Source organism: Cetorhinus maximus, chromosome 18, assembly GCF_964194155.1.
Source record: "Cetorhinus maximus chromosome 18, sCetMax3.hap1.1, whole genome shotgun sequence".
Classification (NCBI taxonomy): domain Eukaryota; kingdom Metazoa; phylum Chordata; class Chondrichthyes; order Lamniformes; family Cetorhinidae; genus Cetorhinus; species Cetorhinus maximus.
In genome coordinates, this window is record NC_135896.1 from 52,993,526 (window position 1) to 53,281,883 (window position 288,358).

Genomic DNA, 288,358 nt, shown 5'->3' on the forward strand with positions numbered 1-288,358 from the left:
GAATTCACTAGGAGAAAGGCTATACCTAAATATCTCATTTTGTATCTCACAGCTTCCAGTTCTGCTCACTATCCTGCTCAACTCCTCACCCTGTCCTGATTACCCTTCAGCATCATTTCAGTGCCAGAAATCTTCCAGAGGACAATGTCAAGGAACCAAGAAGGGCTGGATGGAGTTGTGTGTCACATGGATGATTTCCTGATCCATGGATCCCCTCAGACAGAACATGACACTAGAGTGTGAGCTGTGCTGCAGTCCCAACAGGAAGCAGGATTTACACTCAACAACTAATGTGAATTCTCGCAGCCGACTGACAGGTTCCCTGGGCATGTTGTGGATGTATCTGGTATCAGAGCTGATCCACAGAAGACAAAAGCATTCAAGAAGTTTCCAGCTCCTCTGAATGTGATTAGCTGCAGAGATTCATGGGTATGGTAAACCAAGTTGGAAACTTCTTGCCCAGTCTAACTGTTGTCAATACGCCACGATGTCAGCAGTTGAGACAGGACAATACATGGTGCTGGGAGGAAGCACAACAGAGGTCTTTTGAGAAAATCAAAGAGATGCTGATTTCACCTGATATTTTAACTCACTATGACCCAGAGCTATCTACTATCATTGTTGCAGATGCACCTTCTACAGGACTGGGAGCTGTATTCTTTCAGATGCAGATGGATGGAAAGTGTAGACCAGTTTACAATGCATCCTGTTCACTGACAGAGACTGAACAGAGATATGCAGTTGTAGAGAAGGAGGCATTAGCTGCTATATGGGCTTGTGAAAAAGTAGAGACAGACCACAAACCCTTAGTGACACTCTTAAATTTTAAGGAGTTAGCGAAAATGCCTCTATGAGTACAACAGTTGACACTGAGGATGATAAGGTTTGATGCAAAGTCAGAGTATGTTCCAGGAAAACAGCAGGCTATAGCAGATGCTTTGTCCCGTATCCTGGTAGCAAGGCCTGAACAAGGTGATGTAGCCCTTGTCAAAGAGGTAGAAACCTTTGCATGGACAACAACCACAACTCTACCAGCAGCAATTCAACAACTAAATGAAATTAGAGATGCACAGAAATCTGGTGAAGAATGTGTTCAGGTCAGAGAGTACCATGTCTAAGGATGGCCAGCATACATGCTACACAATCCCATTCGCAGACAGGACTATGAACAGAAGGGTTACCTCAGTGCAGTTAATGATTTACTCATCTACGACAAGAGATTGGTCATTCCAAGATATACTTGATGTACTGTAATGATTGCACCAAGGGTATTTGGAAATCACAAAATGTCGAGCCAGAGCAAGATATTGTTTGGTGGCCTGGTCTTTCAAAATCACTGGAAGAGATAATATCAAACTATATTACTTGTGCTATTCATCATCAGGAGAGAAGAGAACCATTGGTGTCATCTTCCTTTCCATCAAGACCATGGGAACATTTTGGGATGGACCTCTTTGAACGCAGAGGTAAGAAGTTCTTGATCATAGTAGGTTACTACTCCAGATAGATAGAAGTAAAACAGCTGTGGGGCCATACTTCTGAAGCAGTGATTACATCATTGAAGGAGATATTTGCAATACATGGAATACAGTGAAAGCATTGCTGAAGAAGAATTATGACACCTAACTGGCACTTCTGAGCTATCATTCAACTCCCCTCCAAAATAATTTAGCACCATGTGAACTCCTAATGGGATGAAGACCGAGAACTCAACTCCCTACCCTCCCCCACACACTCATGCTCTGAGTACAAGCTTCAAAAGGTGAAGGGGAAAGAGGATGAGTATCATTCAAACCAGATGTGGAATGATGACAAATGTCACAAAGCGTACAACCTGACAGACCTCCAACAAGGAGAGCCAGTTGGGATCTGAGGCCAAGCTCACTATGGACAAGTGGTTGAACAGGCACACCCATGGTCCTACCTCATTCAAACAGATAATGGTACAGTGAGACAGAACAGACATGGACAAGTTGCCACACGGAAGCAACCTTCTACACAGTTAAAGCAGTCATCTACCCAATCAAACAGATCAGAGAAGCTGTATTTATCTACCAACCCAGATGAGTGCTGAATTGGTGAAACTGATTCATCTATTAATTCTCTTTTTGTCAGGCATAATCTGAGAGATCACCTACATTATCCGATACCCAATCTCCTCCAAAGGAGCTGCGTACCCATTCAGGTAGATTGTGAAACCGCCATAGCAGTTGTCCCTGTAAAAAAGAAATTGAAGTCAGAGGCTTGGGGGAGAGATGTAGTATAATGGGGAGAATTAGAGACTTGGGGGAGAGATGTAGTATAATGGGGGGAATCAGAGACTTGGGGGAGAGATGTAGTATAATGGGGAGAATCAGAGACTTGGGGAGAGATGTTGTACGAGGGATTAATTCAAACTGTGATATGTTAATGAGACACGGTATACATCACCACAGGAAGCGATGCAACATCTCATAATCTTGGTCTCTCTTGTTGAAAGTTATGGCAAGATGAAGTGACAGTAAATTGTTTCTTAATAAAGTTAACATTTTCCTTACCTCAGCAGATGTGTTAACACAAGGCCAATATATTATAATTTAAGCCTCCATTTCAATTTATCATGCTTTCTCTCTTCTGAATTCATTACCCTGTTGCTCTCCCTTATTTTTCCCTCCTAATTCACTCTCCAATCCAAACCCATGGTCACCCCCTTGACTTTGCCATTCCATGTGACCTCGCTACTCCCAGAGCATCAATCACAGATAAGGCCATTTTGGATTACTTCTTTGTATTGCTCTCCAGCTACACCCAGCTTCCCCCTCCAAATCCCTCTGTGCCCAACCCTGTAGGAAGCTATCCCCCAATTCACTTTCAAAATTCCAGATGAGACTTTGGTCCTCACTCCATTCACCAGAACATTTCTGCTGCTACATACTAAATACAAGTTGTTGTTGTTGATTTTGTAAGATATTTTTGAGGATATAATTGAAGAATAATTAGGGTTGTAACATGTTCCTTTTCTGTAAATGAGAATTTTTGAGAGTTTGTGAAATGCGTTGTATATTATTTTCAGTATTTAACTTTTTTATTGTCAGCTGCCTATCAGTGAATATAAATCAATCAACATGACATTTAGATACTTTAGTAATGTCAGACCTATGACAGATGCAAAGCCTTTACTCAAATAGATAGAATAAGACAATAACTTTAAAATAAAAACTGTGAATACTGGAAATCTGGAATAAGTACAGGAAATACAGGCAAGGACAATAATCACCTGTAATAACAGGTTATGATTAATGTCATAATCTGTCCTTTTATAGGGAAAATTCTGGAATTTCTTTTCTCCCCACTCATATTTCTCCTCTCCTCACTTATGAAGGCACTAATGCATCGTGGAGTTTGGTTTTGTGTTTCTTTTTGCAGTCTTTTTGCACCTAACCCACAAAGCCAACTTCATGTGTCAATCTGGAAAGTGTTGGGGCGGGATGGGACAGGGGGATTCGTTTTCACTTCGGGCGATGACTTAGAATGGGCAAAATCAATTTGACCAACCACTAATCACCTCACCTGAGTTCAATTGAAAGGAAAATCTGAAAAGGCATATAATGGGCAGCTAAGTCGATACTGTTCATTTTACTTCATTGCCTAAAGTTAACACTACCTTGGTGGTCTGCCACAAGGCATTATCATAATTGTGCCCAATCCTGTCCTCATTTGCCATCCACAAATCATTCTTGCAGACTGGACTCCGCTAGATACCATTCGGGAGAGGGAATGCTGTTTTATTTACCTTACCTACATCAAGAGTCCTGAGGCCAAATGAGTTCTGGTACTCTGATTGAGGTCAGTAAGAACTAACCAGAAATTGATTTACCACTCTCAATGTCTATACACCTCAGTACATACCAAATGATATACTTGCCTAATGAGCTATCAGAAGAGCTAGTCTAAGATATATCAAATCCTACTGGTCTCTGCTGCATCTTGAATGGCTCTAGTGACTGACGTTATATTGAGATTATTGTGTCATTCACTATATCTTGTGCTCAAGAAATAGACTTTTCTACAGGTCAATAGAAACATGAGCTGGTCATTTGCTCAGTCTACATTTTAAATTGCATTCCTCGAGCATTTGGTACATCGTATTAAATATAAAGCAGCAACTAAACAGTGTTTGATGACTGATTTGTTGACAGCCCCAGATTGTAAAAGATTAGAGAGTGCTTGATGATGTACATCTAAAGTTGCCAACTTCAGAGTCAGGCCAGGATTTTCCGTGCCCATTCATGTCAGGTGTGTTCGGTGGCGTGTGCGGACAATATGGCAAGAAGGTCAAAAATCGGTTTCACGACGGCGTGACACCAGTTTGCGATCGTCCGCTCAGCCTGTCAATGGCGGGCTATGTTCCCCGCCATCAGACATCGGGAACCTCATTGTAATACATCAGCATATCATTATATGGCCAGCCCGCCAGACTCATCACCCCACGCTGGATCATCCACACACGTCGGCGGGAAAATGCGCTGGTGCAGAACATGTCTTGACAACTGGGATGTGCAGAAGTCGGGACTTACTGCCAGGGCCTTGCTCACATGGTGGACGTCGATGAGCGGAAGCTGCTGGAGCCCGACAACAGCGGGACCCTGGAGGAATGTCCATGGCATGCTGGGTGGATTCTCATGGACATGGCTCTGCAGCGAAGGAGCTCATGGAAGGTGGAAAGTCACTGTTGATGCTCACAACAGATGATGGTCGAGGGGGTGGGAGAGGAAGGTTTAGGATTGACTGGGAGAAGAATAGGTATCGGGGTGGGGTGAAGTTGGGAGCGGAGAAATGAAGGTGTTTGGGGGTGAGTTTGGGAGGGGGGAATTAAGGTGTCAGAGGGGGTGAGGTTGGGAAGGTGGAATGAAGGTGTTGGGAGGGTGAGGTTAGGGGGGAATGAAGGTGTCAGAGGGGTGAAGTTGCAAGGGGGAGGGAGTACAGGGAGGAGGGGGTAACGGGGGAGAAGTTGGCAATTGGGAAGGTAGATGTAAGCGGGGTGGAAGGCGTAATGGAAAGGAGTGCGGAGGGGAAAGGAGTGCAGAGAGGGGAAGGAGTCCAGGGGGAGGAAGGAGTGCAGAGAGGGGAGGGAGTCCGGGGGGAAGAAGGAGTGCGGAGAGGGAAGAGAGTAAGAAGAAGTATGGGTGGAGGAAGGAGTTGGGAAGGGGGAAGGAGTAAAACTGAAGGAAGAAGTGAGGGTGCCTGAGGGGGTCAGGAAGGGGGAAAGAGTAAGTGGGGGGTGAGGGGGGGGGGGGGGGGGAGTCCAGGGGGGTGGGGGAACTAATTTGGGGGAGGGATTCCGGGGAGGTGGGGAAGGGGTCCAGAAGGGTGAAGGGGTTTTATAGGGGGAAGGGGTTCTGGAGGTGGGATTGAAGGGGTCCAGAATGGGAAGGAGTACCAGGGTTGAAGTGGTCTGGAGGGGGGACCTGGATTCCAGGGAGGGAAGGGGTCCAGAGGTGGGAAGGGGTCTGGAGGGGGCGATGTCCAGGTAAACGTGCAAGAGCGGGGTCTGATGGGTCCATGACTGTGTCCTGGGGAGCAAGCTGAGGATGGACATGGTATGAGGGAATGGTGAGAATGACCGAGGGCAGGGTACGACGATAAGGTGGGAGGGTGAGGGTTCCACAGTAGGGGTAGAAGGGGTGGTGAGGGTAATTAGTGGGGACTTGGAGGCAGACACAGACCTTGGGGGTGGGAAGGAAGAGGTCGGGGAGGTAATATGGATGAGGGTTAGATGTTCAGGAAGGAAGGGAACATGCACGTTCACGTGGACATCCCCAAAGGAGAAAGGTTGTGGCTGGTAGGTCACGGAGGGGAGGTGGAAGGTGATGCCAGGGGGGTCAACTGTGATGGGAGAAAGGAAATGGGTGATTGGGGGTGGGTAAAAGACAGGGGTGCACACAAAAAACTGAATCCAGACTATGCTGTCTCAATTGAAAGTGAAACGACAGTTGTGGTGGGCGAGATCAGGTGCTGCATGGGAGTGCAATAATGGGTAGGCAGAGCTGCAGGTCAGCTCAGATGGACAACGGAAAGTGAACCCTAGCAGGCAGCATTCAAAATGCTCAGGACATTGAGATGAGTGTGATAGGAGAAGGATCCGCATGCATGGGAAAGTGTTTGCATGAGGCTCTGAAAGACCGAGCCACACTTACACTTCTCCCTCCAGAATCACTCGTTGGCCAGCTGCTCCCTCTGTGGTGACAGAGGATGAGGTTGAGGGGCTCACAGGCAAAGGGGACTCGGAGGGAGTGGACAGCCTCTGAGATTCCTGAGTGGATGACCCAGGGGTATCCAGCTGCTGCTTCTCCCCCCTTTGGGTGCCGGGGGTCCCGGGCTGACTCCTTGAGGGGAAGGAACACCTGGAGGGATGCCAAGGTGCCCTATTTCCCTGTTTGCATTGCCACTGGAGGAACTCACCCATGGTTCCTGCAATGGAGTGCAGGTTTGCATACATCTCCGCGCTCTGCTGGACCATGACATCTGCCATCCTCCCCATGGAGACCTCCATACGCGCACATGTGGGCACCACTTCATCAGATAGCAGGCGGACGCACTCCTCCGACTCGCATGCCACTCTGCTGAGGGTTTCCAACAGCTCTGCATGATGTTCCCCTGCCTTCTGCTGACTCTCCACGATGAGTTGGAAGGCCAAATCCAGAGGCTCGTCATCTGACTCAGACCTTACAGATGCGTGATCCCCAGCAATCCTCCGAGTGTCATGGAGCTCGCACGAACCTGCCTCCTGCTGCTGCAGACATGTGTCCGTGCGGTGACCACCAGCATGTGGATCCAAGACTGCTCTGGATCTAGGTCCCACTGAGGTGTGTGTCTCTGCGCTGGTGGAGGGTGTGGGTAAGTGCTATGATGGGTCGTCCGGGCTGCTTATTTCCAGCTCTTCAATGGAGGAGGTTTCCTCTTGGCTGGAGGTGAGGACATGGATGGAGCTGAGGGACTGGCTGGCTGAGGGTGTTGGTCCCTTGGCAGAACTCCCTGTGAACCAAAGTAGAAATAAGTGTTGCATGTCAGCAGAATCAAAATCAGGAGAGAGAGCACTCACATTTGCATTGAGAGAGGGATGATGTGGTGCAGGATCCTGACGTGGGTGTTCATCGCTGACCTCACCGTCACCACAGGCATGGACCACAGCCTCACCAGTCAGTATGTTGGCACGCTCCTCAAAGTGAGCGAGGGGCCTAATGTGGTCCACTCCACCTCCAGTCTGGAACCTCTCCCTGCTGATATGAGCAGTCTTCTCCTGTATGAAAACAGATGGCGAGGATGTGAGCAGGACACATGGCACTGCGTGGGATGTTTGTGTGGTGAGCGAAGCCATGGACAGGATGAGGACACTCGAGAAGGTATGAGCCTGATGGAGATGTGAGGGTGTGTGTGAGAGTTAGTGGTGTTGTCCCTTGAGGTGTGAGATTCCAATGGGTGTGTAATGGGTTTGTGAGCATGTGAGCTGAGAGTGATGAGCAGAGTGAATTACCTTGGCAGAATGGATGAGACTATTCACCCTGTAACGGCACTGGGTGGCTGTCCTCTTTTGGGGAGCATTAGCGCTGACCACTGCTGCCACCGCCTCCCAAGCCAGATTGGTGAAGAGCAAGCCTATCCTATGGCCAGATTGGGGTAGAGGACATCATGGAGAGCGTCCATTGCATCCAAAAGTTGCTTGAGGGACTCGACATTGAACCTGGGGCCTGCAGTCTTTTTGCCTTTCAGGGCCATATCTTCTCCGCAGCAGTCGTGGACTGGAAGCACTGAGTGTGTGCGTGCGGCTGGACTTCAAATATGGTGCCCAGCGTGATGAAGTGGCGAGGTGATGATGTGGTGGGCAAATGAGAGCCCACCCACCATGGAAGCGGCGTGTTTCCTGGGAATGCATAATTAGTGAGGCAGGTTTGGGATGATATGGCATGAAAAGCCACCATTGCAGTCGCCAGGTAAAATGTCATTTTACCCGCTCGCTGCCGCACTTAGTGAAAACCTGGGACGATTCCACCCTCAGAGTTATTGACCTGAATTGGAGAATAGATAATAATACATTTTACCAATGCAATGTAGCATTTTAAATTCCTCTCTGTAACTGAAAAAGTAGAACAAAAATGGTTACCTAAAATAGATGTAAATATAGTTCATCCTGTACACCAACTATTATCTACAGTGTATGAAGGAGTAGGCTGAGCTCTTGAATAGGGAGCTTTGATCTGATTAAAGCATTCAGCTGTTACCTTATTTTTCAATCAGTTCTCTGTCCCTATATCTAGTTTTCAGTGTGCTCAATCATGCAATATATCCTCATTGAAAAATGCATTCGCCTCATTAGCAAATGTATTCATCATCTCACCTCAGAGGGTTGTGGGTACATGTCCCACTCCCGGAAACTAAGAACTGTGATTGTACTCGAAAGAGTTGCAATCTGTGACTGTTGATAACTCGAAAGAATTTTTTTCAAACAATTATTCACCTGATCTTCATTCTGATTGTATTTTAATTGACTAATCAAATCATGGATTATTCTTTCCCGACATTAGGCAAATCTAGTTCTCTATCAATGCCTCTCCCCCTTTTTAAAATCTCCACTGAAACGCTTATTGTATCTGTTGTGATGATTTTCTACTTTTTGATGACAATATAGCCCAAAGAAATTGACTTGAGGAACTTTGAATTGATTAGTTTTTGAACATTCATTAGATTGAAAAAGTCATTGTATTAACTATTTTTTATATAGTTATTCACTTCCCTAAACAAGGATGAATATGGAAAGTTAAGGGCTGTCCTGGCCGGAATTTTCCAGCCCCTCATGCCGATGGGGTCTCTGGTCCCACCGATGTGAATGGAGATTTCAATGGCTCTCTGGCCCCACCAAGGTGGGTGGGGTGGCGTGGGGCTGGAAAATTCCAGCCTATGTTTTTGAGACTTCTGCTATTTAAATATTTCATAAATCCTGCTCTCCTCGTCCTCCATATTTCCAGAGTACAAAGGAGGTACAATAGGGCACCATGAAAAACTAGGACTGACTGATGGAAACAAATCATACAGTGTCAGAGCTGAATGTGCTGAATTAGAAGGTGTGTTGCTGCAGGTTATGGTGGCGTTTATGTGCATCTCTACCTGCTCGGGGCTCCTAATCCCTGCTGTATTTTTTGGCTAATTCCATTGCTACAGGGGTGTACCCTGGAGAGACCAAATAAATTAAGGCAGCAACAATAATTATTGCTGCAGATGGAAGTTTGATTTCGCTATAGACTCGAAACTCAAGTTTAAAGTCTGAACTTTCGGCAAAGTTGTTGCACTGGCCTCAACACTTCAATTTTACATCATTTTCCGCTGCTACCTGGCTCAATTGTGGATGGGTTAATGGAGGAGAAATTATTCTTTGATGTTACCTCCTTTCATACATTTAATTGGAAGACTGTGGTTGATGTATATCCTTCCAACCATAAAATGTTGTCGCTGGCCCTTCATCCAAAAGTATAAAGTATAAATGAAGTACAAACAGTAAATCACTATCTTAGCTGCCATGCTTGTGTGCACATCAGCCATAATTTTCTTGGGCCAGAATTTTCTGGCTGGCGTGCGGGTGGCGGAGCCCGCACGTCAGCGCTTAAAATGTCGCACGCTGATGTCGCACGAGCGTGCTGACGTCAGCGCGCGGCATCTCGATATTTCGGTCGGCGGGCACGCTCAGCTCACCCGCCATTAATTGAAGGCTTCATTAATGCCCTTAACTTGCCAATTGTCCAGGATTTTGAGAGGCCCGTGCAAACTTTGGTTCAGCGCACGGGCCCAACGGGCAGGCGGGTAGGAGATGTTTTAATAAAACTCATGCACTGGCGGGGTATGTGGACTCAGAGGGGTTGTTCATGTTTTCCACAAAGTTTTAATTGCATAAAGTGTTTTAAAGTTGCCTGTTTGATTGTTAGCAGTTCTCATCGATTTCCAAGTGCTTTTTGTGTACTTTGAAACCAGACTGCAGACAATAATCTTTCTCGGGCCTGCAGCTTTCCGGAGGCCTCCATTTAGCCTGGGGATATGCGTTCTGACATCTCCACTGGAGGCAGCTCCTCTGAGGAGGAAGGGAGGGATAGAATAAGCTGGAGGCCAGGACTGGACAATCAGCACAAGGGTCGCAGGGCCAAGTGGTTGTCCAAGGTGCAAGGGTCCGCAGAAGACACCACTACCCTGCTGCCAGGGTATACAGGCGGCGAAGGAGGTGCAGTGCCGAAGGATGTTCCGACACTCAAGGGAGACAGTCAACTATATCTGTCAGATGATTGGCTCTGAGATCTCCCCTAACTGTTTGGGTGGACACCCCATGCCGGCGGCTCTGAAGGTCACAGTTGCCCTCCACTTCTTTGCCTCTGGCTCCTTCCAGGGCTCGGTGAGTGATCTTTGTGGTGTATCCCAATCAGCTGTCCACACTTGTGTCAAGCAGGTTACAGACACTCTGTTCCGACGGGTATTGACCTTCATTCACTTCCGCTGCGACTAGGCAAGTCAGGCACAGCGAGCCAGAGGCTTCACAGCCATTGCTGGCTTCTCCCGTGTCCAGGGTGCAATAGACTGTACACATGTGACCATCAAGGCGCCAGCAGTTGAGCCCGGTGCCTTCGTCAACAGGAAGGGCTTCCACTCCATGAACGTGCAGATAGTGTGTGATCACAAGATGCTGATTCTACAAGTCTGTGCAAGGTACCCAGGCAGCTCCCAAGACGCCTACATCCTCAGACACTCCCAAGTGCCAGGGCTCTTCATTGCTCCGGCTCGGCTGGATGGTTGGCTGCTGGGTGACAAGGTCTATCCCCTCAGCAGGTGGCTCATGACGCCTCTCCGCCATCCAAGTATAGAAGCTGAGCAGCGCTACAATAGGAGCCACACCTCCACAAGGGCTGTGGTGGAGAGAGCCATCGGTCTTCTCAAGATGCGCTTCCGATGCCTGGACTGTTCAGGGGGCGCACTCCAGTACCCCCCAGATCCTGTCTCTCTGATAGTGGTAGCATGCTGGACTCTCCACAATCTTGCACTGGAAAGGGGGGATGCAGTTGACGATGAAGATCTTGACCCCCTGGATGAGACTGCACATGATGAATCCAGCAGTGGCTCAGAGGATGAGGAAGCACAGGGCAATGATGAGGGGCAGCACGCCGACCCGCTATAACACCAAGGAGGCAGGGACACCCAGGACAATTTAATCCAAAGAACCTTCAGCTAGCTCCACACACATGGATCAGCAGGACCAGCATTGCCTGGCGCTTCCACACGTGGCACTTAGGTGCTACATCTTCCACCTTACCAGCTGCAACTAAGGGTTTAGTACAGAAACATCAATGTCCACTAAAACACTCATGAGATGTCTGTGAAAAAGAAAAATGCACCACAAAGGAAACACCCTCAGCCATGGTCAGAAAAGTGGACTTTATTATGTCCAAAAAAAGTACACATACTTCTCCATTCCAATAAGAAGAATTTTGTTCCCTATTCTAAGGCCAACACAAAATCACCAGTGACAGACCCGTTGAATGCCTAACGTGCCTTATGCTTACATTTGCGGGTGCTACGTCTAGGTGCCGCCCCATCGGTCGGAGTGGCTTCTGAGACAGCCTGCTGACTCTTCTGTCCTGTTGGCCTCGATGACCTTGGCTCGTGGAGCCTGTGATGGACCTACCTGGGAGGGAGTGGCCAGTTCCAGAACTGTCATCTCCCCAGTTGTCGCAGTCTCAACAGAAGCAACATTGACTGGCAGAGGAGCGGAGGAGCTGCTGCCCTCATCTGGCGCGCCCTAAGAGGAGCTCGCAGCAACTACAGGCAGCTGCTGCACCGATGTGAGGTCCCTTTCGACCTCCCTGCTCACCGCAGATGCATGGGCACCGAGGGCCGATGCTTGGTGCCCACAACATCTCCCACATTGGGAATGACCACCCATGGCCAGTACCGCTATGAGGGCTTGCAGGTCAGAGCGTAACCCAATCAGAAGAATTTCCATCTGATTGAACCCCCTCTCCATGAGAGTTGCCAATTTCTCAGTGGAGGAAGCCTGAAGTTCTGCCCTGAGGTCCATGCCTTCACGTGCACTCTGCCTGGACTCCTCCATCGCAGAGACCAAAGAAATCATACCCTCATGCAAACCTGCCAGATGCAAACGCACTTCCTGCCGCTTGTCCTGCAGCTGCTGCACTGGTGACAACTCCAGAGGCACATCAGTGCCAGACGCAGCATGTGCCTCGTCCCCTGCAGCCCTCCAGCTGCTGGCACCATCAGCACTCTGTATCCCTACCATCTCCTCCAGCGATTGTGAAGTGCCGTCTCCACTGTGACCCGGGACACTAGTCGACGGTAAATTCCCCACCGAGGTGTTTGTGTCTGTGCTGGTGCCTGGCTGGCTGAAATGATGTGCCACAAGTTGCATGTGTTGGGCCTCAGGTGTGGAGGGGGGGCTGCGGTGTCTATGGGTGCAGCAATCTGGTGGTGATGCTGAAATTAACAACAGGGACAGTGCATCAGTTAGCATTCAGTCAGTTCAACCGTTCATCCCTTCCTCCCCAGCCTCATAAGTCGCTCACCCTTCAAGACCCTAAGGAGACGAACATTGGTGGGGTGGAAAAGAGTCAAAAGGAGCCCCAAACATTAAACACACATGCAGACAGGCTGGTCAGATGGCCTTAGGAATGCCACATGGCATGTTATGTACCATAGGAGTGAGGAGAGTGCAGAAGTACCCGACCTGGATGCATTCTGGCCGGGATAGTTGCGGGGCTGAGGAAACATTGCAAACACTTGCAACATTTGCCATGGATCACAGGAGATTGAGAGGTCACATTATTGACCTTCATTCCATTAGGAGGGGCACAGACCGGGTGGGCAGAAGGCAACATTTCCCCTTGGCGCAGGGATGAGTTACATGGTGACATTTATCTAAGTTGAGTGCCATGAGGTTCACAGCTGAGGTGCTGAGGACCTTTTGGACAGAGTAATGTGGGACGCACTGGCTGAAAGGGTGGTGGAGGTCCCAAACCCCCTAAGATGCAAAAAGTCTTTGGCTGTGCACCAGCGATGCCATGGTGAATCCTCAAGTGGACGAGGGACCTTTGTGTATGACCCACACATCAGAATGCCTCAGTCTGTGAATGAGCAGTGTTGCAGCATTAACGATTGCAGCAACCATCAGTGGTTTGGATGGTGGGCAGATAGAGTGGATGGCACTGTGGACCTCAAATACCTGGCCGCAGGACCCCAGCCTCCTGCCCCCGGCCTCCCTGGCCTCCTGCCTCCTCCCCAGCTCCATGGCCTGCTCTTCAAAATTGTCAATCGCTGGAGGAGGGCGTGCCCACCACCAGTCCTCTGGCACTCCCGTGAACTGTGCTGACTTTTTGCCTGGCCACTCTTTATACAGGCTGCTGGTTCCCTATTGGAACCGGCAGTCTGAGGCCACCCGCCCCCGTGACTATTTTCCCGTTCTCCACGGGAGTCGCTAACCCGCTGGGTGGCGTTTAATTGGCCCGCCCACAGAAAATGGCGGCGCAGCCCGTTTCAGCGGCGGCAATCGGCTGCCCGCTCGCCGCCGAGTCGGTCGGGCCTGCCCGACCGGCAAACAGAAAATTCTGCCCTTGTTCTTTTGCCATCCACAACTGTTTCAGCAGCCACATACTTTATTTTATGATCAAAATGATTGGCACTATTAAGCCATTTAATGGATATCTAACAGTTCGTATGCTGCTTGGTGTTTTTTTTTGCCACTAACCTGGCGTTATGGGAGGTAAAGTAACACCTCATAGTTGACTGAAATTGCATCTATGCTGCACTGATGTTTGCTAATTATTTCCTTCATTAACAGTATTTCCATGGGTTGAGGAATTAGCTGCTGATTGATAATAATGACCCTAGACTCAGCTAAACAAGCACACACAGGGAGGCCTGGAAAGATTACATTCATGGGTAAAAACTGAATCCTCTGGCTGACACTGGGTCAGCAAATCAAGGAGCAAAGACAGGGCACAGATATCCAATTAAATCAATCATACTGCATAAGATTTGCATTATGGAGCTGGTCCTTTTCTTTTGGGGTAGGTTTTCGAAAGAGACAGGGGCATCAGAGTTGAGTGGCAGGTGGCGGGGGGGGGCAATGAAGAGGGATTCTAAATGATTTTGGTGCTGAAGGCTCCATGATTTCTTAATTCTGCTCTGACATTGTCTCTTTCCAGTTATTTATGGTACTTGCTGCTTTTATTTCCTGCCTATGGACCAAAATGCATGGTTTACTTTTATATTAGGCTTGTGGATAATCTCCAAGATTATTAAACAGCATAGGAACTGTTAGATATCTATTAAATGGTTTAATAGTGCCAATAATTTTGATCATAAAATAAAGCATGTGGCTGCTGAAACAGTTGTGGATGGCAAAAGAACAAGAAAATTATGGCTGATGTGCACACAAGCATGGCAGCTAAGATAGTGATTTACTGTTTGTACTTCATTTATACTTTATACTTTTGGATGAAGGGCCAGCGACAACATTTTTTGGTTGGAAGGATATACATCAACCACAGCCTTCCAATTAAATGTATGAAAGGAGGTAACATAAAGGAATAATTTCTCCTCCATTAACCCATCCACAATTGAGCCAGGTAGCAGCGGAAAATGATGTAAAATTGAAGTGTTGAGGCCAGTGCGACAACTTTGCCGAAAGCTCAGACCTTAAACTCGAGTTTCGAGTCTATAGCGAAATCAAACTTCCATCTGCAGCAATAATTATTGTTGCTGCCTTAATTTATTTTATTTATTTATGTATCTATAATTTACATAAGGATGCTGAGTAAGCAAAGTGTTAATGTTCTAAGGATCTTACAACAGTTGGAATGGGAAATCTGCCCATTGTCATAAAGGCAAAATAAACTATGAGATTTGCTTTGCGTGTATGCTTTTGAAATTAAAATACTATCTGTTTTTAAAGTTTGCATCCTTCGGGTTTTTATCCTTCAAAACAGTGACCTGACAATTTGGAAATCCAACATTTTCTAGAAGTAATGTACTATCATCATGAACCATTAATTCATTGAGTCACTCCAGTGACATGCAGCTGTCTCCATTACTTGTGCCATTCAAGCAAACCATCCTGCTTACTATTCTAGCTTCAAAATTATACGGTAGTAATTATTTAACAATTAAAAATTATAGAAAATTATGGAAATATTACTTTTCAGTTATGAAAAATCAAGGCAGACATCTGCATGACAAGCACAACACCCAGTTGCAGATTGTTGATCCTCGGTACCTACCAGAGGAATCAATTAGAATTGTACCAGAACAACCTATCAGTGAAGGCCAATTACTGACAAATGATTTGGCTGTACAAAGATGCAATGATATGTCCAAGTAAAATGAGTACTGCTTTGTTTTCTAAAATAATATCTCATTATACCCCTATTGAAGATGTTTACAAATAGCAACAACTCTTCACTGTTCTCTTGTAAATAAGTTAGTTCACAAACAATGATCCATTAAAGATTTATTATCAGAAAATAACATTGTAGCAAGATAACTTGATGTATGCTCTTCACTAGGTAAAATTAAAATTTAAAAATCATAAGTATCTGCATAGTCCAGCAAATGACAGCCAACCTTTTAAATCTTCAGGATGCTAGGGGCTGCAGGGGGAATAAAAGTGGCCTTGCAAATGATATAATTAATATAAAATGTGGTCCTGTTGTGCATGTTCTAATTATTTTGTTAAATAATTTGCTTTTAACTGTTCTCTTTCAGATGATGACAATGAAAGTATACTTCTTGCATTAAGAAATAAACTTTTAGTATTCAGCAAACTAATAACACTTGGGGCTGCATCTTCTGGTCGGTGAGCGGGGGGCAGGGCACGCTTGCTGATGCGTCATTTACATTTTCAGGTCGGCTGCACGCCTGCCGACCTGTCAACGGCCACTTAAGGCCATTAATAAAGTAATTAAGGTAATCAATGGACCTGTCCATCTAACCTTAAGGTTGGTGGGCAGGCTGGGAGGCCAGGCAGGCTTCTGAAAGAACATGAAACCTCATCCACGGGCGGGATGAGGTTTCATGAGGGATTTTAAATGTTTACAAAATGTTGAAATAAAAGAAATTGACATGCCCCAGCTCATGTGACAGTGTCACATGAGGGGACATGTCAGGAATTTTTTTTCACACTTCTAAAAATTTTTGAAACTTCTAGCGACCTCCCTGAGGCAGCACTTAGCCTCAGGGAGATCTGTGCACTCTGTTGTGCACATGCACAAAAGAGCGTACTCCCGGCTCAGGGAATCCCCCCACCTCACTCGCACAGGGATAGCGCTTCCGAGCGGACGTCACGCTGGGCGGGCCTTAATTGGCCCGCCCACGTAAAATGGCAGCGCACCCCCGACTGGGGACGCCGATCGGGAACCCGCCCGCTCCCGCACATCTCGCCCGATGGAGGGAAAATGTCGCCCTTGGAACTTCTATGACCAGAATTGGGATGGGTTAGGATGTTTAAACCATTCTTCATTTTACAAGTAGTATGGCTTGTGATCTGGTTGGTATGAATTCACAATTCAGAATTTAGCCTTAGGTCAGTGAATCAGAAGTTTTTTGACACAGTGAAGTGATTCTGAGAAAGGTCATGGTTTCAACCATGATGATCACGAGCAAAGAACAGAATTTTGGAATGATTGATTTCATGATGTAGAAGAAGCTTCTAAATGATTTTATAATTTATTCCACTAAATCCTATATCTATTATATGTTCTTGCTGGGCAATTCAATTTGCACAGTGAAGTGCTATGTTCAGATGAATACTTAATTTTACATCCTGTGCACTGAACTATTAATGTGCAATTGTGATGACATATAGAGAACAAATTTTATACAGTAAAATGCAGTAGTTAGGTTGCAGGAAATGACTCTCTAACTTACTTATAAATAGGTTAATTATGTAATGATGTGCAGCATATCTGACCACAATGATAAGTACCAGGGAGGATGAATGAACTTGCCTATTTATAAAAGGGAACAGAGAAGAGGACACATTTTACATCGTTTTTTTAAACACTTTTCTATTTAAAAAACTGATATTGAATAATTGCTTAGATGGCCTTAATTCAACGCCAAATTACATTTATATAGCACTTTTGGTGTGTAAATCATCTCAAAGTGGTTTGTAGAGGCATGAGGAAGGCTGATGTTGAGTAAAAGGACTGATTAGGAGTTGTAATTAGAGTTTATTAAAGATGTAGATATTAAGGAGAATCTTGAAGAAGAAGGGTAGAGAAGCAAAGTGGTGTTGGAAGGGAATTCCAGAGAATGGGGCCAAATAACCACCAATGATGGGACAAATAAAATGGGGTAATGCACTAAATGCTGGAAACAGAGGAACAGAGTTATTTGGAGGTACAGTGGTATTTGTAGGGCTAGTTGAAATTGCAAAGATAGGGAGGGTTGAAGCCATGAAAGCGGGGTGACCGTTTTAAACTTAAGGGAACAACAGCCAATTTAGTGAAAACATGGGCAATTGGGACTTAGTGCAGGATATGGTATAGGTTGCAGAGTTTCAAATAAGCTAAAGTTTACGAAGAATGAAGAATGGGAGAGGGCAGGCAATCATTGCTTCAAGGTGATCACTGGAATAGTCATATCTGGAGGTAAGAAAAGAATGAATGAGAGCTTCATCAAGCTATGGGCTGCGGAAAGGGCAGTTGAGAACAATTTATGGTGTTGAGATCAGGAAATGTTTGTGATGTAGAGTATATGAGATTGGAAACTCGGCTCAGGGTCCAGTAGGATGTTCAGTTTATGAACAATACCATTCAGCCTGAAACAATGGCCATGGAAGTGGATGAAGTTGGCAAGGATATGAAGGTTGCATTGACGGTTGAAGACAATAACTTTGGTCTAGCTGGAGGAAATTGTGGTCCACCCAAGACTGGATATCAAGCGAGCAATCTAACAGTGGGGAGGCAGTTATAAGAATCGAGCAAGAAGGTGAAGAAGTAAAGCTTGGTGTTAACACCATACATGTGGAAGCTGACCCCATGCCTGTGGAAGATGTCAGGAAGAAGAACCATGTAGTTGGAGAGGGGACGAGGTTAGGCCTTTTGGATAATTGATTGCTAGAATAACCTAGCTATAATGAAATGGTTAAGAGTAGCACCAAGTGACGGCAGTTCCACCAAATTTGATAGCAGAGCGTTTAAAAGCAGGATTGTATAGTCATTCATGTTAATGGCTGAAAAGAGGTTGAGCAGGATGGAAAAGGGATAATGTACCATGGTCACAATTACAGAAATTGTCCATCATATCTTTGGTTAGGGCCATTTTGGTGCTGAGGGAGACATGCTACTTGATGGCAGAAATTCAAACAAGTAGAGATGGTCATAGATTAGAGGGGTAATAACATTTTCAAGGATTTTGTATAGGAAAGAGAGATCAGTGTGGCTATTTGCAGATTTTTCTGCAAACTGTTTGTGCACTATTTTAAAATATTGAGACCTCAGGGTTTAAATGAACTTGCACTTCTTATTTTAGCAAAATGTCAGAAAACTAGGCCATTTTAAAAACAGCTGTGTGATATCTTCCATGTGGTAGTTTCTTGCAGCTATAATAAATGGCATTTTTTCTTGTCATCTGATGCTTAATTTTTCCACTTTCAATTTTTCTTAGTTGCTTTTTCTTCCTCAATCTCCCACGTCAAGCCTCATTCTCTAACCAAAAGGAGAAGCAGGTAACCTTCCCTGAAGTCTCTTTCAGTGACACTCTATGAAATAAAATGTCTGAGTGCTGTTACAATAAATTGATCATGGTTAACTGATTTTAGAGGTAGCATCCACCACTTGGATGTAATTAACCTTTATATGATTTTTTTCTTTAATTTAGATCCCAAATACAATTTTATCAATTGTGCTAGTCGGTAGTTATTGGGACCAATTGAAAAAGGCTGTTTGAATTTCCTTCTAACACCATAGGTCATACCGGGTCACCTTCCCATGATGACGCAGTGTTGATCAGGAACACCCATATGGAGGATCAGAGGGATGGACCTGTGCACTACAACATTGGCACGTTGTGTGAATGTGGTACATGTCTCTCTCCCACCACCAACAATGACATTTAAAAAGAATTGCTGAACATTTGTGCTCATCTGTTTCAGGATATCTGTACTGTCACATTCAACATAGTTAAGAACAGAGTAAATCTCCCTGTGTTGTATAGCAACAATATGATTCGACTTCAACCTTTCAAACAGTGTGCATTACTTAACTCCAACTTCAGAAAAACAGCCAACTGCACTACTCTGTAAGCTTTTTACAAACTTATACTTTTCTAATTATTACTGGTTTAGTGCCATTTTTCACTGGGGTTTGAAATAGTTACCTGAAGATAATTATGCTAAACTTTTATCGAACCAAGGTTGGACCACACCTGGAATACTGTGTACGGTTCTGTCACCATATTATAAAAAAGATATAGCGGCGCTGGAGTGGATGCAAAAGAGATTTTACAGGAATCATGCTGGAAATGCTGCAGTATACCTATCAGGAGAGGATTGACAAGCTGCATCTTTTGTCTCTTGAAAGGCAAAGGCTGAGGAGGTGACCTATTAGAGCTCTTCAAAATTACAAAATGTTTTGATAGAATAGACACAGCTTGAATGTTCCCATTTGTAAGTAAAAGCAAAACTAGAGGCCATCAATGTAAGATAGTTACCAAAAAATAAAATAGGTAATTCAGAAGAAACTGCTTTACCCAGAGAGAAGTGAGAATGTGGAACTTGCCACCACAGAGAGTACTTGAAGCAAATATTATAGATGAATTTAAAGGGAGGATAGAGAAGTATATGAGGGAGAAGGAAATAATGGGTTATGCTAATAGAGTTTGATGAGGAAAGGTGGGAGGAGGCTAAAGTGGAGCATAAATGCCAGCATGGACTGGTTGGGCCAAATGACAAGTTTCTGTGTTGTATACCCTATGTAATGTAATCCTATGCAATATAATCCTATTTATCTTTTCTGTAATGTTTTCATTTGCTGAGAGATCTTCTATCTAGTACACATCTGTGGCACATGGGGAAATTGTAGGTTATATTAAAGCATCAAACTCCCAGGGTGTTTGTTGCACTTACAAAATCTAAATGAACAATAACATCGGCAATTGATTTATTGAAAAGCAACAACTACAACAAAACACAGTTAATGTTACAATGTTGAGTGCCTAAACAGATATGAAAGTGGCTAAGGCAGAAGGAAAATGAACTAAGCAAGCAGAAGTAGGTGAAATATCACTCAAAATATTTTGTGTAAGTGCTTTTAGCTACCATTTTGTGATCACAGTAATCCAAGGATATTCAATTGCCAACCACTGTTTCACCAAAATTCTCATTTGGGATCATATTAAAGCGGTCCTCGAAGAATTTTATTCTTTTGCATATTTATTATGTTTGAGCTGTTAAGACCGGGATGGGAGGAGTGCACGAATTATTAAGCCCCACTACTCCACAAGCCGTGCCATTAATTTAAATGTTTAATTTTCTCACCAAAATGGTCAATTGTATACCTATACCTCTAGTGCCCAGAGGAAAAGAGAGTCTGACCAGGTTTTTTTCAAAAACTCAGGATGATTATTTTATTTTAAAACAAAATTTCTTTTACCAAGCTGCAAGCACTACTCAATACATAATTGTAATCGGGAAATATAACTATCTATCTATTCCTAAAGAATTCCCCCAACATATACACACACATACAAACACACACATGCACACACGCGCACACACAGATGCACACGCGCACACACAGATGCACGCACGCACACACAGACGCACATATGTGCACAAACACACACGCACACATGCACACACACACACACACACACACACACAAACACACACACACAAAGGACAAACAGATAAAGGGCAGAGGTTTCCCAGAATTGCACTAAGTGCGGTAGCGGGCGGGTAAAATGGAGTCTTACCCGCTGATGAAAATGATGGGTTTTCACGCCGTATCTTCCCGAGCCCACCTCATTATATATTCACTCACGCAAAACACATCCTTTCCGTGGCAGGCAGGCTCCCATTCGCCCACTTGCCATCACCCCACTGTTGCATCACGCCGGCTGCCAACTTTAAAAGGCAGCAGCCAGCAAAGCTCTCATTGCCACCAGCTCACCACCACTGCTCAGGAGACATGGTCAGCAAAGGAAAAAAGACTGCAGCCCCCACTTTAATGACGGGTCCCTCGAACAACTGCTGGATGCTGTGGAGGCCCGCCAGGATGTGCTCTACCCCTGCTCTGGTCACAGGATGAGCAGCAAAGTCAAAAACCCAGATGGGAGGCAGTGGTCAGTGCCAACGCCCTGCAGACGAGGACTACCACCCAGTGCCGCAAAAGGATGAATGATCTCCTCCATTCTGCCAGGGTAAGTCACTCTTTTCATCACTCCAAACTCGCACACTCACAAACCCATCACACATCCACAGGACCCTCACTCACTGCCAGTGCAAGGGACATCACCATTCACTCTTTCACACATACCATCATTGTCCTCATCCTGTCCATGGGGCCACTCACCACCTGCACAGGCCAGGTATACTTATCATCTGGCCCGGCAGGCATCCTGATACAGTCTCCCCACCTCCATCCATGCAGGACAAAATGGTTCACAACAAGAAGGAAAGGTCGCAGACAGGTGGAGGAATCCCAGAATTCAAAGTTATGACAGAATTTTTAAAAAAAAGCCATCCAGCTGGCCGGCGATGACCGGGACCCGTCCTGTGCAGACGATGAGGTCACGCTGGTCTACCAAATGAGGATCCAGCAGTGCAACATCAATCAGACAACCATGCTGTGAGTGATGTGTCCTCTTTCACAGGCCACTGCCATCCACTAATTATCTCCCCTTGCTTTCGCAGGCACATCTGCCAAACAGCCGACAGAGTCCATGACCCAGGGCTTCCAATCAAGCTCCGAAGAAACCTCTGAAGAGGAATCTGAAGGCACCCTCCCTGAAGTCCCGTCACAGTGCTTACCCACACCCCCCACCAACACAGAGACACACACCTCGGTGGGACCTAGCGTTAGAGTAGCCCCGGGAACACAATCTGGTGGGCACACCGCAGTTTCTAATCCACAGCAGGCAGAGGCAGAGACTTCCCAGGTCCACGGCACTCAGAGGATTGCTGGAGGCCAGAATGTTGCTGACACCAAGTCAGATGATGAGCCTCTGGACTGGGTCATGTTGCAATTGCTGGAGCTGCAAAGGCAAGCTCAGGAACATCAGGAAGGGATGTCTGCTGCACTCCTCAGATTGCAAGGCACAATGGAGGAGTCCATCCATCTTCAGGCTGAGGTGATAGCACCAGCATTTCAATGCACTGAGGCAAACACTGGCAGAATTGCAGCCGCCATGGACACCTTGGTCCAGGACATCACTCCTGCACTGCTGCGCAGGCTTAACTCCATTGCTGATGCCACATTTGACCTCCAACAGTGTGTACGTAAGAGGGGTGCTGGGCAGCTCGATCTCACTCCAGCTATCCCTTCCACTCAAGGATCCAGCCAGGGGCCTTCAAGCACCCATAGGGAGGAGGATCAGCAGGTGCATGCTCCGGGGCCATCCAGCCAGGTGACACTGGGAGGGACCGGCCCATCTGACCCCCCTCTTCCTGTGACTTCCGCAGATCCAGCTTCACAGGCCGAGGAGGATGCCACTGCCACACAGCAGGACCCCGAAAGCAGGCCGGGACCCTCTAGGTCTCGGCCCTACAGAGGACGCCCACCAAAGTCATCACAAACAGGGTGTCACAGTCAGCAGGCTGCCTCCACCTCCACTGTAAATGTCCAGGGAGCACCAAGACGTAGCGGCAGGATTAGGAAAGTTAGGTAAAAGTAGTTGCACAGTCTGGGCATGGGTGTTGATCATTTGTACATAATGTTCACTATTGTCAATAAACTCCTAAAAATGTCACCCTGCCTGTGACTCCTTGTTCTGATAAGCAGTGTTCTTGTCACTCAGATGTGAAACCTTTCTGCACAAGATAAAAGACAGGTGTCTCAGTCCAGGGTCTCTTCCCTGTGCTCTGTGCAGCCTTCAGACCAAAGTGATGGTCCAGCCTCACACTCCCTGGAAACATTACTGATGCCTGCACCTCGGCAGTGCTGGTCATTGCTGCCAGAATGTAGTGGGCAGGCGCCACAGAGTTCTCTCATTCTCTCTGTGTGCTCTCAGCACCTTTAAGGTGGGGCTGGCCCCCATCACACCAGCATCTGTGACCTGTGATTCTGTGCACCAGCTCCTGAAGGGCTGAGGTGCTGAAGGTGGACACAGCATCAGATGCGTCTAAAGTTTCATGGCTGCGTCTCTGAGATGACCCTGATCATGGAGCACAAGCAAGCTGCCTTCGGCCAGGCAGGAGTCAGACATTCTCAGAGGCCATGTGAAGATCGATGAAGTGTCCTCACTGCATGTTGTCATCATCCTCCTGCGATCGAGGGTCTATTAGGGCCTCCACTGCATCTCCATGATTGGGGCATTCTCACAGAGGGTATTGGCGCTGCGATAAGCCAGACTGCAGTCGAACATTCACAGCTCCAATGTGAGGATCTACAGGGACACCTCACTGCATGTCGTCATCATCCTTCACAAATCTGGCAGCTATGGGGGCCTCCCGAGTCCGCCTGCCTCGTCTAGCCAGTGTGAGAGTCTCATCCCCGTCGTCTTCACCACTGAGGACCCCCTCACCCTCATCCCCACTGCGTCCTCCTCATTGGAGGAGATGTGCAGGTCCTCCATCTTCTTCTCGGCCAGCTCCTCACCTCGTTGTAGCGCCAGGTTGTAAAGGGCGCAGCAGATGACGATGATGTGTGACACCCTCTGCGGACTGTATTGCAGGGCTCCACCAGACCAGCCCAGGCACTAGAACTGCATCCTCAGCATCCCAATGGTCTGCTCCACCAAGCTGCGAGCTGCTGCATGAGCCTCATTATAGTGTCGCTCTGCTGCAGTCTGAGGCCGCTGCATGGGTGTCATCGGCCACGGCTTCTGTGGGTAGCCCTTGTCCCCAAGGAACCAACCCTGCAGCTTCTGTGGACCCTAGAGTACTGCAGGGATCTGCGAGAAACTCAGGGTGTAGGCATCGTGCACACTCCCTGAAAACCGTGCACATACCTGCAGGATGCATACCGGCTGCATGTTCAGTGAGTGGAAGCCCTTACAGTTGATGAAGTCCAGCGAGTGTAGCAATGGGGACCTGAACGCCACATGAGTGCAGTCAATTGCACCCTGCACCTGTGGGAATCCCGAGATCAGGGCGAATCCAATGGCCTTTGCATCTTGGCTGTCCCAGTCCCAGGCGAAATACACAAGGTCATGTGCCTTGGAGAAGATGGCATCCGTGACCTCACGGATGCATGTGTGGATGGCGGATTGTGAAATCCCACAGAGGTCACCTGTGGAGCCCTGAAAGGTGCCACTGGTATAGAAATTGAGCGCCGTGGTCACTTTCACAGCCACTGGCAGTGGATGCCCTCCATGTCCCCGTGGCACCAAGTCCTGCAGTAAGTGGTAGATGTGAGCTACCAGGTCCCTGGACATGTGCAGTCGTCGGCGACACTGGGTTCTCAGTCATTTGCTAGAATGGCAGGCGGCGTCTATAGACCCAGGGTGTCGCTAGGCGCCGACCAGCCACGGCTCGCTATCGCTCCTGGGCAGCGTGTGCGGGAGTCCCAGCTGCCCCTTCTTCATGAGGTTGCTGCTCTTGCCTTTATGCGGCCAGGTGCCTCAGTCGCTCTCCCCTCTGTCTTCTACGGTCTCTGTAGGCCACCAGGCAAACAGCTAGGCCACCAGGATCCATGATCCTCACGTGGTCCTCCTGCAGCATGAAAGAGAGAGGGACATGGTTATCAAGGCTGTACTTAGCACCTTTCCTGGCCTTGTGTGACCACCCCTTAATGCTTCTCGGAGAGTGCTGGTCACCCCTCAGATGGCCAGAGATGAGTGCGCTGCATGGCTGCCCCGTCAACCTGTGACATGGGGGACACTGGTCCAAACCAGGATGTTGAGATTGCAAGGGGCTGTGAGCACCTCCAGCAGAGACTGTTACATGGCCAGCATTGGCGAGGAGGTTGTACAACATGTGCAGTCCAACTGCTCCGCATAAATTGGTGACGGACTCAAAGTCTGTGTCAGGGCAGTGGGGTGGCAGGGGTTGGGTAAGGTATGGAGCGCTTTGTGGCCCTTTGGTGCCTCCATGATGCTTGCATGGGTGGGCAGTCTAGGAGCCTGACCCCAATCATATCACTGTGGCTGCACCTGATCTGTCTCAGTTGCAGAGGCATGGTCAGTTTATACAGACATCCCTAATGCGTGGCCACTTCCCACACTTACCCTGCCCCCCACCTTGATTGCCTGTGCGTGGGATGCAATGCCAGGGCAGCACTTGACCCCCCCCCCCCACTCAGCAGTCACCTCCGAGGCTGGCCAGCACTTGTCCCCAGACATCCCCCACCCCTCAGCAGTTGCCTCCGAGGCCAGGCATCAGTTTCCACTGTCTCCTGGCACCCCTGAGGCCTGTAAACAACAGGCGAGCTGTGGAGGACGCTGCTGCTCACTCACCTCAGTTCCCCCAAAGTGAAGTCCGCCAAGTGCATGTCACCTGCGTGCTGTTGTGAAACACGTCGGCGTGCTGTCCCACTGACAGGACGGACGATACAGCAGGGTTCCAAGACCCTGGCGGGATAGCCTTTTAATTATATGCTAATGTATTATAATTAGCTCCCTGCTGACTGATGGAGGGAAATGCGGCCCACCGTTGGCGGGCTGAACGGAAGATCACGACCTGCCTTCACGCCGTCGTGAGGTGGATCCCGCCATATTTTCTGCGCACGCCACATATCACGCCCGCCACTAGCGGGCTCGGAAAATTCCGCCCAGAGTCTCTCTGCAGAGATGGGTTTTGGAGGATGGGCATTATAAAAAAGAAGATAAAGTCCATAGGGTCTCAATGCTGTCGACCTGGAGTTCTCTCATGTGAAGACAGGCTGCTGGTCCTGGTGGATGCCTGGACGTCCTCACCACTGGTCTCAGCTTTGCTGGCCCAAATGGAGACTGGTTACACTCAGATGAGGGCTCTCTGGCTACACATTGATAACCACACACAACATTAGGCAAGGTAGAAAGAGAGGGAGCCAGGCAAAGTAGCCTTCTTTTCTTAGCTTATTCTCCAACAAAACTGCCTTCAAAACAAGCAGGTTCACGACTTAAGTTTCTTCCCTCTCTTCCATGTGACTGCTTTTTTTTCTCCCAGCTTTTCATTAAGTAAAGTGCTTTGCAATTCAAACAAACAACTCCGTCTCAAGTACCATATAGGTCAGGTGATTTCTCGGAAGAGGCCTGCTCATTTACAGTTCCAAGGTGAAATTACAACCTTCTTTTAAAAAAAAAACCCATGTTAGCATCCACATGTCCAGATCATGCCAAATCCTTCTATTTTGTAAAAGAAAGTTTTGAGAGATATGGTTCTAACAGAGTACATGTGCAGAAGAAACGAAGAGGCAATGCATTATGGGCATTTTTCTCTCTCTCACTGATGGAAGCAAGAATTGGAAACATTATAAGATCTGCTTATCTCTACGTAATATTGATCCTTACCTGAAATAACCGTTTGTAATAGGAGGCACTTAAGAGGAGAGTGCAGGATGCCTGGCAAGCTGCAATTTAGCTGGCACTGCAGATTATTAGACTGCACTAATCTTCATTCCTGTTTGCAGAATCTACTCTATATCTATATGTATTAAGTTATGCTCATATCATTTAATTTACAAGACCAATTTTGAACTTGACACTCCATTTGTATGCTAGAATACAGTGTTGCAACACATACAAATGCAACAGCTTAATTCAGGCCATCTTTCCTATCCTTTCTATTGTGATATCAATTGTTGTGGCTCAGTTGGTGGCACACTTGCATCTGAGTTAGCAGGTTCTGGGTTTAAGCCCTATGTCAGGGCTTGAGTACAAAAATCAAGGTTGATACTTCAACACGGTACTGAGGGAGTACTGCACTGTCAGAGATGGTGGCTTTTGGATGAGACCTTAAACCAAGGCTGCGTCTACCCTCTCAGGTGGACATAATAGATCCCCTGGCACTGTTTCGAAGAACAGCAGGGGAGTTATCCCTGGTGCCAATATTTATCCCTAAATCAACAACACAAAAACAGATTATCTGGTCAAAATCACATTGCTGTTTGTGGGAGCTTGCTTTGTGTAAACTGACTGCTGTGCTTCTTTCTTTACAACAGTGGCTACACTTCAAAAGTAATTAATTGGCTATAAAGCACTTTAAAATGTAAGGTGTTCATGAACGGTACTATATAAATGCAAATCTTTCTTTTGCAATATCTGTAAATTCTGTTTTTAATCACGATGTTTCCCCTGCTGAAGACTGCGGGATTGCCAAAAGTAAGGACAGAGCAGTTAAAGATTTTACATATTTTTCATATGGTTTAATAGATAAATGATAGATCAGGAACCATGGGCGAAATTTTACGGCAGTGGGATTTTATGTTCCCGCTGAAGCCAATGAGGTTTAGAATGTCTCGCCGCATTTTACAGCCCCGTCCCCGCCGAAGTAAAATTCTGCCCCATGGCTTTAATGTCTCCTGATTGTACCTGGAGGATTATAGTAATTTATACTAGATTGCCGTCTTTAAACTTCAGAAGATCATCAACATGTTCAAAACAAAATTCTTATAAAAGGAAGGTAAGCCCAAGTTAGATTTTAGATTTAATGATGTTGATTTACCTTTGATTACTAAAACGTGTAAATAATGGTGATATATGTTCCTTTGAAAATCAGGTGAATTAGAAGGATGACACTAACACTGAAATGCATTCAATCTTATTGGAGAAAATCGTCATAGAAAATAAAAGTGAGAGTTTTATTTTAAAGAAGGAAGTTTAATGAATGTGACCCTCAGAAACAGTAAAGTGTTAATAACAGAGTGTCTACCTGATTACTAGATTACAAAATTAAAACCAAAGATTGAATGAATGGTTACGCAATATTATTTGCCCAATGACATTTTTAACAAAAAGCTGCAAGTTTTATTTTGAGCGTTTATTTGATTCATATCAGACACACCCATTTTGAATTGCATTGAGCTTTATAATTTTACTAAATTTGTCTTGTGATATTGCTCATGGATGGAAAGAATGGGACAATGCAACCACTCAAACATGGAATGTGATAAAGGTATGTGATTAGGTTGAGTTTCAATAGAAAGGCAAAACAGAATAAGTGTATATGGATAGGAGAAACCATAACGACAGAGCAGAAAAAGTAGGTAGAGAAATAAAATCACAATACACTTTAAAATGCTGAAAATATTCCTTCCTGCCACTACCCCCCACTGGCCCCCACCCCACCCCCAAGCTGGGTGGTCTATCTAGGCAATAAAAATAAATTTTGCACCATCAGACCTCAATTCCCCCTTCATAATTTTCTAAACTCACCAGTGCAAAAATTAAACTTTGGTGTTCTTCTGATTTTTGATGGAATATTGAGCATAGCTGCAGCTTAAGCGATAACAAGTTTCAATCCCACTGCATTCCTGGTCCAGGAATTTCCTTGGTGCTGCTCCCACAACTTGTCAGAAGTGTGGTGGAATCCTTGTTTGCAAGTATAGAGTGTTTCCACCGAACTTTCGGCAAAGTAACGGTTGCATAGCAAGAGCAGCTCTGAGGAAATTCCCTGGCCTGCTGTAACTAATTTTTTTCATGTGTGTTATGCCCTGTGGTTCCCGAATGTTTGAAATAATCACACTTTTAACCTCAAATGCTGAAGCTTCATCAAATATATTTCCCAGCATGTGCTGCAGACAAATACGTTGTTAGTTTGATAGACAGACTGTAGTGCAGCAGTGAGTGATGTGGCACACTGGATACTTATGTATACATATGCATGAACATATAGTTCCTAAATCATATTGGTATAATATAAAAATATAGCATACCTTGTTCTTTAAAAAAGCCTCCAAAATATCAATATAACTGTTCTAATCATTAACTTCTTTATATTATGCCGAAACTAAAGAAGGCTAACAATTGACTTTAATAATTAAGCTGCACACCTTAAGAGTCTTTTATAGCTTGATTTCTTTTCTTAAAAAACATTATTCATGGTATTGCTTAGGTGGTAGGATGTAGTGCCTCTATTTCATGGATTTGGTAATTATCGCTTTCAGTGATGTGTTGGCATGCTGCACAGGCAATGATGCATGCATTGTTCCAATGTTGTAGGAATGTGCTTGATGTTATTGATGCTGATGTTGATGTTGCATTGCTTCTCAGTGATGTTGTTGGTGTTGATGACCTTTTCTGCTTTTTCAGCTCATGTGTAGGTCAAATATGGACTCTCTTCTTTCTCATTTGCTTACTCATTTTGGTCTCAATGATACATGACCTTGGAGTCTCAGCTTCACCAACAACTTTTGTTAGGTTACAGATTTTCATGACTGGATATTGTGCATGCACAGTTTGCATTCTCAACAATGCAGACAAGGATTTGGCCTGCTTGCTGAAGTTTTGACCCCTTTCTACCTGTGCATCAGTGAGTTGTCTTCCTCCTGGTCAATTGAGAGTGCATCCTTCTTGGCAAAGTTTTCTTGTGCTTTCTGGCATTGAGTAGCTCTGCAGGCAAAGTTATGTCAGCCTTGTGAGGTGTAGCTTGGAGTGATAATAAGGCAAGGTTTGGGTCTTTCTTTGTGACTTAGCATTTCATGAGGGCTCTTTTGACTGCTGGATGAGTCTTTCTATAAAAATGTGTTCCCCTGGGTAATATGGTCATGGTGTTGAACCTTCTGTTCAGCAAATGCCTTAAACTCTCTGGAGGTGAATTGGGTTCCATTATCATTTCAAAAATCCCTTACTCAGCAAAGAGCTCGCACTGCTGAGATGATTGTTGTAGCTCTCAAATGTTTCATCTTTCTGATTAATGGGAACTTAGAGTAATAATCTGTTACTATGTGATGCCATTCGTAATTGTCTTGTGAATAAATTGGCTCACACAGTAATCCATGGTTTGGGTGGTACTTCAGTAGCTACCATCTCTTTCTGCTGTGTATTTCTATACTTCTGGCATACACTGCATGTAGACACCATTCTTTCAATGTCTTTGTAGATGCCTATCCAATACACAGCTGACCTGGCTCTGAGCTTACACTTCTCCATTCCTATGTGGCCTTCATGTATCTTCTGAAAAAGTTCTTTCTGCATCATTTTGGGTAGAATGATTCTGGATCCAGCCAGCAGAACACCATCTTCTAGTGAGATGTCATCTCTGATAGACCAATACTACTCCATTGCTGTCTGTGTTTGCTCTATCTCATCAAGCCTTCCATGAATCTTTTGCTGAGAGAACATCTGCAACACTTCTTCACTGGTATTGTCTCTAATTTGACGCAGTTTCTGTGGTGTGATGTTCAATGGGTGGTGAATTTTTACACCTAGATCTTTTATTTTGTTTTTCTCATATGGTGAAAGCAAATGGTCTGTTAGCACCATTTCTCTTCCTGGCCTGAGTTTCAGAGTGAAATCAACTCTGAAGCTTCAAGAGTAACCTCTGTAGTCTTGCTGGTGCTTTACATAGATTCTCCTTGTAGATCTGCTCCAATGGACGATGATCACTCTCCATTATGAGCTTTCTCCCATAGAGATATGTATGGAATTTCACACATCCATACACAATTGCCAAAAGCTTTCTTTTAATGTTGGCCTATCTGGTCTGGGCTGATGTTAGAGCTTTGGATGCATATGCTAGGGGTTTTCCTTCTTGTACCAGAGCCATCCTCAATCCTTTTATAGAAGCAACCACCTGCAGAATGACAGGTTTCTTTTTGATGTAGTATGACAGACTTGTCTCCTTGCATACTGCTTATTTGAGTTTGTTCTCATGTGGCTCTGATCACTGGTACTCAACATCCTCTCTCATCAGCTCTTAGGTTTGCTGCGTGTTTTGACATGTTGGGTATAAAAGAACCCATGTGCTGAATCAAGCCTAGGGACAGAATATTTAGCTCAGCATGCGGGTGCACGCCCAACCCACTTGAGTGTAAAATAGTGCGTAATGACGTTGAGCGAGTGTCCTGACATCATCCCGTGGTTGTGCGATATTTCGGTTGGCGGGCACATGCGAAAGTCGGAAGCGCGCCCGCCGATAATTAACAGGGCAATTAAGCTGATTAAAATTCCAATTGTCCCCGATTTTTCGTGATCCGTCCAACCTTACGGTTAGCGGACAGGCGAATCTGCCAAGCAGACTTTGCATTTTTGATGAAACCTTATCCATGAAGTTTCCATTATTGAAAATGAAATACAAATGTTTGGACAGAATTTTCATCATATATATGTCAGGTGACTGATTCTGGTGCATGAACATTTTTTCTGGATTTGCTTTATTGATTGCTTTTAAATTCTTCAGCTCCCTGAGGCAGTTCTCTGCCTTCAAGGAGCTTTAATTCTATGTTCCTCCACGCCTGTGCTTACATCAGCGCCTGCCTTCCTCCCGCCCCCACCCTGGCAGCTCTAGCATTTTAGCGCATGTTTCATGCTGGCTGACCGTTAATTGGCCAGCCAGCATGAAATCGCTGTTGGGGGCTAATCGCAGTTGGTAGTCCGTTCCCCGGCCGCTCCCGGGCCCACTGATTGCACACGCCTGCCGAATTAAAAATCCTGCCCGAGAAAACTTCTTAGGAATTTGTACTGTCCAAAGGGTGTAGTGAATGTTGTCAACAGCAAAGATTCCTTGTCAAACTTCACATTCCAGTATCTATTTCTGGCATTGTTGACTGAAAGTTTTTTCCCTTACCAGTGTTGAAATAGGGCTGTGATTCCTCTTTATTATTTGAAAAGGATCTTTGGGATTCAGGCAAATTTGTAGCCGTCCATTTGGCTTCTCTCTCATAAAAATGAAATTTACTCAATCTGTAGGCCCTGTGACTCTGCCAATCTTGCTCTTGGGACTCTATTTCAAGCTTTCCTTTCAACTCGAATTGGTACTTTACACGGTGGATGAATCACTGATTTCTTCTCTGGGTCTATGGTGATGTGATACTCAAAATCTCATAGTTATGTATACATACACATGAACATTTGGTTCCTAAATCATATAACAAAATGTCATACCTAAGGCTATTGGGTTTGAATTTTCACAGGGAAGCAACCTGAATGTGATCCCAAAACACCAATGAAATCCTCAAATCCAATGCAATAAAAAATAATTTAACTTATTCAACCACCTTGAAGCGGTGAATTTGCTCATAGGCTTTTATTCAGTACCAGTTTTGAGTTGGAATTGTTAGCTTTTTTTGAGTTTGTGTCAGCTATTTTAGTGTTGTAGGTTGCTACACTTCTGCTCCATGCCCAAAACTGATATATCTCTCGCTTCCTTTGCCAGCTCAGGACCTTACTTCAAATTTTAGTTTAAGTTGCATTCATGGACAAGTGCTTTTCAGCATTGGGTTTTCTGGTGCCCGTTTACTACTGCCAGCCCAATCCAATTTTTTTTTTGCTGTTTGTTGCTTCCACAATGTGCTAGTGACCTGCTCAGACCAGAGTCTTCATTTTATACTGGAACTGAGATGACGGTGATGGTAAAAGCAACATTTTCAACTGAATTTAGTGAATCAGTACTTTCCCTGCTGTGTACCAGCATTTTCAGTTGCCAGTTCTGCCTGCCAAGGGTGGAAGCTACACCTGAAAGCTGACTGTATGAACAGTGTCTTGTAATTTCAATGTCAACAGTCTGGTATCGGGAAGGATCTGTCATCGACAGGTACTGGTCCAGCAATGGCTGTGGAACAACATCCTGCACTTCTGATTGATTTCCATGAAAAAACAAAATGTCATCACATCATGTTGCTTCCTATAATGCAAAATCAATAAAAGCCCAGTATATATACCTAGATCTTATGCTCTCTTAGTGGAAACTGTATTCAGCCGGCAAGCTCGTAGGTGCATTGGCTGAAATTGTGTTTTCAGATATAGCTGTGAAAGAAAATTTCTCTATGTACTTATTTAATTTGTTCCGATCCCTCTGCTCCACCTTCCCTTGCCAGCCATTTAAAGACCTGTAGTGAAATTAATTCCATAATTTTTATATTTTATTCTGAAGTCTATTGTGATAAACCTTCTGATTACAGGATAATATGTTACATTTCAGTGTGCGTCTGATTGATACATGATCTGCATTTTACACATGGGCCTAGAAATACAATCGCACTGCTAAAAAGTCACATAAGCTTCCAGTATGGCAGGCAAGCCACTCGTGCTCATTATGAGCTGGAAACATGCTGCCCACATTTTTGATTGAGTTTCTCCATAGACATCCAGGGTGCAAACAGGAACTATGTAAAGCTGTGATTAATCTGTTAAAGTTAGGGTCCTGCTCTTGTGAGAGATCTCCTTTCCAATTTTGGTATGCCCTGTTTGTTGACTTGCCATGCACTAAACTCTCTCAGCAACACTTGGAGCTACTAGGAAGGACCCTTCATCAGCACTTTTTTAAAGAGATCATTCATCATTTAAGGCTGCTGACTTCTGGGTGTTTTTCCATTTGTTTTTGATTCTGGATAGTTCTGTTTGTCTGCCAAGAAGAAGATTTTGTTGGTGTTGCACTTTTCCTTGCTGTCTTATAAGCAGCTTGATGGCAGTTATGGATGCTGTGCTGGGTTACCTCATTATTGAAGGCTAGGAAATTGCAAAGAAGACAGCAGAGAGCATAAGCAGCAGCCATAAGAGGAAAGTGGAGGAGGGTACTGTGGAGGATGTCATTTGCATAGGGAATATTGAGGAATCACTTCTCCTACATTAACCTAACTAAGGAGCAATGTAAAAAATACCTTTGCTTCACAAAAAGAAGGCTGTCACTAAGCTGTCCTTGGACCCAACTGCAACTTAAACCTCATATCAGGATATGGACAGCACTGCCTCTGGCTGTCAAGGCCACTGTGGCTCTTAACTTTTACGCTCCACTGCAGTATCAGGCAGTCAATAAGGCTATCTACACAAGGAGGAACAACTGCATCTTGTTCTCCATTGACAGGGCAAAGCAGAATGATATTGTAAAAGGCTTTGTCTGCATGACAGGCTTCCTGAGATTGCAAAGTGTTATAGACTGTACCCACATTGCCTTATATGCTCTCCATTAGCAGGCTGGCATTTTTATCAAATGAAAGTGAATCTACTTTCTTAAATTACATCTCATTTGCAATGACAGTTAGGGCATCTTGCAGGTCTGTGCCATCCTTTTTGATAGCGATTGTAACTCTTTAATCCTGCACTATTTCTCTGTGTCACCTTTATTCCAGCCACATTGTTAAGTTAAAGGCTGGCTACTGGGCAATAAGAGCTATCTTCTTCCAATGCAGCTCATGCCTTCTGTCAGTAATAACTGCAGTGCTGGCTGACATCAAGAGCCATAATGCCACAACAAACATGATTGAACAAGCAACCTACATGGTCAAGCAACACTGCCACATCCTGATTTGTTCCAGAGAAGCTTTGCAGTATACTCCTCAGCAGGTATTCAGATTTGTGATATCTGCTGCATGCTGCATAACTTTGCGATAATGAGGGGCCAAACTTTACCATTGTCTGGGTAACAAGATGTGCAACAGGAGGGGGGAAGAGGAGCATCAGCATTTTTGGCATAAACAGGTGGGAGTCCACTGCATATACGTAAATGAAATTTGTAATGGGCATTTAGGTCCCAGATGCCATTTTAGCCTCCACTCATGGTGCTATCACCAGTTCCTCAACTCATTGCCCCATAAAACATAGGGGCTACTAGTTTGGACGACAATTTCCAGTAAAATTGAAAGAGATGCTCAGCTGACCTCAGATTGAATGCTGGAAAGATTCAGGAGATATTTGTCTTTTATTACATTTTCTTTTGCTGAGACAATTCCAATGTGTTTTGTTGTTGCTATAGAATGGTTTCAACTTGCAAAGGGCTTCAGGCAATTCTATTTTTCAATCAAGGGGGTCCTTCTGGTAATTCAACTCTGATTAGAGGAAGAGAAGGTCACTCAGGAGGAAGGAGAATTGAGAGCTAGAGCTGAAGCTACAAATAGAAGGGCATACACTCGCAGAAATCCTTGCCTCCCAGCAGGGAGTATAGACCTCGGATGACATATCTGCACTTCTCTGAGGACCAATGCATAAAAACTGTGCTTCTCTAAGGAGGCTGTCAGAGTGTTGCGTCCCCTCCTGCATCCAACCATCACAGATAGTAAAACAAAAGCATCCCAGCCAAGGTAACTGCAATCCTCAACTTCTTTGCATGCATCTGCTTAGAAGTTGTTGCAGGCAATAAGTCAGCCTGTAGTTCTTGCTTATGTCAACTAGAGTAGACATTTTCATCATTTTCCACATGGACATTTGTGACCGTAGGATAGGGCTCTTTGGCCCTTGGAAAATCAGCCATACATTTAAAGTTGATGTTCCTTTCATTCACCTGTGTATGGGCCATGCCAAATTGCATGAACTGTGTGGCCCTGCAATTAAGGTGTTTGCTCAGGTACTGAATACATATGTGCATGGACAACTGGCTGGTGCTACAATGAATATCTGTTGCTTCCTGAAGGAATCGATTGCATAAACATTTAAGGCAATGAAATCTTTTCCATCATGGTTAGAATCTCTTTGCAATGTAAAAATTTTTAAAAAATCATTCTCAGGGTGTAGGCGCCTCTGGCAAAGCTGGCATTTATTGCTGATCCCTATCGATACAGCTGAATAGTTTGCTAGACCACTTAAGAGGGCAATTAAGAGTGAATGATGTTGGTGTAGGTCTGGAGTCAAGTATAGGCTAGAACAGGTAAGGTCAGCAGGTTTCCTTCCCTAAAGCACATTAGTGGATCAATTAGGCATTTATGATGATCTGACAGTTTGTTGGTCACTTTTTTTAGCTATGTGCAACTTCATAAATGATATGCGATTCATTTTTAAAAATGTATTCATTCATAGGATGTGGGTGTATGCCCAGAATTTATTGCCCATCATGAACTGCCCTTGAGAAGGTGGTGATGAGCTACCTTCTTGAACTGCTGCAGTCCATGTGGTGCAAGTATTCCCATTGTATTGTTAAGTAGCGAGTTTTGGGAATTTCAGTTCCAGGAATGATGAAGGAACAGTGATATAGTTTCAAGTCAGGATGGTGTGTGGCTTGGAGAGGAACTTGCAGGTGGTGGTGTTCCCATGCATCCGCTGCCTATGTACGTCTAGTTGGTATAGGTCCGGGGTTTGGCGATGCTATTGAAGAAGCTTTGGCAAGTTGCTGCAGTGAATCTTGCACCATGTTGCAACAGTGGTGGAGAGGTGAAAGTTTAATGTGGTGGATGGGGTGCCAAGCAAGCTAACTTCTTTTTGTTACAATTATGAGGTTTATAAGATTATGTTTTGGGACTGTAGGCTTAATCTTATCTATGTCGGGTGGGCTGGGCGGGAGCGGGCAGGGGCGGGCGCGGAGCCGATCCCCGCAGGCTATCGGCCGCTTTTTTACGCTGCAGGCCAATTAAGGCCCGCCCAGAGTAATACATGTTCCATGGCGCTCAGTGCTACCTGTACGGGCAGGGGGAGGAGGGAGAGTCGGGGCCTGCACTCTTTCGCGCATTTGCGTGAAAGATCGCAGCAATCGCCCTGAGGCACGGAGCGGCCTCAGGGAGATTAAGTACATAATTAAATTTTTCTATAAATTAAGGGAAAAATTATTTAGACGTGTCCCCTTATGTGATAGTGTGACATGAACAGGGACATATTTGTCAATTTAGCAAAATTTATTCAATTATTTTATGAAACCTTCAGGAAACCTCATCCTGCCCGTGAATGAGGTTTCCTGAAAAATGTGAAGGCTGCTTGGGCTCTTCGCTTGTCTGCCAACCTTAAGGTTGGATGGGCAGCATCGTCAACAACTTTAATTGCTTTTTTAATGGCCTTAATGGGCCGTTGACAGTTCAGCAGCTGCGCAGCCACCTCCAGCACGCACGCCCAATGTAATCACATGTCATTTTATGCGTTTGTGTGTTGGGCCCGCCCCCGCATGCCAACGGTAATATTCTGCCCTGTGTCTTTAAATTTAGTGCAAAATGAAGGTGGTCATGTAACTTGCGCTGAAATCTGCCTGACAACAGGTCTGGATGATGTGGCTGCTAAAGATGAATGGAAAACCTAGATTGTTTTACTGAGAAAAAGTCCAAGGTATTCATATGCACAGGCAGTGGGGAAAGGCAGCTGTAATGCCAATGGACAGGCTGTGAGTCTCCAAGTCCCAGGGAAGTGTTAGGAATATTAAGTTGTAAAAGGGTATGCTTTGAACTGTCCGTTTGATTCCAGGATAGGATAGAGTTGGGGTCTAAAAAATAGCTAATCAGCATTTCAACCTGGAAACAAGGCTCCTGTGATTCACGTTGCCATAGGGAAGGGTGCAGAAGCAGCCATTGTAAAGATCGAGTTACAAGCCTTCCTAAAATATCACTGAATATCATAGACAAGTAGGTTAGCCTGATGGCATCTGGGAGCGAGAGGATAGCTAGCAGTTGAAAGTCTTTATGGTTCACTGCACTGAAATGCATGTGGGAAGCTTGTGCTCAGATTGAAAAGGTCAAATTTGTGAGGAGTTTAAACAAAGCTAGAACATTTGTCTAGGTTGTGCAATAGGAAAGATCTCCAGTAACAGTCTCAGCATGAAGTACAGTTCGGTGGTTAGAAGTTACCAGGCTGAGAAAGGAAAAGAACAGAGTAAACCCTTGGGAGATAAAATCATCTTGGGACTGTTTTCTGGAGAATTGAATGACCACTTAAAGGATATTGTGACGTATACCTGTGAAGTGTGCTTTCTCAGTTGTGCTAAAAATAAGAGGGTATTCCATTCTATGATTTACAATATTAGTTATCTACAACTAATTGTTTCCTGAAAAACGCAAAGGCTGCTTGGGCTCTTCGCTTGCCTTGTTTAGTCAATCTTTTGTTTTAGTCTTTTGTTACAGTAAATGTCTTAAAACGTGAGATCTTGTTGTGTCATCATTTCAGCTATTTTTGAATTTCTTTTTAAAAGTATCTAGGGAGATCCTAACGCTTTATCTTGGATGACGTTGAGCATCTTGAGTGTTGTTGGAACTGCACTCATCCAGGAAAGTATCCCATCACACTCCTGGCTTGTGCCTTGTAGGTTGTGGAAAGGCTTTGAGGAGTCATTAGGTGCAGAATTCCCAGCCACTGTCATGCTCTTGTGGCAACTGTATTTATGTGTCTTGCTCATTTAAGTTTCTGGTCAATGGAGGGCCCCAGAATATTGATGGTGGGGGTTTTAACATTGGCAATGCCATTGAATGTCAAGGAGAGATGGTTAGATTCCCTCTGGCTGGAGATGGTCATTGTCTGCCACTAGCATTGCACAAATGTTAGTAGCCACTTCTCAGCCCAAACCAGGATGTTCTTCAGGTCTTGCTGCTTGCAGGCATGGACTGCTTCATTATCTGAGGAACTGGGAACTGTGCAATCATCATGAACATCATGACTTCTGGCCATATGCTGGAGGGAAGGTCATTGATAAGGCAGCTGAAAATGATTGGGCCTAGGACGTTACCATGAGGAAATGCTGCAACAATGACTTTGGGCTCAGGTGACTGGCCTCCAACAACCATCTTCTTGTGGTAGTTATGATTCCAGCCAGTGGAGAGTTCCCCTCAGATTCCTACTGACTTCAATTTTACTTCGGCTCCTGATGTCACCGTCGATCAAATGTTGCTTTGATGTCAAGGGCAGTCACCATCACCATACCTCAGGAATTCAGCTCTTTTGTCCATGTTTGGACCAAGGCTGTAATGAAGTTTGGAACTGAGTGGTCCTGGTTGAACCCAAACTGAGCATAGGTGAGCAGGTTGCTTGTAAGTGCTCATTGGTTTAGGATCATTTGTACTGAAGTAATTTGGCTAAGAGTTCATTAAGTGTATAGATATTGCATTTGATGCCTTTGATGTGCCACAGCATTGCTATCTCAAATTATACACAATTATCTAGAAACTAATCTGCCTGGGGCTTAGAATTCCATTAGGGTCCAGTTTCCATTTCTTTGTAGAAATTGAGTTATGTGGTCATCTCAAGACAACGATGCCATTTTGTTGCATTTCAATTTACTGGGGTAATGTTGTAAAACGAGTCTATGAAACAGAAGCTATCGCTCAATGTAATTACAGAAAATTACTTCGGCAAACATCCTTTGAATATTGAGGGCATGTTACTATATTTATTGATTTTACTTTAATTTGTTTTAGAAATTATGTAGCAAATTGACCAGCTTTGAGTAAATACTCTTTTGTTCGACTGGCTTCTATTGTTTGAAAAGTAACGGGAAATGTAGAAGCTTTTTCAGTTTAACTTGAAACATATGAACCATGTAGTTTGTAAACTACTGTAATAAACAGATAAACAAACTATTTAAACCTGAAATATACACAAAACATTGTGCCAAGAAGTGTTCAACGGATGAATGTATTTTTCCAATGTTTGTGAAAACGTTTTAAATTACTATTACAAATGTTCATAATTATTACACGTACATAACCTATTATCTATCACAATCGAGTGTTTGAATAAAAGACTCGCATTTATATGCATACGATACGATGTCAGTCAATCGACAGATCTTTCAAACCAGTTGTGGTCATTGGTTTCGACCTCCTCAATTTAGCTTTTAAAACAAACCTTAAATCACAAAAGTGTCAGCAAATAATTTATTTGGATCGAACCAATGCCCAGTTTGCAAAAAAAGTTAGAACACATTTTAACCGCTAATTTAAACATGCTGTTGGTATAAACAACCGTGGATTCCTGAGATACGTATTATATTACACTCTTGTGGAAGATCTGTATATTCGATCTTTGACACACGTGTAATAAAAGCCATATGGCTCCTTGTGTCCTCAGTTTTGCCCCAGCCTAGAGTTGTTCAGAGGAAACATTTCTACCTGACTGTATCCAAATAGACCTTTGTCCTATGGTCATGAACACAAATTTAACATAGGCGGTCTTCAGAACACCGTTTAGAAAGATAAAAGCAAAGTACTGCGGATGCTGGAAATCTGAAATAAAAACAGAAAATGCTGTAAAAATTCAGGTCTGGCAGCATCTCTGAAGAGACTCTCTGTTTCCCTCTCCACAGATGCTGCCAGACCTGCTGAATTTTTACAGCATTTTCTATTTTTATAACGTTTAGAAAGATCTGGCCATTTTGATGAATTTGAAATGCACATCCTTGGTAAACTAAAAGGCAACATTAGCTTGACCTTGGCAATAATTAACTTTAAGGCGTTCACATGCCAGTAGAAACTATGAGCGATGATCCATTTATTGACATACAACGACAAATGTTCAGGGTTTAGATAAGGCGTGACGCCAGTACGCGATTATGGAACCAGAATTTTAAAACATAAGAATATGTTTTGCTTTTAGCAGAGAGCCTGCTGCAGTTTCAAGTGAATTTTCACGGTGCAGCTCCAGGGGTACAGAGTGCAGCACCCTCAGCAAAAACCTGTCGCCTGCGCCAGGTGTGAGGCTCGTGGACCTCGCATAGTCCGGGCCACGAGCCAAGCAGCGCACGTGAGCCGCATTGCAACCAGTGCCTGAGCAGAGCTTCCAGCACCCAGCCAATGCGAGCAGCGCTACCATCAGCAGCCCGCACCTTATCTACAGCCAATAGCTACGGGTTTTGCAGATGATGAAGTCGTTGCTTGCCCCTGGGAATTGTAGTTCTGTCCGATTGGCTGTTCCCCTGCGTCAAACCCGCGCCCACAGATGAACTACAATTCCCAAGGTGCAGCGCGCCCTCCGCGGCACATGCGCACGAAGCCCACTGCTGCCTTCGGTGGGGTGAAACAGGATGATGTCACCTGCAGTGAGAGGAAATTGTTAAACTGAATCCTTTTGTAAAGAAGAAAGAGGGGAAAAAATATGGACGTTGCTGTACGGATGGATGGAATTTGTTGGTGAGCAATTTCTGTTGCTGTTTTCTCCCCCCCCCCACCCACCCAAGGGAAGGTGACATTTGCGGCTGGGGTTCTTTATTCTGTTGGCCGCTTTCATCAGGGGAAAGTGTGTGGAAAATGTTCAGGTTAGTGCAGGGCTGTGGGTGGGACCGGGACCCCTGTGTCTGCGAGGTATTGTCAGGCCAGTCTGTTACTCTCTGCAACAAAAGGAAACGCCGGGAGTTTGCAGGCTTGTCTCCGGTCAGCCTTCTACACTCATTCTGCCTTTCACCGATGGGGAGGCTTTTTAACCCGAGTGCCCAAATCCCACCCATTTGCAGCTGTTACTTTCATGTCTGGAGAGGAGTTTTGGGGCGGGCGGGATTTGGTGCCGGAGAAGCAGCGAAGAATGTCTCAGTTGTTCGGCTGATTTTCTTCTTCTGGCTCACGGAATTAAAATGCCAAGCCCACATGTCAGAAATCATTAATCTTTCCCAGCTCCATCCTGCGCTTCATCTTTTGTTTGTCAGCCTTTGTGGCTGCTGCTTTTTTTTGTGTTAAGGTGAGGTTGAAGACGGTGGGGTAGGAGGTGGCTTTACTTTTTTAATGGTCTGTGAAATGGCTTAGATAAAATGGCAATAATATAAAGCAAGTTGTAATTAATTACTACTGAATGTTTGAAGGTTGCGGCGTGCTGCTGTTTAAATATTCCCGATTCGGGAGACCTAGGGATTGGGGACTGGGAACTGGAATTTGATGAAGGCAAATCACCTGTAAAGGGATTCCATGTTTCTGTTCGTAGTAGTCTGCCTCCACCCTTCTATGTGTGGTGCCTAATGGAAATGGTACATTTAAAACGGCTGGAAGCTGGGAGCGTTTGCTTTGTGGTTTCAGTGTGGGCTCTGACCTGGAATCATACGAGTGGACTCATCATTTGAACTTTGTCAGACTGGCACGTTGAGGAACATTGAGGAACCGAGAGTCGGGAAAACACTTGCATCCAATCTACCTCCACTAGAAATGTATGTATAAGTCCGCCAGTTTTACCCTGCGATTTGGGAGGAGGGCAATATTAGGGACAGAATTGCTGCAGTTAAATATGACTGGGAGGCTAAACTGAGTGAGGGAGCCTGGCGAGGATTGGTGTCTGTACTGCGATCAGATATGTGTTTGGATTATGTGATAGAATGGTAATTTTGGGTGTGTCCGATTTGTGCGTGAGGTCACTGGAGGAAAAGGTTTAACAGGATCAATAGGCATAGTTTCGTAAAAGGAAGAAGAATATGCTACAGAAAATAGGTGGGCGTACTGACTTTCATTCCTTCATAACTGTATCAGAGTCTATTCGGATGAGCAGGATTGAATTGGAGGCTATGAACACAGGCTGCAATTTTACAATTCGGGCGTGGGCGAACTCTTCCGTCTACATCGACAGATGTTTTGGGCGAAGGTTGTTTACCTTGGTACGAAGAACAATGTTAGATCAGTCAACACTAAATAACACACTTCTGTGAATATACAAAGCTTTTAAAGCAATCTAGACATTTTTAAGCAAGCGATCACGGCATAAATTAATGCATTGTTGAGGTTACTTAAGGGCATTTGAAGATTTTAACCTCTACAGTAATTGATCAGAACTTTGGGATCGAAACTGCTTGTTTGCAAAGCTTGTTGTTATTTCTTGTTAAAGGGATAAGTAAAATCTCCATCAGTTGAATCCCAGGGGATCCACCTCCAAATTCGTGTTAAGCGGAGCTTCCTGATAGCCCAGGAGGCCCCATCCCCAAATGAATGCATCTCTATGCAACCAGATATGCCTACAAACGTGGTCTATGGATAAACAACAGATGCAAATGCCAAATGAAAACGCAGTAAATGTGTGGAAATTCAAGTTGATCACACCTTGCCACGACTTGACCTTGCAAAAGGTCGGGATTTAGCTCTGGGAAAAACTCCATAATCATCTTCTGTTTAGTATGTTGTTTTCAGACCAGCGAGATACAGTTGTCATGTCTACAGTGAAGCCAAACATGTTTTTGTGCTGCAGCACGAAATCCCAGAGCATCTCTACAATCTTTGTGGCATCGGCGAGGGTAACAGGTGGGTGAGCGGGTGGGCATTCATCTCGAACTCTTCAGGGTCATTTGGTCTCCTTGGTTGAAGAATGTACTGCATCTAAGATGGCATCATCTGTCAGTTCTGTCATGCATCGTTCATCATTGGGTCGGTTGTCCTCGCCCTGCTCCTCCTTGTTCTCGACATCTAACGCAGTCGTAACCTGTTTGAACCCTGTGTGGTGGAAGCAGTTGGCAATTGTGGCTTCCATTACCATCTTCCACACCTCCATCATGAACATGGCCTCTAGAACAGTTGGATTGTACTCCTCATTGATGCCCTCTGACCTGATAGATCAGGTGTTGTTGGTAATAGGCTTTCAGGTTCCTAATCACCCCTTGATCCATTGGTTGGAATTTGGCTGTGGTGTTAGGAGGCAAGGATATCAGCTTGACGCTCTTGATGTTGGAGTGTGCGGGATGGTTGTCTATAATGATGACAACCTCCTTTTCTTTCGTTGATATGTTTTGTTCACTTTTCTATTCTGTGCATCAAAAATGCTGGAGGCCATCCAGGTGGTTTTGTTGGCCTTGTACTGCATGGGTAGTATCTTGATGCTCGCAAAGTAATGTGGCTTCTTGGACTTCCCTATCACAAAAAGTGGCAGCTTCATGCTGATGCAGACCATAACAGTAACGCATTCCTTGCTCTGCTTTCTTTCTCTCCAGTCAACACTTTTTTAACTTTCTCCACAGGTTTAGCCATACTCCCAGGCTTTGCACATTCTTTCACAGGGAGATCTCTGTCAAATGTTGGCTTGCCCAGCACTCCATGATTTTGTGCTCGTGTAGTCTAACTCTGCTCTGGTCGGCACAATCATACGACAAGCTTAGAGAAATTCGGTTAATCTGGAGCTACCAGTGCAGGATTTGGCTTATAACAGGCATCGTTCTAAGAGATTTGCTTTTCTGCTGGCAGGGATGGTTGGCGACTTCTGACATAACTGGAATTTTGTGTCATCCGAGTTTGACTCATCATGATTCCACTGTGATGTAATATTACAAATTGTCCTGTCATTCTAAATGTTGACAATGTGTAGGTTCTTACACCTTTTTGACAAATCACCTTAAATGTTACAAATCAGTTTTGACTCACTATATCTTTTAGAAATGTACAGATTCTGCCCTAAATTGGTTGAACTTCGTTCTCAGATTGTAAATGCCATTTCAGCATATTTAATAACATCCTGCATTTGTCCCAATACTTCAATTCTGTGATTTTTATGGCTGAAACAGTATTTTTAATTTTGAAATATATGTTGTGAACATAATTATTGTGATGCAGGACAGGAGGATATCATGTTGATTGACATGCTTCACATCCACATATAACTGCATGATATACCGAATGTAATATTACGTTAGTCAGATTACAACCGTGGTTTACAACATACACTATTTAATGTTTGATGACTTATTTTAGAAGTAATAGTAAAGATATCTGTTCAGAATACTGCTTGTAGAATTCCTTGGTGGGGCATGTGGATGTGCATTCAAAGCTGCAATTGCATCAAATGTTTGGTATGAAACCCAATCTTGGGCTAGTTTATAATTATATATTGTCAGTGTAATGTTTTGCAAATCAATTAAATATCCTTCAGAAACGGGATTGCTGAAGAAAGGGTTTTAAATGCTGAGGGGCAAGATACTAGTGGTATAAAAAGAGTAATTTTAATTAATCTGATTATAGGTCATTCTGTTCTAGTGTAAATTTATTTTTCATCTTCCCCAGGGAAGTAAAGTCACATGCAAAAAGATTTCCAGCAGCACATTGCATAATGCAGATTTCAAGTTTATGGGATTGTAGATCTGACTGAGTAGTTGTGCCCTCATTGCAATTAGACCAGTGTATGAGCAAGCAGATGCCAAATTCCAACATTTTAAGGTCTGTAAACGAAAAGTGGGAGCATAAGGACTTGAAACAGAAGTATAAGTTCCTTTTTGTTTTTAAACAGTAAAGATGTGTGAAATTGATTCACTTGCTAATATTGCAGCATTTTTCTTCAATGTAGGAATTGATGTTTTGCAGCTGGAGCAAGTAATAACTGCACATTAGCTATGACTGGACAGAATGGTATCACTGAATTGTATGTGATATTTCACAGAAATAGTTTATCTGCGTTTGGTGCAAGGCATAAGTGTTACTATAAATTGCAGTTATTTCGAACAATGTGGATAACTTCTCAAGTTGTATTAAGGGAATATTTTTCTCTTGGAGGTACTGGTTATTATCAGTAATCTTTCAGTTGATGGCCTTCCTTTTGTTGGAGGTTATATGTTATTTGCTTTTTTTTTTGTTTTGAACTTTGGTTGCTGGTTTGATTTTGTTTCATATATAACAGATTTTGCAATGTATGATTGAAGCTGTTTTTGTTCATGCCTTGGTTTAATGCAGTTTGTAGACGATAGCGGAATTTGTTATACACATATATATTTGACCTTGAGGCATACAGATCCTGTCATCTCATTAAATTGCACCTTTCAAGCCTAGAACATGTTTTTGTTCTACAGCAGTATATTCAATGTGTCAGTTTAAAGAGAACTTTCTTCTTGGATTTGTAATACTGCTGCTTTAAAAATACTTTTTAAAAACAGGCATTTCTTGTTTGCTTCCAAAAAGACAAGGACCGAAGATCTACAATTTATTCTTGGAGTTGAGTTGTTCTTTTTTGAGTACACCTTGGTATCTAATAAATAAATTGTCCTTTCAAACTTGTTTTGGTGTGGGAGAGAAAAGGATGGTAATTTGGCCAGCTGGTGTGAATCACAGGTGTGCTGCTGCAACCAACATGTGGTGATGAAACACTTGGGTAGCACTCCATTATGTAGTAGTGTTGCAGCCCATGAACACTGGTTGAGTTCCTGATCTCAGTCATTTATTTTTCACATGCTTTTGTGATGCCCACAGGAAAGTAATGCAACCTGCAAACAACAGCTACTATGACTGATTGCTAAGGAAATGTTGCAAGGAGGGAAGGAAGTAAAATTAGAATGGAGCTTATATTTTCTCATTCTATGGTGATGATGCATTGCTGGTTAAGGATGTAGCTAATGTATCACTGACACTTCAGTACAAAACTATTCTTTTTGCATCAATGCAAATGAAGCAGTGTAACTCAGATTATCAGTACACCGTGCAATGAGAGGTAAGACTCCTCCAGGAGGACATTTTGGTACTTTTAGTGGAGTTCTGGAGTTGTTGGTTTCCAATTAATATCAGGGGCAGGAAGACTCTCCTTAAATATAATGCAGTTTTCCTAAGAATTTTTTTTAACTGAAGAAAATCACCAACAAATTGGCCCTTTGCACGGATGGAGGTACATAAATGAGTGGCAGGGCATTTTGGGTGTACTTTGAAAGCAGTGCAAAAGATTGAGGAAATTTGCCTAAACCAGCTGCAAGTGAATATCCTTACGAAAAAAAAGTGCAGTTGTTAAACCATAGTTACAATGAAGAGTTTCCCAAAATTGTAGAGTTCTTCAAAATTGACTCTGCACTTGGGTTTTTCTCCCCAGAGATACTCAGCAGGTTTGGCAGAATTTTCAGCATTTTTTTCTTTTTTGTTTTTTACCTTCAAAACTGAGACCTGAAACATTTTAGACTCAAACATAACTTTCTCTCACCGATTTTAAAATAAGCAGATTTTTGATTTATAGTGAAGCAGAACATTATAACTGATGTAAACAATATCTCGGTGAGTGAGTGAAAAGACATTTTAAAAAAGAAAATCCAAAACACAGGAAATAGAGGATTTTTGAAAAATGATTTTGTCCCCGTTAAGTTGTTTACTACTTTAATTTGCACTCCTTTTGAATTCATAATACTTCCTCTAACCCTAACGTAACCTGGCTTTTTCCAAACATATGCAAGCTTTCAACTGGTCTGGCCTGTGCGTGATTCCAGCTCTAGACCAATATGTTTGAGCTTATATTTCTATATAGCTCATATTTCACCTCTCTCCTAACTATACTTCAGTTCTGCCGAAGGGTCATGAGGACTCGAAACGTCAACTATTTTCTTCTCCACCGATGCTGCCAGACCTGCTGAGTTTTTCCAGGTAATTCTATTTATGTTTGAACTTTAGCTGCCCTCACTCAGCTATTCTCAGAGAAATTATGGATGGCCAATAAATGCCAGCCTTGTCAACATTGTGCATGTTCCAAGAATAGATTAAAGGAAAAACTTGATGATTTGTATTGGCGCTGTTTCTTGCCCTTGCTCTGATCATGAGAATTAAATTTGTTACCTTTTTCAAATGTAAACTATACTCATCTTTATCATGTGGCCCTACTCTTGACTCCCATACTATCAAGGGCATGCCTCTTCTCATCCACTTACTATTCACTCATTATGTTAGTTTCTCTTTTTGGATATTTGGCTTTGATAACTACGGTCATTAGCTATATATTCCTTTGTCCTATTCCTTTACAGTAGGAAGTGAAGAGAGGTTGAGGTGGTTGCTGTTGAGTGTAAGGAGAGGCAGGTTGATGATCCAGTATTGACCTAGTGTCAGAACACAGGTTTTGGGTGGACAGGGGTATTACATTCTTGTGGCCTATTCTATTTTATGGGACTGATGTACATGCTGTGTGTTTCCAATATTTGCATTTTTTAATAAAAGGTCTATATAAATAGACTTGCTTTTGTTTTTCTTTTTTCTTTCTATTTTTTAGCTTGGGTGGACTTCTGACCATTTTGGCTGTTGATATGTCTTTTGGTCCTTTTGTAAATGTCTTTTTACTGCCTCACTCACCTATAACATTCAATGATCTTCTGTTTGGCTGCATGTTATGCAGCCCATTAACTCATTCTGAGATTGTAATATTTGTTTCCTGATCCTTTATCCCCTTGACCCATTTCTGTAAATGTTTATTTATTTTTTTAGTTCTGGGGATTTCAAGATGAAATGCTAACTTGCCTTCTCAACTGATGCTGACTGACCTGCATACATCCAACATATTTTGTTTTTGTAAGCTGAAGTTTCCACATGTGATATCACTGGAGCAAAACGTCCATTTGTGATTGAATTATTTAGTCAATATTGGATACAACAAAAGCTGTTACTTTTAGAAATAGAATGCTGATTATGCTTTGTAGAAATTTCAGTTGTTCAGTGAGCTCATTGTTAATGATATTATCACTACTTGAATTATAAACTACCTCATGGAGAGGAACAATGAGTAATATTTCATGTCCAGAATGTACTAATTAGATTTTTAATGTGATGTATCAAAGGCTTTTAGAAAGATGTAATTGTATTATAACTAAAACTATTCTAGATTAACTTCTTGGATGACGTTTGGATAGTAGGACCAACTCATAACTTTCAAAATTTAAAGACTGGTGGAAAAAATTGCTTTTCAATTTAGATCCAATGTTATTAAATTGGAGATTACAAAGCTGCTTCACAATATTTGATGCAATAACTTTTATTGAGACCGCACACATTTGGGTTCTGTTGGCATGTGGAAAAAGTGGACGGAATTGAATAATTTTATTGCAGTGCTAATCATTTTTTTCAGGAACCTCTTAGTATCTCTATATTTTGGTGCAGGAATGACAGCTGTTCAGTGGGGGACCATGGTGTGATTTGTCAGCTGAACAGTTGCATATAATGGTAATAAAATAGGATAACCTTAATTTAAAAATGAAATTGACTTTGCTCTGTACAATGATTTGCAGTATGCTCTGAATTGTGGAATGAGACATTTCCTACTAGTGCTTTCCTATTCTAAGAATTTTTATAGTAAAGAGGATGCATGTAGACTTGCTAATGGGAAGCAGTGGGATGTGGAAAATCATCAGTGACAGGAAGGATATAATCCATGAGTTTGAAGAGTAAACAAGTTGCATGCTTCCTGATGGCTCCAAATGTGTAATGTGCCACCATTTATCTATTTCTGTACAGCAATTCTAGTGACACCAGAGTAACAGTGTAACTCCATGCCTGTACCTTTTCTGACTAGGAGATGTTTCTCCTTAACTGTGCTCCACAGTGCTGAGCACAAATCTGATTTATAAAGGACTTGGATGTTCTTTTGGAATTCCTGGTACTTTCCAAACAAAAGCAGATTTTTTTTGTTGTTGAATGTTTTGACAAAGCAGGATTTTTTCCTGCATTCTCAAAACGTGTTTGCTGGGAGCAGAGCTGTGCACATGCAGAGCCCTCTACTGACAGCAAAAGTGTGATTCCCAGTCACTCAAATTAGCAAAGGGCTCATGTCTTTGAAACACACAGTCTCAGATCAGTCGTGTAAAATTATTATAATCAGTGCATTACTCTGTTGGTGAGTGGGTGACTGACTGGCTCTTTCCTAATTATGGACATTTTTAGGCTTTATTGCAGCAGTACTTTATTGGTAATTTGCAGCCTTGGAATCTAACAGAAACATACAAAGTATGACAATGATCTGTGCCTCTTTCCAGTTAAAGTGTTCAGATGATTGGTGCAGTTTTACATTATTTAGAAATGATAAATATTGATAGTCTTTTTGCAGTCCTTGAAGTAATATTTTAAGTTTGTGGTAATTGATGAGCAGGACTCTTTGCAGGGAGAGTTTTGGATTAGCTGGATTTGTGGAGGGTGAAGGACTGTGAAATCAGCAAAGAGGGCAAAGAAATAATTGAGAAAGGTATGTATAAAAGTTTTTCAGCAGTATATTGAGGAGAGTGTGAGCTTTAGAAGCAGAAGTACCTGGCCTTTTGATGGGGAGGATATGGGGTCATAAACTCATCTTGGTGTTGAGCAGGATGTAGAGGTCATGCACAGTCTGGTTCAGTCTGAGACCAGTAACCTGGGAAGGGGATGGAGTTGGCGGCAAAAGAGTGGAGTTTGTGATGGGGCTAAAAACAGTGGATTCAAGCTTTTCAATGTTTAACTGGTGGAATTTGAGATTCATCGAAGACTTTGTTGAAGGAGCACAAAGGCAGAGGAGGGATTGAGAGAATTGGTGGAGAGGTAGAGCCAGGTATTGTCACTATGCAATGATGCTGATCCCATATCTGTGGCTGATGTTGACCAAAGGCAATGTGCAGATAAAGATGAGGAGCCAATGATCAATTTCAGAGGTTATTTTGTGAGGGTAGATTGAGTACTATGGCTATGATTGGATCAATAAGATGGAACCAACTGAGTAGTCCCATTGAGCAGGATAGAGGAAAGACAATGGAGTAAGATAATGCGGACAGTGTCAAAGGCTGCAGAACAGACAAGGAGGGATTTTTGTATCGTTGCCGCAGAGAATTTGTTCATGACATGGTTAGAGCATTAGTGTACTTCTGTCATATGACAGTCTTTTTTTTTTTACATCTATTTCATCGCATTATACACTGAGGCAATACTACACAATTATCCTATGGGCTATCAGAGATATTCCATGAATGTCTGGGATTGTAACCTAAGAGCAAAGTCTCAGGTCACAAGTCAAGTTGAGTTTTAAGCGGATGTTGAAGTATTTCTGTTAGTAATGCAAAACAGGCACCTCTTTATGACTGACTGTTAATTTCTATTTTGTGTCAAAACATTGAAGGGCATTTTCTTTTTCTTGAAGGTGGAGGAGATTGTAATCATGTCAACACACATTACTGCAGTGGGTATTTGCTAGACCTGAAATGGGCCTGTGCAACTGCTTTTCTTGTAGCACTTTTTAACATTGTTTTTTGTTTTGTTCGTTGGCCAGGCTGCATTTATTACTCATCCATAATTGCCATTAAGAAGGTGATGTAAACTGCCTTCGTAAACTGCTGTGGTTCAGATATACTTGAGGCAGTTCCAGGATTTTGATCCAGTGACGGTGAAGAATGGTGTATGGCTTGGAGGGGAATTTGCAGGTGTTAGCATTCCTGTGCATGTGCTGCCCTTGTCCTTCTAAGTGGTAGAGGTCACAGGTTTGGAAGGTGCTGTCATAGGTGAATTGTTGCAGTTCATTTTTGTAGATGGTACACACTGCCACTGTGTGTCGGTGATGTGGAGAGGGTATTGTATTTAGAAACTTAATTTAAACTCTATAAAGAAAATATGCAATTAACAGGATTGTCAATTAAGTGGGTTGCTTTTGCCCTGGATGATGTCAAGCTTCTTGAGTGCTGTTAGAGCTGCGCTCAACCAGGCAAATGGAGCGCATTTCGCATTCTTGACTTCTGTGTTGTAGATGGTAAAACGGCTGTGGGGAGGCAGGAGTGAGAAACTCAGTTCAGAATTTCCAGCCTCTGACCCACCTTTGTAGCCACGGTATATATATGGCTGGTTCAGCTAAACTTCTGGTCAACGGTAATCTCTAGGCTGATATTTAGGAATTCAACTATGGTAATCCTGTTGAATGTAAAGGGGTGATTAGATTCTCCTTTTGTCTTTTTTTCTTTGAGGATGCTTGTTGCTTGGCACTTGTGTGGTGTGAATGTTACCTGCCACTTATCACTACAATCTTGAATGTCGTCCAGGTCTTGCTGCATATGGGCACAAACTGCTTCATTACCTGAAGTTGTGAATGGAACTGAACATTGCACGATCATCAGCAAACATCCCCACTTCTGACCTTGTGTTGGAGGGAGAGTGATTGAAGCAGCTGAGGAACTTGGATGTCCTGGGACTGAGAGAACTGGACTTGAAGGACCACAACCATCTTTCTTTGTGCTAAGTATGACTTCAGTCGGTGGAGAGCTCTGCCCCATCCAATTCCCATTGACTTCAATGTTACTACGGCTCCTTGATGTCACACTTGATTAAATGCTGTTTTGATGTCAAGGGTAGCCACTCTCAACCCGCCTCTTGAATTCAGCTCTTTTGTCCATGTCTGGACCAAGGCTGCAATGAGATCTATAGCCAAGTGGTCCTGGTGGAACCCAAACTGAGCATTGGTGAACACATTAGTGAGTAAGAACCGCTTGATAGCATTGTCAATGAAATCTTCCATCAGTTTACTGATTGAGAGTAGACTGGGACAGTAATTGGATTTTTCCTGTATTTTGTAAACAGAGCATCGTCAGGTAGTTATCAATGTATTAGCTGTACTGGAACCACTTGGCTAGGCCGTGGCTAGTTCTGGAGCACAAGTCATCAGTACTATTGCCGGAATGTTATCAGGGCCCACAGCCTTTGCTGTATCAAAAGTGCTCAGCCATTTTCCTATCATGTGAAGTGAATTAAATTGGCTGAAGACTGACATCTGTGAGAATCTGCTGAGAACCTCTGAGGTGGATCATCCACTCATCACATCTGGCTAAAGTGCGCCAGTGCAAAAACTTCAGCCTTGTCTTTTGCGCACACGTGCTGGGCTTTGCCATCATTGAGGAATGGGATGTTTGTGGAGCCAGTTCCTCTGTCTAATTGTCCTCCACTATTCATGACCAGATGTGGCAGGATTTGCTGGGCCTTGATCTAATCTGGTTGTGGGCTCACTTTGCTCTGTCTGTAGCATGCTATTTCTCTTTGGCACGCATGCTGTCCACCTTTGTAGCTTCAGGTTGGCACCTCCTTTAAGGCATGCATGGTGCTGCCTTTGGCTTGCTGTCACTTTTAATCAGTTTTGGTCCCCTGGCTTCTTGGTAATTGTAGAGTAAGGGTTATGCTGGGCCATGAGGTTACAGATTGTGGTAGAATACCTTCCATTGAGGCGTGTGGGGCATCATGGTGGTCTAGATTTGAGCTTCTAGATTTTGAGTTGCTTAATCTGTTTGAATCTAATGCATTATCATGGTGGTAGTGCCACACAACATGTGAAGACCAGACTTGATCTCTATAAGGATTGTGCAACACTCACTGCTCCAGTGCTGTCATGGACAAATACATTTTTAACCAGAAAGATTATGGAAGATGAGGTCAAGTAGGTTTTCAGCCCAGGATCAGCCATGATCGTATTGAGTGGCAGAGCAGGCTCAATGGGCTATATGGTCTACTCCTATTTCTTGTGTTTTCCTGTGTGTTGGGCCTCTCAATACCTACCACAGACCCTTCAGGAGCTAATGCTGGGCGGTCCATCCAGGTTTATTCTTCAACTTTTTTTTGTAGCAGTTTTACACAAGAGTGGCCTGCTTGGACATTTTCGGAGGATAGTTAAGAGACGACTGCATTACTGTGGATATGGGGTCACATGTAGTTCGGGCCAGGTAAAGCCAACAGATTTCCTCCTTAAAGGACATTAGTGAACTGGATGGGTTTTTACAATGTGGCAGTTTCACTGAACTCGAGACCAGTGATTGCCATGTCTCTTATCAGCATACCGATGGTTTTACAGTACACAAGAAGTGTCAGTGTTCTTCGGACATTGGCAGCAACTGGCATATTTTAGCTGTTTTAACATGCGAGTCCCAGTGTCAGTTTTATTGTAAGCTGAATGTAAAACTGCCAGGATTTGTGAAGATCAACAGCCAGGAAGATTTCTGCAGGTGCATTCTAGTGGATGTCACTCTGTAAAACTATCTTTTGGCTTGCAGCTAGCTGCGTGCGATACGTGCTTTGGTGAATGATGCAAGTGCAGTTTTTGGGGTCTGTTGGAAGAAGCAGCTCCAGATTTTCCACACCTTCAGAGAAGTCAGGGCAATAGTATTCCTGAATTCCTGTTCTGTGGCACAGGCACTTATGATGCAAATGTTGTTCATTTATGTTTTCCAATTTACAGGGGTACTTTCATGATTGAAGCAGATTTATAAGATAAAGTACTGCTATTTTTATCGTGCAAGTAGCTTGACGATAATATGCTTCTAAGATGGACTATGAATCATTTTCTGAAATTGAGGAGAGGTAAGGCTAGGGAGCAGCCCCAAGGTGTTGGGGAATTTTCCCCTCTTTCCTCCCCTGTGCTTATGTTTCCTCTTACTTTTTCAAGCTGCTGGGATATTCCCTGGCAGAGGAATTCCCTCCCCCATGTCAGCACTGCTGGGTGACAATCAAATCCATTTATTTAAGAAATGTCTCTAAAAATGAATTGGACTAAAACAAATACGGGCTAGTTGGAGCTCAACCCTTTGCGGTTGAACCAGTTGGAATTTATGCAGTAACTCAGAGCATTTGAAGTGAAAGATTAATGTTTTGGGTGGAGACCCTTTCAGAACATCCATTTCTCTTTCCCGATGCCAATTTGACTCCAGATTAAGTCAGTAGTATTTAGTGTTCTTTGTCCCGTAAAATGTACAGTGTCACTTCAGGGCAAAACAATGTCCCTGACCAAAGCAATAATCCTTGATATAAAATCTGTATTTGTTTTGATTTTATTGTTCTAATATAGGACAGGTGCTGCAATTGTTTATATTCTGTTTACGGATATGCAATAACTAGCATTTGAACTGGGGTTTAATCTTTTTATGATTAGAAGGAATGGATTTCACTTCTAAATTATGCTAATTTCAAGAAAATTTGCTCTTTATTCACAATTTATTATTTTTGTATATTGTTGATACTATGAACCTGACAAGCACAAGTAGGGCATACTTCAGTGGATATGATTGTGCATTATACTTAGCATGAATAAATACTAATCACAGTGAGATTTAGAATAATGTTGAGTTGCATTTTTTAATACTAGGGAAAAAGTGTAGATTTTCACTTTCTAAAATCTTTTTCTATTTATTTTCATCATTAGATATCTTGGTGCCTTGGCTAGTTTTGCCTTTTTTGTATAGAAAATGTGACCAATATTGGTTTATTTCATTACTGTAAACCATTACAGCAAATTAATTAATTGGAGAGTCACCATCATGAAATTTTAATTTTATTTTGCCTGGACTTGTAATATCATTGGTAAATAGATGTCAATTGCCGTATTACTGTTCCTAAATTTAACAGCACTGTCATAGAATATTAAAGCATAATGAAGGTCATTCAGCTCTCCTGGCCTATTCCGGCTCTTTGAAACAAATTAATGTTGCAAATTCCTCCTTTTCAAGTATATATGCAACTCTCTTTTGAAAGTTGTGATTGAATCTCCTTCCACGATCATTCAGTTAGGGTATTCCAAATCCTTCGAGAGAGCTGTGTAAAGACATTCTCATCATTTACCCCTGGGTTTTTGCTAAGACCTTAAATCTAGTGGATGTCAGTGGAAACAGTTTCACTCCACTACTCTGTCAAAACCTCCTAATAGTATCAGAAATATACCTTTAAGTTTAGCTATCTGGTGCACTGACCTCGTTGTTGACATGCTCTGCATTTATAATGAGAATATATTGCAGTGAGTATAGTGGCGAATTAGAGACAACATGACTCCAACTGCAGGGAGGTGGAGGCCCACCTTTGCCACTGCACCCACTTTGGTGTTAGGAGTTAGTATCTATTTTGGAGAAACCGTGGCAGGGTTTTGGAGTTATGGTCAATTTAAATCCAGAAGTGTCAGTTCCCCATAACACCTGGAGCTTCAACTGCAAGGAAGTTGCAACTGCAAATTTTTTTTGAATGCTGTTCAAACCCCAGCAACGCTCAGAGTGGGCTGGAGATCAGGGAGGAAAGATTGGAGCAGTGGCAGGTTGGAGATCACAAGTTTTGGAGAGGTCAGGAGGGGAATTGGAGTCCAAGGGAGAGTTTGGGTTAGAAATAGAAACACTAAACAAATATAAAACTCTAGCAGAGGACTCACTTGCTGAGAGCAGATTGGTTGTCTATTTCCACCCTGCCTCTGTTATAACTAGAAGTGGATGGGTTTGAGACTGTTTGTTTGGATTTTGGTTTCAGAAGTTTTACCCTTCCAACTGGACCCAATCTCACCTGTTTTGAGGATTAAAATCACCTCCACACCTCTGGGAGCCAAAAATACAACTGTCTGATTTAAGTTTGGGTTTGACATCCTAATCTGAAAGGGTTATTAAAACCTATTGGACTCAATGTTTGTGAAGCTACAATGATTTGCTCAAATAAGGCTATTATGAAAAGAATTCTGCCTGATTATTTCTGAAAAGTGTTAATTAAGATGGAAGTATTTGCCATGACAGTCTGGATGGTGAGGTAGATAGCAGCCAAAAATAATTATTAAACGAGAGTGAACGTATCAGGATTGTGTTTCAACTTAATGTGATACAGACAAGCCCACCAAGAGCTTTCAACTGTTCCCTAACCTGTAAGTGCATTAAAAAGTGACAAAATAAGGCTTACCCAAAATGATTTAAATTTAGTAGGTGCTCAGTTTGAGATTTTTTTCTCCTTTTTTAAGTGAAGCTTTTTGTGCAAAAGTTGTCAACACGTTTAATTCACCAACCTGAATTTTTTTCCCAAACCCCATTATTTAACAGTCCAACTGGCAGTGGTTATCAAAGCAGCATACATTCAGCAAAATCACTATCACCATTGATTTTAATTGGGGGTTGGTGCAGAGCTAGCTGTTAAGGTGAGGAAAATGGCAAAATGGCAGAGTGGTGTAAATACTTGTATGCCAGGAAAATTTAGTATGGTGTGAATGATGATGTAAGTTGACCTGTGCTTTACAAGCCCCAGGAAATTATAGTACAAGTCAGATATGCTATTCCAATGGAGCAAGTCTCCAGGAAATCCCTAGGTCATTGTCTCCCAATTTTGGTCAAGGTATTCACAGGAATGAATGACTTTAACATTTTGTTGTAATTATTGCCTAATGAGTTTATTTCACATGGCAATTGTTTACTATTTCATATAATCTAGACAAATGGAAGCTGCTTGATCAACACTGCATGTTCATCCCTGTGGTCAATGCCAGTATAGTTGTCTATATTTAATATAACATTCTGTACTGGAATTTTTTTGTTGGCGTTTGATTGCTAGCTTCATTCCCTTAGAAACGAGTAAAATAAGTAAATAGTTTAGTTAATTTACATTTGTTCAGTTACTAAACTGCCAGTCGGGGCTCAAATAGCATTGTGCAGTTACTGGTAACGTTTATAACTCTAACACTGTTGTTAAATTTCTTTTTTGCTTTGAATCCAAATTCTCTTCTGTTGCAGGAAATTGTTTAATACAATGCTCAGTACCATCATTCTGATGAAGTAGTCGTCTTTAATTAGCATGTAATAGTTTAAAAGGTCTCTGAAGACCGAGGAGGTGACAATATTAGCTTGATATTTATTTTGGAGTAATTTTACAAAGAAGCTATGGATTTCTACTTGTTTCCAATTGTTTTGAATATGTATGTGACTCGAAGGATATAAGGCGATCCAGGGCGAGGAAGAAAATTTATCTTGAGTGCAAGCTACTGCACAATATGCAAATATTAGTTTTATTAATTTATTTATGCAAATTATTTGTAAGGTTCTGTTTTCACTGTAGAGTTCAATATTGCTTTTGGTTCTATTGCAGATTTTAAGAAAAATACATTTCCAGCCACTTCAAAAAGCCTCCCCTCCTATGCAGCAAAAGTTTTGTAACCAACCTTTCCAGGAAAAGAGTCACAAAATAAAACAAATTGCTATATTATTATAGTGCCCCAGATATTGTCATGGAGTGTTACACTGTGGGTTCATGCTTAAGATACTGATCTGCACCATGCTGTTGAACAGAGATCGTTAGGGATCATCTTGCTCTTCAACCCACCTTTCCTCTTTTATGTGTTGCATATGAACAACAACGAACGAGAGAGAGAATCTTGTATCCTCTTTTGTCATATTTGTTTTTTTAAATTAGTCTGCTTAGCTGCAATCGGAGCAGTGACCTTCCCTGCTGCCCTAAGTGCACTGAAGTGGTTCATTGCATTGACGGGATAGGCTAAGCATCAACTCCTTATTCTGCCTGGTGCAGTGTACTATGATGCAGCGTTTCAACCCTGCACAGCAGCCTATGGTGTAACTCTATTGAGCCTTGCTCTTCTCTGCCTAAACTGCTTACTACTCCAGGATTGTTCTGGAAGGCAAAGTTACACCTGTTTTTTTCCTCCCAAAGTCTCTTGCCGCATCCCCCCCCCCCCCCCCCCCCGCCAACCCATCCTCCCTTATTTTAGAAAAATGTTCAAGATTTATGGACTAATCTTTGATTTGGTGACCATTTTTGTCTGATTACATCCTGTGAAGTGCCCTGGGATTTCTTGTGCATAAGTGCTATATAAATGCAAGTTATTGTTAGCCTACATGGAGACAAGAACAAGTGAGCAAAATAAATATAGGTTGGTACAAATTAGTTGTTCTGGTGTTTTGCGTTGTGCTGAGTGTGTTTGATTCTTAAATGTATAAGTACTAAGAGGGATATTGTGTGTTAAATTCCATTAGAGCAACCTTTGTGTGGAAAGGTTTCTTATTGGCAGAGATGGAAAACAGCTGTGACATTCCTAACTCAAACTGGATGTTATGAAGTAGAAGTGGACATACAAAGTAGAAGGATAGTCCCGAGGAGCTCTGCTGCTTGTTAGCCAGAAGTATTTTTGACTATGGATGTTTGACAATTTAGTTAATTATGTTATGCACCCTTAAGCTCCCTGTTGCATGACTTGGATATGGTTTTAATTAGACAGATTAACCTCTCTTTATATGATTGTTGGAATAGTTTTCTGCCTGAACTTGGATAAGGAACAATTAAACCATTCTTTATCTCTAAGCAGAATTTCCGTCAGAATGTGTTAATTTACTACAGTATTTTTAATAAAGCCCAGTTTAATAGGCTGCTGTTTCAAAAAAGTCTGTCTATCCATTCCAGAGTCTTGTTTTCTTGTTCAAAACTGTACAGACACTTTGGCACTATCTTCCTTGCCCTGTAAGGTATGTTAATCTTTTTCTCATTCAAGTACTTGATGAGGCAATAGGTAGCCTGATATCTCAATTTCTGACACTGTTATAACATCCCCGGTTGTTAATGTACATAGAATTCAAAATATTATACTGATTTTAAATAAAACTAGAAAGGTTTTTTGTGCTTGATCTAATTAGTAGTGGAAAATTGTTTTTAACTTTTTTGAACCTGCGTAAGATGCAGTAGGTGGCTGTGAGCAGAAAATTCTCCTAAAGTAATGCTAGCAAAAAGTATAAATATCTGTTATTAAACTGCAATAAATGGGCATAACAGCAAATGACTCTGGTGATCCACTTGTTGGATCTAGTGAGTGTAGTGTGCTTATGGTTAATATTTGCATTTAACTTTTTAGCCCTTCAATGGGAAAAAGTGCTCTGTCAAATCTTAATAGGTAATTCATAATATTGTATAATTTGAGATTTAATAAAAAATTAAGCAACAATAATTTTAAAACATTCTTTGGCTAAATCAAAAGAAACATATATTCTTGACGTACGTTGCACTCTCTTTAGAGAGACCCGTTTTGCAGGCCAGTGAAGATGTTGGGGCAAGTTCAACTTGGAATTACCAAGAGAAAACTGGGTAACAATAAATAAAGTTATCAGTGCTGCTTATATTTCTGCAGGGCAATCTAGTTGCACCAAAGAGGGCTCCATGTCTCATAATTTTCATTATGAAAATAGACTTATGTGCATGGTAGGTGGGCAGAAGTGCCAATGGTAACACACTAATACTCGGTTTGAAGTAAGGAGGTAGGTGAAGGCTCTTGGTTTTTTTTTATCCTGCTGTCACTCTTACATTGTGGCTTGAAAGCAATTGTCTGGTTTTGAAGTGGAAAAACATAGCTCTACACTGAAGATAATGCTACCATGATCATCTTTTAAATTGTTTTATTTAAATACATCTTGTCCTTCAAAAGAATATAAAACCAGTTCTGTTTTTATTAAACCATTATTACTGTGACTAAGGTGTGGTTTTTGAAGGATGTTCAAATTGGTTTTGGGTTGAGGGATTGTTAAGGAATGATTCCTTAGGAAATATTCTGCAGGCATGAACTTTTTGGGATGGCTATTAATCGTTCCTTGTCAGTTCCTATTTCTTGTATGTTTGACTAATTTTGAGCTGGTTTTAATTTTTGATTGCAGATATAAAATTTTAATCTTTCATTGGATGTGGGCATTGCTGGCTAGGCCAGTATTTATTTCCCTGTCCTTGATTGGCCTTGAAGGTGGTGGTGAGCCACTTTCTTGAACCACTGTAGTCCATGTGGTGTAGGTACACCCACAGTGCTGTTAGGAAAGGAATTCCCAGGTTTGGAAGGTGCTGTTGAAGAAGCCTTGGTAAGTTGCTGTAGTGCATCTTGTATATGGTACATACTGCTGCCATTGCACGTCAGTGCTGGAGGGAGTGAATGTTTAAGGTTGTGGATGGGATGGCAATCAAGTAGGCTGCTTTGTCCTGGATGGTGCCGAGCTTCTTGAGTGTTGTTGGTGCTGCACTCATCCAGGCAAGTGGAGAGTATTCCATCACGTTCCTAGTTTGTGCCTTGTAGATGGTGAACAAGCTTTAGGGAGTCAGGAGGTGTTTCTCTCTATAGAATTCCCAACCTCTAACCTGCTCTTGCAGTTATAGTATTTATATAGCTGGTCTAGTTCAGTTTCTGGTCAATGGTAATTCCCAGGATGATGTTAGAGGGGGATTCAGCAATGGTAATGCCATTGAATGTCAAGAGATAGTTGGATTCTCTCTTGTAGGATATTGTCATTTCCTGACATTAGTGTGGCACAAATGTTACTTGCCAATTATCAGCCCAATTCTGAATGTTGTCAGGTCTTGCTGCACATAGACATGGGCTGCTTCAGCATTTGAAGAGTTGCGAATGATGCTGAGCATTGTGAAGTCATCAATGAATATCCCCACTTCTGACGTTATGATGGAGGGAAGGTCAATGATGAAGCAGCTAAAGATGCCTGGGCCCAGGACACTACCCTCAGGAACTCCTGTAGTGATGCCCTGGGAAGAGACGATTGACCTCCAACAACCACAGCCATCTTCCTTTGTACCAGGTTTGACTCCAACCAGTGAAGCGTTTTCCCCTTGATTCCCATTGATTCCTGTTTTGCTAGGGCTCCTTGATGTCACACTCAGTCAAGTGCTGCCTTGATATAAGGGGCAGTCACGCTCACTTCCCCCTGGAGTTCAGCTGTTTTGTCCATGTTTGGGCCAAGGCTGTAATGTGGTCAGGAGCTGAATGGCCCTGGAGGAACCCAAACTGAGCATCAGTGAGCAGGATATTGCTGAGTACATGCCACTTGATAGCACTGTCGCTGACCCCATCCATCACTTTGATAATAGAGAGTAGACTGATGGGCGGTAATTGGCTGGGTTGAATTTGTCTTGCTTTTTGTGAACAGGACAGACCTGGACAATTTTCTGTGTTGCTTGGTAGATGCCAGTGTAATAGCTGTACTGGAACAGCTTGGCTCAGGGCCCAGCTAGTTCTGGAGCACAAGGTACTATTGCTGGAATGTTGTTGAGGCCCAAGGACTTTGAATTATCCGGTGTCTCCAGCCATTTCTTAATATCATTTGGAATGAACCGGATTGGCTGAAGACTGGCATCTGAGATGCTGGGGACCTCAGGAGGAGGCTGAAATGGTTCATCCACTCAGCACTTCTGGTTGAAAATGGTTGTAAACGCTTCAGTCTTGTCTTTCATGCTGATGTGCTAGGTCCTCCTATCATTGAGGATGAGGATATTTGTGGAGCCGCCTCCTCATGTTAGTTGTCTAATTGCCCAACATCATTCATGACTGGATGTGGCAGAGATGCAGATCTGATCCATTGGTTGTGGGATCACTTAGCTCTGTCTATTGCACGCTGCTTCTGCTGTTTGGCAAGCAAGTTGTCCTGTGTTTTAGCTTCACTAGGTTGACACCACAGTTTTAGATATGCCTGCTGCTGCTTCTAGCATGTCCTCCTGCACTCAATAAACCAGGGTTGGTTCCACTGTGTAATGGTAGAGTGGGGGTTATGCCAGGCCATGAGGTTACAGATTGTGATTGAATACAATGTTACTGCTGCTGATGGCACACAGCATCTTATGGATGTCCACCTTGAGTTGCTAGATCTGTTCAAAATGTAACCCATTTAGCATAGTAGTGCCACACAATACGATGGAGAGTGTTCTCAATATGAAGATGGGACTTCTTCACCTCCAAGGACTGTGCAGCAGTCACTTCTACTGATACTGTCATGGACAGATGCATCAGCAACAGGTAGATTGGTGAGGACAAAGTCAAGCAGGCTCTTCCCTCATGTTGGTTCCCTCACCAGCTGCTGCAGACCCAGTCTAGCAGCCATGTCTTTCAAGACTTAGCCAGCTTGCTACGTAGTTACCTAGTTATTCTTGGTGATGGACATGCACAAGTCTCTCACCCTGAGTACATTCTGTGCCCTTGCCACCCCTAGTGCTTCCTCTAAGTGATCTTCAACATGGAGGAATACCGATTCCTCAGCTGAGGGGGTGCAGTAGGTGGTAAGCAGCTAGAGGTTTCCTTGCCCACATTTGACCTGATGCCATGAGATTTCCTGGGGTCCAGAGTCAATGTTGAGAACTCACAGGGCAACTCCTTCCTGACTGTATACCACAATGCTGTCACCTCTGGTGGGTCTGTTCTGTCAGTGGCCTTCTGGATTATTAATCCAGTGACATTACCACTATGCCACTGCCTCTCCCCAATTACTTTTATTGATTTTTTTTTTAATATCTGTAAAATTGTAGAAGTATAGTCTGCCTGTTAATTAGTGTTTTAAGGCTTTTGAGTACCTGAATATTCTGAAAGCAATATTCTTTTCCCCATAGAAGTGTTCTCACTTCAGTTTTTCAAAAATGCACTTTCTTTTCTCTGAAAGCAAACTTGAGTTTGCTACATTGCACTTTAATTATTACTTACTAACACATCAGTCATTCTCCCCTTCCTATCTCTGTAACCTCCACCAGCCCAACAAGCCTCTGAAATCTCAGCATTCTTTCTGGCCTCTTGTGTATCCTGATTTTCATCGGCAACCATACCTCCAATTGTCTAGGCCATGGGCTCTGGAATTTCTTCTGTAAACTGCTTTGCCGATCCCTCTTTTCCTACCTCTTTGATCAAGGCTTTTGTCACCTGTCCTAACATCTTATGTGGTTTGGTGTCAAATTTTGTTTGACCTCACCCCAGGGCTTGAGCACAAAAGTCAAGTCTGATACTCCAATGCGGTACTGATGGGGGTGCTGTCCTTCAGATGAGATGTTAAATGGAGGCCCCATCAGCCTGCTCAGGTGAATGTAAAAATTTCCATGGAACTTTTAACAGCATCAATTCTGCTTGGAAACTAATTTTGTAGTCAACCTTGGTTAAACAGCCCTTTAATTTATTGAGTTCATATATTAACTGAGCCAGCTTGAGAAAGTTGCTCAGTTTCAATTATGGACAATTTTGAACCAATAGACAAGATGGTTCTCGTGGTCAGCTCTCCTGATTCACTTTGTCTCCCATATCCAGCTTACAACTTCTGTGTTTTTCTGATTTTGTCCCCCTTCCCCTCCATGTCTTGAAGGGGATTAACTGGAACAAGGGTGATTTGGGATTTTTTTTTTTAAAAAAAGATGACCGCTGGTTCAAATACTATGTATGATTTGAATATTTCCTGGCTGAATTTCAATAATTTTTGCATGATTGCCAAAGTATGTGGGGGTGGGGAGAAAAGAGAAGAAAGAGAAATTACCGTAGAATGATGGGAATTGGCAGTTGAACCTTTTGATGTGCAATATTTGTAAACCGAAGCTGTTGCTGTTTTGTGACAAGAATTTCAAGGCCCAGACTATGCTCTGAAGTAGCCAATGTGGAGTTTGAAGTTTTAGTATCTCGTCTTACCATGCTTTTTCCCCATTGAATTCGTATGATTGCATTCTGAAAATACATTCTACTGGAAAGCTGCTGGTGGGGGAGAAGACTCCGTAGACTTAATCTTTAATGGGTGAGACATGTTACACCAACAGATCACCTCATAGTGCAGCTCCAGCAGCACTCGAAGCTCAGCACCACCCAAGACAAAGCAGCCTACTTGATCAGCACCCCATCCGCCACCTTAAACGTTCACCTCATTCACCATTGACATACAGTGGCAGCAGTGTAGAACAACTAAAAAAAATACATTACAGCCACTTGTCAAGGTTCTTTTGATAGCAACTTCCAAACCCACAACCTCTACCATCTAGAAAGACAAGGGCATCAGATGCATGGGAACGCAATCACCTGCAAGCTCCCTTTCCAAGTTACTGACCATCCTGACTTGGACGTATACCTCATTCCATCATTGTTGGGTGAAAATACAGTCCACTTGATTGGCACCACATCCACAAACATTCACTACCTCCACCACTGACGCACAATAGCAGCAGTGTGTACCATCTACAAGATGCACTGCAGGAATTCACCAAGGCTCCTTAGACAGCACCTTCCAAACCCACGACCACTACCACCTAGAAGGACAAGGGCAGCAGATAGGTGGGAACACCACCACTTGGAAGTTCCCTTCCACGTCACTCACCATCCTGACTTGGAAATATATCACCGTTCCTTCACTGCCACTGGGCCAAAATCCTGGAGCACCCTTCCTAACAGCACTGTGGGTGTACCTACACCACATAGACTGCAGCAGTTCAAGAAAGCAGCTCACCACCACATTCTCAAGGGCAACTAGGGATGGGCACGAAGCCCACATCCCGTGAATGAATTTTTAAAAAAAAAACTTGGTCTAGAAGTTTAGGCTCCTTTTACATTGCCACATTCTGGCTTCTCGGATTTTCCAATATTTGCTGCATCCATTATTCGCTGTAGTCCCAGGAGAAGTTCCAAGTATAAATGCATAGTTAGTTTCCTTGCCAGGAACTGCATACTGTTGGCTGTCAGCTTTTATGCTCAAATTCTTCATTATAAAATTAAAGATCATCATTTTTGTATTATTGAATATAATTTAAAACTAGGAATTGTAGTTGATCCTGTAAGTTTAAAATATTGAATTTTGGCCATTTTATCAAAACCCCTCTGCTACATGTTGTTCCTGAATTCTGTGACTATAAATATAAATGCTTTGCTGCTGAGCGCAGCCCACATGCTTTGCTTCAGCCCATTTGAACAGCTCCAGTGGGGGGAAGCTGAGGTGATATAGTTTCGACAATGAAAAGAATTGCACCTTGAAGAGTATTATATATGTTTGTACCTACATGCACACTGTCTCTGCACAGCAACCACTGGAGTGGAGGGGAAAAGCAATTGTGTGGGATTGTACAGTGACTTTGGAATGTGGAATAGGAGCCATGTTCCCTTTTTACCCCACTGGGTTCAAAGCCACAGTGGATTTGTGCTAATGGATTCTTCATATTCAAGCAATACCTAAGTGTTAGTATGGTTGTCTTGTCAATAATTCATATGGCTATTTTTTGCAAAAGGTTTGAAGGCAAGTGAAACTGTGGGGCATGGTTTGAACCAGGAGAAAGGCCAGCGTAGATGATACTTATAAGGGAGAGGGAGCTTAACTTTCACTTGATCAGAACAGAATTGTTCCCCAAGTATTGCTTGGGAAATGGGGATTGAGATGCTGGCAACAAAATCGGTGTAACTTGGAGATTCGAGTAGGAACTGAAGAATAGGGATATGAAAGAGCATAATGGTAAATGAAGACAAGATATGCAGATGTGACCATAACTACCAGGTATGTTACCTTATAGATGAGAGAGTGACTGAGCTCAAATTGCAGGTAGATGATAAATGCAAGGATAAGTTTTTTTCTTTGTGATCTATTTTGGAGAAAATGAATAAAGGTATGGAAAGGGTTCAAGGAGCCATAGGAGATAAATTTCTCACGACGTAAACCAATACCTGTTGTCAGATACCTAGTAGGATATTTGCTTGGATCAAAGAGAGAAATGGAGCATAGATCAAAGGGAATTAACTCTACAATTATAAATAGCAGTGGCCAGGCTCCAACTAGAATATTGTGTGCAGCATTGCAACCCAATAAGTATATAACTGACCTAGAAAAAGTGCAGCCAAGGTGATGGGAACATGAGCTTTGGATGGGATGCAAGAAGAATTTGGGATAATAGATCTTTAAGTTAAATTCGACAAGCATCAATGAGAAATGCACCCGATACAGCTGTTAAGAAGGCAGTTTGTGTCTGTGGAACAAGCCGTGAGACTTTGTAATGTTCTGTAACTTCATTACTAGAATACTGCACTTTTGTAATTATGTTATACAAATGGAAATGTCCATTTTTTTCGTGGAGATTTCCTTACAAACTCTGACAAATGTGCTGTTGGTGTTTCCATGTTTGCAGCTGTCTGGAGGAGGTCAGGTGGGGAGTCACTTTTGTTCCTTACAGCAAATTGTAGTTCTGTAAAAACAGAAAATGCTGGAAATACTCGAAGATCTGGCAGCATTTGTTTCAGCAGCTCTGAAAGTTAATATTTCAGGTCTGTAATGTTTGCTTCTCTCTTGACGGATGCTGCCAGACCTGCTGAGTGTTAAATTGTGATGGTATTCAAAGAGTTAGAAACTATATTGTTATGCTTACATACACAAGTATCCAAGATGCTACATCACTCACAACTGCACTACAGTCTGTGTTTTGAACTAACAATGTATTGTTCTGCAGCACATGATGAGATCTGGAGAAATGCACTCAAGTCAGCGCCAACACCTGTGTCTAAAAGTATGGTTATTTCAGACTTCTGGGAACCACAAGACATGATGATGGCAGATGTTTGAGAGTAAAACCCAAGCATTATAAACAAAATATATGCTGAATTAGATTGAGAAAAATTAACCTGAATTTAGTGCCAGAGAGGGAGGGAAAACTGAATGAATTGTGCAAAAGCGAAATAGCCGTCACTGCAGCAATAAACGTGAAACTCTAGCGCTGAATAAATTTGTTGGCTGATGAATGGCAGAGAGGCATTTGAGGAGCTTAAACAAAAGTGACATTCTGTAGTTTTCTCAAAGGCATCAGTGAAGACACCGCATTCTTTTATGGGCATGACACTTTTGAGAAATTTAGCACACCTCTCCAGCCAAAGTCAAACCATCGATCCATCTTTAAAGTTTCAAAGTCCGATGCAGGAGTCAGGTTGACCCTGTTGACAATTGCCTAACGAAATTGAGAAATATAGCCAGTAAATTTCAAAGAAATGGATGAAAGGCTGTAGATTAGCTCAGTTGGGGCTCTGCACACCCTGATGTACAAAAAGAGCTGAATGGAAAGGACAAGCTTACAATATTGCAGGCTGAAGACACTGCTAGAGTTCACGAAGTTGAGTAGTTGAAATGAAAATGTTGACTACCCGATCAACTAGCCTTCAGTTGAGTCATGGGAAAAGCAGGGTTGATGAGTGAAACAGCAACAAAGGAATGCCCAGCAGACAGAGGATGTGCGAGAGCTGTGGACATACACGAGTTCCCAAACAGAAGGAAATGCCTCCCGTACGGATCAAACTGCAGAGCTTCTGGGAAGCCCAATCATTAGGAAAATGTGTGCAGCGTTAGAATCCCTGTAGAGACTGATCTCTTTTTAAAAAAAAAAATCAAACTTCCATTTAATAGCTGAAAGAATAATACAACAATACTTCACCTTTTTAAAACTTCTACTGTAACAAGTGGCTAAGAAAACACTGTCGACTAAACACTCTTTTTGTAGGCAAGTTATACTTTAAACAATAGAGAGGAACATTCCCCTTTTTATACTTATCACCCATTGCACTCTCCATATAATTACAGTCCTTAAAGCAAACAGTCCACAGCTGCTTCCAGTGGGTTCCCGTATTCCCATTTTGCTATGTAGTAACTCCATGTGACCATCACCAGGTGCTTTCCTCTGTTTTCAGGCAGTTTTTTAAATTCACCACTATTAGTAAATATTGTTGGAGGATTCTCTCCACCCTCACCTCCTCCCCCGCCACCCCCCAAACCCCGGACAAGACGGAACACCCCTCCTGAATCCATAGATGGCTGAAGAATGCATCTCCCTCCCACATCCGGCGATGGTATCTCAAAGTCGAGCTGACCACAAAGAACTTCTGTCTGTGATATTCATTGATTTGTAGGGAAGCCTGTAACCTGATCTCAAAATCGCTTCCCCTGGCAACAAGAAACACAACTTTGTATCTAGGTAGAAATGCTAATTAATTATATTTGATCCTATCTCCCTTTGATCTTGGAGGTAATCGGGCACTTTACAGCACAACTGCTTACAATCTGGTACCTGCAACACGTTTTCTGGGATTTTGGGTGACTTGAGTCTACTCATTGCAACCGCAGATTGCTGCTACTTAGTAAAATAATCCAAACCTTCCTTTGATCTCTAACAATCAAACCACTCAGGCTTACTGTCAAGCAGACTGCAGGTCGCATGGTCCCCTTCATATAGCATAAATTTAAAGCTACAGTCTCAAAATATTGTCTTTTAAAACTCAATTGTAACTGCAAAACAGAATGAGGATGGTAAATGAGTTGCCAGAGGCGGAGCAAAAGGGCGAATGAGGCAGAAAAGAAACCAAAATATTCATACCTTGGAAGGTAACGATGAGTTTGAGGACAAAATAGACATAGCAACCCCGCACCTACAGGAAATGGCTGGATGCAATAGTTCCCAAAGAAAAATTCACACTGCCATTCATATCAGGAAGGAAGTGAGAAATAAGCTTGCAACAATAAATCTGAAGTTGAACTTTGATACCAGGTCACAGAGGAACATCATCTGTACCAGAAGATCAGTGCTGAAAATTTGCAATACCCAAACAAAGGTGCTTTAAAACCCAGCAATGTCATGCTGACAGCATATGTTGGAACTGAGAATTTGACATCTAGGAGTGGCCTAAATCAGAGGACCCACAAAAGAAAGACATTGACTGCATGTTCTGGATCACTGAAATAGATGGTCTTGGGTTGAGCAGTTGTGAAGAACTGCAGCTTCTCCCAGTAAACCATGAGATGAGGTTTGAAGGTAGTGCACCCATAGAAAAGTGCACTCAAATCAGAAGCAAGAAAGATATGGTCCAAATGTATCCAGTGTTTTGATGAGATGATTGGATATTTTGAAGATTTTTTAGTATCACATCACTAATGATTCGGAGAAGAAAACAGTGACTCGAGCACACCCCCACGCCCAAGTAAAGTACCAATGGAACTAAAAGGAAAGCTTGAAAGGGAGCTAAGAATTTATTTGCCCAAGTTACCGATTGGGTAAATTCCATCATTTTGAGAGAGAAGCCAAGTAGACAGGTATGAATTTGTCCAGTTCCCAAAGATCTTGGTCAAACAATAAAGAGGTATCACTAATTACTCCAACACTGGAAGAGATTACCCCAGCACTGGCAAAAGTTTTCAGCGAATGCCTGAAATGGCTACAGGGATGTGAAGCTTGACGAGGAATCTTTGCTGTTGACAAAATTCAACACCTCCTTTTGGATGGTGTAAATCCCTGTGTCTACCTTTTGGCCTTCGAATGAGCCAGGATGTATTCCAGTGGAAAGTATACAAGACCTACAGGGGATGCAAAGGAACACTTGGCATAGCTACTGACATCCAGATCTATGGTGTTGATGAAAAAGAACCTGACTACCGTCTACATGAAGCTGTGAAGAGAACCAGGAGAGCTAGGATCAAGCTAAACACAGACAAATGCATAGTGAAGGTGACAGAATGCCAGATCCTTTGGAATGGTGTATACACTTGATTGACTGACTCAAGCTGAGTGCTGAAAAAGGCACAGCTATCTTTTGAAATGGAAGCTTCAAGATACAAAGAGCTGAAGTTTCTACAGCTTGATCCAGTACATGAGTTCTTTCATACCTCCACATATCAGAATGTACAGCAAACCCACTATAGCTGGTGAGGAAGATGTTGAATACCAATGGTCAGTCATATGAGGGGAGTTTCAATAAACTCGTAGTATGCAAGGAGACAAGTCTGTCGTACCACTACAGAAAGAAAGCTGTCACTCTGCAGGTAGATGCTTCTACAAAGGACTGGGAGAAGCGTTGGTCCAAGAAGGAAAACCCTCTTGCATTTTGCATGCAAAGATCTAACCTTGGCTGAGACCAGGTATGCCAACATTAAAAAGCTTTTGGCAGTTGGGTATGGATGTGAGAAATCCTAAAATATCTCTATGGGAGAAAACTCATAGTGGAGAGTGATTTTATCCACTGGAGCAGCTCTACAAGAAAGATCTGAGTAAAGCACCAGCAAGACTGCAGAGATTACTCTTGAGGCTTCACTCTGAAATACAAACCTGGGAGAGAAATGCTTCTAGCAGATGCCCTATCTCATTTGTCATCACATGAAACACACAAAAGCAAAGATCTGTAGAAAATACATGAAGGCCACATGGGAATGGAGAAGTGTAAGTTCAAAGCCAGATCACCTGTGGATAGGCATCTACAAAGACGTCAGAAGAATGGTACCTCTGTGCAGTTTATGCCCTAAGTATAGAAATACACAGAAAACAATGACAGCTGTTGAAGTAGGGCAATGCTGAGACCACACCTCGAGTAGAGTGTACATAGTTTTGGCTACTTGAGGAAGGATATACTTGCATTGGAAGCAGTTTAGAGTTGCTTCACTAGGATTATTTCTGGGATGAAAAATGTGAAGGGTTTCAGATTCCTGGGGCTTTGGGACCAGTTCTGGGGGAGGTGGGGCCAGTACAAACTGGATGGGTTACACCTGGGCAGGACTGGGACTGATGTCCTAGGCTGAACATTTGCTAGAGTGGTTGGGGAGGGTTTAAACTAAAATGGCAGGGGAGTGGGAACCTATGCAAGGAGTTGGAGGAAGGGGAATCAAAGACCAGAACAAAACACAGAAAGCGGAATAAGAAAAGTGATAGAGAAATCAAGGGCAAGAATCAAGCAAGGCCTCAGTGAAAAATAATGGGAACGGGACAAGTAATGTTAAAAAGACAAGCCTTAAGGAGCATTCACAATAAAGTGGACGAATTAACCGTGCAAATAGATGTAAACAAGTATGATATAGTCGGGATTATGGAGACATGGCTGCAGGGTGACCAGGGATGGGAACTGAACATCCAGGGGTATTCGGTATTTAGGAAGGACAGACAAAAAGGAAAAGGCGGTGGAGTTGCATTGCTGGTTAAAGAGGAAATTAACGCAATAGTGAGGAAAGATATTAGCTCTGATGTGGAATCTGTATGGGTAGAGCTGAGAAACACTAAGGGGCAAAAAAAGTTAGTGGGGGTTGTATATAGACCCCCAAACTATGGTGGTGATGTTGGGAATGGTATTAAACAGGAAATTGGAGACGCATGTAATAAAGGAACATCTGTAATTATGGGTGACTTTAATATGCATATAGATTGGGCAAATCAAATTAGTAACAATACCATAGAGGAGGAATTCCTGGAATGTGTACGGGATGTTTTTCTGGACCAATACATTGAGGAACCAACGAGAGAACAGGCCATCCTCGACTGGGTATTGTGTAATGAGAAAGGAATAATTGGCAATCTAGTTGTGCGAAGCCCCTTGGGGATGAGCGACCATAATATGATAGAATTCTTCATCAAGATGGAGAGTGACGTAGCTGATTCTGAGACTTGGGTCCTGAATCTTAATAAAGGAAACTACGATGGTATGAGGCGAGAGTTGGCTAAGATGGATTGGGAAACATTACTTAAAGGGATGACGGTGGATAGGCAATGGCAAACATTCAAAGAGTGCACGGGTGAACTGCAACAATTGTTTATTCCTGTCTGGCACAAAAGTAAAACAGAAAAGGTGGCCAAACCATGGCTTACAAGGGAAATTAGAGAGAGTATTAGATGCAAGGAAGAGGCATACAAATTGGCCAGAAAAAACAACAGACCTGAGGATTGGGACCACTTTAGAATTCAGCATGGGAGGACCAAGGGATTGATTAAGAAGGGGAAAATAGAGTACGAGAGTAAGCTTGCAGGGAACCTAAAAACTGACTCTAAAAGTTTCTATAGTATGTGAAGAGAAAAGATTAGTGAAAACAAATGTAGGTCACTTACAGTCAGAAACGGGAATTTATAATGGGGAACAAAGAAATGGCTGACCAACTAAATACATACTTTGGTTCTGTCTTCACAAAGGAGGACACCAATAACATACCAGAAATGTTGGGGAACACAGGGTTTAGTGAGAGGGAGGAACTGAAAGAAATCCGTATTAGTAGGGAAATGGTGTTGGGGAAATTGATGGGATTGAAGGCCAATAAATCCTCGGGGCCCGATAATCTACATCCCAGAGTACTTAAGGAAGTGGCCCTAGAAATAGTGGATGCATTGGTGGTCATCTTCCGAGATTGTATAGACCCTGGAACAGTTCCTACAGATTGGAGGGTGGCTAATGTAACCCCACTATTTAAAAAGGGAGGCAGAGAGAAAACAGGACCAGTTAGCCTGACGTCGGTAGTGGGGAAAATTCTAGAGTCCATTATAAAAGATTTAATAGCTGAGCACTTAGAAAACAGTGGCAGAATTGGACAGAGTCAGCATGGATTTATGAAAGGGAAAACATGCTTGACAAATCTACTGGAATTTTTTGAGAATGTAATGAGTAGAGTTGATGAAGGGAAGCCAGTGGATGTGGTTTATTTGGACTTTCAGAAGGCTTTCGACAAAGTCCCACATAAGAGATTGGCGTGTAAAATTAAAGTGCATGGGATTGGGGGTAGTGCATTGAGATGGATAGAAAACTGGTTGGCAGACAGGAAACAAAGAGTAGGAATAAACGGGTCTTTTTCCGAATGGCAGGCAGTGACTAGTGGGGTCCGCAGGCATCGGTGCTGGGACCCCAGTTATTCACAATATATATTAATGATTTAAATGAGGGAATTAAATGTAATATCTCGAAATTTGCAGATGACACAAAGCTGGGTGGGAGGGTGAGCTGTGAGGAGGATGCAGAGATGCTTCAGTGCGATTTAGACAAGCTGAGTGAGTGGGCAAATGCATGGTAGATGCAGTATAATGTGGATAAATGTGAGGTTATCCATTTTGGTAGCAAAAACAGGAAGGCAGATTATTATCTGGCTATAAATTGAGAGAGCGGAATGTGCAACGAGACCTGGGTGTCCTTCTACACCAGTCGCTGAAGGTAAGCATGCAGGTGCAGCAGGCGGTAAAGAAGGCAAATGGTATGTTGGCCTTCATAGCCAGAAGATTCGAGAACAGGGATGTCTTGCTGCAATTGTACAGGGCCTTGGTGAGACCTCACCTGGAATATTGTGTGCAGTTTTGGTCTCCTTATCTGAGGAAGAATGTACTTGCTATAGAGGGAGTGCAGCGAAGGTTTACCCAACTGATTCCTGCGATGGCGGGACTGACATATGAGGAGAGATTGAGTCGATTAGGATTATATTCGCTGGAGTGCAGAAGAATGAGGGGGGGATCTCGTAAAAACCTATAAAATCCTAACAGGACTAGACAGGGTAGATGCAGGAAGGATGCCCCCGATGGTGGGGGAGTCCAGAACCAGGGGTTACAGTCTGAGGATACAGGGTCGACCATTTAGGACGGAGATGAGGAGAAATTTCTTCACCCAGGGAGTGGTGAGCCTGTGGAATTCGTTACCACAAAGTAGTTGAGACCAAAACATTGTATGCTTTCAAGAAGGAGTTAGATATAGCTCTTGGGGCGAAAGGGATCAAAAGGTATGGAGAGAAAGCGGGAGCAGCCTATTGAGTTGGATGATCAGCCATGATCATAATGAATGGCGGAGCAGGCTCGAAGGGCCGAATGGCCTACTCCTGCTCCTAGTTTCTATGTTTCTATGTGAAGTTATACACTTTGGTAGGGAAAACAGAAATGCAGAGTATTTCTTAAATGATAAGAGATTGGCAAGTGTTGATGTCCAAAGGGACCTGGGTGTCCTTGTTCACAAGTCATTGAAAACTAACCATGCAGGTGCAACAAGCAGTTATAAAGTCAGATGATATGTTGGCCTTTAATACAAGAGGATTTGACTACAGGAATAAAGAAATATTGCTGCAGCTGTATAGAGCCCTTGGTGAGACCGCACCTCGGTATTGTGGACAGTTTTGGCCTCCTTACCTTAGGAAGGGTATATTTGCCATTGAGGGAGTGCAGTGGAAGTTCACCAGACTGATTTGATTCTTGGGATTGTGGATTGAGGAGACAGGGTCTGTATTGTCTAGAATGAAAGGAGACCTCATTGAGACATACAATATTCTTACATGGGAGGCAGGGTAGATGCAGGAAGGATGTTTCCCCTAGCTGGGAGGTCTAAAACCAGGGGACACAGTCTCAGAATAAGAGGTAGGCCATTTAGGACTGAAATGAGGAGGAATTTCTTCACTCAGAGGATGGTAAATCTTAGAAATTCCCTAACCTGGTGGGCTGTGGTGGCTCAATCATTGAGTATGTTCAAGACAGATGGATAGATTTCTAGTTATTAAAGGTATCAGGGAGTATGGGGATAGTGGGGAAATGTTGAGGCAACTGATCAACCATGATCTAGTTGATTGGCGGAGCAGGCTGAGGGGCTGAAATGGCCTACTCTTATGTTCCTTTTAATGGGTTTTGTCTTAGGAAAGGTTGGGCCTACATTCATTTGGAGTTTAGAAGAATGAGAGGTGATTTTATTGAAACTTAAGGTTCTGAGGGAGCTTGACAGGATGAATTCTGGGAGAATGTTTTCCCTTGTGGGGGAATCTAGAACTAGGAGGAACAGTTTAAAAATAAAGGGTCTCCCATTTAAGATGGAGATGTGGAATTTCTTCTGAGGTTCATTTGTCTTTGGAATTCTCCACAGAGAAAAGTGAAGGCTGAGTCATTGAATATATTCAAGGTTGTGTTAAGCAGATTTTTGATAAGGGAGTCTAGGGTTATGGGGGCAGGCAGGAAAGTGGGATTGAGATCAGCCATGATCTTTATTGAATGGTGGAGAAGGCTCAATGGGCTGAATGCTGCTTTTTCTTATGATCACCCAGACCATGGCATATTGTATGAACTGATTTATTCACATGCTATCAAGAATGGTATATCATAGTTGCAGAATATTACTCGCAAGCTCCCATTCATCAGAAAGGTGAAAGATTTGAGAGCTGCAACAATCATCTCCAGTGGCACATGTTCTGCTTGCTCAGCATGGGATTCCTGAAAGAGTAATATGTGACAATGGAACTCCAGAGAGCTTAAGGAATTTGCTGAACAATAATAGCTTCAACATCACTTCATCACCACATTACCCAAGAGGACACTGGTTTGTAGAAAGGAACATGCAGGTAGTCAAGAGAACCCTCAGGAGATGCTGAGAGGCAAAGGAAGACCCAAATCTTGCCGCCTTGTCACTCCAAGCTACACCTCTCAAAGCTGACGTGACATCGCCTGCAGAACTCCTCGATGGCAGAAAATGCAAGACAACTTTACCAAGCATGATCCACCCTCCAAATTACCAAGCAGAAGCAAGACAACTCGTAATGCACAGGTAGAAGGAAGTCAACACTTCAAGCATTGCAAATCCTTGCCTGAGTTGTTGACAGGACAAACTGTACATGTGCAGGATCATGAAAACCTGAAACCCAGCAAAAGTTGAAGCTGAGACTCCCAGGTCATAATCATTGAGACTGAAACCAGTAAGCAAATAAGAAGGAGCAGAATCTGTTTTCGATCTGTACCTGAATTGGGAAAGCAGAAAAAGTCATCAACAACACCAGGACCATCGCTAACAAGCGAGGCAACATCAACAGCACCAACAAGCAGTGCATCATCAACATCACCAAGAAGTGATACAAGATCAGCAACATCAAGCACACTCCGACAACGCCAAGAGCAACAAGAACATCACCAGCATAGTGTGTCAACTCATTGCTAAGAGAAATGAACACCAAATCCATGAAATTGAAGCTCAGCAATCCTACCACCTAAGCAATATCATAAATGATTGTTTTTTGAGAAAAGAAAACAAGCTATAAAAGACTCAAGGTGTTCAGTTTAATTAGGAAAGTTGATTTGCTAATTTTTTGGTTTAAACATAAATAATTGGAACAGTTAAATGACCACATTTTTACTGTCTCAATCTAGTTTCTAACTCAATATGATATATAGTTATGAGCATGTATGCGCAAGTATCGAGGATGCAGCATCACTTAATGACTGCACTACAGTATTTGTACTGAACAAGCTGTATTGCCTGCAGAACACTGAGATCTGGAGAAATGCACTCAGTGTCAGCTCTCAATATCTGAAAGCGTGATTATTTCAGACTTCCAGGATCCACGGCATTAAAAACCAAAAATGCTGGAAATAGTGTTGAGATTTTCAGCTTTCTTAGTGTTTTGCTTTTTGTAGACTTTATATGGTGGTTCCTGATGTATATTTGACATGTTTGAAGAGGTAAGTTAGGCATGGAGTGATATCGTGCTGAACTGGGTTATCCATAACTACAGAATGATTTAAAAAAAAATGATACTCTGCACTACAAGGTGCTTGTTATTGGTGTGGTTACCCAATAAAGTACGTTAGCAGTCACTTTATCCTTCCCATTATTTTTTAGCTGTGCGCTGCACAATTCAATGCTTTCATGTATTAAACATTTTTAATTTTTGTTAAGAAAGCTAGATGATTTACAAGCTAATCCTATTTCAAAGAAGTTTGCAGATAGCGTGTCTAAAATTAAACGAGCCATGTTTCAGGAAGCTAAAATTACAATATGTGAAACCTGTCTCAAACTGATTTGTTAATTTCCTAATGCAGGATCAAAATCGATATGTGCTTTGCATTAAAGTTGGCTAATAATTTGACAGTGGTCATCAGAGCATGTTTTAGATTCTAAAGGTCCTGAGGATATGACTACCTGAAAGACACTATCTTAATTGACTTCAATGCAATCATTAAGGTAAATTCGACCATTTAATGTTGCGCTGCTACCATTTTTATTTTTCTGAATCACCTACCAAGAAAATTGTAAAGGGAAGAGGGTGAGCTAAACAAAGATGCACCATAAATTACTGAGTCTGTAAATTGTAGTTACAGTGCCTGCCAAAATAGTGTCAAAATTTGGACTTGCGTTCAAGATGTTAGGCCACCAATTAATAATTACACTTCAGTGTTGATTATTCACATTGCAATATAGTAATCTCAACAAGCTGGTTATTGGCTTGTGCGTGGAACTTGCTAAAAGATTCATAAAGAAGCTCAGCTAGTTTCTGTGGTTTCATCATTTAATTTTACCAGGGTTAAAATTAACGATGTAGCCTCCAGGCACTCTTTCATGAACTTTAGTGATTTGAAGGGGCTTGTTGTAACTTGTATTAAGTCAATTTTTTCATAGAACTTAATTTGTCAGCTGCTTTATACTAGAACTATAAAAGGGGTTGGGTTTGTGTTGTGGGGGTGGGGGACAGGTATAGTTAGAAATAACTACCTTGAAGAAACTGCCTTTACGCAATTAAGCAAAGTCTTAGATGTAGTGATGGTGTTTTGTTTTGTATCTTGTTGACACTAATAATGCTGGCACCTGAAATTATTTGTGATTTTTTTTTGTAATATTATGGGTCACACAATTATATCACTGAGATCAACCAACCATTCCTCAGGAGTTCAAGGATGCCGCGATTGTTCACTTGTACAAAGGGAAAGGGCAAAAAAAATCTCTGAAACAACCACAGAGGAATCTTGCTACTTGTAATAGCTGGTAAGGTTCTAGCAATGTCCTACTCAACAGACTGGTAAGCCACATAGCATGTGTACTGTCAGAAAGTCAAAGTGGGTTCAGGAAAGGCAGAGGCACTTGCGACATGACCTTCAGCCTTTGGCAAATAGAAGAGAAATATTGTGAAAATGGATGGGACATGACTGTGCCTTTGACCTGATGAAGGACTTTGACACAGTAAATAGAGTGGCCTTGTTGAATGTCTTAGACAAACTTGGATTTTCTGACAGAGCTGTAAATCTGATGCATCAGTTTCATGATGGAATGATGGTCAGAATCACTGATTGTGGGGAATATACTGACTCCTTTGACGTACCTAGTAGTGTGAAAGCAGGGATGTGTGTGGCCCCTGTGCTCTTAAGTATATTCTTTGCTGCCCTGGTTTCTAGAGCATTTGACGGAAATGCTGATGAAATATACATCTAATTCAGGACAGATGGCAATCTCTTGAACTTGAGATGACTAAAATCCTCAACTAATGTATCAGAGATGATACAGGAATTACTGTTTGCTGATGACTCTGCCTCTGTCTATGGCCTTCAAAGGATCATGGACTGTTTTCAATAGTGGCTAATTACTATGGGCTAGCTATCAGCTTAAGGAAGGCAGATACTCTGCTAACCACCACCACAATCCTGACTCTACCCCACCTACTATAACTATCAATGACACAGCCCTTAAGGCTATAGATAACTTCCCCCATCTCATAAGCACAAACCCCAGAAATGTCTGCATTGACAGCAAGTTGGCAAATAGAATTGTCCAAGCAAGCTCAGTATTTTCCCGTTTATGCTAGAGACTGTGGAGGAATGAAGGTATTGAGCCTGCAACAAAACTTGCATTGTACAAAGCTGTGAGAATACCTACTCTCCTATATGCCTGTGAGACATGGACTACCTACTCCAGACATATATTAAGCAGTTGGAAAGGTTCTACATGAGATGCATTCAGAAAATCATGGGTATCAAATGGGAGGACAAAACGCCTAACACTGAGTCACTTCAAAGGTTTGGATTGAAGTGCTCATCAGGGAGTGGATATGAAGTATGTATGACTGACTATAAAATCCCTAAGGCAGTCATGTAGTCACAAATTAAACATTTGTCCAATAAATTGGACACCACCTGCAAGGTAGGCCAAGATTAAGCCTCAAGGACTCCTTGAAGGCGAACCTTGGGAAATGTGGCATGTCTACCACAGACTGACTGAAAACGCACAAGACAAAACTACCAAGGGAGCAATCTTAGCTAGTGGTTTAGTTCCTTCTTTGAACAGCAAAAATACAGGCAGCAAAGGATAAAAGGCAGGCTAGAAATCTGGGTAGTCCCAACAAAATAAGATAATTCATCTTGCCTGCACTGTGGAAAGCCATGCAAGTCTGCAGTCAGGCTCCACAACCACATTGGAACACAATAGATGACGTGCACAAGAAAAGGCCATCTTTGATAGTGAAGGGAAACTGGCCATCTAATAGGTCAGCAGAAAAGATATAAATCCCACTTCGAGTAGTGTTTACTTCCTTCTGCATTTTTTTTTCAAAGCACCAGAATTTTGACTCCATAGCCAAAGTAAGTTAATGTTAATATTTTTGGAGATTGTTACTTTCAGATTATTGGTAACAGGGTTATAGCAGTATTGAGAAAAAATGCATACATTCATGCATTTCTATTTATGCTGCCTTTCTCTGGAATAGTTGCAGTTTTGGCTGGGATATCAGTTTTGCAGACAGTGACCAGAGCCACTGTTTTATGATTGGGTTAAATTCTGTTTTTATTACATGAGATTAAATTCTGTTTTTATTACATGAGATTATAAGATTTTAACATCTAGGGATTCAGTCTGGGTCCCAGTCTTGACTTAATTTGGCCCATATGATTTATGAACAAGTTGAATCCAGTCTTTATTACATGGAATTACAGTATTTTCTGGGATTTTTGAGTGTGTTTTGGAGATACGTTTCCATAATTCCATCAGATTATTGAAATGAGCCCTTTTTTGGTTTATGGTAATTGAATGCCGGATTACATTTTTATTACAAAATGATTGGAGGGTATTTACCGTTTAGGGAATTGCATTCTGCTGTACAGCCTTTTTCCTTAGGAAAGGCAGTTGAGCACACTGGCAGTTCCTATTGATTTAGGAAAGTAGTGGCCTTATTCAGAGGACAGTCAAAAGCTTTTTCCTTCTCCTCTCGCTCACCCCTCCCCCCCTCCATCTTCTTCGATCCAGTTGCCTTGTTTGCACTGTTTTTAATCCAGTTTAACAGGAATTTAGCCCATCAGTGTTTTTGTCTTGGAATTTCTAATAAAAGCAATTTTCAACTGTAATTTTAAAAAAATCAAATTTTGGGCACAGTTATAATGTGCCAGCATAACTTCAAAAAGGAACTTTGCTGTGGGTGAGAAGAAGAATAATTGATAAATTTTTGGAGTAAGTGATAATTTATAGAAGTTAGAGCTTCTATCAATTTTCTGTAGGAAAACCAGTATGATGATTTATCCTTCGAATAAGACAGGTATCACTTGTGGTTTTCACTGTGCTGTTATTCGGATTTCAGGTGAGATTTATGAATGCACTAAACTGAGTAATACAAAGCAATATATGTTCTGTTGTGCAAAAATCAACTTTTATCTGGGGAAAGCACTTTGAATTGTATATTAGGTGTGAAGTACTGGTGGTTGCAGCTCTTATTATTGTCAGTGGTTATAAAGAGTAGTTTGTTGTGGTGAATTACCCAGGAAGGTATCACAAAACGCTATAACATAGTAACGACTCTCATTCATTCTTCTTGCATGTTTTCTGTTGTGAATTATAGTCAGAACAAAATCTGTAATTGCAAATCCTGCGTATTGTCCAGTAGAATTGTCAATGTTCACAGGACTAAGATCTAGGTTGTTTTTATGCCACTGCATTCCTTATAAGGTCAATGGAAGAGGTACATTAAAGATTTGAAGGGCCACTGGGTTTCTGGAAATGCATTTGATCATTTTTGTTTAGGGAGCAAGAGGAACCGGATGAGTTGTGCATCATTTCCTTCACAAGGCTACACACAAGGGACATGATGCTGGGTGTTATGTGATTTGCATCAGTACATAATTTATTTGTGACTGAATATGTGAAGCACTTTTTTTCATTTGATGAAACTTGTAATGAAAAACAGTCGAGCCAAAGCAATTACAGTGAGAGCCAAACTATGTTCTTCAAATGTTTAAATTAGGATAAGGGACACTGTACTCTTCTGTGAAAAAGGTAAAATAGTTAGACAGGAGTTACCTTGCACAGAAATATTTATTTTCCTTTTTCCCCTACAGGAACGCAGTCAAGTTGAATCTTGCAAAGTCTTCAACTTGCCTGGTCTCCTGCACATTTTAATGAATTACTAAACTTGATTTAGAGCACAGACACCTCCAGGCTGTTCATTTGATTTTTTTTTTCTTTTCAGACCAAATGTACTAGACTAGGCAATAGATCTTTTGAATTGTATTCCTTGCTGTGAAGAAATTCTAGTGATTACAGAAAAGAGCTGTAGTTTATCTGTGGGGTGAATGTAGAACCCCATCTGTGCAGTTCCTATTGACTGCATGCTATTCACAGGCTGCCAACAGATGTGGATATTTTGGCCCTTCTTTCTTTTTCTGTGCAAAAGAAAATGGCTGCCAGGAGCTCAGTGAAGTATTGCATTTGATCAGAACATCTAATGTCAGTTTGATGTTTACGGTACAGATTTAAAGGAAGTAAATGCTGAGTGGATTCATATGTCAGACTGAGGTATGAGAATTTTTATACTCCTATCTGGTAATCATGATGAAAATCAAGGCTGGCTGGGGACGCATGAACTTTGACTGTTGATGGTGATGCGGGCAGTTAATCAGCCATAGTTACTTCATCTTCGTGTAATAAGTTAGTCAGAGAATTTATTTCCTGCACCTTTTTTAATATGAATTATTTAGATATGAAGAGTGAGAAAACAAGGAAGTATGAATGTTCAGATCCTTGATTTTTGTAGGTTGCAAACATCTAAATATCTCAATCTATATGAACATTTCATGAAAATGCTGCAGTTTCAGAGCTATACTATATAAAGCCTTTTTGAGTTTGTAAATAGCTAGGCAAACTAACTTGAATAGAGTATTAAATATTCCAAGTTTGATGCAACATGAAACAGTTTTATGTTGTAATTTAATAATCACTTTTACTGAAGATATGTTTGAACACATTATAATACCTGTGAAGGTAAAGGGGGGAGTTGTACCAATTGTTTCTATGTATTTTAAATAGGAGGGAGAGAATTTAAGTTAATTTTTTCATGAAAAAAATAAAATATTGACACATGATCATTATTCACTACTTGATACATTTAAAGTTGTTGTGGTGGTGCTATGTCAACTGTTGTGGAAAATAGCTTTGCAAAAACAATGCAATTTTTAAAAAAACTTACAGAAAAAACCTTGCTTACAGGGCATTTAGTAATTCTGCTAAACTATTGTTAGTAGGTACTGTACAGAAAATAACATAGCTGTAGATTTGTGGAGCCAAATTTAGATCTTCAGTTTCCACAAAGTGTACAAGATTTAATTCATAAGAGTGCAGCACCAGTTTGGTTTCCCTTTATTAACTTTAGCTTATGATGCAACATGATTGCCAAACTTTTTATAATTTGCTGTAACACAAATCGAAATATTTGCCCATTCTCATTGATTTTTGGCTTGCACCTTCTTTGGATCAGCATGCAGAGGAAATTAAAACCTTGGACAAAGTCTTCATTTCATACATATTACAGACTGCTATCTGCTTTATCACATCTCAAACTATTTTCAAAGTTGATACTAGGATAATTGCACTAACATTGCACATGAAAACATTCACTGTTCTTTAGAAGTAAGTTTAGTTACACTCTAGCTGATAAATTTGCCAGTGTTTCTAATATTGATGTGCCTAAATTATTGTCCGCTGGCCAAATGCTGCTCGTTAGCCATGGCAATCTGGCCTTTGAACATGAGGCAACTTGCTTTCTATTAATGCTTAAATTTCTTACTGGCTTGTCTTGTTTGAATCTCAAGGAGGTGGAGATTTAGAAAGGGCTTTCTGCAGGTTCTTAACTCACCTCATCAGTGAATAAATCCAAAATCTGAACACAGGTTCGTTAGATGGCAGCTTGACATATAAAAGTTAATTTAAACTTTCTTATGGCCCACAGTATTCCAAAGAATGCACTTTATTTGTCCATAAAGATAAAAAGTTTGGACTTTCTTTTTAATGTAGGTGTGTGTCTAGCTTTTCCATTGTTGGATCATTGTTAGAGGGAAAGCATATGAGCAAATGCCCAGGGGTCACAGGTTACAATCGACAAATATTGAACTCAGTGTTAAGTCCAGAATGTTGTAAAGTTCCCAGTTGAAAGATGAGGTGCTGTTCCTCGAGCTTCATTGGAATACTGTAGCAGGCCAAAAACAGAGTCCAGAGTCCGAGCAGGGTGGAGAATTAAGGTGACGACGGGTGAACGGAAGCAGAGGGTCACTCTTGCACCCTGAACAGAGGTATTCTGCATAGTGGTCACCCAGTCTTCGTTTGCTCTCCCCAAGGTAGAGGAGATACATTGTGAGCAGTGAATATAATATACTACATATAATATGATATACTACATACGGAGACTGGATGATGACTTTGTGAAACACTTGTATTCAGTGTGCCATTTTGGGCATGTAATTAGAGATAAGATAATAAAGACATTAGAATGTAGGATGGAAATTCGCCAGAAGAGTACTGAAATGTAAGATTTGAAATACTGGTACTATATCTGCTGGAGCAGAGAAGATAGTGCAGCAGAAAAATATATGAAGCTATGAGGAAAGAGAAGATTAGATTTGGATTGTTCCAGTCAAGAGCCGGCATAAAGCTGATAAGTCCTGTGTTCTCTGGTTCTATTCTGATCACTTGAATTTAATAACTGTTGAATCAGCCATAATGTGGCAGATGTTCCTTGATGTGCACCAATGACGTATTATGCATTTGGGTTAGGAAACTCCAGGCATACTTTTAGCATCTTAGGGAAATAACTCATCAATTATTTTAGATTCAAACAGTGAAGTGGATGTAGTTAAAATTAATGACATCGGGTTCTGTATGTACGACAATTGAGTGCAAAATGAAGAATACTGTATTTGGGATTTATAAAGCTCTAGCAGATCCATGTTTGGAGTGTTATGCAGTTTTTAGGCCTCAAACCTCAAAGGATAAACAGGCATCAGACAAATTGGGATGTTGATGGAGTTAAATATAAGTTGTAATGATTCTCTTTGAATCTCTGTTTTAAGGACATGCGCCAAGAGTCGAGCCTAATTAATTTGGAGGAAAATTTGCTTAAGTGTAATTAAGCCTTTTAAAATGGTTGAAAGGATTAGACTTGTTTAGATTATAGAATGATTGCAGCACAGAGGAGGCCATTTGGCTAGCCATGTTCGTACTGGTTCTCTAGCAACTAAGCAAGTCCCACTCCTGTCTTTTCACTGCAGTCCAACAACTTATTTCTGTTAAAGGAAATAGTCAATTCCTTCCTGAAAACCACAATTGAACCTGCCTTGCCACACTGTCAGGCAGTGCATTCCAGATCCTAAACACTTGCTGTGCTTTTTTAAAAAAAAATTCCAATTGTGGCTGTTGCTTTTCTTGCCAGTCACCTTAAATCAGTGCCCTCTGGTTCATGATTCACCCATCAAGAAACAGTTTCTCCCTGTCTACTCTGTCCAGACTCCGCTTCATTTTGAGCATCTCTATCAATCTTCTCTCAAGCTTCTCTTCTCTAAGGAGAAGAATCCTGGCTTCACCAATCCTTCCAAATAACTGAAGTCCCCCCTGAACCATTTTTGTAAATCTTTTCTGCACCTTTTCTAAAACCTTCACATACTTCCAGAAGTGTGGTGTCCAGTATTGGAAGCAGTGCCCTAGTTGACACCATAACACTTTTGGACACTCTGCCTCTATTTATAAAGCCCAGGATCCTGTAAGCCTTACTTACTACTTTTTCATACTACCCTACCACCACAAGTGATTAGAACACAAATAACCCCATGTCCCTCTGCTCCTGCACCCATTTTAGAATTGTATAATTTATTTTAGATTGCCTCTCCTCATTCTTACAACCAAAATGTCACTTCATAATTCTGCTTTAAATTTCATCTGCCACATGTCCACCCATTCCACCAGCCTGTCTATGTCCTCTTGAAGTCTAGCACTAGTCACCTCACAGTTCACAATATTTCCAATTTTTCATTGAAATGGAAAGGATGGGAGGACCAGAGGGAATACCTAAAATCCATGGGTTGGATAGTGGGAACTTTTTTGTTCCAAAATGCCATTGTCTTCTGAAATAGGTTGCATGTTATAACAAAGAACCAATACAGTTCTTTTAAAGGAGAATTTGATAACCAAATTTGCCCCCTCAGAAAAGTTTTATGTGCTACTGCGGTCCCCTGGAGCCATGCTTAACTGATTTAAGGAGGCAATCAAGTTATTGATTCACAGTTCTTTCACTGCTGCTGGTTCAAAACCTGGAAGCCCCTTCCTAACAGCACCGTGGACTGCTGTGGTTCAAGATGGCAGCACACCACCACCACCTCAATTGCAATTAAGGATGGGAAATAAATGCTGGCCTAGCCAGTGACGCCCGCATCCCATGAATGAATTATTTAAAAAAAGGTTCTAGCCTTTATGAAGGTCATTTTGCTCTTCTTGCTTGCACTGGTTCCTTGAAAGAATTGTGTTTTCACTTATTCACCTTCACTTTTAAAAGCTAATGGATTCTGCTTCCAAAACTTTGCGACGAGTTCCAACATTCTGCACCTTATATAATTTCTTCTTGCCTCTCCTTTCGAGGGGAATTTTGAAAATGTTCTTTAATGGGCTGCAGATTCTTTTGTTTTTTTTTTGCATAATTAGGAGTTAGTTAATGGGTTAGTTGGGGGTTGTGATGATAATGGAGACCTAGCTGAAAGAAGGGCAGGGCTGGGTACTGAATATTCCTGAATTCAAGGTGTTCAGGAAAGATAAGAATGGAAGGAAAGGAGGGGGGGAGGTAATATTGATCAAAGATAACATTACAATGCTGGAAAGAGTATTTCCCAGTGGGACAGAATCTATTTGGCTAGAGCTAAGAAACAATTAAGGTACCATTACATTCACTCAGTGTATATCCCTACCAACTAGTGGGAAAGATGTAGAGGAGCAAATTTGCAAGGAAATCACAGAACTGCCAGAATTATAGACGAGCCATTAAGAGGGATTTTTTTTATCCTAATATCAGCTGTAATAGTAATAACATAAAAAGAGGGGCAAGAATTCCTAGAATGTGTTTAGGAGAATTTTCTATAGCAGTAAATTTTGAGTCCAATGAGAAAGGAGGCATTGCTGGATTTGGTTCCTGGGAATGAGGTCAGCCAAGTGAATCAAATATCAGTAGGAGAACGCTTGGGGACAGTGATCATTGTACTGTATCATAAGGTTTAGGTTGGTTCTTGAATGGGGCAAGGAGCAATGCAGAGTAAGAATAATTAACTGAGGAAGGGCAAACTTCAGTGGGGTAAGAATGGATCTGGCCCAGGTAAATTGGAATCAAAGATTGACAGGCAAAACTGTAAGTGAACAATGGGTTGCCTTTTAAAGAGGAGATAGATCAGGTACATTCTCATGGGGAAGGGTAGGGCAAATAAATCCAGAGCTGCTTGGATGGTGAAAGACATGGAGAGTAAGATGAAGATGAAAAAGGGTGCATATGGCAGATGTCAGGTGGATAATACAAGTGAGAATCTAGCTCCGTATAGAAAGTTCAGAGAGACATTGAAAAAACAAGCAGAAAGAGAGTATGAGAAGAGACTGCTAACAAAAGGGAATCCAAAAGCCTTCTACAGACAGACAAATAGTAAAAGGATGAGGTAGGGCCAATTTTGGACCCAAAAGGGAATTTATGCATGGATATGGGGGTATGCTAAGGTATTAAATGAACACTTTGCACCTGTCTTTACCAAGGAAGAAGATGCTGCCCAAGTCATGGTGAAAGAGGAGGTAATTGAGATACTTGATGGATTTAAAATTGATAAGGAGGATATTAGGCAGGCTGTCTGTACTTAAAATTGAAGTCACCAGGACTGGATGAAATGTATATGAAATGAAATGATACTGAGAGAAATGAGGATGCAAATTATGAAGGCATAGGCCATAATCTTCCAATCCTCCTTGGGTACAGGGGTGGTACCAGAGGACTGGAGAATTACAGATGTTACACCCTTTTTCAAAAAAAGGTGCAAGGGTAAGCCCAGCACTAAGACCAATCAGTTTTAACTCTGTGTTGGGGAAGCTTTTAGAAATGATAATTCGGGACAAAATTAAAAGCCATTTGGGCAAATGGGGGTTAATTATGGAAAGCCAGCACAGATTTGTTCAGGGCAAGTTGTGTTTAACTGACTTGCTTGAGTCTTTTGAGGTAAGAGGGTAGATGATAATGCTACTGGTGTGATGTACATGGACTTCCAAGTGAGATTTGATACAGTGCCACACAACAGACTCATGAGCAAAGCTATAGCTCATGGAATAAAGGTGACAGTAGCAACATGGATACAAAATTTGTTAAGTGGCAGGAAGTAATATTGATAAATGTTTTTTTCGGCCTGGAGGAAGGTTCCCATTGGGGTTCCCCAGGGTTATGACCACTGTACGTCTTGATATATATATGAATGACCTAGCCTTTGTATAGGACACAATATCAAAATTTGCAGATGATAGGCAACTTGGAAGTATTGGGAACTGAGGAGGACAGCGTTAAACTTCAAAAGGGTGTAGCCAGGTTGGTGGAATGGGTTGACATGATAGATGGAATTTAATGCTGAGAAGTGTGAAGAGATTAATTTTGGTAGGAAGAACTGGGAGAGGCAAAATAAAACCGTATACAGTTCCAAAAAGAATGCAGGAGCAGAGGAACTTGTGGGTATATGTGCACAAATCATTGAAGGTGGTAGGGTGGGTTGAGAGTGCAATTTAAAAAAGCACATAGCATCCTGGGCTTTATAAATAGGGGAATAGAGTACAAAAGTAAGAAAGTCCTAATAAACCTGTGTAAACACTAGTTCAGCCTCAACTTGAGTCCTGCCCTAGATAACACACTTCAGGAAGGATATGAAGGGCATGAGAGAGTGTGCAGAAAAGATCCATAAAAATATTTCCAGGGTTGTGGAGCTTCAGTTACCTAGAAATATTGGAGAAGTTGGAACTGTCTTTCTGTAGAAAAGAGAAGTTTGAGAGATTTGTTAGAGATATTCAAAATCATGAAGTGTCTGGTCCGAGTAGATAGGGAGAAACTGTTCCCATTGGTGGATGGATCAGGGACCAGGGGACACTGATTTAGAGTTATTGGCAAAAGAAGCAGTGGCATCATGAGAACTTTTTCACGCAGTGAGTGGTTAGGATCTGGAATGCACTGCCTGAGAATGTGCTGGAGAAGATTCAGTTGTGGTTTTCAAAAAGAATTATTATCTGACGAGAGAAAATTTGCAGGACTATGAGGAAAAGGTGACAGTGGCGCTAGGTGAATTACTCTTGCAGAGGGCCAGCACAGACATCTGGCTGAATGGCAGCCTCCTGTGCTGTAACCATTCTCTGATTCTAGCTAGTGATTTGAGGTTTCAGCACTCTTTGGATAGTATAGGCTTGATCTTTTTCTGGTTCTCTATTCGTATGTTTGTATTTGTCACATCTCTGGCTGAAAGAACAACACTCAAATCACAGATTTAGCTGCATGTATCACATCATTTAATCCACCAAGTTGGCTAACTTGCGACCATGTACTAAATGACTTTGGTTGACCTTCATCAGTACAACCCAAGTATCGCATTTGGTCATCAGTATGACATCCCTCCTTTACCACATTGAAAGCATGTCACCTTTCTTTCTTTTGTCTGTGCTTTTCTTCATCTGAACTTGTCATTATCCTACATGTCAACTTTCTAAACAATGACATGAATTCTCAAAACCTAACAACATTTAAATCAAACTTCCTTCATTCCAACATTACAAATTTGATCATGTCAGATTTTCCTTCTTCATTTTCTGCTTGGTGTATGTAGCTTAGACTCCATTCCTACTAAACATACTGCAATAAATTTTGTGAACAAGCTTATCAAATAATTTTCCTAACTCAGTAAGTGAATTTCTTCAATTACGAATGTCAGGTAAGTCCAGTGCATCATAGTCCAATATAGTTTCTTTTGTTCAGTGTTTCACTTCCTGGAATTGTAATTTCTGGTTCTTCAACTAGCGTAAACTGAACTTCTGACTTCCCTTTCACTATTTAACTGTGGCTGCCATTGTGATAATCATCGGTATGTAATTCAATGATCCACTCCAATTGCTTTCCCGTGTTCTTGCAAACATCACAAATAGGAACTTCAAAATCACAAGAGCAGCATTTGGTGTGCACCATTTTTGTTTTGAACATAATCACAACACATTACTTCACACCTAGTCACATGCTTTGAATCAAGATTTGCTGTTTTTCAACTTAAAATGAGATTGCCTAAAGCAACAATTTGTGACTTAAACTGATTTCCAATTTCATGTTCTATTGCTAAATGGCACAAAATCTTATCGCTTTGGTGGTCTCCCCTCACGTTGTGGTCTGCCTGCTGTCTCGAACTCTGGTCATCACGCCAGGGTTAGGAAGTGTCGTTGTCCCTCTAGGACTAATGTTTTTCCCTCTGGGTAACAAGCTGTCCGCTTTACTTCAGCCCCTACGTCTGGTTCATCTGTGTCTTTGTCACCATGATAATTTTTGATACGTGAAGAATTTCTGTCATATGGTACTCCTTCTGGCGACTGCACAGTCACATTGTTTCCCTTCTTGACGAAGCCAGAGTACAGCTTGGGTAGCAGTACTTCATCACCTGGCATCACATTGGACTGTCTAGTTTGTCTAGCTCCCCTTCTGTGGTCTGCATAAAACTTTGCAGTACCCTTTTTCTGAGCAGCATGATCTCGAATCTCCTGATCAACACTGATGCTCTGGTATCTTGATGTGTATTTTGCATTCAAATAGCTCTTTCCCACCGTAGTGTTTGGAGTTGCTCTGTATGTGACCACATATGACAGCAACACCACCTTCCAATCTTTTCCCTCCCTTTGAACATTCCTTCGAGAAACAGATGAGGATTGGCTTTGTCATTTCACTTCCTCGTTTGCCTGTGGCCATTTAGGGGTTACTCTGTGATGGTGAATGCCTGTGACTTGCATGTAATCTGCAAATGTCTGTGAAATTAATTGTGGCCCATTGTCTGAATACAGCCTGACTGGTAGGCCGTGCCTTGCAGATATTTCAGTCGCTGCAGACACCTGTTTTTTTTCTGCTGTGTAGACCTCATCACAAGATACTCATAGTAATAGCTGTAGTAGCCAGTCACCACTTGTAGGGACCCTCCTGCTGGGAGTCGGCCAAAGAAGTCAGCTATTAGATTCCCTCCATGGTCCAGCTGGTAACAGTGTGCTGCGTACTGGCTCTAGTGGATCAGGCCTCCTGACCAGTTGATATCCACGACTTGTTTTCAAAAACTGCTCCACATCTTTTTCCATCCCTGGCCACCGCACTTTGGTACGAAGCAAAACTTACAAGCCAATCACGTGCCCATCATGAGCTAGTGTCACAAGTCTAGGCCTAAGTTTTTGTGGCACTACAAGTCTGCTGCCTCTGAGCACACTTCATTCCCAATTGTGCGCAGTTCATCATGTATAGCGATGTACATCTTGAATGAGCAATTCTCCCAATTTCCAGCTTGGATTCTCTGTCTAATGTCATCCAATTCTGGATCTTTGTCTGACCCTCTTTCAGTCTCCTAATTGTCATTGCTCTGGGTATAGCATGAACTGCCACAAACCATATGAATGCTTCAGCTTCCTTCTTCGTGAGTGTGTGTTTGATCCTCAATCAGTCGTTGCGACAGCGAGGTTCATCATTCCAGCAATGTGAACCATCTTGTACAGCTGAAATTTCAAACCCTATTTTTCGATTCTGGCATGTGGTTTGGATCTGGGAGAATAAATAATCTCTAAAGGCTTATGATCCATCACTAATTCAAACTCGATGCCGAGCAAGTATGCAAGAATCTTTCATATGCCCATGCCAATCCTAGGGCTTCTTTCTCCATCTGAGAACATCTCCCCTTCACATCTGTCAGATCAGCTCAAATAGGCAATGATTCTTGGGCTTTCAGCATTGCTCCTAATGCAACTGGAGAAGCATTTGCTGTGACTTTCATTGGTACATTTGGATCATAGTATCCCAGGGTTTGAGAACTTGCCAAGCTGTATTTTGAAGCTTTGAAGGCAGCTTTAGGTTCCGATTTACTTTCTAGTCAGTTTCCTCAATAGATCAGCCAGTGTAGTGATGTTTGGGATATAGCTCCCAATAGTCCACAAGTTCCAGAAAACTTCTCACTTTTACTGGAATTTTGTGGTTCACATGCCTCTGCTATTGCTCCTATCTTGCTTTTGGCTGGATTGATTCTGCTGCTCGTGAGTTTATGCCCCATGAACCTTATCTCTGTCGCACCCAGCAAGCACTTGCCTGCATTTACCATAAATCCTATTGACTGTAATCTAGCCAATACTAATCTCAGCCTCTCCATTATGTTCCTCTTTATTGGCTCCATGAACGTCATCTGTATTATTGTCTGTTCCTGGGATCCTTGTACCACTTTATGGATTTCGTGTTGGTAAATCACTGGTGCCACGTTGCCAAATAGCAATCCCTTGTATCAGTAAAGTCCACAATGAGAGACAAAAATTGAAACCTTGTTTGAATCTGGATGAAGCTCAGGCTAGTGGTATCCCTCCTCCAAGTCTAATTTGGAAAATACTTTGCTTGTTAACAACTCTTGAAAAACTTCGTCCATAGTGGAAATTGGGTGACGTTCTCTCACTACTGCTTCATTCATGTCGCATGTCAACAGGGTCTGATATCACTATTTGGTTTGGGCGTGATGACAACAAGGCTCAGTCAGTTGGCTCTTCACCTGGCTCTATGATGTCTTGGTCAATCAGTCCCTTGATCTTTGTTTGAGAGGGAAAGTTGAGGCAAAAGATGCACTCCATAAAGGCTGAGCTACAGGCTTCATGTTCTCGTGAATGGTTCATCTTTCTTGGTGATTATGTAACTTCCCAATTCCTTGAATCATTGGTCCAAACTCCTCTAAGCTTTGCATATGATTTCACAGAATTCATTTTCAATACAATGCATAACATTTCCAAGAGTTGGGCAGTTTCTCTGCTCAGAAGAGGCTCACCATCCTCAATCACTCAACATTCTGCCTCTAGATTCCGATTTCCTGCTCTTGCGTCTGAATTGAAGCACCCAACAGTTTGAAGTGGGGTTTTAGATGTGTAAGGATAGAGCTTTGTGATACATTTTCAAGATAGGCACTTAGACCGTAAGACATAGGAGCAGAAATTGGGCCATTCGGCCCATCGAGTCTGCTCCGCCATTCAATCATGGCTGATAAGTTTCTCAACCCCATTCTCCCGCCTTCTCCCCGTAACCTTTGATCCCTTTACCAATCAAGAACCTATCTATCTCCATCTTAAATATACTCAATGACCTGGCCTCCACAGCCTTCTGTGGCAGTGAATTCCATAGATTCACCACTCTCTGGCTAAAGAAGTTTCTCCTCATCTCTGTTCTAAACGTCTTCCCCACGTCCACTCTATCCAGGCCTTTCAGTATTCTGTAAGTTTCAATCAGATCCCCCCTCATTCTTCTAAACTCCATCGAGTATAGACCCAGAGTCCTCAAATGTTCCTCATATGTTAAGCCTTTCATTCCTGGCATCATTCTCGTGAACCTCCTCTGGACCCTCTCCAGGGCCAGCACATCCTTCCTGAGATACGAGGCCCAAAATTGCTCACAATATTCTAAATGTGTTCTGACCAGAGCCTTATAAAGCCTCAGCAGCACATCCCTGCTTTTATATTCTAGTCCTCTCGAAATAAATGCCAACATTGCATTTGCCTTCCTATCTACCGACTCAACCTGCAAGTTAACCTTAAGAGAATCCTGGACTAGGACTCCCAAGTCCCTTGCACTCCAGATTTCTGAATTCTCTCCCCATTTAGAAAATAGTCTATGCCTCTATTCTTCCTACCAAAGTGCATGACCTCACACTTCCCACGTTGTATTCCATCTGCCACTTCTTTGCCCATTCTCCTAACCTGTCCAAATCCTTCTGCAGCCTCCCCGCCTCCTCAATACTACCTGTCCCTCCACCTATCTTTGTATCATCTGCAAACTTAGCCAGGATGCCCTCAGTTCCTTCATCTAGATCATTAATGTATAAAGTGAAAAGTTGTGGTCCCAACACTGACCCCTGCAGAACTCCACTAGTCACTGGCCGCCATCCTGAGATGGACTCCCTTATCCCCACTCTGGCTGTCTGGCAGGAGGCAATCTTCTAACCATGCTAGTACCTTGTCTCTAACACCATGGGCTCTTATCTTACTGAGCAGCCTCCTGTGTGGCACCTTGTCAAAGGCCTTCTGGAAGTCCAAGTAGATAACATCCATTGGCTCTCCTTTGTCTAACCTACTCGTTACCTCCTCAAAGAAGTCTAACAGATTTGTCAGGCATGAACTCCCCTTGATGAAACCATGCTGTCTTTGCCCTATTTTACCATGCACTTCCAAGAATTCTGAAATCTCATCCTTAATAATGATTGATTCTCTGTCTTCAGTTCCTCCCACAGTGCTTTGTTGTTAGCACTGTCAGTATCTGAATCTATAATAATACTCACTTCAACACCACGAACAATCATTGGAACTTTCTCATGGTTACTTCTGTTACAAAAACTTGTACCCATGATTGCTGTTAGTGTCATCACTCTCTGGATCACCTTCAACTCGTCTCAGTTATGCTATTTTCATCTTTCTTTCCTTTGCGGTTTGCCAGGCTTCCTCCTTTGTTCAGCTTTGTTTCTGGCACTTCTGGGCAAAATGGTCTTTGCTTCCACGTATTCTGCATATCTTTCCCATGTCAAGGCAGAAGGCGTCTATTCTATAGAGCCCAAAGTTGCCACACCTGAAACACTGTCTCGGACTTTTATTCAGACATTTACACACACCTCGATTCCATTGTGTCATAGAGTCAGAGATCTACAGCACAGAAAAAGGCCCTTCGACCCACCGAGTCTGCACCGGTCAAACAAGTACCTAACTATTCTAATCCCATTTTTCAGCAATAGGTCCAAAGCCTTGTATGCCATGGCATCGCAAGCGCACATCCAAATACTTCTTAAATGTGATGAGGATTTCTGCCTCTACCACCCTTTCAGACAGAGTTTCAGATTCCCACCACTCTTTGGGTGAAAAAATTCTTCCTCACATCCCCTCTAAACCTCCTGCCCCTTAGCTTAAATTTATGCCCCCTGGTTATTGACCCCTCCGCCAAAGGGAAAAGTTCCTTCCTGTCTATCCTATCTATGCCCCTCATAATTTTATACACCTCAATCATGTCCCCCCTCAATCTTCTCCGCTCCAGGGAAAATAACCCCAGTCTATCCAATCTCTCTTCATAACTAAAACTCTCCAGCCCAGGCAACATCCTGGGAAATCTCCTCCTCTGCATTCTCTCCAGTGCAATCACATCCTTCCTCTAACGCGGATTCCAGAACTGCACACAATACTCTATCTGTGGCCTAACCAGCATTTTATATAGTTCCAGCATAACCTCTGTTCTTATATTCTATGCCTCGGCTAATAAAAGCAAGTATCCCATATGCCGCCTTAACCACCTTATCTACCTGTCCTGCTACCTTAAGGGACCAGTGGACATGCACACCAAGGTTCCCCTGACCCTCGATACTCCCCAGGGTCCTAACATTCATCGTGTATTCCCGTGCACTGTTTGTCCTGCCCAAGTGCATCACCTCACACTTAGGCAGATTAAATTCAATTTGCCACTGATCAGCCCGTCTATATCCTCCTGTAATCTAAGGCTATCCTCCTCACTGTTTACCACCCCACCAATTTTCGTGTCATGCGCGAAGTTGCTGATCAACCCTCCTACATTCAAGTCTAAATAGTTTATATACTACTAACAGCAAGGGACCCAACACCGATCCCTGTGGAACCCCACTGGACACAGGCATTCAGTTGTAAAAACACCCCTTGACCATCACCCTCTGCTTCCTGCCACTCAGCCAATTCTGGATCCAATTTACCAAATTGCCTTGGATCCCATGGGCACTTACCTTCATTATCAGTTTCCCATGCGGTACCTCATCAAAAGCCTTGCTGAAGTCCAAGTAGACTAGGTCAAATGCATTGCCCTCATTTACATACCTGGTCACCTCTTCAAAAAATTGAATCAAATTGGCTAGACATGACCTCCCCTTAACGAAACCCTGCTGACTGTCCTTGATTGATCCCTGCCTCTCCATGTGTAGATAAATTCTGCCCCTCAGAATTGCTTCCAATAGTTTCCCCACCACTGAGGTTAGACTGACTGGCCTGTAGTGCCCAGGTTTATCCCTTCCTCTGTTCTTGAATAATGGCTGAATTGGCTGTCCTCCAGTTCTCTGGCACCTCTCCTATGGCCAGGGAGGTATTGAAAATTATTTCCAGCACCCCTGCTATATCCTCCCTTGCCTCATTCAACAGCCTGGGGTACATTTCATCTGGGCCTCAAGGTTCTATCTACTTTTAAGCCTGCCAGACCACTTAGAACCTCCCCCCTTTCTATGCTAATTTCTTTAATTATATCTCAGTCCTTCTGCCTGATTTCCATACCCACATCATCCCTCTCACTTGTAAACACCGACACAAAGTATTCATTTAGAACCCTACCTATGTCTTCTGGCTCCACACACAAATTACCACCACGGTCCTTAATGGGCCCTACTCTTTCCCTAGTTATCCTCTTACTCTTAATGTACTTGTAAAATAACTTTGGATTTTCCTTTACTTTACCTGCCAATGTTTTTTCATGCCCCTTTTTGCTCTCCTAATTTCCTTTTTAAGTCCCCCCCCCCACACACACACATTCTATACTTCTCTAGGGCTTCTGCTGTTTTGAGCCCTCGGTATTGGCCATAAGCTTCCCTTTTTCTCTTTATCCTGTATCCAATCCTGTATATCCCTAGACATCCAGGATTCCTTGGATTTGTTGGTCCCACCCTTTATCTTTACTGGAATACATTGGCCCTGTACTCTCCCTATTTCCTCCTTGAATAAATCCCACTGTTCTGACGCACATTTACCTAAAAGTAGCTGCTCCCAGTCCACTCTGGCCAAATCATACCTGATCTTATTAAAATCGGCCTTCTCTCAATTTAGAACTGATTTCTAGCCCACCCTTGTCCTTTTCCGTAACAACCTTGAATCTAACGGAGCTATGATCGCTATCTGCAAAATGTTCCCCCGCTGATACCTCTACCACTTGCCTGGCTACATTCCCTAAAATTAAGTCCAGGACCGCCCCCTCTCTTGTAGGACCTTCTACGTACTGGCTTAAAAAGCTCTCCTGGATGCATTTTAAGAATTCCGCTCCCTCTAAACCTATCACACTATGACTAGTCCAGTTAATGTTGGGGAAGTTGAAATCCCCATTATTATTACCCAATTATTTTTACACTTCTCTGAAATTTGCCTACATATCTGCTCTTCTATTCCTCTCTGACTGTTTGGGGGCCTATAGTACACTCCCTGCAATGTGATTGCTCCTTTTTTGTTTTTAAGTTCTACCCATATGGCTTCATTTGAGGAGCCTTCTAAGATGTCATCCCTCCTTATGCTGTAATTGATTCCTTGATTAATATTGCGACACCACCTCTTTTACTTCCTTCTCTGTCTTGCCTGAAGACCCTATATCCTGGGATATTGAGCTTCCAATTCTGCCCCTTCTCTCAACCATGTCTGTGTGACAGCAATGACATCATGGTTCTATGTGTTAATTTATGCCCTGAATTTACGAGTCTTATTCGTTAGACTCCTTGCATTAAAATAAATACCATCCAACCTTGCCAAACTCCCTTGTGCCTTAACTGGCCTATAATTTCTATGCCTTCCAGACTCACTCATTCTCTCTTCTAATTTTGGCTGTGCATCTCCCCCTGCTGAACCTCCTCTCAGGATCCCATCCCCCTGCCAAGCTATTTTAAACCCTCCCTAACAGCACTAGCAAACCTCCTCTCAAGGATGTTGGTCCCATTCCAGTCCAGGTGCAACCCGTCTGCCTTGTACAGGTCCCACCGCCCCCAGAAACGGTCCCAATGTCCCAGAAATCTAAAGCCCTCCCTCCTGCACTATCTCTGCAGCCACGCATTCATCTGGACTAACCTCCTATTTCTAATACTCACTAGCACATGGCACCGGAAGTAATTCAGAGATTACTACCTTTTGAGGCCCTGTTTTTTTAATCTTCCTAGCTCCCTAAATTCTACTTGCAGGACCTCATCCCTCTTTCTACCTATGTCGTTGGTACCAATATGTACCACGATCTCTGTCTGTTTGCCCTCCTGCTTTAGAATGCCTTGCAGCCTTTCAGTGACATCCTTGACCCTGGCACCAGGGAGGTAACATGCCATCCCGGAGTCACGTCTACGGCTGCAGAAACGCCTGTCTGTTCCCCTTACTGTTTGAGTCTCCTACCACTATTGCTCTTCCCCTCTTTCTCTCCGCTCCCCCCAGCCCCTGGTGCAGCTGAGCCACTCAGTGCCATGAGATGGCTGCACTCCCCAGAGGAACTGTCACTCTCACCGTTTTCCAACACAGAAAAACGGTCCTCGAGCGAGATGCTCCCTGAGGACTTCCTGACTATCTGCCTGACACATTTCTTCTGACTGATGGTCACCCATTCTCTTTCTGTCTGTGCTTCCGTAAGCTGTAGGGTCACCATGTCTAAAAATGTGCTATCTACGAAACTCAGCCTCACGGATGCACCTCAGCGCCTCCAGCTGCTGCTCAAGCTCCGAAACCCGGAGCTCAAGTAGCTGCAGCTGGTGGCATTTCCTGCACACGTGGTTGGTCAGAGCACAAGGAGCACCTAGGACTTCTCACGTGTTGCTGGCAGTACATAACACCTCATCCCTCTGCCATGCCTCTAGTTGGGAAAAAACCCTAAGTTAAATACAGTAAAAAAAAAAGTTAAATTATTTACGTACTTTAAACAAAAGCTAGAACTCTTACCTTTCCTTAGCCTAATCTATTTTAAACTGGAGAAAAACTCAGTTAACCTCAACTTTGGTTGTGCCAGTGGCAGAGGTGGGACCAAGTTTCATTTCATCTGCCATGTTGGCCAACTCCCACCGTGTGCTATCTGACCTCTGTTCACCTTTATCAGTGTGCAACATGTAATGGAGTACAGTTCATTGTCTGAACTGATTCAGTTATTATTATGGCAATATCCAGGCGAAAGATGCAATGATGAGACCTATTCCATTTCTCACATTAGCTGTGGTCATTGGACAGCACTGTTGCTTCTGAGTCAAAGTTGTGGGTTTATGTCCTATCAAAAGACTAACTCGAAAATCAATGCTGACACTCCATTGTATTGCTGAGGAGGTGCTGCCTTTCAGGTGATAAGTTAAACCAAGACCTCGTATGCCCCTTCGAATGCACGTAATTGAAGAGGAGCAGGAGAGTTAGCCATGTTGTCCTGGCCAATATCTATTCTTCAGTATCTCAAAATGCAGATTGCCTGTCCATGCTTGCATTTATGTTTGTGGGAGCTTGCTGTGTGCAAATTGCTGCATTTCTATTGATATTAGCAAACACCATACTGACTGCTGATAGCACCCCATGATGCTGTCTGCCCGTAGGGAATCAATGTGGCAAAAAAATTCCTCCGCTGTTTAGAACTATTGTAAAGTGAGGAAATTCCTATTTCATTGCACTCCCATCAGTTTTTCATGCAGATGTGACAGCGATGGGCACTGATATGATTTAATCCAAATTTTCACTTTTTTCATAAAGAAAAAATTGTTAGTTGGGCTGTTTTGGTAGCTTCAAATAAGAGCTATAAATTAGCCCACATTCTAGCATTTCATTGAAAGGAAATCAATTGTATTTAATGATTTAACCAAACATTCTCATTAGTTTTGATGAAATGTCACATTTGAAATGTTAACTGTTTCTCTCTCAACGGACTTTGACTGACCTGCAGGGTACCTACAGCATTTTGTGGTTTTCTTCTCTCCTGCAACTGTGCCTCATCATTAAGATGTTGTGACTTGAAGTATGATGCAGCTTGATGGACAAGTGGTTTCCATTCTGAACAATTGGTATAAGGTCCTCCTAGTCATTAATGTCAATCCTACCCCACTTCAAGGAGAGCTTTATAGTGTCTTTGAAGAGTTTTCTTTTTGGACATCCGGACACAATGTTCAGGTCACCGATGTTGATTTTGAAGGAGCTTTGCCTGAATGCTTGCGGAGATGACTTCAGAAAGGACACTAATGTTTGTTTGTCGGTCCTCCCATTGAATCCAGAGGATATGATGGAGGCGTTGCTGATGGAATTTCTCAAATGTTCTTGTGTTGTTGATACACAATCCGAGTCTCATTGCAGTACGGGAATTAGGTGGAGTCAGCTGCCACAGTCGGACTTTTGTTGACTTGTGAAGGTCTCTGTGGTCAAATACTCGCCGCCGTAGTTTGTAGAAGGCTGAGCTGGCGCAGCTGACCCGGTATTGGATCTCCTCGTCAGTGGTAGCCTTTTGAGAAGTGCTCAACATATTTCAGAGCCCTCTCTTCAACATGTACTGGAGGGTGGTTGGGCTGGAATATTTAGCACCTCTTTTCCTATTCCCTTAACTTCTCCTCCTTGGACAAAGTAGACTTGCTAGATTAGCAAAAGTAGCAGTTAGTAGGCTGCAATAAATGTCTAAATATTTTCCAACCAGTATGGTGTAGAAATTTTGAAATTGTAACCTCTTGGAACAGATTTTAAAACTGAACTCCTTCCCCAGATGCAGTGGAATTGCTACCAAATGCTCTCAATTTTGATAGGATTTCAATGAATAAGTTTTTGCTGTGCTTATTCTTTAGCATTAATTTTGTTGCTTTGTTATATACATAATGCAACAGATGACATTTACTGTCACCTGGCATGCCATCTGAGAAATATTCCCATTGGAAAGATGGATAGTAAGCTTGTAGGGAGAGGAGTTAACCTAGATCAGTCAGGCATTGTAGGGCAGCATTGATTTGAGATCTATGAACAAACTGCCTCCCAGATGCCTTAGTCAGGGGAAAATTATTGGTATTGGAAAAGGTTGAGGAGAATTTTTGTGGGGAGTGCAAGGGATGGTGTTAGGGAGGTGTGAATTTTTCGACACAATGTTTTTGTTCCAATGTTGCCTTCATTGTAAATGATTGGCGATGAATAAAATTAGAGGGCAGTAGAAAAACCTAGTAGATTAGTTCTGTCTTCTACCTCATGGCTATAGATAGGGACCATCACCTTTGATGTTTTTTTTAAAAAGGGACAAGTTTTCATTCTCTGATCCGCTCTCTCCCACTTCCCTCTCCCTCATCATTTTTACCTCCTGTTCTGTACAACTGTGGTGCTTTTGGGCTTTTCCCCATGTGCGTCATGTGTTGATAAAAAAGTATTGAGACAGAATAGCAAAATTTCTGTAAAATGCAGCTTGTATGCTTAATTTCTCAGCAAAATAATGTCATTTCCCCTGCCTTTCCTGCTTTGAGCACTGACAGGGCAGTGGATAGGGCTGTGTGCATCTGGTCACCTGCAGCTGCCATTGAATGCAAACATTGGTGTTAAAAGTCCTTAGTTCTCCAGTATTGATCCTTAACTTGAAAACAAACTTGAGAGCAATATTTCAATATAAATTGTTAAATTAATTTTTGAATAAAGAGTAGAAGAATTTGAGGGTACATTTGTGAAAATTGATTGGGATATTAACATAGCTCAATTTCCATTGACCTTGCACAATCTTTAAAAATACTCAATGAATCCTAAGTGAAGGGCAGGGAAAAAAATCATTTTCGCTTGAGTGTGCATTTGCACTTTTTATTGGGTTACTGATGACATTTGGAGTCAATTTGCATTACATTGTCATTTTAATATAATGAAACTAAATTTGTATTTTTAGTTGGTTGTGTCAACAGGTTTAGGATGCCTCCAGCAAAGAGATAATAACCTCAAAATCTTATTTGGCATCTTTTGTCATGTTCCCATATAATGACAGCTATTGTGCCGTCTCCATGTCTCCAAGTGAAGTTTAAAATAACTATTGTATGGAGTTGTCACTTCAGTGTTTTGGTTTAAACAATGACTACACAGAGATGAGCCTATAATAGCACACTGCACATGACCAGCTTGAGGTTGAGCCAAGAGCAAGCACCATACCTAAAATAGTTTAAAACTTATAAGTAGACGAATAGTTATTTTAGCATACAAGAGCAGCTTCTGAAGAAAATAGCTTGGAGGTAACTTCTGCAGCCCTGAAGAAAACCACTTCCTAATTACAGGATCTGTGGTGGACTGAAAACATGCTTTGTGGCTATGGAATGTATCTTTTTGCTGACATATTTTTGGATAGGGGTGACATACAAGCACACAGACTTGTCAGGTATTTTTCTAAGTTGCTGCAGTTTAGTCCTTATGAAATGTATTGATCTTTGTTATTGCTGACAGAATGTTTTTGCTACTGAGCAATGCATAGGTGAACAATGTAATTTGACCAAAACCTGTTGAAATTGGTTCATTGTAAACCCATTTTTATGTATTTCAGCTTTTTAATGGTGAGCAAAACTCTGAAAGCCACAAAGTTGAATGGCAGTGTCATCCTGTGCCAATATGGAATTTTTAATTTGTATTACTAGCCTGAGAGCTACTTTACAAATCTTTTTATTCTTGATGCTAAAAAAGTACAGTAATTTAATGTTTTCTGATATATTGCCATGTGATGTTTTGATGGGAATATTTGGATCCAGAATAGAATAACTAACAGTAATGGATCATGAGTATTGCTGAGCAAAGAGTTATGTTGAAGCTTTTTGTTTTATACTCATCAGGATGCTTGGCAAGAATACCAATATAAGGATAAAACAACAATTTATGAGAAGAGAATGCTGATTGGCTGACAAGTGAACCCTCATTGGTAGAAGTATTGCCATGGAGAATGCACCAATTGATGGTGACTGACCGTAAACTGCCAAACATTATTTGAAATTTAAACCAGGCAGCTTGACATTGTTTGTATTCCAGTGCTGCTAGCACTTGAATCATTAGACCCTTGGGACCAGCAGTGCATGGCAACCTGAAATTCCCCAGGTGGGCTGTGGGCAAGTAACCCCCTTTGAATTACAGTGCGTACATGAATAAGCACTTAATGCATGTACAAACAGTTAATTATATGGCACTCTCTTTTTATAGATGCAGCAATAAAAACAACTGGCATTTACATGGTGTCTTTAACATAATAAAACACCTCCGGTTGCTTCAGAGGAACATTATCAAACAAAATTTGACACCAAGACACGAGATATTAGAACAAAAGCTTGGTCCAAGAGTTAGGTTTCAAGGTGTGTCTTAAAGGGAGTAAGGCAGGTAGAGAAGCAGAGAAGTTTAGGGAGGGAATACCAGAGTTTAAGGCCGAGGCTGGTGAAGGTTAGAGAATGGTGATGGGGGTTAGTGAGGAAGGGCGAGAAACCCTGGAGGGATTTGAAAACAAGGATGGTAATTATAAAACTGGCTCCTAATCCAGTGAAACCTCAATGTAGGTAATGAGCACAGAATGATAGGTAATATGGAAGGTGCAAGTTAGAATATGAGTACCAGAGTTTCGAATGAGCTTGAGTTTATGGAGTGGGGAAGATGGGAGACCACCCAAAAGAGTATTGGAGTAGTCCAGTCTGGAGGCAACAAATTCAGAGGTGAGGGTTTTGGCAGCAAATTAGTTAAGGGGTCAGGCAATGGCATGGAGGTGGAATTAGGTAGTCTTGGTAATGATGCAGATATGTGATTGGAAGCTCATTTCTGCTCAAATTTGCTTGGAAGAGGGATGGAGTTGGTGGTTGGGAACTGAGGTGTGGCAGGGATTGAAGTCGCAAGCTTCGGTCTTCCCAATATTTAATTGAAGTTTCTGCTCTTCCAGTGCAGTATCTTTGAGCAGTCTGACCATTTGGACATGGTGGAGGGGTTGAGACGGGCAGTGATGAGGTAGAACTGGAGTTCCCTTCCGTGAAATCATCCAAAGAGCATCAAGTTCCACATGTATGTGGGGAGTCCGTAGATGGGGGAAAACAAGGAGAGGGGCAAGGATAGATCCTTGGAGATTCAACAAAAAGAACAACTCCAGGAATCCAGCAGGACTTCAGAAGGTGGCACAGGAGTGTGAGTTCACTTTGGGAAGAAGTGAGACCAGCAGGGCCACTGCTGCCTGTAGCCAGGAGCCAATTAGAACCTGTGCGCAGTAAGAAAAATCGAGGTATGACATCACAGGGAAGCAGGTAGGTGTTTGGCTGGTGAGTATTTTCTATTTATCTTAACTAGGAAATTTCTATCTGGGTAAGTAGAACATTTATTGAAGTAATAAGAATATAAGCGCAGGCAGGACTAGAGACATTATTTTACTGATTAAATTTTAAATTAATTAAAATGCTATAAAGATGGCAAGGCAAGTGATGTGTTGCTGCTGTGGAATGTGGGAGCTCATGGACACCAGTGTGATCCAAGGCAAATACATCTGCAGTAAGTGAGACTTGAGGAACTTTGGCTCAAAGCCATTGAGCTGGAGGCCGAGCTGCAGACACTGCAGTGCATCGGGAAAGGGCTTGGTTATCTGGGCACTTTGCTCCAGGAGGTGGGCAACACCCCTTAGAAAAGTGTCTTCTGACCTGGCTGATGGTCAGGGGCAGGAGCGTGTGACTGCAAGAGGCAGGTATGGGGACCCAGAAGGTAAAAGTGGAGGAGCCTCAGCCCTTGCAGTTGTCCAACAGGTTTGAGGTTCTTTCAGCTTGTATGGATAAGACCTGGGGTTGTAGGGTGAATGAGCTAACTGACTATGGTACTGTGGTGCAGGAAGCCATTCAAGTGGGGGGATTTAATATGAACATAGTGGTAGTAGAGGATAGAATAGTTGGGACAGCCACAGTTCTCCACAACAGAGAATGGGAGTCCTGAAGCCTGTGTTGCCTGCCTGGTGTCAGGGTTTGGGAAATCTGCCCTGGGCTGGAGAGAAACTTGTAGTGGGAGAGGGAAGATAGTTGTGCTCCATGTAGGTACCAGCAACAGATTAGGAAAGAGGATCTGCTTAGGAAGTATGAGCAGCTTGGGGCTAAATTAAAAAACAGAAGCTCAAAAGTAATCTCTGGATTCTTCCCTGAGCTATGAGCAAATCGGTGTGGCTTGAATAGGATTAGAGAGTTAAATGCATGGATTAAAGATTGGTGAGGGAGAAATGGGTTTCAATTCATGGGATGCTGGCACCAGCACTGGGGAAAGTAGGAGCTGTACCTTTTGGGACGGTCTCCACTTGAACTGTGCTGGGACTAGTGTTCTGGCAAATCTTATAACTAGATCATTAGAGAGGGCTTTAAACTAAATAATGAGGGAGAGGGATTAAGTTAGGGGAAATGTGATAAATTAAGGGAAGAGGATAGGGCAAGGGAGCAAGGTAGCAATAAGGGTAATGATAATCGGACCATGGCAGGAAGGGACAGAGCATACAAACTTTGTTTGGGCCAGCAGATGAGGCTAGAGATTGCAAAAACATTAAAAAGACAGAACTAAAGGCTCTGTATCTGAATGTACATAGCAGTTACAACAAAATGGATGAATTGTCAGCTCAATTAGAAATTTGTTTGATCTGCTAGGCATTACAGAGACATGGCTGCAGAATGACAAAAGACTGGGACCTGAATATTCAAGGGTACATGACATTTCAGAAGGGCAGAAAGCTAGGTGGAAGGGTAGCTCTGTTAGTTAAGATGACAGTACAATAGTGAGACATTATCTTTTGTCTAAAGATAAAGATGCATAATCAGCTTGGGTAGAGATAAGAAATAACAAAGGTAAGAAGTCACTTGTGGGAGCAGTTTATAGGCCCCCTAACAGTAACTATGCTGTAGGATGGGGTATACAGGAAAAAATAAAGGGGGCTTGTGAGAAAGGTATGGTGATGATCGTGGGTGATTTTAATCTACATATAGATTGGATGAATCAGATTGGCAAAGGTAGCTTGAAAGATGAGTGCATAGTTTTTTTGGGGCAATTTCTTAGAACACATTCTAGAACTAACCAGAAAACAGGCTATTCTAGATCTGATAATGTGCAATGAGATGGGATTAATTAATGACCCAGTAGTAAAGGCACCCTAGGTAGCAGTGATCATAACATGCTTGAATTTCACATCCAGTTTAATGGAGAGAAGAGGTGAGTCTAAGACAAGTGTTTTAAATTTAATTAAGGGCACTTTGAGGGTATGGCGACAGAACTGGCTAAAGTGAACTTGGAAATTAAGTTAAGGGATAGTAGAGGTGCAGCGGAAGACATTTTAGATATTTCATAACGCTCAGCAAAGATGCATTCTAATGAGGGAGAGAGACTCTAGGAGAAGGATGCACCATCCATGGCTAACTAAAGTTAAAGATGATATAAAATTGAAAGAAAAAGCCTACAATTCCCGAAAGATTAGTGACAGGTCAGCAGATTGGACAGAATATGTATTAAAAAAAAGCAGAGAATATCAAAAATGAGGGAGAAATTAGAGTATGCTAGAAATAAAAAAATGATTAGTAATAGTTTCTACAGGTATTTAAAAAGGAAGAGCAACTAGAGTGATTGTTGGTCCTCTAGAGCTGGGGAATTAATAAGGAAATGGATGAATTAAACAGATATTTTACATCTGTCTTCACTGAAGATAATGTAAATAACATCCCAGAAATAATTGTAAATCAAGAGGTGAAAGGGTGGGGAGGAACCAAAAACAATCACCAGGTGAAGGGCACTGTGAAAATAATTAGAACTAAAGATGGGAAAGTCCCCAGGTCCTGATGGACTTCATCCTAGGGTCTCAAAAGAAATGGCTACTGAAATAATACATGCATTAGTTTTAATTTTCCAAAATTCCCTAGATTCTGAAAAGGTCCCATCAGATTGGAAAATAGAGAATGTAACTCTATTCAAGAAAGGAGGGGGACAGAATGCAAATTGCAGATCAGTTAGCCTAACATCTGTCATAGGGAAATTGCTGGAATCTATTATTGAGGTGATTATAGCCAGGCACTTAAAAAATCTGAATGCAATCAGGCTGAGTCAACATGGCTTTGTGAAAGGGAAATAGTGTTTGACTTATTTATTAGAGCTCTTTGAGAATGTAACAAGAAATGTGCATAAAGGGGAACTGGTAGATGTAGTGTACCTGGATTTCCAAAACTTATTTGACAAGGTTAGTGCACGAAATAAGAGCTCATGGTGTAGGGGTTAACATATTCGCATAGATAGAGGATTGGTTAGCTAACAAGAAATGGAGTAGGCATAAATGGGTCATTTTTGGGTTGGTGAGATGTAACGAGTGGAGTACCACAGGGATCAGTGTTGGGGCCTCAACTATTTACAATCCATATCAATGACCTCGATGAAGGGACCTGAATGTATAGTTGCTAAATTTGCTGATGACATGAAGATAGGTAGAATAAGTTGTGAGGAGGATACAAAGAGTCTGCAAAGGGATATAGATAGGTTAAGAGTGGGCATAAATTTGGCAGATATAGACTATAGTGTGGCAGGAAGAATCGAAAAGCAACATATTTAAATGCAGAACTCTGACACAGAGGGATTTGGTGTCATGGTACACAAATCACAAAGCTAATATGCAGGTAGAACAAATGATTAGGAAGGAAAATGGACTGTTGTCAGTTATTGCAAAGGGAATAAAATATAAAAATAGGGAAGTTTTGCTACAGTTGTTACAGGGTGTTGGTGAGACCACATCTAGAATACTGTGTACAGTTTTGGTCTCCTTATTTAAGAAAGGACAGAATTGCATTAGAAGCAGTTCAGAGAAGGTTCACTCCATTGATTGTCAGGATGAAGGGGTTATCTTAAGGGGAAAGGTTGGATAGGTTGAGCCTGTATGGATTGGAGTTGAGAAGAGTGAGAGGTGATCTTATTGAAACTTACAAGATCCTGAGGGGACTTGACAGGATGGATGCTGAAAGTATGTTTACCCTTGTTGAAGAGACTAGAACTAGGAGAGACAGCTTATAAATAAGGGGTCTCCCATTTAAGGCTGAGATGAGGAGAAGCTTTTCTCTCAAAGGGTTGAGTCTGTGAAATTCTCTTCCCAAGAGAGCAGTGGAGGTAGGGTCATTAATTATATTTAAGGCAGAATTACATTCTTGACTGACAAGCAGGGTATGGGGGAGCAGGCAGGAAAGTGGAGTTGAGGCCACAATTAGATCAGCTATGATTTTATCAAATGGTGCAGCAGGCTCGAAGGGATGAATGGCCAACTCCTAATTAATTTTTTTATCATTTTATGGGATATAGGCATTGCTGGCTAGGCCAACATTTATTGCCCATCCCTAATTGCCTTCGAGAAGGTGGTGGTGAACTGCCACCTTGAACCGTTGCCATTCCTGTGGTGTAGGTACACCCACAGTGCTGCTAGGGAGGGAGTTCCAGGATTTTGACCCAATGACAGTGAAGGAACAGTGATATATTTCCACTTCAGGATGGTGAGTGGTTTGGAGTAGAACTACCAGGTGGTGGTGTTCCCATGTATCTGCTGCCCTTATCCTTCTAGATGGTAGTGGTCGTGGGTTTGGAAAATGCTGTCTAAGGAACCTTGAGTTTCTGCAGTGCATCTTGTAGATGGTGTACACTGCTGCCACCATGCATCAGTGGTGGAGGGAGTGAATGTTTATGGATGTGGTGCCAATCAAGTGGGCTGCTTTGTCCTGGATGGTGTCTAGCTTCTTGAGTGTTGTTGGAGCTGCACTCATCTAGGCAGGCGGAGAGTATTCCATCACACTCCTGACTTGTGCCTTGTAGATGGTGGACAGGCTTTTGGGAGTCAGGTGCGTTATTTGCCACAGGATTCCTAGCCTCTGACCTGCGCTTATAGCCACCATTTATATGGCTAGTCCAGTTCAGTTTCTGGTCAATGGTAACCCCCAGAATGTTGATTGTGGGGGATTCAGCAAGGTAATGCCATTGAATGTCAAGGGCGATGGTTAGATTCTGTCTTGTTGGAGATGGTCATTGCCTGGTAATTGTGCGGCACGAGTGTTACTTTCCACTTGTCAGCTCAAGCCTGGATATAGTCCAGGTCTTGCTACAATTGGACATGGGCTGCTTCAGTACCTAAGGAGTCATGAATGGTGCTGAATATTGCGCAATCATCAGCGAACATCCCCACGTCTGATAAAAGCAAAATACTGCGGATGCTGGAAATCTGAAACAAAAACAGAAAATTCTGGAAAAACTCAGGTCTAACAGCATCTGTAGAGAGAAAAAAAAGTTAACGTTTCGAGTCCTTATGCTTCTTCAGAGCTCTGAAGAGTCATAAGGACTCGAAATGTTAACTCTTTTTCTCCCCGCTTCTCACTTTATGGTGGAAGGAAGGGCATTGATGAAACAGCTGAAGATGGTTGGGCCTAGGACACTACCCTGAGGAACTCCTGGAGTGATGTCCTGGAACTGAGATGATTGACCCCCAACAACCACTACCATCCTCTTTTGTGCAAGGTATGACTCCATCCAGCAGAGTTTTTTTCCCCTGATTCCCATTGACTCCAGTTTTGCTAGGGCTCCTTGATGCCACACTGAGTCAAATGCTGCCTTGATGTCAAGGGCAGTCACTCTCATCTCACCTCTGAGTTCAGCTCTTTTATCCGTGTTTGAACCAAGGCTGTAATGAGGTTAGAAGCTGAGTGACCCTATCAGAACCCAAACTGGGCATCAGTGAGCAGGTTATTGCTGAGTAAATGCTGCTTGATAGCACTGTTGATGACCCCTTCCATCATGTTACTGATGATGGAGAGTAGACTAATGGGCGGTAATTGGCCAGGTTGGATTTGTCCCGCTTTTTGTGTACAGGGCTTAGCTGGGCAATTTTCCACATTGCTAGGTAGATGCCAGTGTGCTTCGCTAGGGGTACGGCAATTTCTAGAGCACAAGTCTTCAGTATTATTGCTGGAATATTGTGAGGGCCCATAGCTTTTGTAGTGTCCGTGCCTTCAGCTGTTTGTTGATATCACAGAGTGAATTGAATCGGCTGAAGACTGGCATCTGTGATGCTGGACACCTCTGGAAGAGGCTGAGATGGATCATCCACTCAGCACCTCTGGTTGAAGATTGTTACAAATGCTTCAGCCTTATCTTTAGCGCTTATATGCTGGCCTGCTCCATCATTGAGAATGGGGATATTAGTGGAGCCGCCTCCTCCAGTGAGTTTAATTGCACACCACCATTCACGGTTGTATGTGGCAGGACTGCAAAGCTTAGATCTGATCTGTTGCTTGTGGGATCTCTTAGCTCTGTCTGTCACTTGCTGCTTATGCTGTTTGGCACACAAGTCCTGTGTTTTAACTTCGTCTGCTGCTGCTCCTGGCATGCGCTGCTGCACTCTTCATTGAACCAGAGTTGATCCCCTGGCTTGGTTGTAATGGTAGAGTGGGGGATATGCTGGGCCATGAGGTTACAGAATGTGGTTGAGTACAATGCTGCTGCTGATGGCCCACAGCTCCTCATGGTTGCCTAGTCTTGAGTTGCAAGATCTACTTGAAATCTATCCCATTTAGCATTGTGGTGGTACCACACATGATGGAGGATACCCTCCATGCAAAGACAGAATGTCGTCTCCACAAGGACAATGCAGTGGTCACTCCTACCGATACTGTCATGGACAGATGCATCTGCGATAGGCAGGTTGGTGAGGGTGAGGTCGAATGTGTTTTTCCCTCTTGTTGGTTCCCTCACCACCTGTTGCAGACCCAGTCTAGCAGGTATGTCCTTTTAGGACTTAGTCTGTGGTGGTGCTACCAAGCCACTCTTGGTGATGGACATTGAAGCCTCCGACCCAGAGTACCTTCTGCGCCTTGCCACCTTTAGTGCTTCCTCCAAGTGGTGTTCAACATGAGTACTGATTCACAGCTGAGGAGGGCAGTAAGTGGCAATCGAGAGGTTTCGTTGACCATGTTTGACCTGATGCTGTGAGACTTTATGGGGGACCAGGGCTGATGTTGAAGATTCCCAGGGAAACTCCCTACTGACTGTATACCACTGTGCCGCCATGTCTGCTGGGTCTATCCTGCTGGTGGGACAAGATGTACCCAGGGATGGTGATGGTGGTGTCTGGGACATGATTCAGTGAGTATGAGTATATCAGGCTGTTACTTGGCTAGTCTGTTAGACAGCTTTCCCGATTTTGGCACAAGGCTCCAGATGTTACCAAAGAGGAATTGGTAGACAGGGCTGGGTTTGCTGTTGTCATTTCCGGTGCCTAGGTTAATGATGGGTGGTTTGTCCGGTTTCATTCCTTTTTATTGACCTTTCAGAGGTTTGATACAACTGAGTGGCTTGCTAAGCCATTTAAGAGTCAACCACATTACTGCGGATCTGGAGTCACAGACCAGGTGAGGACAACAGATTTCCTTCCGTAAGGACATTAGTGAACCAGATGGGTTTTTACGACAATCGACAATTCAAATTCCACCATCTGCAGTTGTGGGATTCAAATCTGGGTCACCAGAGCATTACCCAGTGTCTCTGGGTTACCAGTTCAGTAACAATACCACTACGCCACCCCATCCCCCATATATTTATACATATGTACGTTTGTTTGTATTTTTTTGTATAGAACTTGTAATGGAATGAAAGTTCGGAAGGTGCTTCACAGGAGCATTATAAAGCAAAGTATGACACTGAGCCCAGAAGCAGATATTAGGTCAATGACCAAAACCTTGTGGAGAGGTGTAGGGAGGATATTCCAGAGCTTGGGGCCTAGGCAACTGAAGGTGTGGCCACCAATGGTGGAGCAATTAAAATTGGAGATGTTCAATAGGTCACAATTAGAGAACTGCAGCTATCTGGTTGTGTGCCTGGAGGAAATTAGTGATGGGGAGGGGTGAGTCTGTGGAAAGATTTGAAAACAAGGATTTTAAGATGCTGCTTGATGTGGAGCCAATATAGATCAGTAAGCACAGAGGTGAAAGGGAACGGAACTTGCTGTGAGTTGAAACACAGGCAGCAGAGTTTTGGATGACCTCATTTATGGAGGGTAGAATATAGGAGACCAGCCAGGAGTGAGTTGGAATAGTCAAGTCTGGAGGTAACAAAGGCATGAACAAGGGTTTTGGCAGCAGATGAGCTGAGATGGGCGAAGTTAGGTGATATTATGGAGGTCTTAGTGATGACATGAATATGAGGTCGTAAATTCACCTTGGGGTGAAATGTGACACCAAGGTTTCGAATAGAATAGCTTAATCCTGGACTATTTTTGGGAGTGGGATGGAGTCATTAGCTAAGGAATGGGTCAAAAACAATTGCTTCAGTCTTCCAGATATTTAACTGGAGGAAATTTCTGCTCATCCAGTACTGGATGTCAGGTAAGCAGTTTGATAATTTAGCAACAGTGGATGAGTCGAGAGGGATGGTGGTGTGGTAGAGCTGGGTGTCATCAGCATACATGTATAAACTAACACACTGTCCTCGGATGGTGTTGCTGGGGGACAGCAGGTAGATGAGACAAAGGGTCAAGGATAGATCCGTAGGGGACGACGGAGGTAACAATATGGGAGCAGGAAGAGATGCCATTGTAAATCATAATCTAGCTACAATTGAGTAGCGAAGAATGGAAACAGATAAGAGCATTTCCACCCAGCTGGATCACAGTGGAGAGGCATTGGAGGAGGATGGTGTGGTTGACAGTCAATGGCTGCAGACAGGTTGAGAAGGACGAGATGGGAAAGTCTGCTTTTTCACAGTCAGGATGCCGTTTGTGACTTTTGATAAAAGCGTTTTGGTACTGTGGTGGGGCGGAAAGCTAATTGGAGGGATTCAAACATGGAGTTCTGGGAAAGATGGGAACTGATTTGGGAGGTGACAACATGTTTGAGGACTTAAGAAAGGAAAGGGAGGTTTGAGATGGGACAGTAGTTGCAAGAACAGAGGAGCCAAGGAGTTACTGTTACTTTTTATTGAGAGGGGTGATGACAAATTTAAAGGAGAGGGGGACAACGCCTGAAAAGAGAACTGTTTACAGTATCACCTAACATGGGGGCCAGGAGACGAGCTGGGTGTTAGTGGGAATAGGTGGTGAGTCTCATGGACAAAATGAGCTCAGAGGGCATGAGGGGAGATGGGAGAGGAACTAGAGAAAGTTGTAAATTCAGGGCTGGGGCTGGGGGAGCATTAAAGGAAGTTTAGCCAGATGGGCTAGTGGAAGGGAGGGACGCAGCAGAGGCAGCTAATCCAATTGTCTCGATCTTAGTGGGAAAGAAGTCCTAGAGCTCCTCGTGCTTGTCATTGGAGGTGAAGGGGACGGGGGGAGAGGTTTGTGAAGACAGTTTGCAAGAGAGAAGAGAAGTTGCGGTTTTTCTTTGCATGCATTCCAGGATGATCCTGGAATAATGAAAAATTTCAGCAGATGACAGCAGGACCCGATAGTGTTTCAGCCAGATCTGGTGAGATGGATGGTTAAACTACTTGTCCGCCACATCCTTTCAAGCCTATCTTACTTGGACTTAAAGGGCTGGAGATGAGAGCCGTACTGGGGAAATGGCCAGGGCACGAGAGAGTAATGGTTTTATTGGGGGCCAGGACATCCAAAGTGGAGGTAAGGATGCAGTGTAAGTGCGGTTAAGTAATTCCAGAGTAATGGTGCAGGAGTGGGAAGGGAAGCCATTGCGAGTGGTTTTCTGGCTATGACTGGATGGATAAGGCATGTGCAGCCCCACGCAGCAGATGATGGAGGAGAGGCATTGGAGGAGGATGGTATGATCAGTACCAAAGGCTGCAGATAGTTTATCATGGTCACAGTAACATAGGGCATTGCTTGAGACAAAGTTCTATTTTGGTAATGTGGCAGGGTCGGAAACCTAATTGAAGCCATTCAGACAGAGTTCTGGGAAAGTGGTCATGGATTTGGAAGATAGCACGGATAGATGGAATGGGTAACCAAGACTTAAAATTGTAAATCTGTATAAGTGTGTGTGAAAAGTCTTGTATATAATGCTACGTTGCTTTAGGCATCACAGTTAAGGTATTGCACTTCAGCGTAACTGCTATCTTTCTTGAATGTCACCATGGGAGATCTCTAGTAATGCTAAAAATTTATTTGTGGTAAGTGAACTGGGATCTGCCCATAACAAAAATTTGCAACAAAATGACCTGTTGGCTCTTAGACCGGAAATGTCAGGTGCTGCCTGACCACCTGTGTATTTCCAGCTTTTTTTGGTTGTTGATCTTGCCAGATGTCTGTGTAACATGATCTCAACTTCTGCCAGAGAGGAACCTGTCAAGGTGGCACAGGGATAATTTTGGTAAATGTGAATCATTCTTCGCAGGTGAATAATGAAATTTAACTTGTATGTGGATGAAATTGTAAACTGTAAGCAATAATTTTGTTGGGGCTTGGTTGATCATTTCTGATTTTATTTTTTTAAAAACCTCCTTTGGAGCCAGATATATTTAAATTAACAAATCAAGCTGAGCAACATTCTCAATGTCGATGAGAGTAATGATTCAAAACCTCTGCAATTCAAGGAATGTGCTTCATTATCTGCTTCGAGATGAAACTTGATCCGAAACTGAATACATCATAAGAAGTGTAACCCTGAGAGTGATAGCTGAATTTGCTTTTTTTAATCGCACAGAACAGACTTCTAATTATGGAAGGAGATTACTACTTTGTAAATGGGAGGTACTAGTCGCTTTGCGTTCTATTGCTGCCTGGTTTCCTAATAAATTACAAGTAACTTTTAATGGTGTTTTGTTGCATTTAATGACATAGTAACTGAATTCAGAAACAAATTGTTTCCCTATAAATTGTGTTGCAATAAAGTAAGTTCCACTGTGTATATGGAGTTGAAACCTATTAAATATAATGCCTTTCAGAATTTTCGTGTGGTTTAATTTGACATATGGGAAACTAAGAGTATTTATTTCACTTCACTTAGTCATATCCAGTTTGTCATAGCTCCACTGAGTGATTATAATCACATGTTAAAATGCATGTCGATCATTTTAATAACGTTCTAAATTTACGTAAATATTTCATGGCTGAACCCTGCAGTTTTAATTCAGTGCACTCTGTTGGCCTAATTTTTGTGTTTGATACACATCAACCCCTAGTCTTTGGCGTGTTCTGGTTTTCTGTATTTGATGAGGCAAGTTGTTGAATATGCCCTTGGTAATAGAAAAAGCACGTTATTTAATTATATCCTTCTCGTATTTTTTCCCCACATGGCTTTCTTAACTTCTCAAATGTACTTGTGTTGCATTACAATTTATTTTTTATTCATTCATGGGGTGTGGGCATTGCAGGCTAAGCCAGCATTTAATGCCCATCCCTAATTGCCCTTGAGAAGGTGGTGTTGAGTTGCTGCCTTGAACCGCTGCAGCCCTTGTGCTGTAAGTACACCCACAGTGCTCTTGGGGATTGAGTTCCAGGATTTTGACCCAGTGACAGTGAAGGAATGGCGATTGTAGTCACAAGTCAGGGTGGTGAGTGGCTTGAAGGGGATCTTCCAGGTGGTGGTGTTCCCATCTATCTGCTGCCCTTGTCCTTCTAGATGGCAGTGGTCATGGGTTTGGAAGGTGCTGTCTAAGGATCCTTGGTGAGTTCCTGCAGTGCATCTTGTAGATGACACTGTTACTCCTGTGCGTCGGTGATGGAGGGCGTGCCAATCAAATGGGCTGCTTTGTCCTGGACGGTGTCCAGCTTCTTCATTGTTGTGGGCCTGCACTCATCCAGGCAAATGGAGAATATTCTATCACAGTCCTGACTTGTGCTTTGTAGATGGTGGACAGGCTTTGGGGAGTCGGAGGTGAGTTACTCGCTGCAGGATTCCTAGCCTCTGACCTGCTCTTGTAGCCACAGTATTTATATAGCTAGTTCTGTTCAGTTTCTGGTCAATGGTAAGCCACAATGTTGATAGTGGGGGATTCAGCGATGGCAATACCATTGAATGTCAAGGGTGATGGTTAGATTCTCTCTTATTGGAGATGGTCATTGCCTGGCACTTGTGTGGCACAAATGTTACTTGCCACTTGTCAGCTCAAGCCTGGATATTGTCTAGGTCTTGCTGCATTTGGACATGGAGTGCTTCAGTACCTGAGGAGTCACGAATGGTGCTGAATATTGTGCAATCATCAGGGAACATCCCCACTTCTGACCTTAAGATGGGAGGAAGGTAATTGGTGAAGCGGCTGAAGGTGGTTGGGCCTAGGGCACTACCCTGAAGAACTCCTGCAGTGATGTCCTGGAACTGATACGATTTGATCACCAACAACTACAACCATCTTCCTTTGTGCTAGATATGATTCCAGCCAGCGGAGAGATCCCCCCCCCCCCCCCCCCACCCCAGCCCGCCCCGGTTCCCATTTGACTCCTGCTTTGCTAGGGCTCCTTGATGTCACACTAGGTCCAAATGTGGCCTTGATGTCAAGGGCAGTCCCTCTCCCCTCATCTCACCTAAGCTCTTTTGACCATGTTTGAAACAAGGCTGTAATAAGGTCAGGAACTGAGTGGTCCTGGCCGAACCCAAACTGAGTGTCAGTGAGCAGGCTACTAAACAAGTGCTGCTTGATAGCACTGAAAACTTCTTCCATCACTTTACTGACGATCAAGTGTAGACTGATGGAGTAGTATTATCAAGACTAATGCAGACATGGAATTTGAATCTAAAAAGCTTTTTATGTTTCATGGATTTTAAATATTTTTCTTCAAATACTGTGGTTTGCAGACTTGATTGAGAAAATTGGCTAGGAGAAAGGCACAGCAGCTGGATTAGCATAGACCTTGAAACTGGATAGTGTTAATATATTGCATGAGTACCATTAGAACTTAGAGCTTACTGTGACACATTTTGTAGTGATTTGAATTTAAAGAACCAAGATATTCATGGTTCTTTAAGAAATAGGAGCAGGAGTAGACCATTCAGTCCCTCGAGCCATTTAATAAGATCATAGCTGATCTGGTCATTGCCTTTACTTTCCTGCCTGCTCCCCATTACCCTTGAATTGCCTGTAGATCAAAAATCTGTTGAATGGTGATCTGGAGTGTTCAACATGTATGCACGATGAAGCTCTATATCACCATGCTATTGTAATGACTTAGTTTAGAGGGTATATCTGTAACTTGCCTGCCTACATTTCTCATTCCACAGGTCAAAAGCCTCTGGAAATGATGTAAGTTTCCAAACTATCATTTTGCAGCATTTTAGCACACCAGCCTGTATAGCTGAATTTCTGTAACTTCTTTAAAAAAAATTGTCAACATAATTTATTGCATTATACTGGAACCTCAATTTGGTGGAGGGGTGGTAGTTATTACTATTACAGTTATCCCTGTTCTAATTTTCAGTAGTTGGCCAAATCATGGAAAATTGTTGCTTTGTACAACTTTCTTATGCCATATCCTCCTCTGTAAAATAAATTAATCTCATTACAAGAAAGGTTGCATTAATTTTATTCCTTTACATTGTATATTATCATTCCTGTGTCAAGAATGTTGTGGTATCATGAGTATGAGCCCAATATTTGGTGTGCTCGTGTATCCGTTAGTTTTTTGTTTATGCGCGAGAGGAGATCTATGATTTTATAAATCTTTGACACTATTATGAAGGTTCCCCTGCAATTAATAGCCAGTTTGATGAAAATGTTTTACCCCAAGTCAGCTGAGAATTTTAGGTTTCTTGAATTTTAAATGATAATGTGAAATTGAAAAATCCTTGCAAAGGACTTTAATGTCACAGTTTATAATAAATCAATATAGCGTCAACCATTGAATTACAGGATTTAGAAAGATGAAGTTAAATTCATTTTTAAAAGGAATTGGATTAACATTTATAAGGGTACTAGAAATACGGATCGAGATGTTCAAATCCTGAGTTCATGCAAAATTGCAGAGGATCCAAAAGTCTGAGGAATTCCAATTTACATTACATAATATTACTGTCACAGTGTGTGCTTACCAGTTAGTTAAAATAGAGCAGTTAGAATATCCATTTGCCTCATGTTTTTCTAGTTTGTAATGCACCATGTTTTCACAAATGTTGCAAAATAAAACGCACAAGTCAAAGTTCCAAACTTAAAGGTGTTTAGTTGTTTTTCTAAACTCTAAAAGATGCCATGATTTTTCTGCAAGGAGTTGGCTTCCTCTGCCATGCAGTAAAAAGAAGGAAAGAAAAGTTAGTAAATTCCTAAATTATTTTCTAGTGTTAGTTTGCTTAGTTACAATTTCTCAAGAGATTTGTGCATTTTGACTGCACCACCCATAGGCTGTGTTTTGTGCTGTACGATGTAATTTTATGCTAAAGCTACATTGTGTAGTGACTACTTTTACACTGACAAAGGATTTCTGATCTTGTAAAAGCGCTTCATATGTAATACCGTCCTCTTTAAGACTGAGTATTGTACTTTCGAGATGAGGGATGGAATCCTTTGCCTTTACAAATTTGAGTTTTGTATGAAACTGAATCTACTTTGTAGCTTAAGTGTCTGAACAATGCAATTCTATTAAAAATAAAACCATATACATTCAATGTATATTTTTTAAATCTACTTTTTTTAACTCATTGCTTTTGACACTGGTGTGGCATGCTTTTAAAATGCACACCCAAAGACATGGTTGGCTGCACCAAAATCATTCCTTTCCTTCTCTCCCTCATTGTCTTGAAATGTTTTGGTAAATATTACACAGTCAGCTTTACAGGATTCTGAGGGTATAAGGGCTCAATATTTCTTGTTTGGTAGCCAAATTGACAATAAAGATCATTTGAAATATTGTTTTCGACCATTGAGAGTTGTAGCAATTGTGACTTGGCTGCTGAAAAATTTGAGAAATTACAATCTAAAATATTGACTGTTAATTGATACAGCATGATGGAAGATGGTTGGTGGATATATTAGCGACGCATCAAATTTTTGACCATTGTGTTGTATTGCTGTTCTGACCTGATCTTTGGTCCCACTTTGAACTATTCATTATCCAAATAGACTAGACTAGCAAGACATGTTCATATCATTTCTCAGAAATTGTCATTTGTCTAAATTAAGAACCTCCTATTTGTCACACTGAGAGTTGTTTGCAGATAGAAACCCAGACTGAGATGATCCAGTACATATCAATGACAGCACTTAACTGAAATACTTGGCAGCTAAGTATGGTGCTTGACATATGTGGAAGTTGATGTGACTATGTTGGCGCTATTTTTAAATATTGAAGTTGCTTGTGCAAACATGCCTTGTGTGTAGTGAAAAGTAAATGTATTACTCAAAATCAGCCAATATTAATTCTAGTTTTCAAAAGGTTGAATTAAAATTGCATTGTTTCTCAAGTTTCTCTCGCAAAAAAGTTGAAAGAATATTTAGAATTTTGGCAGGGAGAAACTAACTGAGTGTCAAAAGTGTTGAATGTTGTAAACCATGTACACTTGTGAATTTTGAATTTAAATATTCCTATACTAAGTGCCATTATCTTCCTCTCTTCAGTTCTATAGGAGTCATTGGCTGTGACAAGTAAATCAAGAAATATGAACATGGCCCCTCGAAAGAGAAGCAGTCGAGGTCTTTCCTTCATATTCTGCTGCTTTCGAGGGAGTGACCACCCAGAGATCACATACAGGCTAAGAAATGACAGCAATTTTGCATTGCAAACAATGGAGCCAGCGTTGCCCATGCCCCCTATTGAAGAACTGGATATCATGTTCACTGAACTTGTGGTACGTACACAGTCTTCACAAACAGTGTATTTAAATATGAATCTTCATTTTTAGATGTACATCAATATGATTTGTGCCAGTTTTTCTGAAAGTTAGTAATTGTTGTGAAATCCTGTTACAAATGAATTTGTGAAGGAATAAAGACTTGCATGAAATAGGAATAATTGTGTGTGCTGGTGACTAGACATTAATAACAGGTGTGTTTTTGTGGTCCTGTTCTTGCACTAGTGATTTGCTGTGTCAAGTTGTTAATCCTAGCTGAGATGGTAGCTTGTTGACAGGGGCAGAAGTAAACTCAAGGGAATTTTAATCACGTCCACTTTTTCATCCCTCTTGTTGGGTAAAACCTGCAAACAAGTCACCTGGGCTATTTTACATGGAAGGAGAGATAATAAAGACAAAGGAAGAAATGGTGTGTAGAAAATGGATGAGGGAAAAGGAGAGCTGATCAGCTCGTATAAACATTTCCACACACATTTATACAAATTTCTTTTATTGTACCTGATGCGGGGTAAAGGGCAGTGTAGGCTAAAGTTCTGGTGAAGAGTAAGATAAATGACTTTGGGAAAAGAGCAAAAGTCTTTGTTCCAGCAAAGAGCTAGTGCATAAGCGATGGGCTGAATGGTCATCTGTTCTTTAAACTTTTTTTCTGCTTTTTGAAATTATTTTATAATTTTCATCAAATCTTTAAAACAAGCTGTAGCCAGGACTTTCTAGCACATTTATGCATGGTAATTGAAATGTATGATCACAAGTCAGAAGGCATTTGATTGCTGTTTCTTGTGGAACTCCTTTTTTAAAAAAATGACACTTTTGCCTGATGCAATTTTTAATCAGTCTACTTCAAGGACCTTCTCTGAAAGGAACAAAGTAAGTGGACCTGGTGTTAGGAAGGTGGCATAACTGAAGGTTTGCTCAAAGGAATGAGGATGAAAGGGAGATGGATAAATTAAAGGGATGATTTCTAGAATGTAGGACCCAGATGGCTAAAGGCTGAGCTACAAGTGGTGGGAAAAAGCATTTGGTGCAAGGGCAGCTGCATAAACCACCAGAGTCAGAGGGTAAATAGCATTCAGTATGAGGAAAAGGGAGAATTGCAGAAGTAGGGCAATATGAATCCAGGGAAGGATTGAAAGATGAGGACAAAAGATTTTATATTTAATACATTGTGGGTGGGAGCCATTCTAAGTCAGTGAGGATGGTGTCTTGGGAGACTGTGTGGGATAGAATCTGCAACAACATGTTGCAAAATTTGGGGATTGTATGGAGGATGGAAAGTGAGAGACCAAGGAAAGTATTGGAGTAGTTAAGAATAGATGAGAGGGGTTATGTTTGAAGGTGAATTTAAGTTTTTTGTGGTAGCAGGAACTAAGATGCATCTACAACAAAGCTCAAGAGATTAATAGAATGAAACTATTGTGAACGGTCTGGTAGAGCCTGAGGTGATGTGAGCAGAGGAAAATAATTGACAAGGGGTCTGAGTTTGTGGTGGGAGCAAGGGGACTGAGTTTGTGGTGGGGGCAAATGATAATGCTTTTGGAGGAGTTTGTGATCACCCCAAAATGGATGTTGGGTAAGTATGCTGCCAGTGCAGGCAGTGGAGGGAGATGGAGCAGAGGTACAGCTGGGCATTATCTTCATAGATGTGGAAGCTGACCACATGCCTACAAATAATAACATTGAGGAAATGAAAGGGGCCAAGAGAATATCTTGGATGCTGCAGGAGAGGGAGAAGAAACCATAGCTGGATTTGAGCTGGCTAATTCAGAGGTAGGAATGCAGCAATCTGAGAGCAGGCTTGCAAAGCTGGACAATGGAAGCGAGGGACTGGAGGAAGCTTGTGTAGTTGTCAATATTGAATGTTGCAAGGATGATGAGGGATAAAACAGTTATGATTAAATTTGTAATTTTTAACAATCATTTTCTATATGTTAAATTTGGGTGCTTAATCGCAATGTTAGATGGCTAACTTGGCCAACCCAAGACAAATTCAAAAGTGAAATAGAACACTGATGTGTTCACAATGCAAACGTTTCCACAGTATTTTGTTTATGAATAATAGGCTGGCTGGTTCATGCAGAATCAAATGCCTTTGTTTTTAAAGTATTTTAGAGAAATATGCCCAAAAGCCAACAGTAAAAATCTAATAGTCCCAGTTCAATTTGATGTAATGATTGCAGGTGGGGATAAATTACATTTATTTACAAAGCTTTATAATGTTTGAGTACACATTCTTGTCGGTTAGGTAATCCAGAACATGTGGAATCCCTGTGCTAGTTATTGAAATTATTGTTTACATTGTATGGATTTGTGTATTCTGTTTCTGGGGCTGCTTGTGGCTGTATTTTATTGTAAGTGTAGGACTGCTCATATAAAAATTTCCACAATTAAAAATTTTGAACTTGAATAACTTATGAATGTCATAAGACAGTTATGGACTTTTATTATGACTGTATGAAAAAGATAATGCCAAAGCCATTGGACCCTTCATTGGTCATCATGCTCTTTTGTAGATATAAACTCGAGTGTACTTCCCAACAGTTGTTAACGTTAACCCTTCAGAAAGGCAAAACAAAAATCTGAAGTCAATTGTAGGGATTTGGACTCTATACTAAACCAGAGTATTGTCAAGGAATAACCATACTGGCAAAAAGGACAAATACTAATTTAGAATGCAAACTAACAGTTTTTATTGGCCAATAAAGATTGTTCAGCATTTCAACAGCTGAGGCATGGCACAATTTTCAAGTTCAACATGTCAGTCTGTCTCCTGGGACCTCGGGAGATCTTATCTTCTTGGTTCCTTGAACCTGGACTTGTGACTCTTGACGTCCTTCAAGATTTTAGCTTAGCCAACTTAACTCTAGCATATGTACAAATCCCTTTTTGCAGCTTTAAGACTTCAACTCTAGTGGATCCTTTTTCCACCCACAACTTCCCAGTCCACCTTAATTGCTGAAGCTTCACTGCCTGCTGAGTGTTCCCATGATCTCGCTCTCTCACTCTGTAATGACTTTAGCCCTGGCAAACCTGTCTATACTGGATCCACTGATCTCTCATACTGTGTTCTTGCAATAACCCTCAGCCTTGTGACAGTTTAGCCACTAACTAATCCTAATACTGCGTTCTTACAGCAACCCTTCAGCCCATGACAAATACCTGTTGACTGGCAATGTCCTACATAAACACTAATTTCTCAGCAAGTGCGCAACTCCTAACTATCTCTCCTGATAAATGCCCCCAAGCAAGTGTCCTGTGACAAATGCTAACTCTTGGCAAGTTCAAAGACCTAGTAATGCACCCTTTTTAAAAAATATCCTTTATGCAGGTGTATTTGCAACATTTAGTCCAAGTACGTGCACCTGGATGGACACAACTAAGAATTTCTAACCCAATATTTACAATGCTTGATCAAGAGGAAGAGTTTTCTTAGCTTCCCCACAACAATCTAACCTTAAGTTACAACTCTAGCCAGAGGTTCTTGGAACATTCTAGCCCTCAGACCATCATCCTGACCAATCAACGTTGCTGCTTTGGCTTCCCTTTTAACTGCTAAACCTTAACCTGTATCTTTTGACTAGAGATCCTGGAACATCTAGTCCTCATGCCACCTTCCTGGCTAATCAGTTTTGGCCTCCATTTACTGCTAAGATAGACTCACTGGAGCTCAAATGTGTCCTTATTATAACTTCAGTTCACTCTCATAGGGTCCATGTGTTCTTTCTTAAAGCTACATCACAGTATTTGGCACTTAGAGATGCCAACTTTAAGAACTTCTTAACAACATACTCAAATTCGTGGATCATCCCAATAATAAATATAAATTAAGACTTAATCACTAAGCTTATGTACAGTGCAATTTGATAACTTAAGCCTTAATTACACAATGAGCCACAGTTTGAAGTCTAACAATTTTAGGAAGAACTGTGGGAAAACTTCTTCCAAACTGCTTAAGACAATCAAGCATGTTCCAGGAGACCATATTTACCCATGTGATTATAGGTGAATCTGTTATACTCCAATGTCTTCGTCCTTTTACCTCATCAGATCCCTTCTTAAAGGTGAATAATATAACTGTAAACGCCATATTCATAGGTAATGTGTTTTTAAGCTTGGAAACCTTTTTGAGAAAATGCATTTGTAAATGTGGAAGAGAAGGATTCAGTCATATGATTCATGGATTTTGTGGTGAAAGAGCATGTCCTTTTTTTTAAAAGGCAAAAAATTAATCAGGTCAAATTATAATTCTGGATTTTAATATCGAGGCATTGAATTCAAAAGCAAGCAAATGGTATTGAATTGGTACCAGACATTTTGTAGGCCACATTTGTAATAACTGAAGCTGTTTAAGCTGAAGAAATAAAAAGTAATTTGAAATTGTGACCTGGCTTTTCACTCTGCTGGGTTCACTGCTAAAATTCCATTTCCAGATCGAGGTACAGAACAGAATGTCAGCACCTAGACTCATTTAATTAACCAGTAGGGTTGCCAGGAGCTCAAATTAGATCAGTGCGTGCTACGTAGCATCAGAAATGTGAAGGAGACCAGTCATTAAAATAACTTAATTTCCTAAGGGACTTTTTGCAAAACTAATTAGGGATAATTACATTAATCTTGGAGCATTCCTATAAATGACCACTGATACTTTTTTGGTGTGCAGATGCAGATGGTGAAGTGTCAGTGTCTAGCCTCATTTAATTAACCAATCAGGTTGCCAGAAGTTGAAACTAAATTGGTATATGCTACCTAGCATCAAAATTGTAAAGGTAATATTTTAGAAGACCGGTCATTAAAATAATTCTATTCCGTAAGGGGTATTTTACATAACTAATTAAGGATAATGACATTAATCTGTGAATTCCTATAACTGACCATGTTTTTTGTGCATGTTGCGCTCCGCTTAAGTGCCATAGTTGCTTCTGGACTACTTGTATGGCTAGGGTGGCTGAAATAACAATCAACTGCTGCATATATTGGTAATTTAGCTATAGAATAAAACTGATGAGAAATTAACTGTGCAAGACTATTTGTTTGCCTTTCCAAACATTGTTAGTTTGAAGATGAAAGATGAATGGGAAAGGGATCAGGAAGTTGGTGTAATTCAGTTCCTCTTGAAAAAGCTGTACAAATATTCACTGCAATGTAATATTTGTAGTTTATTCATAAATTTCCATAGGCTGTATACTGATAGTATTAGGACTACTTATTGTAGGTTAAAGTTTATTTTTCATAACACTTTAATTTGGAGCTTCACTGTGGCTATCTGCTGCAAATATGGGCTATGATGCAACAAAGTTAACTAATTGTGCAAAATACATTTTTCAGAATTTAACTTATACTACAAAATATATGTAAAGTAGAATGGGGTCAAGAAATGGTATAGAATGACTTTGTCTAGAAGCAATTTATGTACTGTGTGCCATTCAATAATATTTCCTGAAATAAGTTAAGACTGAACCTTTAGCTCAAGTTGTTGGTTATACAGTATACAAGGCTTGCTCTGACTGTACAATGCTTTACAAATCCAAGGTACTTCACGGTGCAAAATTGCCACTTCAAAAAATAGAGTAAAATGAAAATGTTTAACCTAGAACCCACAGATCTGTAATCATTCTCACGTACAAGTCATAAATGTATGTCAAAAACAGTCATGGTCGTAGCACCAAACCCTGGGGAACACCACTGTGTACCTCCCTCCAATCTGAAAAGCAATGATTCACTTCAACTCTTTTCTATCCCTAAGCCAATTTCACACCTGTGCGGCTACTGTCACATGGGCTTCAATTGTGCTATGAAATCTCTCTGTGGTACATCACCAAAAACCTTTCAAAAGTCTATATATACACCACATAAAGCACATTATGTCACGTCAACCACATTTGAGGTTACAGAGGGTAGATAAGGACAAAAAGCTCAACCAAATCAGTCAACACTATTTGCCCTTAACAAATCCATGCTGGATTTCTTTCTCTTAGACCGTACGTATCCAAGTAGTTAATTTTATCCCAGATTATTATTTCTAAAAGCTTTTCCTCCATTGATGTAGAATTGAATAACATGATTGCCATGTTTATCCTTCTCTCGTCCTTGAACAAGGGTTTGTACAACTCCAGTACTCTAACATCACCCCTGTGTCTAAGGAGGATTGGAAGATTGTGGCCAGCACCTCCACAATTTCTAGTCTTGCTTTCCTCAGCAACCTTTGATACGCACTATCCAAACCAGATGATTTATTCACAAGTGTTGCCAGCCTTTCTCACATCTCCTCTTCATCTATATTTTTATCTCAACCAGTATCTTGGCAAGCCTCCTCATTTAATTTAACTTTGGCAATTGTCTTGCTTGGTAAAAGATACAAAGTACTAATTTGGTACCTCAGCCACATATTCAGCCTCTACCTGTAGATCTCCATTTTGGTTCCTAATCAGTCCCAATGTTCCTCTGAAAAATGTGACTGCTAATATGCCAATGAAAGACCCTTTCTTTCTCTTTCTCTCCCCCCCCCTCCTTTTATGTTAGCTACTAATCTGTTCTTGTACTTTATTCGCTCATTTCCTTTTCACTTCTCTGTACTTCCTATCTTCAGCCTGATTTTCCTTTGTGTACTTAAGCTGACCTCTGTCATGCTCTCTCTTCTGCTTCATTCAATTCTGTAATTTCCTTTATCATGCAGGGAGCTCTGGCCTCCGTTGCCCTCCTACTTTCTTGTGGGAATGTACCTAGACTCAACCCAAACTCTCTCCTCTTTCTGCCTGATAGTGTTTGACTACCTGGGCCAGATCTCTCCTCAATTCTCTGAAATTAGCCCTTCTGCAATTAAGGATTTTTATTCCAGATTTTTTTTTTGGAATTCTCCATAGCTAAACCTAATCTAAACTTTGCTATCCCTGAGCTTCTCCTCTACTGACTGTATCACTTCATTCCCCAGGACTAGATCTAGTAATGCCTCCTTCCTCATTGGGCAGGAAACATACTATCTAGAAAGTTCTCCTGAACATATCTTAGAGAAATCTGAATGTTCCCCCTATCAACTTTCGATGGTACATTCTGTGCCTACCATGGTGACCATGGGTAACAGGGATTCAGGGCTCAACTCTGGAGAGGGAGCCTGAGCAATGGCTGCCACATCCAAGAAAGAGCTGAGAAGTTGCCTTGGCTTGATCCAGTGCATGAATTCTTTCATACCTCCTGTCAGAACACACACACAACCTACTCTAGTTGATTAAAGATGTTGAATACCAGTGTTCAAACATGAGATGCGTTTCAATCGACTCAAATTAGTATGCAAGGATATGGGTTATTTTCTGGTAGAATGACAGACCTATCACTCTGCAGGTAGATGCTTCCACAAAATGACTGGGAGCAGCCCTGGTTCAAGCGTGAAAACTGATTATATTTGCACCTATAGCCCTAACAATTGCTGAGACCAGATATGTCAACATAGAAAGCGAGCTTTTAGCACTGGTGTATGGATGTGAGAAATTCCATACATGCCTCTGTGGGAGAGAGCTCATAAGAGAGTGATCATTGTCCACTAGAGCAGGCCTTTAAGAAAAATGTTTGTGGAGCACCAGCAAGACTTCCGAGGTTACTCTTAAGGCTTCAGAGCAATGATTGCACTCTGCAATATAAGCCAGGTAGAGAAATGATACAAGCAGTTGCCCTAACTCGGTTGTTGCCACAGGAGAAACATTAGGTAAAATAACTAGATATAAAGACCCATCCCCTAGTAAAAGTAATGCCTCTGAGATTGAGTCAAATTAGAGATGAGACTAGTGAAGATGAAGAGTTACAGGTGGTCTCTCAACAAGTGATTGAGATGTTCTGATAAGATATAGCAATCTCAGACAAATACTACCGTAATTTTGGCCATCAGAGATTACATCTTACTGAAAGATGGCGTTCTGCTGGCTGGATCCAGACTCATCCTACACAAAATGATGCAGCAAAAATTTGGGAGGTACGTGAAGACCACATGGGAATGGAGAAGTGTAAGCTCAGAGCCAGATCAGCTGGCATCTACAAAGCCATACACTGCACGTACGCTTCTATGCCAGAAGTATATAAATACACAGCAGAGATGATAGCTACTGAAGCACCACTCAGACAACGGCAAACTGTGGGAGACGACTTATCCACAGACAATCAAGAATGCCGCCATCTAGTAGCAGAATATTCCTCTAAGTTCCCATTCATCAGGAAGGTGAAAGATTTGAGAGCCAATTCACCTCCAAAGTTTAAGGATTTTGCTGAACATTATGGGTTCGATGACATCACCTCATATCACATTACCAAGAGACACAGGTTTATAGAAAGACACGTCCAGTGTTGAAGAGAATCCTCGTGAAATGCTGAAAGACAGAGGAAGACCCAAATCTTGCCTTGTTGTCATTGCAGGTACATCCCTCAAAGTTGACATGAAATCGCTTGTAGTTAACAACTCTGTCAAGCAAGATGCACTCTCCAATTGACCAGGAGAAAGTAGGACCACAACTTAGTATGCAGGTAGAAGGTGGTCAACACTTCATGCCAATTCCTTGCCTGAGTTGTTGAGATGACAAATTGGATCCTGTACACGTACAATCATGAAAACCTGGAACCCAGCATAAGTTGTTGGTAAAGCTGAGACTCCAAGCTCATACATTGAGACTGAAACCAGTAAGCAAATGAGAAGGAACATTTAACCTATACTTGAGCTGGAAAAGCAGAAAAGGTCATCAACAACACCAACATTACTGACCAGTGAGACAACATCAACAACATTACCAACAAGCGGTGAAACATCAACAACACTTAATGTCAAAATCATATCTTTTGGGATTGTGCCTTTTCTTTTTGAAGCAGCTGTCAGTTTATGCTAATTTTATAATTTGGCACGTATGTATGTAATAACATAAGAAATAGGAACAGGAATAGACTATTCGGTCCCTCGAGCCTGCTCCACCATTCAATAAGACCATGGCTGATCATCTTGCATTTCGATTTCCACATTCCCATCTAACACTGATAACCTTTGATTCCCTTACCTAACAAGAATCTATCTACCTCTGTCTTAAAAATATTCAATGACCCTGCCTCCACCACCTTCTGAGGAAGAGAATTACTAAATTGCATAACACTCAGCGAAAAAAAATTCTCCTCATTTTAAAACAGTGCCCCCTAGTTCTGGACTCACCCACAAGAGGAAACATCTCTTTGATGTCCACCTTGTCAAGGCCGTTCAGGATCTAGTATACTTCAATCAAATCACCCCTCACTCTTCTAAATTCCAGTGGAAACAAGCCTTTCTATCCATGCTAATATGTTACCCACTACTCCATGCATTTTTATTTTCTGTAATAATCTTTGTGGCGCCTTCTGGAAATCCAAGTACAGCACGTCTACAGACTACCCTTTATCCACTGCGCATGTTACTCCTTCAAAAAAACTTCAATAAATTGGTTAAACATGATTTTCCTTTCACAAAACCATGCTGACTTTTCCCAATTGCCTTGAGCTCATCTAAATGCCCAGCTCTAACCTCTTTAATGATCGATACTAATAACGTCCCCACAACAGACATCAGGCTAATTGGCCTTTAATTTCCTGTTTTCTGCCTCCCTTCCTCCCTTGAATAGAGAGGTTATACTTGCTGCTTTCTAATCTGATGGAACCTTTCCAGAATCTAGCGAAGTTCGGAAAATTAACACCACTGCATCGACTACCTCCATTAGCCACCTCTTTTAAGATCCTAGGAGATTCATCAATTTGCTCAGTACAGTTTCCCCAGTGATTTCAGTTTCACAAAGTTCCTTTCTCCCGTTCCCCTCCTGATTTGCAGCTATTACTGGAATGGTTTTTGTATCCTGTATAGTGAACACAGAAGCAAAACATTTGTTCATTTCTTCTGCCATTTCCTTGTTATCTACTATTAACTCCCCACTGTCACTCTCTAGAGGACCAGCACTCACTTTACTCCTTTCCTTTTTAAGTACCTGTAGAAACTCGTGCTATCCAATTTTGCATTTTCTAGCTAGCTTCCTCTTATATTCTGATTTCTTTCCCCTGATTAACCTTTTGGTCATTCTCTGCTGTTCTTTATATTCTGGCCAATCATCTGTCCTGCCACTCATCTTTGCAGAGTTGTATGCTTTTTCCTTAAGTTTGATGCTTTCCTTAACATCTTTAGTTAACCACGGATGGTGGGTCCTCCCCTTAGAATTTTTCTTTATAGAAGGAATGTACTTATTCTGAATACTCTGAAATATCCTCTTAAAATGTCTGCCACTGCTTCTCTATTGATCTATCCTCTAGCCTAGCTTCCCAGTTCACTTCAGCTAGCTCAGCTTTCACCCCCGCATAGTTGCCCTTATTTAAGTTTTTAAGATTCTAGTTTTGGACCCACTCTTCTCCTTTTCAAACTGGATGTAAAGTTCAATCATATTGTGGTTGCTGCTACCTAGGGGTGTCTTTACTCTGAGGCTGTTAATTAATCCTGTCATGTTACACAATACCAAATCTAATGTAACCTGCTGCCTGGTTGGTTCCAGAACATGCTACTCTAAAACTATCTCAAAAGCATTCTAAGAATTCCTCATCCAGGCTACTACTGCCAATCTGATTTTTCCAGTTTGTGTAGATTAAAATCACCCATGATTATTGCTGTCCCTTTATCACAAACACACAATATTTTCTCTTGAATACTTTGTCCTACATTGTGACTACTGTTAGGAGGCCTGTAGACCACTCCCACTAATGTTTTTTCCCCTACTCATCCCCTCATCACCACCAAACTGATTCTACACCCTGATCTCCTGAACCAAGGTCATCTCTAACTAATGCACCAATGCCCTCTTTGATTAACAGTACTACCCCTCCACCTTTACCTAGCTTCCTATTTTTCTTGAATGTCATGTACCCTTTATTATTCAGGACCCAATCTTCGTTGTCCTGCAGCCACGCCTCTGTAATAATAATGCAGGTAACTCATTGCTGTATCGTGCAAGGAATACTGCAGACCATGGTTTGTATTCAATGTGCTAACTTATGTTCCTGATGCAATAGCAGCTAATTAACTTGCGTTTCATCTGTTCATTTTCTCTAGGTTTTCAAATCAGGATAACTAATCCATTTGAATATTAATCATTTCATTTATACACTTCAGTTAACAGCTGTGTGCTTTCATGACTATAGCTGATTTTGTAATCTTAAATTTTAAAGGTTTGTTTTTAGTTAGCAGGCCTAGCATAAATGTGGCTTTTGGCTGAATGTAGAGCTTCAGCGAACTAACAGCAAGAGCCACTGTCCTCGCAAAGGACTCGCTAAACAGCGAAGCGGGTGCAAATACCAAATTTTAAATAATGAAATTTGTTTCTGGTAGTACACTGCTCTATGTGGTGTGATGTTTGGCAATTTAGTTATTGAGGCAGAATGTCTGTTATTACAGCTCAGTATATTGGATAATTTAGGTGAAGCTCATAGAGGACAGTTGTCTACCAAGAATTAAACACTGGTAATTGCAGAATTTTTCTGTCCATTGACTTGTTTGATAGTGGATGAGGGATCAATATTGTTCAGCAGACTGGCAGAATTCTATCCCCTTCACCAAATAGTGCACTGCAATCTTAACTATCCATCCGAGAAGGCAGACAGAACCTCGGTTCAATGTCTTGTGTGAAGGCAAAGATATATAGTGAACATTTACTCTTGTTTAAAACAATACATTTTATTCCCATATCCCTTTGACCAGCTGCTCTTGCAGAAAAATGTAATAATTGAAGTTCCGTTAGCAATTCAATTGGTACAAACATAAAAGCCACTTCTAAAAGATAATTACTGGAAAATTGTTGTTGGTGTCTGTGCATTGTTTCCATGTCATTGATCCACCCAAACAAACTTTTTTTCCCCGAGGTTATTTTGGAAGAGAAAAGCACATATTTTAACCAGCTGTGAATTTCTCTTGTTACAGACTCTCAGCAGTGTAACGGAACAGTACATATGTATATAAACTTGTCTCTGTCTCTGTCTTGTATAATATTTATAGTTTAGTTATTTATAATTATAGGATGCAGTACTTGGAATTATAAGCCCATTCCTCACCTCTCCAAAATATATAAATTATCCAAAATTTGAGCTTTTTTTCCCCTCCCTTTTGTAGACCTGTCTTTTCAGGCAAAACTGAACAGTTATAGGACTATTACTGTAGTTGAATTTTCCTTTTTCTGCATCTAGAATCAGAAAGAATGCCAAATGTAAGTGTTTCCAATAGGGAACTCACTGGTCCTGTAAGTGAGCAACTGCCATGGAGAGGACTTGAAAAGTCAAGACCTGGGAATTAAGTCTACTGCTATGTTGCATAGGCCAAATTCCACCAAAGCAATTTGAGAATTTGAGAATAAAAAAAAATCAGCTGGTATTAGTAAACATGAGATCTCAGGAATGCCAATAGATGCCAGCCTTGCCAAAAATTACCCCTGCAACTTAAGCAACGTGGCAGTGCTTTGCACACACAACCAGAGTGAGATAATTAATCTATTTTCTGGTGTTAGTGGGAGAAGAACTCCCTGCTTCTCTTTGAGTGAGTAGCATAATAGATTTTGACCATCTGTTTGAACCATCAGAATAGACATGTTAAATCAAAAGCTCAAACATCTCATCTGCAGGATAGCACATCTGACAGTGCTACACTGAAATGCCTCAAATCTACTATCATCATTCCTTTTTGAAAAAAAAACTCAACACCTCCGTCTTTGCAAATTACCACCCCTGTCTCCAACCTCCCCTTCCTTTCAAGTCCTTGAACATGTTTCCCAAATCTGTGCGCTGCTTTTCTGGAAACCCTCCAATCAGGCTTTCACCTCAAAGTGACTCTTATCAAAGTCATAAATTACTTGATTAACAGTGACTATGACAAAGATAAACTATCCCACCACACCCCCTCAATCTTTCGGCAGCCATTGACATGGTTTACCACACTGTCCTCCAAAGCCTTGCCATCGTCATCCAGCCGGGTGGGACTGGGTTCCATTGTTTAATCATAGCTAAAGAACCACCTGCAATGGTTTCTCTTTCTGCTCTAGTCTTCTCCAAGGATTTATCGTTGGCTACCTCCCTATTTTTCATCTACATGCTGCCTTTCAGTGATGATATCCAAAAATGCAGTGTCAGACTCTGTATGTTGACAACCCAGTTCTACTTCACCTCCACTGTACATCGCCACTGTACACTGTATCTAAATTGTCAGACTGCTTATTTGACATCCAGTACTGGATGAGTGGACATTTCTTTCAACTAAACATTGGGAAGAATGTAGCCATTGTCATCGGTCTCCACTCCAATTTCTGTGCCCTAACTGCCAACTCCATCCCTCTCTCTGGCAACTGAGGCTGAGCCAGTCTGTGACCTGTGCCAAAGATGAATTCCTGACCACATATTCATGCCATTACCAAGGCTGCCTATTTGCACCTCTGTCTTGTTGCCTGGCTCTACCCTTGTCTTGGCTCATCTGTTGTTGAAACCCTCAACCATGCCTTTCTTACCTTCTAGATTTGACTATTGCGGTATCCATTTTGTTGGGCTCCCACTTCCTACCCTCGAAACTTGAGGCCGTCCGACTCTCTCTCTGTGCCTAACTTGCACTCATCATCTAGAGCTGTTGACCTACACTGGCTCCTGGTGAAGCAATGCCTTTTTTAGTTCAAATCCTTGTTTTCAAATCCCTCAATTCCCTCCATGGCCTTGCCCCTCCCTATCTCTAATCTCCTTCAGCCCCATAACCTTCTGAGATACATGCGCTCCTCTAATTCTGGACTTTTGGGCATCCCCAATTTTACTTGCTGCACCATCGTTACCCTAGATTATGTGCTACATCTTGGGTTGGGGCTTGAGCACTCAACCTCCTGCCTGAAGACGCTCATGTCACCAACTGACCCAAGCTGTTGCACAACATAATGTGGTCTGAGAATTTTCTTTCCCCCTCACCATTGTAGTAGTAATGCTTGAGTAATTTAAATTCAAGTCAGCCCTAATTCTAAAATTCATAAGAAATTAGCCTACATACTGCATTAAAAACAAAATGCTGGAAAAACTGAGTTTGCTGCTGGGATGGTCTAGCAGGATCTGCAGAGCGAGAAACAGTTAACATTTTGAATCCATTTGACTCTTCTACATACGGCATTATTTAAAACAAAGTGCGCTCATCTCAGTAAGGAGTAATTGTTTAACTGACAGCTTCATATTTATCTTGTGTGCTGCAATGTAATTATCTGTACATTTTGTAATGAAAACTGGGTTTAAAATGGAATCCTAGTGCATTATTTTGGCTCACTAATCTCAAATGACTGACCTTATGAGCCTTTGTTAATGTTGAGGCCCCCAAGAAATCATTCCCTCCCCATACCCCCCAATTTTAACCACTGTCCTGAAGTTCCCAGCAGATCAAACACAGAAGATGTTAACCAATTGTTAGACTTGATTGATGGATATAAAGAGAAACAGAGGCAGTTTTATTTTTCCAAGTATGAATATTCAGGTTATTGTATGAGTTTTGAAGGTGTAAAGTTTGTTTTACATGTAAATAGTTCATTACACTGCTTCCCTTTCATTTCTTAAAATGTTTTCATGTTATGATCATTCCCAGTGCATGATATCACTAAGCTTGTGATCTGGCCATCATGGTGTAGGTCTCTCTTTACAAGTTTATCATAATCTATAACAGATTTTGATCAAGAGGATGGGTTTAACGAGCAAAAATATTTTCATCAAATGGCAGTAGAGACCATGGTGAAGAAAATGACCTAATTCCCAGTGAGTTAACTGCTAGGGTGGCAAAGATTTTGGCTGGATTATGTGAGGCCTGAGCTTCAAACTCTGAGTCAAGGGGATTCAACTACTGACTACACTTACAAATACGACACATCACCCCACTCACCCACTTCAGGATGGTTCAACAATGTAGCACTCTTAAAGATAGTTTGCAACAGCTCCTTAAGTATATTGGTTTGAAAGACAATTACTAATTCACCTATTTGTGAGAGAAGTGAAAACAAATAAGGAGCTGTAGACTTATTGGAATCTGATAAAGACTGAATAGGATAGATGAATCGTTGAATGGACTAAACGAAGGGGAAAAAGGCAATGCCAATAAAGTGAAACATGATGAGTTCACACAGCTGGCGATGATCAGATACAAGTAATGTATTGAATAGGTGTAGTATTGAATAGATAATAGTAATGGTACTCCTCACATTAACATGAATAAAAATGCATTGCAGTCGTGCTTTGATTGTGTTTATTTAATTGCTGTTTGAAAATGGATCTATAATTATAAAAGTTCTCCATCTATAGCATTGATTTAGATTTTTGATATTCAAACAAAATAGTTATGATATTGTAATTTTGTAACTGATCCAACTTTAGATAGCTAGGGAAAACTGCCTCTGAACAATAAATGCATGTCATGTACACTTGTGAGCAAACATTGTATAGTACTATTCCTTTTATTGTTTGGGACATTGTACAATGTTTGAATAATTTATCCAATTTAATAATTAATTAAATTTCCATGCAAAGGTCAGCACTTAGCTTGAGACAACTATCTGCATGTACAATACACCCTGTATCTACAGCATTCACTTTAGGCAACTGTTCTATAACATTAATTCTACGATGTGTTTTATTCCAAACTCTGGATTTTGGTGATAACCAAGTAATGGAATTGTTGGTTAACATTACAGTCTGTAGACGCTTTACTAACAATTCCGTTTATTATTAAAATCAAAGTAGAGCGGAAAGGAATTGCTGCTTTGTTTAGCTAAATAATATAATTTCAAGCAGGGTGTTTGTTTTCCTGCAATTACATCAGAACAGCTGTTCAAGATCAGCAGGATATTATAATGCTATACATCTGTTCTGTGGTCTGCTGTTTAATATTTTTCTGTTTTCGGAAGAGTGAATAATGTGATGACAGGTCCCAAGAATGAGCAAATTGTTACAAGGGTTCCACAAAGGCTTTGCCATTTCCGATAAAACATGCCACTTGTATTGTTAAGGAAGAAATGGTGACAGGACAAAAATGAGACCAAGTTTCTGCTTGGAAAATTCATTTTACTCCTAGTTTAACTATTTAAATTTGCCAAATTTTCCACTTTTTTTCTTGTAAGATACTGACTCTTCCCAGAATATGGTTCCATTAGTTTTGGACTCCATCCATTACCTTCACTAAATATCCATTCTTATGTAAGCCTAAACATCGGTATTTGATGAGGGGTCATCATAACCAACCTAGCTCTGTTTTTATCCAATGCCTAGTGGATGTAATGTCCAGCAAGAATCACTGGATGGTGTACATCACATGAGGACTAGCTGATCTTTATTCCCTCTCTGACCCTCATAATCCCTAACTCCATTTTTTTTCCTAGTTTTAATTCTAGTTGCTTCAATACCTGATATCTAACTGCACTGATCAGACCTAGAACTGTTTGGAGGCATTTTGGCTTAGATGAACATCTTGACTCGGAAAGTGTTAAATAGCATTGCTCTTGCAGGATTAGGTACAAGTATCGCTGCCATATTTTAATATATATTTTATATATATATAATATTCTCTCTGTAGCCCCTCTCCCTCTCTTCCCCACACATTCTGTTATATGATGCATATTGCTATATTCATGTATATAAAAATATACATATATGTAAAGATCTATTCAGATTCCTATTACATTGTTCAAGGGAAACCACTTGATGCACTGTTTTGTAATATGTTTACACCTCAAAATGCTCAATCCCTTTAATTGCTGAGGTGTTTAACCACACCTGTTCCATCCAAACTAAGTCCAATTACTGCCATTAGAAAATGTTGGTTTAATTGCTGTTGCTGAGGGAAGTTTGTAGATTTGCTGGGGCATTTAAAAAATGACTTTATTCTGTTGATGTTGGTATCGCTGGCAAGGACAGCTTTTATTGCCCATTCTTAGTTGTGTTTGAGAAGGTGGCGTTGAGACACTGCCTTGAAGCACTGGAGTCCATGTGATGAGACTAATCCCGCAGTGTTCCAGAATTTTGACCCAGCAATGATGATGAATAGTGACATATGCCCAAGGTGCTTGCAAACTTCTGGCTGCAGATCAGAAGAAAAACAGCCTTTTGATATCCTATGTATTTTAAAATAAAGCAAAGTATGATGAATATTGCTAAATTATATTCTTTGTTTAAAAAAAGTGATAGGCTTTTGGGGAATCATTGCTGACTGTGCATATTAATACAGTCCTTCATAGTTGGAGTTGACTAATTAGAAATATATTATTGAAAAGTCTTTCCCCAGCCCCTGCAAGACATTTAATGACCTTATTATGCAGCAGCCTCTAAATTACTTCAGTACTTTAATTGTGTCACATAGCTCGGTTGTGTGTAAATATACTGATAGGTGTTATTATGAATCACCCACTGTGGCAAAATTACATTTGACATCCCTGCCATTTTGAGCTGTTGAGTATTTAGCATTTGCCTTAACACTCGAGTCATGAAAATTTACCCAGGCGCAGAAAGCCCAGGTAAGAATAACTAAAGGATCCAGTGATCCAGTGATAAGTCAAATTTGTGTTCTGTTGTGATGAGATCTAAATTAAATCACTAATCTGATAGAAAAGTGATTGCCAAGTTAAGGCAGTGTTTTACACCATGTTTGTCACTCATAATCTAAGATGATATTCCAGTATTTTGGGAGACACCATTTTTCAATTGAGATGTTAAATTAAGGCCACCTCTTTTCTGGAGGTGCAAGCAAACATTAATGAGCTTGTGGTCTTGTATTTGTGGTTGCATGGCTGTAAGGACCTATCTTTATGGGGTGGATTTCCCCTTTCCCAAGCTTAGAATCTGGCACCAGGTCGATGGAATTTCCAGGTGTCCAGGAACAGCGATGTCATCAAGCAGTGCAAATACCCAATCACATTGAAGTATTCTCACAGACAGCAAACCAGGATGTAAAAAACACTTTCCCTCCACTTGTAATTAAATTTTAGAGTGTGTGGCACATACATGGGGTTAAGGCAGAAGTTGAAATTTCAAGAATTTGAAAAAAATCCATATTTTAATGTTTTAATCTTGAGAGAGAAACTTGACTTTCCACAAATATAGAATTAATTTTTCCAGAAAGATTCTTCTGAATTTTACCGTTAAATATCCAGTTATGCCTCATTTAAGGCTTTTTACAGCAAGACTAATAGAGGGCATGTTCTTGTCAGTTTTGTGTTGTAGTCTAATTGAATGCAGATTGGTGGTTCTTCAACAGCACACCCAATGGAGAAGAGTAGAATACAATATAGCAACTTGTGGATTTCAGCATTTAACTGCATATATGTAAAGCCCAGAAGTTGCTGTCAGTTTCAGAGGACTAATGGTGGTGAATGCTGACAGTTTTGCCACATTCCTACTGCAAAACCCAGGCCTGTTTCACTATTTGGCAAGAATATTAGGATATATCTTTAACCATATTTCTTTTTCATTCTTCTCCTTTTTCCTTGGCTGCCCTCCTTTGTCCTTGCTGATGCTGCATGTTTGCTGAGAGCATTCAGTACTCCACTGAATTGAACATTCTTCATAAATGAGTGAGGATAGTGAGTATTATCAGGCTAATTAAAGAGGGAGCTTCATTGCTCAGTTCAGTTGTGTCCTTGTACAGTGTCCAGGCATATTCTTGAGAATCTTTGAATAGTGATGCAGAGCTTGAGCACCAGTTGTTTTCTTCCCCGCCCTTTCCAAAAGCCTGAGAATTATGACACCCATTTAAGTATGTCGATTGGCTCCGCTAACTTAGTACAGGCAAATTAATCACCAAACCTCTGGTTTATATCCCATGCATAATAGCACCTCACGAACATGGAACTATTGAGAAGCATAGGTTTTGTTTCGTGGATTTGTACACATTGAAATGTCCATTCCATCTTAATGTGGATTATGCTGATTGACACCACCACCACATTTTATGGCAGTGATGGAAAATTAATGTTTTTATCTATTGTTGGTGTGCAACAGCAGCTTCTGTTTCGATCACCTTGAGGTCAGTTTAGTGTAAGATGAAACTGTAGCTCTCTGCATTAGTGTTCACATAAATAGCTCCTAAAGGAAAGCAAGTTATATGCTATATAAAACGTCCTCTCTTTTTAATAAAAACCTAGTACTTTGAACCCAAGGTTCAGAAATGTGTTCTCAGTTATAATATGCTGTCTCATCTTACACCTGCCATTTGTCTGACCTCTGAGTGTTATGGCCAATATATCTTGTGTTGTGGTTTTAGAATAGGCTGAAGATGAAAAAAAAAAGATTTTAAACAGGACAAGTAAATAGAGGACAGACTTTTAATTTGGTCAGTCTTGGCAGTTCTTGAGTACAAGAGTCCAATGTAAAAGCTAGACCCCATTATATAAATGTTTGACTATTAGTATCATAAAGCTTATAAATAACAAATGTACTAAAACATGGTTTTGTTTTCTAAGGCTGTAACCTTGTATTTTATCTTCCTAGGATGAACTTGACCTTACCGATAAACACAGGGAAGCCATGTTTGCACTTCCTGCAGAAAAGAAGTGGCAGATATACTGTAGTAAGAAAAAGGTAAGAAAATTATTGTTCTTAAAACTTATCCTTTTTAAAAGTAGACTTTAATGAAGATAAAAATATGAGAACTGGAATTCAGGGTATACTTGTCACTCATGATTTGCACGAGAGGAAGAATATTCATCATTACTTTGTGTGTTTGCCTTTTTTTAAATGTTCCTGCCTTGCTGCTTTCAGAGTAAGAAAGAATAAAGAGAACAGAGCTCCAGTTCCTACTGCTGCCCCTCTAACTAGCTAACGTGATGACTCTGAGAACAGCATTCAAGAGGTAGCTCCTGGTGTGTTTTCTCCTCCCCTTGTAAAGTCGTAGCATCTGTGCTCCACTTGACTTTCCCTCATTTCCATTTCTAAATTATATGGTGAAAGCTTTCTAGGTAGGGGACAATACATTATTTCCCTTGGTGCAGATAACTAATGCTGATAATATGAGAGAACCAAGAAAAGAGAGGACTGAGTTAGTTACGCTGGTAAGTTGGAATAAAAACCTTCAAACGATGGAAATTGGGAGGAAGAGAGGAAGAGTATAAAGTGGTTGTAATTTTTCTTGAGTTGCAGAGAGGATGAAGAAATGATCATAGTCCTACATAACAGGATATCATTTCTGTTGTTAGATCACTGAAGGTTTTCATTTTCTTCAATTGAAGAACCATTAAAATTAACTCGCATTCCATTTGCATTGATACATTTTGGTAAAAGCAATAAAAATGCCCATAGTGTATTGATTGGTACATTTTGCATTTCTGGGAGATGTACTTAAATATGGAATGCTGGTCCAACAACTTGGTCTTGGTTTGAATGTTTCATGACATTTTTTTTGCTGAGATTGTTCTCTCTATATTAAACTTAGTCATGTCATGTGTTCGCCTCCAAGCAGCTAAATTTTTCCTCTATTTTCCTTAATCTGGGCCAATCTTTCTGTTTTTTAAAAAAAAAGTCACAAAAACAAAATTAGAACCTTGCATGCCTGGGACAGGCTTTAAATTTTCCTTGTTTTGGAGCTTTTACAGCTGATGAAAATCAGTAACAGTTTTTGTTTTTCATTGGGTACATTTCTTAAAATGACTCAAGTGATTTCAATGATGAGGATAGTTCTCTCTCTCTCTTGCTCTCTCAAGCTATGTGAAACAATTTATGAAGGGAAGGCATATTCAACTGATATGTGTTGGTGTATGCTCCAGAAAAATCAATCACTTGGGCTGACTCTGCTATTCTTCCTCTGTTTCTGATTTGTATGTTAAAATACTTCCTTCTGATTCGGTCAGTGTCGCGAAGTAATGAGCAGGAACATGCTATCTTACATGTGCAAGCACATTTTAGACACCTGAGCAGGTCTCAGATGACTTCAAAATCTAAGTGATATCTCATTTTGGTATATTCATCTGCATCTTCTAAATCTCCCCTTGGCTTGCCTCATCCTATTTCTGATGATCTGCAGCCCTATGCTCCCTCCTGAACATCCTGCTCAGCTGAATTTTGGTCTTTAGTGCATTTATCCTCTTCTCACTGCATTCTTAAGCAATATTGTGCTTGGTAAACCAAAGATCCATATCCTGAATATTTTGAGTCTTCTAGGAATGTGATATATTGTGAACCTAAGTCTCTTCACATATGTCCAAAGGCAGTCATTGTGTTTAGCATAAATTGCATAAAGTATATTTGGGGGACAGGTTTGCTATCTATAATTCAAGAACCTATACTTTTGCATATTATGTTAGGTTCATTATGCAGGCATTAAGACTCTCCTCGAACCTGACTTCAATATCCAGAATATGGTCAGAAATGACAACTTCCTTTGCCTGTGGCATCTAAGTGCCTCTGGTTATTTGGGCAACCGCCTTATTCAAATCTCCCATCTCCAACTTCAAGTCCTTAACATTGCTGGGATGGTGGGGGTGGGAGTTAGTTTTTTTTTTCCTGATGGAAAAAACCCTTCAAGCCTTCGCTTGGAGCATTTAACCAATCACTATCACAGCAGTTGAAGTTACCAATCTGAATAATTTTAAAAACATTAGTTTGGACCTGACATATAGGTAAAATTGAAATTAGCACATGGATGGCAAACTGCTGGCTGAAGAGACTTCATATCTTCCATCTCGCAGTATGCTTGAGATTGAGCAGTTATGGGAACATTAGGAATAGAAATGGGCAATTCAGGCTTTCGGGCTTACTCCTCCATTCAATTAGATCATGGCCGATATTTTTTTAATTCATTCATGGGATTTGGGTGTCACTGGCTAGGCCAGCATTTATTGCCCATCCCTACTTGCCCTAGAGAAGCCTTGAACCGCTGCAGTCCACGTGGTGTCGGTACACCCACAGTGCCGTTAGGGAGGGAGTTCCAGGATTTTGACCCAGCTAACAGTGAAAGAACGGCGATATATTTCTATGTCAGGATGGTGAGTGGCTTGGAGGGGAACTTCCAGGTGGTGGCGATCGCACCTGTCTGCTGCCCATGTCCTTCAAGGTGGTAGTGTTCATGGGTTTGGGAGGTGCTGTCCAAGGAAGGTTGTGAGTTCCTGCAGTGCATCCTGTAGATGGTGTACACTGCTGCCAGTGTGTCAGTGGTGGAGGGAGTGAATGTTTGTGGATGTGGCGCTAATCAAGTGGGTTGCTTTGTCCTGGATGGTGTCAAGCTTTTTGAGTGTTGGCGGAGCTGCAGTCATCCAGGCAAGTGGAGAATATTCTATCACACTCCTGACTTGTGCCTCATAGATGGTGGATAGGTTTTGGGGAGTCAGGAGGTGACTTATTCGTTGCAGGATTCCTAGCCACTGACCTGTTCTTGTCATCACAGTATTTATATGGCTAGTCCAGCTCCGTTTCTGGTCATTGGTAACCCCCCAGGATGGTAGTGGGGGATTCAGCAAGGTAATGCCATTGAATGTCAAGGGGTGATGGTTGGATTCTCTCTTGTTGGAAATGGTCATTGCCTGGTATTTCTGTGGCGCAAATGTTACTTGCCACTTGTCAGCCCAAGCCTGGACATTGCATTTGGAAATATTGCATTTAGACATGGACTGCTTCGGTATCTGAAGTGTCGCGAATGGTACTGAACATTGTACAATCATCAGCGAACATGCCCACTCCTGACCTTACAATGGAAGGAAGGTCATTAATGAAGCAGCTGAAGATGATTGGGCCTAGGATACTGCCCTGAGGAACTCCTGCAATGATGCCTGTGAACTGAGATGATTGACCTCCAACACCCCAACCTTCTCCCTTTGTGCTAGGTTTGACTCCAACCAGCAGTTTGTCCCCCCAATTCCATTGATCCCAGTTTTGCTGGGGCTTGTGGATGTCACACTGGGTCAAATGCTGCCTGGGTGTCAAGGGCAGCCACTCTCGCTTCCTTTGTAGAATTCAGCTCTTATGTCCATGCCCTGGCAGAACCCAAACAATGAGCAGGTTATTACTAAACAAGTGCCACTTGATAGCACGGTTGATGACCGCTTCCATCACCTTACTGATGATGGAGAGTAGACTGATGGAGTGGTAATTGGCCAGGTTGGATTTGTCCTGCTTTTTGTGTACAGGACATACCTGGACAATTTTCTACATGGCCAGGTAGTTGCCAGTGTTGTAGCTGTACTGGAACAGCTTGGCTAGGGACGCAGCAAGTTCTAGAACACAAGTCTTCAGTACTATTGCCGGAATATTGTCCGGGCCCATAACCTTTGCAGTATCCAATGCCTTCAGCCATTTCTTGATATCACATGGAGTGAATTGAATTGGCTGACGACTGGCATCTGTGATGCTGGGGACCTATGGAGGAGGCAGAGATGGATCATTCACTCGGCACTTCTGGCTGAAGATTGTTGCAAATGCATCAGCCTTATCTTTAACACTGATGTGCTGGGCTCCTCCATCATTGAGGATGGGGATATTTGTGGAAACGTTTCCTCTCGTGAGTTGTTTAATTGCCCACCACCATTCACAGCTGAATGTGGCAGGACTGCAGAGCTTAGATCTGATCCGTTGGTTGTGGGATCACTTAGTGTAAGTAGCAAATGATAGACAAAGCTGTATGGCACACAAGTAGTTTTGTGTTGTAGCTTCACCAGTTTGGCACTTCATTTTTAGGTATGCCTGCTGTTGCTCCTGATATGCCGTCCTGTACTCTTCATTGATCCAGAGTTGATGATCTGGCTTGGTGGTAGTGCTAGAGGGAGGATATGGCAGGTCATGAGGTTACAGATTGTGGTTGAGTACAATTCTGCTGCTGATGGCCCACAGTGCCTCGCTGATGCTCAATCTTGAGTTGCTAGATCTGTTTGAAATCTATCCCATTTAGCATGGTGGTAGTGCTACACACCATGATGGAGGGTATTCTCAATGTGAAAACGGGGTTTCATCTCCACAAGGACTGTGGTGGTCACTCCTACCGATACTGTCATAAATGGATGCATCAGCAGCAGGCAGGTTGGTGAGGATGAGGTCAAGTATGCTTTTCCCTCTTTTTAGTGTTCTCACCACATGCCACAGATCCAGCCTAGCAACTATGTCCTTTAGGACTTGGCCAGTTCGATCTGTGGTGTTGCTACTGAGCCACTCTTGGTGATGGACATTGAAGTCTCCCACCCAGAGTACATTTTGCACCCTTGCCACCTCGGTGTTTCCTCCAAGTGGTGTTCAACATGGGGGCGTACTAATTCATCAGCTGAGGGGAGTGCGGTGTGTGGTAACCAGCAGGAGGTTTCCTTGCCCGTGTTTGACCTGATACCATGGCCAGGACTCCCATGGCAATTTGCTCCTGACTGTATACCACTGTGCTGCCACCTCTGCTGGGTCTGTCCTGCTGGTGGCATAGGACATACCCAGGAATGGTGATGGTTTGTAAAGTTACGATTTCATGAATATGACAATGTCAGGCTGTTGCTTGACTATCCTGAGACAGCTCTCCTGATTTTGGCACCAGCGACTTTGCAGGGTCGACAGGGCTGAGTTTACCGTTGTCGTTTCTGGTGCCTAGGCTGTTGCAGGGTGATCCATCAGGTTTCATTCCTTTAGACTTTTACAACTGAGTGGCTTGCTCAGCCATTTCAGTGGGTATTAAGAGTCAGCCACATTGCTGTGGGTCTGGAGTCGCATGTAGGCTGGTCCAGGTAAGAATGACAGATTTTCTTCCCTAAAGTACATTAGTGAACCAGGTGGGTTTGTATGACACTGGTTTCATTTTTATTGGATTCAAATTTCACCATCTGCCATGATGGGATTCGAACCTGGGTCCCCCAGAGCGTTACTCTGGGTCTCTGGGTTACTAGCCCAGTGAAAACCACTGCCCCCCTCTTCATGTGCCTAACCTGCATTTTGCCACTTTTGCTCCATGTTCCTTGATAGCCTACCTAACAACAATCTTAGTTTTGAAAGCTGCAATCGTCTCAATATCTGAAGCCTTTTGTGGGTAAGGTTTTCAATCTTGAAAAGAAGTTCACATACCTTGTTTCCAAAATGTTGTCAGCCTTCGCAAATATAATTTCACCATCAGTTATTATGTGGTTATGTAATTAGTTATTACATCCTGTTGATCTGAAGTTTTTAAAGTCCTGACTGTCTACTACTTTAGCTCTTTAAATGCAAAATTGTATATATTAATGGACGTCTACACGCTAAATTCTTTGCAAATGGTACACAATTCCTGTCCTCAAACTGTGCTTCTTGTTTCATATTTTTGAGTGATGCTTTTCATTAGAATTGAATCTGGTAATATAGGTAAGCCTGAAGCTGTTGTGATGTAGTTGCAAAATTCCAGTCACTAGCTGGTACTTGGGCACTAGCCTATAAAGTATGTTTCCTAATTCCATCTGCCATTTTAAGCCTTATTATTAAATAGCTAAACTATCTCCAATTAGTGTATTCCCAGCCTTTTATAAATAAGTCTCTTCACAATCCCCTGCCCCTGAAAAGTAAATGTTTGCTTTTCGGAGCTGAAATCTACCTCTGCTCTTGATGTGATATTTTTAACTTCCTGCTGTCGCTGTTTTACTACTTTTTACTGCTGTCATCAAAATTTGAAATAAATTGCTAGTGGTTTCTTCTATGCTGTCCTTTTTCTTCTCCTTCTTTCCTCCCCAAATAAACAATTGCTCACTTCTCTCAGATCAAAGCTTTAAGTTCCTCAGCCACCAGTTTTCTCTTCAATTTCCAGTTGCAATTAATCTTTCATTTCATTTCAATTTGAATGGCGTTAAAATTTATTTTATTTTACTCATTGCCCATAACACATTCTTTAATTTTTTTCAAGTTCATTGCACCAGTTTTCAAATAAATAGCAACTTAAAATAAACATTATTATTAAACCACTTCGTTCCCAGTGCATTAATGAATCATATGTTAAAATCTTTAAATCCTAGTTTCAGCCTTTTATTAAGTCATTCTGATCTTAAATAATACATTCCCCTCTGGCTGTTTTTACATAAATTGCTTCCATCCTAAGTGGCTAAAGATTAAATTTCCGGTCTTTGCTTTTCATAAACCCAATCTAAACTTCTAGAAATTGTATTTCCCTTTGAATGAAATAAAATCACTTTTTCTAGCCTGCTATAAAATTGTTAATCTTGAAATACATTTTCTGATTTACTGTGAGTAATGCCATGAATGATTCGTTAATAATCATCCATAGAAAATCTTGCGTGGGACATGCATTTTCTGTCAACAAACTTTTTACTTATTGTAACATGCTATGTTGGCGTTTTCTGTCCGATTCGCTATATAGGCTTATTGTACAATTGGCGGCTTTAGCTGTTGGGTGAGGCTGCTGGTGACATGTCTCCCTATTCGATGCACCATCTTATTTCAAGTTCTTCCTCTCCTGACTATGTCTCTCCTGTCAACACATCTCCAGTCTACAACTGGCTTATGCTGTAATTTCTTTCACCTATCCTCAGCCAACTCCACTTATTTCCTCTTCACTGGGAGATTAATCTGAAAAAGCTTATAATGCTGTGCTGTTTAAAACTGAATTGCTGATTAACAGCTCCTTAAAGTGAAAACAGAACAGAAGTTGCCAGAAAAATTTCTGGCCTTAAGCTTTAAGTTTAAAATGCACAACAGATTGATCAACATCTAAAAGACAAAGACACATCCCTATAATAAAGGCAAAATACTGCGGATGCTGGAAATCTGAAACAAAAAATGCTGGAAAAAATCAGCAGGTCTGACAGCATCTGTGGAGAGAGAGACAGAGATAACATTTCGAGTCCGTATGACTCTTCTTCAGACACATTCCTGCTTTGGTTTGATTCTTCAACAGAACTCTTAACTTAATGTTATTTCAAGCCTCAATCCTCAGCAAGTGTTTGAGTTTGTACAGAGTCCTGGACCTCCACATGTGGTAGGCCATCTCAGTTGTGGCAATGAGTAAGACGTTTAGCTACTGGATATGGTGCAATGAAAAACTGTTGGGACTAGATATCTGAATTATATGGGGAGGCTTCAGAAAGTGGAAATATATAAACTGGAGAAGATCAGGCTTGATGGAGATCTTAATGAAGCATCAGGATGCTGAATGGTATGGCCATAATGAATGCGAATATGTTTAACATAGCCACAGGCTCTACAAGAAAGCATTGCCTCAAAGTTTAGAAGAGGGATGGTGGATAAGATAGTTTAAATTAAAATACTTCACATCAGGGGCAGTAAATAAACGGAATTGCCTAATAAGGGAGGCAACAAGATCTGATTGTGTTTGAAAATTGAAGAAATAATTAGATAGATCCCCATGGAAAAACTTGATACATGGTTGTAAGAAGCTTTTTTTTATTCACTTGTGGAATGAGGTCATCCCTTGCAAGGTCAGCATTTATTGTCCATCCCTAATTTTCCCTTGAAGGTGGTGGTGAGGCGCCACCTTAAATCACTGTAGCGAAGGTACTCCCATAATGCTGATGTTTCCAAGTCAGGCTGGTGGGCAATTTGCAGATATTGTTGTTCCCATGCACCTGCTGCTCTTGTGTTTCTAGGTGGTAGAGGTCACAGGTTTGGAAGGTGGTGCTAAAGAAAGAAGCCTTGGCAAGTTGCTGCAGAAGGCACACACTGCAGCCAGATGTGCTGGTGGTCGCAGGAGCGAAGGTTTAAGGTTATGGATGGTATGCCAGTCAAATGGGCTGCTTTGTCCTCATGGTATCAAGCTGCTTGAGTGTTGTTGGAGCTGTACTCTGGCAAGTGAATGTCCCATAACATTCTTGACTTGTGCATTGTAGATGGTGGGCAGGCTTTGGTAATTGAGGAGGTGAGTCGCCTGTTGCAGAATGCCCAGCCTCAGACCTGCTCATGTAGCCACCATATTTATATCAATGGTTCAGTTAAGGTTTTTTGTCTATGGTGACCCCTGGGATGCTGGTGGGGGATTCAACAACAGTAATGCTGTTGAATGTCATGGGGAGATGGTTCGACTCATTTTTGGAGATGATTATTGCCTGGCACTTGAGTGTGACAGATGTTACTTGCACTTATTAGTGCAAGGCTGGATGCTGGCAAGGTCTTGCTGCATGTGGGCACAGGCTGATTCATTATCTGAGGAGGTGCAAATAGCACTGTTCAATGCAATCTTCAGCAAATATTTCCACTTTTCACCCTGTAATGGCGAGGTCATTGATGAAGAAGCTGGAGATGGCTATGTTCAGAATACTAACCTAGGAACTCCTGTAGCAGTGTCATGGGGCTGAAATGATTGGCTTCCAACAACCACAAACACCTTCCTTTGTGCAGGTTGTTGGTGAGTAAAGGCACCTCACAAGCAATGTTGACAACCCTTTCTATCATTTTGCTGATTATCGATTGTAGGCTGATGGATCGAGAATTAGCTGGATTGGAATTGTCCTGCTTTTTGTGGACAGAACATATCTGGGCAATTTTTTACTTTGTTGAATAAATGCCAGTGTTGTAGCTGCACTGGAACAGCTTGACACAAGGTATAGATCGTTCCGGACTACATGTCTTCACTACAGCCTGGGTGTTATTGAGGCTAAAAGCCTTTCACAAAGACTTGCTTCTGTAATGGTGGGCCCTGAGGAAGAGGTGGAAATGGACCTTTGGCAATTCTGACTGAAGATGGTTGCAAACTCTTCAGCCTTACTTTTTGCTGTCAGGTGCTGTACTCAGCTATCTGAGGATGGGGATGTTCATGGAACCACCTCCTCCTGTTAACTATTGTGGTATTTCCAAGAATGAGGCTGGCCAGCTGGAATCCAATTGTCTTTTCGAGGCCATTGTAACTCTTTCGAGTACATTCACAGTTCTTGACTTTTTTTTTGTTCAAAGTCCTGGAGTGGGACATGAACCCACAACCTTCTGACTCAAAGGTGAGGGTGCTATGCACTGAGCCACAGCTGACACCTCATCGAGGCCATTGTACCTGGACTAATCAAATTAGCATGCCCTTAATCCAGTCACTTCTAATAAGGGGTCTGGGCAATAAACAATAAATGAGGGTGAGCTAGTTTTAACTTGTGAATATAGAATGCATGACTGGTTGGGATATTTTAAGGTAAAAGGTTTCATTCGACAATTTAACTTGATGCATCTGGCATTAAGTTCCCAAAACAAGGAACAGGACCCAATAAAAATGTATTTCAGTCTATACCAATTACTTCATTTTTAGTTTAAAATTTCTGTAATCCTTCCAGGATTTTGTTTTCTGGCTTGAGAAGGTACAATTAGAATAGGTGCCAAAAGCTCGCCAAGACTGGGCATCCATGAGGCTCTGTGGACCCTCAGCAGCAGAATTGCACTTTAACACAATTTGTAACCTCATGGCCCAACATATTCCCCACTCTACCATTATCATCAAGCCAAAGGATCAACCCTGGTTCAATGAAGAGTGCAGGAGGGTGTGCCAGGAGCAGTACCAGGCATACCTAAAAATGAGGTGTCAGTCTGCTGAAGCTATAACACAGGACTACTTGTGTGCCAAGCAGAAAGTGATGGACAGGGCTAAGTGATCCCACAACCAACGAATCAGATCTAAACTCTGCAGTCCTGCCACATCCAGTTGTGAATGGTGGTGGACAATTAAGCAACTCACTGGAGGAGGAGTCTGTACAAATATCCCCATCCTCAATGATGGAGAGCCCAGCAGAACAGTGCAAAAGATGAGGCTGAAGCATTTGCTACAATCTTCAGCCAGAAGTGCTGAGTGGATGATCCATCTCGGCTTCCTCCGGAGCACCCCAGCATCACAGATGCCAGTCTTCAACCAATTCAATTCACTCTGTGATATCAAGAAATGGCTGAAGGCACTGAATAGTGCAAAGGCTATGGGGCCTGACAATATTACACAATAGTACTGAAGACTTGTGCTCCAGAACTTGCTGCGCCCCGAGCCAAGCTGTGCCAGTACAGCTACAATACTGGCATCTACCCGGCTATGTGGAGAATTGTTCAGGTACGTCCTGTACACAAAAAGCAGGACAAATCCAACCTGGCCGATTACCGCCCCATCAGTCTACTCTTGATCATCAGTAAAGAAATGGAAGGGGTTATCAACAGTGTTATCAAGCAGCGCTTGCTTAGCAATAACCTGCAGACTGACGCCCAGTTTAGCTTCCGCTAGATTGACTCAGCTCCTGACCTCATTACAGCCTTGGTTCAAACATGGACAAAAGAGCTGAACTCCAGAGGTGAGGTGAGAGTGACTGCCTTTGACATCAAGGCCACATTTGACTGAGTGTGGCATCAAGGAGCCCTAACAAAACTGGAGTCAATGGGAATCAGGGGGAAAACTCTCCACTGGTTGGAGTCATACCTAGCACAAAGGAAGGTGGTTGAGGTTGTTGGAGGTCAGTCATCTCGGCTCCAGGACATCACTGCAGGAGTTCCTCAGTAGTGTCCTTGGCCCAACTATTTTCAGCTGCTTCATCAACGACCTTCCTTCCAACTTAAGGCCAGAAGTGGGGATGCTTACTGATGATTGCACAATATTAGCATTACTTGTGACTCAGATACTGAAGCAGTCCATGTCCAAATGCAGCGAGACCTGGACTATATCCAGGCTTGGGCTGACAAGTGGCAAGTAACATTCGTGCCACACAAATGCCAGGTAATGACCATCTCCAACAAGAGAGAATTTAACCATCGCCCCTGGATGTTCAATGGCATTGCCATCACTGAATCCCCCACTATCAGCATCCTGGGGGTTACCATTGACCAGAAACTGAACTGGACTAGCCATATAAATATTGTGGCTACAAGAGCAGGTCAGAGGCTAGGAATCCTGCATGAGTAACTCACCACCTGACTCCCCAAAGCCTGTCCACCATCTACAAGGCACAGGTCAGGAGTGTGATGGAATACTTTCCGCCTGCCTGGATGAGCGCAGCTCCAACAATACTCAAAGCTTGACACTGTCCAGGACAAAGCAACCACTTGATTGGCACCACATCCACAAGCATTTACTCCCTCCAGCATCAACGCACAGTAGCAGCAGTGTGTACCATCTACAAAATGCATTGCAGGAATTCACCAAGGCTCCTTAGACAGTACCTTCCAAACTCACGACCACTACCATCTAGAAGGACAAGGGCAGGAGATAGATGGGAACATCACCACCAGGAAGTTCCCCTCCAAGTGACTCACCATCCTGACTTGGAAATATGTTGTTGTTCCTTCACTGTTGCTGGGTCAAAATATTGGAACTCCCTTCCAAATAGCACTGTGGGTGTACCTACACCACATGGACTGTAGCAGTTCAAGAAGGCAGCTCACCACCACCTTCTCATGGGCAACTCGGGATGGGCAATAAATGTTGGTCCAGCGAAGCCCACATCCTGTGACTGAATTAAAAAAAACCGAAATAAATATCCTTCCAGCACTGAAATCCTCATCAGCAATTTTGTTACTACAGAAAACTGAATTTGTCTTTTTTTTTCCCCTTGGAATAAAAATGATAGTACGTTTAGTATACTTGCCTAAATTCTATCAGCTGCATGTTACATTCCACTTGCATGCTGTTATTGAGCTTTTTGGGGAGCTGCCTATTCTCTTGGCCTTTTCATAACGTGACATTTTTTTAAATTTCTCAATTTTTTTCACTTTGTCTAACTAACTACTCAGCTTCACATTGTCATCCTGGTCGAAACAGTCTTGGGCCTGTTTGCTGTTGCAGTATTGCTCTCATTAGAGATGTTTTTCTTTTTCATTGAAGCTAACTGCAAATATGCTAACAGTCAGACTGAAACCTAAAGGCAATTAAACATATCAATTTGAGCTTGCTTACTAATGGTAAATCTTGTCTATTTGCTCATCTACAATGTTTATTTTTGGTGGATGTGTTGCATTTTATTCATTGAAAGCATATGATGGGAGACTTGTTTTCCTGGACTGACTTGTGTTTTCAGCTGATTATCTATGATATAGATACAGTGGGTGGCGGTGGGGGTTGCTCAGCTAATGAAGCTCAGGAATACTTTATTAATTTAGATTTTAACTACAAAAATAAACAAAATTCCAAGTTTTAATAACAATTAAGATTTAAATAGTTCTGATTACCTTAATGCATATTTTCCCCATGCCGTGACTAATTGGATAGCTTGTTCAAGGAAGCTTAACTGAGTGGCCGTCTATGATTTTTTTGCCTCTCATTTACTTTAACTTGAACTTTATTTTTTAAATGTTTCCGTACTTTCTTCTCTGGTGTAAAACTAAATTGTTTACTTTCGCACCCCTTCTACCAATAATAACTTTCTGGTGTATGTTGTGAAAAGTACATTGCTGTGTTCTCTATGGAGATTTGCCTTTATTACAGCAATAAATTTAAAAAGCTATTAAAATGCAAAAAGTATTGTTCTACCTCCAAATATACTTCTAATGATACCACCTGTAGTTGATATAATTTAACAGTGTAATTTAACAGTGCATGGTTAGGGAATTTCAAATTAAAATTTGAATAGAATTGTTGAGGTTTTCAGAACATTTTGACATTTGTGAAAAGTCAAATATACAGTTGAATGCTGGACTTGGGTTAAGTGCAGTAATTTAAATGAAAATGTTTTGTGGATTTAGCCATTACATTAGTTTTGGGGCTTTGAACATTGAGGAGAGAGGTAAGGTAAAAGGGCAGGTGTTATAAATGCGTGTGCATGGAAAGGTGCCATGGGAAGTGGGCAGGGTCTTGGGTTGACTGAGGAGTAGATCAGGGTTGACTGAGGAGTAGATCAGGGTATCATGGAGGGAACTGTGCTTCGGAATTCTGAAAGGGGAGTGGAAGATGTGTTTGGTGGCATCATGCTGGAGGAGGCAGAAATGGTGGAAAATGACCCGGAAGCTAGTGAGATGGAAGGTGAGGACAAGGGGAACTTATCATGGTTCTGGGAGGGAGGGGAAGGGATGAGGCAGAAGTGTGGGAAATGTGGCAGACATGGTCGAGGGCCCTGTTGATCATGTTGGGGGAATCCTGAGTTGAGAAACAAAGACACCTCAAGGCCTGTTGTGGACTGTAACATCATCAGAACATATGCGACAGACAGAGGAACTGGGTGAATGGAATGGAGTCCTTACAGAAAGCAGGATGTGTGGAACTGTAGTTGAGGTAGCTATGGGAGTCAATGGGCTTATAATGAATATTAGTTGATAGCCTATCACCATACTTAGAAACAGAGCAGTCAAGGAAGGGAAGAGCCAGAGATGAACCATGTGAAACTGAGAAGGGTGGAAATTGGAAGCAAAGTTAATATCAAGTTTTCCAGTTTGGGAATGAGAGCAGGATATGGCACTGATACAGTCATCAGTGTACCAGAAAGAAGTGTTGAGGGTGGGGGCCCGAGTAGGACTGGAGCAAGAAATACTCAACATAGCTATGCCTGCCTTTTTGAAGGCTAGGACCCATGTGGGTACCCATAGCATCACCTTTTTATTTGGAGGAAGTGAGATGAGTAAAATAAGAAATAGCTCAATGAGAGAACAAGTTCAGTCAGGTGAAGGAGGGTGGTAGTAGATGGAGATGTGGTTGACTCTTAAATGCCCTCTGAACAAGGGCAATTCGGGATGGACAATAAATGCTGGCCCTAGCCAGCGACACCCACATCCCATGAATGAATAAAAAAAGACAGACTGAGCCTCTGTTCAAGAAGCAGCAGCAAGCGTTCAGGCCATCTTGGTTGGGGATGAAGGTGTGCACAGATTGGGCTTCCATGATAGAGGAGAACAGGACCAGGAAATTGTAAACTTTCAAAATGACAGAGGGCATCAGATGTAAGTTGGGAAAGACTGGATAAAGAAAGAAAGAGTTGAGGTAGGAAGAAATGAGGCCAGTGGGGCAGGAGCAGGCTGAAAGAATGTTTACTAGGGCAGTCCTGCTAATGGATTATTGGAAGGAGGTAGAAGTGAGTCGTACAAGGTTGGGGAACTGAGGTGGGAAGCTGTGGAGGGAAGATCACCAGAGGAGATGAGGTCAGTGACTGTTCTTGAAACAATGGCTTTATGTTCGGTGGTGGAGTCATGGCCAACGGAGATGTAGGAGGTAGCATCAGAGAGTTGGCGTTCTGCATCTGCAAGGTAGAGTTTGCCAGACAGCACCACCCTTGTCAGCAGGTTTTGATAACAATGTCAAGGTTAGACCTGAGAGAACAGTGAAGCAAGTTCAGAGGGGCACAAGTTGGAGTGGGTGATGAGCAGAGAAATTGAGATGGCCAGTGTCACGCTGGCAGTTCGTGATGAAATAACTGAGGGGGTAAGATGCCACAGTGAGGGGTCCAGTAGAGGGAGAACGTTGGAGATGGGTGTAAGGGTATGTTGAGTGAGGGAGGACTCCTGGCCAAAGAAGTGGGAAGGAGGGAAAGGCGATGGAAGAAGAACTCAACGTCATGCCAGCTCAAAATTAATTAAGGTAGGAGTGCAAGGAGATAAAGCTAAATCCCTTGCCAAGGACCGATTGTTCAGCATCAGAAGGGAAGGTCAGAGGGTATTGTGAATACACGGCAAGAGGTGAGATTAGAAGAAGGCTGAGGTCACAGGGAAGTGAAGGGGGAGAGAGGTCCGGAGGGGTGTTGGTACCAGTGAGTTGTTGAAGCTTAACACCTGAGAGTTTTGTTATGCGTTGAATGAGTTCAGTGACGAAATGAAACTGTGGAGCTGGACAGCTTTGAGATAGAATGAGTCATGCTGCTGAAGAAAGTGGTTGAGATTGTACATGCGGCGGTGGTGCATGGCACTGTGGATCTCAGGATGTAACGACTGTTGCAGTCTAAGAAACATTTAATGTCTGTTAGATACCTGTAATCATGAATGGATCTCAAATCTGAAGGCTCAAATTTCATTTGGAATAACGTGGAATAAGTTGGAGCTGGAGACAGTTGTGAAGGAAGGAAATGTGGCTGTGAAAGTGAGTTTTGGTGGATATCTGGTCAAACACGAGGAGAGAAATAGGAAGCAATGAAGATGAACAAGATAAGAGACAAACTGAAATCCTGTTGGAGAGAAGAGCAGAACTGCTTCAAAGTTGGCATTTCCTGGAGCATCCCTGCTCCAAACTCTGTTCCCTAGCTGCTAACTCCATCCCCCTCCCTGGCAACAGTCTGAGACCGAAACAGATTGTTTGCAACCTTTGTATCATATATGATGGTGGGATGAGCCTTCGACTACATACCCATGCCATCACTAAGACTTATTTCCACCTCTGTAGAATCACCTCAGCTCATCTGCTGCTGAAACCCTTTTTTATGCTTTGTTACCTCTAGACTCTAACACACACCTGGCTGCCTTCCCACATTCAATCCTTTGTAAACTTGATGCCATCCAAAACTCTGCTGCCAGTGTCCTTACACCAAGCCCCATTCACCTACTTCCCTTGTGCTTGCTGACCTATATTGGCTCCTTGTATTCAGTTTCTTCCATTGCCTCACCTCTCCCTACCTCCTATAATCTCCTTTAGCTCTGCAATGCTCTGAGATATCTGCATTCATCTAACATCTTGAGCACCCTCAATTTTAATTGTCTCACCATTGTCAGCTGTTCCTTCAGCTGCCTAGGCCCTAAGGTCTGGAATTACCTCCCTGAACTTCTATGCCTCTTTCCTCCTTTTAAGGCACTCCATAAAACCCACCTTAGACCAAGCTTTTGGCCATCTGCCCCAATATTGCCACAAATGACTTGGTGTCTAATTTTTGCTACTTTAAGCTCCTGTGAAGTGTCATGGAATGTTTTGTTATATTAAAGGCACTAGAGAGAAGTTGTCGAATTTCTGTAAATTATAAGTTTGTAAATTAGAAACTCCTGCAATGAACCTAGAAATTAAAACTACAAGTTAGAAACAAAAAAATATGAACATGAGGATTAAATTTCAAAGTATTTGGACACAGGGTCAGTATGAGCAGACATTAATATAACCACCTGTCAGTTCTTTATATAGTATTCAAACCTGTGATACAGCTACTGCACTTCTTCCAAATGCCAGAAGTAAAATTTTATTTTCTAAATCAGTTTGCATTTTGCCTTTCTAATATTTTAATATGCACACCTATTTGCAGTTGATTACAGGTGTTTAGTTTTTAAAAAAACAAAAGTCAAGAACTGTGAACATTCAAGAGTACTATTCAGTGTAATCTAGCAAACATCTAGTGGTTGGTCAATAAACTGCTTGGATTGTTGCCATTCTAATAGAAGTTCCCTTGAGAGACCACATGCTTGTTGAGGTTCATTTAAACATTACAGACTTCAATTGCAGTTAGTGTTGGCAAGATGTAAAGATTAGCCAAAGGAGTAAAAGTCAGTGTTCTGAAGGGAGTAGAATGTGTGTACCATTACTTGTTTCATAGAATAAACTTTTACCAGGGTATCCGTTTCTTGGGGTTCACAGAAGTTAACCTGTTAAAAATCAACAATTTTTAAAAAAATTATTTTTTTAAATTACAAGTTGGGTAGCTTATTTTTCCAGGAAGGAACTTGCATGTATGTGAGGAAAAAAACTCCATTAGCTGAGTTCCAGGGGCATTGCACATAAGTTGGGGAATGCTGCACCTGTCACTGGTGATCTTTGTGTTGCTATTTCTCTCCATGCCCCACCTTCTTATGTATCTCTTTCTTTCCTCTGCTGCTTTATTTTAATTTCCCATGCGGTTTAGCAAGAAGTCACCAATGTCAACAGACTGCATTTAGGCAAAGGATTGCAGGTTAAAAAGTGGCCATTAGCAGCCCCTTCCTGTCTCCTTCCTTCCACTGTGTCCTACCCATTCATTTTCCTACCATCGATATCCGTCACTCCCATCACTATCTCTCTTTTTCATCTTTGACCTACCCACTCACTCCCTAGATGTCCCCTTCCCCCTTGCTCTGCTGTCAGACACCCTGGCCTTAACCATTATCACTCTCCCCTCTTACCTTTGAATGATGGGTGGCAAGAAATGCCCCTTCGCCCTTAACCATTTTCTTCCCACAGTGCTCTTCTCAATAGTCATGTTTTCTTTCAAAATCCAACTCTTGGTATGAAACTATAGAAGTAATGTTCTAGTCCGTCAATAAATATGGAAAAATAAAACAATCTAATGACAAATGGGCAGAAATTTGATGACTTTGTGGAGTATCTCAGTCCTGAGTTGGGAATCGTATCAGCTATGACGAGGATTTTTTGCCTTGGTGCCGTTAGTCAGAGATACCAAGGTCAAGTGATTTTGTGATAAGTATTGGGATGATTTACGTAACTGCATTTGAAGCTTTTAATCGAACAGGGAGTTTGCAGAACTTTGTCGTGCAGACTGTTCTTCTTTCATAAGTTTGCGTTAGCAGAATACTTTGCCTAAAGCCTTGTTTTCCAGGTTTCCACTTGAGACATTGTTCCAGTCTCCTGGACAGACTCCAGAGATTCTCCCCTGGCAGCCTTCAGGTAGCTGCCTCTGCTGGTTTTAAAGTGTCTGCCGGGTCACCATTGGACCTGGCGTCTGACAGGCTCTTGCCCCTGCCTGGCCCTTCCTGACCCTTGAGAGGACGCGGACCTTTAATGGCCATCCAGCGTGAAATTAATGTGACTGCGGCCGGGAGCGGATTCCACATCTGCTTCCGCTCTCGCTGACTTGGCGCGCATGCTAAACATGAAATTCAGGCCCCAGTTTTGGCTTCTGTTTACTGCTAATGCTAACCTTACTGAAGTCCAAACGTACAAATGTATTCCAGTGATAACCTCAGTTCACTCCTGTGTTTTTTCTCCTTAGAGCTACATTATAGTATTTTGGCACTTAGGATGCCAACTTGAAGACTTTTAAAATTTTTAACAATTCCTTAATTCAAACAAATTAAGGCTTTCAATCATTATCAAATTGCACTATACATAAGCTTAATGAGGTGAATTCGTAACACTACCATTCCCTACATTGGGGCTGTTATGTAGAGAAAAGCTGTGATACTCGGCATTTGTGTCATTTTGCAGCGTCTAGCTTGGTATTTTTATGCTGCTTTGGCAACTTTTGTGTATTAGAAGATCTAGTATTCCTTAAACTCGAGTATTGTTTTATATAAATAATAAATGTACTGGTACACTAAAATTTATTCCTTCCGTTGTTCCTGCACTGTCGCTTGTTCAAAATCCTGGAACGCCAATCCTAATAGCACTGGGTGTACCTATGCCACATGGACTGCACAGTTCAAGAAGGCAGCTCACCACCATCTTGAGGGCATTTGGGGATGGGCAGTAAATGCTGGCCTCGCCAGTGATATCCTCATCCCATGAACAAATATAAAAAAATTTTGCCATAAATTTGTATCACTGTTTTTGTAACATGGTTTTTGTCAACTGACGAAATTTTTTCTTTTTAAAACCTTGAATATCCTCTACTACATGTCAATCTCCTGTCCTGACAGGCTGTTTTTACCCCAGTCACTAGACACTGCAAGTCATATTTATTTGTAAGAAAATACTTTCTTTTCCCCAGTGGGGGAAAACCTCATGTCATCTTAAGAGTTTTTTTTGCTATCGTTAATAAAGAGATGGCATAAAATCATGCATGCACATTTCCTCATTTAGGCCTAAGTTTTTAACCATAGAGTAAGCAACTTGAGGTTTATTCTGTGAGCGGCCCATCATTTCTGTAGATTAGCTCGTGCTTCTGTTACTTTCAATATACATACTGAATTGATTGTGGATTCTTTTCCTGTGAACTTCCATTGCTATGGATTTCCCCCTTTTGACAATTGTCAAAATGTTATAATATCTTGAAATATTGCCTGCCTGTATCCATAGCTCTTGCTTTTCTTTTTGCTAAAACCTTAAGTCAATGTTTTTACCACCTTGAAGCTTGATTTCCCCAACTTCCCCCATTTCAATCAACTGAAATTGCAACATATGCAAAATTCTAAAGCCAACTTCCTCCCCTGCATTCGCATCGAGCCAGTCATTACCAAGCTCCATTGGCTTCTGGTTTCTTAGCAAACTGACTCGAAGTTGCTCATTCTCACCTTCAAATCTTTCCATGCGCTTGCTACACCCTACCTCAGTATTCTACACCAGCTGTCAGTCTCTGTTGTACCCTTTGCTGCTTAAATACAGCCTTACTCTTTGATTCCCACCCCACCCCAATTAGCATTTCTGATACATAGTGGCCATTCCTCCTGGTAGTTTGTGCAATGTATTGGCTGGCTATTCACTGAAGAGGTTATCAGACCTGAGCCTTATCCTGTTTTCAGTGTATGTTTGATCATGCTTGGAAGCAGAGGTGACCAGGTAGTGCTCGGGAGCAGCAACCCTGGCAGATTTTCTTATTGTAACCCAGGAAAGCGATGCTGCAGCTTTAACCACCCCCCTAGCTGAGAGTGGCTAACTCAGCATAGGCCAGACATCAAACCTGGAATCTTCTGGTTTGTATGTATTAGTACTGTACTTGGTGATATTTACCCTGTAACTCATTGGGAAAAGTTCAATCTATTCCTGTTAATAAACCCTTCCATTCCTCTCCTTCCAAAATATATTTGGTGTGGATGTGATGCTAATTTGTGAAATCTGTCTTTTCTTTAGGAACAAGAAGAAAATAAAGGAGCCACAAGCTGGCCAGAGTTTTACATCGATCAGTTGAACTCTATGGCAGTCGTGAGTGCCTCTTTTGTGTTTCCCTACATTTATAAACCAATTTATTCGTCAAGTGTAGTCATAATTCTATTAGTACTTTTCTACAATGCATATTGCTATACAAAGAAGCTGTTTTAAAAAAAACTTTAATGAATGGGGGCAGTGGGGTGGGAAGCAGCTATTTCATTGCAACTCAATTTAGAATTTTGCTTCTCTCAATATTAACCTTTAATTCAAATTCCTAGAGCACTGTTGGTGAGTGTGGAATTTTGTACCTTCAACTCTAGACTGTAGTAGCTCTGAACTAATACCTTCCCAAGAGAACACTTTATCTTACTTCAAGTTCCAAGTTTTTCCAAAGCATTCACTAAATGCCAGAAGGTCAAGACATTTAAGCATTAAGACAGAAATTCTGTAACACCACTTGGTTAACACACACTTGTTCCTGAATTATAAATTTTTCACATTCGGCAAATCACCATCGCTCAGATATGCTTTCTTTGAATTAGCGCCTCTTTTTCTTTCTAATCCATTTTCTCATCTCATGAAGATTTTGAGTAGAGTTCCATGGATACAGATAAACATCTGGTACCTCATCCAAACTGTTATTCTCAAATGTGAAAACTTTGCCCATGAGTGCCAATAGGTTATTCAATCGCAGTGGAATTTTGCAACCAAGCTTGATCTGACTTCACACAATATCTGCACATGCACCTCCAGGAGGGGCCAATGAATATCAAGCAAGGTGGGAATTTGGCCTTGTCCTTCCAGCTCATGTGTGCAGAAATCAATTATAGTATCCCTACTCCTGGTCTAGCTGAAATCAGAAAAATCAGCATAGATCATGGTTTGAAGCCAAGACCTTCCTGATCTGTACAGTCCAGCTCCTCACTGGATAACTCATTGAGCCACTCTAAGCTCCCAGTGTGATGCTCTTTATTATGGATTTCAGCTTGGGCTGTTGTAAAGCTGTGCCTGTTTTGCATCAGAATGCATAGAACACTGAATAGAACTGGTCAGATTTGCATTGGAAATATTTATTCTGATGGGTTATATTTGACTTCACTTGGTACAAATTTGACATTCTTTAGATGTGCCTTAGGATTGCTTCTGTTTCTGCAGCACTGCATTGGCAGTTGGTTTCGCTACTGATCTTGAATTTAATATTGGGCTTGAAGGAGAAGGGAATCACAAAGCAAGAATTTAAATTTAAGGCAAACTTTGAAGAGATAAGGAATGACTTAAACACAGTAAACTATGATGAACCACAGACAAATAGTAGGAAATATTCAAAGTATTTGGTACATTACGAAACCAGTGCTCATCTCTAACACACACAGGCTCCATTTGTGTAGCTAGTTCAATTGTTGACTCTGGTTGTGTAAGAAACCATATCAACTAAAAGAGAAAGTGCTCTCAAATGCACGGAGAAGTGGAAATTCAGCAGACTGGACAAGGTTTAAAAACCAACAACAGGATACAAAGCAAGTCATGAGGCACAAAATGGGAATATGAAAACTTGCAAGGGATTTTGGAGCAAACATCAAATCTTTTAGAAATATATTGAGAAAATAGTGGTAAAACGGAATGTAGGCCCATTAAAGATAAAGTGAGACTATAAGTGACAGTAAGGAAGTAACATACTTGTTAAATGAATACAGTTTATCTGTTTCACAGTGAAGGAAAAAGACCACATACCAGCGATTGTAATCACTTCATCACTGGCAGCCATGCCTTCAGCTCTCAAGGCTCTACACTGGAATTCCCTCCCCAAACCCCTCTGCCTGTACCTTTCCTTCCTCTTAAGACTCTCTGTAAAACTACACGTATGCCCCATCTGCTCGTATATCATATGCAGCAGTGTCAAATTTTGTTTGATAACACTCCTGTGAAGTGCCTTTAAAATGTTTTTCTAAATTAGGGATGCTATATAAATACAACTTTTTTGTTAGTACAAGACAGCTTAAAATTAAGTCAAAGTGAGAAACTTAGTGGATTAATACAAATTTTGGAAAAAGGGGTAATGGAGAAAATAATGGGACTTAAGATAGACAAACCTCTAGGACCTGATAGTTTCCACCTCTGAATATGAAACGACTTGGGTGAGCAAATTATCGATCCATAAGTAGTGTTTCTCAAGGATCTGTATTGGGGCTTCTGTTTTTTTTTAACTAGCTTTATTCAAAATGTGAATGAAGTGATGGAGAGCTCTACATCCAAGTTTGCAGGTGACACTAAGTTAGGAGGCACTGCAATTTGTCTAGATTGGAGCAAAAAATTGAAGAGGAATGTAGACAGATCAAGTGAGAGTACAACATATAGCAAATGGGAGTTTAGTATGGTAGAAGTGTGAGGTCTTAATGGCAGCAGTGGAGGAGCAAAGATTTTTCTCACAAATGACGATCAACTGCAGAAAATGATGAAAAAGGCTAATGAAATGTTGGTCTTTATCTAAAGAGTTAGAATGCAAAGTGAGTATATGATGTTTCAGTTCTACACAGCCTTAAATAGACCTCATTAGGGCACAGCCTCAGAGTAAAGGGAAGACCTTTTAGAACAGAGATGAGGAGAAACTTCTTTAGCCAGAGAGTGGTGAATCTATGGAATTCAATGCCACAGAAGGCTGTGGAGGCCAGGTCATTGAGTGTATTTAAGACGGAGATAGATAGGTTCTTGATTGGTAAGGGGATCAAAGGTTACGGGGAGAAGGCGGGAGAATGGGGTTGAGAAACTTATCAGCCATGATTGAATGGCGGAGCAGACTCAATGGGCCGAATGGCCTAATTTCTGCTCCTATGTCTTATGGTTTTATTTGGGGTACTGCATTTACTTCTGGACACTAACCCTCAGGAAGGATATGTTGACATTGGAGGAGGTAAAGTGCAGAGTCGTTAGGATTATGCCTGGGTGTGAAAGACTACGTTATGAGAACAGGTTGTATAAAATTTGGTTTGCATTCCATTTCATTTTGAAAACTGAGGTCTGATCTAATTGAAGTGTTTAAAATGATAAAAGCATTTGATGGATTGGATGCAGAAAAACTATTTCTCTGGTGGAAGAATCCAGAAAATGGGGCATCTTCTTTAAAATTACAGCCAGGCCAGAGTGGAATCAGGAAGAATGTTTTCTTTAAAAAAAAAGTCAATTGAAATCTGGAACTGTGCCTGTAAAAACAGTCAATTGAAATCTTCAAGTGAGATGATTTTGCTTTCAGTTAGTGTTTTCAAGGGATATGGAACAAAAGTGGGTAAATGTAGTGGTTACATATTAGCTATGATCTAATTGAATAGTGGAATGAGCTCAAGGGCTGAATTGCCTATTCCTGTTGCTATCTTCCTAGGAACAAATAAACATGGGGAGACGGTGGCATGGTGGTAATGCCACTGAGCTAGTAACCCAGAGGCCCAGGCTAAGGCCCTGGGGACATGGGTTCAAATCCCACTATGCCAGCTGGTGGAATTTTAAATTCAATTAATAGATCGGAATTGAAAGCTAGCCTCCGTAATGGTGACCATGAAACTATCATCAATTGTTGTCAAATCCTATCTGGTTCATTGGTATGCTTTAAGGAAAGAAATCTGCCATCCTGGTCTTGGCCTACATGTGACTCCAGACTCTCAACAATGTGGTTGACTCTTGACTGTCCTCTGAAATAGCCTGGTAGGCCACTCATTTCAAGGGCAATTGGGGATGGGCAACAAATGCTGGCCTTGTCAGCAACGCCCACATCCCATGAAAGAATTAAAATAAATTAGCATATTGGACATATCAATGGAGCGTTGAATGTGTTCGCCTGAAGTCAATAAAATGCATTTTGTTGGTGATGCCAATTGGCTTCCAATATGAATTTTCTCATGACTGAACATTGAAAATGACCTAATTACTTGGGTCTGATATTTCTCTCTTCCCTGCATTCCCATACCTCCCCAAGCCCATACATTGGAGATGTTTGACATTGAGAAGTGTTAATTAAATAACTGAATGATGCTGATATTAAAAAAAATTAGAACTCCTCCATTATGGATATCTTGGTAACTCACTGCTTCTTAAGCAGGTGGCCATATTTTAACTCCCAGAACTATTCATAAAATCTGGCTACCACTGTGTCAAATGAAATGGCTCTATTTAGGCAGAGCTATTTAATATAGCTTCTTAATGTCAGTGAGATGCTTGAGTTATATGTCGGAGAAAATTATATTTTCTACACACCTTTCTTGTATCAGCCAGTCATGGTCACCTTGATGGTTGTGCAGAATTGCAGACCCTTATGTCATCAATTCTAAAGATTGACTGAAGCAGAGGCACTAATCCTAGTCATAAAATTATCAAGAAAAAAATGTATAAGCATGGTGTCAGCAGATATGTTAATTTTTCATCTCAGTTTTCACATGCTGTAACAATAAAATGAAGAATCAGTGAGCTGACCATTATTTCCTTTTTAGAGAAAATCGCTCTTGGCTTTGGAAAAAGAAGATGAGGAAGAAAGAAATAAAACCATTGAGAGTTTGAAAACAGCACTAAGAACACAACCAATGAGGCAACCTATCTTTGATCTATAATTATGTGATTGTATATTAAAGAAAGCATTCAGAATTTTTATTTGATGAATTAATTGCAATTAATTCTATAACTTGCTCTTATAGTGTATAAAATGCTTTCTTTAGGTTCTTAATTTGCTCTGTTCATTTTGTACATTGGCAGATCAGCATATGGAGTATAAAGCTTTTCAAAGATGACTATTTTGTTTGGTTGCTTGACTGAGATCCAGTGAATGTACATCATGAAGACTGAAAGATTCATTACATTGTTACCAACCTCTATTTAAATCTCTTAGTTGCCTTAAATTATCTGCAAATGTAGTATTTCCCCCAAAGCAGAGCTTCCTGATGCAGGATGTAATAAGTTTTTGTTTTTAACCATCCATCTAGAGAGGGACAAGTCTGTGTTTTAAGTTGTACAGGATCAACTGGATTATTTAATCTGCTCTTTTTGAATCTGTTGTTCTTCTGTTTGGCAGGTTTGTTACCAGGTTCATTGACTTGGATGGGTTAACATGCATTCTGAACTTTCTGAAAAGTATGGACTACGAAACATCAGAATCTCGAATACATACCTCTCTAATAGGCTGCATTAAAGCATTAATGAACAACTCTCAGGGCAGGGCCCATGTTTTGGCTCATGTAGAGAGTATTAATGTAATAGCTCAAAGTCTTACAACAGAAAACATAAAGACTAAAGTAGCGGTCCTGGAAATTTTGGGTGCTGTGTGTTTGGTGCCAGGTGGCCACAAGAAGGTATTGGAGGCAATGCTGCACTACCAGAAATATGCAAGTGAAAGAACACGCTTCCAGGTACAGTTTGTGCACTAGTTGTGAACTGCAAAATGAAAATGTGCAATTTTGTCAAATGGAATTAAGGAAATATTCATGTAAAGATTTGATCACCCATTAAAATACTGCTGAGGAGTGTACTTAAATTAGTTTGTCCTGACTTTGTTTTTAAAAGAAAAAACTTTTCAGCCTAACTGCTTTTCAATTTATGTTTAGAATGCATTGCCAGCCAGTTGTAGCAGGGATATGTTACCCTGATAGAATACAGACTGATCAAATTTTGATCAAACATGCAGTTTCTAACTGTTTTACCTCGTGATTCCTTAACTTTGTAAATATCTGTCTCTTATTACTGAATTGCTTTTTGTGCAGTTCCTGTGAATTAAAGTAATGTGTGAGCTTTCACTTATCCACCTCACACATGATTAAAAAAAAAGTAAATGATATTTGTCTCTGCTAGAAAGGACATTTAGCCTGAACTTTGTAGTTCTGTCATTTAGGTGCTGAAATGATGTTTGTTCATTTGTTTTCTAATACATTATTGTACCTTGGGCTGATTTGAATATATAAATATATGCAAAGTAAGCACCTACTCAGTGCTTCCAGCAAGGTCCAGCTAATATTTGCTTTTCCTTCAATTGCCACCTTTTACTAATGTTTGCCTTTTTAAATTCTTCTCCACTAGCTTTCCTGATCTGACCGTTTACTAGATTGTTCAGTAATTTTTATAAAGTTAAAAATGTAAATGCTGAAAAGTGACTTTAGAAAATGGGTTGTTTAACAGCTAAAGAGACTAAATGGGAAGTACTTGCCATCCAATGCACAAATATCTTTCAAAATCACAACGAAAAATGTTTTGTTGGAGCAAAGTATGATTTGTACCTGCATGATCAGGGAGGCCAGACATATCAGGTTGCATATAGATTTTTATTTACGTTCAGCCACAGGCTGCAGGCAGTGAGTAAGCGTGTGAAGAGACCAGGTCTGGCATCCTTTTTATCCTTGGTTGCTGATTCAAACCTGGCAGTTCTCTACCCCAATGCCAAGTACAGCTGGCTATGAGACAGGACCGGCAGCAGGTTGGGAACAATGCATGTAAGAGAGAAGACGCCGAAACTGGAATGAAGAGAAATACGTTGTCTTGTTGATTTTTTTCATGCTTTTGCCTTGATGTGCAATCAGTGGCATATGTGTAGCACTCCCACTAGTGATGCCACCTAGTAATGTATAGGAGACAAATTCTATGCTTCCAGCTTCAAGATTTAGCATTTTATGGATTCCAAGAGGCAGCAGGAAGTGTATACACCTTCCCTATTGCTCCTCCAAAATCCCCAATCAGGATTGGCCACACATTAATAAATTGAAAAGGAAAGAATAGCGTTAATAATTCATGGATTTTTAACTTGAGGGCTATTCTTCCAAGGCTTCAGCATCAGCATGAAGTATCACCTTGGAGATGTTCAGCGCAATATTAAAGTTACCCTTAAGGGGTAGAAAAAGGACAATTGATCATTGCTGCATTTTTCCTTTTGTTAAAGCCTGTATTTTAGTGACCTACACAGCATCAACATTTAGATATCTCCTCATATAATACAAAGAGAGGTCATAAAATAATTTGAGGGAATGTTTTTGACAATATGTTGATCAAAATTTAGATTTTTGATTGAATTGTAATCCCTCAGGAATAATAGATATTGCTTTTCAATTTGAAGTTACCACAGAAAAAGCAAAAGCACTAGATACCTCTGTATTAGAAACTTAGTGGGGTTTTTTTTTAGTGTATTCCTATATTGTTTTCTTACCAAATTGTGTGGTACATTTTCTCTCCTTCAGACTCTCGTCAATGACTTGGACAGAAATACAGGCAGATATAAGGATGAAGTGAATCTCAAAACTGCCGTCATGTCTTTCATTAATGCTGTCTTAAGTCAAGGGTCAGGAGAGGTAAGAAATTTCATCCTGACTATTGAGGGGGTTTGAAATTGATCAATGTCAGTAGTGTGAAACAGGTTGATATAAAATGGGCTGCTGATTTGCTACTGTGCCCAATATGCATCGTTTATCTGGGTGCAGTGTAAAATTGTTTGCTATTGGCCTATTCCATACTGTGGCTGTTGACCAAGTTTCCCTCACTCTCCCCCACCCCCACACCCCATTTACAATTTAGATTTTTAAACCTTTATCTGTGGAGAAAGGAAAATCTGTTATAGCACTGATTATTTTGTTTCAATAGGAAAGTCTGGATTTTAGAGTACATCTTCGATACGAATTTTTGATGTTAGGTATTCAACCTGTTATTGACAAATTACGTGAACATGAAAATGCAACTTTAGATAGGTAAGTGTACTTTATTTTCAAGAAGCAAAATTGAAACTAATTACTGGTCCCAATTTTATACTAATTTTGATAATTTGTTAGGCATTTGGATTTCTTTGAGATGCTTAGAAATGAGGACGAAATGGAACTAGCAAAAAGATTTGAAATGGTAAGTAGATGAGTCGCTACTTGTGTTTTGTGCCTTTGTAAAATATGAAAATGAATACAAAGTTTGCTCTGTTAACTCATGACTGAACATATTACTTCAGGTCCACATCGACACAAAGAGTGCTACCCAGTTGTTTGAACTGGTTAAGAAAAAAATCAGCTATACAGATGCATACCCACACTTTATGTCAATTCTCCATCATTGTCTCCAAATGCCATGTGAGTACTGTACAACAATTTATTTAGCAAAATGTTGCATTCATTTTTTTTCAGTCGAAGAGTGAATAAAATGAAAGGAAGTCTAAATAAAACTTGATCTGGAAATATGATCAACTCGTTTAATTAGTGTAACTTACCTGAAATATTTTTGAAATCTGTTTAAAAACAATTGGATGATATGGTTTACTCCACACATTAAATCTGCTAATACAGTATAAACTTTTGCAAAGTAACAATGCATCCATGTAGCTTTTATTACAGTAATGTTGTTGACTACCTAATCCTTATATCAACCAGTTGTACTCATGCTGAAGCCCGAATATTATAACTATTCTGGTTTATGTTGTGGAGATGTTTTTGAATAGTACTCTCTCACTGTCTTAATTACTGATCTTACAATCTTCTTTGAATGCTATTTGAACTGGTTTGTAAATTCTGCTCTTGATTTCATTCCACTTTAATAATTGCCTCCTTTTTTTTCTCTTCTCTTCCCCCACCCTGCCCCCCAGATAAGCGAAGTGGAAACACTGTACAATATTGGCTACTGCTGGATCGAATATTGCAGCAGATAGTTTTGCAGAATGATAAAGGGCATGATCCTGATGTTACTCCCCTGGAAAATTTCAACGTGAAGAATGTTGTTAGAATGTAAGTCTGTTTTCTGTTTAGTTTTCTATGTCTTAGAATTACAGTATTAGACATTTTACTTATGAAGAATATTATGTTCTCATGTGCTAAATCTTATTGTGACTTTTTGTAATCAATGTTTAACATAAATAGGTTGGTTAATGAAAATGAAGTCAAACAATGGAAGGAACAAGCAGAAAAAATGCGAAAAGGTGCGATCATTATTCACTTGAGAAATTTAGTGTTTTTAACTTTTTTTGCTCTGATGGGTACTGTTCAGTAATCAGAATAGCTTTAAATGTAATTTTACCTCCCTCACCAAGTTTTCTTCTTTCCTAAGGGTGCTAATTGTTACTAAATTTGCTGTTTTATCGGCATCAGTATCCTGCCAATAACTCTTCAAGAGTAATTTTTCATGTGTAAACTTAGACTGTGAATTGGAATAGACTGTACAACATGTAGGTCATCACAGCCAACCTGATGTCCATACATACTCTTTATGTATCCTCCAGCAGGAGTTAGTGAATAGCAATCATGAGTAGGACCACCTGACTGACGATTCTCCACTTCCTATCAGTATCTCAAGTATTGTTGAAAAAAGAGACATGTCTAAGGTTTTCATCTTGCACTCATCAGGATACTCGCAAGAATACCAATATAAGGGGGGAAAAACAACAATTTATACAGTATGTGAAGAAAGTGCTGATTGGTTGGCAAGTAGTGTTGCCATGGAGAATGCATCACTGATGACTGACAGTTAACTGGCAAGTGTTGTTTGAAATTAAACCAGGCAGTTTGATGCTGATTGGTCAAGGCATTGCCCTGAGGAATGAGCCAGCGAATGGCAGTGACATATTTTGTTTAGCTGAAACAGGTGCAATGTATGTACATGTTCTTCCTGTTTGCAAAGAACAGGGCCCTGTGTGTTAATATATGTAGCTTCCAGTACACGCAGATGTGCCACATTGCGAGCCTGACTGACAATCTTAAATTGGTTGTCAGTGTAATTCTTAGCCTGATGAGGATTTGTCCAATGAGCTAAGAACTATGCTGACAACCAATTTAAGAATCTCAGTCAGGCTCGTGATGTAACACATTTGCGTGTACTGGAAGCTACATTTATTAATACACAGGACCCTGTTCTTTGCAGACAGAAAGAACATGTTACATACACTGCACCTGTTTCAGCTAAACAAATTATGTAACAGCCATTCGCTGACTCATTGGTCAAGGCATTGCCCTGAGGAATCAGGGTCAAGTTGCCTGGTTTAAATTTCAAACTCTGCTTGGCAGTTAACTGTCAGTCACCATCAGTGCTACATTCTTCATGGTAACATGGCTTGCCAACCAATCAGCACTCTCTTAGCATACAATATAAATTGTTGTTTTCCCTCTTATATTGGTATTCTTGCGAGTGTCCTGATGAGTGCAAGACCAAAAAGCTTAGACATGCCTCTTTTTCAGCAATACTCAAGTTCTGTACTACCAAATGACTATCAGTATCTCAAGGCTGCTAAGGACAAGTGTAGCTCTTTAAAATCTGCATTATTTGAGCCCAGCTAACCCTGAACGGAGCAGGGGTTGAATCTGGGATCTTAGTGGGCATTTTTTAGTAGGGTTTGGGGTTTTCTTTTTCCCAAGCTTGGCAAACAATGTCAAACTTTATTTTAATAAAACCTAATTAACTGAAGCTATTGTTTGTAAGAGAGGCTGTGGCTTTTTGCTGATCAGGAATCTCAAAGTGATCTCTTTGGTTATAGAGCACAATGAGCTACAGCAAAAACTGGAGAAAAAAGAGCGGGAATGTGAAGCTAAGGCACAGGAAAAAGAAGAGATGATGCAAACGCTGAATAAAATGAAAGAAAAACTGGAAAGAGAATCTCAGGAGCACAAAGCTGCCAAGAAACAGGCAGCTGATCTTATGGTCCAGATCCAGGATCTAAGCAATGCAAGTTTCTATACGTAGTTAAGCATGTTTTACCACTTGTTAAATGTAAACAGTGCCACATTTGGTAATTTATTTACAATACTTCCATTAATGGTAGTACACAGTTGAAAAACCATATATATTACATTTGATCATAGGGATAAGATGTTGAGAACATAAATCTTGTGGCATGCTACAGTGTTCCAAGAAAGTGCCTTGGAGTTAATCGTGTTAGAACATTGACAGTTCATTGCCTAATGCTTTCTTTGCAATTTTGCTTCAATTTTAGAGAGCAAGGTATTCTGGAGTTCCTGGTGGCCCCCTTTCAACACCTGGAGCCCCTGGTGGTCCAATACCACCTGCAATTCCTTCAGTAGGTGATACCCCTCCACCACCAGCACCACCACCGCTGCCACCGCTAGGTGGATTGCTGCCACCAGCACCACCCCCACCCCCAGGCGGACCCCCTCCACCTCCAGGTCTGCCACTTTTGAGTGGTGTACTACCTCCTCCTGGAGCCCCTTTGGGTCCAGGACTCAAGAAGAAAAATATTCCACAACCAGGAAATGCTTTGAAATCCTTCAACTGGTCCAAATTACCAGAGGTGAGTTATACCTGGTTAATATTATAAGTAACAGTAGGATACCATTTTTGGTTTGATTAACCTTGTCCAACAAGAATTAAGTTGAAATGTTTTATTTGCATTGACTGAATTTATTTAAATTTTACTGAGCTGTTATAGTAATTAATCTTCCTAGTAATATATCCATTTTTAAATAAGGCTTACAGTAGGCTTACAATATGTGCAATTGAAAATTGTTCTAAGAAACAGCAAATTAATGACTTTAAGGTCTATTTTATCATTTTTGCACAGTGATAATCTGCATTTTGAACCTTTCATCTGAATTAGTTTTTTTATTGCTTTTTATAGAACAAACTTGGGGAAACAATCTGGATAGAAATTGATGATTTGAGTGTTTTCAAAGTGCTTGACTTGGAAGACATAGAAAAGACATTTTCTGCTTACCAAAGGCAACAGGTAACTAACCCAAATGAAGTTCCTGCTTCAAAAAACATGGAACAAACATCAGCATAAAAGGCAACACAGAAAACCATGTGTTGACCAGATCAATTATTAAATTATTTATGGCCAAATAAATATATTCACATTGTTTTGTTTCTCAGGATTACTGTGAAATATGTAATATCTGTATGTTTTAGCAATGGAACAATGCATTCCTTTAATTCAGAGATATTTAGCAGTTATGCTAACACATTTTATTGTAGTGATAGATGGATTACTTATCCAACATGTTTCCAATAGCTCTGCAGTATCCAGAGAAATGTAGCAGTATCACCGACATGATCTAAATTTTTGTTTAGAATGCAAAACACAAGAACAGTCAGCCAATCAATACTGTGATATTATGACAATTTCCAATGCAGCACAGAGGCTGGAGTGTTTCGATAGCCTACTTCTGTTACTGTGTTCAGTGGAGGTTTTTGAAAAAAATGAAGCCTTTCTTTTTGATTGGGTACACACAGTGATGGTTCACTTGATTGGTCCCTGGGATGAAGGGGTTGTCCTATGATGAAAGGCTAAGTAAATTCGGCTTTTATTCTCTGAAATTTAGAAGAATGAGAGGCGATCTCATTGAAACCTACAAAATTCTGAGGGGTGTGGGTTTGACAGGGGTGACTGCTGAAAGATTGTTTTTGACAGTTGGGGAGTCTAAAACATGGGGACACAGCCTCAGGATAAGGAGCCAATCATATAGGACTCAGATGAGGAGAAATTACTTAATTCAAAGGGTTGTGAATCGTTGGAATTCTCTACCCCAGTGGATTGTGGATGCTCCATCACTACATTTAATACATTTAAGGCTGGGATAGACCAATTTTTGGACATGCAGGGGATTAAGGGACATGGGGAACAGGTGGGAAAATGGAGTTGCAGCCCAAGAGTAGCCATGATTGTATTGAATGGTGGAACGGGCTCGAAGGGCCCTATGGTCTACTCCTGCTCCTATTTCTTGTGTTCTTGTGAAAGACTATATTCTCTGCATGATGAGCCATTGATGAGTAATTCATCAAAAATCCTCACTGAAAGAGAGAGAGAAATTAGTGGAAATTTCTTTATGTTCAGAGTTGGGAGAGCATGAAAAGTATTTGCGCCAGAGACCGTTGCACCTTTTTAAAGGCAAAGGGAACAAACAGTGAAGCAGAGGAATCTACTGGGCTACTCTGAGAACAGGACAGTGTAATTAGTTTTGCATTGCTCTGGCAAAGTGACGTTATAAAAGTAAAATTTGTTTTATCCTCAACCTGCTATGTTTCCATTCATTTTGAATTTCAAGCTTATTATTTTCTTCTCAAAATTTTAAAAACATTGTATGAATTGCCTTTAAGTTTAACAAAACATACTGGGATTGCAAAAATGTTGATATGACTTTTTTAAGTTGACTCTGATTTGCATGCTATAACTTGCTTTATAATATGCAGCATTACTGCTTGATCACCCAACACGTTCAGACACTCCAACCCTTTCAGCAATATGGACATGCATATAATCTCCAGTAAAAATTACCAAAATAGCATTAGTTTTCACAGGATTGAAGTGTTACAAATTTGACACTTAGGATCATTTAAATTTCATATCCATTTTGACATTCTGTGAACAGACTATATTTGGAATATGTAGTTTGATAACTTCAACAAAGATGCTATTATCCAGGTTCTGATAGAACTTGCACTCATTGGCAACATCTATGCCTGAGCTTCCTTGTAATGGTGAAAGGGTTAACTTCGGCAGATGGCGTTCTTGCTTGATGCACATATATCTCCAATCGCATTTTGTTTTGAAAATTCTTTACATTATTGTGCTTTGTTATTTTATTTCCCATTTTGCAACAATCGCTGAACTGCAGTTTTTTTATTGCTATTAACTGATGCTACCTGTTATCCTCCTTTTGCCTTTGGCCTGCATTTAGGACTTCTTTCTGAGCAATCATTCCAAGCAGGTAAGCATGTGCTTTAATAAAGTGGAAGGAGTCTACTTTTATATAAATCACAGCATGAGCTTTATAATGGTGAAAGTGCACATTGAAGTTAGTTTCAGTAATTAATACATTGTCACTGGTATTATTGAGGATGATCGGCTGTTCATTTGTATCATAACTGACAAGTTGATTGATACAATATTTTCTAATCAACTGAAAACATTAAAGATATAAATGATAGCTGAATAATTTATGATCAAAGAGCACATAAACATTATTACTACTGTGGTCTGATGTTTAAATAATTTGGAAATACTTTTAGACTTCAAGATAGAAGAGGAAGTAGAATGTTGTGCGGATTAATTTTATGTTATTAAAAAGTTATTGGAGACGATGCCTCCGGTATTTGTTTAATTGAGTATGATTTAATTGTAGCACCGTGCATCGTGATCTGTAATAGTATTAGCAAAACCTGCACAGAGTTGAAATAAAAAGTCCTAGGTTAACCTCATTACTCATAAATGGTAATGAACTCAATGTGTTTTGCATCTAAATTTCTAAGGGACTGAAATGTGAATATTCCATATTCTTAGTTTATAAACAAGCTATTGGTCATGTAGTACTTTTATTTACTGAAGCAGGGATGTAACCACTTTAAATGATAAGTGTATGATTTCCCACTGCATCAAGATCTGTTATGTATCCTATGTTGAATCACAGGTTTATATTGATTTTGATAATTATAAAAATATTGGACATAATAAAAGGCCTTATGTACAATTACACAATTAAAGATCCATATATGTAGATTCTCCTGAATTTACTCCTTATGTCTTTAACCATTCTTCATGTCTGAGTCTAGATATTGTTGCTTAAGTCTGTGAGGCACCTATGTGAAGGTTACCTCTGACTTCACCCAGTGTCCACCCTTGCACACTTTCGAACAAGTGTCAGTGGATAGTGATCAAGAGTGAATTCTAATTTGATATTTTCCCCCTTCACCAGAGATGTAAAGCTAATTGTTCTAGTTCATGTCTAACAACTTGGCATTGATTATCCAAGACCTTTGTGGTCTTTATAGTTGTGTTTCAAATTAGATAGTTTATTTACGAACAGATACTTCTCAATACTTAAAAAAATATTTTGCTAAATTCTACGAAAAGTACCTTGTGCTTCATATCAATTCTGACAGCAGCAGCTTTGATGTCACCCACATGATCCACAATTAGTCTGTTTTAGAATTTGTTAGAATTTTGTCTATCCCTAAACTTGGTCTATGACACCCTAACTTTCTCATCCAGACTGCGGAGAACTTCATTTGTTTTGAAAGGAATTGAATTCTTTGAAGATGGCATTCTTTCATTGCATGTTTCTACTACTGTGGTGCATTATTCCTGAACAGTGACATATATCTAGTGCAAAACTTTGGTCTGAAGTGGGTATTGAGGCCAGCTCACTAAGGTCATCTTTACCTTAGTGAGAATACATTGGTCAGTGGGACCATCTTTATGCTTTGAGAAGTAAATCCACATCCAGAGCTAATTATGCTTGGAAATATTTTGTAACTATTTTTATCTTTTAACCCTCAAACTTCTTTAGAACTATCCAAATGCCTAGAAACATAGTGATAATTGGTCCTCCAAATTTGTTTACAAACATGCTATGAATGTGGCCCCATAAATAGAGCTTTACCAAGGCAGTTAAGTATTCTGATGGTGTATTCAGCTTATTTACTGTTGTAACATTTTTCCGGCCCACAGAAAGAGACAGAATCCAATGAAGACACGTTTAATTCCACCAAGAAAGTCAAAGAACTGTCAGTAATTGATGGGAGAAGAGCCCAGAATTGCAATATTCTTCTATCTAGGTAATTATTTTATTAAAAAATTACAATGTGAAACTGTTTATATATTTTACTTCCTGACTTGGGAACATTATTATAAATTCTTTAAAGGATTATAAGCTGTTAATATCACTCAGTACTTAATTATTCAACCCAATAAACATGAAGAAACTGAAATATGTTACTAGCATACCATGGGCACAAGCACAACCCAGAACTGTTGGGAATATCTTGACCAACTTCAGTAGCAATATCCAGATCGGAGAGACAACTTGGAGCGTTAGCTTTTGAGTTAGTGTGAAAGTGGTATTGCTTCTATGCATTAACTCAGAAACTTAGTATAAACTCACTTCACCCACTCTCCAGCAATTCCAATCCTGATTTAGAGAACTATTCCTGCTTGCCCAGCCCCAGCTTTTGATGGGGAAATTCATTCCCTTTCTCCAGATTCAGCACCTCAGGGCTTCTGTAACCGTGGCACCTGAAACTCCTCTGCTCATTGTGTGTCTCTTAATCAAGTAAAAATATTGTTTGTGCTCGCTTTCCCATCAGTTTCCCCTTGAATATTGTCTATGTACTGCACTTGCAAACACAAAACTGTTGAACTTTGTACAATCATGAGGATGATGCTTAATGAAGAGGTTGATGAAAAGTTGTGCGTGGGTGCAGATACAACAGTGACTACAATTCAAGGGCACTTAATTGGCTGTTAAGTGTTTTGGGATGTCCTGAGGTTATGAAAGGCACAATATTAATGCAAATTCTTTATTCCTTTGCATCTGTTTTTGCCACTATAATTTTATTGCTGGTTGTGCCAGTGTAGCCCATTGATACTTGCAGCTTATGAGCAACAGTCGCAACTTGAATTAAGAATATTTTATATCTCCCATCCTAATACGAAGAAGTGTACTTCACTAAGGTTTTATGTTTGATTTTTTTTTAAAAGTGGGGGCTGTACTATTGGGACAGTCTACACCTGAATTGTGCAGTGTTCTGACGAGCCACATAACTAGTGAAGTAGAGGAGGTTTTAAACCAAATAGGTGGGTCAAAGGATCAAACTTGGGAAAATGTGATAAATCAAAGTAGAGACAAGGCAAGAAGGAAAGGATAAACAGACTGTGATAGGAAGGGATAGGGTACAAATCTTAGAGTAAATTAGCAGATAAGGCTAGAGGTTACAAAATAATAAAAGGACAAAACCAAAGAGTCTGTATCTGAATTCACGTAGCATTCAAAACAAACAGATGACCCGATAGTGCAAATAGAAATAAATAAGTACGATCTGATAGCCATTACAGAGACATGGCTGCAAGATGACATAGATTGGGACCTGAATATTGAAAGCTACATGACATTTAGGATGAACAGAAAGATAGGAAAAGGTGGAGCGATGGCTCTGTTAATTAATGATGATATTAGCACATTAGAGAGGGATGACCTAAGTTCAGGAGACCAGCATGTAGAAATGGTTTGGGTAGAGATGAGGAACGATAAAGACAAGAAGTCACTTGTGGGAATGGTGTATGGCCCTCCCTAACAGGAACTACACGGTAGCACAGGGTTTAAGGGAAGAAATAATGGGAGCTTGTCAGAAAGATAATCATGGGGTTTGTAATCTGCATATAGACTGGAAAAATCAAATGGGCAAAGATAGCCAAGATGAGGAATTTATAGAAGGCTTTTGGGATAGTTTCTTAGAACAGCACATTTTGGTACCAACCAGAGAGCAGTCTATACTAGACCTGGTATTGTGCAATGATAAGATTAATTAATGACCTTATAGTGAAGGCACCCCTAGGTAGCAGTGATCATAATATGATTGAATTTTACATTCAGTTTGAGGGAGAGAAGAGTGGGTCAAAAACTAGTATTTTAAACTTAAATAAGGGCATGAAAGCAGAGCTAGCTAAAGTGAACTGGCAACTTGGGTTAAGGGATAGGTCAATAGAGGTGCAGTGGCAAGCATTTAAAGAGATATTTCACAATACACAAGATGCATCCTAACACGAGAGAAAATTTCTAAGGGGAGGGCCTAGCAAAAGCATATAAGTGCACAAGGACGGGTAGCAGGTCAGAATATTTTTTAAAAAAGCAAAGAATGACTAAAAGATTAATAGAGGGTAAAATTAGGGCATGAGCAAAAGCTAGCTACAAATATAAAGGCAAATGAACAGATATTTTGCATTGGTCTTCACTATACAGGGTACAAGTAACATCCTAGAAATAGATGTAAATTGCTAAATGGAAGTACGGGAGGAACTCAAAATTATAATCACCAGGGGAGTGATACTGAGCAAATTGCTGGGACTGCAGGCTGACAAATCCCCAGGTCTGGATGGACTTCGTCCTAGAGTCTTAAAATAAGTGACTAGCGAGATAGTTGATATGTTGGTTTTAATTTTTCAAAATTCCTTTGATTCAGGTCAGATTCCATTAGATTGGAAAATAGTGAATGAAACTACTTTATTTAAAAAGGGAGGGGTCAATAACAAGGGGGCATAGATTTAAGGTAAGAGGTAGAAGACTAAGAGGGGAGTTGAGAAATGTTTTCACTCAGGGTGGTGGAAGTCTGGAACTCACAGTCTGAAAGGGTGGTTGTGTCAGAAACTCTTGTAACATTTAAGTATGTAGATATTCATTTGCATTGCCATAGCCACCATGGCTATGGGCCAAATGCTGGAAAAAGGGATTATTGTAGTCCGATCTTTGTTGACTTGGGTGGACACGTTGGGCTGAATGGCCTCCTGTGCTGTAAACGTCTGAGTCTGAGAGAGGCAGATAAAGCAGGAAACTATAGGCCAGTTGACTTAGCATCTGTCACAGGGAAAATGTTAGAAACTTTCATTAAAGATGTCACAGCAGGGCACTTAGATGAATTCAAGGTAATCGGGCAGAGTCAACATGGTTTTGTGAGAGGGAAATTAACCAATTCATTGGAGTTCTTTGAAGAAGGAACAGATGCTGTGGATAAAGGGGAACCGGTGGATGTACTGCATTTAGTTTTCAAGAAGGCATTTGATAAGGTGCCACATCAAAGGTTATTGCAGAAAATAAAAGCTTATGGTATAGGGGGTAACATATTGAAATGGATAGAAGATTGGCTAGCTAACAGGAAACAAAGGCATAAATGGGTCATTTTCTGGTTGGCAAGATGTGATGAATAATGTGCCATAGGGATCAGTGTTGGGGCCTCAACTTTTTACAATTTATATAAATGACTTGGATGAAGGGACCGAAGATATGGTTGCTAAATTTGTTGATGAGACAAAGATAGCTGGGAAAGTAAGCTGTGAAAAGGCTGTAGGGAAGCTGAAAAGGGAGATAGATAGGTTGAGTCAGTGGGCAAAAGAGCTGGCAAATGGAGTATAATGAGGGAAAATGTGAAATTGCCCATTTTTGGCAGCAGAGTATAAAAGCATGTTTACTAAATGGTGGGAGATTGCAGAGCTCTGAGATACAGAGGGATCTGGGTGTCAGTGTATGAATCTCGAAGTTAGTATGCAGGTACAACAAGTAACTAGGCAAGCTAACAGAAGGTTCTTGTTTATTGCAAGGGGAATTGAATACAAAAGTAGGGAGGTTATGCTTCAGTTATAAGGTCATTGGTGACACCACATCTGGAGTGCTGTGCACAGTATTGGTTTCCTTATTTAAGGAAAGATGTAAATGCGTTGGAAGCAGTTCGGAGAAGATGTATTATGCTAATACCTGGAATGGGCGGGTTGTCTTATGAGGAAAGTTTGGACAGGCTAGGCATGTATCTGCTGGAGTTTAAATGATTAAGAGGAGACTTGATAGAAATATCTAAGATCCTGAGGAGTCTTGACAGGGTGGATGTGGAAAGGATGTTTCCTGTTATGGGAGAATGTTTAAGGGGTCACTGTTGAAAAATAAGGGCAGATTTTTCCGAGCTCGCTGGCGGAAGGCGTGATGGGTGGCGTGCGCGGAAAATATGGCGCGACCTGCTTCACATGAAGGCAGGTTGTGATCGTCCAGTCGGGCAGGCTGCGTTTCCCACAATCGGCCGGCAGGGAGCTAATTGTAATACATCACATAATTAAAAGGCCATTCCACCAGGCTATTGGAACCCCGGAATATCATCCGTCCACGTTGGTGGGAAAGCACGCCGACGTGTTTCATAGCGTGCAGGTGATGTGCACTTGGTGGTAGCCTTCACTTTGGGGGAATTAAGGTGAGTGAGCAGCAGCGTACTCCACAGCTCGCCCGTTGTTACAGGTCTGAGGGGTGCAGGGGCAAGGGGTGCCTGTCCCTGGACGTGATCCCTGCATAGACCTAGAGTCCGCCACCATCTTATTGGGCCGTTGGGCTGCACGTGTGGTACAATCTCCTTGCCAATACTGGTCATGTAACAGTCACTGCTGGAGGCGCTCACAGCCCCTTGCAATCCCAGCATCCTGGTTGGGACCCGTCTGCCTCATGTTGCAGGCTGACAGGGCAGTCCTGCAGCACACTCATCTCTGGCTATCTGATGGGTAACCAGCACTGTCCAGGAAGCATTAAGGGGTGGTCACACAGGGCCAGGAAATGTGCTAAGTACAGCCATAAGAACCAAGTCTCTCTCTCTCGCGCTGGCTCGCTTGCTCTCTCTCTCTCTCGTGACAGCGAGCTGTGGCTGCTCGGCTCCGAGCGACACCCAGGGCCTATAGATGCCGCCTGCCATTCCTGTAGATGACTGAGAACCAGTGTCGCTGACGACTGTGCATGTCTAGGGACCTGGTGGCTCACTTCTGCCACTTACTGAAGCAGTTGGCTCCAAGGGGACATGGAGGGCATCCATTGCCAGTAGCTGTGAAAATGACTGCGGTGCTCAATTTCTATGCCAGTGGCTGCTTTCAGGGCTCCACAGGTGACTTCTGTGGGATTTCACAATCCGCCACCCACAAATGCATCCATGAGGTCATGGATGCCATCTTCTCCATGGCACACAACTTTGTGCATTTCGCCCGGGACTGGGACAGCCAGGATGCAAGGGCCGTTGGATTCACCCTGATCTCGGGATTCCCACAGGTCCAGGGTGCAATTGACTGCACTCATGTGGTGCTCTGATCTCTGTCTCTACATTAGGTGGACTTCTTCAACCGCAAGGGCTTCCACTCACTGAACGTGCAGCTGGTATGCGACCGCCAGAAATGCATCCTGCAGGTGTGCGCATGGTTTCCAGGGAATGTGCATGATACCTAAATCCTGAGACGCTTGCAGATCCCTGCAGTCTTCCAGGGTCCACAGAGGCTGCAGGGCTGGCTCCTTGGGGACAAGGGTGGGCCGTGGCTGATGACACCTGTGCGGCAGCTTCAGACTGCAGCAGAGCGATGCTATAATGAGGCTCATATGCAGTAGCTCGCAGCTCGGTGGAGCAGATTATCAGGATGCTGAAGATGCAGTTCCGGTGCCTGGACCGGTCTGATAGAGCTGTGCAATAAGCTGTCATCTGCTGTGCCTTTTACAGCCTGGCACTCCCAACGGGGAGACAGGCTGGCTGAGGAGGAGATGGAGGAGCCGGAGGTCTCCTTGGATGAGGAGGACTTTGATGGGATGAGGGTGAGGGGGTCCTCGGTGGTGACGATGATGGGGATGAGGCTCTCGCACTGGCTAGAAGAGGCAGGTGCACTCAGGCGGCCCTCATAGCTGCCAGAATTATGGAGGATGATGATGACATGCAGTGAGGTGTCCCCATAGATCCTCACATCGCAGTTGTGAACATTTGAGTCCTGTCTGGCTTATGGCAGCGTCAATACCCTCTGTGAGAATGCTTCTGTCATGGAGATGCAGTGGAGGCACTAATAGTCACTCAATGGCAGGAGGATGATGACAACATCCAGTTAGTACACTCCATAGATCTTCACAGCCTCTGAGATTGCCTGGCCGAGGGCAACTCACTTGCGTTCCATGAGCAGGGTCTCATCATAGAGACGCAACCATGAAACTTTAGACGCATCTGTCTTGAGCTCAGCAACATTCTGGTCTCCAGCAGTCCTCCGTGTGCCGGGGACCTGGGAAGCCCCTTCCCCTGCCTGCTGTGGATCAGAAAGTGCGATGTGCTCACCAGATTGTGATCCCAAGGCTACTCTAAAGCTGGGTCCCACTGAGGTGTGACTCTCTGCGCTGGTGGAGGGTGTGGGTGAGTGCTGTGATGGGACTTCAGGGAGGGTGCCTCCAGATTCCTCTTCGGAGATTTATTTGAGGCTTGATTGGAGGCCCTGGGTCATGGACTCTGTCGGCTGTTTGGAAGATGTGCCTGCGAAAGCAATGGGAGATAATTAGTGCATGGCAGTGGCCTGTAAAAGAGGGCATATCACTCACGGCATGGTTGTCTGATGGATCCTCACTTGGTAGAGCAGCGCTGACCTCACCGTCAGCACAGGACCGGTCCCAGTCATCGCCGGCCAGCTGGATGGCTCTCTTTTCAAATTCTGTTAAAACGTTGACCTCCGGCATCCCTCCACCTGTCTGCGACCTTTCCTGCCTGTTGTGTGCCAGTTTTGTCCTGCATGGATAGAGATGGGGGGAGTGTGCATCAGGACTCCTGCCAGGCCAGATGCTAAGTATGCCTGGCCTGTGTGGATGGTGAGTGGTCCCATGGATGGGATGAGGACAAAGACGGCGTGTGTGAAAGAGTGAATGGTGATGTCCCTTTGCACTGGCAGTGAGTGAGGGCCCTGTGGATGTGTGATGGATTTGTGAGTTTGAGAGTGAGAGAGTTGGGAGTGATGAAAAGAGTGACTTACCCTGGCGGAATGGAGATCATTCATCCTTTTGCAGCACTGGCTGGCTGTCGTCCTCTGCAGGGCATTTGCGCAGACTACTGCTGCCACCACCTCCCAAGCCAGGTTGGTGACTTTGCTGCCCATCCTGTGGCCAGAGCAGGGGTGGAGCACATCCTAAGGGGCTTTCATGGCACCCAGCAGTCACTTGAGGGAACCATTGTTGAAGCGGGGGGCTGCAGTCTCTTTTCCTTTGTTGTTCATGTCTCCCTGGCAGCGGTGGTGAGCTGGTGGCGATGAGCGTTGTGCTGGCAGCTGCCTTTTAAACATGGCAGCTGACGTGATGCAACAGTGGGGTGTTGGTGGGCAGGAGAGCCACAGCTTGTTTCGCGGGAGTGAATAAATACTGAGGCGAGCTTGGGATTTAACGGCCATTTTCATCGGTGGGTAGGACTCCATTTTACCCGCCTGCTACTGCATTTTCTGCAAATCTGGGAAAAATCCGCCCAAAGGGTCGCCGATTTATGACAGCTGAAGCGACATGTTTTCTGAGCATTGAGTGTTTTTGGAATTCTTACTCAAAAGGTGGTGGAAGCAGAGCCTTTGAATATTTTTAAGGCAGAGGTAGGTAGATTTTTGATAAGGAGGTGAAAGGTTATTGGGGGTAGGCGGGAATGTGGAGTTGACATTACAATCAGATCAGCCATGATCTTATTGAGTGGTGGAGCAGGCTTGAAGGACCAAGTGGCCTACTGCTTCCAATTTGTATGTTCGTATTTAAAATGTATAATTTTCCAATAGAAATGTGGGAGGGTGCTGGCTTAATTTTCTTGGGATATGGGTGTCACTGGCAAATTTATCATTTATTGTCCCTCTCTAATTACCCTTGACCGGGTTGTGGTGAGTTGCCTTCTTGAACCCCTGCAGTCCATGTAGTGTAGTAACACGTGCAGTGCTGTTAGGGAGTTGCAGGATTTTGACTCAGCAAATGGAAGATACATGTCAATCTGTTTAGATAGATTTAACTGCTTTTTTTGTTTATAATGACGGTGCCCTTGGATTAATATAACTCACCAAAATTACTGTGATTCTGTTCTGTCATGCTCCATTCAAATTCCAACTGGAATTTGCTACACCACCAGGTCACATCACTGAAGCAATATCCTTATTGTCTTATTACTCTTATTGTCTTTTGGGTTGCTGCCTGCTTTATAGAACAAAAAAAGCTGCCACCAAAAATCCTGAAACATCCTCAAAAATATCTCACTGATGCTCAATGCATTTTGATGACGTTATGCAGTATTTACAGTCAACCTGTAAATAGGAAGCTTAACAGCTAGCCTGTTGAAAGGATGAGAGCCAAGACTTTACAATACTCCTACATGGAAGTAAAATAAAGTGAAGTTGCAGTTGCACTAATGGTAGATATGAAGTTATAATTTCTGGGCACTGTATGGGTATTTTAACCAGGTTCTATTAACACCACCTCAGGAAGCTATTGACCATGAAACAGCAGATGGCTCTGGTTGATCTTTCCCTCTGGTGTCCAACAATTATAATCTCTCTCAGCTGCACACAGACGTTCAGTCTTTACATTTAAAAAAAAACTAATTGGACAATTGAGGTTATATGTTTTAGTTCAATATCACTATTTATCCCTGAAACTGCATTTTTCAGGAAATGATACAATGTTTGAAGAGATAAAAGTGGGGTAAATTAATATCCAATGAATTCTTTAAACCAAACTTATTTTTGCAGTTACATATTTTTCATTGCATTCACTGCATTATTTGGTTATGTTTTATCGGTTGACATTTATCATCATGCACTCGTGTGTTTTACAAAAATGCCTTAGCCTGGATTTCTGTCTTGATCCATTTGGAATTTCATTAATGTACTTCTGTTTGTTTTCTATGATGTAATAGCTCTGCTGTAAATGCAGTCATCTGAAGGTCATGACCAATTAAGCTGTATCTATGTAGGTCAGATTGGTAACTTTATTCAGTGTCTGCAAATGGTTTTTCATTAGCTTTTTTTTATAGCTTGCTGTAAGGCTCAAAGTTAACTCTTAATCTTTTTCAAAAAGTGTCAATATTAGCTTATATAATGCACATTTTAAATTTGTTGTCCAACAGTACAGCTAATGTACGGCTTGGACAGTAATGTCACTAAGATCTATTCAGACAAGGCTGGCACTATATTTTCCACTGGAGGAAAATGCCTGGCTCCTTGCCCAGTGATACCATGATTAACGTATTATTCTTTTGAGAGATTTGTTCATCTTTTGTTACCTATTCTTTAATTGAGGCCGAGTTAGTGGTATTTTTATTTTCTTTTAGTAGAAATGAGTATAAAAACCTAAACAATATTTCCACTGGTTCATGACTCTAGTCAAAGCATTCATTTACTTATAAAATCATCAAATATAGCTGCTGGTGCTCAATGTGGCTGCCAAACTTTGATATGAAGGGAGTTGGTTAGCTCAGTTGGCTGGATAGCTAGTTTGTGATGCAGAGTGATGCCAACAGTGCGGGTTCAATTCCGGTACCGGCTGAGGTCATCCATGAAGGCCCTGCCTTCTCAACCTCACCCCTCCCCTGAGGTGTGATGACCCTTGGGTTAAACTCACCACCTGTTGTGTCTCTCCCTAATGAGAGAGCAGCCTATGGTCCTCTGGGACTATGGTGATTCATTCATTCACCTTAAGCCAGCTTCCAGCTGCTTTTGTCTTTCCTGTGCTACTGCTAGAATAATTAAAACCTGAAGAATGAGTTAGTTGCCAATGCCAAAGAGATTGTTTGACAGTAATTAAGACTTATCAGACTGTTAAACATGCACTTATACTGTAATGGACTACCCCTGACTCTTTCTGGCAAGTTAAATGACTATATCTCATCGGTACAGGAACTTGATGCTGTTCCATATATTTTCATGCCAGCCTCTTTTTGGGTTATCAATATAATACAGCTCCTGGAGGAGCTGGGTACCACAGACAACAAATTCCTGTTGCTGGCTGCTTTACACTTTAATAATGGTGAGCAGTTTTAGTTACCTTTATAGCAAAACCAGCCAATTGTGTCACTCCTTTTTTTAAAAATGATGATCCTTATGATGATCATAGATGCTGTTTTCCGTTATATGCACTGTGTATTAAGGTGTCATGCGTGGCACTAGTTTGTAGCTATATTGCCTTCCAATGAGCCTCCAGCACCCTCTACTGCACTAGTATTAAACTTCCATTTTCATCACAGGCCATCCTTATGGCATACCCATCAAATGTCTAGGCAGACTGAATTCTGCTGGGAGGAGGGTGGGAAAGAAGCATTGGTAAATCAACAACTTGTATTTGTGTAACAGCTTTAATGCAATAAATGGCCTAAGACTCTTCACAGAAGCTTTTTAAAACAAAATATGACACTGAGCCACTTAAGATAGTCAGATGACCAAAAAGTTGATCAAAGATGTAGTTGTTAAGGAGTCCCTTAAAGGAGGAAACGAATTAGAAAGGCAGAAAGGTATACTGAAGGAATTGCAGAGCTTGGGGCTTAGGCAACTGAAGTCATGGCCACCAAAGGTGGAGCGATTTAAAATTGAGTTCAAGAAGCCAGAATTTGACGAGTGCAGGTATCAGCAGGGTTGTAGAGCTGGAGGAGATTAGAGATAAGAAGGGGCGAGCCTGTGGAGGGATTTGAAAACGAGGTTGATTTTAAAATCGAGACATTGCTTGACTGGGAGCGAGTGCAGCTTATGGAGTATGCGGATGATAGGTGAATATGACTTGGTGCGAGTTAAGGCATGGAGTGGGACTTGGAGCGATTTAAAACAGGGGCAGTGGAGTTTTGAATGACAAGGTTACAGATAGAAGAATGGGAGACCAGACATTGGAATAGTCAAGAGGTAACAAAGGCATGGATGAGGGTTTTAGCCACAGTTAATTGTATCAATTGAGTTTAAGCATACAGATATGGAAGGCGTTGATCTGATGGTTATTTGGGAACATATAAAGAAACACTGACACAGGAGTAGAATGAATCTAGGAGAGATATACTTGGAATAGATTTATTCACAGAGTAAAACATTACAAGTAAAGACTGGCTTTGGTTTCTTCCTTCACCAACTGGCTATCAGGAGATAACACAGATGAGATGAGATACAAACATATGAAATAGGAGCAGAGGTAGGCCATTCTGCCCCTTGAGCCTGCTCCGCCATTCAATAAAATCATGACTGATCTGTCTGTGCTTCGAGTTCTGCATTCCCATTTACCCCTGATAACCTTAGGTTGTTGTTAGGCAGGGGAATCAATCTGCCTCTGCCTTAAAAAGTATTCTGTGACCCTGCTTCCACTGCCTTCTGAGGCAGAGTGTTCCAAAGTGTCTCAACCCTTGGAGAAAAAAATTCTCCAATCTCTGTCCTATAAGGGCGACCTCTAATTTTAAAACCATGCCCCCTAGTTATTAACTCACCCACAAGAGGAAATATCCTTTCATGTCCATCTTGTCAAGACCGTTCAGGATCTTTTATATTTCAATCAAGTCACCTCTCATTCTTCTTAACTCCAGTGGAAACCAACCCAGCCTGTCCAACTTATCCTCATAAGACAACCTGCTCGTTTCAGGTATCGGTCTAGTAAAGTTCCTCTGAACTGCCTCCAGCAATTTACATCCTTCCTTAAATAAGGAGACTGAAGCTGCACACAGTATTTTGAGATGTGGTCTCACCAATACTCTGTATGACTGAAGCATAACTTCCTTATTTTTATGTTCAATTCCTCTCGTAATAAAGGATAGCATTCCATGAGCCACTTGGTTACATGCTGTACCTGCATGCTAACTTTTTGTGACCCATGCGCGAGAACAATTAGATCTCTCTGCCCCTCTGAATTCTGCAGCTGTTCTCCGTTTAAGTAATACTCTGCTTTTTTTATTATTCCTATCAGGGTGAACAACTTCAAATTTTTCCTCATTATACTGCATCTGCCAGATTTTTGCCTGCTCACTCAACCTGTCTATATCCGTCTACGTGCTCCTTATGTCGTCTTCACAACATACTTTCCTACCTATCTTTGCGTCGTCTGCAAATTTAGCTACCATGCTTTCGCTACAGTCATCTAAGTTATTGATGTAAATTGGAAAAAGTTAAAGCCTCAGCACATTTCCCTGCGGGACTCCACTCGTCACATCCTGCCAATCAGAAAAAGACTCATTTATGCACACTGTTTTCTGCCAGCTAGCCAATCCTCTATCCAGGCTAATATGTCACCCCTACACCATGAGCTTTTATTTTCAGCAATAACCTTTGATGTGGCACCTTATCAAATGCCTTCTGGAAATCCAAGCAATAGTACATCTACAGGCTGCCCTTTATCCACAGCACATGTTATCAAAGAACTCTAATAAATTGGTTAAACATGATTTCCCTTTCACAAAACCATGCTGACTTTTCCTGATTACCTTCTGTTTTTCTAAATGCCGAACTATAACATCTTTAATGATTGACTCTAACTCTTACCCCATGATGGACGTCAAGCTAATTGCCTCCCTCCCTCCCTTGAATAGAGGGATTATATTTGCTACTTTCCAGTCTGATGGACCCTTTCCGGAATCTAGGGAATTTTGAAAAATTAACACCAACACATCTACTACCTCCTTAGCCGCCTCTTAATACCCTAGGATGAAGCCCGTCTGGACCCGGAGACTTGTCAGCTCACAGGTCCATCAGTTTGCTCAATACCGCTTCCCTTGTGTGTGGAGGGTGGGGAGGGTCAAGGACAAATCTTTGGGAATCATCAGAGGTGTTGGTGTGGGGAGTAAGAAGAGAAGCCAATGCAAGTATTGCTCTGGATACAATTAGATAATGGAACTAGGTGAGAGCAGTCCCACAGTTGCCTCCCTGGTGCCAGGGTCAAGTATGTCACTGGCTGCGGAGCACCCTGAGGGGGAGGGAGGAGGAACAGCCAGCTGTCATGATCCACATTAGTACGGGTGACATAGGCTGAAAGAGGGACGTGGCCATGCAGTCAGAATTTAGGGAGCTAGGCAGGAAATTAGTAATTTCCGGATTACTCCCAGTACCACATGCGAGTGAGTATAGAAATAGGACGATGGAGCAAATTAACTGGAAAGATGGTGCAGGAGGGAGGGCTTTAGTTTCTTGGGACATTGGGACTGGCTCTAGGGGAGAAGGGACCTCTACAGGCTGGATGGGTTGCACCTAATTAGAGCTGGGATTGAGTTCCTTGTGGGGCTAGTGTTATTGGGGAAAGTTTAAACTAATTTGGCAGGAGTGTGGGAACCAAAAAATGTCAGAGAGGAATACCAAGATGCAGAGAATACTGGGAGAGATTGAAAAGTAAGTTAATATGGGGAGTCAGAGTACAGGAGAAAGTAAGAGAGTCTAAATCAGGGTTACTGTTTATGTATGTGAATGCAGGGGGTGTGGTAAATAAGATTGGTGAGTTATAGGTGCAAATTGCCATGTGGAATTATGATGTTGTGGCTATAACAGAGACCTGGCTCAAAGAAGGGCAGGTCTGGGTGTTAAATATCCTTTGATGCAAGGTGTTCAGGAAAGATAGGAAAGGGAGAAAAGGAAGAGGGGTGGCAGTATTGATTAAGGAGAGCATTGCAGTGCTGAAGAAAGAGGATGCCCCAGAGGGGTCAAGGACAGCTAAGAAACAAAAAAAATGTGCAATTACATTGTTCAGTGTAGTCTATAGCCACCAACTAATGGGAAGGATGCAGAGGAACAGATTTACAAGGAAATTAGAGAGATGCAGAAATTTTAGGGTAGTTATAATGAAGGACTTTAATTATCCGAATATAGACTGGGATAGTGGTAGTGTAAAGGGCACAGAGTTCCTAGAGTGTGTTTAGGAAAATTTTCTAGTGTGTTTCCAGTCCAATGAGAAAGGGAGGCACTGCTAGACCTGGTTATTGGGAATGAGGGGGGCCAAGTGGATCAAGCATCAGGAGAACATTTAGGGGATAGTGATCATTGTATCATAAGATTAAGACTGTGGAAAAGGACAAAAAACAGTCCTGAGTAAGAATGATTAACTGGGGGAAAAGCCAACTTCAATAGATAGGAATGAATCTGGGCTGAATAAAAGTTTGCTTATGACAGATGTCAGGTAGAAAATACCATTTGAGAACCAAGCTGACTGCAGAAAGTTCAGAGGGGAATGAAAAAGAAAATAAGAGAAGCAAAGAGGAAATATGTAAAGAGACTAAGCAAACATAAAGGAAATCCCATAGTCTTCTATAGATACATAAATAGTAAAAGGGCAGCAAAAGGAGAAATAGGGGTGATTAGGGACCACAAAGGCTGTTTGCGCATGGAGGCAGAGGGCATAACTGAGGTATTAAATGAATATAGGATGCTACCCAGGTCATGGTGAAAGAGGAGGTAATTAAGACACTTGAAGGATTTAAAATTGATGAGGTATTTGATAGACTGTGTCTGTACTTAAAAGTTGACAAGGCACCAGGATTGGATGAGACGCATCCAAGGATACTGAGGGAAATTGCGGAGGCACTGGCCATAATTTTTCAGCCGTCCTTTGACTTAGGGGTGTTGCAAGGACTGGAGAATTGCATAAGTCACACCCTTGTTCAAAAAAGGGTGTAAAGATAAGCCAGCAACTACAGGCCAGTCAATTTAACTTCAGTGGTAGGGAAACTTGTCGAAACAATAATCTGTTTAAAAAAAATTTAGTCACATGAACAAATGCAGATTAATTAAAGAAAGCCAGCATGGATTGCTTAAGGGAAAACCTTGCTTAACTAACTTGAGTTTTTTGAAGAGGTAACAGGGTTGATGTGGGCAATGCAGTCGATGTGGTTGTATATGGACTTCCAAAAGTGTTTGATACAGTGCCACTCAACAGACTTGTGAGCAAAGTTCCATCTCACAATAAAAGTGACAGGAGCAACATGGATACGGAATTGGCTGAGTGACAGGAAACCATGATTAATGGTTAATGGATGTTTTGTGGGCTGGCGGGAGGTTTATTGTGGAGTTCCCCAGGGGTCAGCGTTGAGACCCTTGCTTTTCCTGATATATTAGTGACATGGACCTTAGTGCACAGGGCACAATTTCAAAGTTTGTGGATAATACGAAACTCGGAAGCATTGTGAACTTTGAGGAGGATAGTGTGGAACTTCAAAGTGATGTGGACGAGTTGGTGTAACAAGGTGGCATATGAAGTTCGATGTGGAGAAATGTGAAGTGATTCATTTTGGTAGGAAGAACATGGAGAGACAATATAAAACAAAGGGCACAAATCTAAAGGGGGTGCAGGAGCAGAGGGACCTGGGTGTATATGTGCATTGAAGGTGGTAGGACAGGTTAAGAGGGTGCAATAATAATAAAGCAATCCTAGGCTTTATTAATAGGGGTATAGAGCACAAGAGCAAGGAGGTTGTGTTGAACTCACATTAGACACTAGTTCGGATTCAGCTGGAGTATTGCGTCCAGTTCTGGGCGCCACACCATTCGGCCCATCACGTCTACACAGGCTCTCCGAATAAGGAGTTCACTTAGTGCCATTCTCCCGCCTTCTCCCTGTGACCCTGCACGTTCTTTTTTAGATAACTGTCTAATTCCCTTTTGAATGCTTCAGTTGAACCTGCCTGCACCACACTCTCAGGCAGTGCATCTCAGACCTTAACCACTTGCTGTGTGAGAAATTTTCGTCATGTTGCTTTTGTTTCTTTTACCAATTTAAATGTGTCCCCTCATTCTTGATCCTTTCATGAGTGGGAACGCTTTCTCCCTATCTACCCTGTCCAGACCCCTCATGATTTTAAATATATCTAACAAATCTCCCCTCAACCTTCTCCAAGGGAAATAGTCCTAACTTCTCCTGTCTACCTTCGTAACTATTTCCAAGGATGAGGAACTTCATTCTTATGAATCTTTTCTGCACTTTCTCCAATGCCTTCACATCCTTCTTAAATTGCGACACTTGTGCGCAAATTGGAGTGAAAGATAGTGATTAAGCGGATTATGAGATCATCCTTGACTACCTGGTTGACAGATTTGACTTTCGTGATACTGTCAAATGTTACAGAATTGTACCCTCAACTTGTTCATACTAGAAGTGGGATTCAACCATCCCAGAGCTCATTCTGCTTGTGGCACATGAAGCATATATCAATGCTTGACCTGAATTTAAGTTCCAGATTTGAAAGCGTCATGTTCTAATTGCTGCACCACACCCTTCAACCTACATTTCAATCAAACATCAGCTGACAGATCTAATGACTACTCTTCAGTAGCTCACATGAAAATAAAAGTGGTGAAGTAGTTATGATAATTCCCCCAACTGTTGTCAGTGATTGAAGGTTTGGCATGGAGAACCACTGCTAATTAATATGAATGTGGAAGTATAAATTATTTTCACAGTACCGGCTACAATATATATATGTGATAAATTGCATCACTACTGTTTTGAATTATGTATCTGTTATCTATTTAGGTTAAAACTCTCCAATGAGGAGATAAAACGTGCTATTTTAACAATGGATGAACAAGAGGATCTTCCTAAGGACATGCTTGAACAGGTACTGTTGGTTGTGGAGCATTTTGTATTGGTCTATGTACTTGAGAGTGGGACATCATGGAGGCTATATCACTTCTATGCTAATTTACATTTTGAATATGAGGGGCCATCATGCATCAGATGAGAAGATGAATCTCTACCATGCCGTTTGAGTGAGCTGCTGGAAGTATGTGAAAAGAGCTTGGAGATGACCATCCCTCCTGATGAGAAATATTGCACCTCCATTTGCCTTGTCACCTTGACCAGAAATCAAACTTGATTGGATAAAGAGAAAAAAGGAGGCTTATGGCAGATACCGAGGACTCAAAACAACGGAAGCCCTAGAGGAGTATAGAATGTGTAGGGGTGGTGGAACTTAAAAGGGAAATTAGGAGAGCAAAAAGGGGGAATGAAAAATCATTGGCAGGTAAAATAAAGGAAAATCCAAAGTTATTTTACAAGTACGTTCAGAGTAACAGGATAACTAGGGAAAGAGTAGGGCCCATTAAGGACCTGATGCATGATGGCCCCTCATATTAAGTGGTAATTTGTGTGTGGAGCCGGAAGACGTAGGTAGGGTTCTAAATGAATACTTTGTGTCCGTGTTCACAAGTGAGGGATGACGTGGATATGGAAATCAGGCTGAAGGACTGTGATATAATTAAAGAAATTAGCATAGAAAGGGAAGAGGTTCTAAGTGGTCTGGCAGGCTTAAAAGTAGATAAACCTCCAGGCCTGGATGAAATGTATCCCAGGATGTTGAGTAAGGCAAGGGAGGAGATAACAGGGGTGCTGGCAATAATTTTCAATACCTCTCTGGCCACAGGAGAGGTGCCAGAGAACTGGAGGACAACCAATGTGGTACCATTATTCAAGAAGGAAGGAAGGGATAAACCAGGGAACTACAGGCCAGTCAGTCTAACCCTAGTGGTGGGGAAACTATTGGAAGCAATTCTGAGGTACAGAAGTAATTTACACTTGGAGAGGCAGGGATTAATCAAGGACAGTCAGCATGGTTTTGTTAAGAGGAGATCATGTCTGACCAATTTGATGGCATTTTTTGAAGAGGTGACCAGATGTGTAGATGAGGACAATGCATTTGACGTAGTCTACTTGGACTTCAGCAAGGCTTTTGATAAGGCCCCGCATGGGAGACTGATAATGAAGGTAAGTGCCCATGGGATCCAAGGCAATTTGGCAAATTGGATCCAGAATTGGCTGAGTGGCAGTAGCAGAGGGTGATGGTCAAGGGGTGTTTTTGTAACTGGATGCCTGTGTCCAGTGGGGTTCCACAGGGATAGCTGTTGGGTTCCTTGCTGTTTGTAGTATATATAAACGATTTAGGCTTGAAAGTAGGAGGGGTGATCAGTAAGTTCGCGGATGACACGAAAATTGGTGGGGTGGTAAATAGTGAGGAGGATAGCCTAAGATGACAGGAGGATATAGACGAGCTGGTCAGATGGGCTGATCAGTGGCAAATGGAATTTAATCTGGATAAGTGTGAGGTGATGCACTTGGGCAGGACAAACAAGGCACGGGAATACACAATGAATGGTAGGACCCTGGGAAGTACTGAGGATCAGAGGGACCTTGGTGTGCATGTCCAATGGTCCCTTAAGGTAGCGGGAGAGGTAGATAAGGTGGTTAAAAAGGCATATGGGATACTTGCCTTTATTAGCCGAGGCATAGAATATAAGGGAGGTTATGCTGGAACTGTATAAAATGCTGGTTAGGCCACAGCTAGAGTATTGCGTGCAGTTCTGGAATCCGCATTATAGGAAGGATGTGATTGCACTAGAGAGAGTGCAGAGGAGATTTCCCAGGATGTTGCCTGGGCTGGAGAGTTTTAGTTATGAGGAGAGATTGGATAGACTGGGGTTATTTTCCCTGGAGCAAAGGAGATTGAGGGGGTCATGATTGAGGTGTATAAAATTGAGGGGCATAGATAGGGTAGACAGGAAGGAACTTTTCCTCTTGTTGGAGGGATCAATAACCAGGTGGCATAGATTCAAGGTAAGGGGCAGGAGGTTTAGAGGGGATGTGAGGAAGAATTTTTTCACCCAAAGGGTGGTGGGAATCTGGAACTCACTGCCTGAGAGTGTGAGAGGAAAATGGGATTAGAATAGTTAGGTACTTGTTTGACTGGCGCAGAGTCGATGGGCCGAAGGGCCTTTTTCTGTGCTGTAGACCTCTATGACTAGACTTTTTTTTAGATGAGTGGATAGTTCTTGCATGCCTTTTGTTTATCTACAGTTCAAAAGTAACTACACTTGTTAAATGCAAGCCTGTGCCCACATGTAGCAAGACCTGGATGACGTCCAGGCTTGAGCTGATAAGTGGCAAGAAAGATTTGTGCCAAACAAATGCTAGATAATTGCAATCACCAGCATGGGAGAATCTAACCAGATATCCATGGCATTCAATGCCATCACCATTTGACCAGAAGCTTAAATGGACCAGTCATGTAAATACTCTAGCTACAAGAGCAGATCAGACTGGAAATTCTGTGATGAGTAACTTGCCACCTGACTCCTGAAAGCCTTTTCAAGATCCCCAAGGCACACGTCAGAAGTATGATGGAATATTCACCATTTACCTGGATGAGATCAGTTCTAACCACACACAAAGCTCAACACCATCCAGGGCAAAGCAGCCAGTTTGATTCACTGCCCATCTACCACCTTAAACGTTCATTTCCTCTACCATCGGCTCACTGTGGCTGCAGTATATACCATTGGCAAGATGCAGTGCAGCAACTTGACGAAGCTTCTTCGACAGCACCTCCAAACCCATGACCTTGATCATCAAGAAGGACAGTTAGGACAGCAAGTACATGGAAGTGTCACCATCTCCAAGTCACATGCTATCCTGACTTTGAAGTATTTTGCTGTTCCTTCATTGTCACTGGGTCAGAATCCTAGAACTTCCTACCCAACAGCACTATGGGAGTCGCTTCATCTCACACTGCAGTGGTTCAAGAAAGCATCTCACTACAAGTAATTAGGGATGTGCAATAAATGCTGACCTTCCCAAGGATGCCCTTATTCCATGAAAGAACATCAATAACATGCATTTATATAGCATCACTAATGTAATTGAATGACCAAAAAGAGAATTTATGCATGGAAACAGATGGCATAGCAAATGTACTAAATGAGTATTTTGCGTCTGCCTTTAACAAAGAAGAAGATTCTGCTTAAGTCATATTGAAAGGAGAGGTAGTTGAGACACTGGATGGGCATTGGTAAATCGGAGGTATTAGGCTTTCTGATGTTAAATGTTGATTTGTCACTAGGACCAGAATGTATGTTTCTGAGGATGTGATGCAAGTAATGAAGGATATTGCAGAGGTTGTAGCCATAATCTTCAAATCCTCCTTAGATATTGGGGTAGTGCCAGAGGACAGGAAAATTGCAAATATTGCACTCTTGTTCAAAAAAGGATAAACCAGCAGTTACAGTTTAACCTTGGTGGTGGGAAAGCTTTTCAAAAGGATAATCAGGGATAATCACTTGAACAAATGTGGATTAATTAGGCAAAGCCAGCACAGATTTGTTAAAGGCAAAATGTGTTCAAGTAATTTATTTGTGATTTTTGCTGAGGTAGCAGAGAAAGTTGATGAGGGTAGTGCAGTTGATATGGTGTACATGGAGTTCTAAAAGGCATTTGATAAAGTACTACTTAATAGGCTGGTCAGCAAAGTTGAAGCTCATGAACTAAAAGTACCATGACAGCGTGGATACGAAGTTGGCTGAGTTACAGGAAACAGTAGTGGTGAACGGTCCTTTTCCGACTGGAGGAAGGTGTATAATGGGGTCCCCCAGGGGTCAGCGAGAGGACCAGTGCTTTTCTTGATTTATATTAGTGACTTAGACTTGGGTATACTCTGCAGAATTTCAAAATTTTCTAATGATACAAAACTATTGACATAAAAGTATTGTGAGAAGGATAGTGATAGCCTTTAAGAGGGCATAGGCTGGTGCAATGGGAGGACTCAGTGTAGCTGAAATTTAATGCAAATAAGTACGAAATGATATTTTTGTAGGAAGAACAAGGAGAGGAAATACAAAATTAAAAAGTACAATTGTAATGGGCCTACAGACCTGGGGTTATATGTGCACAAATTGTTGAAGGTGGCAGGGCAGGTTGAGAGTGGTTAAAGGAATATGGAATCCTAGGCTTTATAAACAGAGGTATAGAGTACAAAAGCAAGGAAGTTATGATGCTTTATAAAGCACTGGCTCAGCCTCAACTTAAGTTCAAATTTGGGCACTGCACTTTAGGAGGCTTGTGAAGGCTTTAGAAAGCACCCAGCAATGACTTATAAGAATGGTTCCAGGGATGAGGGACTTTTTTACGTGGATTGATTGGAGAACCACCTCCTCTTCACCATGGACGTCCAATCCCTCTACACTTCCATCCCCCACCAGGATGGTCTGAGGGCTCTCCGCTTCTTCCTCGAACAGAGGCCCGAACAATCCCCATCCACCACTACTCTCCTCCGTCTGGCTGAACTTGTTCTCACACTGAACAATTTCTCCTTAAACTCCTCTCACTTCCTCCAAATAAAAGGTGTGGCTATGGGTACCCGCATGGGCCCCAGTTATGCCTGTCTCTTTATGGGGTATGTGGAACATTCCTTGTTCCAGTCCTACTCCGGCCCCCTCCCACAACTCTTTCTCTAGTACATCGATGATTACTTCGGTGCTGCTTCATGCTCTCGTCTGGACCTGGAAAATTTTATTAATTTTGCTTCCAATTTCCACCCCTCCATCATTTTCACATGGTCCATCTCTGACACTTCCCTTCCCTTCTCTGACCTCTCTGTCTCAATTTCTGGTGAAAGACTGTTCACCAGTATTCATTACAAGCCTACCGATTCCCACAGCTACCTCGACTACAGCTCCTCACACCCCGCTTCCTGTAAGGACTCCATCCCATTCTCTCAGTTCCTTCGCCTCCGTCGCATCTGTTCTGATGATGCCACTTTCAAAAACAGTTCCTCTGACATGTCTTCCTTCTTCCTTAACCGAGGTTTTCCACCCACGGTGGTTGACAGGGCCCTCAACTGTGTCCGGCCCATCTCCCGCGCATCTGCCCTCACACCTTCCTCTCCCTCCCAGAACCATGATAGGGTCCCCCTTGCCCTCACTTATCACCCCACCAGCCTCCGCATTCAAAGGATCATCCTCCGCCAACTCCAGCATGATGCCACCACCAAACACATCTTCCCTTTACCCCCCCCGGCGGCATTCCGCAGGGATCGTTCCCTCCGGGACACCCTGGTCCACTCCTCCATCACCCCCCTACACCTCAACCCCCTCCCACGGCACCTTCCCATGGAACCGCAGAAGGTGCAACACCTGCCCCTTTACTTCCCCTCTCCTCACCGTCCAAGGGCCCAAACACTCCTTTCAAGTGAAGCAGCATTTCACTTGCACTTCCCTCAATTTAGTCTACTGCATTTGTTGCTCCCAATGCGGTTTTCTCTACATTGGAGAGACCAAACGCAGACTGGGTGACCGCTTTGCAGAACACCTTTGGTCTGTCTGCAGGCATGACCCAGACCTCCCTGTCGCTTGCCATTTCAACACTCCGCCCTGCTCTCATGCCCACATGTCTGTCCTTGGCTTGCTGCATTGTTCCAGTGAAGCTCAACGCAAACTGGAGGAACAGCACCTTATCTTCCGATTAGGCACTTTACAGCCTTCCGGACTGAATATTGAGTTCAACAATTTTAGATCACGAACTCTCTCCTCCATCCCCACCCCCTTTCCGATCCCCCCTTTTTCCCAATAATTTATATAGATTTTTCTTTTCCCACCTATTTCCATTATTTTTAAATGTATTTCCATCCATTGTTTTATCTCTACCTTTTAGCCTATTTCGATCCCTTCACCCCACCCCACCCCCACTAGGGCTATCTGTATCTTGCTTTCTACCCTTAATTAGCACATTCCCTAGCTAATATCACCACCTTCAACACCTCTTTGTCCTTTTGTCTATGACATGTTTTGGCTATCTCCACCTATCACTGGCTCTCTATCCAGCTCTACCTGTCCCACTCCCCCTTAAACCAGCTTATATTTCACCTTTTCTATTTTTGCTTAGTTTTGTTGAAGAGTCATAAGGACTCAAAACGTTAACTGTGTTCCTCTCCGCAGATGCTGCCAGACCTGCTGAGTTTTTCCAGGTATTTTTATTTTTACCTTGACTTATAGTTTTGGACTCCCTCTATAAGTGCACACATCTTGATATGTAGCACTCTTGTCTTCCCTGTATCAAATGTTTCAATAAACTGGTTTTTACTGCCTACACTGCATTGGGATATAGTTACAACTTCTAGCTCTGAAAAAGGAATCACCATCACCAATTCCTTGTTTTTTTTTCCCTTCTAAATAGCAATGAAAAAGGATACAAAACTCTCCACTGTGTTCTAAGACACAGCCTAAGAATTGTTTGTATCAAGAATGGAAGTTTGGCTTTTTCTTTCAATTTAAAACACATGTATGTGCAAGTTCACTCAAACAGTGGTTTTCATGTTAATGGAGAAAAATGTCTTGCAAACAAGATTGATACTTGTAGAACTGGATTAGCTAACTAAAGTAATCAGATCCAGTTGCAGCAATGATTGAAGTTTGGGGCCTGTTGGCTGGCTCAGAAATAGATAAGTCATGTGTTAGAAAAGTTAAATGTTGGGTAAGGAATATTATAAACACAATGATGAACTTACCTTTTATAGCAGTAGTAAATGTGATTGTTGAATTTTGTGGTTCATGTATTTCCCATAAATTCTTCAGAGTAATGTTTAGCTTTTCAAATTAAATTTCCCCCTGCCCTACCTGCAAATGAAGGTAAGATGCAGCCGGAAAATAAATTCAACAGTTCAGTCCTTTATCAAGCCTGTCGGTAACAGGTTTATTGCTCACTTAATGTCTCAGACACTCCTAAATATCCCTAAAGATTTACAGTCATTTCAAACTGCAAACTGTCTTTTCTATCTATCATAATCAGCATACTTGTGTCCAACCCATTTCTGCCTGTATTTGTTATTGCAGTTGCAAGCACGTCACCAGCAAAGATGTTGCAAAAACATTTGAGAGGTGGAGACAGAAATGGCATACATTCCTGAGGCTGAATGTGTAATGATTGGGCCGCTTCAGCCAATGTTGTAACTCTTGGTCAGGACAATTTCGTGTCTTGTCCTGCTGGCTTAGATAAAATGGCTAAACGTCTCGAGAAATGAAACTGGTGCAAGAAATGTAAACAGAGGATAGTAGCAGACAACACAGGAGGGCATAGACAGACTGGTAAAATGGACTGGCACATGGTAATTGCAATTTAATGTAGAAAAGGGCAAAATGATTTTGGATGGAAAAATGAAAGGTAGTGTGAACTAAATGACGGTTTTAAAGGGGATGCAAGAACCGAGACCCCTGGAGGTTCATATGGACAATTTTTTTTAAAGTAGCACAACATGTTGATAGTTGTTTTTTAAAGAGATCACATGGGGGTCCTTGTCTTTATAAAAAGAGACATGGATTGCAAAAAGCAAGGAAGTTATGCTAAATCTCTCATAAATCACTGGTTAGACTTCAGCTGGAATACTGTGATAAAAGCAAAAAACTGCAGATGCTGGAAATCCAAAACAAAAACAAAAATACCATCAGATGAAGAGTCATTCAGACTCGAAACGTTAACTGTATTCCTCTCTGCAGATGCTGTCAGACCTGCTGAGTTTTTCCAGGTAATTTTGTTTTTGAGCTGGAATACTGTGTCCACTTCGAGGCACTGCACTTTAGGAAGTATGTCATGGTCATGGTGGGGCTGCAGAGGAGAGTTATCAGAATGGTACCAGGGATGAGGGACTTCAGTTACATGTAGAGGTTAGAGAAACTTGAAGTGTTCTACTTACAGCAGAGAAGGTTATGGGGAGAATTAATAGGATTATTCACAAATTATAAGGTGCTTTGATAGAGTATATAGGGAGAAAGTGTTTCTATTGGCAGGAGTGTAAATAAGCAGATGTCACCAACTTAAGATAATTGGCAAAAAAACAGAAGGTAGCTGAGTATTTTTACACGGTTAAGATCTGGAATGGACTGCCTGAAAGGGTGGTGGAAGCAGGTTCATTAGTAACTTTGGAAAGGAAGTTGGACCTATACTTAAAAAGGAAACATTTGCAGGGCTAAAGGGAAAGAGCAGGGGAGGAGATCTATTTGGATGGCTCTTTCAAAAAAAACCTGACACAGGCACAGTGAACTGAACAGCCTCCTGTGCTATATGATTCCATGAAGGCTGTGGTAAATCTGGAATTAGCTGCTCTGCTTTTTGAAGTTGGTAACTAAATTATCATGTGTAAAGAAAATAATTATATACAAATAGCTACAAGCCTATAAGATTGGAACTATGTAATCATTTAAAATGCTATTCTTGCTATAAAAAATAACATGTTTTTAAATAGGAAGGGTAGATTCTGAAAATTTCTGAAGTTTTTTTTTGGCATTGGTACAGTCGAACACTTTTTAAAGAAATCGTTTTCTTGCTGCTGATGTCTGATTTAATTTTTCAACGTCTATGCTCTGGTCTATTCAGCTACATGCTATAAGTTCTTAATGGGATTGCTAAATGGACATCACTTTGGGGAAAGAAAACATATCTGGTTTTTTGGCTGTGCTACCCTATGGAATAGCACCTACTAGCCATAGATTGACATGAGGGACAGTGTAGGGCCAACAGGTAATTCCAGCAATAGGAGTATAACAACTTGGAAAAGTGAAATGCAATGGAGTGTGTTAACTGCCTGTCCCTGTCCATTATTAAAAGTATTTTTATTCTCTCCAACATGTGCTGTGTCAAACGTTTTGTAATCAGAACTTCATGCATTGAACTACTCCTAAACCTCTGTAATTAAGCTGATGACTGGGAAGTGCACTATAATGGCCCAGCATGACGCACCAGCTGGGTTTTCCTCCTTGGAAGGAAATGCTAGGTGGTGTGGTGAATATCAGGAAGTTGATTTGAGGGAATTTTGCAAAGTTGCTACCACCCTCCCACTCATTGCATACCACAATAGAGATCTCATAAGCTTTACCACCATATAACCTTTTGACTTTTATTTGAACAGGTTGCTGTTTGAATAGGTTTGTGCATCAGTTCAGCTTTTTAACTTTAAATCCATCAGTTTTGGTTAAAGTTGCTGTCCTGTCCTAAATGACATTGAAGGAAGTGTACCCCCATGTCTGCACGTCACCCCTTCTATGGTAATAGAGTAAATGGTATATTTTGAAGTGCACAATGAATATGAAGGTGTAGTAAAATACACTTCTCAAAAAAATTGACCACTAGTTACTTAGTGCCACAATGAAAATTAAGTTGAAAGTGAGAACCATTTATTTTTAAAAGTTAAAATTTCAAGCGGGTCTTTCTGTAGTGAATTCACTAAGGACAACCAATTGATGCATATTAGTGCCAGATTGCTTGATGATGTACACTTGGACAGTTTTAAGTTTTTTAAAAAATTTGTTTGTGTATCAAAACTAATGTCTGCAATAAAACTGCCACTAAATCAGGTTATTTAGAACTATGTACATTAAGGGTTTATTTAGAAATTCTTCACACTCATTTGAAAATTGCTTATGGTATTAAAAGATTAATACCATATTTCAGTTAGTCTTACACTTTTTAAAAAAGACTCCTATTGTGGATTTGAATATTTTTGATCTGAAATACAAGACCTCTTTAATACAGTTAAGTGATTTGTAAAAAGTTTGAGTAGTGGATTATGAATTACATGTGGTTTACAATTATTTGAAACTACGGACAGCTTTTCTGTTCATGTTTGACATATATAACATTGCTTTAGGGTGACAGAAGCTGGCTCGTTATTTTATAGGAATCTCCTTGCACCTTAATCACTTCTCTTTCATCAATTCAGCTTCATGCTGCCACATCTGACTGCTATTAGTCAACTGAGTGGACACAGCTGGTTACAGTTTAAAATGTGAACAAAATAAAGTAGTAGTTCTTTCAAGCTTGCATGAATTGGAAGCTTTGTAATATAGGCCAGATCAAGGGTCCTCATTCCTTAAGATGAAGGAGAGGCATTAAAAAGCACCAGTCACTGCTGACTGTTACCAGTTACCCAAACTAAGTGACCTGAGGAAAATGCAATTTCACAACTACTTCAAGTACTAAGTTCTCTTGTGAAATATTTGTATTATGAGCCTTGAAATCTATTGATGTTTAGATCATTAAGGTCACCAGTCAAGGTTAAATTGCCAGAACCAAAGTCTTGGATTATCCATAGAAAAATAAAAACTGTTGGAGGGTGGTAAGGGTCTGATACAGCATTGAAATGAAAAGAGTGAATGTGACACTTGGGCTAAGAAGTTTATTGGACCTTTCATTTACACACCAAATTTTAAATTAACAGGGTGGCCCAGATTTTCGTTCCTGGGTCGGTATGGCAGAGATAAGAAAATTCCCAGCTCCACGAACCCAACCTTTAAAAATGGTTGCCTGGGTGTCGGATTTTTGGTCTGAGGGATGCGGGCTAGAGTAGAAGTCAGGGTGGGTGAGCCCAGAAGAATTGAGAATGTGGGGTGTGGAAGTGGGTTGAAAGGAAGGTCTGCCTCAGGGCTTTATCGCTGTGTCCAAAATACTTTTTTAAAAAGAATGAAACGTGAAACAGCCCTCACTTCCCACACACCTTATTGCCCATCCATGCCACCTTATGGCCCCTCATTACCTCCATGAAGAGCTATGCTCCCCCGCTCACCCCAAGGCCCTTTATAGCCTTATGCCAACTTAGTGCCAGCTCATGTCCCCCACCCTCCACCCTTTGACCATATGCCTACCATGCCAACTCACCTAGCATCTACCATGGGCAGACCTCCGGAGCCATGCATAGATGAGATAAAATAAAGTTGTAAGTGCCTATTGATTATATTGAAAAAGCTCTCTTATTCATAAAAACCCTCCACCTCCACCAATAAACACCACCACCATCTCTCCCCCCGCCCCCACCGCCTTTCAACTTCTAGCGCTGAGGCTAATTGTTGTGATCCTACCACCAATTCAACTGAGAACAATTAATACATTACACAGGATATCAAACTAAGCATTCCTTGCCTGTATGGCTTAGTCTTAACTAGTTAAGCCTTCAGGATAGCTTGTCTGAATTTCTATCTAATTACGTTGTACTAAATTCATTTCTCCAATATCAATGGAGGTAAAATGTTCCTAATATCAGCAAGTATACGGGTCTGTATGTCTAAACTGATAAAAGAATTTTTCTGTAAGGCCAGGAAAAAGTTTTGATGCTGTGAGCCTCCAGAGTCATTGGTTGTCTCCCCTTCCAACAGCAACCCCAACCTATCCTTTTCTCTCTCTCTCTTTCTCCTCCTCCCCCCCCCCCCCCCCCCCCCCCACCCAACCTACCCCCTTACCCAGCCATCTTTGGTTGGATTCTTTTTTGAGATTAAAGGAAGTTACTTGGCTATCCATCTAAAATGTGATTACAAATATTCAAAAATAAATAAAGCCTGAAAGGCATGATGGCACATTTGATTGATCTGCAGTGCCATACAACAGTGTGGTGAGAGATGATCAATCGTGCCATTGTGGAGAGGTTTCTAAAAGGGACCAGCGGCTCCACACGTGGAAAGATGAAAAATGATGGAGCTGGTGACTTGACTTTGGGTTATTCATGTGCAACCCCAGTTCTTTTGGAGAAATTTGTTTGGATTAGAATGCTTTAATTGGTTCTTAAGCCACCTTGTTTTGAATGGAAATGTGTAACACAGAAAATGTTGAATTTGGAAATAAAATAAGTAATTCACAGTAACTGAGGAAAGATTCTCAAAATAAACCATATTTATACATTTTATAGAAATGAACTTTGATTTTCCTTTTAGCTGCTGAAATTTGTCCCTGAGAAAAGTGATATTGATATGCTGGAGGAGCACAAACATGAAACTGAGCGCATGGCAAAAGCAGACAGGTTCTTATATGAAATGAGCAGGTATGTACATCAAAATACTGATGTAACCAGAAATCCATGAGCAAAATAGTTTAGTGGTACAGTGCTTTTGTGTGCTGTTCCCTATGCTATTAGGGCATGTGTTTTGTGTCTGCAAGTTCCCCAAGTGGGAATCCCTGTGTTAGAGAAGTGAATTTGTAGGGCACTTTTTGTGGAACGTGTAGACCGTTCAAATATTATTTGTTTTGGACAAAAAAAAAAGAAACAATTGAGGATAAAACAATGTTATGACCTCAGTAGAGACTAGTAACTTTTTTTAAAAGTAGACAAAATTAGAAATTCCAGTTATTTACTAAAAGAATAAAGCCACAAGATTCCATGGTTTAAAACAGAAGTTTTTTTTAACTAGAGTTAACAAAGCAAACACTAAACATCCATCCTTTATGCTAGCTTCATGTTAAAAATGAAATAACAGGCAAATTATGGTTGAATATAAACTATGAATTGCACATTAAATGGCAGATACAACTAAGATAGATTTTGCAAATTGGCTCAGCAGTCCACTCAGATTTTGGTGATCACATTCAGTCAAAGTCCTTCAAACTCTGTCTTCCTCACGAAGAATTTCAGCTTCTTCTAGGAGTTAGTTTGATCCCAGCTGACAGCACATAACCAACCCAAGTTTCATGGCACATTGTTCACCGCAAGGCACACGTCTGCAGAACCTGCTCAACTTGATCTGGATGGGGTAGACCCATCAATATCATCAAGAAACCGAAACGGATGCAGCAACTTATTCTCAGGCTTCTGGATCTGGACACTGCCATTCTGTCTTTTTCAGCTTGCCTGTACTGTACCAGTGCACTCATCAACTTGTACTGCCCAGTTTGAGCTGAGCTGTGACCTTTGATTTCTTTTAAACAGGTTCAGTTTGCCAGAAGTTTTGGTTTCCAAACCTCAGTTTGTTTCTGTTTTCATAGAAACTGGGAGGGTCAGTTTTGTTTCTATCCTGTTTCCTTTTCTGTTCCCTTTTCAGTTTTGGTTTTACTTAAGGTCCGCCTCAAAAAATACAAATTAAATTTAAAAACACAGGCTCCCTCACGAATCTGACCAAAGATTTGACGTGTTAAAACAATTGTATTCATTTTACTAAGCCAAAACTTTCTGGAACCAATAAAAATATTGCTCAAATGCACAGAGGCTTTTAGCTTTGTTTTGTTTTTTGAAACTGAGCTATAGTTAGAAACATTTTTTTCATACTTGGTATACTTATATTTTTATTTGGTAGTGTTGTGGACTAAAATATTTTAGGTACGTCCCTGTGCAATAATTTGATAATATTCTGGAGACTGCTAAAGGTTTTAAAAAATTATATTAAGGAATAGACTTAAATATGAAGGGGTGAAATTTAACTTCAGTGGGGGTGTAAATAAACAGTAGCAGATTGGCTACCAGTTATAGACCCTGCCCCCATCCTCCTTTCCATTGAGTTCAAAAGAAAGGAAATTTGGGTCAGGTACATAATGAGTGACTGAGCTTATTTGTGATTCAGCCAAAGCTGAATTTCAGTCCCAAAGATTTAAATAACTGGAAGTAACAGGTTGGTTTAGAACTCAGTTGTATGTGTGTGTATGAAGGAGATTATTTTTGCAGGTATCTGCTTTAAAATACATTGGGGTGTAACATCCTGAAATTTCGTTAAAATGTCATTGTTAGAAAAGAAATGCACATTCATGCTGGAATAATCTGATTTGATTGCTCAGTGATCGCAAGTATTCCATCTGAAAATTGTTGTCAAAAACTCCGTTCATGTTTACATGGATTGATTTTATTTTCACTAGAATTCCTCACTACCAGCAAAGATTACAGTCCTTGTATTTTAAGAAGAAATTTGCCGAAAGAGTAGCTGAAGTTAAACCTAAAGTTGAAGGTACAACTTTGTTCTTATCAGCCTTCTTGCTATACAATGGCTTTTAGCCCTGTCAGCATTCAAAGATAAAACAAACATCATGCCTCAAGAATTAGCGATGGAAAGCTGTTGTCGTTTTCTTCAATATTGCATGTGATAAGCTTATGCTAGTCTACACTTTGTCTAGCTATGTGCTAAAAACACTGCCAATAGATTTATCATAAGCATATTTTTATTTAGTGTATAAAATTAAAGATTGCAACATTCAACAATTATTCAATCACAAAGTTGAATAGTTTTTAGTTAGTGCGTGTAAACACAATGCATTTTACCAGGATAGTGCCACACCCAATTACGCTTCTTGTGATAGTGGTTCACTACAGTGCACTGTGCCCATACAAGAGTTATAGCTTTACTATATTTACAGCTTTTTAACTAGAAGTAGTTTCCCCTAAAATTATCTGGAGACATGCTGATGGGAAGCATAAAGTAACTGGAACTTTGATTTGTTTACCTTAATGAAGTCCCACTCTTATAGATAATTAAAATTGGTGAATAATCAAGAGCCCTCAAATTTTAATGTTCCATAAATAGTACCCAAAACATTAGAATTAAAGCATTGCTTGTAAACTTGCTAAATCCTTATCTGGTGTAAACCTCAAGGTGCAAAACTACCCATTGAAAGTGGTCTTACAACTTGAAGTTTCAGTGCACTTTCATGTTGATGTACATCAGAAATACATTACATCACTGCCACTGTGGTGGTATATTGACAACCGTAACTTATTTAAATATATGATGGGGATGATTTCCCACTGGTCTTCTATTCATCTGTCTTAACTTTGATGTAAGACCGACAAAAGCCCCAAAAAGATGCCATTTTCTGTAGCTCTTGCATCAAATTATGGCTGAAACAGGAGAGCCCTAGCAGAAATTCAACTTCATTGTGCTCATAGATATTGTGATAGTTAAATAATAGTCCAGAGTTTGCTGTAACAAGGCATCCAACATGTCTGCCTTTGCAAGTTTAGGTTTTTTTGTGTGGCAAATTGCTGAAGTACAAGCCGATGATATCACAATAAGGGAAACAAGGCATCTGCGTTTTATAATAGAATATTGTGTGGAGAAAGCAAGTTGCTAGATCGATCCTTTATGCAAGATTCTTTAACTGTAGTATGGAACTTTTCTTTACAAAATCCACTGTTTCCTTGAAGCTACTTCAGGTCTCTGGTAAGCAGTTGAAGCTTTACATGAGCTGTTGGCTAAATCACGCTTTTAATTCTGATCGGCATATTTAAAATTGGAAATGTCTTCCTGTGAGTATCCTGCATGCCTGCTCAAAAGATGAGGTTAATATGGGAGCATAGTAGGATCAAAGTGGGATCAGTGGGGGTAACTGTTAGTTTAATTGCCCCAAAGCCTGATTTCCACAGGAAAGAACAATTAAAATTGGGCCCTTGGAGTTGAGCTGTACCAGCCAAGCTAAGTCCCACAAAGTCAGGTCAGATGATGAGATGTACGTATGAACATACAAATTAGGAGCAGGAGTAGGCCATTTGGCCCCTCGAGCCTACTCTGTCTTTTGATAAGATCATGGCTGAACTGATTGTGGCCTCTATTTTCAACTCTATTTTCCTGTCTACCCCCTATAACCTGTGACACTCTTGTCAGTCAAGAATCTAACTCAGCCTTAAAAATATTCAATGACCCTGCCTCTACTCTGAGGAAGAGAATTCCATAGATTAACAACTCAGAAAATATTTCTCCCCCGTCTTAAATGGGAGAGCCCTATTTTTAAAGAGTGTCACCTGGTGTTTAGTCTCTCCCACAAGAGGAGACATCTCCGCATCCACCCTGTCAAGTCCCCTCAGGATCTTGTATGTTTCAATAAAATCACCCCTCATTCTCCTTAACTCAGTTAGATATAGGCCCAACCAGTCCAAGCTTTCCATATAAGATAACCCCTTCATTCTAGGAATCAGTTGAGTGAACCTTCTCTGAACTGCTTCAAATGAAATTATATCCTTTCTTAAGGAGATCAAAACTTTACACAGTACTCTAGATGTGGTCTCACCAAAGCTGTCTGCAATTGCAACAAAACTCGCTGCTTTTATATTCCATTCTCCTTGCAATAAACAACAACATTCCATTTGCCTTCCTAATCACTTGCTGTACCTGCATACTAACTCTTTGCGATTCATGTACTAGGACACCTGGATCCCTCTGTATTGCAGAGTTCTGCAATCTCTCTCCATTTAAATAGTGTACTGATTTTCTGTTCTTCCAGCCAAAATCGACAAGTTCACATTTTTCTATGTTATACTTCATCTGCCAAATTTTTTTCCCATTCACCTTAAGGAGCCTGCTAAGGGATATAGATATATATACCCTCTTCACAACTTACTTTCCTACCTATCTTTGTGTCATTAGCACGTTTAGCAACCACGCATTCAGTCCCTTCAAGTCATTTGATATAGATTGTCAATAACTATTTTCCAATCTGATTGGACCTTTCCATAATCCAGGAAATTTTGGAAAATTACAACAAATGAATCTACTATCTCAGCACCATTTCCCCTCAGACCCCAGGATGAAGTCCATCGGTTCTAGAGACTTGTCAGCCTTTGATTCTAATTGTTTTCTCAGTACCTTTTCCCTGGTGATTGTAATTGTTTTAAGTTCCTCTCTCCCTTTCACCTCTTGATTTACAAGTATATCTGGGATGTTATTTGTCTTCCACAGTGAAAAAAGACAAAATATCTGTTCAGTGCTTCCACCATTTCCTTATTTCCCAATATTAATTCCCCAGACACACTAGAGGACCAAAGCTAACTTTAGATACTCTTTTTAAATACTTGTAGAAACCCTTGCTATCTGGTTTTATATTTCTAGCTAGCTTTCTCTCATACACTAATTTTCGCCCTCATTTTTTTTCAGTCATTCTTTGCTGGTTTTTAAATTCTGTCCAATCTTCGGATTTACTCATCTTTGCAGAACTGTATGTTTTTGCTTTCAATATGATACTATATTTAACTACTTTAGCCATGGATGGTGCATCTTTCACCTGGAGCCTTTCTTTCTCACTGGAATGTATCTTTGCTGAGAGTGTTATGAAATATCTCCTTAAATGTCTACCACTGCATCTCTACTGCCCTACCCTTTAACCTCACTTTTGCCAGCTCTGTCTTGATACCCTTGTAATTGCCTACAATTAAGTTTAAAACTCTGGTCTTAGAGTCACATTTCTCACCCTAAATCTGAATGTGAAATTTAATCATGTTATGATCATTGCTACCTAAAGGCTGCTTTATGATGATATTATTAACTGTGTCATTACATATTACCAGGCCTAGAATAGCCTGCGCTCTGGTTGGCTCTAGAATGTCAACTCTAAGAAATTGTCATGAAAGCATTCTATGCACTCATCTTCCAGGCTACCTTTGCTGATCTGTTTTGTCCAATCTATGCGTCGATTAAAACCGCCCATGATTATTGCTGTACCTTGGTTAGTTTTCAAAACTTGAGCTTCACATCATGAGAATTCTAGATCACCTAATTCAAATTAGAGGCAGAGTATTTAAAATAAGCAAGCATAATCTGAGAAATATTGGCGGAAATATAATTGTATCACAGATTTCAGGAAATGTCAGCCCAGGCAAAAAAACATTGCTTATATATGTGACATGGTAACATTTCTATTGTGCCATTTCAAAGCAAATCACAAGCACATTCAACTCTTAGAATTTCTAACAAAATTATCTGGACCAATTTAATTCAAGGACTTGAATCTTTTTTCTCATGTGTAGAATGTAACTATCATGTTTCAAGACAAGAGGATGAAATTTCGAATTAGAAATATATTTTAAAATAAATATTTGAACTAAGTGTAATGTAGTCAGGGGTTAGTATGAAGCTTGGTAAATTGAGTTTATAATGAAAGCTGGGAAGGTTTACTCCTTTATAGCAAATTTATTTTGTTGACTAATACAATCCGGCGTAGAATTAATCTTCCTTTTTAGGGAAACCATCAAAAGTGAAATTTCACTGCTTATCACTTGAAGTAAGAGCTTATGTTTTTAAGATAGCATAAGAACATTGAGTTTCTTCTCAATTTTGTTACTTTTTAGTTTTTATTCCACTTAATTTTAAATATTTTGTACCTCAGCTAGGATTTGGTATACTACTATCAGACTTAGTTTCACTAACACGACTTGTTTTATTATTTTCCAGCTATTTTTTTGAGTTCCAAGGAAGTTCTGCAAAGCAAAAATCTGAAGCAGCTGCTGGAGGTGGTTTTAGCTTTTGGCAATTACATGAACAAGGGACAAAGAGGCAATGCTTATGGTTTCAAACTCTCTAGTCTCAACAAGATTGCAGACACCAAGTCCAGTATTGAGAAGTAAGACATTACTGATATTGCTCATTTAAAATGAGATTATTCATTGTTGCTTTGTGATTTTAAGAGGCAGTGCTGCTCCCTGTTACATCACCTAGATTGTAATCAAAGATTTTTCTTCAATGTGTTATGCTTGCTGGCTCTAGAGGCTTACCTTAAAATTGACAAAGACATGGCCTTAGAGGTTAATTTTCCTAATGTTCAAAGCCAGGGATAGGGCTTATACATTAACCTCCGGAATCAGTACAACAATTCCCTTGGGTATTATGGAAAAATGCCTTTGGTTTCTTTTTCAAAAATTGTGCAGTAACCTTTTCATGAAAATATTTTGCATTCGAACAGGAATTGGCCTTTCAGCCCTTTGAGCCTGTTCCACCATTCTATAAGATCGTAACTGACTATCTCTATTTCATTTACCTGCTTCATATCTCTTATGATACACTAACTTAACAAGAATCTATCAATCTCAGTTTTGAAAATTTGACCCAGCATGCATGATCCTTTTGGGGAGGGTGGGCAAGAGTTCAAGATTTATGCTACTCTGTTTTCTGAGTTCACTCCTAAAAGGCCTAGCTCTAATTTTAAAATTGCCCCCCTTGTTTTTGATTCCCCCACCAGAGGAAATAGTTTAATCTGTGCCTATGCAATAAAAATCTTAATCATTTTAAATAGCTCAATTAGACCCCAACATGACCTTTTAAATTCAAATTAATGCAAACCAAGCTTATACAACCTGGCTTTATAACTTACCCTTCAAGCTCTGGTATCATTCTGGTAAATCTGTGCTATGTCCTCCCAAGGTCAGTATATTCTTCATAAGCTGCTGTACCCAAAACACAGTTTGGTATTCCATATGGGGTCTGACCAAGGCTCTGTAGAACTGAAACATCACTTCCTCACTTTTTAATTCCAATGCCCTTGAGATTAAGGCTAACATTCAGTTAGACTTTTTGAATATTTTTTCTACCTGTGCACTTGCTTTTAATGGTTTGCATTTATGGGCACCTAAATTTCTTCACTCATCCACAGCTTCTAGTCCCTTTCCACTGCTCCTGTCTTAGATCTAAAATGCAAGACTTCACGCTTAAGCTCCATTTGCCACAGTTTTGCCCATTAGTCTGTTTGTCTCTTTGCAACTAAATGTTTTTATATTGTTATGTCAAATAATGCCCTGTATGCTTTTAATTCCCACGTATTAGACCATGCCAAAAAGCTTCAATAAATTTGCAATTTTCCCACTGAAATTTGTTGTTTGCCCTTCCCACTCTCCCCCTCGCCCCCTCCCTGCCCACTTAGAATGCCTCAGTCTGCCCTCATTGACATTGTGTCTTGATGTGCATGTCACATAGTATCTCCAGCATGGTCAAATGTCTGAGGGAACCGATTTGGCTTTAAATTAAAAATGATTACGCCATAAGGAAGCAGCTCTGTTTTGTTTTGAACATTTGGACATTGAGTCTTGGGGAACTAGTTGTGTTTGGAGCTTCTTTTACATTTTACTTGGTCCAAATTGAGAAGAATTAAAATATTTTGGCCATTTTGTGTCTTCAAATCCCAAAATGCTTCTACGGTTCTATATTTGATGCGGTGGCGGATTTTTGTTGCTTTGTATCTTTGACTGCTTAAAATTAATGAACCTTATTATTCTTGTTCAAGGAACATTACCCTTTTGCACTATTTGATAACAATTTTGGAGAAGAAATACCCAAAAGTGGTGAACATACATGATGACTTGCGTAGCATTCCTGATGCAGCCAAAGTAAAGTAAGTTTTCAAGATGTGTGGTTACATGATTAGAGATCCATACCCAACACCCATTTGAAAGATTAAACCACTTAACCAAATACAGTGATGATAGAGATGGCTCAATCTATTTTGGTTAACTTGTGTATTTTTTCATGCAACAGTGAATTATAGACACTGAGAGATTCTGAACTCTTGATCTTCTCAAAGTTGTTAATAGAATGGCAGAAATTGTGCCCATTTTTGAGTGCTGGTGACAGCATGGTCTCAGATTTTTGTCCTATGATTCTTTTTCTCCATGATGCATAAAAGGTGCTGTTCTGAGCAGCGTCATTTCTGTGTTCTAGTGTCATCTCGGACAATATACATCTGTAGGAGTGAGATGTCTCTTTCATGCAAGTGAAAAAATATCAGCTTTCTCAACTCTTGACTTCCATTCCTCATGCCAATTTGCCACTTGTTGAAGGATAATGTTCTAAATTAGGCCTTTATCTTAATTCTTAGGGTATGAGCACCAATAGCACAAACACCATTTATTACCCATCTCTGATTTCCCTTGAGAATTGGTGGTGAGCCACCTTCTTGAATTACTGCACTCCATATGGTGAACAGCAATAGTGCTGTTAGACAGAGAGTTCATGATTTTGATCCATTTTAGGATAAAATGTGACTTGGAGGGAAACTTTTAGATAGTGGTATTAACATGCATCTGCCATTTTCTTTTTAAGTGGTGGAGACCATGACCTCTAACACTGGCGGGGTGGTGTGGAATTGGGTTCGGGAAATGAATGTGTACCTTGAAGCAGTTAACTTTGCCTACCTTCATAAATGTTGAATTAAACTACAGCTCAAATGAATGGGTTGCCTAAGTATTTCACAGCTGATTTCCATTGCAAAAATGTTTGTCAAAGTATCAATCTCTAAAATTGGGGAAGTGGGAATTTAATAAAAAGTTTAAAGTGGGATTTTGTTTCAGTGATTGAGAAAATGTTTTCTAAACCATGTCCATTTATCAGAGTTGTATGGGTTTTTTGTAGTTTGATTGAGCTGGAAAAAGAATTCAATAGTCTGAAAAGTGGTCTGAAGTGTGTGGAGAATGTAAGTATTCCCTGTACTTTTTTTTAAATTTATAATCCTTGTTAGATTGTTTTCTTTATTATATATTCAAAGGAAGTCAGGGTGGGAAGCCATGACGGTCATTAGTGTTATCCCATTTCCCTTAACATTAAATGTACTTCCTTCCTCGTTACACTACACATGTGCCTATTCCTTCCCATATTGTGTACCTTCTGCACCAGGGCACCCTGATTTCTTTGTCAAATGTAACTTTTAATAAGCTTGCTAGTTAATTTGGTGTTTGCACATTTGTACAAAATATTTCTATTAGTGTATTGGCTGTGAGATAACCAGGAATTGTACATTGTACACGGTCCACATCTCAGCCACAGGATACACATTGGCCAACTCTGATTCTCTTGTTGCTTTGTTTTTTTTTTATTTTCGCTTTCCTGTGTAATTCTATTGTTACAGGAATTTAAAAAGGGGGAAACCAGATGCACAAGAACAACTTTGTAAGATTATTTTTAAGGAATGGCTTGTCTTTCTCTGTACTCTTGCACTATATGCTAAAAGATAGTTCATTGGAAAATGATAAACCATTTAATTGCACTTTATGAAGTTAGAATTATTTTGTATTTTGTGAATTAATTATGACTTTTATGTATGATATTTTGGTGAGGCTTGAAAGGATTGTGTACTGTGACAGAAATTAGAATATAACATTATGTCTCCTTTTCATGATCCAATTTGGAACTCAGTTGTGGTATTTTTAAAAGTCTTTCCTTTTTAGTTATTAAAATAAGGGTTGTGTTGTTTGTGCTAAAAATTATATCTCTGCATCACAGATGGGAATGAGTGCACATTATTCAAAACGGGTGGCTTTTTTGTAACGAGCTTTGCTGTGATCTTTGCACTATTCCTGTTTTCTTTAAAGCATGAAGGATGAAAGACAGAGTAGGAGGATAGCACAAAGAAACTTGGAAAAAGGAAATACTCTTGTACTGTATTTATATTATGTAGCTTTTAAAAGTGGTTTTGTACAATTGTCATGCACAGCTCTTCCTCGTTTAGCACGCCTAATGTGTTCCTCAAAAACAGCATGCTAAACAAAAATCACTTTCCTATAAGAAAACAATGGAATAAGGGTGGGTTATGTTCCTGACCTGTAATTTTTACATTAAAAACCTATTGGCTGCCTTGGACCTTACTGACCCAAAAATCATCTTATTTACTCATAAACTTAACCCTTAATAAGCTTCAGCATCTTTCTGCTTGCTTGCTTGCTACCTGCTGCCTCTCCTGATCCTCCTGCTCACCAATTCCCTCCCTAACCCTCCTCACTGTCTCCTGCCACCACCCCACTCCTTGCGGCCCCTCTCTCTCCCTCACTTGCGCTACCCCTCTCCCAAGTCCTTGCTCACAACGAGGATTTGGGAGAAGGAAGCCGACAAACAGGAAGTTCGGGTGAGGGAAGTGGCAAGCAGGAGGGTCTGGGAGATGGAAGTAGAGAGAGAGGTGGGTTGTGGGAGGGGAGGTCTGGGAGGGGGAAGCAGCGAGCAGGTAGGAGGGGTCCAGGAAGGGTAAGCCTCAAAGAGGCGGTTTGCTTTCAAAAAAGACTGAGAATATGCAATAACCACACTAAAACAAAGATGGCGGCAGCATTATTCTGGGAACGTCCCTTATTTACAAACCGTGCTAAAACGAAAATGTGCTATTAGAATGCGTTTTAAACGAGGATTACCTGGAATTTTTTTGGTAAAATGCTCAATTCAGAATATGATGCAGTTTTCTCAGAAGCGAGAAAAGAGCAGAAAAACTGTGCTGCTACCAGTCAGTCTACTCCCAAGCCCTTCTGTCCCCAGCCCCTCAAACCACCTCTGCAGTGGTTATCAATATTCAAGGAGTTCAGTAATCACTTTTATCAGTGCTATAAATTTTTAAGATCTGTGCAGAGGGGAAAATATTTAAACATATTTATTTTTAAACTGGATTATTAGATAAGTAGATTGCTTTGTTTTTTTTCCCATAGGAGCTGGAATACCAAAAATCCCAACCTGCACAGTCCGGTGACAAATTTGTCTCTGTAGTGAGCCAGTTTATCACTGTTGCAAGTTTCAGCTTCTCTGATGTGGAGGATCTTCTGTTGGAAGCTAAAGATCTGGTAAATAACATACACAGATTTAAGTTTCATTTAAATTTTATATCCCTTAACTCTATAAACCTAGTACATTTGGAATTTTTCTGGGACCTGTACCCTCCTGTGATCATGACCTTTTTAATCTGGTTTTCTTTCCTTACACCTTTCAGTCTCTCCATGCCACGGACTTGCTGCATATGAGTGAGCATCCTGTTCGTGGCTGCTAATAGTATTGCTCTGGCATAGCTGCGGGTGGAGATTCACTATTTGCTAACGGGGAGTAGGCTGGTCATTACACCCAACTCTCCGTGCAGGGTGAATGAGATTGAAAACTATGAAGTAGGGAGTCACATTTACTTCCTTCTACTCTGGTGTCATGTGATAATGTTCTAACATGGGCCAACACTGTACTGCCATTATTGTTGATTGGTTTTAGAATTACATAACTGGAGCCAGATATTTGCTGGCAGAGTTAGTCTAAATAAAATGATTTATCATTTTCAGCTTCTGCTTTATTGCAGTGAAGACTGCTGTTTTCTGGCAGCCTATGCAGTACTTACATAGGAGAAAAGACTGGATCCATCAGGTCAAGATCTTTGGTAGCACAGCAACTGCAGAAGAAGTGTTTGTAGCATATAATTTGAAAAAAAAATTAATATTCTATGGGAACCGATTCAAAAAGATAGCTTTTTATTGTTGCAGTGTTTGAGCCCTGAACGTGGTAATTTTATTCTAGTTGAGAAATAACACTTTCTCGGTCCCTGCTGCCAACACAGATTTTATTAGAAATTCAGTGGCAATCAACTTTTTAAAAATATGCTTTATTTTAAATATTTAAGTATTGTTGAAAAAAGAGACATGTCGAAGCTTTTCGCCTTGTACTTATCAGGACACATTGCAAGAATACTAATAAAAGGGGAAACAACAATTTATACTGTATGTGAAGAGAGTGCTGATTTGTTGGCAAGTGGACTCTGATTGGTAGAGGCGTTGCCATGGAGAATGTACCAGTGATGGTGACTGACAGTTAACTGTCTAGCATTGTTTGAAATTTAAACCAGGTAGCTTGACCCTGGTTGGTCAAGGCATTGAGGAATGAGTCAGCGAATGGTTGTCACTTATTTTGTTTAGCTGAAACAGGCACAATGTGTGTATATGTTATCTCTGTCTGCAAAGAAAAGGGCGCTGTGTGATAGGCAGAATGTAGTTTTGGCTTGAGGGCAGCATTCTGTTAGTAGCGAATACCACTCCTGTTGTATAGTAGTAGCATGAAACAGCTAGCTTCACCTGTTGCTCAAATTTTTCATTGACCTTATGAACTCAGCACCTCGCTAAGTTGAGTTCAGTTTCAATGACACTGTATGCCTAAATAGATGGTGGTGTCATGGGATCCCCTCTAGGCCCATCTCTCGCAAACAACTTTGTTGCGTTCCATGAAAAACGTATCTTCGATGGAATGACACCTAACCTCCTACCCATTGCATATTTCCAATATGTGGATGATACATTTGCTATATTCAAATCCGCAGCTGAGTGTAATATTCCTTACATGTCTTAATGGGCTCCATCTAGCGCTCAAATTCACCTTTGAAATGGGACAGTTAAATGAATTCCCCTTCCTTGACGTACTAGTTGAGGAACTTGCTAGGGGGTTCTCTACCACAAGCCCACCTTCACTGGTCAATATATGCATAGAGATTCTTACAGTTCCACACGCGATAAGATTGATCTCATTGGCAACTTTGTAAATAGGGCCCGAGCCATTTGCTCACCATGCAAGCTTGATTCTGAAATAGGGCGCATCAAAGGCATCCTGCAAACCCGGATCAGATCATTTTGCACTGTATATCATCCAGACTCATGAATGGGCCTAAGGCTGTCACAAGTGAAGTTAGCTGTTTTCACGCTGCTACTATGCATTAGCAACATCTAGTGGTATTCGCCACTAACAGGATGCTGCTGTCGAGCCAAAAAGACGCTCTGCCTATCTCACAGGGCCCTGTTCTTTGCAGACATAAAGAACATGTACACACGTTGTGCCTGTTTCAGCTAAACAAAATAAGTGACAGCCATTTGCTGACTCATTACTCAGGCCAATGCCGTGACCAATCAGGGTCAAGCTGCCTGGCTTAAATTTCAAACGATGCTTGGCAGTTAACTGTCAATTGACATCACTGATGCATTCTCCATGGCATCGTCACTTGCCAACCAATCAGCACTCTCCTCACATATGGTATAGACTAAAAGTAAAATACTGCAGATGCTAGAAATCTGAAACAAAAACAAAAATAGCTGGAAAAACTCAGCAGGTCTGTCAGCATCTGCGGAGCGGAACACAGTTAACGTTTCAAGTCCGTATGACTCTTCTTCAGTTCTGATGAAGAGTCATACGGACTCTAAACATTAACTGTGTTCCTCTCTGCAGATGCTGTCAGACCTGCTGAGTTTTTCCACATTTGGTATAGACTGTTGTTTTCCCCTTATATTGATATTCTTGCAAAGTGTCCTGATGAGTGCAAGACAAAAAGCTTCTATATCTCTCTTTCAGCAATACTCAAGTTCTGTACTACCAAATGACTATTTAAATAATTATGGTATAATCTTCAGTCTTTAGGTAGAGTCTTGTTATTATTTAATATCTGAACACAAATATTGGTCATGTAGAAATTTGCTCAGTAACGAATATATTTTTGACCACCTGGTGTTCTCAGGACTTTCTGTGGTTACACATCCTTTATTCGAATGCTTAACTACATGCCTGGTTCCTGTTTTAATAAAATGAATACGTTTGCCTCAGGACTATAAAGAAATGTGTACAGATGGTACTAATAGTGAAACAGTATGATAAGAGGGAAAGAAAAGCTACATCAAAGCAACTTCGTAAATGAATGTTTTACTAATAAAATGTTTACTATAGTTTTATGATCAAAAATGAATTACTGAGCACCACAGTGTGTATTGCTCTTTTTACTGCTGCTTTTATTAGATCTTGCAAAGTGAAGGAAGAATAGAAATGAGAACAAGAAGATTAGAGAGAGAGTAGGTGGGGACTAAAGAGGCATGCTGAAATCAGGAACAAAGAATGCTGACCTTACTCGGTTGCATATTAATTGATGTGGAAATCCTGCTGTAGTAATTCTGTGCATGATATAAATTGTTGCATTATATTGGAAGACTTGGGCATAACTAGAGCTTTGCTGGAATAGTGCAATTGAATATAGTAGACAAGCAATGGGGAAAGCCATTTGGCAAAGAATAGTGGCAAATACTGTGATAGGATGCAGATTTCCACCATGATGTAGTTGGTCTCTACCAAGAGATGATAACATTGTTTAGGATTGATGCAAGGCAAGATGAAATTCTAACATAAGATGAGGAAGAAATTTCAAAGTTAATATTTAAGTTTCCTCTGTTGACTATTGGTCTCTAGGAAATCTCACTGCTTTTTTGCAAAATGTGCTATTTATCCAATTGGGAAGTTTATTATGTATATCTTCATCAGAAATAATTACATCCTGTGTTAGCAGCTGGTGCTTGGCCAAGTTCATCAGATTGCAAGTTGCATATTTTGAGCTAAAATCAGTGAAAAATGGAAAGATTTGGTGTCCTTGTCAAAAATTGGATTTTCTGATTGTATTCTGACAGCTGAAAATTTACTGTACTGTTTGATTAATTTTATCTGCATGATAACTATATTCTTTGTTGCAAATCTGCTTTCTATTTGTTATCTGATCGATAAGCAAATTTCTGTTTTTCTCCTTCTCCATCACTACACATTGCTCCCAGTTTAATAAAGCCATAAAGCACTTTGGAGAGGAAACCAGCAGAATACAACCTGATGAATTCTTTGGGATTTTTGATCAGTTCCTCCAAGCCTTCGCAGAGGCCAAACAAGAAAATGAGAACATGAGGAGGAGAAAAGAGGAGGAGGAACGAAGGGCAAAAATGGAGGCACAGGTCAGATGAGATGAATTTGAGAGGAGCATGAGCCCGTGTGCAAGTGATAGATCTTTCATAGCTACAGCTTTTTGTTTTTTCATAAATTATCAAATAATATCAAATTTTCAGAATAAATATGTATTCTTTGAGTTTTATATTCGGAAAAAACATTGGAAGGTAATAGCAGGAATGAATGTCAATTATTATAAGTTCCATGCTTACATTTATTAAACTCTGAATCGATCTGGACGTTCCCTATGGTTTGACTTCTAATGTCTAATCGTTCCATGTCATTGCATTTTAAAGAAAGAAAGATGTTATATAGTGTCTTTCAAAACCTTAGGATGCCGCAAAGTGCTTTATAGCAAATGTCGTTGCTATGGTAATGTTGGAAATGCAATAACTAATTTGTGCTCAGCAAATGCCCACAAACAGCTATGTGTTAATGACCAGATTTTTTGAGATGTTGATTGAGGCATAAGTATTGGCTACAAAACAGAGGATAACTCCCGTATTCTTTATTGAAATAGTGCCATCAGATTTTTTTCAAATAGTGCTGTTATTGGCAGTTACTAGGCTTCACTGCCTTGGGAAATACTGAGAACTGGGCATAAAGATTTGAGTCATTTCCTCAAACATGAAGTATGAAGTGAATTCAGCTTAGGTTAGGATGTAACAGATGTTTAAGTTCATAGAATCATTTTCAGATTTCTAGCAAAACAGCTGAGTTGGTGATACTTCTCAGTGTATGTTTGTTTCTTGTTTTTATTATAACTAATTACAAGTTTTATGCTACCAGTTTTGTGGGTGCATTTCACACATGACCTGAAGCGGTTCTGGTTCTGATTGGTCTGTACTCAGGTTATTTTTTAAAAGTTCATTTGCACATGTAAGGCTCATAAGAACAAGGAGCAGAAGTAGGCCATTCAGCCCATTGAGCCTGTTCTATTCGATAAGATGATGGTTGATCTGATTGTGGACTTAACTCTCCCATTACCCTTGACTCCCTTGTCAGTCAAAAATCTAACTCTGCCTTGAATATATTCAATGACCCAGTCTTCACCTCTCTGTGAAAGAGAATTTGAAAAACTAACGACTCTTGGAGAAGAAATTCTTCCTCAAATACAAAATTCCTCCTAATCCCCAACTTAACTGGGAGGCCCCTTACCTAAAGGTACTGTGTTCCTAGTTCTGTGCCCCCCATGAAAGGAAACATCCTCCCAGTATCTACCTGTCAATTGTATATGTTTCAATAAAATCACCCATCATTCTTCTAAATTCCTATTAGTATAGGGCCAACCTGCTCAACTTTCCTCATAAGACAACCTTTCATCCCAGGAGCTAGCCTAGTGAACCTTCTCTAAACTGCTTCCAATGTAAATATATCCCTCAAGTAGGAGACCAAAAACTATGTGCCGTACTCCAGGTGTGGTCTTACCAATGTCCTATACAGTTGTAACAAGACATCCCTTTTTTTATACTCCATAATACTTCCAATAAAGGCCAACATTCCATTTACCCTCCTAATTACTTGCGGTACTTGCATGCTAACATTTTGTGATTCATGTACGAGGGCACCCAGATCCCTCTGTACTGCAGCATTTTGTAATCACTCTATTTAATTAATATTCTGCTTTTCTATTCTTCCTGCCAAAGTGGACAAGCTCACATTTTCTCCCACTCTACTCCATCTGCCAAATTATTACCCACTCACTCAACTATCTGTATCCTTTTTAGACTTTTTGTGTTTTCCCCACAACTTACTTTCCTACCTATCTACATGTTAGAAAATTTGGCTACAATACGGTCAGTCCCTTCAAGTCGTTGATATATATGGTAAATGTTTGCAGCCTCAGCACTGATCCCTGGGCATCTCCACTAGTTACAGCTTGCCAACCCGAAAATTATCCATTTATCCCAACTGTTTCCTGTTAGTTCACCTACCCTTGCTAATAATATCACCCCTACACCATGAGCTCTTGTGCAGTAACGTTTTATGTGGCACCTTATTGAGTGCTTTTTGGAAATCTAAATGCACTACATCTACTAGTTCCCCTTTCTCCACTCTGCTTGTTACATCCAGAAAAGAGTTCTAATAAATCTGTCAAACACTATTTCCCTTTCACAAAACTATCTTGACTCTGCCTGATGGTAGTACAATTTTTAAAATATTCTGCTACTATCTAGTTAATAATAGATTCTATCATTTTCCCATGACAGATGTTAGACTAGCTGGCCTATGGTTTCCTGTTTTCTGTCTCCCTACTTTCTACATTTGTGGGTTTTCAATCTTTTCAATCCACTGGGACCTTACCAGAATCTAGGGAATTTTGGAAAATTGCAATCAATGCATCCATTATATCTGCAGCTACTTCCTTTAAAACCCTAGAATGCAGGCCATCGCATCTAGGGGACATGTCAGCCTCGAGTCCCATTAGTTATCCTAATACTTTTTCAATGATCATGATTGTTTTTCCCCCTGCTTTTCAACTATTCTAATTGTAACCTCCGCTGGGGATCGTAACATAATCTTATCAATAAGAGAACCTTTTAATAGTAATAATAGTGTCTATTGGAACACTGGCAAAAATTATGCTTAACTAGAGTAACACAGGCATTAACAAGCTGTATGAATAAATTACAAGAAATGCTTATTACTCTTTCCAATTGAAACTACCATCTTCTACTAAAGCATTAGCACGGTGAAAGGAGTAATTTATGAAGAGCAGGTACAGTACTTCCATAGTAACAGGAGTAGGCCAGCTAGCCCTTTGAGCCTGTTCCACCATTCAGAGAGATTGTGGCTGGACCACAACCCAACCTTGCCTCATATCCCTTGATGCTTTTTGCTAACAAGAATCTATCAATCTCTGATTTAAAATTAACAGTTGACCTAGCATCAACTGTCATTTGCAGGAGAGAGTTCCAAACTTTTAGCAGCTTTTTTGTTGAGATGTTTCCTAATTTCGCTCATGAAGGTAGCATCACATTTGCAGACAAAGTTGGTGTAAAAAAAGAAACCAAACAAGCTTCTGTAATATGTCGTTTTAAAGCCAGACATTTCCAAATTATTGTCGTTCAGATTTTTGAGTTCAGAATGTTGTAGATTTGGTGTCGATCTCATCCTATCTAGTGTAACAAAGGAAGCTTGATGTTGGACAAGTGGATTTTGTAGCTGGGGATCATTTTGATCCCTAGATATTTATATTAAAAGAATTATTCAGTTGTGTTGTTCGTAGCTGATTAAAAAAAAAATCTGTGGATTAGTTGATCTAGTTTTTTTTTGTAGTTTGCAAACTTGCTTTAAGTTAAAGATTCTTTTTAATAAAGAGAGGGTATTCCAACTTTAAAATTGCCAGAAGTCATTAATTGGAATAGGTCTTATTGGTATGATATAAGAGCTAAACAGGTAACTACCAAAGTCAATCAGGTAACTCATCAAATGAGTGATAGTTGGTGGCAACATTCTTTTATATTGTTTGCTGTCAGATATTTATAGTCTTATTCCCTGCACCCCATGCCCCATCCACCTATCTTTTGATATCTCTTTTGATAGGTTCCTATCAACCAATAAAAAATTGTTGTCCATGTTGTCATTATGATCTGTATCAATAGTTATTTTCTGCAACAGGGTACATAATGACTAATTGTAAAGATCTTCCACAAATGATTCAGATATTGCATTGTACTTGAGGGTGTAGGAAATTTGTACGGGTTTATAAATTACTTGAATCCAATTGTAATCGACCCAATCACCATTGATTTGTTTTAACTCAAGACTTTTAACTTATAAGACAAGACTGGGCTCTCGGATGGCAAATTAAAAGAAGTTTATTTGAAAGAAGAATACTTATTGATACAGAGTTAAAATATAGAATTACTTAAGCCAGAGTGTATGGGGTGGGATTGTATGGGTAAGCTCTCTTAATCGAATATACAGAACGCACATCTGACATTACGATCAATTCACTACTGCCTTTCCGAATCAGATCTAATTGTAAATAATTCAATATAGAAAGAAAAAGGTATGTTTATCAGTCCAAAATAGACTTTAACGTGTCTGATTGGTTGATCAGGCCGAAAAAGTGGAACCCTCGGTGCCCTTTCTTTGACAACAACACCAACCAGAATCTTGTCTCTTTGGGTACTTCGTCTCAGTACACAACTAGCAAGGGGTCTGTCTTAGCTTTGGGTTTTTTAACCCCTTAATAGTCATTACCCCAACTCAAATGAGCTTGGTTATAACTTAATGTTTGGTCAGTTTTGTTGTTGAATTGATACAGTTGGTTTCAGCCATTTGCAGAAATTGTCCCATTTGGAATACAATGAAACTGTTAATTTTACCTCTTCTATGTGATTTTGTACAAAGCTTCTAATCATTAAGTTCCAAATAAGGTTTGACCAAGGCCCTGGTGATCTCACTGCAAACCATCTTATCTTGATCATACATTCTTTCTTACAGAAACTGCAGAATGGAATTTAAAAACAACTTGAGTTTTAAGTATAACCCAGTGTAATAATGAATGATTAATTATTAAGTCTTCAATTATAATTCAATTGAGGCTCACTGCTTATTTAATCATCTGTTTTTGACTGGTGTCCAGGTGCAAAATCAAAAAACAGAATATGAAATGGCTGCAGAAAGCCACATGTTAGAGTTAAAATGGTTTCCTTGACCTTGTTAACTTACTGAATGTAAAATGAATCTAGTCTTAAATGGGTCAAGGTTTACTAAATATCATTATCGATATACTGGGATGGATATTAAGTGAGGCTGTGGGTTAGCAATGAATTCTGCAATCTGCACTATGTATATGTATAATATATGAAACATGATCTCACTTCTCCAGTTGAAACAATTTTCATTTTTTTTCTAGCTTAAAGAACAACGCGAGAGAGAGCGCAAAGCAAAAAAGGCAAAAGAAGGTAGTGAAGAGGGAGGCGAATTTGATGACCTGGTTTCAGCTCTACGTTCGGGAGAGGTTTTTGATAAAGATTTCAAGCTGAAGCGCAACCGGAAGCGTGTCACCAGCCAAGTAGATGGTAGCCGAGAACGACCAGTCACAAAGCTCAACTATTAAGCCATCACCTGTAGTGCAGAATCACGGCTGTGTAGCAGCCGGCTTACGCGTTACTGTCCTGTTGTGATTATACTGACCAATTATACTGCCGATTGGCCCTATTAATGGCTGCTGCTCTTCATAGCGGGCTCCCTTTCCCTCTTTATAGCTGGGTTTGCATGCACCACTGTTAATATAAGAGAAGTTTGTTTATGTGGTGCTGAAGCACAGAAAACACTCGAGCATTCCTAGGATTCACACAACTAATGAGTAGAACTCTGTTTTCCTGATTTCATTATAAAAACATACCCTTCCACAAATGTTCTGCTGCGTAAGCATTCCATCCGAAATGAATGAAAAATTAAGCAACCTAATGGATTAAAGATGGTGCTGATGCAGTTAGATTTATGGAGCTGATGATTACTTGGATTTGAATCTGAAGCTGAAGCATGCTGGGAAGACCGGATAGACTTAAATAAGTGGAGCATAAAAGGAACAATTGAAATGTGTATTGCTGAAGACCCTCAAACATCTGTGGCTTTTGACCTGGTTCCAAGGAATTGAGTAATTTCCCTTGATCATTTTTTAAGAACTATTCTTGGTTGGCAAATATTTTATTTTAAACACTGTTTACTCAACTATTTTCTGACTGAAAACGAGTATGATCATGGGAATATGTTTATAGTACTTTGGTGATATCCAGATTTCCTTTGCTTTTATAAAAACATTCCATAATTAATGGGGATGATAATAAGGGTTCTCTGAAGGGGCAATGAAATGTTGAACCTTTTTTCTTGCTGCTGGCAGCTCTACAGCAGGACCATAACCAGACACAAAATATAATTGAAATGGTTCTTGTCAGTTATATTGGTTTGGGGGGTGTGGGGAAAAGTAGAGAATTTTGTTCAAAGGAAGAAAAAAAACTGTGCTCGAAACTTGAATAAAAAATGACTTTAATAACCTCGTATCTAACTACAACTCACAACTGCAGAATGAAAATGGCTATTGTAAAAAGGACAGTGTGAATAATTCAGGACAATCGAACTCTACAGCCTATTTATATTTGGACATATTTGGGGAGAGGTGTCAGACATTATATATATTCAAGTACTGTAACAAAAATTATTCAAATTTTGTAGCCGAATCATAAGGCATTAATTTGGTAGCAACTAAAGAAGAGCCTTTCTTTTCACTGTACAGTGACTTGATCCCTTAACCAAAGTGCCTGCAAACAGGTTTGTGTTTATGAATAGGGCTCGCTGTCGTAAAGTTTTATGATTCAGGATCTGATGTTTTCTTTTACAACTGTTTGGACACTGTGCAGTTTAAAATATTGGCTAGGGGAAATAAGTGTTCTGATTGGTCCTGTAAAGAGTGAGAACACTATAAAAGCTTAGGTCTGTGTGTGTGTGTGCGCGCGTGTGTGTGTGTGTGTCTCTCTATGTATACATGTGTGTCCACATGAGTGTACACTCTGTCCTTCCTTACAGACTTTGAAACACCCATTTTGCTTTTCCTTTCCAAAATGGAAGTGTGAAAGCAGTTCCATGTGCCACTATTAAAAAGTATTTTAGACTGGTGCTGGTTCCGGTAGAAGTTGTTCATTGGTTTCTTGGGTTTATTTGATGAATTTTTTTTTAAACAATGCCAAAAATGGTTAAAATATTTGTAGACAGGAATGTACACTAAGGATCTCATTTGTTTGGTAATTTAGTGGGATATCATTATAATATGTGAGCAGTCACAAATGCCGTGTACCTTTTCGACTTGTAAGATCCTAATGGTAAAATGCAATAAAGAAAAGTAGTTCAACAATTGTTTTGTGTATCCTGTCAGACAATGGTATTTGTAAAAAGTAGTGGATTTACAAAGTGCAGCAGATACTAAATGCTCTTCAATTTCCAATGGTGGAAATTGACATTTAATAGTAGAAGAATAATTTAATGCTGCATACACTCTGGATGTATTCATTATTGCTGTTTGATTGTGGTTTAATAAGTTGAAGACAATTTTATAACTTTTAATGAAGCAGTGTATTTTGGGTACAGATCTTACCTATGTGAATGACATTTTGTTTTGTGTGAAACCATTTAGAAAATATTTTCATTTTCTTGAAGACTGAAATCAGAATTTCAAGAATCGGAATGCTATCTTGGGGTTTTGTGCAGTAGCTTAATGTTGACAAGCTGACCTCATCAATTAATGAAAAAACTTTTTTCTAGTAAATCACCAAGAGTTTTTTATGCATTTTAAAGCTACTTACAAACTTCCATCAAAATCCTACTTCAAGACCTTACTACCTGATGATAGATGTGAAGCATTTTAATATAAAATTCAGAGATTAATAGATTTGGGAATTAATATCTATATATGGTTGTGTGATGTGGAGTAAAGGATATTGTGGTGTATATTGAATCATCCTCCTGTAAACAAGTGCATGATAATATTATGACGCAAATGCAGATAATTGAACAGAATGCAGTAAACTTGAAAGAAAGATTTGCACCTATATTGCATCATTCATAACCTCCAGGTGTCCCAAAGCCTTTTACAGCTAATGAAGTACTTTTGAAATGTAGGTCTGTTATAATGTAGGAATTGTAACAGCCAATTTGTGCACACCAAGTTTCACAAACAGCAACGTAATAATGACCAGATAATCTGTTCTTTGTTTTATTGACTGAAGGATAAATATTCACAGAATCGCAGTCTTTACAGTGCAGAAGGAGGCCATTCGGCCCATCAAATCTGCCCTGGCTCTCTGAAAGAGCATTCACTTAGTCCCACTCCCTTGCCTTATTTCCATAACCTTGCACGTTATTTCTTTTCGGGTAGCGATCCAATTCCCTTTCGAATACCTCGATCGAACCTGCCTCCACCACCCTTTAAGGAAGTTCGTTCCAGGCTCCAACCACCCTCTGGGTGAAAAAGTTTTTCCTCGCCTCACATTTACTCATTTTGCCAATTATTTTGAATCTGTGCCCTCTAATTTTTAATGCTCTCTTGAGTGCGAACAGTTTTTTGCTGGTTCTTGGCTGAAACAGATTGCATTTCATAAAAGATAACTGGATGAACAGGTCATGTACATGGTCAATAAGATCCCTCGGACTGATTTTGATCACATATGGGTCGAATAGGAATTTATATCCTACAACTTGGCACTCCATTCCAATTTAAAATTAGGCACTGGCTAGGATTTGAGCCAAAATTGTGCAGCTATTAGAACAGAAGTACAATAAGTATTTGCCGAATTTGAGAGATGTGTGTGTATCAACACATTTTGACTTCGGGAATCAGAGTTTAAATCTAGCCCAAACTAATGGAATAAATTTCTCCTTTCTTTATGAAGGTCCAATAAGCTGATAGATCAGCCAACAAGGTTTGTTAAACAAGCAGTTCTAGAAACATTGGGTAGAATTTTACACTTCGTGGGTGGGCGTGCGCCTGACCCGAGCGGATATGAAATAGCGTGAGGTGACATCGGGTCAGTGTCCCGACATCATTCCGCACACGAGTAATCTTCAGGGTGGGCGCACCAACAAACGGGCAATTAAGCCCATTAAGGAGGCAATTGAAAGTGATTTTTCGTGACCTGTCCACTTTGGCCTGTCCGCCAATGGTAAATTGTCCAGGCGGCCTTTACATTTTTGCTCAAACCTCAATCCAGGGTGGGATGAAATCTCCGTGGGGAAATAAAATAATGAGATATCTGGGAACTTTTTTAATGAGGTATGCTTTCAGATGCTTGATTGTGCTGCATAGACATATATTTTGCAGCATTTTTATTTTGTTTATTCTGTGGAGGTCTGCTGCTCCCTGAGGCAGTTGTCCGCCTTCAGGGAGCTCACTGGAAGCACTCACCAGCATCCCCAGCAATGTCAGCACCCACCCTCTTCCCATTCCCACCATCAGTGCTGAGCCTTGCTCAGCGCACGTTTCTTTCTGGCTGGCCGTTAATCGGCCAGCCAGCGTGAAATCATGGTCGGAGGCCTGTTTCCAGTCTGCCCCCAGGCCTGTCAATCGCGCATGCCCAACAAGCAAAAAATTCAAAACAAAAATAAAAATACCTGGAAAAACTCAGCAAGTCTGACAGCATCTGCGGAGAGGAATACAGTTAATGTTTCGAGTCCGAATGACTCTTCAACAGAACTAAGGAAAAATAGAAGAGAGGTGGCAAAAAATTCAGGCCATTATATTTTTTATGCATAGGGTATGTTCAGATGCAGGATCAAAATCATTTAAACTATTTGTTGTTACACACATGTATATCATGACATGCCAGAATAAGCTTTTAGAAATTTTATACTTTTGGTGTATTTTTTAAAAAAAGATTGCAGATCAGAGTTTGGTCAAAAATAGCTCAATCTTGGTAATGTCCGAGTATAGCTCCTAATATAACTGCTTATCAGCAATGAACAAGAAACTGCTGCTGTCTTTTCTTGAAAATATACATTTTGAAATTATTTGGCCATTGTATTTTTAGCAACAATTGCAAAGATGACACGTTCAATCTTGAATCTGTATTTCAAACAAGGGGACACAAATAACTTTGCATGTAGCTGTTGTTCTGTGACTCATTCTTTTTGTCTTAAATTAAGAATAGTAAATTGTTGCTGTAAACATCTGCAATCTGAAATACTCTATGTATACAGAGTTTCAGTATGGAATTAGCATGAACAATTTTCCACAGTGACTATCCCACTGAGCTTTGTGAAATCTGAGGAATTGACAAAAAAGTACACTTCGTTTTAAGGTTTCTTAATCTCTCAATTGTGCTTTGTGCGATGTACAGAGATTACATCCCAAATGTAAGATTTAATGATACGTGTCACTTCTTGAATGGCACTTTGCTGTGATGTGATCTTCATTTCCTGTTTTCTACATAAGCAGTTCAATACAGCCACAAACTTGTCATCAATGTTGCTTTAGCCCCAGAATTTAACTTTGCTTTATAGTCCCAAATTTTTATTTCCGAATTTTAACCTTAATGTGGCAGGGTAAAGTATGTCACTATAGCTCTGACTTTATATTTTGGCTTAACTTATTGTCAAAATTTGTTTAAAAAGTAATGGTTTCACGGCCCACAAGGACAATAGAAATATTGATAATTACTGAATTACTATTACATGACCAAGCCCTTATTGATTTCAATTTTCAACGTCTGTTTCAAGCATTGTGGACTGTTTGACTAATGTGTTACGGTTTTAGTCATTTGTATCCTAATTGAGCCTTATGAATGTTAATTTTTATAAAATGTAGTTGATGTACAAGAATTTTAACTGTTCAGCTCCCTATTTTAATCTTTTAGGCAGTTCCTCGGGATCGAGGATGACTTGCTTCTGCTTTGGTCTGATGAGTCCTGAGATGACTGACAAGTCCAATGTGTGATCTGCAGACTACCACAGACTGTCATGTAATAGTTCAGTAATTATAAACATTTCTTGTGGCCTTGTGAAACCATTGGCTTATTTTCAAAATTTGTTTAAAAAGTAAAATGTAAAGTCAGAACTACAGCAACATACCTCATCCCTGCCGCATTAAGATTAAAATTTGGGACTAAAAAGCAAAGTTAAATTCTGGGGCTGAAGCAACTGAAGGGTGAGTGAGAGTTGCTACCGTCCCAAGTCCAGCCAGGAATTATGCCACAGGAGGGCAGGTTTGGACTCGGGTTATCTCCCTTGACATCGTCCCACAAGCTAGCTGGACTGCAGGCCCCCAGGATAGGAGGTAGGTCAAGGGTGGAGGAAGGAGTTGGGGTTGAGGCAACATTGTTAGTCCCTGTCTGTACAGCAGAATGTGGTCTCCAATTGTCTCAGCTACCCCTCCCATTGGACAAAGACCTTGCTCCATCAGGGCTGTGTGGTATTTGGTGGCAACGGCCACCACACGTTAAAAGAATCCATGCACCGGCATCTTCCGCCCCCTCAAAATGAATTTCGGGTGTTGGAACATTAGGACTCTCTTGGACAACCCCAGCAATGACAGCAATGTCGCGCCCCTATCATAGCTCAGGAATTCCGGTGCTACGACATCGATATCGTTGCCCTGAATGAGACACGGTGGGTAGGTGAAGGTCAGCTCAAAGAACAAGGTGGTAGATACACCTTCTGGAAAGGTAAATCAGAAGAAGAACGCCGTCTCCACAGGCTAGTTCATCATTAAAAAAACACACTAGCTGACTGTCTCCACGAGCCCACTTGTGGAATAAACGAACATCTCCTGTCTCTCCAGCTCAACCTAGCCTAGAAACAGTACACTTCAGGGGTCAGCACATATGACCTAATCCTAGAAGCAACAGATGAGGCCAAAGAGGAATTCTACTCCTGAATTGATCACTTGTTTCATGTCCGAAACAGAGAAAAGCTGATTTTCCTTGCTGATTTCAATGCCAGAGTTCGGGACACAAACCTCTGGAACGGCATGATTGGCAAGGAAGGCGTAGGGAAAGCTAACACCAACGGTGTTCTCCTACTGATGAAATGCCTAGAACATGGTCTGATTGTAACGAAAGCCCATTCTCGTCAGACAAACACAAGACCTATTGACAATACCCTCGCTCCAAACATTGGCACCTGCTTGACTATGTCATTGTCCGAGTAAGGGACTGCAAGGATGTTTGCATCACCCATGCCATGACAGGTGTTGGCAACTGCTGGACTGACCGCTGCCTAACCTGGGCCACTATCTCCATCGTCCTGGCCCAAAAACGGCAGCAGAAGTGCTACCATAGGAAAATCAATGTCAATGGACTCAATGACTGCGAAGAAAGGTTTACTAAGACCGCCTCAGAAGCAACCTGGGGATGCTGAATGAACAGGAACCACAATGTCCACGGTGCCTGGTCTGTCCTTAAATCTACCATGATCAGCACCTGCACAGATACTCTTGGTTTCTCTGTCAGGAAATATCAAGGCTGGTTTGATGAGAATGACCAGGAGATCCAGGAGCTTCTAAATCGCAAATGCAAGGTGTTCCTGAACTGGAAGCACCACCAAAATTTGAGGGAAAGAAAGCAGGTCTACAGACAAATTGAAGGCTGAGGTCCAACAAAAAAACCCGTGACCTAAAGAACAGATGGTGGGTGGAAGGAGCGCAGGAAGTACAGCAACTCGCCGACAGCCAGGACACGTGTGGATTCTTCAAGACCATTTAGAGCCCAAGGTCCTATCCCATTGAGAGTTAAGAATGGAGTGGTGCTCATCAAGGATAGAGAGGCAGTCAGCACTGGTTGGAAGGAGCACTTCCAGGATCTCCTCAACCGAAACTCAGTCCTCTGAGTGCATTCGACCACACCCCACAGCAAGCTTTCTGCCACCACCTCAGCATGATCCCAGCCTGATATGAGTTTGAAAAGGCCATTCGACAGCTAGGAACCAACAAGACTGTTGGTGCAGATGGATTCTGCACTGAAATACTAAAATACGGCAGAGAATTACTCCTGACATGAATACATATCCTCATCTCCCTTACCTGGAAGGAGGAGAGCATGCTTGCGGATCTCCGAGACACCGTTATTGTGACCATCTTAAAAAAAGAGACAAGACCGACTGCGGTGTAACTATAGAGGGATATCTCTGTTGTCCGCCACAGGAAACGTCATTGCAAGTGTCCTCTACTGCTTTCCCCCTGTGGCTGAAGAGCTCCTATGGGACTCTCAATGCGGATTCCATCCATCAAGCGGTGGACATGATCTTCACAATAAGACAAGTCCAAGAAAAATTCAGAGGAACAACAACCTCTATTCATGGCTGCCTTTGACCTTACAAAGGCCTTCGACTCTATCAGCCTGGAAAGAACTGTGGAGTGATCTCAAATTTGCCTGCGTACAGAAAGCCGTCTGATGCACAATGACGTGGAAGCCACGATCCCCTTACCAATGGATCTGCCACAGATCCAATACGAGTGCAAACTGGGGTCAAGCAAAGCTATGTCATTGCACAACGCTACTTTCCATCTTCCTCACTGCAATACTCCAACCCATCTACATGATGCTCTTCGTTGGAGTGGAGCTACTCTAGGATGAGTGGGAAACTACTCAATCTGTGACACCTCCATTCCAGAACCAAGATCACCCCAACCTCTGTCTTCAGACTACGGTACACTAACGATGCTTGCGCAAACTAAGGCTGAGCTCCAAACAATCGTCTATGCATTCACGGAGGTGTATGGAAGAACGGGCCTTGGGCTGAACATCTGGAAGACAAAGGTCCTCTACCAGCCTGCTCCCACTGCTCAATACTGCCCCGTGACATCGAGATCCACGGCAAAGCCTCCTCTCCGCAAGGGCAGACATCGACGATGGATCTGAACATCTCCTCCAGTGTGCCAGTGCAGCCTTCGGCCGTCTGAGGAAAAGTGTGTTTCATGACAAAGACCTCAAACCCAGCACCTAGCCCATGGTCTGCAGGGTTGCAGTGCTACCTGCCCTCCTGTATGTGTCACAGACATGGGACAATGTACAGCAGACACCTTTAAATCCCTGGAGAAATATCACCGGCAGTGCCTCTGCAAAATTTTGCAAATTCAATGGCAGTATAGGCACTGCAATATCAGTGTCCCCTCTCAGACCGATATCACCAGTATCGAGGCACTGATTATGGTGAATCAGCACGTTGGTTGGGCCACATTGTCCACATGCCTGACTCAAGACTTCCAAAAACAAGCTCTCTACTCTGAGCTCTGTCACGGCAAGTGGTTACCAGAAGGGCTGAGGAAACATTTCAGGGACATTCTCAAAGCATTCCTGAAAAAAATGCAAAATCCCCACAGATATGTCAGAATCTGTTGGTCAAGACCGCCACCCCCCGCCCCCCCGCCCCTCCACAAATTGGAGAAGAAGCATCCACGAAGGTGCCAACCATTTTGAATGTCTCCGACAGGCCCAAATGAAGGCCAAGCATAACAGCAGAAGGATTGTACCAAAGTCTTAGCAATGGACCCACCTGCCTCATCATCAAACACTACCAAGGTAGTGTGCACGGATCCAGCATTGGACTTTTCAGTCACCTCAGGACCCACAACCCTGGAGTGGAAGAAACTCATCCTTGGTCCCAAGGGACTGCCTAAGAAGAAGATGGCATGTGGTACTTGAAGGGTTGGGCAGATGAGGTGTTTGGAGGTTTGTGCGCCCTCTCCGATGCCTCAGCTTTGCCCCCACGTGCTCCTAACAAAGTGCCTCGACATGTTCAGTACCTTTAGACCGTAAGATGTGGGAGCAGTAGTAGGCCATTCGACCCATTGAGTCCACTCCGCCATTCAACAAGATCATGGCTGATCTGACCATCCTCAACTCCAGTTTCCTGTCTTTTACCATAACTCTTGATTCCCTTACTGATTAAAAATCTCTCTATCTCAGTCTTTGAATATACTTAACGACAGCCTCTACAGCCCTCTGCAGTAAAGAATTCCACAGAATCACTACCCTCTGAGAGAAGAAATTCCTCCTCATCTGTCTTAAATGGACGAACATTTACTCTGAGATTATGCCCTCTGGTCCTAGACTCCCATAAGGGGAAACTACCTCTCAGCATCTTCCCTGTCAAGCCCCCTAAGATCCTTATGTTTCAATAAGGTCGCCTCTCATTATTCTAAACTCCAACGAGTACAGGCTCAACCTCTCATAAGAAAATCCCTCCATAGCCAGGATCAACCTAGTGAGCCTTCTCTGGACTGCCTTCTTGAATAAACTCCCCATTTTGGTCAGTCGGAAGCTAAAGGCTCTCATGAGTTGCACGGATGTTTGAACTCTTCAGGGATGCTTTGAGGACATCCTATAGCATGTCTGGAAGTCTCCTGCTGCGACAGAGTTCTGAGTAAAACAGTTGCTTCAGGAGTCTATTGTCAGGCGTGTCTAGCCTAGTGGAGCTGATTTTGAGTGATTAGCGCCTTGATGCTGGGAATGTTGGCTTGGGAGAGAGTGTTGCTGTTGGACTGCCTTTCTTTCCACTAGATTTGGAGGATCTTATAGTGGCAGTGCTGATGGTCCTTCTCCAGTGCTGAGGTGCCCACTGTAGGTTGTCACTGTCTCCGAAGCATGTAGGAGTGTGGGAATCACTACTGTCCAGTAAACCATGACCTTAGTCTCTGGTTTGAGATCCTAGTCCTCAAATACTTTTTATTCCTCAGTCAGCCAAAGGCTGAGCTGGCACATTGGAGGCTCATCATTACCCCATTTTAATAGATAAATCTACCAGATATCTACATGATGTTTCCCTTTTTACCACACTGGTTCGCATCAACTTAGTAAAGTAAGGAATTAAATTTGTCCTGGAATTCAACTGCTTAAAGGGCATGAAAGTGATGACCTGTAGTAATGTAGATGCTCATGGTTTTTATTTTCATATTTAGGATTTATTTTCTAATACAAAAGAAATGGAACAGTTCCTGGCCACACAACACTGTCCCATGCAATCTTTCAGACATTTTATTAATAACCAGAATCTTTCTGGGACCCTGATCTGCAGAAAGAAGATTTTGATGCTGGTGGCACTGTCACTTGGACAAAACAATGAGAGCGTACACATTTAAACAGAAACCCTTGCGGTCAGAGGTAATCAGATGTCTGTTCATCTGGGACTTGGGAATATTGCATGCTATGAGCACAGTGCCTCAATAAATTCAAAATGTCTGAACAGAATTGATTAATCTGAAGGAAATTTCTGAATAAATCAATTGTTTGCTCCTTTGACGGAGGTAAAGGAAGCAAAGCACAGCCTCCGTTCAAATACAATGGTGTAAAGAAGAAATTGAACACACTTTTGCCATTATTGATGTTGGTGTTCCATTTTCCACTTGGCTCTTCTAAGAAAAATGAACAGACTACACAGACAAAAGTGAAAAGTGTGCTCATTAACCTGCTGGCTGACTCTGCATCGTGGTACTGAGTGACTGAGTCCTAAGCTGGCTTTTATGCAATTCTTCTGAGAATGTGGTGAAGAATGAGAACCTTGCCGTTGCAAACTACCATTCCATCCCTAACCTCTTACTCCTCTCCCAAGTTCTTAAGTGTGTTGCTTCCCAAATCTATTCCCATCTTTCCTAGAATTCTGTTTGAATCTCTCCAATCAAGTTCCTACCCATCACAATACCGAAACAGCTCTTATCAAAGTCCTGTCTGACATCCTATATGACTGTGGCAAATCTAAACTTACTCCTCGTCCTTCTCAACTGTCTACAATCCTTGACACGGTTGACCACATCATCCACCATCAACACCTCTCCACTGTCATCCAGCTGGGTGGGACTGCACTCACCTAGTTCCATTCTTATTGATCTAATTGTAGCCAGAGAATCATGTGCAATGACTTCTCTTCCTGCTCCTGCACCATTACCTCTGGTGTCCCCCAAGGATCTCTTCTTGGCCACCTCTTATTTCTCATCTACTAGCTGCCCCTCTGTCATCGCCTGAAAGCAGTGTTATTTTTCACGCGTATGCTGGTGACACCCAGCTCTACTTAGTCACCATCTCCCCTCTGCTCCTCCGCTGTTATTAAATTATCAGGCTGCTTATCCAACATCCAGTCCTGATTGGCAGAAATCTCTTCCAATTAAATATTGGGAAAACCAAAGCCATTACTTTAGATCCCTGCTCCAAGCTCTGTTCTCTAACTACCAACTCCATCCCTTTCCCTGGCAGCACTGAGATTGTCAGTCTGTTCAAAATCTTGGCACATTTGACCTGGGGGCTGAGCTTCTGACCTTGTATTTGTGCCATTACTAATACTGCTTACTTTCACCTCCATATCATCGCACAACTTCACTTGTCTCAGCTCAGCTGCTGAAGAAACCCTCATTCGTGCCTTTGTTAAATCTAGACTCAACTATTCCAATGCACTTCTGGCTGGTCTCTCACATCCTACCCTCTGTAAAGTTGAGGTCATCAAAAACTCTGCCTGTTTCTTAACTTGCACCAAGTCCTATTCTAGTACCCCTTTCTTGCTGATCTACGTTGGCTCCTGGTGAAGTTGCATCTTGATTTTAAAATTCTTTTCCTTGTTTTCAAATCCCTGTATGGTCTTTCCCTTCCCTATCTCTGTACTCTTCTCCAGATTACTACAATCCCCCCAAGATATCTGCACTCCTCTATTCCTGGCTTCTTGCGCATCCCTGAATTTAATTGCTCCACAGTTGGTGGCTGTGCCTTCAATTGTCTAGGCCCCAAGCTCTGGAATTCCCTCCTTACACTTCTCTGTCTCACTTTTAGATGCTCCTTAAAACCACTGCTTTAACTGAACTTTTGGTTTAATATCTCCACTTGTGACCTGGCGTCATTCCTTGTTTTATATTGCTCTAGTGAAACATCTTGGGATATTTACAGAAGCATTGTATAACTCAATTTTAGTTTTTAGAATTTAAAAAAAAATTTGTTCATGGAATGTGGGCATCACTAGCTAGCATTTATTGCCCATCCCTAACTGCCCTTGTTCAGAGGGCAGTTAAGAGTCAACCACATTCGCTGCATGTAGACCAGACCAGTAAGGACAGCAGATTTCCTTCCCTAAAGGGTATTAGTGAACCAGATGGATTTTTACAACAATTGACAATGGTTTCATCATCAGACTTTTAATTCCAGATTTTTATTGAATTCAAGTTTCACCATTGTGGTGGAATTCAAACCCAGGTCTCCAGGGCATTACCCTGGGCCTCTGGAATACCAGTCCAGTGACAATACCACAATGCTACCGCCTCCCTCACAGTTTGTGTTAACAGCCAAGGGCTTGCTTTTATTCCAAAATGTTTTTATGCATAATCTTTCCTTTTCAGGGTGTTGATATTTTTATATTTGCATTTCTGAAATTGTGCTGGCCCTGGCTCCCTGTCAACCTACCTTCAGGTTAACTTAACATGCAAACATTTAACAAACCACGTGTAAAATATTTAATGATGTAAAGGGAATAATATTTTGTTTTTAAGTGGTGTGATCTGTATGAAAATGTATTTAACATAGTTTTTCATTTATTGACAAGGATGAAAGTTGTTTGAAATGTACCCATCATTTGGACAGGCTACATTATTGTCCTTACTTAATCAAAAAAAAGTTACCAAACTCTGTAGACTGTAGTTTACTTCCTGTCCTGGATTTAATACAGATCCAAAATGGGTTTCCATGGTATTCTTAAGTCCATTTGAGTTTTATGAGTTAACATGGTTTAGGGCGGAGATTTATAATAAATGAACAGCAGATGGTTTTTATTCCCAGCAGTGTACTTGATTTGAGTTGATTCTTGTTCATTATGACATTGTGGCAGAAGCCGCCAAATGAGTATTGAAAATAGGTTTGAACTTGAAGCCCAATACAGAATGAAGTAAAAATGTCCACTTTTAAAAGTAAACAGGTGATAATACTTGAGCTCCAGAAATCCTGGATACATTAGTTACCAAACAGGCGAATTTAATCCTTCTCAAAGCCTGGGTGGATAATGGTAAATGATGTGTTTGAATTAGAGAAGGCTAATGGAGAAACTGCAAAATAAAGAACCATATCTACAAGCTTGTATGTGGAATAAAGGAACAAGGTGGGTAAAAGTGATTAGAATTATTTGAATAAATGCCAGCGTGAATAGCCTATTTTCTGTGTTGTAACTTATATGTATTTCCGTCTCCAAAGCAGTGAGGGCCACCTCCCGGGTAGTGTCAAGTCCAAGGATTTCTCAATGACTGTTGTGTCAGGTAAGCTACAAAAGTGTCTGCAGGACATATTAGCTAGAGAAAATGGTACAGGCTCTCCTGACCTGTCAAGACAGCAAAAGCGTTTCTTTAAGACCCACTGGTCCTTTTGACGATCACTGATAGAGGAGGTATGTGCTTCGCTGTAATATTTCTCTGCTGCTGTTTGAAATTTTTAGTGATGTCACGTCAAATGAGAGCGAGGGGGAGGCTTGTCACAGATTAGCAGTTTGTTCTTATAATTGTTTTTCTTGAAGTCAGGAAGAGCTAAATTCCAAAGGATGCATGCATCAAGGAAATTTCATAAATTGTGCATTAACACACTTCTCTCATTTGTGTTATATGTCATCTGGACATTCAGAGAGCTGGAAGCACTGCCTTTTAGGGAAGGTGAGGGGGGTTAACTATCAGAGCTTGATACCACCGTAGATCCTACCTATTGTCCCCTATTTCTACAGAAAGACAGAAATCCCATTTAAAAACTGGCCCTGTCTTCAGTTGCCTTGTTTTGATGACCCACATTGAATTCCCAACTCTTCAGAAAAGTGTGCCTATGCCTCAACATCACCCTGACGTTAGGGGATGATACCTCTATAGCTGCCTAAAATTAAGTCTAGCGCCATTAAAGTTGAGTGAAGTTGTTATTTTCATAGCTACAGAGCAGTGTGAGCAAATTACTGTAGTTGCAGGTTCTTGTGGAGTGGCTGGAGCTTCCCTCATTGCCTCTTTTTTGGTAACGTACACATCTCTGCACTAAGATCATCACAGGACCTGTGCTGTCTGCAAATTTATTGGAGGGAGGGGTGCTAAAATCTTTTTTCAATATGTCTCACTGATATCTGCACCAAGATAATGGCAAACAAAGGTATGCTTAGTGAGAATGCCTTATCAGCTCCTGAGATGTCCTCTTAGTTTTGGCTGCTTATGCAAGTATGAGACAATCATGATACTTTGATCCTACTTCCAACAGCCAAGGGCAGAATTTTACGCTCCCCCACCAGTGGGTTGTTAGGCAGGAGGGGGCTCCACCAGAAGCCCCCTTCTGAAGTCAGGTGTCCTTTCTCTTCCCCCCCCCCAACTTAGGTCTGGCGGCCTCTGGACCGCCTTCCCCCCTCTCCCCACCCCTCCCAAAAAGCCTCTCTGCTAAGACCCTGATCACCGCCCCCCCGCACCTCCCTCCTGCACCACCTCCAGGCCTTCCCTGCCCTCCACGCCCTGGTGGGACCCCCTGAACTTACCTGGGCCTCCAGCTCCAGGACTTAGTCTCTGACATCTTCTTAAACTTCCTTTTCTGTCCACTGCAGAGCTGCCGCTGCATGGACTGGAGAGCTGACAGCCAATCAGATTGACCCGGGTGAGGGGTGGAAGTCCTGCCTGCAGCCAACTGATGCTCGTTGGAACGTAAATTCGCTGCGGGGGTGGGGGGGGGGAAACAAGACCCCACCATCCTAAAAATTCAGGCCCAAGTCTTGGGCAGCCCATGTTCAATGCAAAATAAAACATGCACTCTTTTTAAAACAAAAATCACTCCCAACTGCAGTAAATATTATGCAAATTTCTATCAATTTTCAGCTCAAGAACTCTTCACCAGTCTCTAGTTTATCCTGGCAACAGCTGTGCCTATATTTTCCATTCCACTTTATCCCTAGTGCTTTGTAATGGTAACTACAGGAAATTTTGGGCTCCAGTACCACTGGCCTCTTTATATTCCAATTAGGTTTACATTAACTCAGTGAACAGTTCATGGGAACAGCCAAATCATATTTGGGCATTTTGTTTTGGAGCGGGAAAAGGACTTTCACTGCAGTTTGCTGGTGAGTGAAGTGAGTTGCTCCAAACATAGGACCCAAAAATGTTGAAAACTCCATGGAGTTCTGGGGCCAAAGTATGGTGGTACTTGCTAGGCTAGTTTCCATTATTGTGGGAGGGTGGTGGCTGCAGGCCATGTGGCCCAGCTGGTCCATGCTGGTATTTATGCTCCACATGGGCCTTGTCACCACCCATCTTCATCCAACCCTATTGGCATAACCTTCTAATCCGATCTGGCTTCCCCTGAAATGCATTTATGCTGTTCGCCTCAAATATTCCTTGTGGCAGCAAGTTCTACATTGGATTAATTGCTGTCTGTCTTTTTGTACATTTATAGCCCCTAGTTTTGGTCTCCACCACCCCCCCCCCCCCCCCCCCCCGCCTCCCACAAGTGAAAACCTCTCCTCCTCCTCCTACATAACTATATAAAAAAAGAGTCAGTCAGACCACTTTTCAGTTCTTGAGAAAATAGACTGTCTGTTCAGCCTTTCCTTTCAGCTGTATTCTCTTAGATCTGGTATCAACCTTGTACATCAACTTTGTGCTTTCTCCAGCTCTTCTAAAGTCCTGATTTAGCAGTAAGAATGACGGAGAAACTGTCAGTATTCACCATCACTACTCTGAAACTGATAGCAACTTCTGGAACCCAGACATGTTCAGTTCAATGCAGAAATCCCGAAGTTGCTTCAATGCTTCTCCATGGGTGTGTGTTTTTGATGAAGTCCCCTAGATTGCAATCAGTTAGAAATCACCCGAACCGATAAGAACTTGCCCTTTTTACACCATTAGTCTCGCTCTAAAAATCCTTGGAAAATTTTACATCCTGTTGAATGATGTGTAACTGTGTTTCAATGTGTTCTAAGTTTGTAATCGTTGCTGAACAATCTTTCTGGCCACACAGAACTCATTTGTTGAATGCCAAATGTCTCCATTATGATTAAAATAAAATCTACATTTTAAACTCTGCTTTAAAGTTTGATATTTTAGCTTCAGCCTTAATCTTATGTCTCTGTACCAATTATTTATTTTAACTCTAAAATTTAATTTAAAAGTAAAGGATAATCAGTGTATTTTACTTTCTGATTTGCTATCTATGAGAATACTTCAATGTGATTGGCTAATTATCCTGTTGCTGGATGCCTGAGATTCCCCTAATTTGTTGCCAGATTAACTAACTTTGAGAGAAAGGAAATTCATGCCGCGGATTACTAAATCTTTATGAGCAGCTTTCTTCGAGGACAGTGGTGAATGTTGTTGCTTTGTCACTGAATGTGAGATCCTATCCTATATCTTTGTTGTAATGTGGAGACCAGAATTGCGCATAGTAATCTGAAAGTGTGATCTAACTAAGTTACTATGGAAGTTTTAACATAGCCTCCCTGCTTTTCAATTCTCCCCTCTAGACCTGAACCTTATGCTTGCTTTGTTTTATTTTTAAATGGCTTATTAACCTGTGTTGCTACTTTGAGATTTGTGCATCTGTACCTCTAGATCTCTTTGTTCCTCTGCCCCATTTAGAGTCTTATTTTCCAAGCAGTATGTGGTTTCCATATTCTTTCCACCAAAGTGCACCACTTCACACTTGCCTATATTGAAATACATTTGCTAGTTACATGCCCATTCAACAAGCTTACTCTATCATCCTGTACTTTGGCACAGCGCTCCTCAGTATATCCCCTAATTTGGTGCCAAAAGCTTTTTGAAAAGATGAGAGATGAGTGTGAACTGATGACATGGAGAATAGGTGAAGAAGAATATAAAGCGGCAGTGGATTCACAGTGAAATCAGAAGATACATGAGGGGAATGAGCAAGTGTGGGGAATTAAGTCCATCGTGGGTAAAGTTTTGACCATTTACATCGTTTATTCTTGTATCTATGGTCCCTCAGTTCCTGAAAAAAGTCTGTTTCTATCTACTTAAACCATCCTTTCACAATTTTAAAAACTTGTATTAAATGGTTCATAATCTGTTTAGTGAAAAAATAATTTTTGTATTTATATTCCCTTGTATCAGATCCCAAATATTCTGTGCTGTACCCCATCTAAAGCCTCTATCTTTCCTACAGTGTGAAGCCCATTGCTCTAGCTGAGGTCTTAAGATTCTTTATGTAGGCTTGTCTCTTGAGATAAAACATAAAATTCTATGAGCTTTTTTTCAGTTCTACTGACCTGCAGTGTTGCCATTTATGTTCTGTTAACCTGTACCTCAATTCCCTTTGTCAATGTATCAGTAATTACATTGTCAAGGTCCAATTACAATCATCATGTTGAAAGGCAATTACATTGTATAGCAATAATGCTATTAAGACAATTGCATTGTTAAAACAGGTGATGGACATTGGGCACCTATACATGGGTACAGTTGTAAGAGTCCAGAATGGAAGGGACTTAGAGTCTGTCACTCTGTTGAGCTGTCTTAAGAATAAACTTGCTTGATGTAAAAAAAAAACTAACTTTGGACTCATTCTTCCACGTTTAGCACTTATTGGAATTAACATGGTAGCAGAGGATGAACTTTAAGCTTTGGTGATTGATTGCTGTATGTAAAGTTGTTTGTCTCTATCCTCTGAGGGGGGAATGAAGTTTACTGCTACCGACAATTTAAGTTACAAAATGGAGGAAGGACAGTGCAAAATCTCAAACTTTGACTATCCACCAATTCTTTTTCTGAGTCTGAACTATATTGCCAATGGAAAACCAAGGTGGAAATGTGGACGCAAGGTATGGCCTTAGCTGCTTCATTACTAGAAAAAATGATTAGCAGTAAAGTATTTTCAGAAATGGAAGTTGATTTGGACAATGAAGAGGGATTGACCCTTCTATTACAAATTTTTGGTTAAGTTTTAAAAAAGGATGAGTTTCTGGAAGCACGTGAAGCATTGTCAATTATTGATAGATTTAGGAAAACAGATGATCAGTCCATGGAAGAATATATCATGGACTTTTGATAAGTGGTATAAGAGACTATAGAGATTTGAACTTGACATCCCTGAGTCTGTATTGGCATTTAAATTACTCTATTGTGCATGCATTTCCCATGCTGATAGACTTTTAGTATTGACGGTGGTTCAACTGAATGGGAAAGACTCTCTTCTAGACCCAACGGCTGCTGCTCTTAAAAAGAAAATTTCTGGGGAAACAGTCATTCCCAACTTTCTTAGCAAATATGAATTACCATGCCGTGAAATAAACGACGGAGGATTCAATGGCGGCTGATTTTTGAGATCGACCAAATATTAGACGAAGATTCCAGTACAAAGACAGAGCTAATGACGACCTGAAAATGGTCGTACCTTTAGCCAATTTGAAAGTCGAGACAAAAAGCGGCTCTGGGACCATAAGATGTAGGGGCAGAAGTAGGCCATTCGGCCCATCAAGTCTGCTCTGCCATTCAATGAGATCGTGACTGATCTAATAATCTTCAACTTCACTTTCCTGCCTTTTCCCCATAATCCTTGATTCCTTTACTGATTAAAAATCTGTCCATCTCCGCCTTGAATATACTTAACGACCCAGCCTCTACAGCCCTCTGCGGTAAAGAATTCCACAGCTTCACTACCCTTTGAGAGAAGCGATTCCTCCTCATCCTGTTTAAAGTGGGTGCCCCTTTACTCTCAAATTATGCCCTCTGGTCCTAGACTCTCCCACAAGGGGAAACAGCCTCTTAGCATCTACCCTGTCAAGCCCCCTAAGAATCTTTTATGTTTCAATAAGGTTGCCTCTCATTCTTCTAAACTCCAATGAGCCCAACCGACCCAATCTATCCTCATAAGAAAATTCCTCCATCCCTGGGATCAACCGAGTGAACCTTCTCCGGACTGCCTCCAATGTCAGTATATCTTTCCTTAGAAAAGGGGACCAAAACTGTTCACAGTATTCTAGGTGTGGTCTAACTAGTACCTTGTATAGTTTTAGCAAGACTTCCTTATTTTTATAGTCCATTCCCTTTGAAATAAAGGCCAACATTCCATTTGCCTTCCCTATTACATGTTGAATTTGTATGCTAGCTTTTTGGGATTCATGCATGAGGACCACCAAATCCCTCTGTGCTGCAGCTTTCTTCAGTCTTTCTCCATTTAAAAAATATTCAGCCCCTCTATTCTTCCTGCCAAAGTGCATAACCTCACATTTTCTCACATTATATTCCATCTGCTACATTTTTGCCCACTCACTTAACCTGTCTATATCCCTCTATAGACTCTTTGTATCATCCTCACCGCTTGCCTTCCCACCTATTTTTGTGTCACCCAAGTCATTAATATATATTGTAAATAACTGTGGCCCCAACACTGATCCCTGTGTCTCTCCCCTGGTTATGGGTTGCCATCCTGAAAATGCACCCCGTATCTGTTGTCTATTAGTTAGCCAGTACTCTATCCATGCTAATATACTACCCCCAACACCATGGGCTCTTATTAAGTAGTCTTGTGTGTGGTACCTTATCGAACATTTTTTGGAAATCCAAATATATTACATCTTCTGGTTCCCCTTTATCTGTCCTGCTTGTTACCTCCTCAAAGAATTCTAATAAATTTGTCAGGCATGATTTCCCCTTCATGAAGCCATGCTGACTCTGATTAGATTCTGCATTTCTAAATGGCTCTATTACATCCTTCATAATAGTCTCCAACGTTTTCCCAATGATGGATGTTAAGCTAACTGGCCTATAGTTACCTGTTTTTTGTCTCCATCCCTTTTTGAATAATGGTGTTATATTGGCGGTTTTCCAATCCTCTGGGACTTTTCCAGAATCTAAGGACTCTTGGAAGATTACTACCAGTGCATCCACTATCTCTGTAACTATTTCCTTTAATAACCCATCAGGTCCAGGCGACTTGTCAGCCTTTAGCCCCATTAGGTTCCCTAGTACCTTTTCTCTAGTGATAATTATTGTATTTATTCCCCCCCACCCTCTTTTTGCCCTGTGATTATTTAGTATTTTTAGTATGCTATTAATGTCTTCTACCATGAAGACTGATGCAAAGTATTTATTCAACTCCTCTGCCATTTCCTGGTTCCCCATTATTATTTCCCCAGCCTCATCCTTTAAGGAGCCTATATCGACTTTGACCTCTCTCTTCCTTTTTATATATTTAAAGAATCTCTTACTGTCTGTTTTTATATTACTTGCTAGTTTATCCTCAAAGTTTATTTTCTCCCTCTTTTTTTTTTTGGTCACCTTCAGTTGGTTTTTAAAACATTCCCAATCCTCTGGCTTACCACTAATCTTTGCCACATTGTTTTTTTTCTTTCACTTTGGTACTATCCTTAACTTCCTTGGTTAAAAATGGTTGGTTTATCTCCTTCCTAAAATCTTTCTTCCTCACTAGGATATATCTTCGTTGTGAGTCATGATCTATTTTCTTAAACATCTGCCATTGTTCAAAGAACAAAGAACAGTACAGCACAGGAACAGGCTCTTCGGCCCTCCAAGCCTGCGCCGATCATATTGCCTGTCAAAATAAAACATTTTGCACTTCCGGGGTCCGTATCCCTCTATTCTCATCCTATTCATGTATTTGTCAAACTGCCTCTTAAACACCACCATCGTACCTGCTTCCACCACCTCCTCTGGCAGCGAATTCCAGACACTCGCTACCCTCTGCATAAAAAACTTGTCCCGCACATCTCTTCTAAAGTTTTCTCCTCTCACCTTAAATCTATGTCCCCTAGTAATTGACTCTTCCACCCTGGGAAAAAGCTTCTGACTATCTACTCTGTCCATGCCACTCATAATTTTGTAAACTTCTATCAAGTCGCCCCTCAATCTCAATCGTTCTAGTGAGAACAATCCGAGTTTCTCCAACCTCTCCTCATAGCTAATAACCTCCAGACCAGGCAGCATCCTGGTAAACCTCCTCTGCACCCTCTCCAACGCCTCCATATCCTTCTGGTAATGTAGAAACCAGAATTGCATGCAATATTCCAAGTGTGGCCTAACCAAGGTTCTATACAGCTGCAGCATGACTTCCCAGCTTTTATACTCAATACTCCTGCTGATGAAGGCAAGCGTGCCATATGCCTTCCTGAATACCTTATCCACCTGGGTTGCCACTTTCAGTGACCTGTGGACCTGTACACCCAGATCCCTCTGCCCATTGATGCACTTAAGGGTTCTGCCATTTACTGTATAATTCCTACCCGTATTAGACCTACCAAAATGCATTACCTCGCATTTGTCTGGATTAAACTCTGCCATTTCTCCGCCCAAGTCTCCAACCGAGCTATATCCCGTTGTATCCTTTGACAATCCTCTTCACTATCTGCAACTCCTCCAACCTTAGTGTCGTCTGCAAACTTACTAATTAGCCCAGTTACATTTTCCTCCAAATCATTTATGTATACTACAAACAGCAAAGGTCCAAGCACTGATCCCTGCGGAACTCCACTAGTCACAGCTCTCCATTCAGAAAAGCACCCTTCCACTGCTACCCTCTGTCTTCTATGACCAAGCCAATTCTGTATCCATCTTGCCAGCTCACCTCTGATCCCGTGCGACTTTACCTTCTGTACCAGTCTGCCATGAGGGACCTTGTCAAAGGCCTTACTGAAATAAGACGGTTCATCAACCATCATTTCTGCTAAACTGCTTTCCCAGTCCAATCCAGCTAACTCTGCCCTCATTACTTTGTAATTACCCTCATTTAAGTTTAGCACAGATGTTTCCGATTACCAGATCCAAAATAGCCGGATCCCTGGTTGGATCCACAACATATTGTTCTAGGGAACTGTCCCAAATACTCTCTCTGAATTTTTGCTCGTGGCTACCTCTGGCAATTTGATTTTCCCAATCTACATGGTGATTAAAGTCACCCATGATTAATAGACTGCGTTTTTTTACATGCCCTCCTTATTTCCTGATTTATTCTCTGTCCGACAGCATAGCTACTGTTAGGGGACCTATAGACTACTCCCACCAGTGTCGTCTTCCCCTTGTTATTTCTTAGCTCCACTCATATGGATTCCACATCTTCCAATCCAAGATCATTTCTTGCTATCGTACTTATTCCATCTTGTACTAACAAAGCTACCCCACCACCCTTTCCTTCCTGCCTGTCCTTTCAAAGTCACATACCCCTGAATATTTAGTTCCCATCTTTGATCTCCTTGTAACTATGTCTTCGTAATGGCGATAAGATCATACCCATTAATCTCTAATTGTGCAGTTCATTTATTTTGTTCTGAGTACTACGTGCATTTTTCCCCCTTTGACCCTATTTGCTGCTTTTTTTTAATGTTTGTACACTCTCTCCTCCTGTCACACTCTGGATATCATTACCTAAGTAGCTGCCCTGCAATGCCACCATATCCATTTGCTTTGTAAGCCTACTTATCCCGACCCATAGGCACTTGAACCCGAAAAATGCAGAGGAAATGGTTAATCGGTGTTATCGATGCGATTCTCAGTATCATTATGCGATGAATTGCCCACAGCGAAAGAACTGATAGTTCTGAGGCTGAAAATGATGATGATGACTGCTATGGTGGAATTGTGTTGGTCACAGAGATTGAATCCAGTGAGTATCTTGATGGTCGATTCATTCAACTGTGCAGCTCTGGACAGCAGTTTCACTTCCACGGTGCGTGGGATGTATTGGCTTAACTGCTACCTGGAGTCTTGATGAGGCAGATAGGCGAAAGGTCAGGGAGTATGAAAGTTCCACCTGCTTCAGGTTTGGAAATGATACATTAACATCCTCCAAAAGGGTAGTCCTCCCTTGCAGGAGGAATCAGCCTGTTCGTAAGTACTGATGTGGCCTTCAGCAAAATACCTCTGTTGTTAAGTCGATCTGCGATGAAAAAGGCTCAGAAGACGCTAGACATGAAGAATGAAAGAGCGGTTGTGTTCAAGAAAAAATGTGGACCTACGTTTTACTTGGTCAGGCCATTACTGCCTGCCATTAAAGAGGCCAAATATTTCTCGACAAATGTTCATGAAGTTTTGTTAATTTCTGGGAGTAAGAATTTGTGGACAAAAGGATCATTTTGAAGTTGCATAAACAGTTTGCGCATCCAGCACCACAAAAACTCTACTGCGAGATGCTGGAATGACTGATAAAGGATACAACAACCTTATTGAGCAAATCACGGCTCAGTGTGAAATTTGTATTAAATATTGAAAGACACCAACCACCGTCTAGTTGTGAGCTTGCCACTAGTCAAAGAATTTAACGATGCAGTGGCAATGGACTTAAAAGTATGTGACGAGGATAGGGGTATTTTTTTGCTACACTTTATAGATGTGGCGACCAGACTTAGCCTATCCACTGTAATACATGGTAAGAACAGACAGACCGTTGTCATCAAGGTCATGGAGAAATAAGTGAGAACAGGATTAGGAACGCCAATGAAATTCCTGACACACTGGTGGGGAATTTGCGAGTAAGGAATTTCGATGTGTGAAAATTTGACACTCACGGTTATGCACACTGTGGCTGATAGTCCGTTCAATAACGGTCTGAGCAAGAGAAATCATGCAGTGAAAGATGATGTGTTACATAAAATATTGGCAGATCAACCAATTGCAAATGGCACTGGCATGGCAGTACGTGCAAAGAACTCTCTGCAAATGGTTGGGGGGTAGGGTCCATACCTGTTGGTGTATGGAAGAAATCTGAAGTTGCCTTCGGTGTGTCAGATGCTCCTCCTGCTCTAGAAGGGACTAGCATTAGCTTCACTTTTTCTGCTTATCAGAATGCTTTGCACGTGGGCAGAAAAGCTTTCATTAAAGTTGAGGTTTCTGAGAAAATTTGTCGAGCCTTACGGCACTGCATAAGGCCATCAGGAATACAGTTTAGACAAGGAGACATGGTATATTACAAATGAGAAGGGCGGAAAAAGTGGAAAGGCCCTGGCAAAGTGATAGGCAGTGATGGAAAAATAGTGTTTGTACAACACAGAAATCAAACTGTTAGAGTACATTGTCTGCGATTGATTGGGACTGACTACACCTTTACAGATTCTGAACAGGACATAGAAAGTGAAGAGGTGCCATGCACTTCACATATGCATATATTGGGCAGTTGTGAAGAGCAAACTATGGTAGATAGAAAGATGACTGATGATGACCAAAGTAAACACTGAAGCACAGGATAAAGCTATTCATCCAAAAGAGCAACTACCCAAAGTAGGAACGAGGGTGACATATATTTCAGTAGGAGCCAGTGTGTGGAGAGATGCCATCATAGGGAGAGTAGGAAAAGCCATTGGCAAATACAAATATTGGCTAAATGTGCAGGATGAAGGATAGGAGATAAGACCCATGGATTGGCAAAATGAGGTAAAGATGTGGAAGGCCAGAAAGTGCAGTGAGAGTTCTGACAGCGGACCAAAAAGTGGTCATGACCCCAGGAAAAGATTGCAGACTTGCGAAAGGGATTCTGATCGCATGCGGAAAAGATCATATAACAGTCCAGAAAGCGAGAGAAATGCAAGTCGAGGTCGTAGCTTGACAAGAACGAGGACCACAGAACAAGTTAAGAATGTCAGTGGAAGTAGAAGCCCTTATGATCAAGAGGTTTTAGTAGCTGCTAATAAATTGGAAAATAAGCTTATAAAGGAAGCCAAACAGAGTTGGAAAGAATTTGGGGTATACACTGAAATACTAGACAGGGGACAGCCAGATTTATATCTTGGGTGGATATGTACAGAAAAGTTGCTTCCTACAAAGGTACAATTAATACTAATCTACAAAGGTAGATTAGTAGCCCAAGGTTTTGAAGAAAAACTTGGTGATCAAGATGTCAGGGTGGACTCCCCTACCGCAGGGAAAGTGAGCTTGAAGGTTTCTTTTTTTAGCTATTTGAGCATTATATTCCTGAATGCGCAAATTGATTGATATAAAAGCTGTGTTTTTGCAGGGTGAGAAATTTCAAAGGAAAGTATTTTTGAAACCACCTAAAGCTGGCGATATAGAAGGAAAGCTGTGGAAATTGAATAAGTGTGTTTATGGGTTGAATGATGCATCAAGAGAATGATATTTTTCTGAGAGGTCTGCTTTGTTGAAAATAGGTTACATTCAATTAAAGGCAGACCTTGCGATATTCTATTAGTATCACAAGAAACAGAGAATCTTTATCATGCATGTTGATTTTTTTCTGTGGGGAGGCTCTGTAGAATTTGAACAATGGGTGATCAATAAAATAAAGAACTAATTCCGGGTTGGAAGTCATGCTTCAGGGGCCTTTAACTACATAAGTTTAGATACTAAGCAGAACAAGTATCGTATGACATTGAATCAACAATCTTATCTAAAAAATGTTAATCACATCCCAGTAAATTGGGTTGGATCCTGCATCCAAGGAAGAAACAGGCCAATTTAGAAGTTTGGTTGGGCAGTTGAACTGGTTGTACGCTCAGACTAGACCTGATGCTAGTTATGGTGTGTTGGAACTGAGTACTATAATGAAGTATGCTACAGTAGAGGAAGTTCTGAGAGCAAATAAAACATCAAAGAAATTAAATTTGGAGAAATGCACATTCAAGTTTCCAGCCTTGGGTGACCCCAAGATATGGGTTTGGTCATTTTTAGTGATACTTCATGTGCCAATCTTCCAGGTATATATTCTAGCATGGCAGGGTTTATCATATTCTTGGTAGGAAAGAATGATAATTGTTGCCCGTTGGCTTGGGAAGCCAAGAAAATAAAAAGGGTAGTGAAAAGCAGCTTAGCTATTGAAGCACTTGCCTTAGTAGAAGCGATAGATGTGGGGGTCTACTTATCCGGTACACTGAAATACGATACAATGTGAGAAAAGTTTTCCCATAGAATGCTATGATTAGGTTATCAATCGCTCTCTTTGGGACAAGGTTTATTCAATGAAAAGTGTTGCTGAAAAGAAGCTAATAATAGACCTCGCTAGCATAAAAGAAATGTTAGAAAGAAGGGAGATCTCTTAAGATATTAGGGATTGACACAAGTCACCAATTATCAGCTGTTTTACAAAAAGAAATGCCTGCTCCAAGAAATTACTAAATGTATTGGAAGATTAAATGTATTGCCATAATGGAACTGTAACTAAATGTATTGTTATAATGATGAAATGGGAAACTGATTTATTTGCTATGTAATTGTTTATATGTATGGTAAAGAAATGTGGGATCTATAATATAAAAATACTTGACTGTTTGATTTGAAAAAATGTTCTTGAATTTTTCAAAAGGTTTAATTTGATAAGTTCCCCTCTTTCCTTTTAATGTATGAGTAATTACATTGTCAAGGTCCAATAACAATCACCTTGTTGACTGGCAATTACATTGTTAAAACAATTGCACTGTTAAAACAGGTGATGGGCATTGGTTCACCTATAAATGGGTACAGCTGTAACATTCCAGTGTGGAAGAGACTAAGAGTTTGTCACTCTGAACTGTTTTAAGAATAAACCTGCTTGAGGTAAACGACTAGCTTTGAACTCATTCTTCCATGATATGCACTTATTGTAATTAACACCTTTGCTCTTTCATATTACTGAGCCAACTTCCATTCAGACTATAATTACTGCTATTTTTTCTATGAAAAGGCATCACCTCACATTTACTAGTATTGAATTCCATATGCCACTTTTTAAACTCACTCTCACTGACCTTGGTCTTCTAAAGAATTAACTAGATTAGATTCCTGTTAAGAGGCATCTATTTTGAACTAGCACAGACATGGTGAAATAGAGTTCATGGTATGTGGCCAATTTGGGAATGTACCTATGGAGCCATAATTAAGTAGTGAATCTGTTAAAACAGTGAGGCAGCAGATGGAACAGGTAAAAGATGGTAATCAAAAACAGCAGGGACTAATTGAGTTTGCGAAGGGTGAGTGGTAGGAAGAAAGGAAGGGAGGTAAATTCATTTCAAAACATTGCAGATAGCAGACTTTGAGGTTGGGTGAGAGGGGAATAGAATCAAGATTATTTTTCAAGTACATCTAATTAGTACCATATACAGCTTCAGATTAGTATCATGTTGAAAGTTGACAATGTGGAAATAATAGAGTTGAGTTTATAGGAGACCTTATAGTGTAAATTGCTAAAATACAGAGTTGATAGCCAAAAATAGAGACGACATGCTGGATTTTCCTCATCGGTGGATTTGCCATCCGTAGTGTACCAGAACTGTTGTTGCATTGTTACCTCCCTGAGAATTCTCCTGGTATTCCTCTGTGCACGTTCATTTTGTGGTCACTTCCAGGTGGAGGGCAGTGGCGAAAGGAAAATCCAATGCTGCTACAGCTACAGTAAGGTTCCAGGTGGTCATTTGGTGTCTGTAACTATATGGCTACATACAATGTCTGGCCTCGTGCTTCCTCGGGTACTGGGTCTACAAAATTACAGATTCTTCAGATGAGGTGTTACTGGCATGAAGGAAGACAACCCTCAAGGGCATGATCTGCACCCATTAAAGGAGGTGGCAATAAGTGACGAAATAATTTAAGGGATGCCTTCTGTAACCTGGATCATATTTCATGATGGTACAGAGCATTTGCACACTCTTTACATTCTTCTTAAAGCTGAAATAGTCAATAACGAAAGACAGGGAGTACCACCTCAATCTTCCAAGTTAACTGAAGGTCTTCTTCTGTGCAATGTCCATAGTTGTCTGGCAGCTGGCATAACTCTCATAAATCAATGTGTAGTCAATGCACAGTCATCTGAAATATTGCCAAAGATCACAAAATATAAAAACGAGCAAAATACTGCACAGATGCTGGAAAGCTGAAATAAAAGCTTAGTTCTGATGAAAAGTCTTCGATGTGAATCGTTACCTTTGTTTCTCTCCCCACTGATGGGTCCTGGCCTGCTAATTGTTACCAGCATTTAATGTTCTTATGTCAAAATGTAACCCCCTGTTTATAAAATTCTGTCTATGTTTCAGGTAATGTTGTTTTGTATAATGTCGTGTTTTCCAGGAACCAATTAACGAACTTGACCAAGGAATTCCTGTACTATGGATAATTTTCATTCATTGAAGATTTTCAATATTTCTTGAGCACATGTCTACAAAATATGTCCTGGACTTCTCTCATCCCTTCCCCTCCTTCCCACAACCGTGATAGAGTTGAAAGGCCAGTCAATCGAATGACCCAAGACGTGAGTCTCTTGAAAGGACTGCTTGATTCTAGCTTTTGGTGGGTGTCGACCTTTGATCCAGAAGCAATACAGTAAGGAAGTTTTGTAATTTCTTTAAAATGTCTGTGGAATCTGAAATTGTTTTGAAGAATGTTTGTTTGTTTGTAAAGGATTTTTAAGAGTTTGCATCAATTGTATCTTTCTTGGATAAGAAATACTAGTTCATGTGACCTGGTGACCCTTGACCTGAAAGCATTACCAAGAGGAAGTAAGTTCAGAAAGAAGCTGTGTGGCTGGCAGACACAAAGCAACAAGCTGAGGGGCTGGAGGGTGCAGATGCTGACATGGAAAAAACCGAGACAGAAAGAGAACACATCGAATTCTTGAGGTGAAGAAGTAAAGGTCTTAGGTAGAGGTCAGTTTTCCTGTTTGGCAGAAAAAGAAACAGGGGTTCTTGGAGGCATTGTGAGAGCTAGCTAAAAAGGTCCAAAGCCTGGAAGGCTGTGTGATTAGTTCAGACGTGAAAAAGCTGGATTGTTTCCCAGTATTTGTTTTTGGTTGGTTGGTGGAAAAGGAACTCCGGAAAGCTACACCATCAGGACTCTCGTGACCTGAGGGGGAGAGGCTTTGTAGAAGTGTGCCTTGCTAATGATGCTCCTATCTATAAAAGTCCATCACCAAGAGTGGCTCGATAGTGGAACAACTGACTGAACTGGCAGAGTCCTAAAGGATAAAGCTGCTCAATTGGAACTGTGGCAGATGGTGAGGGAACAACAAGGCAAAAATCTACTTGACCCCATCCTTATTAGTCTACCCGTTGCAGATGCATCTGTTCATGACAGTATTGGTACGTGTGGCCACCACACAGTTCTTGTGGAGAGGATCCTGTCTTAACATGATGGGGGGTATGCTCAATGTAGTGTGGCACCACTACCATGCTAAATGGTACAGATTTCGAACAGAATTAGCAACTCAAAACTGGGCATCAATGAAGTGCTGTGGGCCATCAGCAGAACTGTATTCAATCACAATCTGTAACCTTATGGCCCCACATATCCTCCATTCTACTATTGCCATCACGTTGGGGGATCAACTCTGGCTCAATGAAGAGTGCAAGGGTGCATGCCAGGAGCAGCACCAGACATACCTAAAAATGAGGTGTCAACCTGGTGAACAAAGGACTTGAATTTGGTACAACACAGGGCCTCTTGCATGCCAAACAGCAGAAGCAGCATGATATACAGAGCTATGTGATCCTGCAAGCAACTGATCAGATCTAAGCTCTGCAGTCCTGCCACATGCAGTTGTGAATGGTGGAGGGCCACTAAACAACTAACAGGTGTTATCAACAGTGCTATTAAGCAGCACGTACACAGCAATAACCTCACTGCTCAGTTTGGGTTCTGCCAGGACCACATGGCTCCTGACCTAATTACAGCCTCGGTTCTCGCCTCACCTCTACAGTTCTGCTCCTTTGTCCACGTTTGAGTGACTGCCCATGATATCAAGGCAGCATTCAGCCAAATATGGTATCAAGGAGCCCTAGCAAAACTGGAGTCAATGAGAAATAATAACAAAATGCTGGAAAAACTCAGCAGGTCTGGCATCTGTGGAGAGAGAGAGTTAACATTTGAGCCTGTATGACTCTTTCTCCCCAGATGCTGCCAGATCTGCTGAGTTTTTTCAGCATTTTCTATTTTTATTTCTGGTATCCAGCATCTGCAGTATTTTGCTTTTATCTTTGAGTCAATGGGAATTAGAGAAAACTCTCCTACTTGGAATCAAATTAAGCACAAAGGAGGATGGTTATGGTTGTTGGTGTTACAATCCCATTAGGGACCAGTAACTTCTGTTGTAAAGTGGACAAATTTGAAATCCCAGAGAATAAAGCCACAAAATTCAGTTTCGAACAAGCAGAAGGAATTTTACTATACAAGAGTGAACAGAGTAGTCAATACTATCTATCTTATATTCTAACATCACAAATTAACATGAGGTAAACATGAATTAATAGGCAACCTATGGCCCACAGACTGCACGACCAAAACCGGTCGCCTGAATTTCTCAGCAATTCACTCAGACGTCAGTGAGCACTGAGTCATAAAGAATCCTATAAAACTCTGATGAGGAATTTCAGCTCCTCTCCTTCAGAGAGCTGATCCCCAGCCAACAGATTTCTACTCCACCCAAGTTCCATGGGTACAATCCTCACCAAAAGGCACACTATTCCAGATCTCTCTCAGATCCAGCCACCTTATCAGGCTGAGTTGACCTACTACTGAGACTGCATCACACTGCTGGCCAGGCTACACTCCATCTAAACATAGGCACAGTCCCAGCTCCTCAGCCACGCGACTGCCAACAATTACTGTTCACCTCCCAGCTTACGAGCAGCCAACTGCTCCTGGGCTTCTGAGCCCCAACATTCCAGCTGAGTTGCTACCAACAACTGCAGCTTCACTGAGCTATCATCACTTAGACAGCACAGAGATAACAATTACTACTGGGCTCCTCCGAGCCCCAGCTACATACAGTTAGCAACATTCTGCAGCCTCTTCAGCTCCAGGCTAAACTTGTCTTGTGGCTTAGGAATATAACTGCTCCCCCATTTGATAAGATCATGACTGATCTGCTTGTGGTCTCAACTCCACTTCGCTGTTTGGCCCCATAACCATGAACTCCCTTGTCTATCAAAAATCTGTCTAACTCAGCCTTGAATAAATTCAATGACCCAGCTGCTTTCACAGGAAGGGAATTCCGCATACTAATGAACCTCTGCGCCAAAATGCAGGTAGGTCACTTGGTAACTCTCCTTGTGCCATCTCCTCAACCATCAAAGGGAACCCAGAATTGATCATGGAGGCCCTTTGCCCGGTGTGCTCTGCTTTTGTGCTGAAGCTACAGGCATGCCAGGAGTAGTGGTCCTTCAGCCAGAGCCCAGTCTTCGCCCCCAAAACACACAGAAACAAACCAGAACCATAAATTCCCTCAGAGGTCAATCATCTCAGCCCTGGGGCGTCATTGCAGGAGTTCCTCAGGGTAGTGGCCTAAGCCCAGCCATCTTCAACTGCTTCATAAATGAGCTGTCCTCCATCATAAGGTCAGAAGTGAGGATGTTCAACATTTTCAACTCCTCAGATACTGAAGCAGTCCATATCCATTTGCAACAAGACCTGAACAATTTTCAGGCTTGGCCTGATAAGTGGTAAGTAGCATTCACACCACAGGTGCCAGGCAATGACCACCTCCAACAAGAATCTAACCATCTCCCCCTAACATTTAATGTTATTACCATAGCTGAATGCCCCACTATCAGGATCCTTTGGGTTACCATTGACCAGAAACTGAACAGGGCCAGTCATATAAATACTGTGGCTACAAGAGCAGGTCAGAACCTTGGAATTCTGCAGTGAGTAACTCACCACCTGACTCCCCAAAGCCTGCCCACCATCTACAAGGCATAAGTCAGGAGTGTGATGAAATACTCTCCACTTGCCTGGATGAGTGTAGCTCTAACGACACTCAAGAAGCTTAACACCATCTAGGACTAACTTCTGCCTGTTGATCAGGCTGAAGAAGCATAACCCTCCATACCCCTTTGACAACAAGGCTCCTTTGACAGCACCTTTCAAACCATGACCTGTTTCACCTAGAAGGACAAGGGCAGTAGATTCATGGGAACACCACCATCTGCAACTACTTCTTCAAGCTTTGCACCATCCTGACTTGGAGCTATATCACTGTTCCCTCACCATCACTGGGTCAAAATGTTGGAACTTCCTCTGAGTATACCCACACGAGCTGGACTACAGTGGTTCAAGAAGGTGGCTCACCAACATCTTAAGGGCAATTAGGGATGGTCAACAAATGCTGGCCTAGTCAATGATCCCCGCGAAATGTAAAAAAGATCCTGTAAAACTGAGGTGAAAGTTGTTGCTGGATTGGACTCTGCGTGAATAAAAAACAGCAAATTGGGGAACTGTGGAGCTACATAATGCTATAAATGCTGAAGGGGAATGCTTGTGCTTATGTAAGTCATATCTTTGTTGTATCGACTATTTAAAGTGAAAATTATCTTTTTATTTATATCATTTGCCTGTTATTTCATGTCTAAGTTGCGTTAGTTCTGATATGTGTTAAAGTAAAAGTTACAAAAAGTGAAATCTTGTTGGCAATTTATTCATTTATGGGTCATTTGGTAAAATGGGTTATTTTAGTTTATGGTTCCCCCATGGGGATGCGAACACCTTTTGGGGCTCAGTTTGGGGATATGAACACAGCGACTGAAAAATGTTCACTGGAACTTTCCAGCATTTAAACAAGATTTAAGTTAGCTTTAGCTATATTATATTGGAAACCTCATGAATACCTTTTGAGGCTCAAGCCTTTGTTAACAGAGGGGCTCTGACTTTGAGACTTGAAGCAGTTGTGAAAAGACTGCATGTGGAGATTAACATAAGACCAGGAACTAAGAGGAACAAGATATTTGAAGGATTGACCAGGAATGTGGGGCTCAAGGAAGAAAGGACCGGTTCCATTAGTGATTGAGTACAACGGGTCAGAGTTGAAAAAGAAATAGAACTAAGATTGACTTAGGAGGAGAGAAATCAGAGAAAGGAAAGAGAATAAAGGGAGGGAGAGATGAAAAACTCAATGGAGCATGAGTTCCTATTAGATGATTTGAGTTGACGAGGAGTGAGGCTGATTTAGAGAAAACTCCTCTGGATTTTGATTTGGTGAAGAATTTTTGCTTAAAAGACAGTGGTGCTGTATTTCTTGTTGTTCAAGAAAATTGCTACAAATCTGAATTGGTGGAAAGAAAGTCTATGCTCCTACAAAGAGTTTTGGTAGGGAAGGTTTTGGAAGTGTACTCATTTCTAGCAGAACACTCATGATTAGAAGCCAGTAAGGACTGTTATACCCAAAACAAAAACAAAAATACCTGGAAAAACTCAGCAGGTCTGACAGCATCTGCGGAGAGGAATACAGTTAACATTTTGAGTCCGTATGACTCTTCACCAAAGCTAAGGAAAAATAGAAAAGAGGTGAAATATAAGCGGGTTTAAAGAGGGGTGGGACAGGTAGAGCTGAATAGAGGGCCAGTGATAGGGGGAGATTGCCAAAAGATGTCATAGACAAAAGGACAAAGGGGTGTTGACGGTGGTGATATTAGCTAAGAAATGTGCTAATTGTGACATTAAGGGTAGAAAGCAGGACGCGCAAGGTACAGATAGCCCTAGAGGGGTGGGTGAAGGGATCGAAATAGGCTAAAAGGTAGAGATAAAACAATGGATGGAAATACATTTAAAAATAATGGAAATAGGTGGGAAAAGAAAAACATATATAAATATTTGGGAAAAGGGGGATCGGAAAGGGGGTGGGGAGGGAGGGAGAGAATTCATGATCTAAAGTTGTTGAACTCAATATTCAGTCCGGAAGGCTGTAAAGTGCCTAGTCGGAAGATGAGGTGCTGTTCCTCCAGTTTGTATTGAGCTTCACTGGAACATTGCAGCAGGCCAAGGACGGACATGTGGGCATGAGAGCAGGGTGGTGTGTTGAAAAGGCAAGCGATAGGGAGGTCTGGGTCATGCTTGCAGACAGGCCGAAGGCGTTCTGCAAAGCGGTCACCCAGTCTGCGTTTGGTCTCTCCAATGTAGAGGAAACCGCATTGGGAGCAGCAAATGCAGTAGACTAAATTGAGGGAAGTGCAAGTGAAATGTTGCTTCACTTGAAAGGAGTGTTTGGGCCCTTGGACAGTGAGGAGGGGGGAAGTAAAGGGGCAGGTGTTGCACCTTCTGCGGTTCCATGGGAAGGTGCCGTGGGAGGGGGTAGAGGGTGAGGGGGTGATGGAGGAGTGGACCAGGGTGTCCCGGAGGGAACGATTCCTCCAGAATGCTGCCGGGGGTGGGGGGGTGGTGAAGGGAAGATGTGTTTGGTGGTGGCATCATGCTGGAGTTGGTGGAAATGGCGGAGGATGATCCTTTGAATGCGGAGGCTGGTGGGGTGATAAGTGAGGACAAGGGGGACCCTATCATGGTTCTGGGAGGGAGAGGAAGGTGTGAGGGCGGATGCGCAGGAGATGGGCGGACATGGTTGAGGGTCTTGTCAACCACCATGGGTGGAAAACTTCAGTTAAGGAAGAAGGAAGATGTCAGAGGAACTGTTTTGGAAAGTGGCATCATCAGAACAGATGCTGAGAGAATGGGATGGAGTCCTTACAGGAAGCGGGGTGTGAGGAGTTGTAGTCAAGGTAGCTGTGGGAGTCAGTAGGCTTGTAATGAATATTAGTGGACAGTCTATCACTAGAAATTGAGACAGAGAGGTCAAGGAAGGGAAGGGAAGTGACAGAGATGAACCATGTGAAAATGATGAAGGGGTGGAAATTGGAACCAAAATTAATAAATTTTTCCAGGTCCAGATGAGAGCATGAGGCAGCACCGAAGCAATCATCGATGTACCGGAGAAAGAGTTGTGGGAGGGGGCCAGAGTAGGACTGGAACAAAGAATGTTCCACATACCCCATAAAGAGACAGGCATAACTGGGGCCCATGCGGGTACCCATAGCCACACATGTTATTTGGAGGAAGTGAGAGGAGTTTAAGGAGAAATTATTCAGTGAGAGAACAAGTTCAGCCAGACGGAGAAGAGTAGTGGTGGATGGGGATTGTTCGGGCCTCTGTTCGAGGAAGAAGCGGAGACCCCTCAGACCATCCTGGTGGGGGATGGAGGTGTAGAGGGATTGGATGTCCATGGTGAAGAGGGGCCAGGGAACTGGAAATTGTTGATATGATGTCGGGTGTCAGAGGAATCGCAGATGTAGGTGGGAAGAGACTGGACAAGGGGAGAGAGAATGGAGTCAAGATAGCAAGAAATGAGTTCCGTGGGGCAGGAACAGGCTGACACGTTCGGTCTGCCGGGACAGTCCTGTTTGTGGATTTTAAGGAGGAGGTAGAAGCGGGCCGTCTGAGGTTGGGAGACTGAGGTTGGAAGCTGTGGAGGGAAGATCTCCAGAGGAGATGAGGTCAGTGACAGTCCTAGAAACAATGGCTTGATGTTCAGTGTTGAGGTGTCAGATGAGACGGAGAATAAAATGAAACTGGGGGCAAGGGCAGCTTAGAAAACTTAGCTGTACCCAATGTTTGTGGGTTGGTGCCAGACGCCTATAGGCAGAAGTTTGGAAATTAGAAAGGGAATGGGACAGATCTATGTGGAATTTGCCAGGGAAAAGGTTTGGTCGGTGGTATAGGTTGATGAAGGTGGAAAAGACCTTCAATAACCTTAGGGAGATGATGTTGGTCGAGGAATTCAAAAATAACGTCCCTTTGGGGTTAAAGTCTCACCTGGAAGACCACAAAATTCATAAAATAAAGGAAGCCTCAGAAATAGTAGATGATTGAGTTACTCATAAGATGATTAATAACACGCCCCACTTTGGAACCTTCCAGGGAAACTGGAATGAGAGGAAGGTCGATGATAAAAGGCGAGGCTGTGCTGAGAAAGCTGGGTAAAGACCCAGAACCTTTTCGGGTTAGTAGAAATGAAGGTTTGGAGGGCAGGGTTAGTTCAAGGGGACCGACGTGCATTTTTTGCCACAAGAAAGGACATGTGAAGGCTGAATGCTGGTAGTTTAAAAAAACCAAGCCTGTCGCATTTGTCCAATTAAGGGGTGATAATGTCCTGACTGGTAAAGTTCACGACAAGCAGGGAGTGTCCCCCATGTTCACTGAGAGGGTGAATCAGGTGATGGAAGTCTATAGAGATTTTTTTGCTCGAGGGCAAAGTGTCCCCATGTTCATTGGATTAGGCTGGCAAATCAGTTATTACCGGAGATATAGGATCAGCGCAGACACTGATATTTACAGGCGATATGAAACTCTCTCCAAAAGGTTCACTGAATTAAAAGGTATTGATTCAGGGTATTGATGGAAATTGTTTACCCATTCCTTTGAAGATGGTTAATTTAAAATGTAGCTTAGTCACAGGTTCTGTTATTGTGGGTGTCATTCCTACTTTACCTGTTGAAAGTGTTGATTTCTTGTTAGGAAACGGCTTGGCTAGGGATACGGTATCGCTGTCTCCGGTGGTGTTTGGAAAACCCGTTGAGGTTATTGAAACTGAGATTGTACAGGAAAAGCCGAGTGACTTAAAAAAAAAATGCATGACTTTCTGTAAACCTGTGTGAGAATGAATGTTTCCACTAAAGATGTGTCCAAAGAGTCAGAAACCTGGCCTGCTAATCGTAAAGGGACATTAGAGCATCAGACTGAAAAGAAAAAGTTGATGGTAGTTGGAGACAATGTAAAGCCATCTGAATTAGAAAGGTGGAAAAATTATGAGCAAGATGAGGTGAAGCAGATAGCACCAATACTCAAAGCTAATGATGAAAAAGAGGGAAAACGTGCTTTGAAAGAGTGGAAAAGCTGAGTCCAGTGCTAACGCTAGAGTTGAGAGGAAGAATGCGTGTTCTTGAATATAAATTATAACTTCAAAATGAAGACACAATCGCTCTTGCTAGAACAGAATTAACAAAGCTCAACCACAGTGACATGAAGAAAAGCAAAAAGAAATCAAGAAAACTTATGAACTGAATAAAAAGGAATATCAAGCTTTCTTAGCTTAACACCACCATAATCTTAACAAAGTTCTTAAAGCAGCTAGAGGATGTTACTAGACAGAAAATGAACTACTTGCACAAAAGGAGGCAATATTATGCCTACATCTCCTGGAAAAGAAAACCAAAGGGTTAAATCAGAGAAGAACTCAGTTAAAACTGACCCTGAATTTACACTGGATGAGGTGAACACAATCATTATGAAGGACAACTCGGATGTTTGGTTGGTTGAAACCTTTTTCCAAGACTTGGACGTTAAAAAACACTCAGACACAAAAGAAAAGGAGATCAGGAGTTAGATACTGAACACAGTGGCTCAGAGTTTGTTTCATACAATAAAAACCCTGATGACAATTTAGTCTCTAGCTTTAAAGAAGGACAAAGAAAATTGCCAATTCCAGGGGGTAAGAAGTGATTATGATGGGATTTCCCCTTGGATTGCAATTCACAACCGTGAATACCCAGAAGCCAGATGATTTGCCAGCGATGTTGGTCTTGAAAAAGTTAACCTGACCAAACAAATTGTAAAACTTTTGTATCCATCATAAATACTATCCCAGTGTCAAGACTGTGCACAATCCAATACAGATTTAAAAAAGCAATGTTTAAGAGTGGAAAATCAAGGTACCCACAACCCTGCTGTTCCTAGGAAAATTCAAAACTAAGAACCAAAGGCTGTTGCGATGGAATTTGATGCTGCAGTAATTTACCCTAAAAATTGTGCATGTTACAGGCTGAAACAATGTGATTGCAAATGAGCTAAGAGTTTCAAGAACGAGTGATGTTAATGTCTTAAAGCCAGGAGAACCTATTGGGCTTTATAATACTGTAAAATAACACACTTTATTTGTAATGAAGCTTGTTTTGTAAATACAATGTATCACTGTTACTTGTATAATGTGTAATATGTTAGATGTTAAAGTGTTTGATGTCAAGAACTTGTTGTATTTCTAATACTGCTGTAAAGAAAACTTCAAGGAAAGCTTTCTTCTATCCTGGAGGTGACAACTTTTTATCTGGAACAGTACAGTAAGGAAAATTTGTAATTTCTTTAAAATTTCTGCGGCATCTGTAATTGTTTTTAAGAATGTTTATTTGGAAAAGACTTTTTAAGAGTTTGCATCAATTGTAAAGGGATCATTTGTACCCTTTTGGATAAGGAGAAATACTGGTCCTTGTGCTGGCGACCCTTAACATGGAAGCAGTGACAACAGGAAGTTAAGAAAGAAGCCATGTGGCTTGCAGTCACAAAGGAGAGTTACAAGCAGAAGAGCTGGAGGGTAATGGCAATCAGCATAGAGATGCAGACAGAAAGAGGGCCATACTGAATTCTTGAGGAGAAGAAGAAAATCTCTCTCAGGAGGAGGTTAGTTTTTATGTTTGGCAGAAAACAAGACAGGAGCTCATGGAAACACTCTGTGAGCTGGCTAAAAGGTTTAAAAGTTGGAAAGCTGTGTGAATAGCTGAGAGACACTGAAGACCTAGATGTTTTCCCTGAAGTGGCTGAACCAGATGTTATTCAGTTGAAAAGAAACTGTGGAAGGTGACAACATCAGGACTGTCATGACCCAAGGGAGAGAGGGTTCATAGAAGTGTACCTTGCCGATGATGATCGTACCCTTGAAACTCAGAAGTGAAAGCTGTTGTCAGTTAGGATTCCTGACCTACCCTGTGAGAGTAAAGAACAGCATATTGTGGAACTGTGGAGCTATGCAGTGCCAAAAATGCTGAAGGGGAATGCTTGTGTTTGGTAAGACATAGATTTGTTGTATTGACTATTTAAAGTGGAATTTACCCTTTTACTTGAATTTGCTTGTTAATTCATATTTAAGTAAAAGTTACAAAAAGTGAGATCCTGTTGGAAGTTTCTTCATTTGGGGTCAGTTGGTAAAATTGGTTATTTTGGTTTACAGTTGCCACATGAGGATCGTATCTTCAGAATCGAAAGCAAGACATAATGATTATGGGTTTATTTTTTGTAAAATAGTATTCAGCTATTCCAAAAAAAAAGTGCCCTTAAAGTTGAGCAAAAATGAAGTGAAAATAAGTAAATAGGTTTAATCCTGGAATATGAAATAGTCTAAATGAATTCCACGTGTGTGAGTGAAATGGAGAGTAGATGACACTTGGTGGACATGTATATTTCCATTGTTATGGTGTGTTACCAGCAATTATTTGTTCTTTGTTTTAGTTTTGCAGACTGCCGCCTATTATAGTGATAGAAGTATCCAACTTTAGCTAATTTGCTGTTTGTCACAATGGAAGAAGAGGGATAGAGTAAGGAAATAATGTCCACATTTCCTCAAAGTCCAGAAAGATTTGTGCACACTGCCATGTATTATCGGGCTATGGCTTCAAGAACACTCGGTTTCATGACTTCAATCAAAAAAACTGGTAAAATTGGAATCTTTATCCCAATAGCTTGCAATAAACTCAATTTAATACCCAATAAGTCAACTCTAGCTGTTGAATATAAAAATATAGGCAATGCATTAATTACAATTTTAACATCTCAATCCCGGCTTTATAATTGTTATGCAGGAGGCTTTAACAGCCAAATAATGCCTTTCAGATATAGGAAAGACTAATTAATTTCAGCTTCATGTTGAACTGAAGTTATTTCAAACCCATAAAATAAAAGCAAAATACTTCGGCTGCTGGAAATCTAAAATAAAAACTGGAAAAACTCGGCAGATTTGGCAACATCTGTAGAGAGAAACAGAGTTAACATTTTGAGTCTATATGACTTCTTCAGAGCTGAAGAGACATAGAAATGTGTGATCTGCAAAACGAAGTTTAGATAATTGGCAAATGAACCAGAGGGGAGATGAGCTGTTACATAAAATAAAAAGCAAAATACTGTGGATGCTAGAAATCTGAAATAAAAACAGAAAATGCTGGAGAAGCTCAGCAGGTCTGGCAGCATCTGTGGAGAGAGAAACAGAGTTATTGTTTCGAGTCCATATGACTATTCAGAGCTTTTTTTTGACAATTAGTTATGATCTAAAATGCACATTTGAAGCACATTCAGTGGTAACTTTCAAAAGGGAATTATATAAATATATAAATATCAAAAAGGAAAAATTTGCAGGGCTATGGGGAAAGAACAAGGGAGTGAAATAAATCGGATAGTCCTTTCAAAGTGCTGGCATGGACATGAGGAAACAAATGCCCTGTGCTATAAAATTCTACCATTCTACCTGCACGCGTTAAATAACATCTCCAGATGTTCTGTGATTGATATCCTTCTACCTATGAGATGTGATGGAAATGCAGCCTCAGAACTTTGGTGAGATCAACATCCTGGAGGGGGTTACCATTGACCAGAAACTGAACTGGACCAGCCATATAAATACTGTGGCTACAAGAGCAAGTCAGAGGCTATGAATTCTGCAGTGAGTAACTCACCGCATGACTGCCCCAAAGCCCATCCACCATCTACAAGACACAAGTCAGGGGTGCGATGGAATATTCTCCACTTTCCTAAATGAGTGCAGCTCCAACAACACTTGAGCGTGACACCATTTAGGACAAAGCAGCCCACTTGATTGGCACCCCATACACAAACATTCACTCCCTCCACCACCGACGCACAGTGGTAGCAGTATGTACCATCTACAAGATGCACTGCAGAAAGTCACCAAGGCTCCTTAGGTCAAAATTCTGGAACTCCCCCTTAACTACACTGTGGATGTACCTACACCACACATACTGCAGCGGTTCAAGAAGGCAGCTCACTACCATCTTCTTGAGGGCAACTAGAGATGGGCAATAAATGCTGGCCTAGTGAGCCAATAAATGAATAGAAAACGATGAGATCATCACTTCTTTTAATGGCTGAACAGCTGATTCTGGAAAGGCAAAGTCTGCCACAAGTGCCACACATGAAGTTGTCCCTTGCAGTAGTGCGGGATGATCGTTGCTGACACCTTTTTTGCAGGGCTGGCATCTGCTTTGGAGCTTCTGAAACCACATATAATCATGGCGGTGAACTGGTGCCATCATTTGCATCAGTGATTAATTAATGTTTCCCACTTTGATGATTTATGTTGAGGGCTTTCATATTTCTTTTGACAGCATCCTTGAATCTGAGATTTGGGTGCCCTGCAAGTCTCTTTGCACAGGCTACCTCCCTGTTTAGCATATCTTTGAGGATGTGGCCATATTCCATCCTGCCCACATGCCCAAGCCAGCAAAGCCTCCTTTGCTCGATTAGTGCTAGCATACTTAGGATGTTTTCCCTTTGATCGCTTCTCAGCCTTTTGGCTAAGATAAAGCGTAGTATCTGTTCTTATCAGTTTCTTCTGCATGTGCAGGCTCCAGTGCCTAATATCGGGAACCTGAAGAGGTGATGGCTGCAACCAGTTGAGCCCCAAATCAGGGGGTACGTAACACCGTTTGGGTGGCTGTGAAGGACAGCAAAGGAGGAACACCCATGGATCGTGCCGCCTTCATTAAGTGAATCCTTTTGAAGTTGTGTGGATTTGAAGCCGTAGGGATCTACTGCCTGTAGGACTTCGCCAGCGCTGGATACTTCGATGTGACCCTCAAGAATGTTGCCGCCTGCGTCAAGTTCCTGATGGTGTTCAAGAAGAGAGATCAGCCGCAGATGAAGATCCTGACGGTGGAGCCACTCTTTGCCGTTGCAACGGGACCGTGTGGTGACTGTGCATCTCTACAACTCCCACGTCCCTCTCACCGATGTGCTCACCTTCCTCGCCATGTACGTCGACAAGGTTGGGAGCTGCACCAAGGTTAAAGATGCCTTCGGGATTTGGACCAGAAAAACGCCAGGTCAAGGTCACGCTCAAGATGGATGGAAGGGAGCAATCCACCACCCTCCTTCCAGCTTCACTATCAGGGGAAGCCATGGCTACCTTGTCTACGCTGGGCAGCCCAAACTTTGTCGCTCATGCGGCAAGTCTGATCATGTGGCGGCCAACTGCAACGCCGTCCTCTGCAAGAATTGCAAGCAGGAAAGACACCAGATAAAGGACTGCAAACAGACTAAGTGCTGCAACCTGGGTGGTGAGGCAGGCCATCTTTACAAGACCTGCCCCAAACGCTGTCTCACTTATGCAAAGGTGGCCAAAACCAACTAGGGGGAAGCAGATGAAATGGTCAGTGTCACTACCGCCAAGGACACTTGCAACCCTCCACCCACCAAGGCCTTCAGCGAGCACAATGGGACAATGGAGGACACGGAGAGAGACAAGATGAAGGAAAGGATTGAGGCAGCAGACAGCCAAGCAACTGTACTGCCCCCTGAACCTCCCACTCCTCAGCAGAGCAAATCAATGGAAGAGGAACCAGCAGAAAACCAACAGGGGGAGTGGCAGTGGTGAAGAGGGCCAACAAGAAGAAGGGGATAAGAAGGGATCAAACCACTTCCCAGACGACTGGCAAGAGGCATCTCCCATCCGACATGGATGACAAGGGCTGCTGCTCTTCAGACGAAGAAGGGCAAGGGCGGCACCAACAGAAGAAGCGGCAAAGCTTTAGGGAGTTGGAGGACGAGACACCCGAGCTCCAGAGCATTGGAGACAATGAAGTGACCAGCGCACTCCAACTTTGCCCTCAACTTGAAGAGGCCAGCGCACCCCAGCCCCAGGAATCTGGGAGCTTTGAAGCGCTCAGCGCACCCCAGCTCTGGAAGGCCGGGAGTAGCAACGTCCCAGAGGGGGAGTGGATCGGAGAGACTGCTCCAACAGAGAACAATTCAAACCTTATTCCTTGCACGAACCCCACAATGCCACCTGAGCGGAACATCTCCAATGGGGAGGTTCAGGACAGTTTCCTCAGCCCATCCAAAGTGAGGCATTTTGTGAACACTATGGGTATGCAGGAGCAAACCAAAGGTCTGGAATTCTCAAAGACAACAGGTTTGGTAAGCGACAAAATGCTTTAAAAATGGGGATAAAGATTGTATCCATTAATGTGCGTAGCATTAAAACTACTACACGATGTATTGCGACCTTGGATTACCTTGCCAAAGTCAAAGCTGACCTGTTGTTTCTGCAGGAGTGTGCGATACCGCACCTCAGCTCCTACAGGCAATGGTCACGATGGTGGTCCCATGGGCCATCGATGTGGTCGGGACGAAACGACTCACGTTCCTCCAGCCTGGGTATTCTGCTACGGGGGGGAGGGGGGGTCAACTTCACCAGCTCCAAGGTTATGGAGGTGGTGGGCGGGTGCCTCGTAGCAGATGTAATGTACAAGAATGCTTCACTCCAGTCAATTAACGTGTACGCCCCGGCACAAAAGAGCGAGCGGCTGGTGGTCTTTCAGCAGCTCCCACTGCTGCTGGCGACCCCCAGGCCGGTTGTTCTGGGTGTGACTTCAACTGCATCATCGATACAGCTGGATGATCCGGCAGGGCCAACAGCAGATTGGACGTTACGTCCAGATTCCTGATGGAAACAGTAAAGATGCCAAGCTGCACGACGTCTTCAGCAACCCTGCAGACAGAGTGCAGCGTAGATACACCTGGTCATGGCCAGGCGGGTTCATCCGTTCCAGGATAGACTTCTTGTTTGTGTCTCATGCGTTCAGTCAGATCCATCGACGTCAAGCCAGTGTTCTTCTCTGACCACTGCCTCCTACTGGCTGACTGTCATTTACAGGAAGACCAGAGGGTTAGCAGAGGGACATGGAAGCTGAACGTGCAACTGCTGACCCCAGAGAACATTGAGGAACTCCAGAGGGATTACAAAGGTTGGAGAACCGTGAAATCCCTCTGAGTCCCTGACACGCTGGTGGGAAGCAATCGAGGAGAACATCAAGAGGTTTTTCATCCTCAAAGGCATCCAGAAAGCTAGAAAGGAACAGAGGGAAATGTCTCGTCTCCAGAAAACATGCAGAACCTGCTCCGGCTGCAATCGATGGGGGTCGATGTCAAGGAGGAACTCCAAGAGGTGAGGAGCCAGCAAGCCTCGCTCTTTGCCTCGGAGGCCTCCAAGATCATCTTCCGTTCCAGAGACCGCTCAGTGGAGCAGGATGAGATGTGCTCATGTTTCTTCTTCCAAAAGGTACACACACAGAGCTCTGCGATCAGCAGCCTGAAGATATAAGGAAGACGACGGCTCAGTAAAGTCATCGCAGTCTGACATTTTGAGGATCAGCAAATCCTTTCATGCTGGATTATATGACGTGAATCCCACGGACAGCACAGCCTCCCAGTCCCTCCTGTCGTCTATCACGGAGGTCTTAGACGACAGTACATGGGAGAGTCTGGACAAACCACTAATTCCTGACGATCCGATTAAGGCCCTTGAGTCCTTCAAGAAGGGTGAAACTTCTGGAAGCGACGCTTTATCGGCGGAGTTCTATTCTGCTCTGTGGGCCTGGCTCAGCCCAGACCTGCTAGAAGTGTATGAGAGTATGCTCCTGGCCGGCAGCATGTCAGAATCCATGAGGAAAGGCATCATCACCCTCATCTACAAGCACAAGGGGGGAAGGGAGGAAATTAGAAATTGGCGACCCATTTCACTGTTGAATGTGGACTATAAGATTTTGTCCAAGGTCATCGCCAATTGGCAAGTCCACTCTGGAGTTGGTGATTCACCCTGACCAGACCTGCACTGTGCCCGGCAGGAAGATCTCTGACAGCCTTGCGCTACTCAGGGATACGATTGCCTATGTGCAGGACAGGGGTGTGGACACCTGCCTCATCAGCCTGGATCAGGAGAAGGCCTTTGACAGAGTATCACACACCTACATGGTGGATGTGCTCTCCAAAATGGGGTTTGGGGAGGGAATTCGCAATTGGATCCAACTGCCCTACACTAACATCAGTAATGCAGTTTCAATCAATGGGCGGGAATCACAAAACTTAGCAATTAAATCTGGAGTCAGGCAGGGCTGTCCTCTCTCCCCTGTCCTGTTTGTGTGTTGTGTAGAACCCTTTGCTGAGTTCATCAGGAAGGATCTGGGCATAAGAGGAATGACGATCCCAGGCAGAGGAGGCACTTAGGTCAAAGCCTCCCTGTACATGGGCGATGTCGCCGTCTTCTGCTCGGATCCACTGTCGGTGCGCAGACTGATCCACATCTGCGACCAGTTCGAACTGGCCTCGGGAGCCAAGGTAAATTGTGGCAAGAGCAAGGCCATGTTCTTTGGAAACTGGGCTGACCGATCCTTTGACCCCTTCACCATCAGGTCAGACGGCCTGAAGGTGCAGGGGATATGGTTCGGAGGGACCGGGTCATGCGTTAGAAACTGGAAGGGGAGAGTGGCTATGGTGGAAAGGAAACTGGGCATGTGAGAGCGATGCTCCCTCACCACTGCGGGTAAGAACCTGGTCATCAGGTGTGAGGTACTCTCGCTGTTGCTGTACGTGGCATAGGTCTGGTCCATTCCTCACTCCTGCACGATGACGATTATCTGAGCCATCTTTCGCTTTATCTGGAGGTCGAAAATGGATCGTGTTCACAGGGACGCGATGTACAAGCCTCTAGATAAAGGGGGGAAAAAACGTGCCCAACATCGCCCTCATACTGATGGCCACCTTTGTATGCGGCTGCATCAAGCTGTGTGTAGACCCTCGTAACACAAAAACCAAGTGTTACTACGTGCTGAGGTTCTACCTGTCCCCGGTGTTGAGAAGGATGGGTCTGGTCACGCTGCCGTGGAACGCTCCAAGTAGTTGGACCGTGCCGTACCACCTGTCCCTCGTGGAAAAAGTTATGCAGAGAAACACCTTTGACCACAAGTCCATCAGGCAGTGGTCAGCACGTAACGTCCTAGAGGCCCTGCGGGAAAAGGAGATGGTGGATCCTGTCGGCTGGTTCCCCGAGCAGACTGTCAAAGTCATTTGGCAGAACTCATCGCCAGAACTTTCCAACAAGCACCAAGATGTAGCTTGGCTGGTGGTGAGAAAGGCCCTCCCCGTCAAATCCTTCCTACACGCCAGGAGTCTCATCCCCTCTGCACGTTGCCCTCAAGTTGGCTGTAGCGGGGAAGAGACCGTCGTTCACCTTGTGAAATGTGTCATTGCAAAGAAGGCCTGGAGAGAGATGCAGTGGTTTTTGTTAAGGTTCATCCCAAGCAGTGCTGTGACACAGGACTCTGTGCTCTACGGGCTGTTCCCAGGGACACACACCGAAACAAACATCAACTGCAGCTGGAGGATCATCAACTCGGTGAAAGACGCTCTTTGGTCTGCCCGAAATTTGTTGGTCTTCTAGTGCAAAGAGTTGTCCCTGACCAAGTGTTGCAGACTGGCACATTCCAAAGTCCAGGACTACATGCTGAGGGACGCACTAAAGCTTGGGGCAGCCACCGCAAAGGCGCAATGGGGAAAGGTAGCCGTCTACGACCTTTCTGCCATAGTGCACCGAGAGGCTGGGAATTGTATAGACCCCTCGGGCTGTATGACTCAAAGATTGTATGTAGTGAATACTAAATGTATCAAAATCGTTTTGAAGCACCTCAGAGTGCAACACGATGTTATGTCGATAACTCCAATGCCATTGCGCTGTCTGACTGTCTGCAATGACCATATTGAAATGGCTGTAATATTCATTGATTGTATTGAAGCACCTCATGATTCTTGTGTAAAAGTTGAATATGATTGCACTTTTTATGATGGCCATTTAGAAATGTTTTGTAATGTTCTTTCAGATATTTTATGAATAAAATATATTTTTCCAAAATAAATGTTTTCCCTTCATTGGTAACTTTGTATTTCCATGTGATGTCGAGGATGCATCATAGATACCAGAAATGCACATTATTGAGCCTTTTTACTGATGCCCTTTGTAACCAATTAGAATTTATGCTGCTATCATTAGCAAAAGCCTGAACTATTTAATAAAACAATCGATGGATTTCTTGTTACTTTTGCCCATTTCCACAATAATATAGTTGCTTCCGTCCCTCAGCTCAGCAAAATTGCATTCTCCCGGCAGACTCCACCTCCGCTGTATATCCTCATCTGCAGGAAACAATTCCTGACTTTTTTTTCTACCACACACCAGCTGGTCCAGCTGCTCTCAATATGTCTTCTGGGACTGCAGGCAGGCAAACATGTGTTTCAGGCAACCTTTCATCTTGATAGGATGTGTTTTCACTCGTTCTATGCAGCATGGATAAAGTGCTCGTGGTAACAGATTTTTGCAAATAAGCTTTAATAATTCATTTCGAAAGGGACACCAACTATTTTTTTTCTTGGGAGAACATGTTGGCCTTGCAGCCTTTTGTTGTAGATTTGCCAATAAACACAGAGCTGCAGAGGAAGACAAGGATTTTTAGCGGGGGTGGGGTTGGGGGGGGCTACTTGGGGCAGGGGCGGGGGGGTGGGGAAACAGGGTATGGAAGCATCACAATGTTTTCAGGCATTTTAAATATGTGAAGGGCTCATCAGAAGAAAAAAAATACACATATATTCTTGTGTACCTTGTACTAAAATACCAGGACCTTAAATTACTTCTGCTCTGGGGATACTGCAATACTGTGCAAATTGTTGGCATTATGATACAATTATGCCATCATGTGGCTTGGCTAAGAAATGCAATAACAAGTTGTCGAGGGTACAGAAAAACCCTGTTCTATTTGAAAGAAAATGTATTTCAAGCATAATTCTCCTGCAAAATGAGTGTTTAGAAACAGGACATGTCACTTATGTTAATGAACCAATGATTCTTATATTTTTGGTATCAATGGTTGCAACAAATTGCACCTGTTTAGAACAGTTTATTGTTAACTCTGTCATTGGTGTTTCTCGCCTATCATACTTTTTCACCACTTTTTAAAGTAATTATGATCTTCTTCTCACCTACATACCTGTGTTCATCTTTAAATGCAACATTTCTGTAATTAAATGTATGGAACAGAAACATCTCCCTTCTGTCCATAATTTGTTTCTTCTCATGTTTTGCAACCATTTCCTGTGCAGGTAGATAGTGTAGAAAAAAATAACATTTCAACTGCTCACTGATTCTGCTGGGATGACACATGAGAAAAAGTTTATCAACTGTTAGGCAATATTGTCTCCCTCTCCATCACCACCTCTCTTCTGGAACTTAGCCTGGTTCCATTATTACCTAATACAAAAACAAAATATCGTGGATGCTGGGAGTCTGAAATGAAAATAGAAAATGTTGCAAGTAAATGAAAATGAGAAAAGTGTAGAGGAATGGAAGGGCCTTGGAGTGTGTGTCTACATATCCTTGAAAGTAGGACAGGTGGTCAAGAAGGCATAGGGATACATGTCTTTATTAGCTGAGGCATAGAATGTAAAAGCTAGGGATTATGCTGGAACTGTAAACATTAGTTAGACCACAGCTGAAGTACTGTTTGCAATTCTGATCAGCGCACTATAGGAAATATGTGACTGCACTGGAGAAAGTACAGGGGAGATTTACGAAAATGTTGCACGGTCTGGAGAATTTTGGCTATAAGGAAAGGGTGGATAGGATGGGGCTGTTTTCTTCGGAACAGTGGAGGCTGAGGGGGTGATTTAATTGTGTTGTATAAAAATACGAGCGATAGAGTGGATAGGATGGACATATTTCCATTAGAGATGGGTCAATAACCAGGAGGCATAAATTTAAAGTAATGGTAGATGGATTAGGGAGGAGTTGAGAAATTTTTTCACCAGAGAGTGGAGGGTGTATGGAACTCACTGTTTGAAAGACTAGTATAGGCAGAAAGGCTTATTACATTTTAAGAAGCACTAGGTCAGGATATGCACTTCAAGTGTCGTAACCTACAAGGCTGCAGACCAAAAGCTGGAAAGTGGGATTAGGCTGAATAACTCTATTTTGGCCAGTACATCCACAATGGGCTGAATGGCCTCCTTCTGAGCTGTAAATTTCTAATTACGTAGCATGAATGCAATAATACACAGCTCAACCAAGCTGCCTTGCAGCTTTACCAAATTGCTCAACTTTGTACATGAACTAATACAATTTTTTCATAGAATATTTGCACACAATATCACAAGCCATGCAAATAAAGCTGAAGTGAATTCCAAGATTTATTTAACAGGCTTTAACTGCCTCCACTAAATTTATTTTATACAAGTTAATCACCTCAGTGTTTAAGGATAAAATCATTCATCCTTTCTAAAACTGCTTCTCCATTCACTTGTCATTTTCTAATTCAATTATCTCTCTCTCTCACATTTGTTGTCACTCTATCAATCTTTCTATATTATTCTCCTTCTCTCTGTCCTTTCTCTTCTATATCTTAATGTTTCTGTGGTTCTCAGTTGTTACTTCACTAACATTCTCACTTTCTATGTGTTACCTTTTTTTTGAACAGCCCAGAGTACACACCAAGATGGCATTCAATATTTACCAGCCAGAGGTGAGGACAGGAGTATCTAGGATTCTATCTGGGAGGTGGTGCTGAAGCTTGAGCAGATATGAGAGAAATTAGGGATGGGGTCTGAAAAAAGGGAGTGGTGGGAGTCTAGGATAGGTGCTGAAGTATTTTGGACTTTTTGATACTTGTTTTAAAAAAGATTAAAATAATAGTTCGGATGAAAGGTCATCGACCTGAAGCATTGGATCAGATCTTCTGGTATCTGAAGCAGTGACACATTGCACTTAAGCTGCTGTTGTGCATTGGGACCCATGGCAAGTCCTGATCTGTGCTGTAATTACCCAGGAAGCTTAAACCTTCCAATGGGCTGATTTGCACTGCCCAGCAGCTTCTGCAAATATCTCTTATACTGATCTCAGTGTCAGAGGCTTAGACTGGATACATGTGACTTACGTAGATACTTAACCTAGAATTGTTACACTGTTTAAACTCTGGTACAACTCAATGATTAACAGGGTAACTCAACCCAGCTCCACAACCAACCCCACACCCACAAACCCAACCTATCGCCCGACTGGACCTGACTATTTCCCATCTCGACCCAACTACCCACCCACTCCCTTCACCCACAAACCCACTGAAAGACTTGAGACCTTTAATACCTTAGCTGATTACTGCAGCTTCTGTTGTAAAATGGGGGCATGTCCTCGATGCTGTTCCTCTCTGCCAGTTTTCTCCTGGGTCACTGTGCTGAGGCTTCATTGTTGCAACCTGGGTCGGAAGATCTAGCTGAAATTGTGCAAAAAGGTAAGTGTGCAGTGATCTCTGCAGGCAGCAGCAGTGCCATGCAGCATCACTACTGATCAGAAGATCTGGCCACTAACTGCTTTCCTCTCGCCACAGATGCTCCCAGAGCTGCATTTTAGCATTTTCTGTTTTTAATTTCAGATTTCCAACATTTTTTTAACTTATTCTTTCAGACGTTATGGGCGTCACTGGCTGGACCAGCATTTATTGCCTATCCCTAATTGCCCCGAAGGTGTTGATGAGCCACTTTCTAGAATTGCTGCAGTCCATGTGGTGTAGGTACACCCTCAGCGCTGTTAGGAAAGAGTTCCAAGATTTTGATCCAGCAATAGTGAAGGAGTGGCGATATGATTACAAGTCAGGATAGCATGTGGCTTGGAAGAGAACTTTGCAGGTGGTGGTGTTCCTGTCCATCTGCTAGCCTTGTCCTTTGAGGTGGGAGAGGTTGCAGGTTTGGAAGATGCTGCAGTGCATCTTGTAGATGGTACACACTACTGCCACTGTGCATCAGTGATGGAGTCAATGTTTAAGGTGGTGGATGGGGTGCCAATCAAGTGGGCTGCTTTGTCCTGGATGGTGTTCAGCTTCTTGATTGTTGTTGGAGCTGCACTCACCCAGGCGAGTGGAGAGTATTCCATTACACTCCTGATTTGTGCCTTGCAGATGGTGGACGGGCTTCGGGGAGTTGGGAGGTGAATTACTTGTCATAGGATTTCTAGCCCCTGACCTGCCCTTGTAACCACAGAATTTATATGGCTAGTCCAATTCAGTTTCTAGTCAATGGTAACCCCAAAGATGTTGATAGAGGAGGATTCAGTGATGGTAATGCCATTGAATGTCAAGGGGAGATGTTTAGATTCTCTCTTGTTAGAGATGGTCATTGCCTGGCACTTGTGTGGCATGAATGTTACTTGCCACTTATCTGCCCAAACCTGAATGTTATCCAGGTCATGCTACATATGGACATGGACTGCTTCAGTATATGATGAGTCACAAATGATGCAGGAAATTGTGCATCCATCAGTGAACATCCCCCACTTCTGACCTAAGATGGAGGGAAGTTTGTTGGTGAAGCAGCTGAAGATGGTTGGGCCTGGGACATCACTCCGAGGAGCTCCTGCAACAATGTCCCACGACTGATATGATTGACTTCCAACAACCACAACCATCTTCTTTTGTGCTAGGTATGACTCCAACCAGAGTTGGAGAGTTTTCCCCTAAAACCCACTGACTCCTGTTTTGCTAGGGCTCCTTGATGCCACACTCTGTCAAATGCTGCCTTGATGTTGAGGGCAGTTATTCTCACCTCACTTCTTGAATTCAGCTCTTTTGTCCATGTTTGGACCAAGGCTGTAACGAGATAAGAGCCGAGTGGCCCTTGCGGAACCTAAACTGAGTGTGATGGAGCAAGCTATTGCTGAATAAGTGCCATTTGGTAACACTGGTGATGACACCTTTCATCACTTTGCCAATGATCAAGAGCAGACTGGGGTGATAATTGGCCAGGTTGGATTTGTGTACCTAGGCAATTTTCTACATCACTGTGTAGTGTTGTCACTGTACTGAAACAGCTTGGCTTAGGGTGCAGCTAGATCTGGAGCATAAGTCTTCAGTACTATTGCCAGAATGTTGTCAGGGTCCATAGCCTTTGCAGTAAACATTGCCTTCAGTCATGTTTTGATATCACGTGGAGTGAATCGAATTGATAAATACTGCTCGTGTTGCTGCTGCCTGAGTCATTTGCTCACCAGGCAAGCTTGATGCTGAAATAGGCCAGATCAAAGGCATCCTGCAGGATAATGGCTACCCTGGTCAGATCATTTTGCGCTGTATACCGCACAAACTCAATGTCAGGGCCTAAGGCTGTCACTTCCATCCCTGAAAAGTGCCCAGTCTACTCCGATTAACCTGGAAGGGCAAGGTATGTCAAAAATTTGAGCAAGAGGTGAAGCTAGCTGTTTCACGCTGCTATGTATTCACCACTAACAGGATGCTGCTGTCAAGCCAAAAAACATGTTCTGCCTATCGCACAAATGAATAATATGAATTTCAGTGCCAGTGTGATGCTAGGTTTGTAGGTCGTATGTCCAAAAGACTGGCGGATCGTATCAAACAGCACGTCCCAGCTGCTGTTCGCAATGGGCAGGGTACAGACTGAACCTAACCAGCCTGTGATTGCAAAACTCAAAACACAGTGTCCAACGTTAGATGTGATTTCACGATTGGACAATATTTGCTAAAAAATTTCTGTGTGCTAAGAATTACGCTGACAGCAAATTTAAGATTGTCAGTTGGGCTCACAGTGTGGCGTATTTGTGTGTACTGGAAGCTACATATATTAATGCACGGGGCCCTGCTCTTTGCAGACAGAAAGAGCATGTATATACATCGCACCTGTTTCAGTGAAAAAATAAGTGACAGCCATTTTCTGACTCATTGCTCAAGGCAATGCCTTAACCAATAAGGGTCAAGCTGCCTGGTTTAAATTTCAAACAATGTTTGGCAGTTAACTTTCAGTCACCATTAACTGGTGCATTCTCCATGGCAACACCTCTACCGATCAGAGTCCACTTGCCAATTATCAGCACTCTCTTCATATAAAATATAAATTGTTGTTTTCCCCTTATATTGGTATTCTTGCAAAATGTTCTGACGAGTGCAAGATGAAAAGCTTTGACATGTGTCTTTTTTCAGCAATACTCAAATTGGTAACGACTTTGGGCTATTTTATATGGTTCTTTCCATTCTAGAAAGGTTTTGAGGAGAAGCATGGGCAATATCAGACGGCAAAGGAAAGGAGCTTTTGGTTTCTCTCCCAAGACACACAACTGATTAATTGTTTGTCTTGGATTGTATTTGTTAGAAAGCGTTTGTATGAGAAGCTACTGCTGAAGGCAGTAGAGTGAAGAGAAGGCAGCACATTGCATGTTTTGGTAACCAGAGCAAAATGATTCCTAGGGCTCTGATAATGGGCCCACACCATCTGGGCCATGCTGTTCAAGTTGAAGCAACTGTCCACAATGCTTGTATGATTTAAAAATATGAACAGCTTGTGATATTCTGTAATTTGACATATTAGGGTTGATTGCTGATAATTTACCATAGCCATTATATTACATTAAATATATAAGTTATATGATTTCTTAAATTTATATGCAGACCGCAAAACATTTATATGTTTTGGCCATAAATCCTCCACATTTCATATTACAGAAAGAGATAATGTAAATTGCCTTCTATGTAAGTAACCAATACAGAATAAATCAGAAGCACATGGTATTCTTTACCTCATTATTTTTAAGAGGGTGTGTTTAATGTGATCTTCAGTGAGAAGAGTCAGTGCTGAGGAAACAACATTGTTACATCTTTGTCTTAGTTCTGAGTGCTCTCCAATCACATACAACAAAAAACCTTAGATATACTAATACAGAGTTCTTTAAACTTGATTTTACAATAAACCTAACGGCCATATGCTGATGCTTTTGGTAAACTCTTTTGGTGAAATTACATATGAACATCCAAATTAGGAGCAGGAGGCAGGAGTAGGCCACTGGGGTCCCTTGAACCAGCTCCGCCATTCAGTAAGATCATGGCTGATCTGAATGTGGCCTCAACTCCATATTCTGCCTACCCCCAAAAACCTTTGACTCTCTCTTGTTAGAATCTATCTACTTCTGTCTTAGAAATACTCAATGACCCTGCCTCCACTGCTCTCTAGGGAAGAGAGTTCCAAATATTCACGACCCTCTGAGAGAAAAACATTATTTTCATTTCTGCCTTAAATGGGAGGCCCCTTATTTTAAACTGTGTCTCCTAGTTCTAGTCCATCCCACAAGGGGAAACATCCTATCAGCATCCACCCTGTAAAGTCCCCTCAGAATCTTGTATGTTTCAGTAAGATCACCTCTCACTCTTCTAAACGCCAATGGATACAGGCCCAGCCTGTCCAACCTTTCCCCATAAGATAATCATCCCCAACCCCAGTCCCAGGAATCAATGGAGTGAACCTTCTTTGAACTGCTTCTAATTTATTTATATCCTTTCTTAAATAAGAAGACCAAAACTGTACACAGTACTCTAGATGTGGTCTCAGTACATCCTGTACAACTGAAGCAAAATGTCCCTACTTGTATATTCCATTCCATTTGCCTTCCTAATCACTTGTTGTACCTGCAATTTTTTCTGATTTGTATACCAGGACACCCAAATTCCTCTGCACCTCCGAGTTCTGCAATCTCTCCATTGAAATAACATGCTGCTTTTCTGAAGAAGAGTCATATGGACTCGAAACGTTAACTTTGTCTTTCTCTCCACAGATGCTGTCAGACCTACTGAGTTTTTCCAGCGATTTTTGTTTTTGTTTCAGATTTCCAGCATCCGCAGTATTTTGTTTTTATGTTATGCTGCTTTTCTATCCTTCCTGCCAAAGTGGACAAGTTTACATTTTCCCACATTATACTCCATCTGCTAATTTTTTTTGCCCACTCACTTAACCTATCTATGTCCCTTTGCTTACTCCTTTTGTCCTCTTCATAACTTACTTTCCTACCTACCTTTGTGTCATCAGCAAATTTAGCACCCCTACATCCAAGTCACTGACATACACTGTAAATAGTTGAGGCCCCAGCACTAATCCCTGTGACACTCCACTCGTCACATCTTGTCAACCTGTAGCAACTCATGTATGCCTCCTGTTTCCTGTTAGCTAACAATCCCCTATCCATGAAAATATGTTACTCTCTAATCATGAGCTCTTATTTTGCAAAGTAACCTTTGGTATGGCACCTTGTTAAATGTCTTCTGGAAATCCAAGTACAGCACATCCACAGCTTTCCCTTTATCCATGTTGCTTGTTACAATTCCATAAAAATTCCATAGGAATATAATAGCTAATAGTCTACAATTTCACAAATGCTTATGATTAATTATTAATCATTGTGAGTATATAAGTCAAACCAAATGTAAATAAAATGTTATTTCTGCTATTTAACTGAGCTTATCAGTTTAAAATATAACAACCTAGCTTTTGTACTTGCCACAAAAAGCAGGACAAATCCAACCTGACCAATCACTGCCCCTTCAGTCTACTAGCGATCATCAGCAAGGTGATGGAAGGTGTTGTTGACAGTGCTATCAAGCAGCACTTACTCAGCAATAACGTGCTCAATGATGTTCAGTTTGTGTTGCACTAGGGCTACTCAGTTCTTGACCTCATTATAGCCTTAATCCAAACACAGCCAAAAAGAGCTGAACTTGAGGTGAGGTGAGAGTGACTCCCCTTGAGATCAAGGTGGTATTTGATTGAGTGTGACATCAAGGAGCCCTAGCAAAATTGAAGTCAATAGGAATTGGGGGTGGGGGAATCTCTCCACTCTTTGGAGTCATACTTAGCACAAAAGAAGATGGTTCTGGTTGTTGGAGGCCAATCATCTCAGTTCTAGGGCATCACTGCAGGAGTTCTTCAGGGTAGTATCCAAGGCCCAACCATCTTCAGCTGCTTCACCAAAGAGCTTCCCTCCTTCGTAAGATCAGAGGTAGGGATGTTCACTGCACAGTGTTCAGTACTATTTGTGACTTCTCAGATATTGAAGCAGTCTGTGTCCATATGTAGCAAGGCCTGTATAACATTCAGGCTTGGGCTGATCATTCACACAATGTAAGTGCCAGGCAAGAGATCTAACACAAAAACAGAATTACCTGGAAAAACTCAGCAGGTCTGGCAGCATCGGCGGAGAAGAAAAGAGTTGACGTTTTGAGTCCTCATGACCCTTCAGCAGAACTAACCATCTTCCCTTGACGTTCACTGACATTATCATTGCTGAATCTCCTATCAACATCCTTAGGGTTACTGATGATGAGAAACTGAACTGGACCAGCTATATAAATACTGTGGCAACAAAAGCAACTCAGAGGCTGGGAATTCTGTGGCAAGTAACTCACCTCCTGACTCCCAAAAGCCTGTTCACCATTGACGAAGGACTAGTCAGGATTGCGAATGGAATACTCTCCATTTGCCTGGAGTGCAAGTGCACTCCAATGTCTAGATGGTGTCTTGAATGCAATGCTCAAGACACCACCCAGAACAAAACAACCCACTTCATCCAGCGCCCCCATCCACCACAGACACACAGTATACAAGATGCACTGCAGCAGCTCACCAAGGCTCCTCTGACGGCAGCTTCTAAACCCAAAACCTCTACCACTTGTAAGGACAGCAAACACATTGGAACACCATCACGTGAAAGTTCCCCTCTAAGCCACATACCATCCTGACTTGGAATTATATCGCCATTTCTTCACTATCACTGGGTCAAGAACCTGGATCACTCTTCCGAGCAGCACTGTGAGGGTTCCTGCACCAGATGGACTGCAGCAGTTCAAGAAGACAGCTTACCACCACCACCTCAAGGGCAATTAAGGATGGGCACCAAATGATGGTCCTACCAGTGACACTTACATCCCATGAAAGATTAAAAAAACATATCTAAGGATACAGCAGCTGTAGTAAATCCATTAAATAATAGATTGTTAATTTTAATAAAATGTATATTTTAGTCAATATATTTCATTGAATACTTTTTAATATTTCTATATAGCAACATTTCCCTGATGAGACAGATTGACAACACTTGACTGAGCATTATTTTTTTAAATTAAACTTTAATAATAACAGAACAAAGAATACACTGACATAGACAAATAACTTCCATGGTATGACACCATACGATAAATATTCTGCAATTTGGGGCAATAAATACACTTGCACCTTTTCCTTAGAATATAAAGCAACATTAAAATACACAAAATACAAGATCATTTATTTCTGATTTGTTTACAAAATATTTTTCACAGGCATTAGCAAATTTTGAAGAACACATTAATATTAGGCTTTAAAATGCTACACAGGCAAGTGTTCTGCTCATTTTTTACCCCCGTTTTGGAAAGGCAATTGAGGAATGAAATACTGCAAAGCTTCAATATATGAGACTTTAAACCAATAAATGTTAGACCACCAGGACATTTCTGAATGTAGAAACAATAAACTCCAAGATATTGGCTTTGTAAAGAAGCTTTTGTGTGTTCACTGTATTGTGATTAGAATTGCTCTAAAATGTAACAGTTACAAGCTTTGATAGAAACCTCAGACATTGCTGCTGGTGAGATTCTGATTGATGAGTTAGGCACCAGCTTTCCCAATTGACTGTTAATAGATAAGGCTCAAATTTTCAATTGATATATGTCCAACAGACCAGTTGTTCTTTTGAAAAAACATGATTTTTCCTATTGTTTTGGCACTTTGGACACACACATTTGATTTTGACACATCATAAGCAACTATAGGAGGTGCACTTTCAAAGTGCTGGCATAAATATTTCAGCATTACGTCATATAACGTTAATTGACTCCTGCAGTCTTTTTACTGACTTGCGCATTAATTATATTTTATGTTCTCACCAGTTTTTTTCCTCTTCTCCCAAGGTTTTGGCTTCATGGTTCCAGAGGTGGTGATCACCTTCTGAAATCTCATCCACATGGTCATTACTTATGTGTGAATTTCAAGAGTAGATGTTGCCTACAGTAGGGCAGGGATGAAGGGGGCAGGGTGCAAATCATCACAACTGTGATCCTATCTTTGCCTAACCTCCACGTGTGCAGCAGAATTCCAAGGATAGCAATTAAGAGCTATGTCTAATCCCTCTCTCGCTCTCTAACCAAAGGTTGCTGAGGCCAGTCATGGTGACCAACTGTCTTAGCTAAGATCAACAAACACATAAGGTAGGCTGACACATCAATGCAGTACTGAGGGAGTGCTGCACTACCAGCATTGTTGTCTTTCAGATCAGACTAAACTGAGGTCCCTTCAGGTGGATGTGAAATATCCATTGGCACTACTTTGAAGGAGAGTTGTCCCTGATGTCCTGAACAACACTCGGCCAGCACCACCAAAATTAGCTGATCGGTTCATATGTGGTGTTTTTGCTTGTCTGGCCTTGCTGTGCACAAATTGGCTGTTGCTCTCCCTTGCAGTACAACAGTGATTACTCTTCAGAATTATTTAATTGGCTTATGAAGTGCTTTGGGCTGTCCTAAGGTGCTATATAAATATAAGCTTTATTCTTTAATTGAGTAAACACTGAGAATCAAAGCTGGGACTTTGTGGTCTGTATGCTTAAGTGACTCACGATAAGACTGTCATACAGACCAACAGTAGACTGTTGCAATTATCTTAAAAGATTTTAATCATATGGTCTTTTAAAGTATCAAAGAAAACAAATTATGTAGCAACTGGAAATAATGCACTTGTCCCCTGAATTGGAGAAAGGGTATTTTTCCAAATGTTATTTATGTTCCATTATCGGTTGGTATAACATGCAATCTAGTTGCACTCAGCATTTCAGAACATTTACTAAAGGTCCTAAAATTACACCTCATTATTGTATTGTGTGTGATGGATTTGAAAGAGTTCTCATTGCTGCTTCTGATCTTTTGTTGGGATCTGAATTTTACTTTCTGATTGACAATTTAGGATTGTATAACCTCAAGTCCAAATTCCAGTTTATATTAATATAACCTAAAACGTTTCATACACAGGTTTGCATCAGAAACTACTAAAATTTCCGTACTTTCAAGAAAGACTGAATTTAAACCCCTCCATTGTGAATAATCTGCAATGAATGGTTTGTATCCAATTTAAAGGCTGGTGTTTGCAGTCTCTGATTTAGGTACAGTGGCCTCAGACATTGTATCGGGTTGTCCATCTCTGCAGAAGAGCACAGCTGGGTTTTTACAGGCCCACATTGCAACGTCTCCATTTGCAGGGCTGGAGGAAGACATCCTGCTGCCGGAACCCTGTAGATTGACATATCGGTCCCTTATCCTATCCACCCTATTCCTGGCTTCGTGACTCTGGCTGGACAAGTATGCTGCTATGTTTCTAGTCCTGTAACCATCTTCCCTATTCCTGCCCAAGAGGATGGAGATGTTGGGGTTTCTGGTGGCATAGATGAGTGGATTGAGGGCTCCGTTGGCCCAAGCCAGCCAGATGGCTACAGTGTCCATGATAGGGGTGAAATGGAAGTTGCCAGTGGCTGTAATGATGCCCATGACACAATAGGGACCCCAGCAGCAGATGATGAAGACGATCATGATCAACACAGTTGTGGCTGTCCTCATCTCACTGTAGAAGCGCAATAGATGGGCGTAGGTGGTGACTGGACGGACCCGGATCTCTGACAGCCTCACTGTCTTACAGATGTTGTAGTGGCAGAAGCACATCAAAGAGAAGGGCAGAAGGTAGCAGATGACAATCAGGGTGATGCTGTAACTGGTGCCCATGCGGGAGCTGCCTGAGTGAAAGATGTACATGCAGTGGTAGAACCCCTTCTTGTGGACAACCAGTGGCCCCTGGGCTTGTGTGATGAGATACCAGGGGAAAGAGAAAAGGACTGCAGTCAGCCAGACAGCGACCAACAGCTGGGTGGCCTTACGTCTGCCAATCTTCTCCTGGGGTTGCCTGACGATCGCATAGTAACGATCGAAGGAGATGAGAGTCATGGTGAGGGTGGAGATGATCCCAAAGCAAGAGTTGAAGAAACCGTTGGCAATGCAGAACTGGTCACCGAAGATCCAAACCCCTTCCTGGGTGAAGAGCATGATGAAGGAGAAGGGCACACAGAGCAGGGCAGTGAGGAGGTCAGATAGGGACAGGGACATGATAAAGGCATTGGTCACAGTCCTCAGTTGCCGGTGTTTGATGATCATCACTATGACAGCTGAATTGCCCAGACAGGACAGCAGGAAAATGAGCAGGAGGATGAGAGCTTTGGAAGCCATAGCCATGCCATAGAGCAGGGAGTTAGTGTTCGGCTGGTTGCTGGCTCGATCCTGCAGAGCTGCCCCAGTTTGGTTGCTGATGACAGTGGATACAGTGACTGTCACATCTGAGCCATTGGTCTTTGTGAGATTGTATAACAGTGGTATCTTGGTAGAAAGATCCATTGGGCTCAACAACACATCCACAAAGTGGAGGATTCATCACTGGCCCTGTCCTAATAGTGATACACAGAGGTCGACGGAAGTGGCTCCTATGGCAGATACACATGAGTTACAGGTCCTGGTTCTGTTTCAGGTTGCAGGGGCTCCAGTGGCGAAACCCTCTCACCGATATCCCCATCACTTGCAGAATTTGCATAACTCCCCACTGGCGTGTCAATATCTCTTTAAATAGTAGGCGTAACCCTGTGGCATTAGAAAGAATATTAACGTTTCATTAAGCATATTCAGAATAACACCATCAGCATGGGTTCAATTCCCATCCGGCTGAGGTAGATTTGGGACCTGTCCCTGAGAGTAGAAGGCAATGGGAAGCCACCACTGACAAAAACTGCCAAGGAAGCAGTTCAGGATGAAGCAGCAGGATGAAGTGGTCCATGTCCAAATGCAGCAAATCCTGGACAATATCCAGGCTTGGGCTGACAAGTGGCAAGTAACATTTGTGCCACACAAGTGCCAGGTAATGATTATCTCCAATAAGAGAGAATCTACCTATCGCCCCTTGACAATCAATGGCATTACCATCGTTGAATCCCCCACTATCAACATCCTGGGGGTTACCATTGACCAGAAACTAAACTGAACTAGCCATATAAATACTGGGGCTACAAGAGCAGGTCAGAGACTAGGAATCCTGCGGTGAGGAACTCACCTCCTGACTCCCCAAAGCCTGTCCATCATCTACAAGGCACAAGTCAGGAGTATGATGGAATACTCCCCACTTGCCTGGATGAGTACAGCTCCAACAACACTCAAGAAGCTCAACACTGTCCAGGACAAAGCAGCCCACTTGATTGGCACCCCATTGTTCACTCCCTCCACCACTGATGCACAATAGCAGCAGTGTGTACCATCTACAAGATGCACTGCAGGAGCTCACCTCCTTAGCACCTTCCAAACCCACAACCACTACCACCTAGAAGGACAAGGGCAGCAGATAGATGGAAACACCACCACCTGAAAGTTCCCCTCCAAGTCACTCACCATCCTGGCTTGGAAATATAACACCGTTCCTTCACGTCACTGGTCAAAATCCTGGAACTCCCTTCCTAACAGCACTGCAGATGTACCTACACCACATGGACTGCATTGGTTCAAGAAGGCAGCTCACCACCACCTTCTCAAGGGCAATTAGGGATGGGCAATAAATGCTGGCCCAGCCAGTGAAGCCCACATCCCATGAATGAATGAAACAAAAATCAGTAGACAGTGAGCCAAGGACCTGCCTTCGGGCCGAGCACACATGAATGAATGAAGCATGATATAAAATAACAAGTGAACTTACATGAGTAGCGGGAGCTCCACGGATCTGGAACCCAAGACAGTGCCAAAGGCAGGGAAAACAAAGATGAGTCACATGACCTGAAAATCACATGATCATGGCCATGACGTAGACACCGCCCACCTACAGCGAAACTGCAAACTGCACCCTCACTGCATCAGGTTGCGGTCGGTGGTTTATATTTTTTTGTTGTTTCTCTCCCTGCACTTTTGGTGGTTGGAGAGAGAATGTTTCACCACTGCGCACTTTGTAGTGGAGAAGGTTGATATGAATTTTAATCAGTGTCACCACGTACGGTGCAGAAGGTGAGGAATAGAGGCTGCATAGCCTGGAATAACAGAAACAAAAGCTTGCAATGCGTCAAACATCAGCACCGACACATGATTTATATATGGGGGGGGGGGGGGTGCGAGGAACAGCTAAATCAGACATCCACTTAGTTTAAAAACAGTCCAAATAATTTCAGCACCACGACTTAGCGATTAAAGGAAATACAGAAACATTTTCAATGTCACAGCACCAATGTAAGCCCCGAAATACACCACTTTGAAAGGTCGCTCATAGTCTGAGATTCCTTCCCAGTGAATCCTCAGTGATGCTTTTCCAGATATCGTCCTCCTGATGTGACAGTTGCCACTGTACAACCAGTAGCCCATTTATCACACGTCCGTTAATATTTGTCTGTGTTTCATGGCAAAGACTTGCTCTGCAGGAAGGTCTTTGGAGCATTTTGGGGAAATTCAGTGGCTTTTACGATGTAATTTGAAGTACCGTATGCCAATTCTACAGTAAACTCTGAACCAGCATCTCAGAAATGGACGATCGGCTGTGCGATGAGGGTCTTGAAAGGCGGGTTTCAGTTAGGAACTGAAAGTTAAGGATAACCTCTGAATTTATAAAATGATTGAGCATATGTAACCAAAGACTGGAGGCTTAAAGCATGAAAAAATTGCCGCTCTCTTTTAAGGAGTCCCGGGAACTGGTAAATCGGATAGTAAACGCATCCACTTAGTTAAAAACCAGTCCAAATAATTTCAACATAAAGACATAGCGGTTAAAGGAAATGCGGAAACATTTTCAATGTTGCGGTTGCTAAGATCATTGACAACTTTCGAACGCTCCAGTGATACACTTTATTGATGAAATAAGTACTGAATTTTGTTTTTGATTGCAATTATCAACGATTTTTATGGTCATCAAGGGTGGTGTCATCACTTAAATGTAATCTAATGTTTTTAAATAATTATATTTACTAACATTGAACATAAGAAATAGGAGCAGGAGTAGATCATATGACCTCTTGAGCCTGCTGCACATTCAATACGATCAAGGCTAATCTGTCTCAAATCCACTTTCCTGCATTCGCCCCATATCCCCTAATTTCCCGAGGGACCAATATTTATCTCAGCATGGAGCAGCCACAACCTTCTGGGGTAAAGAATTCCAGAGATTCACAACCCAGAGTGAAAACATTTCTTCTCACCTCAGTCCTAAATTTAACATTTCAAAATTACCAAGCACAGGCCATGTACAGAAAGGTAAACAAAATCAGGTTAAGAATTAAGGACGTTTTCAAAAGCAAATTGAAAAAGAAACTGACAAGAGCAGGGATGTTGGAATAATTGGATTACTTCTTCAAAGAGCTAGCATAGGCACAGTGGGCTGAATGGCTTCTTTCTGTGTAGTATATGATTTTACATTATTACAATTATGGAAATGCCATCCTGATCCCCACTCTGACATTTACCACGGTCCTAGCCAATGCACAGCCCTAATATTTTTGGCATTTGCCGCCTTTTTAATTTTTTTTTGCATAGCTGATTAACTTAAAGTGGCTGATTGCAGCCTAGAACAGGAACTGCGGAGCTCCAGAACTTAGGGGTAGTATTGGTCCTAATTCTGTTTTGTATTGCAAATGCCATCTTCGATTTTGCCTGAATGTAGGAAATACTGTTAATTTACATTTATTTATTTAAATGCATTGACACTTTGAGTAGGGTAAGAGAAAACAATTTTCCAAGTACAACACAGTCCAGCAAGTGAATCTGATTTTTTATAGCATCACGTCTTAGAAACTCAGATCTGTTATCATTAATGGTATGAGAGCCCTTGAGTGAATTGTGTTCTGTTCGGTTTGAATTTTTATAATCATCTAGAAGTAATTACTACAAATAAGTGATTTAACAAAGGTCTTGAAGCTGCGACTTTCCTGTACTCTTCCAACAGAAGTAGGAAATCATAGTGTTCTCATATAGCTCATCAGTAATTTGCTTACTAGTTTTTAGACCTTCTTGAGCTGTCTGTTCAACCCACAGTGCCATGACCTCTGCTGTGCTGGCAGGTCCTGAATCTGCCCCAGATGGAACAGGGATCAATCCTGTGCTGTCAACACCGATCTTGTCCACACCAACTGAGCCACTGGCTCTCCCAGGGATGCAGTAGCAGCACTATGCAGTAACATGAATGGTATTTACTACTAACAAGATGCTGCCACCAAGCCAAAAATATGTTCTGCCTACCACATGGCCATACGTTCCAACAACAGAGGATCATATCAAACCACGTCTCTTCGGCTGTTCGCAATAGGCAATGTACTGACTGTACTCAACCAGCCTGTGCTTGCAAAACTCAGAACATGTCTAATGTTAGATGTGATTCTGCAATTGGACAGCACTTGCTGAACAATCCTGAGTTTGATGAGAATTACAGTAACAACCCATTTATCACAGTGCAGAAGAGGCCCTTCGGCCCATCGAGTCTGCACCGACACGTGAGAAACACCTGACTGACCTACCTACCTAATCCCATTTACCAGCACTTGGCCCATAGCCTTGAATGTTATGATGTGCCAAGTGCTCATCCAGGTACTTTTTAAAGGATGTGAGGCAACTCAGCTCCACCACCCTCCCAGGCAGTGCATTCCAGACCGTCATCACCCTCTGGGTAAAAAAGTTTCCCTCACATCCCCCCCCTAAACCTCATGCCCCTCACCTTGAACTTATGCCCCCTTGTGACTGACCCTTCAACTAAGGGGAACAGCTGCTCCCTATCCACCCTGTCCATGCCCCTCATAATCGTGTACACCTCATTCAGGTCACCTCTCAGTCTTCTCTGCTCCAACAAAAACAACCCAAGTCTATCCAACTTCTTCATAACTTAAATGTTTCATCCCAGGCAACATCCTGGTGAATCTCCTCTGCAGAGCAAAACTAAATGCACACGAAGTCGGATAATGTGCTTTATGATCTCCAGCTGTTTTTTTTATTAAACATGATATACAAAATTATGTACAAAAAGGTATCAATTGTTAAAAAATTCATATGCATTTAATATAAATTTCAGGTTGTAGCTCTTGTAATTACTGGCAGCAAAATTTAATTGAAAACCCTTTTTATGTATAGAAATATCACTTTTGAAATGTTTGTGCTGATATTTGAAAACAATGATTTTAAAGGTTCCATGTTTTCAATACATATTCTAAGGCTCAGATTAATACCTTCAATAGCAGCAAGTGTATTGTGATTCAATGGCAATAGAAATATTCTGCAGACAAACACCACTGTCTTCTTGCACTGTATCCTTACAATTAGTTTTGAACAGAATTTCACTGCATAATACACTAATAACTAATGGAAAAGCACATGGTACAGATTGAAATGAAACATTTCTGTGTAAAACACTGATTTAAAAAAATCAAAATATTTGATTCCAAATTCGTTGTACATTGTAAATATTTTAACTCATGATTTAACTAAACACATGGCATAAATTTATACAAGCATAATTCATAATGCCTTTGAGATATTAAGGTTCATATAAACAATGCTGAATTGCACTTGGGAAGAATGTAAATTTAGGACATTAACATTATTAAAATACCCGTTTGATTCTTTAAGACAAACGACTGGATTTTTTTTTTTACTGCTTTATCGGAGAAGAAACCCGTCTTTCAGATCATCATCATCTTCCACATAAAAACTTGCTGTTCCTGTGTAATGTGCTTGTCCTGATACTTCCACTATAATGGCTTTGAAATCGCCACATTTTGTTTCCTGAAAAAAAAATTAGCAGCCTTCTCACGATATTGCTCATGGTCAGTTGGCAGATAATAATACAGCTGTTACCATATAAATGTGACAGGGCCAGTATTGCCAAAGTCTGTGCTATACACAAAACTTTTAATATCATCTGGATTGTAATTCCAATAACTATCAAAAATGCTTTGGTTTTGCCCAGCTTTAACATGTATTTTTGATAGTTACTTGTCCCATATTAATTCAAAACTTGTTAAAAATAATGATTATGTGTTTCTGAACCTAATGGTTTGGTTACAATTCGTCAGATATTACAAGTTTCAGCAGTACAAGTCGCTCCCATAGGGAGATCCTGTATCTTAAATTCATGCTGCCCAATATCTAATTATAACCCATGTTACTGTTGTATTCTGAATTGGATATTGTCTCTTTCACATGCGCTTCTCCAATCTTTCGGAAGGCAGGCTACTTCACAAATAAAGGAAGTGAGCAGAATGCATATCCACAATTTGTTTATTTTGCATTGGTTAATAGAACAACAAGAAACAATTGTAAGAATTCTCACCACACTATGATTTGGTCTGTGTCACTTTTCTAAACAAATCAAATATCACACACTATCCGATTAGTAGACTTACTGAGCATTTCTGGTCAGCTATTGCTCAAACAACTGTATCTCCATCTGGACCTAATCGACCTCTCAACCAGGAATCTGTCTGACCCTTTTCTCCATTGTAACATCTTGTGCTAAAC

General features: G+C 41.6%; 3 protein-coding genes and 1 pseudogene across 9 annotated transcripts in view; 2 read left to right on the plus strand and 2 right to left on the minus strand.

Annotated features, from left to right (window-relative positions):
- Positions 1-40,939: 40,939 nt before the first annotated feature.
- On the plus strand, positions 40,940-223,833 carry daam1a (dishevelled associated activator of morphogenesis 1a). 6 transcript variants are annotated; one of them, XM_078562726.1, is made up of 26 exons: positions 40,940-41,063; positions 118,291-118,520; positions 138,021-138,110; positions 158,044-158,115; positions 162,537-162,631; positions 163,112-163,445; positions 165,258-165,368; positions 165,658-165,761; positions 165,843-165,909; positions 166,010-166,127; positions 166,637-166,775; positions 166,908-166,966; positions 168,515-168,706; positions 168,975-169,285; positions 169,613-169,720; positions 171,672-171,701; positions 173,441-173,547; positions 189,729-189,813; positions 201,710-201,816; positions 203,616-203,704; positions 207,914-208,082; positions 209,736-209,843; positions 210,860-210,920; positions 212,911-213,042; positions 216,805-216,975; positions 221,835-223,833. In XM_078562726.1, the coding sequence occupies exons 2-26, from the start codon at positions 118,332-118,334 to the stop codon at positions 222,036-222,038; spliced, it is 3,252 nt and encodes a 1,083-aa protein (XP_078418852.1). In that variant the 5' UTR covers positions 40,940-41,063; positions 118,291-118,331; the 3' UTR covers positions 222,039-223,833. The 6 variants fall into 6 exon arrangements, with proteins under 6 accessions (XP_078418852.1, XP_078418855.1, XP_078418853.1 ...); XM_078562727.1 differs by having other exon boundaries at positions 40,950-41,063; positions 118,299-118,520; XM_078562729.1 differs by lacking the exon at positions 171,672-171,701 and having other exon boundaries at positions 168,515-168,702; positions 168,971-169,285.
- Positions 223,834-263,405: 39,572 nt separating this feature from the next.
- Positions 263,406-263,526, plus strand: LOC144693576 (U2 spliceosomal RNA; annotated as a pseudogene).
- A 15,976-nt stretch (positions 263,527-279,502) lies between these two features.
- gpr135 (G protein-coupled receptor 135) lies at positions 279,503-283,642 on the minus strand. The gene is made up of 2 exons (XM_078562723.1): positions 283,575-283,642; positions 279,503-282,475 (listed from the first exon to the last, which is right to left on the minus strand). The coding sequence occupies exon 2, from the start codon at positions 282,233-282,235 to the stop codon at positions 280,928-280,930; it is 1,308 nt and encodes a 435-aa protein (XP_078418849.1). The 5' UTR covers positions 282,236-282,475; positions 283,575-283,642; the 3' UTR covers positions 279,503-280,927.
- Positions 283,643-286,804: 3,162 nt separating this feature from the next.
- The window catches only part of l3hypdh (trans-L-3-hydroxyproline dehydratase), a 13,368-nt gene continuing 11,814 nt past the window's right edge, over positions 286,805-288,358 (minus strand). For both annotated transcript variants that reach the window (XM_078562733.1, XM_078562734.1), the window contains one exon: positions 286,805-287,623. In XM_078562733.1, coding sequence (XP_078418859.1) covers positions 287,498-287,623 — 126 coding nt within the window. In that variant the 3' untranslated portion in view covers positions 286,805-287,497. The remainder of the gene's footprint in view (positions 287,624-288,358) is intronic.

Excerpts from the sequence above, each read along its gene's own strand:
- daam1a (XM_078562726.1), top strand. The coding sequence starts at position 118,332 with ATGAACATGGCCCCTCGAAAGAGAAGCAGTCGAGGTCTTTCCTTCATA. Across the intron at positions 166,967-168,514 it reads AGCAGAAAAAATGCGAAAAG|AGCACAATGAGCTACAGCAA; the intron begins GTGCGATCATTA and ends CTTTGGTTATAG. Across the intron at positions 171,702-173,440 it reads TGAGCAATCATTCCAAGCAG|AAAGAGACAGAATCCAATGA; the intron begins GTAAGCATGTGC and ends TCCGGCCCACAG.
- gpr135 (XM_078562723.1), bottom strand. The coding sequence starts at position 282,235 with ATGGATCTTTCTACCAAGATACCACTGTTATACAATCTCACAAAGACC.